Source organism: Argiope bruennichi, chromosome 1, assembly GCF_947563725.1.
Source record: "Argiope bruennichi chromosome 1, qqArgBrue1.1, whole genome shotgun sequence".
Classification (NCBI taxonomy): Eukaryota; Metazoa; Arthropoda; class Arachnida; order Araneae; family Araneidae; genus Argiope; species Argiope bruennichi.
The window spans coordinates 38,263,262-38,551,619 of record NC_079151.1 but is presented as its reverse complement, the minus strand read 5'-3'; the positions used below and the strand labels follow the sequence as shown (position 1 = coordinate 38,551,619).

The window sequence follows — 288,358 nt, the reverse complement described above, 5'->3', positions numbered from 1 at the left end:
AATACTGAAAATTGTGCTACACGTAACATACTTACTTAGAAAATAATAACTAAAACCTAAAAATTATTTTCAATAACTGAAATAAGTATTACAATAATTAATATAATGATGTTTAAATAATTATCAAATGAATGATCAAACATTTTTACAGATTAGTTAGGTGTATATAAAGATAAATGTGAGCAAAAAGAAAGTGAAGTCTATCATAAGCAACAAAATTAAATGTAAATATTTCCATGCAAAATTTTGCGCAAAAGTTTCTCATTAGCCAACCATTATTTTTCATTCAATAATCAGGCTTTTTTTCTCTATAATTGTCTGCGTTAAAATAAATGCAAAAATGTTTGTTCACTTGTGAATAATTCTCCAACTGAGTGAATTGTTGCAGGTAACAAATGAAAAACTTTTCTCGAAAACTTCTAAGAAAAACGACGTATAATTGTTACCCAAAGGAGAAATATCTACGCTGCCAGACAGACACTATAATACTAATTTTTCGTTGAAGCGCATATTCAGACTTCCCATTTTCGAAATGTTGATTATGAAGACCATAAAAAGGCAAAACAAACAATATTATCTTACAATCTGAGCTCAGCCGGGCATAAGGTAATGGCAATTACCAGAGTAAAGTCTTAAATTGCTTGTGCAATTCTATTGTGTATAGATTTATAATGTTTTGAGGTAATGCATTGATATCTCGGTCTATTTTTTTCAGCTTTTTACTTTCAATGTAGATGATATCATTTGTGAAAGAATAAATTTTACAATAAAACATGCTCTTAAAAGGTGTTTTCTTATGAAACTGATAAATAAAATTAGTAAGTTTAAGTAATAGATCATTGTAGTTTAGTTAAAAGAGAATGTTTATTAACTTTCGAATTTCCACGTTATATTGTCATAGAATCTCAGTAACACACACACACAGACGCACGCACGCACACACACACACACACACACACACACACACACACACACACACACACACACACACACACACACACACCATTACCTGAAAATTGAAAATGAATTAAAGCGAAAAAATTATTATTGAATAATATACGCATTTTAATTTAACTTTAAATAATTTAATTAAAATGTATTTTTAATAAGAATCAGCTTTACTAGCTGTATTAGATTTTATTACATTCGGATTGTCCGTTGACCAAGCGTATCTCATGGCTATTATCAGAGCTTTCAGAAGACAGCTGAAAAATCTCTATAAAATGATAAAAACTATTTCATTGGGATCTAGACAGCAGTTGCTTACTTACTTTCTTGAGGAACATTCTGGTATAGTAACGAGAAATACTTCGATACGATACCTTTTACTTTCAAAAGTAGCATTTTGACAGAAAATTGCATCCTTATTAGAATATTTTCTATCTGAAGTATCTAATCTCTGAAGTGTCCAGACAAAAAAATTAATTTCAAATATTAGTCTCTAAAAAGAAGAAAAGAATTTGATTTAGTTTAGTTAGATTAAAGTGCCGTTTTAATTTTTAGGACTATTTTGGGACGAACCTCGTCATTTTGAACCTTAGATAGATGAAGAGGATGCCACCTGAACTGGCACACCCTCTTGAAACTTCCATACCACACTAGCTAAAAGGAGAAAGAAATAATATAATGAAGCTTGAATAATATTTCAGTCGTCTTATATGGAGATCTTAATAGTCTTAAGTTCATAAATAATCGCTATAAATTTAAAAGATCTAAAATTATATAAAAACTTGTTAAAATAAAGTCTGATACAAAAATGTATTCTATTTGCAAAACTAAAGTAAGCACGTAAATTGTTATGTATTAGTGTCATCAGAGGGATAACATTATGTATCAAAAAAAAAAAAAAAAAATAAGCTTTCAGTTTTTTTTTTTTTTTTTTTTTTGTATGTACCGGAAACAATCTCAACATATAGGCAAATAAGTTCACTTCTTAACTAGTGAAAGAATTAAGTAGAATAAATTACTTCAGTTTAATTAGATTATTTTCCATTTTAAAGGATAGAAAGGCTATTTTCGGCATCTCTTAAGTTTGAAGCACGGTTAAGCCAGTGCTGTACTATGCTATGAACGCTTACGAATGCTGGACGTGAGATATTTGTACTAACAACCATAATTGCTTCTTTCGCCCTCTATCATCAACTATCATCAACTGGCCTACTCTATCATCAAACGCTAGATCAAGTTTAATTGGCGAATTAAACTTGGCTTCTACCGGCAAATTATTTGGCAACTATAGAGTCAAAAATAACACTGTGACATACTGAGTGGAGCCGGCTTTAGATGTCGAGATAGACATCTGTGCAGGAAAACACTTCACCAAATATCCTCATTATACCAAATTGAAGAGATTTAATCCTAGTGGATTTAAAGTACAATTTATCTCGGAATGGAGATTTGTTTAATCAGTCCACTCTAGTTGCCATAGAGTTGGTGACATTCATAAATAAAATTCCAATTTAGCACGTGAATATTGAATGACCAGCAGCCACGCATAGCAATAATGAAACTCTGTAGTTGACACAAAATAGCCTTCATTACCATCAGCTAATGAGTGTACGCTGTTAAATCAGAGATTTCACTGTTCATTAGGGTGGATAGTAACCTTTGTCGCCTCCACCAGGTAAGTGAGAACCAACCACCCTTTTAGAAACTACTCATCTTCATATTTGAAGTGTCCTCTAGTGGGATGCAGACGAAGATATTTAAGTACTCTGACATTTTAAGTATATCACGGGATATCTTCTTATAAAGAAGCAACAATTCTTTTTAACATATATCGAAGTTTTAAATTATGATGGCTGTTTATACAGTGACTTTAGATAAGTAGAGATAGTGGCACTTTTTATAGGTAAAGAAATATTAAATAAATAAATAGTTCTTTATATAGTATTGTTTGTCCGAAGCTAATTTATCCAAATATATTGTCCTATCCTCCTTGCAAGAGGAGATTCAGGGTAAAATGACCCACATTTTTATTCGTTTGGTGGAAAGCCTCCATCCTGGAATGATCGTGGAGAACACCGTTGCTACAATGTACATCGATCTAATAAATATTAAATAAAGTTTGTTAAAAATACAGCTAGATGACAGAATCTAGAATCGTTTGACATGATATACCTTAGTTCACTTACAGGCAATTTCGAATAAGAAAATTTGAATCAATCAAGAAATAAATAAAATAACAATTCACAGTTTTCATGATTATTACATGTTTAAAGTCAATTTATAGAAGAAATAATACTTCTATTATGATATTCTGAAAGGCAAAATGAAGGCATAAACTTCAAGGCGAATAATCGTTGCTACATTGTAGAATGTCGAACAAAGTTTATTAAAAATACATCTCAACGACAAAATCCGAAACCAAACCTTAATTTACTTATAGGCTGTTTTGAATTAGAAAATTTAAATCAATCAAGGAATAAATAAAATAATAATTTACAGTTTTCATGATTATTACATGTTTAAAATAAATGTATAAAAGAAATAATATTTATATTTATGATATTTAGAAAGCTGAAATGAAGGTATAAACGTCTGAATAATGGCATAAAAACTAAATTACAAAGAAAAAGGGAGAATATTTGTCTCAAAATGCAAAATTTTCAAGACTAAACTTAAAAAACATAAAATAATTTAAAATTTCACTATGTAAAAGAAAAACGACCTAAAATTTTCCAGCCGAAAACATATAAGTTGCATATATTTTCCCCACCCTTTTTTGCCGCTTCCATGTAACACACCACTTAAATAGATTAAACAATTTCAGGGGCTTAAAAGTCGCTCATTAGGATTATCTCAAAAATAAATTCAGGAATCGACGGAAAAAACCTAACCAGCTTTTTCCTGCTCCTGATTTATCCGGGCTTGATACCTCCTGGATAAATATAACGTAAGGTATTAGTGCTCTCAACATTAATAACAACAGGAATATTTAATGAAAGGATTTAGGGGCAAACTTTCCAATTATTCCTTTTTCTTTTTATAAAAGCTAGGAGGAGAGTTAATGACATTAGGCCTAACGAAGGATTAGCGGTAGAGGTGTACCAGAGAGGGTGGAAAAAAACTTTTAAAAATGCTAATTGCATATACTCCTTCCATTCTCTTTACACTTGTATGTTTCGAATAATGTAATTATACGAAACTCCACTTTCCATGCTATTTTTTTTATATCCCTTTATTTTCTAGAAAGATTCTGCTGTTAGAGAATTACCTGGTGTCTGAGTCTTTAGCATTTGTACACAGAAAAGTGTTGCGCGCAAAATGGGTTTGGATGAAAATTGCAAAATGGTAAATTACATTTTAAGTCCAGCCGAGTTCCGTTGAAGGAAAAAAAAAAGATGTAATGTATAATTGTATATTTTATTTCCACAAATACTTTGTCTAAGGAAGTGTTTGTTTTAATGCGTGACTTAGTAGGAATTGTATTTGGTGTTTGCGAACACATTCAAGCTGGAAAATTAGAATTTAAGATTTTAATTGAAAAAAAAATTAAGAAGAAGGAACAAAAGATTAGGAAAAAAAAAACTTGTGTAACTTGATTCTACAATCTACTTTAAAATGTTTTCTGTTCTTTAATAAAAGTTTCTTTCGTTTTAAAGTTGGTTAAATAGAAACCAGAAGAGAAATGTTCTTTGGAAATTTAAATTTCAGTTTGAGTGTTTAATGAAAAAAAAAATAATCTTAGATTTAAATTATTGAGATAATTTTTGAATTTAAGTATAAATATTTCAAAGTTCGCAGTAAAAAGACACTATTTCATAGATATATTATAAAATAATGTGGTATGTAATACAAAACAATAAACGTAGAATAAAGTTTATGCTTGATAAGTAAAAAATGGAATATGGATTTAAATTGTCAAACTTATTTCTGAGTTTAAATGTAAATATTTCTAAGTTTTTATTAAATTCCTAGTAAAGATAGCAAGATCATTTCATGGATGTATTATAAAATAATGTTGTATGTAATACAAAACAATAAATTTGGAATAAAATTTATGCTTGGTATGTAAGAAAAGGAATATAGGTTTAAATTATCAAGCTGATTTCTGAGTTGAAATATTATTTCTAACTTTTTATTAAAAAATAGTTAGATGATATAGTGGGCAAAATGAAAAATGACGATGGATACAGTAAAAAATAATAAATATGGAATTAATTTAGGAAGAAATTTTTAATTTCTTTTTATGAAATTTATTTCCGGTTCAAAGAAGCATAAAATTTCTTCATTTGAACAAGTCAATGGAGAAACTGAATTCTGATTGCTTAATTTATTTTGTTAGAATTAAATGCAATCATTTCATAAGAGTGTTTATTTTGATTTATATGCCCGGATCACTAGGGCTAGCATATCTTACTATGTATTTTAGTTTAGGAATTATAAAAAGGGAAAGAGCAATATTTTCTGTTGATTGAAACGACCATGAAAGATCCATGTGAGAGCTACTGATTTATCTTCAACAGTTTTTCAATAGCTCCAATTTTGTAAAATTGTTATTTACTTTTAATACAAATTATCGCGATACAATGTCACCGGTGGACGTTCCATGTGTTAGTTGGTTCTAGAAATAGCTCTCCAACTTATGCCTGAGTTTCTTAGAAAACATTATTAGAAAGAAATGAAGACGATGAAAAATGTAGTAATAGGGAATTTTAGAAAAGCACAACTTCAAATTAAATAATACTAATGAATACTAATACTAATCAAATAATACACTTTATAATGAAAATATACAGAAGTAACATTAACATAAATCCCATAGGGTACCAAAAATCACCAATATTTATTAGTTCCTTTTAAATTACAAGGAATTGTGATATTTTGATATTTTGTCACAATGTATAAGAATTCTGGCTTACTTTAAAATTATCTTTTATCTCAAATAGAAATTAAGGAAAAATGGGAAAAATCCTTAAATATGCAATGAGCAACTAATGATAGTAGCCTAATTCATTTGAAACGCTACTAAGAATGAACTTTTATTGCAAACATAAATTAAATTCTCAGAATTACTTGTAATAAAAAAATTATGTTGGTTCATTAGACGACTTTATTCTGTTCATAGTCACTTTTTTTGAAAATTACAAAAATTAATATTCAGGACTTTAATTTCAGATCAGATAGATCAGTGGTCATATATTAAGCTATGAGAAATTAAGCAACATAATCATGTCAGAAAATTATCCATTTAAATGTTAAGCTCGCTTTGTTCTATTAATGTTCACTTCGTAACAATGTTGCAAAAAGCTATTGGCAGCGATTGAAAATTCTGACCAATGGTCAGATGATGAAGATCTATGACTGTATTAAGCATATAACAAATTCATATAGTAGCGGATATTTGGTAGAATGTCATTTCCAATAATGCTACATTTTAAGCAAGGACAGTTAGAATTGTTCAGATCACTTCCTTGAATTAACGCACATTTCCTATTAACTTTACAGTTGTTGGCGCTGATTGACAATTTTGATCAATGAACAGATGATGAAGATCTATAACTGTATTAACCATATGACAAGTTCGTACAGTAGCGGATATTTGGTAGAATAGCAGTTCCAATAATGTTACATTTTAAACAATGACAGTTAGAATTGTTCAGATCACATTGTCGAATGAACTCATATTTCCTATTAACGTTACAGCTACTGGCACTGATTGACAATTTTGATCAATGGCAAGATGATGAAGATCTACGAAATTATTAAGCATGTGACAAGTTCGTATCGATGGCGGATATTTAATAGAATTAGAATTTCAATCCCGTCAAACATAAATAACGATGATTACTCGCTATTAGTATTTTATCACTGTCTAAGGTTATTTATGGATATTATATGGATATATATGGATGTTGATTGTGCTTGTTTATTTTATTCCATTGAATAGTTTATTCATTCACCACCATTTGTCATTTTGAAGAATTCAACTTTGCAACAGGAGAATTAATTTCAGGTAATGTAATTTATTTTTCAATTTCCTTTCTAAGAATGATTCTTTCAAAATTTAGCCAAGAAAAAAGACAATTTGTAGGCATTTGAAAATTTCATAATGAGCAGATGCTTTATTAAAGATACACGATACATATTTCAAAATGTACTAGCCGCGTATGTCTACCAACTGATTCCAGGAGAATATTGATTGTGTTTAATTTCAATTAATACTCTTAGGAATAGCTTACTATTCATGATTCTCTATACAAATTATTTTTAACATCAAATGGTGCCAGGCATTACAGCCTTATTATTTTAATAGATTTAAATCTGTTCTCATTAATGTGTATATGAACCTTCTAATTGGAGTTGTGTCCCATGACGTCACTATGTTATTAAGAACTTAGTGTCCGGGTAATTTATTTCTAATTGTATGTTATATTTTACAATAATGTATCTCAAATTTCTGATTCCTCTGATAGATAGTACATCAAATAAGCAGAATTTTTCGTTCTTGAATTTCGACGATGGAAGTAAGGCCCATGATTAAGTATTAAATAAAACATTTGATATAATTTGTATTCCATTGAAATAATGAAATATATAGTAAAAAATTACGCAATCATTACATTTTTTTAAAAAAAAATTCCATTTAGAGAAAATTTGCAAATTAATTAAATTAGGATTGATTTTACATTTTAAAGTGGTGTAAAACTTTTTTTTTGCAATAGTATCCTCAAAAAATAATGCGGAAAACTACCGGAAACTAATTTAATTTTTACTAATTAAAATTCTGGTGTAAGTTGCTATCTACCCCAAATTTGGCTATTCTTGCTCAAGCGAATGTTCTATAAAGCGCCAATACACACACACACACACACACACACACACACACACACACACACACACACACACACACACACACACACACACACATACACACACATTTTCCTTTACAATTAGAAACTTTTTAAAACAATAGTTCAAAAAAAGACATTTATCTTTCTTCATGAAAAAAAAAGTTTAAAGAGATAATAATGCCATCATATCCACGTGATATGCATAAAATTCCCTTCTCTAAAGGCAATGCCAAATTTTTAAGAAAAAGAATCAGTGTGCCGTTGTAATACATTGTAATACATCAGAAATTTAGAAAATATTCACAATAATGCATGTCATGTGATTCTGACTTCAAGTGAATTGCCTTTATATTAGGTTATAGAAGAGTAACTTTTAAATAAGATCTTACTGCCCTTTTTATGTTGAAAAAAAAATTGACTTTTAGTCATAAAAGAAATAATTTCCTGATCCATTCGTATGCACAGCAGGTCAATTTGTGTACGATCCCTCAACTGAAACTCCAGCAATTACAACCCTTTTAACGAACAATGACAGAAGCGCGCAAGAGCATCTTTTCCTCTGCGAAGCGGCAACGCAAAACGCATTCAACATAGAACATATTCGAAAACCTAAATACTTTTTCCACGGCCTTCTCTCATTTTAGTAATTATATTCCACGTTCTTGATCTGTCTCCTCAAGTGAAGTAGGAAAAAAAAAGAGGCAAAGGGGGTTGACACCATCTATTAAAATTTATAACTTAATTAGTTTTCTGGAATAATGGCAACAGCAAAAGAGGGAAAGAAGGGGGCCTGAAGAAGTGCACTGGCAAGAAAGAAGAGACATGTGGCATCCCATACTTTCCTTAATTATTTCGCCTCCCTAATTCTAAATGTTTGCGTTAAAACGGGACGAGAATTGCATTCTTTCTGTGTTCAGTCAATTTTCTGCTCTTTTAATATCACTTGGAAAACGTATGGGGTGGGATCTTGGGGAAACTGTCGCTTTTCTTGGATTCTTTTCTTGGTTGCTTTTAGCTAAATGTAAACTGATTTGTTGCAGATTAACGGGATTAATTATACAAATTAGGAACATTAAAGTTGCTTGGTGCGGTGTTAATTGCATCATCAACAAGTCAGTGAAGTGTTTGGTAGATGCATCGTTTGATTCGCTGATTGTGACGTTATGATGGAATGATTTCGTTGATAGATTATAATAAATTTTCAGGTGCGTGCTTTCTGAAATATTACTGATTAAGTGAAAATAAACTGATTTGTTGCAGGTGAAAGGGATTAATTATTGAAATTAAGAGCATTAAAATTGCTTAATCTAACGTTAATTCTATCTTCAGAAAGTGAGTGAAGTGTTTGTTACCTACTGCATTAAATGATTTAATGGTAGTGATAATAAATGAAATGGTATTGTCGATAAGCAATATAAATTTTTAGTTCAGTAGCCTTGTCTTCCCAAGCACTTTTATTTATTCAAAGATCTAAGAACTATTTCCAGTCTTGTACTTTTTAATAAGAAGTTGGTTTCTAAATGTAAGTGTTTTTAATTGTCTAAATTCGAAACTATTCATTGTACAAATATGATTGTAAAGTAACAACCAAAAATATTACAGACTGTATGTTTCTTCAGTAAGTATTTAAAAAAACATTTTTTATGTAATTTCAAAGTTTACAAATTAGGATTATACCTGAAAGGGTAAATTTTCAAAATTATGATCAACTAAATTTCGGATATTTTATGTTCAGATGTTTCAGAGATTACTTCTTGCGTCTAAGAAACTGCAAAGAAGAAAATAAATATTAATAAATAATCCAATACACGAAAAATAAACAACGTAAAATTTTCTTTTTTGCATGTATGAGAGAAAGAAATAATATTCAAAAAGGAAGAAAAAAAACAAGAAAAGAAATGTTCGTTGTTATAAAACGAAAAGACATTTTTGAACGTAGTAGAAAAGTTGAACTCTATTAATAATTAAAGAAACTATTAATTAAAGAATTAAAGAAGCTATCAAATAAACATTATTAACGAAATATATTCAAATGAAGAGCTGAAACTAATGATAAATTAATTAAATTAAATTAACTAAAGAAATTTGCATCACACCGACAATTTTATTTTGTTCTATAGAAACGCTACAGAAAGGAATGAAATGCAAATCATTCCATTTAAATTTTTTAAAAAACTATTATTGCGTAACTTAACGTTTATAATTTGTGAAACTTATTAAATTACAGTCATGATTTCGTTTATGAATTCGTCTTATTCAATTTAATAGTATTTTAAAAATTTGTTTAAGTATTTCCAGTCCTGTCTATCTCTGATAAACATTTGTATATAAGCCCTCGTCTTAATCCAAAACATTTAATTTTTTTTTGTTGGATTGTTGAAATAAAAGGCACAGAGTGTATGTGTTGTTATTAATATTATTAGTCTGTTATTATTAATAATAGTCGGCAAATGTGAATAATCTGTTTATCGTATTTACCAGTTATTATCAATATTAACTACCGGAAGTATTAATAATAAGTGATTAATCACTTTGACAAAAAGATATAAATAAAAGTAAAAATAATTTATTGTGGAATAAATGGAGTAATTTAGCCAAGACAATTGACTGTCACGAACTTGCTGGTAATTCATAATATTTCTTTGTATACTATATTTGTTGTCAGAATACAACTGTCTGGAATTCTTTAGTTGCCAGTTAGTACAAAAAATATTGTTATACAAATTGATTTTTGAAAAGACTGCATAAGCATACCGAAACCACCTCTCCATCCTGCTGAAATATCCTGGGTAGCTGGAATGATTGTCTTCACGGCAACACAGAGGCGAACTGAATCCTAATGGTTAATATCGGTCACAATTCAAACCTCTCAACAGGAATAATTATTAGAGTAGAAGTAACTGGACCTCACATCATTGCTATAAACACCAAATTAGGCACGAACTGAAAACTTTTCATTCCTACATATGAGGTGCTTTTAGCAAATAATTATGCCTACCACGCCCGAAGGTATACGGAGTTGGATAAACTATCTAGATATTGCGACAGCAAAGAGGAATAAATTACGACTGAGACCTAACGGCCATGTCACAACTTCTCTCATAGGAGCCACGTCCTATCATTGGAAGGGAGTAACTCGGCTCTGCATTGATTTTATTCCCATCAGAATAGAGAATCAATTACCGTACCGAAGTTTCTTATTTGCAAATCTGGGGAACTTACGTTTCTGGAGGAGAGGCTAAGTAGCTGCAAAAGAGCTACCCCGCCCTAACATAGCATCTGGAGAAAATTGCATGATCATCATCATTGCGACAGCATTATGGCGGGAACAATGGGTTTTGATGACCATCAACAGACATGGAACAACCTCTTGGTAGGAACTACATCCCGTCATCAAAGTGGAGGTAGAAAACTCTATGCTATTGTTTTATCCCCCAGGGAAATGAGAACCGATCACCATACCAAAATATTCTCATCTCTAATTTTGAGGTGTCTTAGGTGGGTGTGGACAGCATACATAAAGTAATCCATGAGTAAATTCAGCAATTGGTAAGTATAAGTGAGTTCTTTGAACCCCTGTCGATGGTCACCGATAATCACTGCAATAACATTTCACAACAAAACGAAAACGATCTATCATGTTTCGGACTAAATGCGAGAGATTTTTTCTTGGTATGACAACAATTGATATTACTTATTCATACGAGATATGACAACAGTTGTTCCAAAATCAATTTACCATGCAGTGATTTTGTATCCCTGTGATGATCATTCTTGCAACAACGATTAAATTTCGCTGATAATAAACAAACTAAATTTCTGATCAACTTGACATAAGTACTTTTCTCTAAACTGAATATATAGCAAGTTTAAAGGAGAAAAAATATTTAACATTTTTTGAAGAAGCAACAGGCTGTCAATGCCCTAGCCGAGTTGTACAGAATCAAAGCGGTAAAAAAATTTTCAATTTCGACTTTACATTATTTTTCACAATATGATATTAGAATTTGTGCAGCTTTCATTCCTCAGGCATATAATTATTCTCGTTTAGTCATTGATACTATTGATATTTTAAAATTTTTTTAATGAAATAAATAAGTTATTGAAACAAGAATTAAGTATACCATGTTTGAAGTCATTAAATTTCCTTCATTGACATTTCATTTATCGTTGTATGCTTTGTATTTGTTGATAAAAACGAATTTTGACAATATAAACAAGATGTTCACTTTAAATGTAGTCCAATAGCTAATTATTACAAATTAGAGATAAGCATATGCTCCCATTTAAAAAAATGATCTAAATGATCCAAAGAATTACATTTTATGTTATTTCATTTAATAAAGGATTTTTTTTAAATTACTAAGATAAAACTTTTATTCTAATTTCTACTTTGAATATCATTATTTTAGATAATTTTAGTGGTCGATTTGAGGAAGATGCCATTCAATGCTTGGAGTTTCAAATTTGTGAAAATATATATGTCATATCTGATCGGAGAAATGACCTGGCGATTGAGGACAAATTTGTTTAAGGTGTATGTATACACTCAAAACTTCGAAAATCGTTCAAAATATTGAATATTATTTTATTGCTTAAAAATGTTCTCTGATCCCTTAGCTTTCAAACGATACCAAGATGTTGTCAATATTCGAAATATTTCTCGAGTTGTCATTATTTTTCTTGAGGTGCTTTCATTAAAAACTCTAGTTACAGTTTTTATTAAACTCATTTTATGAAGAATGATATTTTTCCACTATGTTGCTTCATTCAAAAAGTCATAACTCAACAAGAAATTATGCCAAATTCAATTATTTATATATAAAAATAATTTGTATGAAACAGTGAATGTTTTGTGCCTCAATCAAAGTTATATTTATAGAAATAAATTTGTAATAGCTATTTAAATGTCAAAATTACAGAAAAAATCTCGCTTTTTCTGTTCATTGTTGATGAAAAAATTGTTAAAAAAACTATATATTTTTATAAGTTGTGTGAGGCAGACAACATCAAGATTAATATTAGGCATAATTTACTACTAGAATTGTGTGTATGTACAAATTAGAATTTAAGATATCATGTTTCAAAAAATAGGCTAATTAGCTCATTAAATATTATTGAGTTAATTAATAATTAGTGTAATATGGATTTTTCTCACTGAAATGAGTTTAAACATATATTAATGATCTACTGTGAAAAAACTGGATTTTTAAAGTTAAAATTTAAAAAAAAAATCTTCTAGTGTGTACGTACACTTTAAATACTTACTTTGTATAAGAATTTCCTTCGTCATAAATGATGAATTTATTTACAATAAAGCATAATCTGAAATGTTTTAAAACGAAAATAATTTAAAGAGAATGGAAATAATTTAAATGAAATTATTATTACACCCCCACCCACCTTCTTACGGGAGAATATACGATGAAAACATTACTTAATGGCAATAAAGATGGCTTTCTTAAAAAAAAAAATTCTTATCGACATACTTTAAATAGAAAAAGTTTTGCCTTTCCATTAGCGCGTGAATTTTTTTTCCTTTCCCCTCAATTACACACATACATAAGAGAAAAAAAATCGCTTTGAAAGATTAATTAACCCTGTTGCTGAATCTTGAGGAAATGTTTTAGACGAAATTTGCTTTTTCTTCTGCCATTCAAGAGTAAATTTAAACACATCTAATTTATTTTAAAAAGTTTAATGAAATCACGAAAGAAGTCATTGAAGGAAGAAAGTATTCATGATTTTTTTCCCATCAGATAATTTTATTTAAAAAAACTTTTCCAACAGGAACTGGATGTAGCTTTTTTCGAAATGATCTTGTTAACATTTCTCAATCTGATTCTAAGAAAAAAAGTTAGAATTTTGAATTGATCATTAAGAACAACTCTGAAATTAAATCATACATTATTATGAAAAATATTTAAACTCTTAATTTAATATAAGTCACTCTGACTAAGTTTGTATGCACATTATGTATGTCAACAAAGATAAGGGAACACCAGTGTAACTGCTATTTATTATCGTATCTTCACAAAATTGGTGTCGATGGAAATTGCACAAAATTATGCGACTTAATCCGATGTGACTTTGAAATACTCTATTTTATTTTTTGATATTTCTCTTTTATTTAAAAAAATATTTTCGGCATCATTATTATTGTTTTCAAAAGATTGTCTGTAACAATGTATTTGTTGTTTAAGGAGAAGAATAAACACGGAAAACTGTTGCCAGAACACATAAGCAGAATTAAAAAAAATATTGATACAAAAATTTAAAAGCAGATGTGAATAATTTAGCAGTTTTAATAATTTAGATGAGCAGAAAATTATGATTTGTTTATTGATATGGAATTTTTAAAAAAAATATGGACAAAGTTTAAAAAAAAATGCCTAAGAAACATATTAGACTATGAAAGGATTTCGTTTAATATAATATTTTTTAAAAATAATTTTTACAGTACAGATATTAGATGTGAAAATTATCCGGAACAAGATTCAGATATAGCAGCTTGATGAGTTTTTGAAAACTCAAACGATTTTTTTTTAAAAAGCAGAAAACTATTTCCCTCCAAATAATTTTAAACGAGAATTTAATTAATCATTGTAAATGTTCACTTAAATTGCTTACAATATGGGATATGAAAGTTGTTTTAAACAATTTAATTACGATTAAAAATTTAAACACTGAAATTTGAATCAATTTTAAGTGATAGAAAACCTTAAAGCAATTTTCAAAACTAATTTTTCAGTATCAGTTATGCTATGAGAATGGAGCTATTAGTTTCAAAATGAAAGAATAAATTCTATTTAAATATACCCCTTCCTCATGTTTTAAATATTCTTAATTCAAGTTAAAAACAATTTTTAGGGCTACCATATCGTGGTATAGATATTAATTTATAGAAAATTAACTATTTAATTAATCTCAAGAAATTTGTGTTAAAATATTCTTTATCATTTACAATATTTGTAAAAAAAATATGAAGAATATCTATTCAGTTGTTTGGATTTCTATAGGTATTGGGAAAATTGGAGGTTCTGATTTTATTTATATTTATTATACTATATTTATTTTCGCCCTGCTTCACATGAATCCACATGGGTCGTTTATAAACTATCTAATTTACATCTGATGACTTTCAAACATTTCAGATTTAAGTTTTCTGTGTTTACGCTTTCTTGCATATGAATACGCAAAGAGAGACTATTGTAATCGTCAAAATAATTGAAACTTCAGATTTTGACGCATCTCCATGTTTTCGATTTCCCGGATTCCGAAGAACACATGTTTGGAATCATGTCTGACTGTGAACACGATAGCTCAAAAACGCTTTGAGCTAGATGGATGAAATTCGGTATATACTCTACTCTAAGTGTGTAGATTTCTATCAATCTATGCATGAAATCCTTGCAGAAGAAATCCATCTACCTGGCTATCCGAATACAAATTAACATGATTATTATGAAATAAAGCGAACCAGAAAGATAAAATTTTTTACACAGATTTAAAATCTAAAGATACCTGTTAATTTTGAAACCAAATCTACTTAGACGTTGTCGCTCTGTACAAGCATGTAAATGCAATAACATAAAAACATAATGGCTTAAATATATAAAATTTTACATTTGATTTTGATATTACATTTGTAGTTCTACGGCAAATATTGGATTTAATTAGTTAGAAAAAAGGCTTTCAAAATACACGATCGCTTTGTGATACTTGTGCAAAAATCGCATCAAAGCGGTTAATCGCGAAAAAACCCCCACCAAAGACAATTCTAACAGGCTCTTTTATAATTGTTGTTCACCAATGGCATGCAATTGATAACACACAAATACATTTATTAGAGAGTATGCAAGAAAGTTTCAAGAAGACTGTGGCCAATTGCGATGAGAGAGGATAGAACCTGGGACCTTATGATTCGCAGCCGAGTAACATGACCACGATACAAAAGTAATTGCTCGTGCAGCGTAGCTGTTAACTGGCTTATAATCTATTCACAACAAGACCATTCACTCTGATGTCCGATGTATGCAAAGTAAGAATTATCCTGATCAAGAGCTTTCATGGATTGTTCATTAATAATTGTGGATGAAAGAACCAAAACAGAATTGAATTAATAAACAAAATGTAAAATATTGCATGGATCTCATTCCTTATGTTTAAGGTCCAAACACCATTGTTTATTTTGCTTATTGTTTGATTTTTTTTTGTCTTTTTTTTCCTTTCAGATTTATTAAAAAAATTAACAAGAAAATTAAGACATTATAGGCATCAAATAAATGACATTTAAAAGAAATCTTTTTAAATCAATCAAAAATAAATAACAAAAAATCAAGCAATAAGCAAAGTAGAAAAATAATACATGGATCTCATTCCTTATGTTTAAGGTCCATACACCTTTGTTTATTTTGCTTATTGTTTGATTTTTTTTTGTTTCTTTCCTTCCATATTTATTAAAAAATTAAAAAGAAAATTAAGAAATTATAGGCATCAAAGAAATAAATTTTTTTAAAGATCTTTTTAAATCAATCAAAAATAAATAACAAAAAAATCAAGCAATAAGCAAAGTAGAAAAATGTTACATGGATCTCATTCCTTATGTTTAAGGTCCATACACCATTGTTTATTTTGCTTATTGTTTGATTTTTTTTGTTTTTTTCCTTCCAGATTTATTAAAAAATTAACAAGAAAAATTTAAGAAATTATAGGCATCACGGAAATGATTTTTTAAAAATCTTTTTAAATCAATCAAAAATAAATAACAAAAAAAATCAAGCAATAAGCAAAGTAGAAAAATAATGCATGGATTCCATTTCTTATGTTTAAGTTCCTACAATATTTTTTTTGTTTTGTTTATTAATTGATTTTTTTTCTATTCTTTCTGCAATATTCATTAAACACATTAAAAAAATAGATTTAAGAAATTTTAAGTATGAAAGGAAAAACATTAATAAAATTAAATTAAATAATAAGGAAAACCCAAAAATATTTCATGGACTTTATACATAAGGAATGAGATCCACGAAATATTTGAAGGATTAAAATTTTCAACATGCAGGATCAGGAATCATTAAATGTGAAAGTGAGAAAAAGGAAAAAGAATATAAAAATCCTTTCTAATCTGAAGCCAGAATAAAAGACCCATCTTAAGATTTCCTTTTAACTGTTTACTAAGTCGATCAGCAAAATATCGAATTTTTAAACATCGATTAAATCCATATACTTCGTGACTTCATCTAAACGATGGAATTAACTAAATGCACTTTTGTTTAAAAATTTCCATTAGAGCGAATTCATAAATTAAATTAAAGTAAGAAGGCTCATCCAATCTAAGTGAGCAGAAACCATTTCTTTAGAAAAAAAATATTTTCGAATCAAGCTTCAATTTCAGTTTAAAAGCATCTACCAAATGAATTCGTATAAAAAACGCACACACACAAAGAAGAAAAACTTAAAAGCTTTAATCCTTATCTGATGACAAAAGATTTTCCAAAAAATAAAATAATAATATAAAATTAAAATAGAAACTAGAAACTCTAAGCGAATCACTTTATATCGTAGAAGATCTAGATCATAATAGTTTTAATAATTTCATCAGTAGGAAAGTCAGATACACCTCGCCTCCTTTATTTTTTTGTTATTATCATTATCAGAAAATGTGAATTCCATTATTATTTTCCATTAATTTTCTCCTTTTGCAATTTGCTAATGGGGACTGAATCGTCACGTCGGCGAGTATAATCTCCGAGGGGAATGTCGAACACCTCCCCCCTTTTAACCTCCCCTGAATTACAAAAGTGGGAGGTAGGCAGTGGAGGTGGAATCAAAAGAAAAAAAAATCTAGTAGAAACCTTCAATAAAAGGGGAAACATCACGAGAAATAAAATAGAATGCGATGGCGGCAAGCGGCGGTGGCAAATTCTCCATTATTGTAATTTCCTAAAACGCTAAAATTACACTCAAGTGTTCCAGCGAACTAAGTATAATGGTGAGCGCATCATCGAAGTTTTAAATTAAAAAATAAATATATTGGTAATAAATAAATTAGCAGGTGAAATAACAATAATGATGTAGCGGAGGAGGGGAAAGGTAGGTAGGGAAGGGGGAAGCTTGCTAGATATCGTTTGCGCCTGTGAGGTTTATCTCCCTTAATGCAATAATTGGTTTTTTAATACCCGTTCTGTTTTTCTAGAATTTGCATTTTTAGCAAAGACGCATGATTCTTGATTTCCTGGGAGATTTCAGTAGGCTTTTGATCTCATCAGTTATTATTATTATTACTAACAAATGTTTTAGTTTCTGTCGTGTAGCGGAAGTGTTGATGTGGCTTTAGCTTTAGCTTTAGCAAAGCGGCATTTATAATTGGGGAAGATTTTTAAACGTGCCTTGGCATATTGTTTTGACTTAAACATTTGGCCGCGGCGTAGAAGCAAAAGGATGATAATCATGAGAGAAAAAAATAATTTATCGAAAAAGAAAATGCAATGTGTGCGTTGAAATTTGAATACTAATTTTGTTCTCTTCTATTCTCTGGTGAATGAGGTGTCGAAGCTCGTTTTCATATTTTAGCCCGTAATTGGAAAGTTTTATGGCACGCTAAGTTTAATTTCCTAAAAATGATGACGGCGCGCTGTGGATTGCGACTTCGGAAGCATTTTTATCAAAAGAAGACGCAATATTTTTTGAAAAAGACTGAATTTTAAAAGATTCAATACTGCTTTGTTATGTAATGGAACACAAAGCTAAGCGTTTTGAAAACTACCAAGTATTACAAGTTGAATATTCCTGTGAAGGTACTCTTCTGAATATCAAAATAACAGCCCCTTTTTGTTTTCTCGCATATGAAGTATTCAAAGAGAAAGCATTGTAGTCGTCAAAAAATTCTAATTCGAGATTTCGATGCTTCTCCAAGCTTGAGGTATTCCAGAATTCAAAGGAAATATTTTTGGAACTATGATGTATCTTTATGAACATTGCAACTCAAACATTCTTTGAGCTGGACGGATTCAATTTGGTATATAGACTTTACACCACTTTTGCAAATTTCAATGAAATTTTAAACGAAACCCTTCCGAGGAATTCTGTGTGTCTCTTCTTTTGTCCAAGAGAACATGCTAACTACAAAACATGGCAGAGAAATAAAGCTTTTAAATCAGGCCTGACCTAATCTTTCGCATACATGCAAACGCAATAGTTCAAAAACGCTGTAACTTAAATAAATAAAATTGGTATGTGATCGTGTGACTACAATCGTTGTTCTGTGGTAAATTATGGTTTCAATCGAAGGGGGAAAAGTACACAAAACATATTGCCAAGTTGTAGCGAATTAATTGCCAAAAAAATCGCCAAATATCACGTTACAAATTTGGTAAAAATATTAGAATCACGCCAAATATTAATATTTCGTTACTATTATTTGTTAATGCCACACATCTAAGATCCATGATTTTAAGCTGTCAGAGGGGGAGAGTATGGAAGAAAGTTTGGAAGAAATCACCCCAGATGGCTATAAATAGTAGCATCAATAAAAAATATTTTTTAAAGCAATTAATGATTGAAAAGAATATTAAAAAATATAAATACAAAATATGTTTTTATATACTTTAATCGGACTTCGTTCATACTGATATTTATTTTTCTCTCGTTTCTTGATGTGTTACATTTCTAAAATATTATTTATTTTAGTGCCTTAATGGCAGTATAATATTTTTTAGAAGATAATTATCTATCAAAAGAAAAGTTAACTAAATTTTGCAGAATAATTACAATAGTAAATAGTGAAATATGTTAAAGACAAAAAAAAAATGCTCAAATGACGATTAAAACAAAAGAAATATTTTTTTTAAATGAGGAAAAATACTTCTTTTAATATTATTAGTTTGAAAATTGAGATTTAAAAAAAATTGAAATTAAATTAAAAATCATAAACGTGTGAAAAGTGCAAGGTAAACTAAGAAAATTATAGTAAAATTAGCACAATAAAAAATTCTCAAACTTAAGAGAAAATGTAAAATTTATGAAATTAAAATTAACATCTATTAAGAAAATTTATATAAATGATTTTTTTTACCTTAAAGTAAAAAAAAAAAAAAAATATTTTTAGTACATTAATAAATGCGGGTTTTTAAACGCTCATTTTTATTTTTATGAAATTTAGAGCGACAAATTGAAAAAGAAAATATATCACAATAATTTTCCTATAGCCTTATTTATTTGTATTTTTACAAACTTACTGCTCTCAATGAAATCATCTTTCAATTATCTGAAGGGGAAAAAAGCTTAGTATATAAATTTGGGCACACAAAATAAATACATTAGCTTTAACAATTTTCTTGGAAATATTTTATTCTTTTATTCATAAAATTTTCAATTTAAAATTATAAGAAGCATTAGGTAAATACACAAACAGTAAATTTATTAATATCAATGGATTTTAGTATTCCCATCAGATGTCGGTCATGTATTTAAAGATAAATGCAATTGAAAATTCAAAATTTACCATTTTGAGTAAGCAATTTAATTATTTTTAATTCTGTTCTTACTATGACAGATTCTAAACACCCTATGAGAAAATATCCAAATTTTCTTCTACTTTGAAGAAACGTTAAAACTATGTATTCATTGCAAAGCATTGTTACAAGAATTTAATTCACAATTACTTTTATTTGTTTTGTTATAAATACAAAGGCTGCTCCAAAATAATTGTCAGTGACGCTTGTATTTTCCAGAAAATCTGTTCAGAAATTTTATAGTGGTATATGCTAGCTATATAGTTTAATATATTGGTTTAGTTTACTTTAGTTTAGTTAATGTCCCGTTTAAAGCAACACTAGGGCTATTTGGGGACGGACCTCGTAATTTTGAAAGGTGGTTAGATGACGAGGATGACACCGGAGATGGCACTCTCCTCTCCACGCCACACCACACCAGCGGGAGGACGGTTAGCCCGGACGGTTTTAACGTGCATCAAACCTGCTTACACGACGGTTCTTCGGTGGAATCGGGTCTTGGACGTGAGACCCTCCGGTTTCGAGGCCGAGACCGTTTAATGTATTGTATAACAATGAAGGAGTTTGCGAGATAGTTCAGGTAAAGAGACATAAAAGAATAATTAGAATTGAGAATTGAAATTCTACTATACAGACCCATTTTACTAGAGTGTATGATGCAATTTTTTTAAAGTAACTATACAGGATCATTCAATTTCTAATTTTTGTTATTTTATAAAATATTCTACGGTTTAAATTGCAATTTAGATTATAATTTTAAAAAATAAAACATTATTTAATGCAAAAAAAAACCTGATATTTCATGCATATGAGAAAGAAGCGTTAAAAAAAATTTGCTTTCAGTTCAATATCACAATCATTAAAAATATTTGAAACTTTAAACTATCTAAGCTTGATCAGTGAATTCTTTTATTCGATTACTAAAATATACGTTCCACCTTTCTTTCAAATTAAATCTAAATATTTATTAAATAAATACATTTAGAAGTGCAATTTTCAAAATCCAGATACAATGTAATTCATTTAATTGAATTTTAATCTATGCAGTACGCTTCAAGTCATGTTAATACATTCTGCATTAAGAAAATAGCAAATGAAAACTTGATTTGAATTTTAAGCCAATAACACATTCTCTAATAGAAAGTGCAGACAAGAAACAAACTTAATTCGATTTAAATTTGCAGCTTAAATAACGAACTTATGACGCAGTAGCAATTCGATTTATTGATAATCACCGTCTCGTGGTGCAAGATTTCAGATGCTGATAGCACATTGCGAAAACCCCCCGCGCTAAGTTCATTAAGTGCCATGCCTCGTGTTTTCTTCCTTCTGCTGTAAGAGGATAGAGTAATAGGATGCCAGATCCATCAACGGGAGTCAGAAGAAGAAGAGGAGGAAGTCTTCCACAAACTGGACTTGTGTCTCTGGCTTTGGTGCAGTAATTGAAGACCACATCTTGGATCTCACTCCTGCTAATGGAAACTGCGCAACTTTAAATTTCTCCAAGGAGTTAGGGAACGACGGAAACTTCTGTCCGCCGCCGTTCCAAGAACCTCAACGAGATCACTAAGTTCCTTAAAGTTCTTGGAACGGCTTCCTTCATTTTGTAGAGAGGATGGATGCTACAGGCGTGAATTCTTTTGATGTCCTTGCAGATGGCCAGGGAAAAGATGATTTTCGTTCCTCTCTCGCCGTGATAATGAATAAAGAGCTGGGATGGCTCGTCTCTCTTTGTTTAAAAATTCCCATCAATAATAAGCTTAGATGCGTGTGTCCTTCTCTATGGCGTGGTGTTAAGGAAAGGAACTGTGATGTCGAAATAGAATGCGTTGTCGAGTAATAGGAAAAGGTGGAATTGTTGATGGATACACTAGTGTGAAAAATGGAATTAAATGGTTTTGACTGAAATTAAAAAATAACTTTAAAGCATTATTATTAGACAAATATATAAAAAGAAAATTAATCCACGGATTAAACCCAGAGATTATTACTCAGTCAAACCCAAACCGATATGGAAATTTAGAGTATTTTAAAATTATGATATTTTTGTCCATTTTTAACATATAAGTACTAAAAATATTATTAAAAACCTTTCCTCGAAATTCACCAAAATTCCACATTAAATTATTCTTTTCTTCGTTTATTAAAGGAATCCAAATTCAAAATTACTTTCATCAAATATTTGTTGTGAATGTGATATTGGTGGATATTGAATTTGAAATAAAATAGCTAATGTCCTCTCATTGCTGTGGCATGGAAATTAGGATAGATGGATGTTGGATTCGATGTCTTCTTCAAACGTCGGTTAAAAATTAGAAAGATTGTCCATAGCCTTCAGTTGCTTCAAGGTGCCACATTAACGTAACTAAACTAAATTTATATGACTTTTTCTTGATACTTTTGTTTTATTTTGTACAATCATTTTTCAATCAAAATGAGCCATTTTTGCCATTTTTCAATCAAAAATGTTTCGAGCTGGAAAGAATTTGTGAGCAGATAAAGTCTAACGATGTCTCTCTTAATGCTTAGATTAATGAACAGAATAATCTGTTATATTAGATCAATTTTGAAAATTAAGACAAAAAAATATTTATCCTTACTAAAATTATCCAAAAAAAAGTTATCTTTTTCTTTTAGATAATCCGTTGACCGATTTGTTGGAATAGCAACCACAATAGTTTTCTTTAAAAGGATAGATTCCCTATAAATATGCTATAAAAAGATATTATTTCATTCCACAATATCTCTAAACCTATATTTTTCTATCCTAAGTTGAATCAACTTGTTATAACTTAGGATAGGAGAAACAACGTCAGCTATAATTTTTCTTATAAGTAAGTAAAATCAATGAAAAATATATTTTGAAACGTATTTTTAAAAATTTTATCATTAAAAACATTTGATCACTAATAAATGCTTTCTTTTCATTTTTTTTAATTTCAAATTCAGCCCCACATATTTATATGTGATGCTGTGGAAAAAAAATGCTTTTTCATACATTAGTTTATGGATGAAACTAGGTTACAAATGAAAAATTAGCATGAATCCTGGCAGACAATAATTGCCTATTTTTAATTTATAACATCTGACATCTACATAAAAATACAAATACAGATTATCATTCCATATTAACTCTGTCAGGATTTAGTAGTATCACAATTCTCCAAGACAATTTCAATTACAATAATTTATTAAAATTAAGAAAAAAGCTACTCAGCGTTTTTGATCTGTTACCGAAAGCAGCTTTAATGAGCTCGCACTTACATTTAAGCAATAAAAGAATCGGAAAGAACAAATTAAGATTGTAAAAATAGGGATAAAGAAAAGATGCTTAGTTCAGCAGTAAAAGTTTTTCATTATGTGACTTTGACTGTTTTTAGCGCTCTGACAAGCAGCTAAATAACTTGTTCTTTTCAAAGCGCAAATTACTGAAGCCACCCACCTCTCTTCCCGCCCAAACGCCTCAACAACATTCAGTCGCTTTTTCTGCGAGCATAAATAATTTTGCACCAAGTGAGACGTGTGTCTGAGTTTGTAATTAGCATTCCAACAACGATGCAGAAAACGTACTTTGTAAGCACAAATTCTCTCCGTCATAATTTACAAGATTTAAATGAGTTTACTTCATCATCATGTCTAACATCATTAGCAGTAATTAGCGCAAAATTTTTCTCGCCATCCGTGATATTACGACTATGTTTATTGTGAGTTGCAGATTATGCGCAAGAGAGAGAATGTAGCCTAATCAGTGTAATTGCGAAACAGAAGTCGTGCGTTTCTTTTACACAGGTTTTAGCATTTCTCAAAGGAGATTAGCGGAAGTTTTTGTCAAGTTCTTTGATTAAAAAAATCTCCTTAATTCTGCTCCTCTGAGAGAACCGAGACACGGGAAGAACTGCAATGTGGAAAAAAAAATGCTCATTTCTTAGAACAATATTAAATATACAGGATTCTGTGCTTTTTGAGTTCCAGTATATTCCCCGTTGAATAAGGAGGTGTGAGTTTTGTTATCGCTAAATAAATGAAACAAAAAAACAAACATTTTTTATGTGTTTGAAGTCTATCCACACGCAGGTTTTCATCTATATGCTTCCAATTCGAATGTCAGACCTGTAGGTGAAAGATTATTTTTTTCCCGCCGTTTTTTATACTTTCCTCACCCCTCGCGGATTAAACTTAATACCCAAGGACCGGAACTTTTAATAAGTGACAAAACAAATGACAATTGTTATCAGAACTATTTATAATGAGCGTGTATGTCTCATTAGTAAATACAGTGAATAAAAAAATAATCATGAAACATCAGAAGAAAAAAAAAGTTTGACTTTTTGCATCGGAATTTGCTGTTTCACCCCATGGGATTTAATATGTGTCCTAAGCCTAATTAAAAACTTTTCGCTACCGGTAATATTCTTTATTTTTTATTAGTGCACAAACAATAAAAATTAAAATATTGTGATGACACTCTCACTAGGAAACTAATAATTATGTTTTTCCAACAAATCTTTTGTCTTTATAAACCCATGAGAGCAATGTCGATAAATTTGATATTATGAACATACGATTTGTTGCGCTCTTTTTTTTTATTTCGTAAAAATCTATTTGTGCTTTTTTTTTGGCAGACGATATTTATGTTCTGCTTAAACAAAGAACGCAGTATAAATAAATAAAAACGAAACAGTAAACTAATACTAGTTTTAGGTCCAGAGAGTAATTCTTGATTTATTCCTTTGTCTTTCGATTAAATTGAAGCAAATAAAATATATTTACTTTTAATTAATTTCCTCGGGTGTTTATCTCGAGTAAATTATCTTGATTCAGAATTGCTGCAATGAAATTTTTATTAAAAATAATTTTAATTAAATATTTCCATCTCTAAAAGACGGAAACTCATTTGTTCTGACATGAAATCTTCAAAAATCGTTTCTGATTCGGATGGCATAATAACAGGAAAAATAAAAGTACCTCTTATTAGAAATTACTTAATTAACTTGCATGTTTTTTAAGCATCTGTTTAGTAAGTAAATTTTAAAATCTAATAATGAATCTATCGAATTAATGTAAGAATGGAAATGTTATTTCAAATGATAATTGTTTTTAATCAATATTATAAAATGATGCAATTTTATTTTAGAATTGTTTTTTGTAGATTTCTTATCAGCAATAAAATTTGAATTAGTAATTAGTGAATTAACTGACTTCATTCATTTTAAAACTCTCGGGCTGTATTGTCTTGTATTTAACCAGTTACACAAAAAATAATTGGAACTTTAATTTCCTCATTCTTAAATTTGCAAAAAAATTTGCACCGGAATTTTTTTTTTTTTTGGAAAAAGAATGTGGAATATTATAGAAAGACACAATAATGAGTGTCTTAATCAAGTTACATCGAAACATCAGAAATCGCAGAAAACATTTATTATTAAAATCTGCAAAATACCTAAGAAAAGTCACAAGATAAATTTAAATAATTTGAAGAACTTTATCTAACTTGATAGACTCTTGGTTTTCAGAATTTACTTTTTACAATTGCGTTTAAGTAAAAAAGAATAATCATTAGAAAACTCGATAAGTATACTTTCCTTAGATATTTTGACGAAATTGGATTTTGAGATTAAACTTCTTAATTAAAATTTTCTAATTAAATTTTATTAAACATAAGAATCTTTTTCTTTTATTGGAACAACTAGTCGGCTCAAGCGACCTACGGGTTTGCCGGGAATATTGTTTATATTTGATTTCAGATAAATCGAATTTCATAATTTCAAGGTTATGATTCCATCAAATTGTCTGACATTGTCTAACCGTGCTATTTTAACTTTCTTAGTTAAGTTCTGTTTTATAGCACTTTTAGTGAATCTGTTTAATGGAGACAATTCCATAACAACATAGCGTTATAAAAATATAAATATCTGGTTCATTTATTTTCTTTATTACCGATATTGTAAATTCGCCTTTTTTTAATTTGTTTCTTATTTAGCTGTCAACAAAACGAAGAAAGTCATGCGATTAAATATTTGATTAAACAATAAAAATGGTTTAAATTTCAAGGAAACAAGGTAATCTATTGTTAAAAATAAGATAGCATTTTTTTATTAAAAATGCTAAAATTCAGCAAAACATTACTAGACTATAAAAGTGGTATCACAGAAAAGACAACTTTTGAAGGTTTTAAATTATGCAAATTTCTTTTTGCAATGATATTTTGGAAGCTATTGATAAAAAACGCCAAAACTTGGCTTAGTTTTTTAATTAAAATTTCAAAGAAATCGCTTAGAGTTGTGCATTCCCACCCACCATTATATAAATGAGGCAAATTTGTTTGTTATTGGTCAAATGGTCTGGACTGTAGAACGTCAACACACACACATACTTTCAACTTTATTATTAGCATAGATTAACTGAAATATTTTTTCAAAGAAATTAATTCACATTTACTTTACTCATCTTCTACCATTACATTAAAAAGAAATTACAGTCGCGAAAAAAAAGTTTTTGCTTGAAATACAATTTATATTTGCCTACAGTTTAATGTCAATAAAAATGACTTATTCCTATTTTTGAGCATATCAAAGTTAATTCCATATGTGAAAGTATATAAAAAATTTGAGGAATAAGGAATTTGTTTTAAAATTGCCCTGAGTTCATAATCTCGCTCCATATGTATATACTTTAATTAAGGACGTATACGACATATTTCTCGCTTTTCACGTATGAATACTACAGTTTAAGGTAAATAAAAAGGCCTATTTTTGAACACATCTAAGTTAATTCCTTATGTAAGAGTACATAAGGAATTAATTCTTCATCTCAGAGCATCATTCAGTGTCCTATATGATGAGTAAGCATCCATCATGCAATCTCTTATAGCGTGCGCAACAAGCCCGAAGTCAGAACACGACCTTTGGATTTCCTTCATTAATTTCTCCAATCGATGTAGCAATGCTTCTCGATGAGAATTCATTACCACCCACCAAATTGAAAATTTCAATTCCATTACCTAGTGGAGGGAAGAGATTATAACAATGCCGACATCGCTAATAAACCCAAACCCCTGCGCAAAAATCGAGCTACCTTGTCGTGGCACACATGCATCATCCAGTGTCGGCCTCAAATGAAGCGTGTGCCAGACTAATTGGTCTGCCTTGTCACGCTCATCCGAAGATGGCACCGCCGGGATCTCGCTTCCTTCGCGATTCGGTGACCACGATGTATGGGAGTCCTCTTTAGCGGCTCGTTGCCCCCAACCAATGCGGAAAAGAGCGAGAAATTAACTGGCGATTGAAATGCCCGAGAGTAGGCGATTAATTAGCGGTAGAAACGTTGATGAAAACTTGGAAGTCTTCTGTCTCTCGCATAGAATTCTCTCCCGTGCTGCCGTCTCTTTGGGCTGACTGGCTGTCTTTGGCATTCTGTCTTTCGCTCTCTTTTGGGAAAAGGTTCGGTCTGTTTAATTTTCGGTTTCCTAATCACTGGGAATATTTGCGGGATCAATGGATGGCGGTAAGGGTGGATTCGAGATTTAAGGGAAAATTTTCTCAAATTGTGGAATGGGTTTGATGGTCAAGGAGAATTAGTGCCGTCAAGGTGAATGCAAGAGCGACGGCGGGATGGTAATGATGGTTTTGGACGGCTTGAAAGAGTTTGTTTTGCTGAGAATGATGGGGTACTTAATGACACAAAGGAATATGGTCTTCTTTGTTGATGAAACCTTTGCATTTCGAAAAATGATGAGATGCTTCAATTGAAATATGTGAGTGTAAGGAATCATTTTAATGCTTAAGAATCCCAAAAATATAGCAATAGGTTTATTTCAATTTCTAAAAATTAATGTTAAAGTTATTTTTATTTATGGGAGTTTAATAATAATCATTAATTACTAAAAATGTGAAAATGATGCATCCTTCAGAATGTAAAGGCAAATTTGATATAGGATTATAAAAAGTTAAAAATTATTTATTTAACATGCAAAAATGTTTGTTTATGATTTAAGATACATTACACACGGATGAAACTTAAAATAACAATAAATAGCCATTTTCAGTGTTAGAAAAGAAAAGTAGTTCATATTCGATATCAAATATTAACATATAATAATATTATTTACTAAAGTATATTGACAAAATAGATCAAATTCAAGTAGATAAATTTGCTCATTCAACTGTGCTCACCGTTTCAAAATTTTCTACTAAGGAAAGTAGTAAATGATATAGCAGATATTGTCATATAGGTTCTTTAGTATGGAACTCAATGACACACACAAGAAGTAGAGCTAAACCAATTTATTAACTCAACTCTGAACTGAAAATACAGTGACTGACAGATTTTCTGCTTTTATACTAGCAGAAAAAGTTCCAGAATACTTTTCTGGAGACTGTAAGAAAAGTCCAGAAAACTTGTCTGGTAAACTAAAGAAAGGTCCAGAATCTTCTGGAACATGAAATAAAGGAAAACATAAAATCAGGGGATTAAATATTTACACAGACTGTGAATCGCATAGCCTCTAGCGGGATTCGAATTTACGATCTCTTGATTAAGAAACCGGCGCTATGACTATTCGGCCATGGAGAGTCGACTGCCTCTTTTCATTGCGGCAATATTTTAAAGTATAAAATATGAAATATTTTTAAAAAATGAAACTTGTGAAGCACTGATAAAAAACTTGAGATTAAAGACAAAATTTTAAAAATGCTTAGATTTAGAACTCAACTAAAGCAGTAACGTAAAACCATCCTACAGATCAAGATTAATTACTTTTGTACTAAAAACTTATCTGTCTAAATTAGCTCGTTAATGAGAGAAAAAAAATCACAGCCACAAAAGTCCAGTTTCCGATATTCATTGTTTGAAAAGGAAATCAAAAATATTGTGTCTTTTTTCATCGAAAATGAATTAAATTATTCAAATGAATGTCTTTTCATGAAAGTATTTAGCGAAAAAAAATTCAGATAGGATTTACCTATCTTCCTAATTCCTGTTCGATATTAAAGAATCAAAATGAGTGACAAGTTTAAAAAATAAGTTAAAATAAACACTACGGAAAAAAATATTAGTGTTTGGCTGTATAACATTTTATATACAGAATCATACATATTTGCCATTTCTAAAAATAGTGATGTTATCAATAACCTAAAAGAAAAATAATAAAGTTTGCACAATCAATTTAGAACCATTTTAAAATATATTCGATTTACATTGTTAAGACCGAATTTTTCAATTAATACGAAAAAAATACAGTCTTAATTCGAAATAAAGAAGATTTAAAGATGATAATCAGAGCTAAAACCTTGTTAAATTTATATTTTTATTCTTAAAAAGAATAAATTTTTAACTTTAAATATTACACCCCAATTATTTTTCAAACAAATAAGACAATAAAACAATATGTGTATGTTCTGTAACTGAACAAGTTTTATTTTTGGAAAATAATTACACACGAGTATATTTCGCATTAAAATGATAATAAAATGGTTATTTAAATACATTTTTTAACATATCATGTTTCTGAAATGGATTAGAAATTATAAAATAATTTCCTCCAACCTCATACAGTTATATTTACCCATATAGATTAATAACTCCATTGAACTTTCTTTTTTTCCAAGATTGAATTTTATGAATTCTTAATCAAACATTTTCAGGGCAATCTGTCCAAGGTTAGGAATCTGTATCAGGTTATAAATTGTGTGCAGTTTAATCTTATGTGTGTAAAATTTTGCAATCGATTTTCAATTAACTTTCCAATGAGCTAATAACCTAGCATGGCGTCATCTGCCGGTAAAGACAGTTTTTAAACGATTATAAAATTTGTATCGAACAGGCAGATAAAAAAAATAATTTTAATATTGCACTGTCATCATTGTCTGAGTTTTTCAGAGTTTAAAGCTGAAAGGAAAATTAGTTTAAAATCAATTGCAAAATTTATCCCGAGCAGACAAACAAATTAATAAAAACGAGTTAAAAATCATTATATTGGAAGATTTTTCAAAAATAATAAAAAGCTTCTGATGCGTTATTTATTTAATGTACTCAACTATTCTTAACACTTTCATTATAAATCATATCTTATAGAAAAGATGGGGAACATTCTTAAATTTTAGACATCCGGAAACATTTGTTTCAAACCAATTATCATAATACATACATCCTTATAAACATGCAATTTTTCAATTTCATATTCCTTTACTTTCACAATCACTTTTTTCAGAAATAGCCGAATTAATTTTTTTTATGTTAGTTGTAAAGATATTAACTATGCATCATTATTTAATAAATTTCAAAAGGTTTATGCTAACTGTTCTACTATAATGGTGTAAAATATTATTATAATTTTCTTTTTAACTGTCTCAAAGTTGAGATAATTTCCTTAAAATATATTATATGTCTGGCTTAATATTAAAGCATATATTGGTGTTAAAATAAAAATTAAAAATTTCCAAATGAAATTACTAAGCTCCATAGTGCACTTTTAAGTAATTATGAACAGTTTTAACGAATGATAATGGTTTTAAGAATAAATTTAAACTAATTATAAAATGGAATAAACGAGATATGGAAACTCGCTTGTAGTCAACTATAGACTAGTTTCTCCGAAATTAGAGTCTTGTAATTATGCCTGGTTTAAAGGTACTAACTCCCTTGGTGTCTACTAGATATACTAAGTTTACTTTTGAGAATTACTAATTACAAATGTTTTGAGCAAATAAATTGTTCGTTAGATATCTAAAATGAATGCACTGCAGTAATGTAGCTAGTTAAATTTTCCAGTATTTAATGCTCGCTTACAAACGAAGGTACATCTTTTTTTTTCGTATATTGCTTCATTTTTAAGAAACTTTGCACAACAAATGATTCTCCTTCTGTGCAATTTTTGAAAGAATAATCTATCAAAAAATAAGTAAGCAAAATTAAAATTTATTACAAGAAAGATTAATCAGTTGGATTTCCTTTGGTAATTACAAATGTTTTGATAAAGTAAATTATTTGTACTTAAATTAGATATCTAAAATGAAAGCTGTCCAATATGTATAACAAGTTAAATTTTTCAGAATTTAATATTCACTTATAAAACAGATATATATTTTTCATATATTGCTTCATTTTAAAGAAACTTTACGCAACAAATGATTATATTTCTTTGCAGTTTTTGAAAGAATATTTTAGCAAAATATAAATAAATTAATTAAAATTGATAGCAAGGAAGTTTCATTTACTCCAATCAGTTTTATTTACTTTTAATAAGTACAAATTACAAATGTCTTGAGAAAGCAAATTACTCGTTAGATATCTAAAATGAGAGCATAACAATATGTGTAGTAAGTTAAAATCTTCAGAATTCAATATTCACTTTTAAATATAAGATATATTTTTCATATATTACTTCATTTTTAGGCAGCTTTGGAAAAAATCATTCTTTTTCTTTGGAATTCCTGAAGAAATATTTTAGCAAAAAACAAACAAGAAAAATTAAAATTGATTTCAAGAAAATTAATCATTTGTATCTTTTTATACCTAAACTAGATATACTTTTGAGAATTGCTAATTTGAAATATTTTAGACTAGTTAATTAGTATTTAGATATAGATATGAGGGTAATACGGTAAATACTATAATAAGTTGCATTACGTATATTTAATAGTTTATTTTACTTTCTTTTAAGGCAAATTCCGATTTCTATCAAACTGTTATTTCCTTAAAATATTTTTAAAATTTCGTTCTATAAATATATTAAATTTTACAGAATTAGAATTAATTACATAAAATCTTTAACAGTAATATATTTTAATGCTTAAATTAAGAATTGACAGAAAACCAGTATTAATCTTTAAAATGCGGATTAAAAAAAATTACCATTTAGTTGAACATTTGATAATTATAGAAGTATAATTAACATATTTTAATTGTTATAATTGAGAACTTTTTAATGTTCACATTTTTTTTTCTCCACCAGTCTTAGAATAATTCTGCTACAACAAAACAAACTTTAATATTGATATGATAAATCAATATTCGTCAGACATGTTAATACGTAGTTCAAAATTACCAAGTAAAAATAATTTTAAAAAATGAATTCTTGAACAAAACAGGATTTTGAATTTATGCGGAGACGAAACACCAGAGAAATATAAAATAATTCTTCTCCAAATAAGATGATGAAAACATTCGATTTTTCTTTTTTTTAATGTCTGAATGTAATATAATATCTGGTCTAATATGATAAATATATTAATGTGTGGACCACTTGCATCATTTAGCGGCAACGCCAAAAAAAAAAAAACTATATAAAATAAAACCTTTCTCAAATGCAACCAAAAAACGTTATTTCCAAATCCAATGTCTTCCAGGTCAGCCTAGGAAAATCCAGACAAGCCCTCCTCCAAAGAAATGCACAAATTTTCTTCCCTAAAATGGTGTTCCTCTGTCGTATTCAAACAAAATCCAGCAGATAAGATGTAAAACTCTATTTCCCATTCCAAGAGAGCCTTTTTGTGCGAGTGAGGCAAAAGCGCCCCTTTGTCGGAAGGTACATACTCAATCATTCTTCTTCCTTCATAATTTATTCCAGATTGCTCTCCCTTTTCGGAATGCTCGCTGATCCTGTTGCATCCCCTTATCCCCTCAGGGGATGACCCTATCCTTGTCCTCCCTCCCATCTACCACCTTGTGCCCCTGCCAGGAATGGATATCCTATAGTATGGTAACATGGGGATTCGTTGTCACTGAATCCAGTGCGCCTCAGGATCTTCTTCCCCTTGCGTTGTTAAAATGGGGGGATTTTGTCCGGCGAGGGCTCTCTGGTCTGTCTTGTAGGGGCAAAGCATCTTAAAGTAATGATGTGTCTTTCATGATGATGTAATGATCTGCGCCCTGGTGCGCTTCTGGAGTAGTGGAATAAATGATTGCCGAACTGGCTGAGAATAGTATCTTTCAAAATCCGACAAAACACAAGAGCGAAAATAGAACTATTGTTGTATTTGATTATATTATCACATTAACTATTGGTGTGTTTGATTACATTATTACATTAACTATTGTTGTATTTGATTACATTATCACGTTAACCGATGCTGTATTTGATTACATTATCACGTTAACCGATGTTGTATTTGATTACATTATCACATCAACCATTTTTGCATTTGATTGCATTATGACATTAACTATTGTTTTATTTAAATTTTGCTTTATTGGAGAAACTTAAAAAAATATAATTTTAGCTGAAATAATTTTTGACAGAATATTCTTTTATTGCAAAAATACGGAAAAGCAATTTAAATGGATAATGTTTGTGAAGTGCAAATTTTCAGAGAGGACATCATTGCACAGCCTACTAAAAAAATTCTTCTCTTTGAAATTATCTTGAATATTACCGATTCTTCAAAAAATTTTTATCAGATTTTTACCATACTCTAGAAGGTTTCGATTATTTTTTTATAAATGCTTGTAGACCACTTCCGTAGAAACGCATTTTCACCATACAAATATCAGTTTTTAAAAAATAAATAATTATTTTTGGTTCAATGCGACGGATAAAGACACATGGAAAAAAAGTTGAAAGTGATACTAAGCAATACCTTTTATATTTTTACATTTTTTTAAAAAAAATCATATTAGCTAATAATCAAGCCCTAAGATATTATTAAATCAATTGTTATTGGTTTAGATTTACTAATTATAACTCACTCCCTAATATAAATAAAAGACTTATTTTGGAAAGTGTTTGCAAGGAAGCACTAAATAAACGAGAATGATGTAACATTGTACCAACAGGGGAGGAAATGTAGGAAAGGAAGCTTTTTTTTTGAGAATGTGGTACATTTATATTTCAAATTGGGAAAGCAGCATTTATGTCCATAGCTATTACCAACTGCTGCATCCTGCTGCGCTGCATCGATAGGTCACCAAGTGATGCCATTGTTATGTACTGTTGATTTTTACCATTAGCCAATTCTGTTTTAATTATTACATTTGTTTCACATTACAGAGATGCTAAACTCTTCATTTGTAAGCAGGTTATCTTGTTTTGACAAAAACGAATTAAAAAAATGTATATATAATGGAAGCCAGAAAAGGCATAGTTCTAAGATAAGGTTATAATCTTTGAATTGATGATTGTTTTTATTTTAAGATAAGGTATAAATATTTTTTAAGTCAAATAAAAGTTTCAGAAGCTTCGAAATCATAAAGAAAGAATTTTCGAATCATTAGAAAAAACTACTAGAAGCGGAAATAATTTAGTCGATACATTCCTATATATTCATTATAAGCATGATTGTAATTGGTTACTGAAACATAATTTAGATAAATAATTATACAAGAAGTTTACTGTCTGTGCATAAGACGATAAACCGAACTAAATAGCATTTTTCTTACGAAATACTTTTTATAAGACTTATGCCTACATTTATAGGTTGTAGAATTTATCGTTTTTGGATGTGATGCTGTTTGAATTTAAAAATTTAATTGCATTTAAAAAAAATGAAATTTCAAAATTATAAAATATTAGCATTTCTCCTCCTTAGACAGTAGCGATACATATTAGTAAGTAACGCTAATAACACTTTTAATTACATAATTTTATTATTTTAACAGATAGCTGAAGGGGTAATAGAATCAAATGGGCTCATTTAACGTGGCACTTCTCTGAAGGAGAGTTAGGTCCCAATAAAGATGAATCCTCAAAGCTTTAATATATCACACGTTGTTAGTTCATTTCTAAATTATTAATAAAACGTGACGAAAGACAGCTATATTGGGACGGACTTTGTCAAAAGAAATTTTAATTAGATTATCAGAACAATGTCTATTTCAGTGCAACCTTTTCTAAATTTCCAAGAATTCACGGAAGGTTTTTAAAATTTTTATTTTTATTTTCAAAGAATTTAATGCACCCGTATCACGTTTGGTCATTGAAAGAAACGAGGTTCGATCCTATAGCCTATCAATCTCGAAGTCAAGGCACTAAAAACGGAATGTAATGTAGTTATATTTCACAGGTGCTATTTTCTATTATTAAATAAATTTTTATTTCTCTTTATATATAAGTCCTATGTATACATTTTAACCATTCTATAGAAGTGAAATAGGATTTAAAAAAAAACTCTTCCCTCTGAAATTACATAATCTCGTTCTTAGAAAAACATGTTTTTGCATTCAGCTTTCCAATATTGAAAAAAAAAAAATCTTCCGAAAAAAATCTTTACAAAATAAGTGAAGTGAAAGGAACACCAAACCATATAAGGTCCGTAATGCACCTCAACTCTTTACCCACTTATAAAAAAAATCCACTTTCCCCCCATTGATTGGCGGAGATTTTTAAACCTCCCTATTTTTCCGTCAGCTCTCTGCAAGCATCGACACCGAAATCTTGCTTTCCCCAATCGTCGATGCCATAAAGTGCTTTTATTGAAAAGCAATGTAACGTCTTTTATGAATGGTCCCTTTAAGAGGAAGAGAGAGGGGAAAAAATAAGATTGAGCCCCGGAAAAGGGATAAGCCCCGGCATGCACTTGATTGTGAGCAGGGGCTTCGAGGAAGAGAAAGAGAAAAGTAGGTCCGACGGCGCTGTTTACCTCAGTAAGTCTGAAAGCATGTCCACCTAAGTAGCCCACCGTGTCTACAGCAGCCAGATTTAAAGCGAGAATCGTGTATGGCCAGGCTTGGAATGGTGAATATTGCTTATCTTGTTAAGGGGGACGGAACCCCTAATGGAAGGGCCCATCAAACATTTACGGGAGGGGGTGGAAGCGTCGAGGGGATGGATCGTCCTCGGGTTCTTTGAGCCTAATGGGTATCTTTGGATGGAAGAAGGTGCAGAGTGGGAGTCGGTAATTAAACGATGGTTGTCACGTTCGTCGGTGCCTGTGTTGGATATGAAATTTAATAGAAATTGTCGCATATGACATAAGGAATGAAAATAAGGAATGATAATTGCTATTGTAAAAGGCGTATCGAAAGATCTAACGTGAAATTAAATTATCATTGTTCTCATTATGAATATTTCCTATAATATAAGTGAGTTTCTTTGCGATCGGAAGGTCAAATCAAGTAAGGAAGAAATAAGGAGATATGAAAGAATTTTGTGTACACTGTTACAATTCTTTCATCTGCTCTTACCATTATTTTTTTGTATTTTTCAATTAAAATATTCAATATTTTCTAATGTGTATAAAACTGGAAGAAGAGTATGCACGGACGACAGACGAAATTCAAAGTATACGAACGCATCGCTTTGAGCAAATATACAGATTGATTAAAAAACACTTTGCCAATATACGATATCTTAGCGAACATATCTTTCGATGGAACGAAATAATACAAGTACTGAATTCTCGCTGTTATTGTTGCAGTGACAAAATTTTCAAAATTTTAAATACGACTTCGATTTTTTTTCAAGGAAACATGATCCTTATAGATAAAAAAGAAAGTTAAATTAAAATTGGAATAGTATTTTTATGACAAAAAAAAATGGCGCAGTTTGGTGAGACAAAAAGCGAATAGGACGTTCCCTATAACATGAATTATTGTTCCATTAACGCCTCAATTTTCATTACGTTTCCTGCTCTCTTACTAGCTTACTGAATCTTCCTCGACACTAAAAGACGATATAAAGGAATCTAACACTTATGATGCCAGTTCTCTGCGGAGGAAAGGAAACACTTTTTTTTAAGTGATAAATCTTGTTCTCTTACAAGAAAGTATGCCTCTTGTGGTGAAACAATGCAGAGAAATGGTTAAATCCTTTAGACGAATGGACAAAATGTTGTAAAGGAATTGTGTATCGACCATAAAAATCACCAATTGAAATAAGGCCAATTTTCAGTGAAATTGTAAGGGACATGATGTACATATTTGAAGAAGAATTTGAACATATCCCGTCCTGGAAGGCCTTTTGTCCCTGTAGAAGTTGTTGTAGAAATCCACAAGATGATAGACGAAGATTGTGTTGGAAATGTACGAGAAGTTTTGTGCCGAATTTTACGATATACTTTCTGATCTTCATATATTTTATAAGCAAGCGGATGATCGCCAAATACAGTTGGATTTTGCTAATAGATTTCTAATTTACTGCTACTAAATCCATATAATGTTGAAAACAGCTTACTGTCACTAATTCTATGTACAGATCAGATACATTTCTTTTTAATTTGTGACTTTAATTCAAAGAATATCATGCATTGTATGAAACAACATACATTGGATTCAAATCCTATTAAGTCATCATTATGTTCATCACATCAAGTAAAAGAGACTTTTTGACACGGAAGGATAAACATCTTCATTGTTAACTCTTTCTTTTTTGAAAAGCGATTATTGTCCAAGTTATATGAACCTGTAAGGTAAAGAATGCTGTTTATGAATAAGCATTCAAGACATTGTGGGCTGCAAGATCGTACTGCTCCACTTGTAGAAACTTCTATTAGTACTTGCAAACGCAATATTTTGGTAATAGAATTATTTCTCACCATTTCATAGTTTTTTGGCAGCAAAGTCCAGTCGATTCTTTTCGATTCTTTTCTGATTATGAAGATATCTAAAATCTAGGTATAAGCATCAAATATGCAAATTGAGTCAATTTTTAAAGATGGAAGATTAAACATGTTCTTCTTCACATGGAAATTGCAGAAATATATGCCTTTTGTCAAAAATGAAGTGTCACCGTATGTAATGGTGGACACATCGGAAATATCATAACATTTTAGCTTTATTGTTATTTTTTATATTTCTTATTAGTATTTTTCGACGTCTTTACGAAAAACCCTGATTTTTCGGATTAAAAATTCACTGCTGTTTAATTTTTTTTTAATGTCTGTAATACGTTTTTGCAAAGTGTTGTCATTTAAAAATTTCGGAATTTTGTAAACAACTGTAAATGTTACAGTTGAGATATTAGTTTTCACATCATACTTGAGCACTTATTTGTATTAGAAATCGCGTTTTTATGGACAAAAAAAAAAAAAAAAATGGGTGATTCGTTCGTAAATTTGGAAATTTTGTCGCTATAACCATAACTGTGGCAGCTGAACTGTTGTTTTTCAAATCATATTTGAATGTGTACCATGTATTCAAGATTTTATTCCATTCTCCCTAGCGGCATACTTGAAAAAGGGAGACCAGCAGTCATATATCAGTAGATTTTTAACCAGTCAAATGCGTTCGATCTGGCATCAAATGCGTTCGATGCGTTCGTATACGCGTCAATCAATTAGAATCTTCATTTTTTGCGTTTGAACGTGCATACATTTCGTGTAAAAAACCTTTTATGAAAGCCTGTTGAGTAAGCTGATTAATCAAGTGTATGCTAATTACTTAAAGACATAACCCGAGTTAATTCATTATTCTTAATGTATGTAATTTCCTTTATATAGTAATAATGCTAACTAACTTAATTGCTTCAATTCGACAGTAAAAAAACAGCAAAATTTTCCGCAAACAATTAAAAAATAATTTGGTTCTTAAGTTACTAATTTATTGAGATCAAATATTTATTCTCAAGAATTTTAAGAAAATTTGGAGAGAGTTATGAGGTGACGTCACTGGTATCTTCCTTCTCATCTTAACACGTTTAAAAGTACGAAGTCCGTCCCACATTGAAATTTATATAATTTCTATATGGGATATTAACAAAACTGCATTAAAAACGATAAAAAAAAGATTAAAATCCTACATTCATATTTAATTGATATTAATTACTATAAAGTTGAAAACATATTTAGTAGTACTTACAAGGAAAATTAACTGCTTTTTTATACGCTACGAAATTGGTACAAACAATTGATTCTAAGAATCATTACACATAATTCTGAAGACAGAATTAAATAATAAATTGAACAATAACTTGCTGAAACACTGAAAAAACGTGTTGTTTCAAACTTATTGAAAAATCTATTCTCATATGTGATAAAAGTTATAAAGTATCTTCATATTGTTACATATACATATATATAAATTAAATAATTTAAATATTTTTTTCTCTGGAAATTTCAATAACTTTTCAAGGAAAATATTTCAAATTCATGTATATCACACATTTAATAAGAAACATGTGAAGGAGGTTGAAGAATTCTCGAAATTATAAACAGATAGTTTTGAATTTTTAGAGCAATATTTTGCAAAAAAATTCAGAAAAGACAACTTCTTCAATAAATTTGTAACATATAAGACTCTTAAAAAATCTAATTGAAAAATTCCGATTCCAGTCAGCCGATCGATTTAGTAATAATCACCTTCCAGATTTTTTTTTTTTTTTTTCACTTTTTTCTCTTTTCGAAATTTCTTCCGAACTTTCTTGCTCTAATACCGAAAGTAATTTAGACCGTCCGACACGTACTTAACAACTAAAGATCGCTCTTGAATCACGATCTAGCGAGTACCACCCATTCCGCTGGGAAAAACCAAATCATTTAGTATCTTACCTGCGACTGGCCCTTGCTAAAAATCACCTCCTAACACCCCCTCATCTCTGCTCTGGATCGCTTCGCTTTCACGTGCGACTATTAAGCGGACTATTGGTGAACATTTTTCGCCGATTCCAAGACGAGCTCAGGAGGGGAGGGGAGGTGCCGTCAGGCAATGAGGGTGCAACCGCTAATGACTTGGTATCAAATGGTCCACTGACCAAACCTAAGTGTCGGTTTCTTCAAATGGTCTGCAGTTATCTGTTCCTTAAAAGAGCATACGGCTTCGCACAGGGTGTTCTTACGGGGATATAACCGTTTCGAGTACAGACCGTTTATTGGCATCTTCACTACGGAGAAGACTGGTTTAATCCATATCAAGCGATTGTCTTAAATACAATAAAGGAGTAGAAAGAAGCGAATTACTAATTAAAATAAAGCTATTTTAAAAATCAATAATTTTACTAATGTATATAGTGCTGAAATTTATTTTTTTATGATTTAAATATATTAATATAATAATATTATAATTGTTTTAAAAATTCCGTTTTCGAACTTTTAAAATTCAGTTGTTAATCAGTTTTTTTTTCTAATGTACAAATAGAATATAAATATGGCAAGTCAACCATCTCAATACATGAATCAAACTGTTTATACGCATACAATCCAGTAATGGTTCTATCCCACATGGTCTGAAATATCCAATCAGATTCATGTGTTTCGGAGATGCAGAGGGAGTGTCACATTTTCGAATCATCAAAGAGCTCTTAGTATACCCAGATAACATCAAAGCAATATCGAATTAAACCCGGAGAATTATCGGAATAAGTTGTCTCCATGGAGAATTATTTGGAGAAACTGCCCCACATTCATGCTTATCATGGAGAAGAAACTCCATCATCCAACTCTATCGTAGCTAAAATTTGTTGAAAAGTGAAGATTGTCGCCAAGTTTTTGAATAGCGATTATTAAGACAGCAATCAAAAGATGTTAAAATTTTTTTACAGATCAATGTTTCATAACTATTAACCATACTCATAATACCATAAATATATCTGAACACATATTTAAAACAGTACATTATTGTTTAGCTGTCGCTCTCTGTTTCAGAATTTAATTCTAATTATACCTTTTTATAATATTACAATCAGAAAAATATAAATTTGCTAATGAATGAAGATATTTGTAAATCGTAACCAACCATCTGAGGTTTACAAACTGCAATGATTATTAGACTATTATTTTCATTTCAAATATAGAACTATATATATATATATATATATATATATATATATATATATATATATATATATATATATATATATCGATATTGAAATTCGAAAAAAACTATTTTTGATCGCAAAGCATAGCAATTGTTAAATTTCCTGTGTCTATTTCCCAGCAATATTTTTCTTGTTGTGAAAATAACAAAATATTTGAATGATTTTAAATCGAATTGTTAAATAAAAAGCAATATTTAAAACTAAAAATCAAATATTTAATATCTACTTATTATAAGGGAGAAAGAGAATCTCTGTGGATATTGGCACTCTGCTGGACATAGAGAGAACAAATTTGACATTAAGAAATTACATTTTGGATTTAAAAATGCATACTTCGGAGCGATTTTTAAAAAAAAATTCTAGTGAATCAGGAGTAAAAGAAACTGATATTTTTCATCATAAATTTCTAAAATGCAGCAAAAGAAAACTGATCTTTACAATATCTTAAAATACAATAATAATAATTATAAGAAAATAAAAAAAAACAATTTAGTTACCGTACAATTTTCTGTTTAATTTCAATTAATTTATAAATATACTTTTAAATATATTTTACAACAAAACATTTCACTGTTATATTGAAACTCAAATTATATTCATTTTTGATACAAATATTTCATCCCGAATTGTTCTTTTATTGTTGTTGGTGAAAATAGGATAATTAAGTTTATTTTTCTGTATTTGCTTTTTTTGTTTTAAATATGTTTGAAATAAAACCTTTGAAACTTTATGATTCTAAAACTTAAATTCTAAAGTTAAAAAAATGATGAAATATTTCGCCCATTTTTAAAGACGGATTCTCTGTCTCCTAATTAATCGGATTCATAGAAATATATTATCGCTATTTCGGATTGAAAATTACTTTCTTATTAAAGTAGTCCGATTTTTTATTCCAGCAGATAAATTTTTATTTAACTTCATTTAATTTCTCGTGGGATTTTTTTTAAATTGTGAAACATATTAAAACACATAATGTTTCAATACTAAACGATTTTAATTTCAATCTTTAGATTTTTAATATATATATTAGATTTTAACAAAAAGTTATTAAATTAGTTGAAATTTGATTTCTTTCTTTTCAAATTATAGGTCAATTGACAATACATTATCAACCCAATTGTGTTTTGAATATATATTGAAAATAATTATATAGAGCTTCTAAATTAATATAAGTTATACATATATCAGAATTCGTAAATTTAAAGATTTTGTTAAGGAAGCCTTTAAAATTAAATTAAGATATATCATGGCAATGTTTAGCAACCATTAATTTCGGCAAAACATCTGATCACCAAAAGCGGCTAGCACACAAATAAAATAAACACTAATACCTTGAGGACTGTTTTGTACTGATACCAGAAAATGGATCATCAGAAAAGTTATTCTTAAATATGATTTTTTAGTGTTTACATTAAAAAAAATTTGTTATTTTAAATAATTTGCTTAAATTACTAAACGAAGTCAAAACAATTTGTTTTGAATATGTGAAAATTACGATCTATATTTCATTTTATAATTAAAAATCTAGTATTATACATCAATCCATATAGCAATTTTCTGTCTAACTCTCTGTTACTGGGTTCGTATATTAAAAAATATCATTTTATGAGTTTTAAAATAACATTTTAATGCAATTTATTTTCACTTTATTTTCTTCTTATAAAATTCAAGCAAAGTCGAAAGAATTTGGTAGGATATTAAGGTCCTCCTTTTATGTCTAATTATGCTACAAAGAAAAGAGATTTTGACATTTAAATGTGTTCCCAGAATTGAAGGAAGACTTTATTTAAGTTTACATCATTTGTACGATATAGAATATGTCATCCTTTGTTCCTTTCTTTTCTCGTGTGCTCCCTTTTTAAGAAATCTTGAAGAATATTAGAAATAACAATTCTCATTTGAAAAGCTTTTAATTTGTCGGAAAAAGCCTCTTCTAATTATGATTTTTGTCAGTAATATTCATAAATTTTAGATTCTCATTCGTTGGATTGACAGAAACTTTCAAATTGATTTTGAAGCCACTTTCTGAATGAATTGTTTTTGGAATGTTCGGTTGTTTCTTCCGTCAGGTAATTGTGTCTTCTATAATTAAGATTAGAGGTATTTTAAAGCTTAAATGATGTGGATACAGAAAGATATAAAAAAAATAATGTATTAAATTGTATCAAGAAAAAATTTCTTGGATAACAACTGCTTAAATTTGTACGATCTTTCTAAAATTAACACAGAACTAGCACATTTCTTCTATTATTTTTAAAAAAGAAATAAAAAGAAGACCAATATTACAATGCTTCAAATATACAGAATTTTTTTTCAACTGAAGGAATATTTTATAAAGAAGTACTGTTTTTATGTCGTATGAAAGAGAACCCCAAATGAATTATATATATTGAATATTAAATTAATTTAAAATAATATGAGCAGTTAATCCGTCATATTGGTTCTCTGATTAATTAATTTAGTAATGCCAATTAACTCTGATGAATTTTTTATATCTCATAAGATAAATTACTTTAAATTATACTCACATAATAAACACATTTTGAGATATCTCTCAAAATAAAGCCTTAACACAATCCCTATTTTGACTATTGATGACGTAATAAACATCATGAGTAAACACCATCAAATGAAATAAAAATTAGCGAAATCGGTATAATGATTTGTGCTGGAGAATTCTTTTCATGATTTTCGATTTCTTTCATGGCTTTCTGTCATAGAAAATGTATAGTGAAATCAAGTTTTTGAGTTTTCTCGAAAACAGTTGGGGTACTAACTGCCATTGATTACCCCCTCTAATGGTCATAAGTTTTTATATAAAATAAAAATTAGCGAAATCGAACCACTAGTTAGAATTAGAGTATTGAATCATTGATTTTTCTAGTTATTTCAAATTTATAAATGATTATAAAAAATTCTAGTACCAAAATATTTTTGAGGTAAAATATTCTACTTAACATCACTTTAACGTATTAATGATCTAACTCACTTTTCGTCGAATAATGCAGAAAGTCATTACCGGACCAATTAGGAGTTCTTAGACAGTACTCTTCTCAACTTTCAAAGCCATATATATATATATATATATATATATATATATATCAAACAGTTTTTAAATGACAAATAACTAATTGAAACAACTAAACATTTAACGGAGGTTACTTTCAAAATAACTGTATTTAACAACTTCTTTTTGAAAATATTTAAAAGCATCTTGTTAAGTAATTATAAAACATTTTTAGCATAATCTAAACGCGCTAATACAAAATTTGCCAGAGTCATTGACATGTGAATCATTCAGCCAATTGCTGAAAAGATTAGACTATATTGATCTGTAGGTAGATTTGAAAACATGAAGAAAGTTCCAATAATAATGCTTTTGGAATTTAAAAGATTCTTGATTTTAGGCTGAGTGAGTTTGCATACATGACATTTGAAAATAAAATGAAAGCATAAAATTTGATAAACTTGATAATACTCCTAACATAATCTCGAGGCAACTTCCCCGCTGCAAAGTCACGGGGCGCTTTAGACACTTGCCTACTGTACCTATTTAATAATTTAATATCTGAACAAAAATTTCTGTAATGCCCTTTATATTAAAGGCGATAATAAATTTTGGGCCATATGAAATCAGAAAGATGTTATAACAAAAATTTTAACGTTTAGAATATTTTGTTGAGTGGAATTTCGTTTTTGACATAACAAAATATTAACTTCTTTTTTTTCTTCCGAATATTCTTTTACCGCAACAGAAACGCGAGAGATATTGTAACACTTTTTCTTGGCATTTATTACGACAATATCTCAGTACCGACACATTAAAGGACGTTATTATTAAACGGACAGTTCATCAGTTTTATGAAACTGAAAAGCAAATATAAGTTTTGGTATCAATTTTGGCAGAAAATAACATCATTTGTTTTACTTTTGAACTTGAACTTCTCTATTAAATATAGAATCATTAAATAAAAGAAATCATTATGAAAGAATATTCTAATTGATTTCTTATGTAAAATAATTATAATTGGATCAACTATTAGCCTGAAATATTTTCAAAACTTCTCACGATTTCGGTTTTTCTCATTGATCAATGAATACAAGTTTACTCTAGATACTTAATTGTTTACATAAAGCAAAAGCATTTCATTTTCCCTGCAATCTGTTTCGATAGTTACATCGAGGCCATTTAAGTTTTTCCTTTACAAATGAGACGTTTACTTTAATTTATCTTGATTGTTGAGATTTTATAAGTTTTGATTTGACTTTGCAAGCATTTTTTGAAATTTTAAATACGTGTATAACAGTATAAATGCAAATCGGTTAAATGACAAGTGTGATATATAATTAAAATTTTTAAAATATGATGGTAAATAGTTTTTGACTAAAAGATATTTCACTTGTTTGTTTCCTCTGTTTTCTTAGAAGGAAAAGGGCACTTCCTTCTTAAAAGCATTTGTAACAAGCAGTGACAACTTAAGTGTGTAGTAAGCAAGGAAATTTCCTATTTCAATACATAATTTATAGTCAATAATAATTTCAATCAATAGTGTTTAGAAAGCTTCAAGTAACCACATAAATGGTTAATGATTTTATGCGCATTTCTTCTCAGCTTAGTAAGAAAAGGAAATAGTTAGATATTTATAAATAAATAATAAAAGAAATTTTAAGAAAAATTCGCCAATTTTTATTTTAAATTATAATTTCTTTAAAAGTCATTAATGAATGTGGGTTCAGTCCTACCCATGTATTTCCGAGATAAATCTTAAAAACAGTACTTCATTGTACATTGTCTAATATTCCCACTCCCCTCAAATGCTGCTAGCTACATTTTTGGTGTTTTTAAGGCTCTTGTTCCAAAAAAAAAACCCTCAAATATTTAATAATATAGTTATGCATTTCAATGTCCCTTACCTGATCTGAAATTTTATTGGTAAGGAAGACAGTTTTACAAATATAGTAATGTATGCTGACCCCACTCTTAGTAATAAAATAAGTGCTCATTTAGTAATTTTGGTGGCGAAATTAAAGGACCCTGAATATTCAAGAATCAAGGCAATAGATCTATAAAGATTCGATTTCCTGCGATTGTTTTTGAAGCTATTTTGCCCTGTCACTGAAAGTATATAAGCCTGAGAGACAGAGCTGAAGTCAGTCAGTTGAATAGCAGACGAGTAGAGAGGTGAATAGTAGGGCAAAATCTTTCTCCTGCGAGTTCTTTATGAGTGTTTTGCGCTATTTATGCCCTTTATTACAGATTTAATGCTTTTGTGCTGCTGTATACTGCAGGCATCATTCTTGTGTATCCTTCGGTTGTGTTTTCTTACATGAATTACATGTTAAATGTTAAATTGTTACATGTTACATGTTAAAGAACTTGTTGGACCTTTCGCCATATAAATCGCCACACCAGTGTTTGAGTTATTTCCGTGACCATATTCTGCGATACGGGATATCTAGTTGTTAGCTTTAACATTGCAATAACTTTTTGCGTATGTTTACTTTTTAACTTACAAAATTAGCTGATGAATCATTGAATTAATTTTTATTTTATTAAACTTCCAGGAAATATATTGATACACTGTTATATTTCAAAATCTAAACATTGTGATTTGTTTCATCCCCACGTGCTTTAGTATCACACAGAGGGAAAAAACTACACCACTTTGTATCTCAGCACTGATCCAATCGACCTTCCGGTTGTTAAAAGTTTCGAAATCTGGCTTAATAGTGGTACTTCTGGCGAGCGGTTAATATTTTTTTGCCTTTGCGGTAATTCGAGAAGCTACTTTCTCCGCTTTCAGAAGAAATTCTGGCGATTAAAGAAAGTGTGCTGTAATGGGCTGGTATCAGTCGTTGGTTCTTCTCTTTAAAACACATTCCCAAATATCAGAACGTTATATTTTTGTGTTTTTCTTTTCAGCATTTTCTTCATTAAACTTGTCTTTATTTCACTTTTACAGTAGTACTATCATGTTAAAGCAGAAGAGATTTAAATTTATAACACTAATCTTTACGCCATATTGTGAATATAAAAACTTGCAGAAAATAATTTTAACACAATATTAAGAGTATTTTTAATGTTCAAATTTCTATCATATTTAACCTCCTTCCGCTTAAATGATGAGCAGAGCTTGTAATGAGCTTTAATGATCAACTTCACCTGCTATCAAAAATAAACTTGGCATGTTTTTTGGTATTTCATATCGATTATCTAAACTAGAATTATCTAGGTGAAATCCTAAAAGAAAATGCTCATAATTTTGGAAGAATGCAAAGTTTTTTCAGAGTCAGGGAAAAAAAAAGTACAAATTAAGCAAGCGTTATTACTAAATTATTTCAATTTTTTTTCTAGGTGAGGCTATATTTTAATTTGGAATTTGTTTATAAAGTTTGGGATAGATTTTTTTGACGACTTTAATAATATTTAACTCATTATTGAATAATTATTTTAAAGACCTCGAATGGCGCCAAGCTTTGCGGAAGATATTTTTGATAATTTTTAGAAATTCAATTTTTTTTTTCAACCACTTACTTCTGTTTTAACGAGTCTTTCAACCATGCAAAGTATAGACAGACTTTTCAATAGCAAGCGTTTCTCCAAGTTTTTATTTATTTAACTACGACTTTAAAAAATTTTCTGTACCATAGTAATTTTAAAAATATGTTTCTGATAATACCATCCGGAAAATTTCTCTTAAAATTCCATTTCAAATTTTGTATAACTAATATTTTTTTGAGTAGATACGTGAAAAATAAAGTTAAAAAAATGCACATTTTTTTTTCCTTTGTAATAAATTTAATTTGCTTGTCAAATTTTTATTTCATTCTAAAATGTATAAAAATATTATAATTGGAAATATATATATAGAATAAATTATTTTTTAAAAAGAATTAATCAAACTGACTTAAGCAAAAAGAACAAATTGGATTTGTTGAAGGCATTAAGAACTCATTCAATATTTATAATTTAATTAAGTTGCTAATATATCATCCAAGATAATTCAGCGTGATATTTGGAATTGAATAATTTATCTAATAAGTTGAATCTTGTTTAATATCTGTATAGCAGCATCCAATATAATCCTTATAAAAAAACAGCGGGTTTTAGACCCGGAGGATTAAAAGTATAAATAACATAATTAAAACTTTAAAAGGAATATAAATGTCAAAGAGTAATAATAAATCTTAGAAAAAAAACATGCAGATTTTGCAGGTAAATTTTTTACAAGTAAAAGCATTGTCTTAGAACATCTAGTAATGAAAAAAGAAAAGAATGCATTAAACCCATTCTTGCTTAGCTTTTCATCCTTGCACGAAAAAAAACACAATTAAAATATGTAAAAATCTGTCTCATGTGATTGTTGTGAGCAGTAATCCATTAATTTTATTCTCCTAAGCCACAATCTACGCTCACCAGTTCTTTCAAAAGGTGAGAAAATCCTATCGTATTTGAGAATCTTAATTACTTTCGAAGGAAATTTTTTTCCCCAAATGCATCGCTCTAGCAGCGATGGAACGTTAACACGCTTAAATACCAAGAAGAAAGACCAAAGTGATGCCAATATAAAAGTGCAAAAATCAAGAGAGCGAAGGATATTTCTTTGGGAAAAGATTGAAAAGCATGGATTCTTTAAAATAATCATCGATTCTTTTCATTCATTTTCTCGTCTGCTAAAGTGAGAATCACCCATAAAATGGCGACGACGAAGAAATTAACACAAAAGAAAGAATTAAAAAAAAAAGAATGAAATAGAAAAATAATAATGAAAATTCTGGAATTGTAATTCAGAAATCTAATTCAAATATAAGAACGCATCACCATCACAACGCTAAGAACAGATATGAGAAGAATGGAATTAAAAAGTTTTCTCCAAAAGCACGAAAATTGAAAAAAAAAATATAATAATATTATAAAAAAGAAAGAAGCATTAATTGAATTACGCCGAACACGTTCAAAATGGCGGGTTATATCGCACTTTAATCGAGGTTCCCTGTTTTGTTGGTTTATTGGTTCTTGCAACACTAAGTGGTGTAGGGCACATTTTGACGATATAGGTTTTTTTTTATTGACCATTTTTTTGATTCTTACCATATCCCGGAGGTATTTCTATTCTTTATCTGCCATCCTTTTTATTTAATTTGTCTTTTTTTCCCTTCTCGATTTTTTTTCCTTCTCTTAACTCTCTTTCCCTCCATTTTCAACTTTTGAAAACCCTGTCACCATGAGCATTGGTTAATTCAATCGCGCAGTGTAGCGAAAAAAAAAAGGAAAAAAAGGTGTGGTGAGAAAAAAAAGTGATTAAAAAAACAGGATATAACGATTTGTGACCAAAGTCCATTTTCCAGCTCAAATAACTAATTACATTTTACCTCATTGCCTTTAAAGCGCCGATGAAAAAGTGAAAACCGTTATTTATCGGTCGAATTCCACAGACGACGAATTAAAAAATTAGGAATGTATTTATTACACAGGTCGGATTTTCAAAGACTAGGAAAATGAAAAGTAATTAATTTTTTTTCAAAAGCATTTAGTTTAGTTAAGATAGATTCATGTCCTGTTTTTAACAACACGAAAGGTGTTTTGGTCCTTATATTATAATTTTGGTCAGATGACGATTAACCTTCTTTTCCACCTCCTCCTTTAAATTTTCACACCAGACACACGACTTAAACATATTTATTGTGTACTAAGTTGGATTTAAGGAATATGAAGGACTTTTAATGAAACCATGTCTTCAACTCGGGACACGAGTCGAGATTTGTATTCCTTTGCTGCATCCATGTATTTGTCCCAGAATTTCATAGTGTAAGTTTCGTAATATTAACCATGAGCCAACTAAATTTGTTTTTATATAAAGTGCATAAAATGTATGAAGATGATAAGTTATTTTGATTATAAAAATAAAATTCAAGTATTTATTTGAGATTATTCCTAGCGTTTATTTACATTTTTTAGAAGTTAAATACCGTAGGAGTACGCACTAAAATATCTCATTAAAAGTCCTGGTTCACTCCGAGATAAACTAGTGGTGCTATGAGTGAGACAGACGTTCGAGTTCTGATCAGGTGTCTAATTAAAAAGGGAAGAAACTATCATCTCATGTATCTGTCATATTTCATACTGTATATCATTCATCTGTTCTCGTTCATGCAAAAAGTATCGACTCTGTCTTGAAATTTAAATTTTCGGATTCTTTGTTCGGACACGAGGTAATGCAGTATGAACTTTGAACTTTTTTTATCTAATCATATTCAGATGAAAATTTTGACAAGGATAAAGCAAATTAAAGCATTACAGTGAATTTGAAAAGAAATTAACTTATTAGAGTTAATGAAGCTCAAGTCTAAACCTCGTAAATATCTAAAAAATGTATACCTTCTTCCCTACGAGAATATGCATTTCAATATATAGGGTGTTCATTAATTATTGTCGGGGTTTCCGTACCTCATAACTTCGAATAAAAAATATTACGCAAAAACCGATTACGTATTCGTAAATTACAACTCAAAGAATTTTATTAGTGATATTAAAGTGCAAAGCTTGCACAATTTGCACTTTGTAGGCATTCAGCTGAAGGCGATTATGTATTCTCAAATTCGCTGAACAAATTTTGACTTTTGATAATCGTGCGGGTTCTCCGAGCCCCATTTTCTACAGTTATGTTTATTCACTTTTTCTGACACATGAAAAGTGGATTCGTCACTGAAGAACCATTTCCGAAGGTAATTTTCATCATCCTCAATTCAAGTCAAAATTTGTTCAGCGAATTTACGAATACATAATCGCCTTCAGCTGGATGCCTACAAAGTGCAAATTGTGCAAGCTTTACACTTTAATATCATTAATAAAATTCTTTGAGTTGTAATTTACGAATACGTAATCGGTTTTTGCGTAATATTTTTTATTCGAAAGTTATGAGGTACGGAAACCCCGACAATAATTAATGAACACCCTATGTATTTCTGACTGCCTATATTTTTATTTAATCAATAAATGTTCTCTTACCACAGAAACTTTTATCAATTATTTTTAAATTTTAAGTTTTCGGATACTATGGTGCAAAATTTAGAGATATCTTTGTTTTTCCAAACACATGGTAATTAGAATATTGTAATTTAAATTCTGAAACATTGGTCATTTATTAATGGTGATAAAATGGGAAGGATGGAATTAATTCATACAGGCAGCTAAACCTCATGAGAATATTTTTCTACTAACTGCAATGAGATTCATATCTGGATCTCGTAAGTCTTTTATCATAAATATATCCGGAAACTTTGTTTATGTACTCTCGGATGCGTTTTGAAATCACTTGCACAAGTTTACTTAAAAATATTTTCGAATAATTTCAATTTAAACATTCACAAAATTTACGCATGTTTTAGTCACGTTTCGGATAATAAAAACTATGATATGTACTTAAACTCATAAATAAGGCTTATAATTTTCGAAACATTAATCCTTTAAAGGCCATATTTTTTCTAATCATGATATATTAAAATATTTTTAAGATTGAGATTGGCTTAAGAAAAGTGATTCATTTAACTTATTAGATAAATTTAATTTGATTATTTAATTAATTTGATTGATAAATAATTAAGAAACAAATCAAAACATGGCATTTTGTGCTAGATAAGGAACTGAAGCATCTAAGTTTCTGTCTTTCTGAAAAATGTTCAGAAGTTATCTCAATCTATATAACTTCATTCGAATATTGATGAATTTGGTGGAAAGCATACTTCCCATGGCCCTTGAAAAGGTTAAAAAAATACCTTAGGTCTCATTTTCTGAATAGATGACTTTTCTAAACGCTTCCGTTATTCCAATTAAAATGTTTCAACGAAGAAAATGTTGTTTAATATGATTCAAAGTAATGTGAAGATCACCATTAATAGAAACATAGAAAATTGCAAAATAATTTCAATTATTAATTATTTATATTTTTACCAATGAATTTATCCCTAGTATAATTTTTATTTATTGAATTATATCCGGAAAGGAAAATGAAATAATGTTATTTATAAATTTATCCATTCTGAAAAATATTTAGTTACTTGAAGCCACATAATTGTGACTTTCATTTAGTTAATTCTGTTAAATGATCTTGTGCGTCTTAGGCATTAAGTAAAGCAAAAGTTTCTAATTTGCAAGAAGTTCTTATTATACTCTGTGCTCCCTGTAAAATGACAAGTTGCTGTTTGCCTAGGAATGAAAAATACGAAGCGGGGGTTTCCAAATTAAAAATTTCATTTACGTAGGTTTCTTGTAATAGTCTAGACATGAAATTAAATTAGTATTCTTTTTAATTTTAGAAATTCAAAAGATTAAGGTCTACAAACAGGGTTGGTTTTTTTAGAAGCTAGAATAGCATCATAAATTTAATTGCATAATTGAATTAGTATTTTATTAAATGATGAATGAAAGTAGTTTTTTACATAAAATATGTGAATGCCCCCTCATTACCTTATAACTTCATCGGAAACTGGCGGCACAAAAAAAAAAAAAAAAAAAAAAAAATCGTAAAAAATCTAAGCGGAGTAAAGAAGACAAAAAAGTGAGTTGAAGGGGAAAAAAACTTAACATAGGAACTTATATTTTTATTTCTACCCTTTTTCGACCCTACATCTCTACTTTCAGCGCATGCGCACTGATGCAGAAAACTCTGAGATAAGCAACGTCATTGTTTCCGAACTGCGCGCTGTTTCGCTTATATTGTTATTAGCGCGAAACGTTTAGCGGGGCGCGCTAATTACGCGCAGCGCGAAAGACAAAGAAAAAAAAATCGTCCGAGACATTTTTTTTTCTCTGTATATTATTCAATCTTTTCCCCCCTCTGCTGTGGCAACACGTAACGCTTACGAAGCTGATAACTGGTTCGTTTTTCATCATTTTGCCGCAAATTGAAAAACTGATATTTTCTGTCCTCGTCTCGCTTTCACTTTTTTTTTTCTTCTTTCTTGAGGAGTGACAACGAGGGGCGATATCAAAATTGAAAAAGAATGAAAGAAAAAAATAAGCTGATGAAAAGGGGGGTGGGGGTGAGAAGCTATCTGTTTCATACATTTTATAAGGGATATTTTACGCTATTTTTGCTTTTCAATTGTTTGTATTTAAAATAAAATTTAGCATTTCTAAATTTCATTACTCCAATATCAAAACATTCTTTCTATTATCCAATACATCTAAAGGCAACGTTTTGTTTAGTTTTTTAACTTGTATTTTATGTTTAAAAATATAACATTATTGTCGCAAGACTACTTATTTGGAGCTATAATGAAACGTCAAGAAGGATACTCCCTTTCCCTTTTTTCTCCAATATATTTATACTAAAAAGAAAATGCTTGCACCAAAATATTATTTAGCTTGCGTTAGGACAAATAATTTCGGATATGTGGTAAAATTGGTTAAACTGAGATTTGAATTTGTAAAAGAAATTTAATTTTTAGGAAAGTAAATCTAAATAAATTTTAATGGAAATGTACATTGAAACGCACCCACGTAAAATTTCATAACATGTTATAAAAATTATGAAAGACTGGAACCGTTAGAAACAGCATATAAAAAGCACATATAAAGATTAATGCTTGTTTCTATATCGATTTATACAAATCTACATTCTGACCTCGATGAAATTTGGTACGTGCTCTTCAAGACTAAAAAAAGGTCACTTTAAACTTTTCAAAATCAAAAATAAATAAATAATTCTATTTTAAGCTAATTTGGTATTTTCCTGCTATCTACAGAAAACATTATTTTACAAAAGTCATTTTTATTTTAAAAGACAAATTTAAGTTTTCAATTATATTAATTTTTGTCCTTGTTCAATTCTTTTCTCTATGTTTATTTAATTTTTAAACTGCATTTAAACTGCACAATAAACATAACTTAAGTAAGGTAATTAAAATTACATGGTTTTAATGGTAGACAGTTTTGCGAAATGAAAGACATGAAGTTATTGATATATCTGAAATTAAATATAACCGAATATTCCCGATGAACCAAATGGTCGTATGAAATTAAATATAACAGAATATTCCAGACAAACCAAATAGTCGACTTGTCATACCTGAAATGATGATAAATATTATTTTCGTCTTGACATGATTATTCCCTTTTATTTAAATATATATTATGAAAATTTCATGCCAAAAGATTAAATTATCTTAGATTATTATTGCTTGGGAATTATCTACTTATCTTGTCTATGAAATTTCACATATCGATGCGCACTATCCATGATTTAATTACACTTATCCATGATCTTTAATTCAATCATTTCCCAAATTTGCAAATATGGATGAAAAAAAGATTAAGAATTAATGACAATTTTCCTCCGGATAACCTTAGGGATGCGAACGAAAAAAAGACAAACGTCTTCAATTTTTTTTTTGGGGGGGGGTGGAAAGGGAAGAGAAGAAATTAGCATTGTCTAATCTAAATCTTCCGAAACAAAAACAACGACTCCATGGGGGAACTGAAAAATTGGCTGTAAATTAACGAAAATTAGTAAAGATGAAGCAGGGGAGAGCCCGTCCCCTGGGAAATTACAGTGCGGACGACCCCATGAATAGTTGAAAGAGCCTCGGAAATTAAATAAGTGAAAACTGAAACCAAAGAGAAGAGAACGCGGAATTTTCCCGGTACCACCGTTTCAGCTTATTCAGAAGTTCATGAAAGGCTTTCGGATCACCTTTCCGAAAGGCATGCTGGGACCGCTTTTTGTCCCCTTTCATCTGAAATAATCAACACGAAGGACGGAGTGCAAATATAATCCCATTTGGTGCAGATTATGATCTGCTTCATTAAATAGTACTCGCTCTCCAGTCGGGGGTTATTTTCCAATGTGGACTTTGTCGCTGAGTTTAATTAAAAATGAATATTTATAATTTTGTGTCTTTTGCATAATAAGCAGGGAAACGTGTCTGAAGAAAGGGGACAGAGAGGAAGAGGAGGATTAGGTTTACAAAGATGACTTTTTTTAGTGTCATTTTTGAAAATCAATGGTTAAGAGGAATAAAGGTAATATCACACACGCCGCCAGAGTACGTGCTATTTTATTATTATTATTAAGATTTTAAATATATAGAAAATTATAAAGGGAAATTAATTTGTAAGCGGCATAAATATTAATTAAATTTAAATTCCTAGTTATTTTTGGAGTATTATAAAAGTAATTAGAATATTTAAAGAAATCGTCATTTCTCTTTCAATATCCAGACGCCATATTTAAGTAGATTCCTTCTTTGTATCCGAATTTTTTTTGATTGTGTGAACTAGTTGTTGTGTAAAAAATATTTTGAAGCCAACTAAAATAAATACAGAAATAAAAGGTACAGCGCACGTATTCATTTTATGCATGTATATGTCAGTAATAAGTGAAGTTTACCATAAAAACATCCAAAATATCTTATTTAGGAAACAAAAAAAAGTTCTTGTCATTACTTTGTTGTCACAATGTAAGAAAACTCGAAAAACGGGCAATCAAGATTCAAAATAAAAAATCTTCAGAGGAATTTTTGACATTTTTGACTCTCCAAGAGAGCGTCGATATCTGGATTAAAACTTGACAGTTTTAGCTTTTCACTTTTTGCATTTACTTCGTTTCTGAAATATTTTGTAAACAAAATAAAATTCAAAAAGCATAACAAATAAATGATCGAGAACCCTCATCGAATGTCTCGATTATGTGGGCTTCCCGATTAATTTGTTCCGTTCAAAATTGACAATTCCTGGATACATTCGTGATCATCCATTCAGAACGAGGCGAATTACATTTTTCTGAAAACCGATTTTAGAATGATCACATTATATTTCAATTAACTGATATCGACGGCATTTTCACAGGTTTTTAAATCTATTTTTCAAATGGATTTAGATTTATTAAATTTTTTGGAAAGATCCACTTAAATCAAACATAAAAATGACTTTTCCCATCCAATAAACGGACAAAGGTTAAAAATCAGAAATTGTTGCTTTAGAACGCTTGCAAAATTAAGGGATGAAATATAGTAATTTAAACTTTATATTAGTGTATCATTTCTACATTTAGTCTTAAACTCTAAGCAACAGGTAAAATATTGCCACGTGTCTCTTTTCTATTTCTCTTATGTAAAACCTCTTTATAAAAGAATTTAAGAGCCTTTTAATTAGAAACACCCCATTTTGTGTTGTTATTTCAATCCATATAAGAAGAGAAAGATAACCTAGCATATGTATACGGTGTATGCCCCTATTCTACTTCTCCTAAACTGATCCATGAAATGTCTTATACATAGTTTTGCAGGATTATATTAGTGATATTTAGAAGCAATTTTACAGCTATTTTGAAATGGTTTCTTAATTTTGCACTTGACATCTGACACAGACTCTTATCTTCAAATTTCCGCGCCACATAAATCGACAATCAGACGCAATTGCGCGACGATTCTTCAGTAGAACAGGGTTTCTAGCCAGAAAGATTTTAGTATCGAAGCCAAGCTTCATAAAATGTTGAAAAAAAACTGAACACGAATTTCGAACTCTTTTTCTTTGACAAACGGGTCCAACATTTAATAGACAACCACAATTCTTGTGTTAATGTAATATATCAAATTTCGTCAATCGAGTTCATTTCGTTCCTGAGTTATCGTGTTCACGGATAGACTAGGAGACTTAATACCAAAAATATACTTTACCCGCTCAGGAAACTTTAAAACTAGAAGATTGAATAAAATCACGAAGTAGAATTTTTTTATGCTAAAAATATCATTTTGGCAAGCTGGGAGGCAAAGTGAGTTATTATTTATTGTTCATGTTAGATACAGTAAAAAAAAAAAAAAAAAAAAAAAAATGGGCATGAAAATAACTTTTCAGCCCCTAACTCCTAAGATATTGCAATTACCGAAAAACTTTACATACAAAAGTTGTTCGTCTTAATGAGGGACTATTTCGCCTAATTAGATATATTTTCCCATCTTCGATATTAAGAAAGTTATAGCGAAAATTTCATCCCCCCACCATTTTCACTCTCTTTGAATTTGAAAGGTCATTTACAACTCGTCAGATTTTTACATTTCTAACAACATATTTCAAGCCAGTTAAAATCCAAACAAAATTACTCTAGTTATCCTGTTTGCAAGATAATAATGAAGATGATAGATATATAATTGCATTCATCACAAAAATGTATCAAGAACTTTAAACAACCATCAAAATATCCGGAAAATCTTTCCCTTACGCTCATAAAATTCAAACACAACTTATTTAGGCAATCTCTTACCTTTACCGAAAATGAAATAATATTATAACAATCAGGTTTTGCATGAGCACATAATTGTCCAATAACTTTACTCCCTCTTTCCGAAATTATGAATTAGACTAACAGAAGAGCCCATTACACGTAAGTGCGAAATGAATTTAGAGAAGAAATTACGGAACGAGTCAAGAATCGGTAAGAAGGCAAACAGAGCGTCGCGTGACCCTTCCACGTGGCCGCCGCCCCTTGGGGCGTTCGCGTGCGCCCCATCAGACAAGGTAATGACAAGGTAGACCTCTGGCAACGCCTCGCCAGTACGGCTTTTCTCTAATTCCACTTGGGTAGAGGTTGAGAAAGCCTCACTCGAGTGTTTCAGTGAATGAAGTTTTGTTTCGGCACCACTGAGGGAAGTTGATTGAAACATTTTCTTTTCCATTGAAACAATGGAAGATCATATTTTCGTTTCGTTTGGTTTGGGAGAGGGGAGGAAAGGGGACTGAATTGTTTTTTAGAAATTGGTGTTGAAATCAGTAGTGGTAAATGGAGTTATATTTCTCATCGTTATGGCAGGTGTTATGCTTTTTTTAAAGCTTACCTTTTCAATAAGGTAAACACAGTTTTGAAAATTTCCGTTTAATATATTTGAAAAATGCCTTTTAATATAAGGAAATAGAAATTATTTTTTAAATTTGATATAAAATGATAGATAAAGTATTTCATTATAGTTAACCTGTAAAAACGGTATGCATTTTACGTTATATCGGAATTCCAATCAAGGGCGGATAAAAAAGGAAGTCATGACACCCACCCTGGAACCTTAAATAATATTTTCTAGTCTGGAAGAAAGGTTAATCACTTTTGAGCAGTTTATTAGACTGTATAAGACTGTTTGATAAAATAAATAATATTTTGATCGAGAAAAATACGCAAAAGTTAAAAGCTTGCGTAAACTATGCGATGCTCAATGGCTGTGTCTTTCATTATCTGGCAAAGTTTCTGAAAAGATACAGTCACGAAGAGATTGTTCACAGACCCAGTTTAAGAAACGGTCTCACCAATTAATAAATTACCGAAATGGTTAAATATTATTGTTTATCGAGTAACAAATAAAATGGGGTCTTCTAGAAAAATGGTTGAACCAAGAAATAATTACTCTCTCAAATTCCTTCTTTCCAGCTTTTAATTAATTAATAAAAGTACGCTTAAAGGAAAAAATATTTTTTTTAAAAAAATTCGCAACAAAATTAGTTTTAATTGATTTTTTTTATTTATTATTAATTTAAATATCATATTTTGTTCACTTTGATACACTTTTACTTATACTGATTTGTTACATATGCAGGGTGACCGGAAAAATCCTTATAAGCCTTTTAAATTCAAAATGGTGTCTCCTGTAGCCAGGGAACTCTGATTTTATTGAGACAGGTTGCAGGGTCCCTAGTAGCGAAATAAAGAAGCTACAGAAAATAACTAAAATAATAAGTAAGGAAATAGGTTTAAAAGCTCCAATAGAAAAATTATGCTATGTCATAATAAAAACAGGAGAAAGCTCCAGGGAGTTATCGTAAAATTGGCGGAGACATTCGTGATTAAAATAATGAAATTTCCTCAACTTGAAAAAGAGTTCGTTTTAAAATTGAAATATGTATTCTCTGGTATTCCACCACCGAGTGGGTTTTTCAGATTATTATTATAACTTTCTTCTTAAGTTATTTCATTTCTTAACTCGAAAGACTTCAATGACAATACCGGATATTATATTTTTTTAATTTCCTTCAAATTCCTTATATTTCTCGCCATCTTACAAATAATTTTAAAAAAATTCCAGATTTTAATAATGAACTATAAATCAAACGCTAAAAGAAATAAACAGAACCATATAATGTGTCTTCAAACTTCTACTTTTTAGTGCACTAATAAAAATGTATAAATATTTTTAATTATTAAATTTATAAATTTTAGGGCAATTGCTAAGTATTTTTGCTCAGAAAATTAACAGAATCAGTCTTCCTCGGTTTTCAATACTAGTTAAAAAATCAAGCAATTAAATATTTGATAAGACAATAAAAACGATTGGAATTTTATCAAAACAATACAAATTACCGTTAAAAATCATACAAAAATATATTTAAATCTGAAAATTCATAAAAAATTTCTTTTCGCAGTAATTAATATAACCTGTATTGCTTTTTACAGTAAGTAGTTTGAGCATTTACTTTAAATACTCCAACTGATATTACATGTATAATGTTGTGACTTATCATAGCGCGCTATTATAAACAATATTCCATTTAATAAAGGTTACATTGTTTATTTGGTATATCATCATCTTTTTCTTAACTATCTGACAAACTATAATTCACTATTAACGTATGTTCTACTGTAAACATTGTTGTTTCTGAATGCCTAATCTGTCTTACCATAACTGTTTTGAAAGTATATGTAATGAGTTTTGAATCATTCCTATACTATTCCCATTTTTTCAATGCTCTCCCGTAAAAAGCCGCTTACATATTTCCTAAAATCTATAAAGAATTGAAGTCAACATCCTTATTTGAATTCTTTCAATACGATTAAACTAAAACTAAGTTATAGTTTGTGTTTTTACCTCTCATTTTCAATGAAATATTAAAATGTTGTTATAAAAAGGATAAAAATTATAAAATTAATCGTGAAAAAAAAAACTACTAAAATTTTTAAAATTAAAACATTATTATATTAAGATTTCTACAGTTATCTTTTTCATTATTACATTCAAAGCTATCTGAAACTGTAAATAATTCGATGTAATAAAAATTTATAAAAAGAAAATCAATTATGAGATAAAGTTGAGAAAATATGTTTATCGCAAAATTGAATTAATTCATAATATGAGTGCACTTATAGGAATTTCATTGCATAATGAAAGAATCAGGATTAATCATAAAAATGATACATTCTTATTATAAAGAAACATCATAGTTTTTTTTTAAAAATTATTTCTACAATTAAAGTCATCTTTTAATCAATTATAGTTGTTTCACACACACAAAAAAAAATCCTTCAGATATAGAAAAAGAAAAGGCAGTGTGAAGAAAATTGGAATTAAACAGGAAATGAAACAAAATGCAGAGTTTCCGCTTTTATACATTTTTTTCATACATAACATGAACCAATTACGCAATATCTTTTGATATAGGATCTGTGAACATTGTGCCATTTTCATTTAAACTACGCCAGCTAATTTCCTGTCACGCAGTTTGCACAAAGGTCGAAATGAAAATGGTAATGGGATTTAAAAAAAGCTCCATTTAAATTCATATTTCCGTTAATATATTAATATTGATTCTTTACGCTTTTTTTATTATCACATTCATTGTATTAAAAACATGATGAAATCGCTTGCGATGTAGCGTGGCATTAAAATATAACAACTATTGCAAGCGGTAATTACTATCACGAAATTTCGCTCTCTACAAGTTATTAAATATTTATCCTGTTTATTTTATACAACTGCCTATCAATGGGGAGGGGAGGGGGTGGTATGGTCCCGGCAATGAAAACTTCAGAAATTTTAGTTTCAAATAAAGTAACTTTTTTCTCAAGTAAAATTTAATATCAAATAGAAAATTTAGTAAATATACTGTGAACGATTTATTTTTATTGTAAAACTATAAAAAAAATATTTCTTAAAATATTTTTTTTAATAGCAAATGAATTACAACCACTCTCTTAGAGATTTGAAATTAGTTTTAGTTATATTAACATCCCGTTTTAAGACAAAACGATGAATAATTTGCGACGGACCTCGTAATTTTGAACCACGGTCAGATGAAGAGGATGTCACCCACCTCTCCAAACTTCCACACCACACCAGCGAACCTGGACTCATGAAGAAACTCTGATTGTCACGGGACATCATTTACTTCTTTTCTTCACCGTTTCTACTTATTAAAGTAGGACTTTTGCTCTTGTGGTTACATCCACTTTGGAACACCCTGCCATTTAACTATTTCGTTTCACTTAAGGCAATCTTCTATAAAGTCTATTAATTTTTCTGTGCTATATTTTAATACTTCTCCCATTTTATTCACAGTATATCCTTAAGTAGTATTCATATTTTTTTCTAGTCTCCACCAGAATCTCATTTTTTTATAACCGATTTATTTTTTACACATTATTGTTCATTATTCATTTATCATGTATACATGCACATTATCATGTATACATGTACATACATGTATATTCATTATCATGTATACATGTACATACAGTTTTCTTGTAATCCAAATCTATTTCGTTCTAGTTTTTATCATTTTTTGTTATGTTATATGTATTCGTATTTTATCATGTGTGTATTTCTTTCTAATTGATTGCAGTGTAATTTTTTAAAATAAAGCCAACCAGAAGGGGGCGGCATGTGCTCTAGAAACGGAGGTATGATGATCAAAAATTAGACGATATAAAATCTTCTTGTCAATTTAGATTCTCTGTAGATGTCACGATTTTTTTTTTAATTTAAAATTCTTGGAAAACATCGCAATGTACGCTATTTATTTTAAATTATCATGTACGCTATTTATTTTAAATTCAATTTTTCAAGTTGTACAAAAGATTCTACAACTTTTATCTCTAAATAAATTTAAAAATTCGCATATTTAAATATTCGCAACTTTTAGCGAAATAAAACCAGAAAAAATGAACGTAGTTTTCACACAGACCCTCGAATCGGATATTCGTATCTCAAAAGGAAAATAGAAAGGAAAATCAACAGAATCTAAAATTCCATCACACTGATTTTCAAGAGAAATAATGAGTCCACAGGGATTCACAACCTTTCAAAAATATTTACTTAAATCCCACCCTCTCAATACAAGATAAGAAACATATTAATTCAAACCCAACAATGTTCATAATTCTCGAACAAAACCATCGAATTCCCCAGTTGGAATAAGCAGTGTTTCCGAAACGGTAATACCATCCGAAGCTTCAACAGGCATACAAAATGAAGCTTTCCGCATGTTCCGGAACCACGAAATCGCGTGACAATACACATCTCAAACTGATCACCATTTACCTCTAATTGCGTCAAAGGAAATCGAAGCCAAGATATTAGCATAAACATAAGAAACGATCAGCCTCCCCCCCCCCCCCCCTCATACGCATCACTGTTAAGGAGATTGGATTTGAAATGAAATAAAACAAGGCATGTTGGCGGCGGTTTTAGCCGGTAATTACTACGTGCGTTACATGGCAATTAATTCGCCAACACGCATAATAACGTGTTACACATTCCGAGCCAGCTATGTTCGCCAAATCCCGACGGCGAATTTGAGAACACGTGACCCTCCTGTAAATCCCGATGTCTCTATGAGTCATAAATAACCAGAAATCGGGGAATAATTCGAAGGGGGAGGAGCATAAATGGATGTAATCTACAGTTCAGGTCTCGATTAGAGCCCGTCATGATTACTGCAAGAACGAAATAAATGATCATTATTGCCGAAATTAGATCTTCAGACTTTTTGTTTAGCATAACTGTCGATTTTTGTCGTCTCGCTCTCCCTTTTAAATTAAAAATAAACAAAGTATTTTTAAAAAATTGGAATTTGCTATCACAAATTTTAAGTCATCACGTGAGAATATTATTTTTTTAAATTATGTAGTATCAATCAGACAGAAAAGTTTCATTTCTCAAATTTCGCAATCACCAAAATTTAGAAAAGCGATGGTTTTTGACCATCTCAAAAACAATCGAGTTCTAAATTTTATTTCTTCCCGATGTCGGATTTCCTTTTCATAAAAAACCAGTTTAAGAAGGTTTTAAACAATCACGTGACTGTCAGATTACGCATGCGTCGATATTTAAAAAGCGATGGTCCCCCCCCCCTTTTCCATCTCATAGTCATTCGAGCTCCGAAACTTTTTTTGCCAGAAAGAAAAATTGAAAATATAAAAACATTATAGAACTTCCGATACCTTCTCGCTGTTTCGCATTTATTCCCATTTTCTTCTCTGCACTCCTTCCGGCGATAACTTCTTACGATTCTAGCCTTTATTCATCATACAGGAGGATTGGGTACATGGTGGACATTCGAGCCAAGTTGTAACTTTTTGTTGGCGATAAGTCGTCAACCTTCTTTATCATTTTATAATAACCCTAAAAGCGAAAAATTAATGCCTCAAAAGCGATAAATCGCCGATTTACTGCACCTAGAATTTTAGGTTTCAATAACCTCAAACCAAAATAGAATCATGTTCTCAGATAATAATAAATAAATACTTTTCGTTATAGGATCATGAGACTAACATTTTTGGAAAATTTTACTCCTGAAAGCGGTAATCTTCAGTAAGATGAGTGTATTCCCAGATTTCTTTGTTAAGTTTTGGATTTATCTTCCTTCAGATACATTTTCAGTCGTTTCATCCTTATTTTGGTAAAATAGACACAATAGAAATAGCATGCGCAAACCCAAGGAGAGTTTCCGTATCTGAGAATTGGCATGAAAAATAAAAGAAATAAAGTACTACGCCTTAATGCAACGGAAGTGGTCTCCTTGAAACATTCGCATATTCTCTAATAACGTTATCTCCAAACACAGAAGTATATTGTAATCACAAGATTATATATCAAATTATTTCAGCCAATACATTTCTGAGTTATCGCGTTTCAATGCATGTGAAAGTAAAGACAGCAGACGGTCAGACTTTGGAATGATTTGATTCGAAACTTATTAAGGACATGCATTTTAGATGTAAAGCTTGCGTAACAAATTTCATTTATCTAAGTTGCATTTTTTGATTTATTGTGTGCTTATGAATATAGAAATACAGACCGACAAACAATTCGGTCCCCTGTCGATTTTGATTCAAAAATTGATATGGATCTACATTTCAGATGCGAATTCTGCCTATTAAATTTTATCTATCTAGCTTTTTAGGTTTTCTAATTACTGTGTTCTTTGCACTTGGGCAGACGGACAGAAAGGTTTCCTCTAAATAGATTTCGCCGAAAAATTAATGGGAATTGTGCATTTAGTGTAAAGACCAAATACCAAACTTCATCCATGTAGTGCGAAGCCTTTTTGAGCTATCGTGTTCACAAATAAACAGAGTTCCAAAAAAAAAAAAAATGGATTCAAGTAGTCAAGGATTCAAATGGCTACAATGCTTTGTATCTTTGTATAAAAAAGAGTATAAAATATAATCTTGTCTTTGTTCGTATATTTATAAACAAACAGTACCTCTTTTCAGCTAGGCCAACGCAAGCAAAAAGTCGTTAAATAATTTAAACCTACACCGAAAATAAAACGTAGCCAAAAAAAGTTGTAGACTTAGGTTTGTACATAAGTTGACGCAAGTATTAACAACATTTTTTTTTTTTTTTTTTTTGCACAGGTCTAAATTATTTGGCGCCTTTGATCTAAATTCAACATTTGGCCCGGCTAACCGAAAAGTACCTAGAAAACTATAGGGTAGTTTAGAAAAGGAATTACTCAAAAGAAAAATAAAGTTAACATAAATATTATTTTAACGTATTTATTTTGAAACTTTCAATCTTACGCAATCCAAACGTTCAGATTAGTCACTTAATAATCTGACAGTTCTCAGAGGACTATCTGATTAATGATAGCTCCAGTTCAGTGAAGCTGCATTTATGAAATAAGTAAATAAACGCATTTACTATTACAGCAGAACCTACGTTTATTGCACAAAATATGAGCAACCAGAGTAGCAACACCGTAGTGTTGTTTGCACATGACATAATAAATCTTAGAAAAATCAAAATTACTATTGCATAAAATAAATCTATGCAAACGAAGCAAAAATAAAGTGATTTTACACGTTTATTTTTCCTTGAGATATTGGCATCACTTAATGAACTACAAACAGTAAAAATAGAAATAAATAATTAAGAATTAAGATGCTTAAAAAATTAGAAACTTCATTACAAATTATACTATCAGAATCTAAATTATATAATGAAAACAATTTTCATGTTTCTGGATTTTCAAAATTTGTTTTTGTCAAATCGTCAAAAAAGTAAAACTTCTAATGGATCTGCGTTTCGCTTATGTGTTATCAAAGAATAATCCTTGAATGTACCAGAAAAGTAATTAATCAAAAATAAATGAAAACAAGGTATTTTGAATATTCCCATTTTAAATGAGTGAAAAATGCTCGAATAGTCATCTTTAAAGGATCTCAAAATGATAAAGGAATTAGAATGTCGGATGCAGGAATTATAGTTTCAGTTCTTAATTTTTTTTAAGAATTTGACTGGTCACTATTTTTGTATAAATGTCACGTTTGAATTTTTCGATTGTAACCAATGATCAAATTTTCAGCTTTAAGTCAAGGAAGTTTCCGAAATAATGATCTACCAAAGTTATAATTTATATTTCCCCTCATTTTGAATTACTAAATTTGCCAAAATTCACAACATATGCAAGGTAATCTGATGGTAAAATCTTGGTTTACGCTGGTTCGAAACTCGATTTCACTGCATGTTGGACTAAATCCACAATAAAATAGTTAAAGTCAAATGTTTTTACTGTGTTTAAGTGCGGAATTGTTAGGAATATTCCTTTGATTTTAGCTGCTGCCCTCGACAAATTCTAATTTCTACTAACTTCATTCCAAAATAACTACTACATAGCTTAAAATTAAGATGCTAACTATATAAATTAAAATATTGCTGTCATAATTATTGCCATTTGCGCATTTGTAAAATGATATCACTTTACAATTGTTTATACAAATGTATATTCATAATTAAAACTGAAATGAATGTAAGAATTTTAAATCTACATTACCGTCCTTTATTTAAAATATTTTTGTTTTACTGAATCCATACATATCCTTTTAAAGTTTTCATATAAAAAAAAGTATAATTTCAGAAAATAAAGAAGGTCAGAACATAATCTCACATAAGAAACGGTTAACTAGAAGATAGATTTGCTTTTTTATTTCATCATTTGATCTGAAATTTCTTGTGGGTGTTCTCATTTATTAGGTTTTTCTAAAGGAATTTATCTCAAATGCTCATCAATTAATTCTAATATTTCACCATTTAATTTAATTTTAAGAGGGACTAGCAAGCTATTCGACACTGAAACAATAAATTCTTCTTAAGCGATGAAATATGACTTATTGGGTCATTAAGAGTTATTAAAATTATTCAGTAATTACAGCTAATTAAAAGTATTAGCCATCAGCTCTGTTGTAATTTGAATAAGTTTTTAATTACCATTAAAATATAATTCTGGCCAATACAATTAAGGGTTACATTCATTAAGGGCAGCTAATGATAAATTATCTTAATTAAATTTTGTTTCTAAAGGATACTCCAATATTTCAGAAAAAAATGCATTTTGTTAATGAAACTGAGAAGAAGGACTTACAACGAAAAAGAAACGTGTATAAAGCTTTCATTAAGTAAATTAAGCAATATTGTAAGAACATTTTTGTAGATATATACGTTGATATAAACGATCATATTTGGAAAGCAGAAAAAACTAATATTTAATCAATTTAAAATGCTTGGAAAATCTAGCATTTGAATATTAAATCTAATATATCTGATTTCATTTTATTGAGATTAAATTTACATCATATTCAGCTTAGTTCATTAGCTAGAGATAACACCGGGTGTGAGATAGATAAAGAAAGAGGGAAAACGAAAGGAAATTTTTTAAAGTACAGAAAATTTTCCATCTATTTTTTTAACAAATTTGCTTTTACTACACATTATCGCAATCAATATTTTTATATTTCACCGCCATCTCGAATTACCATTCAGAAATTTTGACACCCAGAGACATTGTCTTTGGTCATTTATAGTGCATTATCTTCGGGTAACTTCACAATAATATTTACCTCAAAATCCGTTGAAAATAACAGACATCATAATTATGTATTTAATTTTGGAAAGTACACATCAGATCACAATAGATAAACTGATTTTGTTATATTTTACATTGAAACGTAAAATTCAATAAACTTGCTTCCGGGGGAGAGAAAGCCTTGAGGACTGATATTAATTAGTCATCATAGAGCTAAGTAAATTCTCTTCCCTTGTGCAGGGCTATATAGAAGAAGTTATATTGGTTGGTTAACGATCTTATTACGGACGACGGGGTGTACCTTCCTTTGAAAATTCTGCATATAATCTGCTAGTAATGGCACTACACTGCACTTGTATTAATATCTGCAGCATTTTGGTCTTTCAAGTGTATTGAATGGCAACATATAAGGTGGGATATTTCGCCCTATTATGATGCCATCCTTAAACTCATAATATAAATATTATTTTCACGATTTCAAAGCTTATTCATAATTCTGAATTTCAAACAAAAAAATTCATTTTTTAGCTAAATTCAGAGCTAAAAAAATAACATATGTTATATTATATCTGTGGGTGCTGGTGTCCTGACATAGGGGTAACACGTCTTCCCCGTGATCCGGGCGTCCCGGGTTCGAATCCCGGTTCTGGTATGGTTGTTCTGTGTTCTATCTGTAGGGTGTGGGAATGTGCCCCCCTGTAAAAAGGGGGTTGTGCAAACAAATGTGACGCATGAAGTAGTTAAATCGTACTCTTGGCCCTTGTTGACGCTACTTGAAAAAACAAGAGAGCTCACTCGGCTTAAATCACTGACAGATAACTTTCAGCGGGCTTGTAAAGTGTCATAAGTCACAACACAACAACAATGTCTGTGGATGGTAAATTAGTGAATAAACATGTTTGGAATTGACAGAGTTAAACTACTCGCCTTCCTCTTTAATGTTTCACCAAACAGCATTGCACAGAAATGCGATTATCACTCTCCAGCCTTTGAATCTAATCTAATGTTTAATCAGAAATAAAACCCATATTCTCTTTTAAAAAATTATATCCAGGTTGATGTAATCGGATACACTAATGGTGTATTAATAAATTCCGAGGGATCAGTTATGTGCTTTATTTATACATTTAGAGATGAATTATAGAGCTAAATACAGCTCATTTGAGCCCCAATCCGACTATCTGTTTTCAGCCATATCATCAGGAATAAAAGCCACTGATTCAGGAAACAATCAGGTTAAGCTTACTACGTAAATGATATGTTTAAAAAGTTATACAATGAAAGTTAATTGATAGACAATTATAGATGAGATAAGTAAAAGAAAGGAATGGCTCTCCGCCTCTCACAATAAGTATATCTTTCGAGAAAACAATATAATATTTTGAATAACAGTATGCATTCTAGAAGGATTTAAAAACAATAGTTCAGTTTCTTGCAATATAGTAACAGGGGACAAAATTTCAAAATTTTTAAATACAAGAACTAATTTTTTTCAGGGAAATGTGATTTTTATAGAAAAAAAAAGTTAAGATAAAGTTGGAACGACATTTTTCAAGCGACAAATGATGGCAATTTGAAGAGAAAGGGGAAGAATGTGCGAAAAAACAATTTTGCCCAAACCATGTTTTCTGCTCTGAACTTACCTTACTGAATTTCTCTGGGAACCAGAAGACAATACAACAGTTTTCCAGTTGTGACGTAGGGCACAACCATGGCTGACGTCATCGTCCTACTCGATGGAAAAACATTGTTATATGTGTGCTGAGCTCTACTTTCTTGAGCAAGATGCCCCCGATAGCGAAATGGTGAGAGTTTAATATATGAATAAAAAAATGCTGCGAAGACATTTTGTATCTACCCTAAATACCACTGACCACGACGAGATTCGTGTTTAGTACAAAAACTATGCAAATTAGGAAAACATTTGGCATATGTAATTCATCTGCTTTCTGCTTCTGGACGATCTTCCATTTTCATCGAGATTGTTGTGGTAGTGCACCAGACGACTATCGCAGATCACATACTTGAAAAGCACAGTTCTTGCTGACTGAGGGTGTCTAATTCTATTGTCGGCGAAATTCTATTCTTTGTTCTTTAGATGCTTCCTTACCAGTTTCAGTTGATGATCATCAACAATAATAGGTCTTTGCTAATGAATTCCTCATGCGGTGCAACACTGATAATATCTAGTCTTTATATAGTCTTTGTACAGATGAGGTACATTTTTGATTGACTGATATTGTTAATTCAAAGGACTGCGTACACCGCACCGATTCATATTCCCATGATGAGTTTGCACTTGCACAAAGCAGCGATGACTGCATCTTGGGGAAAAGCGAGGGCCTCTATCCTTAACTCTTAATTTTTAATAAGTTATTTACGAACGCTTAATACGATAATGGTAATTAGAGACCCTTATGAGTTAATGTTGATCAGTTCTTGATTTGCAGTTACGAAATGATCAGTCTGAAATTGTGTGGAAGCAAGATGCTGTTGCCTCACTTCTAAGAAGTTTCTTTCAAACGTTTGTTTGCTAATGTAGCATTTTGATGACAGAATTGACTCTTGATATTATAAGTTGTTTTGACCGCCAATGCTAACCAATTTCACTACGATGGATATCTCGCTTTAAAAGTACTCTGAAATCTAAAGCACACACATCATATAAAGTGTATCTGATTATAAAGATGGCATTCGATGTAAAACTGAGCAATTTATCTTCACAAGATACACGCTGCAGTTATTATGGATCATCTACGATATCAAAGTATCACCATCAATGAAGGCAGATGCGTCCACCAATTGTGAAACAAAGACATCTGCTTTGCTATTGTTTCTCTGTTTTTTCAGTGATTGATTTTTTTCTCTACTAAGCGCCGCCATTTTTCGCTGTAAAGATCATAGTAACATGAAAAAAAAAGGGGGGGGGATATTGTTTTATAATTTCGAAATTTTTTCACTGTAACCATCACTGAGAGAACTTTTATATCAATTTTGACAACATACTATATAAAACCTGCATTCAAAATTTTAATGAGATTTCCTCGAACTGTGTACTCGCTATGGTTTATATTCCAAAGAATAATCTTATAATAATCCTGTATACAAATTCATAATTAAGGATTATTTTTAAATCTAGCATCATCTCACAGTGGAGTCGGAATGCATTAAACAGTCATTTTCAGGACAAACGGATATAAAATGGAGCATTCGACAGAAAATCGCTCAAAACTAAGCAATATTTTATTAGTCATATTGTAATATTAGAGAACTTTCTACTTTTTTTCTTGTAATTAAAAAACACTTTTAAATTTCATTAAAGTATACTGCTTAGAGCAGAATAGGATAAATTTTATTGTCATAATAATGCAGTAATAATATTTATTTCAGGAATAAAAGAAACGATAAAGGGGAAAAAATGTAGAAAAAAGAACTCTCATATAAATAACCATTATTTTATGCTTGAGATTTCTTTATTTTATTTTAATGTAGTAATTAAATTGACATTGGAATACTACGTCAATTATTTGTACGATTAATTTATTCTAATTTTGCACCATTTCGTATCTCACTATTATAGTTAAATTATTATATTAACAGCCATTGAATTATGTTTGTAATATTAATGTTTCTCCTTTTTTAACTGCATTATTCATCCTTGACTTTTTTTGGCATCATTCAAAATTCCTATTTTCTACAAAACTTATTATCGAAAATTGGTACTTTTATGTCTATTAATTCTCTACAATAATCCAAATGGGAATACTCCGTATCCAAATATCCTGGATTTCTGAAAAACTTATACAGCTAAAAGAAGAAAGATCCAAATAATAAAGAATTCAAAATTAATAATAATTTAATCCATTCGTCTTGTTTTGTCTGAATATATTTTATAGTATATTTCAATACGTATTTTTATAACAAATTTTATAATATTTTTCTAATCTTGCTTTAATAACACTTTCCTATTCTTATACTATTTTTAGGCACTAATAATTTCTTAATAATTTCTTCTACCATTTCGTCCTTTCCGTCTAAGTTCTCAAAAATAGATTTTTAGACCATATTATTAATTTACCAATAATTTCAAAAATAGATTCTCAAAATATTTCTCAAAAATAGATTTTTAGACCATATTATTAATTTTCCATTACATCTTGCCTAAATCCTAGACATCCTTTAATGGCTTAATACAAATCGAGAGCATTAATTCAAATATCTGAACACAATTTCAAAATAATTATTACCAATAAGTAATTCCACTGTCATTTCCAGGGTCCCAAAATAGCCCTCCACGCGCTCGTCCCAAACGAAATTCCGACTCATTATCTCGACCGTAGAAATCTCTATGAGCAAACGGCCCCCTTGGGATTTATCACAATTACAATTATGTCCTGTACACATACACACCCCAAACTATGTAGGGATTTCCAATCTATCCTCATCCAAGTTTTAAGTTACGCCTAAGGCGTGACCACTCTACAAGCCGTGAGACTAACTCACGGATTTTAGGAACCCCTCTCACCCACCTTTGTAACAATTAATTAGTAGGTGCCGATTCAGACTACGCCTAGACTCAATGCACATGCGCCCCGACATTATGTAATGCGCTGTATATTAATGATGCACTGAGTGCACGTGCCATCAATTAGCTAGCGGGCATCCTCCACAAAATCGTGATTTTTGAACATTAAGAGAACGGTGTAATAGGGTGAGATTAAACGCTGTGAACAGCACTGTTATTTGCACTTACCCCTTTGTAATCACTGACGAGTGTTAAAAGAAAGAGATCTTTATTATGTTTTGCGAGTTGATTAATTTTTAAGTACAGTGCAGCCTCTTTCGTATATATATTTCATTAAAATGCCATTTAGAAAATTTTTGTCGCGTCACAGTTATTCTGTATTATGCTCTTTACTCTAAACTACTAGTATACATGCCTTTTCTTTGCATGAATTAATTACATTGGTCAAAACATATTTGGGTTCCGGGAATTTTTTTTATATGACTTCATGGTTATATCATGTGAAGAAGTACACACAACGTTAGTTTTTATCTACCACTTTTCATTTGTGAAATATGGCAGAAGTCTTATTGACGTTAACGTATTAAATTAGGTTTAGAATGAAGGCGTTAAAAAAAGCTTTTTCTTTAAAGAATTTAGGGCTCGTGGTGGTCTGTTAGTAAGATGTTTTCTAACTGGAGGGTCCCGGTTCAATACAGGAATTCACCAAAGAACCGTCATGTAAGGGGACCTGGTGCACGTTAAATAAGTCAAGGCCAACTTCTCTTCCGCTGATGTAGTGCGGAAGCTAAGAGAGGGGTTAGGATGCCAACTCAGGTGTCCTCGTCATCTGACCGTGGTTCAAAATTACGATTTCGGCCAAAAATAGTCATAGAGTTGATTTAAAAACGAGACGTTAATATAACTAAACTAAACCTAAAATAGTTTTGTAAAGCATTTTAATTCATTGAAGAAAATACAGTAATGTAATTTGACAATGGCATAATTAAGAATTGGAAATAGCAGGGATGAAATAATAGCAAAATTATTTTTTTCCATTCCAAAAGCTTCTTTTGTTTGACATCATAGCATGAATTTTGTTTATAAAGTCTCTATGTAGATTTCAACAGTAATTTGCCTTGATATTAGTATTGCATCTTCCCTGATATACTTTATTGTCTATCAAAAAAAAAATTCAGAGAAACGATTTAAATTGTTATGCAAAACATGAATTTTCATGCTTATATTATAATTAAGATCTCTGAATCTATTAATCAAACTGCAAACTTAAACATACAATGCTGTTTTCAGTCCTATAGTAGGCGAAGAAGTTCTCAATGACATGGATAAAAGAAATCTCTTTTTATTCATTAACGGAATTCACGAAAAAATGATCACTTATGAGTTGTCTGGTTTGAGGACCATAAAAAAAATAAATTACATCTTTAACAATTGCAATCCATTTTTTGTATTCTTCGTATAAGAGAAAGCAAAAACACTTCTTGGATAGAAAAATATCAGAGAATATTATTTATACACATAAAATTATCAGATCATACTATGGCTTTATTTCATTAATGGATATAGGAAAACTCACAAACAATAAAACAAATCTCATATCTGGCTTCAGTAGGTCATATCTTTTGAGAAAAAATTCCATTTTACCAAATTTTCATGACACTAAACATATTATGATATTATATTATCTGCATATTGGGAACTAAATATTTAACGACTGTGTTTAATAGGAATTTGGTTGAATAAAAATTTCATAGCTGAGTTACAAATACTATTTATTGTTAAATAAAAATTTCATAGCTAAATTACAAATACTATTTATGGTTAAATAAAAATTTCATAGCTAAATTATAAATACTATTTGGAATTTTATTTTAAAATGAGAAGAACTGTTATGTGAATGTTTAAAGCCTTTTCTCCGAAAGTTAAGTTTAATTTAATTGGTTAAATGTGATCTATGATCAGTTGACAAAGACGATTCTGGAGACATCTTCGTCTCCAAACTTACGCATTAAACAAGTGGAAAGATATTTGGCTTTAGAAATAAGATTTAATATTCTGAATTTATGCTAACATTTTGCTTACTTTAGATAAGAAAAAATATAAAAAAAAAAATCAACACAGTTCTGAAAATTATTAAAAAAGAATGTTTATTGTTTCATTATTGTGTAAGATGAACTTGTTGAAATTTCTGCTTTTATCTTTTTTCACTGTTAAAATATATATATTTTTTTAATGTATGGTGCAGATACTTATTATTTTATTTTTCGAAAATAAAAGTATGATTAAATTTCTAAGCAAGATTAACTTTGATTATCGAAGTTATAACTTCGATAATCAAAAACTTTTTATTACTTTCTACTCTCAAAAAATGGGATATAAGTATATTTTTTTATGTTGTCCTTCTAAAATTTCTAGAAATGAATAGAATTTTTAGTATATTTTTCTAAAATTTCTTAAAAAAACCGTTCTTAAAATAAGAAATCTTAGTTTTCTCAAGTACACACTTTGACAGCTCTTGGTTTTTTTAAAAAAAGGTAAAGTTCGTTTTTTCATTTGTATAATAAAGGTAAAATATTGACAACTGCTTGAAATAACAAAACAACCAAAAGACAATTTAGATTAATTGTATTTACATCCAGTTTTAAAATAGCATGAAGGTTATTTGGAGATGGACTTTTTAATATTTGTGCCACGGTCATATGACGACGACGATACTTAAACCGGCTTAGTTTAGTTTAGTTACATTAACGTCCCGTTTTAAAGCAACACTAGAGCTGTTTTGGGATGGACTTCATAATTCTGAACCGTGGTCAGATGACGAGGGCGACGCCTGAGCTGGCGCACCTTCTCCAAGCTTCTGCGCCACACCAGCGGGAGGGTGTTTAGCTCCAAGCTAAATATAAGTCCCGTTCAAGAAGGTTCTTCAGTGGAATCGAACCGGAAGCCCTCCGGTTCCGAAGACGAGACCTTACTACCAGGCTACCACGGCCCCTACTTAAATCGACAATCTCTCACTCGAGATTAAAAGTTTCGGCCGGCGTCCTTGCATAGGGATAGCGCATCTTCCCCGTGATCCGGGCGTCCCGGGTTCGAATCCCGGTTCGGGCATGGTTGTTCTTCATCTGTGAGGTGTGTGAATGTGCCCCCCTGTGAAAAGGGTTTGTACAAGCGAATGTGTGAGTTTCATCTTCATATGAGCTAGAAGTCAGACTTCTGCCCTCGGGTGCTCAGAGGTCTTTACCCTCAGAAGCTACTTCACCCCTTTTCCGTGGTAACACGGATACGACATCATCATCATCATTAAAGGTTTAACTCTGTAAAACATTTAATCTCGAGAGATTTTAAGTCCATCAGATTGACTTACACGGCGATTCTCTGGAGCAATCAGGTCTCGATTTTAAACTTACAAGTCTCGAATCCAACTATGGTTTCGTTCAAAAAAGATAGTTTGGATAGGATAAATTAATTTTACGGTAATTTTTTACTGTGTTCAGATATTCATAAGAATCCGAGGTCAATTTTATCAAAAGCCCTAAACTCCCATTCATAGATATCAAAATGTCAGCAGATTAAGGTTTTTTAAAAATTAAACGCTAATTACACGCTCACATATAGTGTCCACTCTGTGTTCCAGTAGTTAATTTCTGAAAAGCTAGAAGGTTCTATTTATTTCCGGCTTTAAGAATATTTTACATGAGAAAAGGAACTATATTTTATATTTTACAGGATTATATTTTTTTATTCGTTTTCAGCGACTAATTATTCGATTATTATAGTGACAGTATTTATTTTATAACAACCATTTTTGAAGAACATCATCTTATGAATCGCTTCAACCAAATGAATCCAATACTTTAAATTAAATTTGCACTTCAAATACAGGGAGGAAGTATTTTGAATGGTTAACTATACACTTAAAGAGGCAGATAAAATTAGCAAGAACGGTTCATTTGTTGTGACTGGGGGCTGTGTCATGTTTTCATTTTGTAATATCTTTAGATAAGCGAGGAAGAAGGAGACTTGCGACCAATGATGATGTTTATAAACGTCCTCAAAACTGGTGAAATCGATATAATGATTTCGAAAGAAGAATTCTGTACTGACTTTTTTCTTGTAAAGAAAAATAGTCAATGTAGAGAAAAGCATTTCACTGTAGAGTAGCAATTTTCAGAACTTTCTTGGAAATCGGATTTGATGAAAAGCAAATCACCATCGATTATGTCTTTAGACGTCAGGAATTTTCATATGAAATAAAAATTAACGAAACTGGACCAGTAACTGAGGACGAAGATCTGATTTTTTTTAAAAAAATTCTGAAAATTTTAAACATATCTATGGGGGAAATCTGATCGGATATTACTTTCCGGGGACTTGCCAAAATTTAATTTATCTAAAGGTGGCTAAGATTTGTGTCAGAGGATTTCCTCATAAAAAATATATTATGAAGCATTGATTTTGAATCGTAAAAAAAGGGCTTTGGAGGATGGTTTCGACCACTGACAAACCTATCTAGAAATTACAAGGGTTCATGTGAAACAAAATTGGCGAAATGAGATCAATCCGTAAGAATAAATGCAAATGCGAAATAAATGTGTGTATGTAATAAACGTGTATGCGAAAAAAGGTATGATATTTATTAGTAGTGTTCATCATTTTTATAAGAATAATCTTTATACATTGAAATTTAAGACAAAAACAAAGAAAAAATCATTATTTTGCAACTAAAATTGACTGAGCAACGAAGCTTTGAATATCATTACTTGCGATTCAATGATCGTCATCTAAAGGATTTCCATCAATCAAAGCAGGCTCTTTCTCAAGAAGTATTATTATTGCTCTACAAAGGATTTGATTGCTAATGTTGTATATAAATTTCATATTAATGAGAATTTCTAAATTTATCAGACATTTGTACGATATACTGTATTTAAATTCACAAAAAAGATATGTCTATTAAATTTAATACAGGAAAATAATATTTGGGATTCAGCGACACTCATTTTTAGAAACTTCACACGATTTCTAAATTATTTTTTAAGAACATCATAGTAGTCAATTGAAAAGAATTTATATTGTATATTGAGTTCTTATATTGTGTCATTTTACTATTTGAAAATAAAACAAACGGGAAATGTGCTTTTTTTTGACATGTGCATCATAAGCTGAATATAATCAATTTTAACATGGCAGCAATTAATTCATAAAAAAAATTATATATATATATATATATATATATATATATATATATATATATATATATATATATATATATATATATATATATATATATATATATATATATATGCTATGTAGTTCTGTTGTACATTTGAATATTGTAAATGAAAGAAAAAAAGATCCATTTTTCTTAAGCTTATGTTTAAATAAATGCTTACCATATTTATTTTGTAGACAAATGCTATTAATAATTATTTAGTTAGAAACTTTAGAGATTTCGAAAATCCTTTTATTATAAAATACACTTCAAAACATTATTAAAAATTAATTAAAATTAGGCAGAAAGCTATATAGCAATTAAATTAGTATCATTGAACAACAACATAACTGCAATATAAAACCCTGTATTATGCAATCGTGGAAGCATCTTTAAGAAATGAAGATGTAGACATTGCACCCAAGTTCTCCCTACAAATGTTCCAAGGGCTGATGAATTAATTTTTTTAAATTTTAAATTGATGTTATCTTTAATTTTAGCTATAATATTTTCAGTAGGTATGGTGGAAAAACATCAAAATTTAGCTTAATTTTACCTAGTTAAAATAAATATATATATATATCGTTATGAGGAGCACATTCCAACCTACAAAGTATATATTGGGTCGCATTGCCTTAGTGGTAAGATAACGGTCCCTGACCGGAGGGCTGCAAGTTCGCACTCCGATCCCACTTAAGATTCTTCGTGTATGTGGGTCTGGTGCACGTTAAATCTGAAGACATGGATAGAGCGTCCATGCACTGATGTGATGCTGAAGCTAGGAGAATGGGGGTGGGGGTGGGGAGCTTCGATGTTATCATCATCTCGTCCGAGGTTCATCACGAATTAGCCTTTGAGTCGCTTTCAAACGGGATGTTAATATAATTATTTGCACGAGATGTTAACATACTAAATCAAAGTATATATTTGTCAAATTTGATACCTCTAAGTCATATGGTTTGTTCTGTAGAGAGCCAACACAGACAAACACATATCCTTCTTTATTTTTAGTGAAAGGCTTGAGCACAAATAAAAATAATTTCATAAAGTGATTTTGAGTAAGGAAGAAACAGTGAGCTCAATAGTTTCTATGAAAACAACAAATTAAATCTTAAATAAAATCGCTTCCAAAGCCAGAACAATGCATTTGAATATGTAAGTACATTGTGTTAGTTTTCATCAACCTACGAGCTTGCCCCTTTTGGAGTTGCAAACTGTCTACTTCTCTCATCTATGCATAATTTTACCTGCTTTTCAACTGAAAAATATTTTTATAGGTCTATGCGTTATGTGTGTGTAATATTTAATATAATTTTGCAAATGCGTGGTCAAAAGGAATACACGAGAAGCAAAATTTGTACACGGATTAGAACGTAAAATGTGGCATCTGTCTTAATTAAGACAATAAGAAAGTGAAAGTAATTTTTCCCTGAGTGATTTTGTCAAAAGATTTTGAGAAAGATTTTTTTTTGACACGCGTTGATTTAGGAAAGAAAATCTTAGGTATCTTTGAAAGGAATGCGTAGACGTTAAGGATTTTTATCCCTTCACTCGGAGTTTGGGAAACTAAAATGTTAGCAATTTTTAGAGCGCTTGGTAAAAATATTAAATAAAGAAAGTGGGATTTCAGTCGGGAAATAAAAGAAAATTTTATAATAAAGCTACATGAATTAATTTAAAATGAAAATTAGGGAATTCATCAAAATTTAAATTAGGTTAAGAGATATCATTACATACACACACACACACACACACACACACACACATATATATATATATATATATATATATATATATATATATAAGTGAGAAAGAGAGATAAGAGGAGAAAAAAATAATAACAATAATTAATGAACGAGGAATACACCGATTTTAAATCAGAAACATGCTTTTCTTATTATTGTTAAATCTGTGAGAATTATTTGTACTCCTAACTTTCGAAAAATGGGAATCACGATCATATTTAAAGGCGATACATGTGACATGCAAATATTCAATGTATTTTTTTTTTTTTTTGTCAATTCAAGAATTTGGATGTTTTACAGCTGATTTTTAAGAGTCCAAATTAAACAATCATGCTCGAGGAAAACGGTAAATGAGTTTTTCAACCCATTTATTATAAATCAAGAACTTGCTCTCTTCGTTATAACACGAATGGTGTAACAAAATTTGCCATAATCATATATTCTCCTTGTTTCCATTATCTCCATCGGCACCACAATGCATGTTTGAAACAAGCCCTATTCTACGTCGTCCTTAAAGTAGTATCTAGCCATAACATTATCATTGCTACATCTGGTCCAATAAAAGAAAATTTCATAGGAAAAAATCTTATTAATACGAAAAAAACAATCCCGTCCAAATATAATTTTTTTCTGCCTATGCTGGCGCGTAATTTTTTTTTATTAAAAAAACAAAAATAAAAAAAAACGCTTCCCATCCCCCACTCCCCACTCCAATCCGAAACCGAAACTGACCTGTGGATCCGGCCACTTAAGCGAGAGCTCGAACTTCAAACGTGTTAAGCAACATGTCCCAGAGGAACTTCTTTAAAAAAAAGAGAGGGAGAGAGAAGATAAAAGAAAGCGCTCCTCGAACTAACAACAACAAGCACTCCCCGCCCCCTGGAGCGCGCATGCGCCCCGAAAATTCCTGGTCTCTCGACCGCCCCCTTTTTCCCCAGTTGTTTCGTTTCGGCCGCTCCTGTCAGTTGCCATGCGGCAGCCAGCTAGAAAAGAAGCGTGTGTCACTTCTCCCAGATCATTCCGGAAGTTCGCGCCGATCGCACGAGGACCCGACACTGTCACGGTGGAGCGCCGGTAGACGCCCGACTCGCATCCAATTCAGTTCTTAAGAGGTACATTTTCACTTGTTTTGGCATCTTTCGATGGTATTTTAAACACGAGACCAATCTTAAAAGAGTGCGAAATTCCCCATTTTCAATACTCAAGTTAGGTTCGTTTAACTTTAGAAAACAGAAGATTTCATAGTTGATTACTATTGGTCTTGGAGTTAGATTTTGGTATCAAATTCTGATCTTGTACATGCATTTCAATAGATTTACGAATACGTTTTTGGAAGCATTTGAAACAAATGAGCACTTTTTAAAGATTAGAAGGAGAATCTTTTCAATAAGCATTGATTTCAGTTAATTTTTGCTGATAGAAAACTGTTGAATCGACCGGAATTCGGTCTTAGTGGAGCTAGATCTTCGTATGAAAATCTGATCTTCTATATGAATTTCAATGGGTTTACGAATAAGTTTTGCTAGCCCTTGAAACAAATGAATTATTTTTCAAGATTAGAAAGAGAATATTTTTAATAGGCATTGATTTCAGTTAATTTTTGCTGTTAAAAAACTGCTGTACACGACTGGGGTTAGGTCTTAGTATCAGTGGAGTTCTTGGGACTTAGTGAAGTTAGATCATGGTATCAAAATCTCATCTTTGTAGATGAATTTCAATAGGTTTACGAATAAGTTTTGGAATCATTTGAAATAAATGAATACTTTTCAAAATTAGAAAGTGCTTCATTTTTTTAGGATTCATTTCAATTAATTTTTGATGATAGAAAACTGCTGTACTCGATCGGAATCGGGTCTTAGTGCGAGATATAGAGAAAAAATATTCAGAACTATATTTTTAATTGTCTCATTATTGAGTTTTCATAGAATCGGAAACAATCGAACAAATATTTTATAAAAAATGAGAAATGCACACTTTTACAAGACTCTGCTGTCAGTTCGTTTTTGACAATAGAAACCTGCTATAAGATATTAAAATCGGGAATTGGGGAGAGGGAAAAATAATTTTTTTTTTGATGTTCTTCTATGAATGAGTTTTGGAAGCAAATGAAATAAGCAACCAATCATAATTTGAAATGTATAATTTTGATAGTCGTTGGTTCCAATTTTCAAAGCAGCAATTTCCACTGGTTGACTTAGAACCGGGCCTTGTCGTTTAGTATTATGGAATAAATTTAGTATTTTCAGTTATATTATGAATAAGTTTTTATACTATGAATTAGTTTTTGTAGCATCATAAGCAATCGAATAAATATAAAATTTCTATTAGATTCTAAATTCAATTCGTCTTAAACTATAGAAACATGCCCAGTTGTTTTAAAATCGAGATTTAACAGTTAACCAGAAATATATGAAATTCCATTTGCAGTTGTTGTATGAACGAGTTTTGCATGACTTTAAAATAAGGAATCATTTTAAAAGAGTGTAAAATGTGGGACTTTAAAAGGAAATGGTTTCTGTTTTGAATATAACAGTCTACTTTGGTTGACTAGAATTTTCAGTTATTTCAATAGTGAGTTTTGGAAGTACTTGAAATAATAAATTTGCCTTTAAAAAAAATGAAAATTTTCGATAGAAACTGGTTTCGATTTATCTTTTTAATATAGAAACCAATGCAACTGGAACTGGACTAGTGCGAAATATTTCAATTTAACGCGAAAACATAAATCGATTATCTTTCAATAAAGTAACCGTTCCTAGAACATGAGAAGTGTATCATTTTATAATATCCACTTATTTCAGTTTTTTTTTCTTTGAAAATCTTTGGTTTTTCTACTGGAATCAGTCTTTTTGCGATACATTTCTAAAAATATTCAAATGTATATTTCCACTTTGATTTTAAATGGATATCAATAACATTTGACCAATTAATTTTGTATCATATTTAAATAAATATTTAAACTTAAAAGGGTTTTTAGTGTGAATAGTTAACCAAAAATCATCGGGAGGTAAAATTTCGGATGGTATTTGAAATTCTTGACTTAAAGATGCATCATTTTTAATAGACGTTGTTATTATTTATTTTTGAGATTTGAATATTTCACGTAATTTTCTGGGAATAAACTCTCGATATATTTTAACTACCTCATCGATATAATTTAATTGTCGTTATTACTTGAAAATTCATAAAAGTGTCAAAATTTCACAGCAAAATTAAAGAATTCTAATAATTGTTTCTAAATTCCATCTTCATTCAATTTTGAACCGAAGCTTTAAAATTAATTTTGACGTTGTAATCTTTGTTTGTTATGGCGGGAATTAGAATTAAAATTGGAACTGATGGGTCTTGGATCACAACTACGTTTTCATCTATCTAGAATTATGAATACCAATAAAATTAAAAACAGTATTATTGTAGAGAACTAAATAATAATTCAATACACTAATGCAGTATTCTAATACATATTTTTCATCAAGTTGAACCCACATTAATGTTTGCTTCTTAATGCGAGTTATTTAATCGATGTTGGCAAATCAATTTATTGAATTCAACTGAATAATGACTCAACATATTGCTCAAAGTTCATTAAAGTATCAACATTTCACGACATGAGAATTGTAAGAATCTTTTCTAAATGCCATCTTCAGAAAATTACGTATAGAAGTCTTCAAATTATAATGCTTTTGATATTATATCCTTTTTACATTTTATGTGGCGAAGTTCAAATTTAAAATGGAATTGATCAGATTTGCATCAAAACTACATATTCATCAAGATATATTTTCAAATAATAATAAAAAAATATGGTATTTTTTGTAGAAAATTAAATAGATAGGCATTCTAATAGATTATTTTTATCAAATTAGACAAAACATATTTATTCTTTAATGTGAGTTATCTGATCAGTTATCGTTAAATTAATTAATCAAAACAAAGTGCAAATCTGAATATTTTACCAAAAAGATATTGAAACTTACTTCTCATTCTTTTTTAAGATATAAAATAAATGATTTTAAGTTTAAAATTTTTTATGCGTCAAAATTTCTGTCCTTATCCTCCGGCCATTTAACTATATTTCATCTAATATATGTATGTTTCAAACTTTAAAAAAGGCATTTATTCTAATAGAAATAAAGCTTGTTGTAGCATGTTATCATCAAAGGTAAATAATAAAGCAAACTCACAGTAAACAGTTTCAAATCGAAATAAATATCAGCGTTCTTCGCAAACACTGAAATGTATCATGCCTCTTTTATCAGCTTCCCAAACATAGAAATATTTCGAAAGGCCTCCTTGACATTGATAGCGGTAACTTATAGATAACATTGATTAGAAATACTGTAAAATCTGGTTTGAGATAAAAAAAAATCATGAATGAAATCAAAAGTCAGATAGATTATTACTTGTTTAATAAGCTCTTGGAAGTTTTATACCTCCAATTGAAGAAAATTCGCATAATATGTTTGTCAGAATTCCAAAACCGACTTTCACTTTTTTTTTCCTTTAATTAATTTCAGTAAAATTATTATTTTTTCGACTTCGGAACTCTGTTATTTACATATTAATGAATAAAAGAATAAACTTTTAGTAATCTTAATGAATTTTAAAATATTCTTTTGAAATTTTTTTAATCAACTCAAGTATAAAAGGCATTTAAAAGTTACAAACTAGATGCTTCATTTACGTTAAACGTATTGTGTTTATTTCTTATGAAATAATATATGGATATTATATAATCTTTCTGAATAAATTCAAAATATTTCTACTTGTTAAATACTCACCAAAATTCCATGTCGTTCAGTTTTAATAGTATTAAACCGATGTCTCAAACATGGTCGATTCTGATCCAAAAAAAAAAGTCCAGAAGAACAGTTTTGGCTTTCAAAATACTTCTTGCTTCAATATGTATAAGCAATATGGTTAAGAAAACCGTCTTGATTTTTCTTGAAATAGTCAATAATGAATGCTTTATTTTCTTCCATAATTTTCAACATTTCATAGCTGTAAAATCTTCTTGTACGAAACTTCGTTCGAATCTATCCTTTTTATTACGATCTGAAAGAGTAAGATCGCAATTTAGTAAAGTAATTAGAATATTCCTTGTTAGATGCTCAAGCATTTGTTTTCCCAATTTCAGTCATTTATATACTTATAATTTTATAAAAAATTTTAAAAAAGTAATTTTTATTAGTTTTTTTATGATCTTTAAAAATGAGTGTTTGAAATCATTTGATATTTTCAAACCAAATTCCTTTACTTTTTCACTCTGAGGGATTTAGATGTTATAATTTTAATTTAAAGGTAGCCGACTACGTTCAAAGCAACATTTTTGAAAAATTGGATTTTTTAAAAACTATTTATGGTTTTTAGATGTATTGTCAATTATAAACACTATATATACAAAAAAATTATTTGGAAATATATTTTGAAAAATAGGAAAATTTGTAGTAAATTTTAATGAAATTTAACCTAAACGGCTAACACTCTACACAAAATTGTAATGCAGCTATCCTATTTTTCTTTGTACACAAGTTATAGAATATAATGATGAATGAAATGAACCAAAATCTAAGAAACATTTTGAGATGCAAAGAAATTATGGGCAAAAATGTACGTACATATACATTTTTTCCATAAATTTACAACTTAATTTTTCTTAAAACACCTATAAATAAAAAAAGTATTTCACCAACAATAAAACTTTTGGTTCATTTCATTGCCCATAGTATTTAAAACACACGCTGAAATTTTTATGTAAATACTTCTATTAGTTTTTGAGATATCATGTTAACGGTGGAAATTTTTTATAAAAATTAAAGTTTAAGAAAATTGAAGTTTAAACAATTTTTTAGCTAAAATATTTTTTTAAATTATCCTGGATGATAGATCAGACCTTCCTTTTCCTAGAAAATACTATTTTGGAAAGAGGAAAGCCTGAACTACAAGAAATAATAATAAAAGAAGAATTCGCCAATGTAGTCGAAAACCAGTGTTTTTAACGTAGTCGGACCCCTTATTGATAAAAATGAATAGAATTATACTATGGTTAGAGTTTGATTATTCCTCTATAAATTGAAATTTTCTATTTAAAAATTTTTACTTTTATTTCTGCCATTTTCAGAAATTCTTTTTCCAAAATTAAGCTTTCATCTGCTGAAATGTAGAAACAGTAGATGATTATAGAACAATAATTATGTTTATATCTACTATTTATTATTGGAGACACACAGCATATGTAAGAAAGTCATTAAGAAAATATTTGAAAATTTAAGTTCCATTAATGCTTAACCTAAAATATTCCAGCGCTAAAAGTTAGTGGTTAAGTTAAAACGATAACATTTATTTGATAAATGATTAGTATTCAATTCTTTTCGTTATTTGCTGTGCTTTTAAACGCAGTATTTTTTCAAGATATGAATTTGCATATTGTCTCTCAAAATGTTTGTTCAATGTTAACTCTACAGCAGATATAACATTCTCCACTTTGAGGGATGATATGTTAGACTCCTGTTATATATTTATTTATTTTGTTGTTTCTTGGTAATTAAGTACTGAGAAATAATGAAATGCTGTTTTTTACCAGTGGTTATACTTACATTTATTACCTAGTACTCTAATTTTAAATAATGAAAATTTCTATAATTTTGAAATTGTACAATGTTTATCTGAGAATGAAAATTTGAATGACTAATTATGATTTAATCACGCGAGAAAAAAGCGATGGCTATGTTATAACCTATAAGGTGCTCGAAATAAATTGTGAGAATTCAAAGTAAATTGTATTTGGAATTAGTAATACTGAGTCTGAAATGAACTGAACTGAATTTCTTACAGAATTCGTTTTACTTAATAAATTTGTCATAGCATAGTTCACAGTTCATTTAGCATAGCATAGTTCATAGTTCACAGTATTTTTTTGTTTTCATCTGGAAATAACATTTGAATCCGACCGTTTTTTAAAATATTTTTAGGATTTCAAATTTGAAATGCATTTTTCATGATAATAGAAATAACGAAATTTCACCGATTTTTCATAAACTTCTTTAAAATATGTACGAAGGAAATGCTATTTATTAAAACTATTTCAAAGATAATTGCAAATTGCCTTTAAATTTCGAAGTATCTTATTTTAATGGAATTGTCATACAAATTTTGCTGTATTAAAGCAACAGAAATATTAACAACTTCAATATGTTTTCAAAAACTCCATTCTTTTCTGATTTTTTTACAGCTTGATCAGTCAGGGGTTTACATCAAAATATCATCTAAAAACTTATAAGATTTTAATTTTTTTGCAATAGTTATTATCTGGTTCACAATTTGCGCGGAATGTCTACGATTTTATGGTACCTTGCAGTTTTTCTGATTCCCGTACTAGATAGATAGATTCAGAGAGAAAGAGAAAAACAAGAAAAAAATTAGATTAAAATGGATTAATGAAAAACATCTTTCAAAATTAAATTCCAAAGTTTTTGCGTTGCCAATTAATTTATACACAACTTTTGATACACAACTTTTGATACACAACTTTTCAATATACTCTAATCTTAAATTACTAAAAGTTCGATTTCATCGGTGCGGCGCAAACATAGACCTGTTGCATTTTAACAGTGGTACCCGTGCGTCCGTACGGACATCGAATTACCGTTTCTTCAACTTAAAAACCAATGTTAAATCATACAAAGATGCTATAATTTGATACAAAAAGTCACATGTAAATACTTCGTTTCATGGATTTTAAATTGAATCAGCAAGACATCAAACTCCCGCAGTAAAAGATGTCAATCGAATTAGAAAGTAGCGAGAGCAAGACAAAGAGATTAAATCAATTATTTTACTTTAATGTATTTTGGGAAGAACGAGATGTATCAGGCTTTGTATTATCGCTATATAAAAATAAAAAAAAAATTCAAAACTAGTAGTTGGAGTCCTCTTGATAAGTAGTAGTCCGAGTCTTCATAATCAAAAGTAGTAATCTTCATGATAAGACACAAAGCTGACTTGCATTTTCTGCGACAGGATGGAATTGGTGTTAAGTCAAGCAAGCAGACTTCTTAGTAAGATTTCCATTATATGTTTTAACTACCAATAATATTATGTCGTTAAATATATTCTAATAAATTTTCGAAAAAACAATTGAATCTGCAATGCAAATCACCGTGGCTGTTTATTGTGATAAAACGTTTATATGGTTTTCTATATATATTTTTTTTGTATTTTTAAACACATATCTGAATAAAAAGAAATAGCATTAATTTTTAAATCTTTTCATTTTTTTTCCTATCTATATTTTTGATTTCCTTTCATATATAACATATAGTTTGAAATGTGAGCTATATTTCATCGGTATGACTTCTAGATATTAATTTCTGAAAACAAACGAGATTGCAAACATTTGTCAAACAGAAAATAGTCGATAAGAAATACTTCATATCCCATATTAACACCAGTCCCCATAAGAGTTTCATTTAAAACTGAATTGGTATTCCAAGTAGCAGTTTTAGACGAATAATAATTAACAAAAAAAGTTTCATTTCATTAGAAATTTTTCACAAAAAATTATCAGTTTTCACAAAGCACGTAGCCACATTAAATAAATATTTCTCATTCAGAATTTGTAAATCAGGATCCTGAATCTCCAGTTTCTTTATTAAATTTCACAGTATTAATATTAATACTGAGTTTAATGAGTGTTTCTCCTTTTAAATAAGTGTTTATTATTTAGCATCTGATATTCTCTACTTCTAAAAAGTAGACTAAAAAGTTTGTCCCCCCTTTGATTTTCTTGTAGGAAGTGTTTTGTTTTTAGCTTCGTAAAATATTGAATGGAACCGATATGATACTTTGTACTTTTCCTTTTCATCAATTTGACCCATACATTTGACACTGTCTTATAATTTTGATGTCTAAATTTTTTTGCCTTATAACTTTCAATTTACTGCGCTTATAAGTTGCAGAATTTACATGCTCACAGAAAGATCAACCATTTGACAGATCTGGTACAACATTGTGCTAATTAATTGGACGATACAACAATTTTCACAATTTAGAGTTTAATTATTATAAGTTCGCATACATATATGGCATAACAATTTTGTTGAAAATATATTCTCTTCTAACTTTAATGATATCCTATACAAATTTCGACATTGATATCGCTAATTTTGAAAAAAAAAAGTTTTATATTGTCATCACAATATCGAGTTTTTATGACACTCTCCCTTATTTTTCTTTTGTTTGAGCAATCCATCTTACTCGCATGTCTTTTCACAATGATTGACAAATTTTTGATGAGATATACATTAAGAGTATTATCAAACCAATCCATAATTGTTAATTTCTTTTCATACATTTTTTTAATAATTTAGAATTATTGCATAGGGAATTTTCTTTTGATCCATTAATGAAAGTTTCCATAAAAGGTACAGTTTATTATTATAGTATTGAAAAGGAGAAAGTTCAACTTTCCATCAATTAATGCTAAGTTATCAGACACTTCAGATGTAAATCAACCTCCAAACATCTTTTTTTGATTGAGATGTTACTCCCAGATAGTTTACTGGCTCTTCGTCTGACAAATGTTGGTAGAAGCCTTTGCATTCAAAATGCTTTTCGTCGCTGAAAACAATTTATTTCCAGCTTTGTTCAGTTCGAGTTTGATCTTTCCTACCGCAATACAAACGTTTCTCTCCGTTTCACGTATAAATGAATTTAATTTTAACATAAGAACACAGATTTTGAAGGGTTTTTAAATTTGTGTTCTTGCATATCTCTGTGCTCCAGTAAGCTTTCGTCGTACTGACAATAAATCAATGTTAACCTCTATACCCAATAATTAATTCTGAAGATTTGTATTTGTCTAGTGAGAATACATTCTGTTGTTGTTGTTTCTTATGGCACTTACCATGGACCAGCCCGCTGTTACGAAGACAGCGATTTTAAGCCGGTGGGGGAGCGTCTCTTGTTTTTTTAGTAGCACCAACTAGGGCCAAGAGTACGACTTAGCTACTCCCGCATCACTCATTTGCTTGCACAACCCCTTTTTACAGAGGAGCACATTCACACATCTCACAGATAGAACAACGGAAGAACAACCATGACCAAGCCGGGACCCACATCACGAGGAAGACGCGCTACCCCTATGCCAGGACGCCGGCTAGAATACATTCCACTTTTCGCAAAAGAAATTTGCTTGAGGTGTTGTCTTACGTTTGCGACTACATTCACTCTTCCGTTTCGGAAAAACTGTCTCAGATTAATTTTACTGATAAATAATCCTGGAAACACTAGATATTCCAACTTCAACGAAGGCGGCAATATATATTGCAGTCATAAAGATATCCTAAATTTGGTTTAAAATTCTAGATTTTTTCTTAGGAGTAATATATATATATATATTTCATATAAGTGAAATATAAAGTCCAATAGAAGCTGAAAGTCATTTGATGCGAAAATGACTTACATATGATGATTACGTAGTCACATCAATTTCAACTCATTAAGACTAACCTTTCTTCTCAACAAAATACATCCGAAACTGATTTTTGGCAGGCTAAGAAACTACGAATTTTATGAAAAATGAAAAGCTTGTCCAAATTAATTTGTTCAGTACTGTATAAAATGCAATAGGGAGGTAAATTTTGGCGATAAACGCCAAATTTAATCACTGTTGATCGTTGTACTTTGAGTTACGTTTAGATTCGCAATAGAACAAGTGACTGACAGAATACAGATTACGATTAAAATTTGATAGAATTCTAAATTTTCGGTAGGTTTCTATTACAGGGCTAAATACCAAATTTTATCCTTCTAGCTCGATTCATTTTTCAAGACAGTTGGACATAATTACAAAAAAATATATAGAGGCCGGGATAGCCTGGTTGGTAGAGCGTCGGATTCGCGTCCCTTAGGTTGCGAGTTCGAACCCCGCCGGCCGAAGATTCTCCGCGTGCTTGGTGGCTGACGCGCGTTAAATCTGTCGTGGTAACAAAGTCCTCTATGTCGAGAGTAATACCACTGGGGGTACTGGATCAGGGGTGATCGTTCTCTGATTCAGGTCTAAATTTGAAGTGATGAAGTTTGAGTGAATGAAGTCCTCCCCGTAAAAAGGGTTGTGACGTGTGTGTAGCTAAGTCGTTCTCTTGGCCCTAGATGGCGCTACTATAGAAACAAGAGGCGCCCCCCCAGGCTTAAATCCGCTGTCTTCGAACAGAACAGTGGGCTTGCCTATGGTAAGTGCCATAAGAAACAACAACTACAACAAAAAAAGTTTCTCAGAGTAGATCTACAATGCGAAAATTCATCAAAAATCCGAGGTCGAAATTTTTGACGATTACAATACTTTAACTCTTTATATATTTTATAAATGAGGTAATAATAAAAGATAAAAGAAACCAATATGAGAAAACATCAGTAGGAATCAATGACGTTTATAATTTTTTCTCTGTGCATCGCTTGTTGAGAGAAATAACTCTATAGTTTGTTCGAAATTCATACTATTCCGTTAAATGATTTTTAAAGTCATTAAAAAAGAATTTTAAGTTTTTTAAAAAATTAGAAATCGTGTTTCAATATTAATTTTTAAACTTTGGTTTCATTATCTACTGATATGAAAAATATATTTTATAATATTCAAACAATTCTTATTTTTCGTTCCCATTATATATACTATTAAAATTTATTTATATTTCATAATTATGAAGCTTAAAACAGTTAATTTTTAAAATAAACTATGAAATTAAAAATAAATGTTCTATCAAGTTTCAGCTACACGAACCAAAAAAAGTATTATAATACTCTACAAATTTCGATTAACATTTTTAATTTCTTTTACTTTTAAGACTTGATGAGTTTTTTAAAAAAAATCTTTAATTACTGTCTGAAAATAAAGTATAAATCAATTGCTAATAGTTTTTAAATATTTCATCTTACAAATTTTTATACTTTAGAAAGAATAAAAATTTTGTAATATAGAAACCTCTGAAAGCTAATAATTTGAAATTTTTTTGATTTTTAAAACAAAATATAAAATTTCTGCTTCGTTATTCTGGACTTTCATAATTATCTTGATTTTCTAGCTCAAACCATATGTTAAATTTCGCACGACAGAGTTAGGCTCTTTTTTAATTTATGATTAAAAAAGTGTAATTAAAGTTCATTAATTAATTCCTATGAAGGAAATATTTTAAATTAAGAAAAGTGTAATGTATTTTTTTTTTTTTACATCACTGATGATTAAGAATTTTTTTTGGAATTCGACGCCATACCGACTAATAACTATTTCCTCCTTAAAATTTTACGATGAACAAATCACTCTTTCTTTCTCTTGCATATATCTGTAAGTTAAAACGAAGTTTTATTAAGTTTTCCACCATTCTTTAATTTCAAATGATTCCAAAATTAAACCCTTTTCAATGTCCCCACCATCTACGATATTTTGAGGTCTCCTACAACAAAATTTAATAATAATAATCTCAATCTATACTAATAATAAAGATGATTGCATATGTTTGTGTTCATGTTGGCGTTCTGCTTGACAGACTGCTAAAAATAGAGCTATCGACTTCGGCAAAAATAATATGAATCCCGGATAAAATTTTTGAAATTTTAAAGAACTAGAAATTAAGCACCATTTTGACATTTTTTTGTTATTACTTTTAAATACTTAAAATGACAAAAATTATTTTTGCATTTTTTTTTAATTTGAAAAATTTTCATTTTAGTGATACCAATTTAATGAACGTGAAATTTTTTCACAAATTTAAGCATGTTTAAGAAAATATTTTTGCATAATTTTTAAGTATAAATTTCATTGTTAAATTGAAATTCAAACCATTTTCATTGTTTCATCACGTATTTAATAAAGTGATTTTCTTCCTTTCTTGAAAACTAAAGAAGAAATGTTCTGTTTAATACCCGTAAAGTTGATATTTTTACTAAAAGTAAAGATGAGAATATGTGTGTTGGCGCTTTATAAGCCAGACGTTTGATTTAGATTTACCAAATTCGGGACATACATACTCTGAAAAATTAAAATGTGCACATCGGGGAGGGGGATTTAAAAAAATTATTTTGAATTTTAAGTAATTAAAAAGTAAGTGAAAATTTGATAGTTTTTCCACGGTGACTTACAAAAATATGTTTGTATAATAATTAATTTCACCCCGTTTCAGATTTTTAAATAAAATCTTTTAAATGATATGTCGTCGAAAAAAGTCGTGAAAATTTTTCCTCAACCTTTATTGTATAAAACCAATGTATGTCACATGACGAATAAAAAAAAGGAAAGTTATAGTACCTCGAAAATAAGAAAATAGATTTATCACACATTTATATTTTTAATAGCGTTATGGTACCATAGAAATGGTTTATCTTAGAAAGATTCATGTATGCAATGAATAAAGCATATGTAAAATAATGAAATTAACACAATACGAATGTTTTTGAAATTTCACGGTATCATGGCGATGAAATTATATCTAAACAACTTAACTAAAATTAAATAAAACCAGTAGCTCTAATGAACCAGCTGGCCATACAAATATGAATAGCAAAGAATAAGTGAAAGAGAATTGATTATACTAAAAGTTATGTTTTTATAATATCATGTTCATATACACAATAAATAGAACAGATAAAAAATTATGTGCTTTTGATGTCTAAGTACAACGTGATGCTTGAAAATATTTTTTGGGGGGGTTTCATTAATATTAACTGTATATAAGAAATTTAATTTAAATAAGCAGAATAAATATTCCCAGTGAGCAAACTGGTCAGCAAAGACGGCTGATATTAAATAAATTTTAGTAAATTTTTGTCAAATATATCATAGTTTGATCAATTCTGTAATATTTCTCCATAATAGCATAGATAGTTGAGCCAAACTAAATGCTCATGATCTAATATGAGCTCTAGTTTGGCTCAGGTTAATTATAATAATATCCCTTTTTAAAGTTATTTGTTGGTTTTTTAATGAACTACATGATTTTGAGATGATGAGCAACAGAGTATAGAAATTTCCGAACCTGAATGATTTCTTTTCGATTCTCCTGAAATATCTTTTATTTTTCTTTCTAGAGACCATTCTTTTGAATATACAAGGTGTTTTTTTTTAGCTTTAATCTAGCAAAAAGTTAAATCATTAAATTTTCTCGACTAGCCTTCCTTCAAAATAAGTCTGCAATGGCAAAATAAGTTTTTAAAAAGTGTAAATTAAGATACTTAGAATATAAATTAATCACTGCGATAGGAGATTACTTAATATTTACCTTACAAATGTAGAATAATCAGAAACAGGATGGATTTACGAAAATTTTACCGCTTAACACTTTTTCGTGATTCCAAAAGGGCTTTAACTAGTTTTCTGTTTCGGAAAATGCTTATTTAAATTATCATAAACATATATTATATAAATATAATAACTAAACAATTATTATATAAATATAATAATTGTCATTGAATAAATTCGTCATAACGCCAAATGTTGTACTTTTTCCATGACGAGTATACTCGTCAAAAACAGCTAACTGGTTCAAGTTAAGCTAAAGCCCGGAAATAGGGATTAATTAAAGACTACAAAAGAAAAAAAAAAACAAGAAAAAAAAGACACTTTTGCTTACAAAAAATATCAAAAATAGAAAGGTTATCCAATTTTCTCCTAGAACATGTTTGAGGTCACGAGTTCTTTATTGTAAGAAGCCCTATAACCGTGCACGAAAGAAGATGTTTGAAGAGAATCTACCAATCTAATCACTAAGGTAAACAACGATTTTATGAAGAAGCAAAAGCCACAGAAGATTTAAAATCTCTTAACAAAGAAACCCTTCAATAACCTGATTTTTTTTATTGAACACGCTGCACTGAACTGTAACTTTGAGAGTTTTCCATTAATTTAATGCTAATGGATCCATAATATATCCTACTATGATACTTTGCAGTATAAAGATAATTATAAGCAGATAATTATGAAGGAAAAACATTTAGCTGAAGCAACTTGTCAGACGGTTTGAAAACTCATGATAATAATAAAAAAAGCATTAATGCATCTATATAATAAGAAAGAAATTTTTCTCATGATCAATAACGCTGTTTTAAACGTAGCAAATTTCTCAGATTGCTTTGGTAAGTTTCTTGCCCTGATCGAAATCAGTTTGAAATAGTTTTATGAACTTAGAACTATTCTATTAGATTTTTGATGGGTCGGTATTAGCAAAGTTTTAGCTTCAATAATTTCTTAATACTGATATCCTAAGGTCGGATTCATAATTCAAATATTAATGACTACCGCATCCACAAGTCTCAAGTTCTTTTTTAAATCTCTTTATCTTTTATTTTTGTATTTACATACAAATTTAATGCTGTTTAATTGTATAACATAAAACACATTTTGCAAAATTTATAAATTTGTTTTCATATCAAATAAATGTCTAAAATTGGTCGATTAACGGCAGCATTTTTTTCCTGGTTAAGCGATGATCTAAGTCTAATATTTACTTTCCGATATATGAAGTGTACCAGAAAAATTACTGGAATCTTCAAAAAATTCGAACTGGAAATCTTGATAAATCTCAATGTTCTATGAATGAAATCTATAAAAAAAATGAAATCTGTAAAATTTGGCACACGGTCATAAAATCTAATAAAAAGATCTACTACCAAAATTTTTACACAATTCATCCAATGATTGACCGTCTGCCGATCTATTCAGTTAATACTTATAAATGCGATAACTCAAAAACACAAGTATTTAGATAAATAAAATTTGCTCTGTGATCTTGCCATTAAAATTTTTGTTTTGCATCAAATTTTGGCTTCCTTCGGTAAACAAGAAGTGATCTAAATTACATTTTTGATTTTCATCCCTTTACTGCGAAGTATAAAACTCTCAAGTGTGGGATCTGAAAATAATAATGAATACATAAATAAATAAATAAGTAAATAAAACATGAATATTCATCGTGTACACGGTATTGCCCAAGATCCATAATTTTTACGCTGGAGGGGAAGGGAAAATACCTTTATTAGAGGATAAGCTAAAAAAGTTTTGGGAAGACAATTCTTGCTAGTTTGCGTTGAGACCGATTTACAAAAATTCCGAAAAATTCATATGGTTACACTGTTAAAAATGAAAAGGAGTCATATGAGCTTTAAATTTGAGATATTGAACGAAGGAGTATTGCTTACAAATATAGTTTAAAAGTCATTTTTTTTTATTTCTCTAATTTATGTTATTAACAATTATCAATCTCCTTTGGTTGTACCGATCAATTAATTATGCACACAATGTAGAGAATATTATTAGATATTGGTATAATTTAATAATTATTTAGAAAAAGATGTATCGGTTGTCAACTTTATTGGTGAAGTTCGTGAGTTCAAAATTTATAGGGATTTTAAATCAAAATCGAAAAACAGTTTCTGAATGGCAGTGAAATGTAAAAATAAATGAAAATATTAGCGAAAAAATTATGTGGATAATATTGTTGTGAAACTGAAAGCTTTAATAACAAAACAAAAAAAGAGTCAATTTCGGATTCAATAAAGCTTCGAATAATGTTTAATGAAACTTAGAATTTTTTTCTGTAGATTTCTGTTGCTAATCTTATGAGAGTAATATTTAAAAGAAACAATTTTTCGAAGTTATTTTACATAGTATTGATTCTTGCATTCGCAATCTATCTGTTGCTTTGCTTCTGACTTTGAATCATTTTCTATAAAATAAACAAAAAAGTATAATTAAGCAGTTTCAGCCTTTTGATATGCGTGGTGTTTAGTAAAGATTGATTTTCAGTTTAATTTGTTATAATGCCGGGATAGTTTTAATAATTCAATTTTTCGGCTGATTTATTCATTTAGTATTTTATATTTATTTCATATCAAATACACATATCATCATACGAATCATAATTTGAATTGATCTTTTTCGTTTTTTTGTTCTTGAAAATTTTAAATATTTCTTTGAATTTTATTAAAAAATTTATTATTCTGGAAGTAAAATTTTCAAATCTTATCATTAACTATATGTTACTTTTAACAAAATTTCTAATATAAGACTAATTTTTTAATATTCCCAAATTCTTACACAAAGTATATAAGAAATGCCATAGTTTTCAAAATTTAAGCACAGAACGTTTCTCCTTTTTCACACATTTTATTTCAAAATTGAAAAAATTAATCAAATTATTCGAATAGTTTTATATGAATTTTTTAAGTGAATATTTTTTACAGGATAAAAGAAAATAAGATATATTAGCCATATTCAGGATTATATTTCTAAAATCATATCTCATTTAAACACTGAAGAGTTTGCTTGAAGTCATTCCTTCATAAAATTATAGCATTTAAAAATATTTTTAAACTTATGAAATAAAATGAAGTCATTATTCGAAATAATAATTCGATATTAAAATTGCAAATATCTAATATGTTCCACTGACTTTTTATTGAATTAAAGAGATTCAGTAAACATTTCCCAAAAAGAATGCGCCATCTATTTTATTTAGATTGTAGAGAAAGCGGAACTTCAAAGGTTGCTTCAATCTACCAACATCCCTAGAGTCAAGTAGTTGAGTGTTAACAACAATATTCTGAACACGCATAAAACTGTCCATTACGATCCCATCAGCCTTAAAAGCTGGGCTCGACGTGCTCTAAAATCTTTCAAAACGGTCACTTAATGGATTTGAGCAGTTAAAATGGCGGCGATATGTGATTGGTTTTGACACCCCTCTCTTTAGAAAATGAACTTCTCTAAACTTCACATCTAATTGCATTATTTGAAAAGTGCCCGATACCAAAATAGATTGCTACTTTGCTTGTGTCCAGCAAGCCATTAATAAAACGAAACATTCTTAGTTAAAAGAGTGAATAGAATCGTAGATTTCTAGATGCACTGGCATCTGGTTATACATGAGATGATATTTACATAAAAGCCATTCAGTTTTATTTAAAATTTACTTATTATCAATGTGAAAATAGACTTAATTTTTAGATATATCAAACTAAAAGCAAGTTAGTTGCTACTTTGCTTGTGTCCAGCAAGCTATTAATAAAATGAAATATTCTTAGCCAAAAGAGTAAATAGAATCGTAGATTTATAGATGCACTGGCATCTGGTTTTAGGTGAGATAATATTCACATGAAAGCCATTCAGTTTCATTTGAAATTTACTTATTATCAACTAGAAAATAGATTAAATTTTTAGATATATCAAACTACCAGCAAGTTATTAATAAGGTGAAACATTCTTAGTTAAAAGAGTGAATAGGGTCGTAGATTACTAGATGAACTGGCATCTGTTTATATATGAGATAATATTTACACGAAAGCCATTCAGTTTCATCTGAAATTTACTTATTATCAACTCGAAAATAGACTAAATTTTTAGATATATCAAACTACCAGCAAGTTATTAATAAGATAAAACATTCTTAGTTAAAAGAGTGAATAAGGCCGTAGATTACTAGATGAACTGGCATCTGTTTATATATGAGATAATATTTACACGAAAGCCATTCAGTTTCATTTCAAATTTACTTATTATCAACTTTAAAATAGATTTCATTTTTAGATCTAACTACCCGCAAGTTATTAATTAGATGAAACATTCTTAGTTAAAAGAGTGAATAGGGTCGTAGATTACTAGATGAACTGGCATGTGTTTATATATGTGATAATACTTACACGAAAGTCATTCAGTTTCATTTAAAATTTACTTATTATTAACTTGAAAATAGACTAAATTTTTAAATATATGAGACCACCAGCAAACATTCTTAGTTAAAAGAGAGAATATGTTCTTCGATTCCTAGATGTATTATAATCTGTTTGTAGATGAGATAGTATTTATTGATATGAAATCCATTCAGTTTCATTTAATATTTGCTTATTCTCAGTTTGAAAATAGATGTACCAGACTATCAACAAACTATTAATTAGTGAAATATTCTAAGTTAAACGAAAGAATATGTTCGTCGATTCCTAGATATATTATAATCTGTTTGTAGATGAGAAATTATTTACATAAAGGACATTCAGTTTCATTTAATATTTATTTATTACCTGCTTAAAAATAAACTAAATTTATAGATGCAATTAATTTAGAACATTTAAAAAATGTTTTGAAATTTTAAATAAGTGTGTGATTATTTGTAGAAACATAGAAACCAAAATACTGATTGAGTTTAATCATTAGTTTGTAGAATAGTTTTGATTTACGAAACGTCTATTTCGATCTCTCTATTCGAAGCAATATCTAATTTTTTAAATGTCATTTGTATATTTTTAGTACATTTAGATTTAACGTAATAACGGTTAAAGATATTTACTAGATTTCTTTTTATTCGTTATCGATGCTTTTTCATGAAAAGGAAAATAAAGAAAAACATTTCCCGAGAATAATTTTGACAGATAAAAATTTATATATCCGTTACATTTTACTTTCAAGTATAGCTTTGTTTTTCTAAACATTTAGTTCCTTGAAGTAATTTAAAGATTTTCACTTGAATGTTTTTTTAGTTTAGTTAGAATTTCTTCTTTTGACGTTATATTATACTAGGACTAATTTCGGGCATATCTCGTAAATTTGAGCTATGGTTAAATGACGGAGATGACACATGAGCTGTAACATCCTTTTTGAAATTTCCAAAGCAGCACACTAGCAAGAGAACTCTAATTATCATTTTAGTCATTATTATAAACATTAACGAATGTTTAAATCTGTTTTTTTAATATTCTGCAGGTGACACTCCTCGTATGGAAAAAATTTAATTAGTTTAATAGATTAATTGATATTTAAATCCTGAAAATATTACAAATATGTTTTGCCATTTAGATTAAATATATGTCTGAACTCGTAGCAAAACGTCTGCTTAAAATAATTGTGTTTAAAGGAGAATTAGTTATGAAAAAAATGAAAATTGGATTATTGGAAAATTGGACTGGTAGCTACTTTCTCTTTTATATAAAGCATAATTTTCCTAATTTAGTCACACTGATAAGAATAACTGTGATTTCAGATTTTTCAAAACAACGGAAATATTTTGAGACTTCTGTTATAGTTTTCTCATCTTTATTTTCTGAAAGGTCAACCGGATATCACTTCACAATGAATTTGATTAAAATAAACGTTAAATTAAGAGAAAAGTAAAAATTGGAATATATATTTCTTTTCCACCATTTTCCAAAATTTAAATATTAATTCTTCGTAATTAAGTTACAATAACAAGAATACTTTACATTTCAAAATTTTTAAAACAATGAAAAAGATTTATCTTTTTCTTATTTTCTTATCTGCGAAATATATATAGACAAAATAATATAATGTAAATATTCTGACCTGGTGATTTCGACAAATCTTATATTTTACGACTTTTTTTGAATCTGTAAAACTATTTCGGAAATTTTGCTTTTTGTCTAAGAAAATAACAACTCACGAAATTAACAAACTAGATGAGATTTCATAAACGGCCTTTACACCAAAATCATATCAAAGTTCTATCAAAGTTTGGACAAAACTATCAAAGTTATCTATCAAAATTTTGTCAGCAGACGATCTTCTACTCATAAATTCTGTCAGCAGAAAATTACTTGAGTGCCTGAACTTTTGGATGTGAATCGATAATTCAAAATGTATGTAAGATGTATGAAATTTAGAATTTAGTTTTATCAGCAGAATTATATGTAAAGACTGGATGTTGTTCTAAATCGCTGTAGGACTGTCTGTTCGTCTGCTTATATGTACTCATTGAACGAAATAACTAAGTAATTATTAAATAAGTTGAATTTATACCTGGACTTGTATTCAAAATTGTTGATAAGTTTCTAGTTTAAATTACAAAGTGCACAAGGGGAATATTTTAAATTAATAATACCTTTATTCCACTGTAATGTATATTTTATCCTTTATATTATATATGTATAGAATGGAATAGAAAATACTGATGGTGATGATGTCGTGTCCGCGTTACAACGGAAGGAGGGGTGCAGTAGCTTCTGAGGGTAAAGATCCCTGAGCATCCGAGGGCAGAAGGCCGGCATCTAGCTCATATGAAGTTGAGACTCACTCACTCGCATGCACAACCTCTTTTTACATGGAGTGGGGGAGGAGCTCTTTCACATACCTCACAGATAGAACACAGGGGGGAAGAGCAACCATGCCTGAAATAGTATTCGAACCCGGGACCTTCAGATTACAGGGAAAACGAATAGACAATACTCTTTTTTAAAATAATGTAACAAAAAAGTCAAGAAATAAATGCAACCTTTGGTTTCTTTTTCTATAGTTCTTAAGGTCATTTAAAAATCATATTAAATGCCGATACTTCAATGGTAAGGGAAGAGATGCGGTTCAACATACTCCAGCTAATCAATGCGGTATATATTTAATTTTACATTAATATAGGCTTTAAACAAACGAATAATAAAGAAAATAAATTAAAAAAATTCGAAGCATGACATTCATTGAAAGAAGGAGGAAATGGAAAAGTTAATGGAACCAATCGAAAAGATATCATATAGAAAAATCTTATACATATATTGATCGCTTAGAATTTTAAATTATCCATCGTATATTTTTACTTCGGTTATTTTATAAATAGAATAATTAGAATTAGATTTATAGGAGAAATGAAATATTCTTTTTAAGGATCTTAGCCCAATAAATGTCACTTTGTATGTCGTAATAATCTTGCTAGTTAATAAGAAGTAAGGAATGCTAAAATAAGAACAGAAAATATTTTTGAAATATTAATTTCCATTTAATTAGAAATGAACTCTACCTTGATCAATTTACAGCATCTGCCATAATCATCGCAAAATGTTAAGATAAATATCTAAACAAATCTCTAATATTTTTAAAACCTTTACATTTCATAAATCCGAATATACATCATAAAATAGAGAATATATCCTATTTATTCTTTTTTATGTGTCTCTATTAGTTTTTATTTACAGCTAAATCCATTATCTGATATGGTAATTATTCTTAATTTAAATACATCGCCAAATTTCGAAATTTAAATAAATATTTCAGTATATCGTCTGCGTAAAAGTGTATTTTCGTATTTTCTGTAAGCAAAGAATATATCGTCTGCATAAAAGCGTATTTTCTGTAAGCAAAGAATCCATTTCAAAATTGCAAGGAATGAAGGAATAAAGAATAAAGAGAGCAATCGTTGAAATTCTTTCGTCTCACAACTGATTGCGTCTTTCGTAAATAGAACGCAATGAGAAAACCAAATATTTGTATTCAGATAATACGCATCAAGTAGCAGGAAAACGCCATTCATGGATATATCATATCAGTTCCTTTCCGTAAAATGTTGTTCGCGAAATCTAATTGGGGCTCTATTTACAAGCGTTATATAAATAATAAATGATCAAATAGACTTGATTTTCCTCAAATTTGAAGAGATAACATAACAATCTGTGCATTGTTGGAGGCGACATCAAATGCAAAGTTTTGTGCCTTTATGAAATAGGTAAAAATGTTGTTATATATAATTTCTATGCAATCTAGTCATCGGTGGATGCTTGGATTAAAAATAAAATATAAAATTTGATAATATATCAAATAGACACTATAAAATGAAATTCGATTCAAATGTTGACCAAACATATCTCATTTAACAAAGTTTTTGCTATTTTTCTTGCCAGCAAATACTAAAGATATTGTTAGAACAAGGAATTGACAAGAATAAGGAATTATTAGAATTAGATTATTTGCAATACCATTGGAAGACTTATAATAAATGTGCGCAAAGGAATTAATTTTTTTCTAGTGTGAAATAGTACTTTGATATAAAAAAAAGCTATTGCTTATATGTCGAGAATATAATAGTTAGTAATAGTTATAATTGTTTACCGGCAACAATAACTCATAAAATGAAAAAAATTAAGACATATTTTATAATTAATGAAGCTCTTATAAATCTATCACTGTTAATTAAATACTGTGCTTTTCCGAAATTATTAAAAAAGGAAATTATGACAATGATTAAATTTCTTGTTAGTGCTACTTATGTAATTTAAATTTCTTCGAAAAATATTTTTTTTTTTGGATTTAAAATTTCAATTAAGAGGATACTTTGTTTTATCCATTTCTGAAATACGACTCTAATTCTTTTTATTTTTATATGCCAAATTCGTTGATTTTTATTAAGAAAAATTTGATAAATTTGTATAAAAAAGTAGAATTATTACTACGCATTAGAATCATTAAAAATAAAAACAAAGAGAAAGAATCTCACAATAAGAATCATTAAATCAAATCAAATATTAAATTTTTATTTCAATATTTTCTGCAAATTCACTGAATATTTTCTGAATATTTGGTTACTAGTTTCATTAAATTAATTTATTTCACCTGTTGCATATTTGGAGTTAACCGGAAGAGAAACCAGAATTTTTTATAGATAGATAAAGGTTTTCATTGTTAATGCTAAAAATATTTAAATACTAATATTATATTAAAATCTTAATAAATAAAAATTATCACATAAAAGTTCAAGAGTGTATTTTAGCTTAACTTTTTATACAAAAATTGTTAACTTTGAAAGATTAGCCATATGAACCTAAATAAATAAAAAAAAATTACATATTGCTTTTAAATTACTAATTGGAAAATGACTGATTAATTTAAAGCTGATATATTTATAAATTGGAATCAAATGCCTTCAGTGTGATATACTATATGGAGACATTCTCTCTTGAATAATGGTTAAAACGATTTAAATTTATCCATTGATGGATTTTTCGTATTAAAGAAATAATATTTCCCCATGGAAAGTAATAAAGAGAAATAATTTCACAACAAGTATTAATTTTATGGGGAGAAAAAATTCAGAAAAATGATTTTAACAAACAGAAGTTTCAAGAAATAATCATATAATTCATTAACACAGAGGTTAGAAGTCAAAAACATGAAATTAATTTGTTTTAGATAAAAAAAAAGGGTGTTAATGCAATAGAGAATAACATGTAAATAAATTATCTAGTAACAATTCAATGATTATTACTCATAGATAATTCCAATTACTTTATCCTTAATAGTTCTTTCATCAGAAAAATAAAGAATCAATATTTTTTAAAGCTGTTTTTCTCATCAAGTAGCTTACCTTAAAATTTCCCGTTTTTCATTATTTGTGATTTTTTTTATAATTAGAATTCAATGCCGCCATTCGTTTTATGTTTTTAGTATGTGTTTTCTGCGAATATTTATGGATCAGATGATAATTTTTTATTACTTCTTATTGCTGAATATATGACAACAATGAAGAAACTTTTAGTTTTGAAGATTTTTACTTACTGTATGTAACAATTGTATATTGGAAGATATTCCCGCATTAGTTGAAATTTTTGCAAGCCTAATTTCGACATGTCAGCAACTAGTCTAAACACGTAATTTGATATAATTAAATACTGCATATTGCAAATTAAAATATTTAATTACTAAACCGCAAAAATTATGCCAAATGAAAACTACCTATTCATAGTAGGTGCTTACAGTGTTTTTGAGGATTCCACTAAGATCCCATCACAAATCGCTTTACACTTGTTATTCCTAAAAGTCATAATCGTATTCGTTTTGTAATCCTTCGTAGTGTTTGTTGTTCCCCAACGAAAAAAAATATCCAGTTTGGTAACTAGCTACTCATATAAGTTTAAAAATTCTCCCTATAATAACGAAATGAGCTTCCGAATTCTTGATTTCAATTTTCGACTATTATTTCAATTTGCCGACACTTATTTCAATAATGACGCATTTTTTTATGACTTACAAGTTTTATGATTTGGTTGAATATAGTATTTAATACGCCTCCTTAAACTTCTAGATATAAAAGCAAATTTGTTGAAATTTGAATCGTGTTGAGACGTTGTCTGTCGGGGTAACATCTCAAAACAGAAGAAATTTATATTATATATATATACTGCAAGTTTCGACATTAATTTGATCCATTAAATTTCAATTGTTATTAGATAAAATGGTTTAGAGAATTATTGCCCCAATATATAAATTTTCTGTTTCTTTTTCTAATGCCAAACGTTTCATATGCCGAATATTATCTGCAGTTTCGCAGAAGGAGATTTGATTGATTGAGATTTATTTCTTAATTTCACAAAAACTTAAAAATTAATATCTCTTTAATATATGTTTCCGCACTATATGAAAAGCAGTCCTTTAAACATATGTAACGAGAAGGACACACACACACGCGCGCGCGCAAACAAACAAAATAATTTGCAAAAAGCAGATAATTTTTCCCGAAATTCAATCATTTGTCCTATTTCGCCATCTATATTTTATATGGAAGCTCATTATCCTCTCTCTACCTTTCCCTTGGCATTTTAAGAAAGAAATCTCAAAAATATCACCTTGTTATGCATTCCATATAGAAGACAATATTGTCAGATTATATTTGCTATAACAATATATGGAAGATAATATTGTATATTTGCCTTTATTATATTTGCTATAACGATTTCGCCAATTGTTTTTCGTATGAAACCCTTGATACGTAATCAATAATAGCTTAAATTAAGCCACTCTTTATTTTCGAGATAGACAATAAAACTTTGACAGAGTCTACCATAATATTGGATCGATTTCGCCAACTGATTTCATTACTTTTAATTCCTAGCTAAACAATTAAAACTTTTTTATGTTTATTGAGCTAGTGCAATTCAAAATACCATTTTCTTGCGCTGATAAAATTTAGTCTATAAAACTAACGAATGGTTGCCATGATAAAATGAATGCATTTGATACTATCATTACTTTTTTTAAATTTTAAATAATGTATAATCCCAATATTTTAAATATTATTTAAATTTTATCAATAATTTTCAAAATGATAAAGTTGATGCCATGAGGAAATTTTTAAATTGCAACATGCATGATTAAAAAATCGTGCAAAACGGTCTACAGGGCGGATAGATCGAAGTAGAATTACCGAATTTGATATGGGGATATTTTGAAGTATAAGTTTTCATTGAGAAAGTTTTTTTGAAAATTTTATTTAGATTTTTATATAAAAAATTAAGTTTAATTTTAACACTTTTTCACTATATCTTCGAAGCATAATATTATTCAAGCCTAATTTTTATGCAACTTTAAAATTCAAAAGAATTAACTTTTCATGGTATCATTTTCATCTGTATAATCGAATTTTAATATTATATATACATAATATTATTCACTATTTTAGTAATTGTATTATATATACAATTTTTTTATAATTATAATATTATAATTTATAATTTTAGTAATAATACAGATGTCAATTGTGAGACAGTAAAATAATACACATTTCTGTCAAGATGCTCGAATCTTCTTTCATTTTTTGTATGATTTTGGTGCACTCAAGTAATTTCAAGGAATCTCGTGAAATATATCAACTGCATTAAATTTAGATTAAATGTTTAATTACATCATATACAAGAATATTATTTGCATTTCACAGGTGTGAATTCAATACATCTAGAGCTTAAAATATCTGGCGTCTGAGTGTCCGCTGGGCACTCAGACATCAGAGACACTAGTCCAAAGTGGTCTGAGGATTCAACATTTCTCCTAGTTTGCGTCATTAACCACTTGCTTTTATTAGCCAGCCAGGACTCATCTTCAAAGGTGACCGCGTCTAGGAAAGCAATTAAGGTCTGGAGCACACATCCAATTTATGTAGACAAAATATTAGTGATAAATCTTCAGAGAAGCGAAGGGATGTGACCAAGATAGCAATTAGACAGGGTACACAAACTTCCGTGATGCTGCAGTGTGGGAGAAACAATGTGATATTTTTGCTCGCCATTTCCTACAGCAAGTGAATGGAAGTATATTATATGATTTATTTAAAATCTGACACGTGGTTTAAAATTGATTCATATTCAACAATCGATAATCAAATTTTATTGCCTATATTTAGATATAGACATAGCATATCCGTGATTCTGGAATCTAGAAGGTTTCGGTTTGCAACTTGTACGGATATGTGGGTGAAACAGAGAAATTCTTATTCTTCATGATGATATGAGCGCATGTTGCGAGCTAAAATCCGTCAATAGTTAACTTAGTAGTTCGTTGATCGGAAGCTATTGAAGTGACATCGTTTCGTAGAACATTGACAGAGCATAAATTCATGGACCGATAAAAAGGTTTAAGGACGAGTGACAGAGATAAATCTTGATTGGCAAGTATTTCAATTTCATTTAACCATTTATAATATATTTTTTTTTTGAAAATTAATAATTTATGTCTGTTTCTTAACCCTTTCTAGGGCCATGGGAAGTATGCTTCCCACTAAATTTATCAATCTTCGTATGAAATTATGTAGTTTGGCATCAGTTCTGACAATTTTTTTTAGAAAGACAGAAACTTAAATGCTTCAGTTCTTTATCTCACACAAATTGATGTATCTTGATTTGTTACTTAATTATTACTTAACCAAATTAATTAATTAATTAAATTTAATTTATCCTAATAAGCTAAATAAATACTTTTTCTTATTCTAATTTCAAGCCTAAAAATATTTTAACATAATATGACTAGAAAAAAATGGCCTTTTAAAGGATTAATTTATAGAGGCAAGTGTAGTTGATGAGAACTAAGTTTGAAATACTGTTAAATGATATTCTGTTTAATGAAATTATGTTTGAAGTTAAAAAAATGTTTAATTTCACGAATAATATATTTTTCACATTTTTCAAATACGTACATCCCTTTCTGCTGATGTAGTTCGGCCATAAACTTCAAGAATCATTTTTAAAAATGTTGTAAAATAGAATAAACAGTTTATAAATTTAAAAATGACAGATTTTATAAATTATAAATTTAAAAGTTATGCACCATATAATATAATATTTTACATTTAATTCAATTTTTGTTTATGTGGTAAAATTGCTTGAAAATTTGTAAGCATTCAAGTTGTACGTACAAGAATCTCATTTATATTATTATATTATCAATGAGATAAACGAGAAATCAGATTAAACCTTGCAGCTTAAAAAAAGAACGAAAGAAAGAAAACTTATCTTACCATACAACAAAACGAGAACGGATGAAAAAAATTCTTTGCGAGCAATTCGATAGTGAAAACAACCTCTCGCTTTGTAAAACCATCAATAAGAGGGACATAAAAAGGCTGAACGCGAAAATCAAAAGATAGAGCGAAAAAAGAAGTTCGTGGTAAATACAAAGATCATTCGTACCATCCAAAGAGATAAATGGTGGCGGCTATCACAGAGTGCAAGGGGGCTACGGAAAACGTCTATATTTGTCCATCAAAGCAAAAAAATAACACCAGAGACACAGGTATGAGACAAGCAAAATAAATGGTAGGTCCAAATGCGCAAATCGATATAGAAAATAAGAATTTTTTTCCCTTCCTTTCCTTCTTTTCCCCAAGTTTTTATGTCTTTCTGATGTTTTCGGGATCAAACCAGATGTTCTTCTTGAAAACTTTAAAGACATTTCTTCGAAAACTTGCTTGCCAATATAGATGCATATGAATATGTATAGATGTGTTCGTTGCTTTAGATGGTATGCCGGGGCTTAGGAATGAACGTTAGGGCGCAAATGTGAGCGTGTGGGGCGGAGGAGATAAGGAAAAATGAGAGTTGGATACGGAATCTTTTCCTCCTCCGACTTCGGGGCATGTAATGATACTGGTGAGAAATCCTGGTGTGAAAAGTTTGGTGTGGAACTTTCTGGAACATCGCGCAATTTTCTATCATAGGCGGAAGCATTACATTAACTGTTCCATCTGAACAGCTGTGATTTTGGTAAACTTTAATGTCGGCTTCGAAATTGCCATGTCGCAAACTTAAAGCGGTTACTCGCTTGAAAAACACATCGACTATTTTGTGGATTTAATGATGCGACATTGTTCTTGCTTATTTAAATTAAAATAAACAATAGAAATACCATTTATTTATGTTGTACGCACAAATACGAGAGTAGATTTATTTATTTTATTTTTCACAAAAAAAAGTTGTAGCTGAATTGTTTTTTAGAGAATTGGAAGCAATATTGAGGGAAGATATCTCATCTTGGCGATATTATGATAAGAAAGATGTTTGAGCATACGTATCTCCTTTTCAGATTTTCTTACTACTCCAATATAGTGGTTTTTGACCATCAATGTCAGATTTAATACGTACTTGACTTACGGCAGTTTAGTTTAGTTTAGTTATATTAACGTCTCTTTTAAAGCAACACTAGGGCTATTTTGGGACGGACCTCGTAATTTCGAACCGCGGTCAGATGACGAGGACAACACCTGAGCTGGCACCTCCCTATCCACACCACACCACACTAACGGGAGGATAGATCTACGGTAGATATTTGGTACAACATGGTAGAATAGATGACGACACGGTAGATAATATTAGATAACGGCATGGTAGAATAGGATTTTGAAGCCTTCTACTCCGAAACCAAGATCATATCATCGAACCATTGCTTATAGAATTTCGGCATTTTTATGTTATTTGTAATATAATTTTTCTTGTTTTGTTTTCATTTTTTTTAAATCTATAACTAAATCATTCGTGAAAATTTCGGTCTTCTTTATTTGAAGTATGGAGTGTAATCTTAAAGGGGATATGTAATATAAATAAGAATGTAAGACTACCGTATAAAAATGATTGATGAATTTAACGTTCTGATGAAAATGGAATTCTAATTATGCATTCTATAAACAGAATCTATACACGATTAATCTTATTTTAGATTATTTTTACGCTCCCCTTTGGAAGTCATAATTTTTAACTATGATAACAAGAATGATATATTAACGCGCATCCCATCGCTAAAACTTCCACAATACGCCATTCGGAGGACATATTTAAAGTGTCCCAAGTTCATATGCATAGTGGATCTGCTTCGGGTTGGTCTGAAATTGCTTATTCTCCAGACCACCTAAAGTCACAATAGCTTTCAACATTTTGAGTATGTTTTTGCGAACAATAAGTGCCACAGAAAAATGTGAGTCATGAAATTTTTTATAAGCATTTTCTTAAAGCTTTATAACATTTTTAAATAAATAACCTGTCTTTTTCAACTTCCTTAAAATTTATTTAACAGCTGCTGTTAACAAAATTTTATTTTCGTTATAAAGGATTAATTTTTTCATTTATTTTTGAGCTCCCTAGACTTAACTCGCTAAGGAAAAGATTTCTCCTTTTTTGGCATTCGAAAAGATCAAATTTAAAACCTACCTTAAAGTAAAGTTAGAGTGAAGTTTTTTTTTTTTTTTTTTTTTTTTTTTTTTACCTTTATTTTTAAACAGATGTTTGGATTTTTATAATGCGATGAAAAAAATAATAATTTCATTCTTGCAAGAATTGCAAGTAATCTCATAACAATATTAATTTTTTTTTTAAAAAAAAGAGAATTAAAAAACAACTTTGAAACTATTTACAAGCTGTACCATTTTATTTCTGAATTCTTCAAGGTGAAATATTTTCGAATTTTTTACACACTGAGTACATAATCTGCGTGCTCATTTATGAAAAGTGAGTTAGATAATTTCAAAGGGAAAAAAAAACCTGACTTGACTATATTGCACAAACATAAAGAAAAATGAATAAGAATCTGTACAAATTCTAAACTATTAGCTGAAAATTATTAGCTAGAAATAACTGAAAACTATTATCTTAGAAATAGCAGAAAATATCATTGATGTATGAATCTCAAAACATCTTTCCACAACTTAAATAAAATTGAACAACTAAATTTTGAGAACCATCAAGCTTGAACCAGGTTCTTTAATTGAATTCAGCAATACAACCCAGACACATTTTCTGTTTGATGCACATCTGGGTCACTATGAAAACATGCACATGAGAATGTAAAATTTGGCATGAAAAGTAGGAATTTCTCAACCTGTTGGCTAATAGATAATTTTTAATAAAATTATAAACGATAACGATAGAAACTGAGAACATATCTGATATTTCAAAGAATTGAAGGGGACGAAAAACACTTTTCTATTTCTATATTAAACTTCTTGTCTCAAAGTATTTAGGAAATTTGATATTTTATAACTGTGAGTTAAATATTATCAGAGTAATTATATAATTACAACAATTGTTTCCATTTTATTAAAATACGATGATATTTCACAATATATTTTTTTTATCGAAATGTCAATAAATACAGATATGTTATTTCATGAGGCAATTTTTAGGATCTATTCTATCTAATCTTCATTTAATAAATTTAGTTTTATTTTCATTAATAGAAAAAAATTCTCATTTGTTTTAAAAAAATTTAAGTAGTTAAATTGAATCATAACTATTTTACAATATATAACTTTGACATATTTTAAGCTCGTATCAAAATATATAATAATTATTAAAAACTGTGTAACTGAAAAAAAAATTCCCATCATTATAAAAAAAAAATATTGCACAATGTTTCATTCTGAATATATTAAATTACAAATAACCTTCCTCATATGTACTTTTTAAATTTACTTTTCTTATATCTTCTTTCTTATCATTTATATTTATTTTTTCAATTTGAAGAAGAAAGAGAGGTATAAATTTTAAGGTGAGGGCTCAATATAGTAAGCATTCCTATCCATTATTAAATATTTTACAACATGCAATTCTCATTTATTGTTTTATTCATTTTCCATATTTGATAAATGCAAATTAATATAAAATGGAAGATTTTCATATATGTTAAAATATTATTTTGGCAACAATAAATTGTACAATATCCAAAATAAATAAAACTGAAATAATTTCTTTAATCCATTTTATGCATGTGCTCATAAATTGAAAAAGTAATATTATAAATAATTTGTTACAAGAAAAATAAAATAACAATTACATTGATTATTTGATCTTTTTTTGCAGGATGATTATCTGCGAAAATTACTTCTCCTTTCTCTATTTAGTATAAAAAAATATCTTTTTTTCATTTTCTTATGAATTCACTTTCTTTATAAGTTTTCTTTTTTCCAACTATGTTTTTTATCTTCTTTATAAATTTATTTCCTATTTAGTATAAAAAACTGACTTTATTTTTTTATTTTTTGTAATTTTACATGCCTTTAAATGTTCATTTTCTTTATAAATTTAAGTTTTTTCATTTCATTTTATACTTTTTTTCATTTTTTATAAAAAAGATAAATTAACATAAGAATTTAGTATAAAAATTGCTGTAGTTTTTTTTTATTTCATTGTGAATTTATATACATTTCATTTATAGTTTAAAACAATCGTAAACGTATTGCTTCATTTTTTATATAAATATATAGTTTTTTTCTTCTTATATATTGTACAATATCCAAAAATTAATGCATCCAACGAAATAATTTAAAATACGATAATTTTTCTATCCAGCCTGTTTCGGATTTGTATATTTCAAAGAATTTTTCCGATGCTTTATTCTGTTATTTACCTTTTTTTATTATATTATATATTAAAATGGAGGATAGGATGTTTCATTTAAAATATAAACGATATTTTTTTTATTCTAATAAAGTATCATCTCTTTATATTTTGAAACTTTTTGTCTGGGTTTTTTCCCCCTTTCTCGATTTTTTTAAAAACTGAACAAGAATTACTGAACTATCTATATTTCTTATTATATGAAGCATATGAAAAGGGTTTTTATTTTTTTATTATCCCTTTTATTATATCTCATTTTTGATTCTTCTGATTCTAAAATATTTTGACTTAATTTATCAAGAACCAAATAAAACGCACAAAATCACTCTTTGCTTGCAGTTCTGTCAATAGGAATAATCTAATAAAAATTTAAGCTTTTAATATACATTGCCAAAATTATTTCCCCCCATTTTGTTTAATCTGGCATAAAAAATTATTGGAATGAAAAGGTAGTCTGGTGTTAGAGTGGCCTGAAGTGTTTGGATCACTAAATTTTGAATAATCTTGCGCTTGTGATATTCGTCAATACAGGGTGTTCATTAATTATTGTCGGGGTTTCCGTAACTCATAACTTTCGAATAAAAAATATTACGCAAAAACCGATTACGTATTCGTAAATTACAACTCAAAGAATTTTATTAATTATATTAAAGTGTAAAGCTTGCACAATTTGCACTTTGTAGGCATTCAGCTGAAGGCGATTATGTATTCATAAATTACAACTCAAAGAATTTTACGTGGCAACAATGCGATCTTAGCACATTTGTAGTCTAGGTAATTATGACGTCATAAATAAAAATGGTGACCGTGCAAGAAAAAGCAATGTGTGTATTGTGGTTTCTCGAAACTAAATCTGTTATAACTACTCAACGCCGCTTCAGGACCACGTACAAGAAAGATCCTCCTTCGGATAATTCGGACACTTGGAGGGAAATCGAATTTCGTCTCGATGTGTTACGAGCCACGAAGGGCAGCCATGTGCAAATTCATTAATCTTTTTAATACCATTAATAAAATTCTTTGAGTTGTAATTTACGAATATGTAATCGCATTCAGATGAATGCCTACAACGTGCAAATTGTGCAAGATTTACACTTTAATATCATTAATAAAATTCTTTGAGTTGCAATTTACGAATATGTAATCGGTTTTTGCGTAATATTTTTTATTCGAAAGTTATGAGGTACGGAAACCCAGGCAATAATTAATGAACACCCTGTATTATCTGGTTATATTGCATAAAATCATATGAATCATTTCGTTAAAATATTTTAAATAACTAATTAGTTTAAATTTTCCTCTAAAAATTTAGCTTATTTTTGTTTATGTCTTTAGTTATTCCATTTTCTTCTTTATATGCATTCTTCAGACCGATGAAAAATTATGCATCAATGTAATAAAGGTAAAGTAAGTATAAAAAGGTAAAGAAACACCCTATCCCAGCAAGACAGCAACAGCATTAAAATTGCCAAGATTTTTTTCCATTTCCTATATAAGTTAGAAAATCTCTATTTAAATAATTTTATCCAAATTTTCTAAGTAAATATTTTTTTATTACCGGTTGACGGTTCATTAGCTTTTTCTATTGTTTCATTTCAATGCACTAATCATATAAAAATTGATAATACATCCTCATGATTTTTCCATTACGAGACTTCTCAAAAAGTATTCAAAGTGCAAAACTCAGAAATCCACCAATATCTGAATCATTGTACTAAAATTTGCCATTTAAATATATATTTTAAAACTAAATTTTAAAAAGTTTTTAATTAACCCTTTGTAAGGCCATGGGAAGTATACTTCCCACAAAATTCATCTATCTTTGTGTGAAGATACGTAGATTGGCTTAAGTTCTGACAAATTTTTCAATAAGACAGAAACTTAGATGCTACAGTATCTTGTCTCACACAAAATGGTGTGTCTTGATTTGTTACTTAATTATTAATTAACACAATAAATTAATTAATCAAATTAAATTTCTATGATAAGTTAAATGAATCAGTTTCCATAAGCTTATCTCATTCCTAAAAATATTTTACTATACTATGACTAGAAAAAAGTGGCCTTTTAAAGGGTTAATTACCAATGGTCCAGTTTCTTATTTATATGCGTGTTCAGGATTGGAGAAAATGAAAGAAATATAGGTGGGTTTATGAACAAAGAAAATTTAAAAATCTCTGGCTTACATCGCCGTTAAAAGCACCATCATTTTTCTCATCTCGTTTGGATATGTTTGTATTTTGATAATATAATATTTGTATTTTAAGATTTCATTTTCTATTCTGTGTGCATTGTCTCAGTGTATTTTGTATTATTTTTATATTATGCTATTATATCTGGCAACTAGTTTTATTTCTGATACCACTGAGATTGTCTCGTTATTAATGGCAACATGGTTATTGTGAAATTTTGAATCCATGGTCGCACTGCGCTGTAGGATATTTTTCTGTCTCTCTTGTTTATATACCGTCCTCTTCTTAAATGTGAAAATAAACCGTTGTGTGAGAAAGAACTCTCGTTTTTTAGTCCAAAGCTACTATTTGATTACAAATATTATTAGAATACAAATATATTCAAACACATCTAAATTCAAGAAGCCAAAAAAATCACCACAATTTGAATCACTTTATCAAAATTTCTTAATAAAATATTTCATTTGATATCTGTAAGATTTTTTAATAAATAATTTGACCAGTAATACATTTTTATACAGTACACTCTCGAGTATCCGGCCTAATGTGGCGGAACTGCAAACCGGATAACAAAAAAGCTGGATAGACCGGAGTTCTTTGAAATCATTTCTTTACACACCATTACCCGAATACAAAGTTTTTATACCAAAACTCATTGTTATAAAACAACTGTTTTTTCACTTCTCAATGAGTACTAAGCCCTCCATATATCTGAAGCCACGTAGAATGTGGACGCGGCTTCGGCTTGGTATATCATAGAAGCAGTTTCCGGTAACATGGCGAATTAAAATAGAAGACTCTGTACTTGTAGTTTATATATGTTTATATACTGCACTGTTCGTTTCAAGAATGTATGAGAGAAAAAATAAGTTAAAGGATAATCTGGTCACATTTTAACATAAATTCTGTTATGCCTAACTTAAATGCAGGAAACATAAATAAAATGTTAAAGTAAATCATAGACCTAATTCTTAAGAAAATTGACTCAAACTGATTTTATTTTCCACTGATAAATGATTGCACAGATATAAAAAGATAACCCTAAGATAAGAATCAAATCTTACAGTTTTTAATTCTTGAAAAACAGATGACTGCTTCTGCAACGCCTTGCCGGAGTTCTTCATTTAATTACAATAAAAGAAAACTAAGCCGGATAGTGCGGAAGCCAGATAGTCGCGAACCGGATATTCGGGAGTGTATTGTATTTATATTTTAAAGTCATAATATTCTAGTAGCATAAATACTGTCAAAGAAGAAGTTTACAAAATCATAGTCAGTACTATTATTAAATTTCTTTCATTCAGAGTCCTCCCGGAGACATTTAAGACATAAAAGCGAGAAAACCAGCAATTTGCCTAATCCGGGCACCTGAGTTTTTTAAGTATGTCTTCTGTGCCCATTTACTACCCACTCCCATCCTTACGTGATCTCCACAGCCATCGTCGAGTGGAGAGTGCGAAGTCGTAACTGACGCTCCTATACATCAGCGGGCGCTCGCCACCTCCGCCGGCGGAAGAAATGGCCCATTTGGTCGGTAGCGCTCTTGCACGCCGCCGCACCTCGACAACTCCGAGAGGCTCCTAATTAATATAAATGTCGCTCGTTCCCCCACTGCGTGTTCGACAGGGAGTTGCAACTGCAGCAAGGCCGATGAGGAATGGCTGCCTCCAGATCATTCACTAGTTGTCTTTCAAGGAGATTTTGTTCGGAAAGAGGATATAGCTACGCTCCTCATAACAGTGGTTTCGTTTTTTTAACGAGTTTGTGATTGGTAAACTTGTATATATTTCTTAAGTATGGTAACGAACTTGGTAAAGATCATGATATACTTTGTAGAACTATAATTTTGTGAATAATGTATGATGATGGATAGCTGTCACCAAATCATTCAAATCGTCTTTCGAAGAGATTTTTTTTTTTTGGAAAGAGGGTATTGTTATTCTATTCATACAATGGATTCGTGTTCATCGAGTTTGCTATCGGTTAACTTGTATCTATGTCTTAAATTTGATAATGAACTTGGTGAAGGTCATAAGTTATTGTGTCTTAATTTGTTGCCTAATTTTGCAAAAAATGTATGATGATGGGTAGCTTGTCTCCAAATCATTCGAAAGCTGTCTTTCAGAAAGAGAGTATGGATATTCTTCTCATACAGTGGATTTTTTTACTAGTTTTTAATAGTAAGCTTGTGTTTACTTCTTAAGTTTGCTAAAATTTGGTGAAGATCATGTAGCAATCTAATTTTGTGAATATTGTATGATGATGGATATCTGTTTCGAGATCACTGAAGCTGTATTTCAAGGAAATTTTGTTTGAAAAGAAAATATAGTTATTTTTTTCATGCAATGAATTCTTTTATTAACGAGTTTGTAACTAACAAACTTGTATCTATTTCTTAATTTTGGTAACCAACTTCGTGAAGTTAATACGATATTGCGTTGTATTCTATGATATTTTGAAAAACATATTATGGTGAATAGCTATTTCCAGATCATTTACGAATTATCTTTCAGGAAAATTTTGTTCGTATAGAGCAGTGGTTCTTAACCTTTTTAAGCCTCTACCCAAATTTGAGAAATATGTTCATGTCGCGACCCAAAAAAAAGTCAAAATTTTTTTATTGCTTTATTTTAGATCGTATTTTTAAAAAATCTTCAATCCTACGATGATGATTTTTTTTTAACTTACACATTTTTTATTTATTTTTTTAATAATAAAGATAAACAAAAGTACTTTTCGATGCAAGGAAAATTTAGTTAATAATCAGTGTTTTTAATAATTTTTATTGACCAAATTAAAATATATTTATAACTTTTTGAAAATAACTGACATTTTAACTTATTCCTAAAAAGAAAGAAATATCAATACATATGTTAAGTCTTTTAAATTTTAAATGCAAGTCATACAGTTTTAATGAGAACCTTGTGCTTTGAATACATTTTGAAAGATCTTCAAACCTCGGTTGAATGCTTGTCAAGGAGCACCTTATATCTATTTCAGGATTTAACTTGTTCCGGTAATTGTTTTTGATTACACACAGAGCCGAAAAACCAGCCTCACACATATATGTTGTTGCATAGGGCAATAATACTTATAGGGCTGTTTCACCCCAACTTGGCAGTATTGTAAAAGGCAGAAAATGTGACGCTCCGCTCTATGAAAGAGTTCCCCATCCATTTTGACTTTAAAACAACTAAAATGCGCTGACATTTATCAAATTATATCATAAATTACAGATATCGTTTTTTTTATCAGCATGTATTTACAATTATTCTCAAGTTAGAAGTGCTTACCTGTTAAATATTTTGTAAATAAAGCGAACGAATAAAACCAAAAGATTGACATAATGAAATATTTGGCGCGCTTCTCTTGTACGCCCTCGCCAGCTTTGCTCCATTTAGTTCTCACCGTTATTATCATCACACGTACTTTTTTTGCTCTCGCTTTTTAATCAGCTGATATTTTTTGATCTTGTTAATAACATTCATTTTCGATTGTTGATATTTATTCAAGTCGTCATTTCTAAAATGTCTGAAATTTGGTGTATTACTAACTTTTTTGGTTCGACTCAGAGCGACCCAAAAAATATGCTTCGCGACCCAATTTTGGGTCGCGACCCATAGGTTAAGAACCGCTGGTATAGAGGGTAAAGTTACTCTGCTCATACAATGGTTTCATTTTTTAGAGTTTATAATTGGTAAACTTGTATCCAAGTTTGCTAAAACTCAGTGAAGGTCATAAGAGTTTTTTGTAGTACGCTAATTTTGTGATAATGTTCGATGATGGATACCTATTTCCAGATCATTCACGAGTTATCTTTCAGGAATATTTTGTATGAAAGGAAGATATAATTATTCTCTTCCTACAATGGATTCGTATTTTTATAGGGTTTGTAACAGGTAAACTTGTATCTCTTTCTTAAATTTGGTAATGAAAACTTCTAGAAGATTATAACATATTGTGTTGTACTCTATGATATTTTAAATGATGTATGATGATGGATAGCTATCTCTATCACTTTTGAGTGCACTTGCAGAGAGGCTTTCTTTATAAGGAAGATCGTGCATTCTCCCAGTGCAGTGAACTCATTTTTTTTAACGAGTTTCTAACTGGTAAACTTGTATCTTTTTCTTAAAACAGATAAAGAAAGTGGTGAAAATTATATGACATCTGTGTAATATTGTATGAAGTTATGAATAATGGAAAGTGAAAGACAGTTGCATCTACATTATGTCTTTAAGTGAGATTTTGTTTGGGAGAAAGTTATAAGAAATAGCTGTTATCCTCGTGCTGTGGATTCGATTTTTAACAAGTTTAATATACTGGTAAATTAGTATTTTTTTTTCTTAAATTTGGTATCGAAATTTCAAGAAGACCATAAGATGTTGTAGATATTATAATGTAGATGAAATATAATTGCATCCACATTATTCATAGAGATGCCTTTCAGGGTGATTTTCTTTCTTTGAAGGACATGAGATGTTGGCCTTTCTCCTAAGATAATACATTCGCTTTTTAATGAGTTTTTGATTTGGAGAATCGTATATAATTTTTTTTAATTGACAGCAAAAATTGCGGAAAATCATAAGACATTGTGTAATATTGTATAATAAAATGAATAAAGGATTCTGATGATTGCTGCCTCCATATTTTTCATGAATTGCCTTTGAAAAAAATTCTTTTTAAGAAAAATGCAAAATGCATTTATATCATACAGCGATTAATTTTTTGACAAGTTTTTGATTCATATACTTGTATTATTTTAATTGTGATAACAAAATTGATGAAGATCATAAGGCTGTGTGCTGACCAACGTTTTGACTATTGGATTCCTTAATCAGTACGATTATACTTCAGGAGTAGGGACATATTATTGGTTCCACCGAAAAAAAATGAAAGCTTTTTTTTACCTCTTCACTTATAAATCTTTTGGATATTGAACGTAACTTGTATTTTAAGACAATAACTTCAAAAAACAAAACTGATTTCCCAGTGCTACCAAATTAAAATAGCGTATAAGATAATTTTGGTATTAAATCTCTCAATTACGATGTACATTATTTATTTAAAGGAAAAACATGCTATAAAAATTTTAATTTCTGTGTCACCAGTCACATAAAATAATTATCAATCAAGAAAAAATATAAAATACAAATAATAAATGTGTTAAATATAATGAATGGATCATTAAGAATTACATTATCTTCAGAAAATTTTAAGTAACATATATAAGATTTATATAAAGCAAAATTATCAATGCAAAATTTATATTTAAGAGATTTAAATAAAAAGGAAATTTTACATGGATTATAAAAACTTGTTCTATCAGTTTTTTTAAAAAAATTCACTACCTCATTACGAGTTATTTAAAAACTATAACAAGAATTATATTTTGCTTAAAAATTAAAATTCAAACTTTTGAAAAGAAGTGAAATATCAGAAGCATAATATGGTCGGGAAAGACAGAAGGAAAAAAATCTAATTCAGTCTCCCATTTTCGCTATGCTTATCTCAAGGAAGTGGACTCACTTATTGACCATCTTCAAAGTGAACGACGTGCAAACATCGTTAAGACGGATAAGTCAGCCGATTCTGAAAACTGGGAGCAACTATCGATAACATGTTTACCGAGATTTTCAGATGGAAAACCACTCCGATAACCGTGTTGACTTTGCACTCCAGTTGTCCAAATTGCACGGGAGGCCTATTTCGGGCGTAATCACAGTAGAGTATTCAAAATTCTACAGCATGACAAAAACATTAGAAAATATGCAGGTGCGGGATTAAAAGAAAAAAAAATATGTTAGATATATATTTAATAATGTGTAGGATTTTTGAAAGTTTCATTAAATATATTATTTACAGAGTTCCTCCTCCGCTTTTCTTTATAAATTTTTAGAATATTCAAATTATTATTGAGGGTTTTCTTTTTAATGTGCAAATTTGTTAATTATGTTTAATTATTTCATACCTCTGCAGATACCTCTTAATACTTTTACTTAATTTAAAAGTTTATTATTATACACATACAATGTTATTTTACACAAATTTTTAAATTTGTTAATTCCAAAAATTTCAAAAGTAATTAATTATAGAATTGAAAAAATATTAATTTAAATCGTTTTACAGAATTTATGGAAATTATGCTGTCTGAGACTTGGATTAAAACCCTTACTATTTGATTTGATTTATTTCATAGAATTCTTACTTGGGAAAAAGCATTATACGAAAATGTAATATTAAAGATATATATATATATATATATATATATATATATATATATAAAGAAAAAGAAAGAAATACGTTAAAAAAAATTACACATTTGTTCATAAAATTCGCCAATCGAAAAGTGTGATGTAATTGTTACTAGATAAGAGTTTTGTCATTATATTATGAAAATAAGTAATTACAGTTTTTAGAAAGAAAAAAAGCGCCACCATAATCGGGAAAGTTCACAAAATTCTCCAGTGTTATTTATTTGCAAAAAAAAAAAAAAAAAAAAAAAAACTGTAATTAACCATTCAATGTTACATAAGATTTCAGTAAAAACATTTGAATCCAAGCAATGTTTGATTTCTTAAAAATATTCGAAAATGCGAATAAATAATTTTATTAAAATTTTTGATAAGCATTTTATTATTTAACTAAATAATATATTGATCGATTTTACATTCTCCTTCAAAGAAATCAAAAGCCATTATCAATATTTTATAAAATAATTTATTACAAATATTAAAATATATTGATTGGTTTTACATCAGTTTTAAAAATCTTAATTAATAGATAAAATATTTTATCATACTAGAAAATGAATTAAACATATTGTAAGCCTTTTGCAAATATTTATGCGTTACTAAAATATATATAATCATAATTCATTCCGTAATTTTAAAATTAATAACTTCTTTTTGGTTTTAAAACTTTAATAAGCAGAGAACGAAGGGTTAATTTTTAATCGCTCCCTCACTTTATTTAAAAATTCAAATGAATATAATATTTTCAGAACTGCCTTTACTATTCAAATATCTTTTTTTTTATCGTCATCTGTAGGTTTGAGCTCCAGTGTTTCATTTTCCAAACAAGATCTCTTCAAAGCTGCATGAGAACGAACCGGGCCCTATCTCATCCGATAAGCGCTGACCACTTATTCAATATCTACTCAAATGGCTAAAATTAATTTCTGGTAGTTGGCCTTTAGCAAGGAAGCAATCGTTATGTCAAAAACCATTAGAAAGATTTAGAGCTATACATTAGATTGTAGGAGATTGCTTGGCTCGCGCTCTTAAATCTTGTTAAATATTCAACATTTCAGAAAATGGCATCTCTGCGACTGCTCTATAGATCTGCTTTCACTTCATATTAGGGTCATGACGACGTTTGTGATGATATATATCGTCTTTTGAAGTTTAATCTCATTCAAGATCGCATAACGTTTGATTTGTTAGAATCAGTATTGGTTAGAATTGGAATTTCCTATTTTCTTCAAAAGAAAATTTATAGATAAATCATTGAATTTGATAAATATATATGTCTAATGGAATAAAAATGTGCAGACAAAAATGTTTGTTTCAGTTGTTGTCTTGAATTCGAAGTATGGCAAATATTTGATTCTTAAATATTTGATTTATTTTTGCAATATTTGATTATATTTGCAAATATTTGCAATATTTGATTCTTTTTTTCTTTGATAATTTTTATGATAAAATTAAAAGTTAAATACATAGTAATAGATGCATTGGCAATTATAGTCGCAACTTTTAAATAGTCGCATTGGCAGTTATAGTCTCAACTTTTAAAAAGTCACATTAACAGTTATTAAATTAAAAACTATAAAAATTAAATTAAATTTTTGCTTCCTAAAATCTCAATACTAGATAAGCATTTTAAAAAGCAGTTTTAAACAAACAATTAAATCTTTTTAAATATTCTCCCTCCTTCTATATAAAAAGTAAAAATGAGGCTATTTCGAGCATCATAAATAATAATAATAATAATAAAAGATTGTAATTGGAATATTAAATATCGTTTGTGAAAATTTAAGAATGCGAGAAAATAAAGCACGTTACAAATTTCCAAAATTGAAAGATCAATTTCGTTTCATTTATGGCAATATGAAAATTGTCACTGAGAAAGACTTTGCATGGTATTTATATTACAAGACATCTGACATCATCTCTTCTCTCCGAATTTTCACACCATACCAATGAAAGAGCTTTTACCATCAACATTAAATTTAATTTTCATTATTAAAATTAATTCCTCAGATTCACTTCATTAATTTTAACTTGCCTAATAGGGCTAATCTTTTGATGAATCGGGTTTCAAATCTGTTTAGCTCTAGTTCCAAAATTGAGTTTTCATAACCAAGAAATGAATGATAAGAGAAGATAGACGAACGATTATTAGTATAAATATAATTCAATATCCATCGATGATAATTATAGTTTTGGTCTTTTTTTCTATATGAATTGCAAGTGATAAAAAATTTATTAGATAGTAATAACTGTTTGAATAGCAAATGCATATGAAATAAAGTAAAAAAAAATGTTTCTTTTTAGATTTATTGTTCTTTTTTTTCCAATATTTGTTTCCTAATGCTATTTCAACACATTACTGGAATTTGGCTTCCTGATTTTTGCACATTATTGAATTTTGACCAATATTATATTTATCGCTGCAATGGTACAGAACTTATTTCTGTGTGTGGTACATATGAATATATTTCAAATTTCTTTCATAGTGACAAGACTTGTAATCAAACTTTATTTAAATTTATCATTCCCAGATAATATAAAATAATTTGACTCGACAAAAATATTTTCTTTCTTTTCATAAATGAATTTATGAGTGTTTTTTGGCTAAACAAAGATTAAAAAATTTGATGAACAAACACTTTTTATGCATTAAAATATGTTGTTGCATATTTATTACTCTCAGATGAAATTTAAATATTTTGTTTTGTCACACTTTCAACATTTTAGTAACTTTTTTTGACGATTTTCTTGATGTAAATTATTTTTTGAGTGTATTTAAAAATCTGATAACAGCCTTATTTCAAAATAACAGCAGAACAATAATAAAATAAAACTGTAATACTTCTTAACATACTAAACTAAACTAACCGTATTATGAGTTTTAACATTTACCATCACATATCAACAACATGGACCAAAGCTGCATAATCCAAACCATATATAAAAAATCCCATCCAAACATCCATTCCATCCTAACGTATTCCAGTGAAATGGATTTTAGAGACAGGCAAGGATTTCCCAAATACTTGGCCCTAAAATCCATTCGGCTGCGACAACCAATATCTCTCTCCGATTCCCTGGGATTTGCCTAAGAAAAGCCATTCCCGTTGGCTTGTAAGACCCTTGGCGTCAGCAGTCGTTTGCTGATGTGGCATGGACCAGTCTCTGGGATGTTTACCGAATCTGCCTGCCTCCACATTTGTCTTCCGTTCGACTGTTCCTTCCTTCCGGAAAGGGAAGGATGGATGACGGACAGTGGCAGAGATAGTGGCACGGTCGAGGTCGACCACCAATTATCTGTCAGACGCTCACTTTTCCGATTCTCAAGACGCGCTGGACGTCGCTCTGGCCTCTGACTAGTGTCACATGAAGATAAGTGCAGCGAGGGAAAATAGGGCGGATTTGGTGAGGGTAAGTTGGATTGTTTCTGGGTTTCAGTGGTTAATTATGCCAATGGACTTTTAGTGTGTGAAGTTATTATATGCAATAATTGGCATTTGTTATATTCTATGCAATAATTGAAACTTGTATGTGAATCATATCTGCCTTTTTTCAAATTAATAATAAATTATTTATAGTTGATGAATAAAATATTTAATTACGACTCATTTGCTGGAAAAAACAAAGATTTTAATGGTAAACAAAAGTGATCTTTAAATTCTTGATACATATTGTTTAAAACATTTCGCAGTTATTGAAATGTGCAGAATTATTTTGCCGAATAATATTGAGATGTTTGTGAATTTTTCCGTATTTTTTATTTGAAATTTCTTAAATTGTGGGTACTGATCTCGATTGGGGTCGAGGAGCAAGATTGTGTGGGAGAGAGGGGGGGGGGGCTAGCATTGATTTCTTGTTTTAGATTCCACATTAATTATGAGGAAGAGTAGTAGTCAAGAAATTCATCGTTCCAAAAAAACTTATAAATTCTTTAAATATCTATTTTTAATTTAATTTTCCTATATTTGTAATTTGATAAATCTTTACTTTCTTGTTTGCTTTCGAAGATTTTGGGCTGAGCAAAACTTTTTCAAAGAAACAAATTCTCGGAAAATATTTTTCTTTAAAATTTTAATACATTTTGAAGTATGTCATTTGCTAGAAATTGTTAACTTATTTCTTTTGAAATATAACGGGGTTGAAAAGAAAATCGAATACACAGTTCTATATTTTGTACCATGACAAATATTGACATTACAGTTGCATTATTACTGTTGTTTTGTTTCTTCAATTATTTTGAATATTTTAATAATTGACTGATTGTATTATTTACTAAGTTTTTTTTTTTATTTAAAGAATGAAGCATTTTATGAAGAGGTTTTAACTAAGCATTAAAATTATTTAATCTCTTAATTTTAATTGAAAATAAGCAGCTTAAAATAAAAAGATTGAACTACTTTTTGCATATTTCCTACATTATTTATATAGATTCGTAGAACATGTATGTAATTCTTTTTAAAAAAAAATATTTTTGCTTTTATTTTTACTGTTAATTTTGTGAAAATTAAATTTCTTTTTTCCAGCAACTATATCATGTACAAATTTATTTTGAAATTCACTATTGTAATTATTTTAAATAATACGTTTATGAAGTAATTAACTTATTGATGATATATGTTTAAAAATAACTGTACTTGTAAATTTAAAAAAATTCTAAGTATCAAATACTTAAAATATCCTATCGTAATCTTAAATGTGTTTTTCAATAAATGCAAAAATATGCATATATTTATTTTGAGGATGAATAAATGTAACTATTTTTGAACAGAAAAAGCTTAGAATATGAGATTTTACATTTTTGCCTGTCATTCATATTAGATTTTATTTTGCGACACCTGAATCAATGATTCTACAAATATTCCATGTACAATAAATCTTAAAATAATTGTATTTGCAATGAAACTTTCCGAAATGCGTAAATGCAATAGAAACTTTTTATACTTTTTTTGTAATGAAAATGTATAATTAATCATGGGTATTATCAAAAATTAAATGTAATTCAAAAAGTCGAGGAAAACATTCTTATTAATACGAATTAAATTTAAAGAATAATCTCGACATGCATGGTTCTAATAAATTACATTAAAAGTCTTAATTATTTTATAATGGATTCAATATTTTTTTAATACAATATTAAATGAATTATTAAACGTAAATTGAAATCCATTTAAATTAGTCCTCTTAAAAATATTTTCAGAAACAGGATCTGTGGTGATAGTTTCTTTCTACGACAGTTACTTAATTTTTATGTACTTTCAGATTTAGGAATTAAAAAATGTATATAAAACTTCTCATGCTTTATAAAGAAATTTACCTATTTATTTAATTATAAAACACTTAAAAGTATGCAAATAAACATTGTGGATATACGTTCATTCGTTTCTGAAATACCTTATTTGTCTTTCTGTAGAAAGCATCAAAGGAAGATGGGGGTTTACTGTATTTTAGTTGTATTAACTATTTAATTAACATTTGTGTGTCTTATATTTATTAGTATTCTATTTCATATATAAGCATTTCGATGTAATAATACATTTCGATACATAATGCGATTCACTTATTTTATTCATTCCGATGTTACTTTAAAATATGAATTATGTTCATTGCATGAATTACATTAAGGTTCTATCTCCATTTTCTCACTTTTAGAACTTCTTTCTCTTTTCATATTGTTGTGCTCTGCAATTCAAATTACTGACATTTTTTCCTTGTAGTAATTTCGAAAAGGATAAATGAATGAGATCCATTAGATAACGATTAAGAATGCCTCGTCTTATTCCAGGATGCAATGAATCATTAATTGTAATATAAATTTAATAGTCCAAACCTGTTTATGAATTTAATAGAGTAGCTTATTAATTTTTTAGAGCATTGCACGGAAGATGTAAATTTCAGAAAATAATAAAACCGAAAAATGGGATAGATACATTAACGTAGAAATTAATTATCTGAAATTCAAAAAGAATAAAAGCAGTAATAGAAAGGAAATTTTAAAGGAATAAATTTATTTGTTAAAATTTGATGGTTAAATTGCTTTTATTTTAAATTCATAAGACAAAAATTTTAATATTCCAACAACATCAACAACAAAAAAAGGAAAAAAATTTTAAGTATGAAACAGTTATAAAATTTATTTATGAGCTTTAACAGGCGTTTCATGCTTTTTATAGCATTCCTTGAAACTTCACTATTAAAGAAATTAAAAAATTAAAAAAAGTGTCAGGTATTATTTTGTTTAAAAAAAAACTGTATTTGCAACATAGAACTTCGTTGAGTTATGACCACAGCGGTTGACGAATGAAAATAGTTTATGGCTTTAAAAATAAAGAAGAAACTTATGATCGAATTATTTGCATCCTCATTTAACTATATTTCCCTGATTTTTTGAAGCTATTAAAACAAGGATATAAATAAGTTTTTCTTATTTAAATGGAAAAAAAAAACTTCATATTCAAAGGAAGTAAGAAAGCAACGAACGTTTTATTCTGCAAATTAATAGAAATAAACTCTTTTATATTCATAAAAAAAGAAATTGCAAACCTATCTGAACAAGTGATCTCCTTTTCTCCACCAATCGATTGGCTTCTATCTTAAAAACTAATTTCCCATCCCCTCCCGAGCTATATTAACACGTCATCCAATAATAGGGCACATTCTATTGGCCCCCTTCATTATACCGGAGGATCTCGTTAAAAAGAACCTATTTAATAACTCGAACGTAATTAAAGCTTTTATTACCTATAACCGATTCAAAGATCTTGGGCCTGAATAGCCTATTTAAGGAACACAGCAGCCAACTCCCCATTCATCCGCTATTATCGCCCTATCTGGCCACACAATAGGCAGACCCAAACCCATCCAAGCGATCTTCAAGAACTGCCATTCACCCGGGCTACTACACGACAAGCTTGGTGACTGAGGCTCATTCATCCATGAGTTCATCCACACCACTGCATTCGCCACAATAGCATCAACCACCGACCACCCCCTCCTTTGCTTTTCTTCATCCCTCTGCAGCATAGTGTGGGCATGTAGACGAACGCCGTAAAAGATGAAATATTTAGTCTGTTAAATTACGGTCTTAAATATAAAAATTGACAGGGCGCCCATCTGGGAAAGGGTGAAGATTTAGGGATGTTATGTGTTGGGGAGGGATTTATGGGGAATTGAGAGTCTGGGGGAAGGAGAGGCGATTGAGTTAAGTGGTGGAAGTTCTGGGACTCTAACTGGAATTGGGTTTAAATCAAATAGCCACTAATCTTCGAGGGAAAGAGTTTTCTTAATGGCTCGAGTTTTGAATCTACTAGGCCTGACTTTGCATGATTATGAAAGGGATGGTTTAGTGGGCTTTATAAGGTAACTATTCTCGAATGGAATACTTGGGTGAAGGTACTTCTTTTTTTCAATGTAAATGTGGATATGCTACTGGGAGTTTTGGGGTTAGTTTTATAAATGCTGAATATGAAATTTGGAATCAAACTTGCAGAAATACTGCTTTAAATACTTTTAAAGTTTATTTGAATTGCTTGGTTTAATTAATGTGATTATGGCAATGGAATTCTGTTATCTAATGTAGGGGCATTCTAATGGCCCAAGTTTTAAATCCAACAAGATTTTATCACAGATGTCGACTGGTGCTTATTAGTTGAGTTTGGACTGTCTAGATACTAATGTAGAATAAAAATTTAAAGGCGGGTGCCGGATCAAATTTTGCCTTTAATATCTGATAATTTTTTTCAAGCTCTACCCCCATCAATTCTGAAATAACATTAATCTTTTTGATATTCCAAGAAGTGACATCGTTACATTACCATTCTATTTTGAATTGTAGTAGACGTTACTCAGGGCGGCGTGTATTATAAAACAATTTCAAGTCACAACGTTGGTAACTGAAGAATAAGCTCATTATACTTTGTATAAAGAATAATGGGCTAATTCAACGTTGAAATTGTAGAATGAAGTATTTCTTCATTATATCGATCTTAGGACATTTGCATGCGAGCAGATTGATCAAACACGAATTATTTGGCATAATCTAAATTTGAATGCACTTTGATAATTGAGGTTAAGACAAAAGTATCCACCTTTTATATTATATGTGTATATATTACATAGTAAGACAGATAAAGAGGTTATGTTTAATTATTTTAAATAAGGTTTATGGTTCAATCGATAAAAGAATACTTTTTTTTATAATCCAAAATTATATATATTAAGTGATCAATCATTTATTATTATTATTTTTTTGTTTATATTTAAGTATTGTTTTTTTTTAAACTTAATATATAAGTGCACTTTCGTGTCTATGAGCAGCCAACTGTAATTTCATGATATATTGTTCTATACTTTGACATTTAAAAAAATATTCGCCAATCCAGGTTACTATTTCGCAGGAAAATGAACACTGCTAGAATCATATATAAGCAGATACTTAACAATAATTTCTTATTACGATCCGAAGTAGCAAGCGTTACCAATTTTAAGATAAGGGATTTGTTAAGTAAGATTTTCTACATCATCTGAAGTGGCAATTCTTTGCAATCGAATTACTTAGGAGGGAGACATGTTACAGAAGTTTTTTTAAACCTTTACAAGATTATGAAAGTCTATTTCATAGAATACAAGGTTATTTCATTGAAGTTTGTAGACATATGGCAACAGTTCTTTATTTCATCGAGCTTAAGAACTCAAGAATTGAAAGGAAATAAATAGACATGTGTCAAAATGAAATTGATTTCCTACTTTTATAACTATTCAGATAATATTTACTGTTTTGAAAAATTCTATGTTCCCAGACGATTTATCGTCTTTTCCTTTTACTCACGTCGTACATTCTAAAATCAAAATTCAATGTGTATACTATCGCATCTAAAAATTTGTTTTCTTTTTTTACATAAGCAGATTGTATAAGCGCAATTGGTGTACATTTTCACTATTCATGTCAGCTTAAATCAACATTCCTATCGTGATTACATTGAGAAAATCAATATCTGATCAAATTCCATCTCCCGAAGAGGAAGAAAAAGAAGTTTGAGAAATCTTTCCGTATTATTAAACAACTGTATCTTTCCATACTTTGTAACTGCGATTAATTGTTTTGGACAATATTGCTTTGTTGGTTTTCATTCATTGTGATGTATATTTATATACAAAATCCTTTTCCTTTTCTGTTTTCTTAGCGTTTTAATTCAGATAATGTATTTGGTAATGATTATATTTATTAAGACAAATATTAGTATCTCTTATAATTTGTCTTATCTTTTTTTAAAGATCTTAGATATAGAAAATACCTTCAATTTCGATAACATAATTATACGAGATAATAATTGCCATAATTCTTATTTGGATTTCAAAATAAGTATTTAATTTTTTCGAATACATATAAATAGTTAAACAGTAAGTGATTTTCAGGAAGCGCTGAAATAAGAGCAAACTCCCTGTTTATATACTTAAAAAAATTCCTCTCGGCAGAAGTGGATTCCTTTACATTTAAGTTACTGTCTGGCAACATAAATTTTTCATGTTGGAAACAGTCGAAATTGGGGCTTGAAAAAAAAATCTCTTTTCAACCCCTAACTTCTAAGATGTTTCAGTTATTGAAAATCTTTAAATATAAAAGTTTTTCGTCTTAATGAGGCGATAATTTGATTAACATGATATATTTTTCTATCTTCAATATTAAGAGTTATAACGAAGTGAAAATTTCAATACCCCATCACTTTCACCTTCTTTGAGGTAGATAGGTCATTTACGAACTCGTCCGAGATTTTACATTCTTAGCCAATTAAAATTGAAAAAAAATGACTATTTATCCTGTTTACAAAAAAGTATACGCAAAGCATTATACGCATAATATATAACTTTTGAACGAAGGGTATTGTTTGGTTTTGGAACCATGATCGGTGAAGAACTAGAAATTTTCCCGAAGTCTTGTCATGAGAACTATTGCAATAGGTAGTTTTCCAATAGGAATCTAACCAAAAAAAAAATCCATTGTTGGGACATAATGACTTATTAAAAATTTGCAAAGATACATACCAGTTTTCATTTTCAAATTAACGAATGGGATGAAATTTAAATCAGAAACTGTTACACCATCTCCCATGCCTCATCCTATTGCTCCAAAGCATAATGCTTTTCAGTCAGATCCCCCCAATTTTTCATAATAGCATTAAGTTGGTAGATCCCCACATTGGGATGGGGAAAATGGGATTTAAAAATACCCCCCTTCTGAGGACTCTACCCTTAATCCAATGGCGCAAAACCGTCTCTGAGCAAATCTAAATTAAAATCCTCTTCCAAGTGTGCCTATCCAAACTCTCCTCTTCCATCGACAACACGAGCACAGGGAAAAAAATTGAAATCCCTCAATGTTTATGCGCATGCCCCGGAACAAGTAACTTCAGCACCGGGACGGCAAGTTTTGGCGAAGAGAAAAGAAGCGTCGCAGAAAACTGTGCCAAAAGAGAGAGTGGGAACGATAGGATTGGGTTTTAATTAAAATGTGGGGCGCCTTAAGACGTAGCCCACTGGAGCGCAATGATAGATTAGGCGCTGCTTTTGTCCCCCGATTAGAAACGCGTCATTTCACCGTTCACTGTTCACTGGGCCGTTCCGGGCGGGACCGAACGCCCCTCTGACGTCACGTTAAGGGAGTTCCGTCGATATCGGAAATATGCAGAACGCCCTCTTTTCCGCTCAGGAGGGTTCCGAACGTGTTATTCTTTGCCACCCCTGGCTCAAATCGGATTCGAATTATTATTCTGATTTTGTTTTTTATTTCTTTTTTTTTTTGTTTGGAAAAGATTTAAAAAAAAGAGGAACATAAATAACCCAAAGAAAAAGAAGGGAGCTTTGTTGTAAGTTTCTGACCTAATTTGCAATTTTTTTTCCCCTTTGTTTTCCACGTGAATGGATCTTTGTTTTGTGAGGATTTTTGCTATTGGAGTTTTGAACGGAGGACTTTTCGAAGAAAGGGTTTAAAAGTATCGAGGGAAATACTGATCGATTGAAATGATATACAGAATCAAGAGCAATGAACCTTGCAATGAAAGTTCCATTTAGAAATATTTAGATTTACGATTACATCTGCGTTTATTTAATCGTATTCGGATGCATTAAAAGAGAAAATGATTTGCATTTCAAAACATGAAGGGAGAAATATTGATAGTTTGTTTTCATCTTATACTAAGCTTTGAAAACTTTTTTTGGCCCTTTAACCCGTTAACGCCCAGTAGCTTCCTGTTTATAGGACATATATATTTTGCTTCTGGAATCAAAAGGAAGGGTTTCATATTTTTCTTTGCTTTATTTAACAATGGAATCTCCTAAGTAATCTTCAACATGCATGTATTATATATACTAGGAGTATATATATATATATATATATATATATATATAATACATACTATAATAATACTAGTATTATATATACTATTATATATATCGGAATTTTTATTTTTATTTGCTTTATTTTTTAGGTAAAGCGAAGAATTTAAAAGTAATCTTTACTTTTTAATACTTTATTGTATTCCAAAATACTTAATATTTATTTATATAAAACTCTTACAGTGAGTTTTAATGATTTTATTAATAATGTTTCTAATATATTTATTTTTTGTACTTAAATTTACTTAATAGTTTTATATACTTCAAAATAAACTTACTGGAATGAGTGCTTGAAATCAAATTTGATGGTCCAAGTTAAGTCAGTTAGGTTGAATATTTCCTATTTCCTGTTTCATGTTAAGCTCTAAAGGAGTACTTTTTTTGTTTCTTTTAAACTCAAGTTCTATGGACTTAAAATTGTTTAGATTTTAAGGATTATGTGCCATAATATGAGCCAGAAATTGAGTTCTAGACATATGGCTGAAAGGTCGTTTTATATACTACAAAATTTCATTTTTCACAACTTAAGTTTTTGAAAACTAAAAAACTAAAATAATTCACTATTTGAAGGATGGCATTCTAAGAAATGTTTAATCACGATAAATCATTCATTTCTAAGGCTCATCAAATATTTAATAAGTTTTTGAGTTATATACAGATATACACACACACTAAGGAAGTCAGAAAACTTTAGTTAGAAAACGGACTATATATATGATGAATCGAAGTCATATGATGCATGATATTCAAAGTTTTGGATATTCGAATTTTTTCATTATGTCAATATGAAGATTACAAAACCTGCAAAACTAAACGTGAACCAGGTCCTTATACATATAGGGCAATTGATGAAATCGGAACTTGAAACTTTCAATTATGTTTATAAGTAAATAATTTCTCCAACCTGATGCAACAAATCAAATATGGGAATGAGATGTTTCTGATATAATATCCGATATTGATTATTGCTTCCAAGTTGGGTGCATTAATATTGTCAGGTCGAGTTACTTCCATTTTCATGACAGAACATGCCTCCAACGAAAGGAGCTTTGTGTCTCGGTCAGTGATGACCATTAGATCCATGATGTCGAGAAGACTGTCATTTGGGTACTCTGGGGCTTTGGTAAGCAAATGATAAACAACTCTCGTATGTATAATAAATAGAAATCGTCTAGCGATTAGTTATAACATTTATAATAGCTATTTTTTTCTCTTTTTTTCAATCCATGCAATTTATTTCAAAATTGCTTTTATTTTCTATATCTTATAAAATTATCTATCATCTTACTAAACTTGAAGTATATATATATATATATATATATAATATACACACATACTTTATTTGAATCTAAACTTGTAAAATTATTATAGAATATTCTGAATGGATAAGTTTTTAGAAATTGGCAAAACTAATTGTTAAATTATTTCAGGCTTTAAAGCTGTGGTTTTGCCAAAAGTTTATTTTACAGCAACTGTCGAAACTGAAATAAGTTTTGGGAATGAGAAGTGCGAGGGGGACAGGACGACCCTTGCAGACGCATCTAGAGACCATGAGCTTTCATATGAAATCGGTATAATGATTGTGGCTGAGAGATTAATTCCGATTTTTTTAAATATTCTAGAATTTTGAAAAAGAATATTTGGTAATTATGAAGTGACAATTGTAATTCATGTCATATGTTTTGTCTTTTTGATGTTTTGCATGTATGGTTTTGGATAAACAAAAATCAAAGCACTTTTTTACTTTCTTTCCTGGCAGGTAAACGTAATTTGCATATTTATTTGAATTTAATTTTGGAGACTTAGCAACTTTAATCAATGACTACAATGAACAACAATCAAGGTTATGTCATTCATTTGGTTGTCTTTACGTATTACCATCTTGAGTTATCACTAAATGTAGGTATAGCAATAAGGATTGATATAATTGGTACAGGGTTTTACTAAAATCACAGCTATTATGTTTTACTTTTCTTTTACCAACAAGGAATGGTTATATAAAAATTAGTTCTATCAGTCTAACTCAAGGAAAAAAACCTTATGCCTTTAAGACACAGGTTGACCTCTAGACACCCAGGTCGCACTATGTCCGCGCCCCCCTAAAACTAATTCCAAATCAAAACCGTAAAAAGGAAATGTGAGCGATTACGTCAAATTGCCCATTCCTCAGTCGGCTGTGCGCGCGTCAGGCGTCTCTGTGGTGGTGTTGCCATTCCGGACCGATGAAATAACGGCAGAAAAATAAATGACAGCCAGCTACAATGCAGGCCGCGTTTTTACCGAAGCGGAAATCTGCCTTTTTCTGCATATTTCCCTTATCTGCCGTGGACTATCAACAGCTCGGTGTCCCTCCCCGACTGGTTTTTCTTTTTCCGGTGCAGGGTGGGGAGAAAACCATAAAGAAGTGAAATGAAGTGACACTAATCTACATATTCACTGGATGTGCGATTTTTTTCGAACATTTTTTTTTTTCTCTGCTGCTCTTCCCGTTTGTGATAAAAACCGGGGTCTGTCATATTTGAAGCGCTGATGTTTTGCTTATGGCTAGCAACCTACGCGTGTGTATTTTGATAATGTGGTTATTAAGAGTGACAGATCTTTTTTTAAAAGAATTTCTTTTAGGCAAATTCAATTCAAAGTTTTTTTTTTTTTTTCAAATTATGCTTGGAAGATTTACGAGTTTTAAGGAGTGGAGAGAGTGATGATTACTAGATTTATGAAGACACATTTTATAAAATAGTAAAATAATAATAATAAGTCAGAAAAACGTAGTTATTATGTTTAAAAATTAAAATGCAAAGAACTTACTATTTCAATTCTATGCTATTAAAAAATTTGGGAAGGGGGTACATTCTTCATGTTATTTTTGATGATGGATCAAGAAGCACTTCTGGCAATTTTTTTCACTTGTGTCATAGATGTGTTTTAATCTAGCAACTCATGTATAAACTTTTTGGTAATTGTATGCGTTATTAATTTGAATGTGAGTCTTTTTTAGCCATTTCACATTATATTCTAGATTTCTATTTCCATCATGATTGTTCGACTTTCGACTTTTGTGACACAAAAGCAAATGCTGACGAAGCTGCATCAAAAGCACTTTTATTTAAAATTCAGAAAATAACCCTTAAAAGCTTTAATTTTTGTATTGTAAATCAACGTGCTTTTGGCATAGTTTCGTCAGTATTAACCCTTAATCCTCAAACAAATAAATTCTTATTTTGTCATTTTTGATTAGAAATCAAGGCACAATGCTAAATTTAGAATACTTGTTAAATACTGTCAATTTTTATAGAATATAGAATATTATTGATTTGAGGAATGTAATATATATATATATATATATATATATATATATATATATATATATATATATATATATATATATATATATATATATATATATATATATATATACAGTGGTAAAACTAATTATTTAGGTTTATGCCATGTAAATCTTAAAACAAGAAATACGCTTTATGGCCCATATTAGTGTTCATTATAATAAGTAAATTCTGTTTAATCATGTTTTCTTTTCCATGAGACATGATTGTTTTTAAATAATAAGTTTGTCTCGACCGAAATTCTACATATATGTTCTGTGTGAAACAACTATTAATAAAATCTTAAACTAGTATTTACTGCATCCATATGAAAAATGAAAACTTTAAACATATTTTATATATCCCATTTTTATTATATGTCGTTACTAATAATGAAATAAAATGTATGTATTGATGTACCACATCGTTTCATCTAGAACTACTAAATTTCATGTAGATATTCTTTAAAAAGCAAATATGTTCCTCAGAAAGAAATTTTAAATATCTTAATTAATTAAAAATTAATCTAAATTTTGTTGTATTTTCTCAATAACATTCGAAAAAATGAAAACTTTAAACATATTTTATATATCCCATTTTTATTATATGTCGTTACTAATAATGAAATAAAATGTATGTATTGATGTACCACATCGTTTCATTTAGAACTACTAAATTTCATGTAGATATTCTTTAAAAAGCAAATATGTTCCTCAGAAAGAAATTTTAAATATCTTAATTAATTAAAAATTAATCTAAATTTTGTTGTATTTTCTCAATAACATTCGAAAATATTCTTGCTCAAAACTTTCTTTTACACCGATTTAAAAGTTAAAAAGAAATCTATTTATAATACTAAATCAATTGTCATGCAATTTTTCCCCCTAACTTTGGTAAATTAAAAAAAAAATCGCATGATTTTCAACAATAGAGTTCTTTGTATTAAAATTGAAATTATTTTAGTTGTTCCCGTGATTTTATTTCATTATTGAAAATTAAGGCAGAAAAATAATTTTTAATATTTATATAATTTATATTAGAAATAAGAAAGTGACGTCCGAGTACATCGAAAATAGATGATCCGGTCAGTTACATTTTTATCAGTGCTATGATCTTATGGCATTTGAATCTTTTAGGATAGTTTATATACAAAATGTATAGACCAAGTGTAGGGATATTAAAATATCACGACTTGGATATCTGACTCGATTTGATTCTTAAAAATATTTTCTATGAGGAATCATGGACACAAGGGATTCAACTGAAAATAAATACAACGAATATTCACAGAAAAAAAGTTGGTCAAAAAGAATGGCTAATTAGGAAACATTTTAAAAAAATCATAATGCAATAGTTCCTGTGGTTCTGTATTGTTATTGCAAAACTATTAAAAGCTGCCACAGTGAGAAATATTGAAATTCGCTTCTCAGATTTTGCTCCATATTTTCAGTCCGTTGATCCATCAACATAATTCCATATCAGAGGCAAAATCTTACACATCTGACAATCGAATCTAAAACTTCCATAGAAAGTGGTGCCGCAACAAGTTCATTATGGAAGTTATCACAATTCAAGCACAAGCTCGGCTCTCCTTCTCAAACTAAATAAAGAGAGTAAGAGAAGGAGAGAGAGGCGGCCATGTGGTCATCTGCTTCCTAAGATAAGAGAGATTTTAAATCCTTTTATAGAAATTAGGTCAATGCATCCCGAAAACCCACCGGAGCCGTCTATAGACCATTTAAATATCCCCCTAGACGAAATAATTAAAGGAGATGGCCACTTCATCAAAACTTCGTATCACTCTCCCCCCTCCTTCCTTTACCAAATCCCCCAGCAGGGGGAAGGAAAACATTCCATGGAACAAGAGAGGAGACACTATACATTATCAATCGGTTGGCTTGATCCGAAAGACGGGCCGATTCTGTCTGAGAAGATAAAACGGCAAAGGGATGGTGCGAAGAAAAATCGGTCCCAATCCGAACTGATTGTGGGAATGCTGCTTCTTGACAAAGCTTTCTTTCGCCGCAGTGAAGACACATTGGAAGGGGAACACTGTCAGGGTAGTTCGCATGCCCCATAATTCACCCTTCGGGAGGGAGATCCGACTTTTTATTTGGGGTGAAGTGTTTTTCTATTGGTTCATCTCGTCTAGCTCGGGAAAGTAAGTTCGTTTTCTTTCGGGGGAGGGGTTAGGAAGGGGGGAGGTTAAAGAAAAGGAATTCTGTTCCTGGTTTTGTTCGTGCTGGTCAACGGAATGATAAAGTAACATTCTTTAAGTCTAGTTAAAGGCGAGGAGAGATAAATTAGATTGGATTCTGTTTAATTCTGATAATGGTTTTACTAAAAAGAAAATAAATGCAAAAGTATTTTGTTTTTATATTTTATTATTACGTGGCATGTATTCGTCCGTAGATTTGTAATGAATTCTTCTTAAACAGAGAATGTTCTTATGAATTGATTTTTGATAACTAATAAGCTATTGATATACAATCGCTTGAAGAATTTTAGTGAATTTTCTTAGAATAGTGTAGTGAATTTTTTTTAAAAAAAAGTTCTCGTCTATCTGGGGAAAGTAAGTTCGTTTTCTTTTGGGGAGGGGAGTTAAAGAAAAGGAATTTTGTTCCTGATTTTATTCGTGCTGGTCAACAGAATGATAGAATAACATTCTTTAAGTCTAGTTAAAGGTGAGAAGAGATAAATTAGATTGGATTCGCTTTAATTCTGATAATGGTTTTACTAAAAAAAATGCAAACTTTTACACCCCTTATTTTAATATTGCGTGGCATGTTATTTGTCTACAAATTTGTAGTGAATCTTTTTAAATCAGATAATGTTATAATGAATGTTTTGATAACTAATAAACCATTGATATACAATCGCTTGAAGAATTTTAGTAAACTTTCTTAGAATAATGTAGTGAATTAAAAAAAAGTGAAGTGTATATAAAATAGAGTGAAGGTTTTTAGCAATGAATGATGTAACGAATTTATTTAATCGATAGTGAATATTTCGATATGAGATTAAAACGTCTTTTAATAAATACAAAGAAAAAGGATTGTGATTCATAGAAAATGCAGCATGCATAAACCTTTATAAGTTTAAATATTCGTGAAGATTCCATAACTTGTTGATTGACTCAACAAATATGTGCAATTTAGACAAGTTGCAGGCCTAAATTGCATAACATGATTGCATATAACTAACATGGCCGTAAATTTTCTTGAAATTCTGACTAAGTGCTTTTAAAATAGGGAAAAATTCTTATATTAATGAAGAATTATTAAACAAATAAATATGCATATTGAATTTATTATTATAGAATTCACGATAATTAGTTTTAAAAAACCTCTTTTTCTCTGATTTCTGTTAAGTAGAATAAGATTTTCACTTAATCAAGTGCATATTTATAATTAAAAATATTATTATCATTTAAAAACTTTCATTACAATGACTTAAAATAACCACAAATTTAATCCTGGTGATTTCCAAATATTAAATTTCATCCACAAAATATTAAATTTGATTTTCCAAAAAGTTAAAAAATAAAGTGTAGAATCTTTATATGTAGTAACAGAATGAAGAAATATCACTCTTTAGGGATATTTTCTGGTTGTTAACCAGCTTTTAACGTCAAATACCGGAGAAATAGGCAAACGATAACCGGATGTTAAACCACATTATTCAAATTTATTAGAATTTGACATTATAGTATGTTATTTGATAATATGCATCGCTGACATTTGTCCTCCTGACTAATTAGCGTTAGTTTACATTGTCCAGACTAATTATCTAGATCATAGATGATGTCTGTTTCATAATTTCTTGCATGCTTCCCTTCCGTCACATAATTTTACCCGTTTCTAGGACGATAGAGCTTTTTTTTACAGATTATTTCAATTTATTATTCAATTAACTGCCTGTATTTTTACTCAGAGATCTTATAAACAAATTCAATATATTATAAAATAATTTAATACAAATGCTAATAGTGTGCAAAATATATTCTCAATTTTCTAAAATAATATAAGATGTAAAAAATGTAAAGAAAAAATTATTTTGAATATTGTAATAGTATTTTGAATTTAAACATCTTTAAGTTAACTGCATTAAGTTTAATTCTGTTACTGTAATCTCTTATTTTGCTAGAAAGAAACCATCGATAATGAAGATGTTAACTAACTTCACAAATTAATGGAGCAGAGCAGTAGGAATCAAATATAGAACGGGATTAAGAAATGTTTTTAATTTGGTGACCTCTACCGTCATTGTAAATGTATCATTTTGAAAACCTTTTTAGGAAACTAGCTACTTTCTTTTTCTCTATCATAGAGAAATCTATAACGTATAAGTTTAAACAAATCATAGCTTAGTTGCAGAACTCTCTGCTTGGTAGGCGGATAGTCGTGGGTTCGTACTCTTGTTCTAAAGACCAGCGGGGGGCGGTCTCTCCAAAACGTTCTCGATTAGAGATTCTCACAAATAAAGATGTTATCCTTTCCCCACACAAAACTGTGGTTCTTGGATATGGCAGATTACCTTGTATGTCATTTGTGTATAATAGTTAAGAAATATTAACCTTTGGCCTGAATTTAACATTTTCACTAAAATTATTGTGTGATCTTGGCGAGATTTTTTGTCGAATGATTCTTGGCATTCGATTAACAGTCCTCTAAAATCTAATTTGTGTTTTAGACGTATTTTCCCCTACTGACTGGAACCAAAATAAGATTCAAAATTACAATTTATTGCATTCCAAATTTTTTATATTTAAGTCATTGTATTTTTGAGTTATGCTTGTGAAAATATAGACAGACATAGGTCAAACTGTCTGATAGATTTGATTCAAAATTGAATACATATTTACATTTTCAATACTAAAATTGTGTTCCAATTTCATTCGTTTAGCTCTTTTCGTTCTTATGTTAACTAATATTCAAAAATCCGGAAAAAGACTTCTTCTGAATGCCTTTCGCTCCATGTTTGCTAGAAATCTGCAAATGGCTGTAAGAACTAAATACCGAATATCACCCGTTTGGCACAAAGTGTTAAGTTATCTTTGTCACGAGCAAACAGAAGGACATACGGCTAAAATGTGTTTTTTCAACTCAGGGAAGCGGAAAACGGGGAGATTCGACAAATTCTCAAGCTCAAATTTTTTTGACGATTGCAATATTTTCTCAATACCTCATATATGAGAAAGTAATTATTACTAGATATGCTCTACAAATGCAGAAGTAACAAAAGTATCTTTCTCTTACACTTTTCTTTTTGCTTTCTCTAAACGAAATATAATGAAAGTATTGCAATCCTTAAAAAAAATCTATCTTGAGAATTTGTCAATCTCCACTTCCACTCTTCCACTTCGGATCAGTTCGAACCTCCCGGGGGGGGGGGCACCTCAAAATGAGGATGAGATGCTTCCGGCATGGTGGTTGGATCTCGCCACCCTGGAGGGTACACTAATAGGTGGGGGATCTGATTCCTCTCATCGATGACGGGACGTACTTCCTTCGGGGAGGGTTGTACCATGGCTGGTGACGGCCCTTAGGACTCAACCACAGTTCCCGCCAATGTTGAGGCGGTCCGGTCATTCAATTTTATGGTTTAAATCCGTGTGCCTTCGTGGCGGGTCGGAGAGTTAGATGGTTGACTTACATCAGTTCGAAAAATTGTTATTATTATTATTATTATTTTACATTATGTTTGTCTGTCTGTGACCACGGTAATTCAAAAATACTTTGAGCTAACTACACGGATCAAATTTGATACATAATAAATTGTAGATTTCGATCGAGTTTTTGACAAATTCCATTCAGAGAATATCTGTCTGCCTGTCTATTCAAATACAAGAGAACTCGATAATTGCAAAATGCAAATAGATACATAGATAAAATTTGGCAAATGAGGTCAGCTTCTCAAATGCAGATTCTTATCAAATTTTGAACCCAATTTGTTGAAGGTTGACCGTTTGTCGCTCTGTACTTTCCGCTGCGTATAAACGCAAAAACTCATAAATTGAATACCTTAAATCCGTAAAATTCAGTACGTGATCTTGATCCTACAACTGTAGTTCCGCGTCAAATTTTTGTTTTAATCGATATGAAGAAAAGGCTTCCAAAATACCATTTACATAACAGATACAATAAAAATTATTGATTCTCTCTAAATGCCTTAATTATTGTCCGCCAATGCTATGCAAGGCATTTACAACCTTATTCAAGTCGGCAATTGTATGCGCGGAAGAAGGCTAAGATTTTATCTTTCTCTCCTGCTGAGTATATGGAATAAAGCTTCCCCTAGTTATATGCAAGAAATTTACAAATAAAAAATAGAAATTTACAATTTATTTATTAAATTATTTATTAAAATAGAAATTTACAAATTCCGAAATTCAAAATTAAAATGCCCATATCTCGTAGTCTCCCATGTTTGTTCAAAAGAGATGTTAATTCTACCTAAATATAACTAAGAATTCATAGTAATAACAAGTATTGATTCAGTTACGGAAATAATAAATTTGTATTCTAAATTTTTTTGTATTATTAATTACCGAAACCTTTCGTTTAATTTTATTTATTCATTTTTTTTGTAAAAAAAAATGCGTTTGATCTTTAATGTAATCTAATATCAAAAAGAAATTCAAAGCTTCATAATTGGAATGCAATTTTTATTTTTATTTGTTTCTTAGTGTTTCATTATAATAGTACATTCGTTGTTTTTCTGTTTCATAATTGATAAAAAAAAATCACTGAAGATTCTTAATAAATATTGGTCACTATCTGAATAACTTTTTTAAGTGATAAGAATAAAAGTTATCAAATAAGAATTTTTAAAGTATTATTATAAAATTATATAAATAATTACAATCATTTCTGATAAAATAATAAAATTTTCTTTTTAGTTAGAAAGAAAATTTGCAATAAATCTGCGAATAAAATATTAAACTTTGAAATTCTACGGTGATATTTGCTTCAATGTCTTCATCTTAATTTTTTTAAATCCAAACTCTCTGTTAAATTTTTATCTACCACTATAAATAAATATTCCATTATAAAAAGTAGTACAAAAAAAGATAAGACTTTCATTAAAATTCTTTATTGAAAACTCTTCAATATTTAAAATAATTTTTATTCCTTCTTTAAGTAATCAGCCATTTGAACAGTGCATTCATTGCAAGTGTCAACTGGATGAACAAATAATAAATGATGAAAGATAAAGTTATAGATAAATATAATTTATTTTTACAACGCACAAAATATGTAAAATGTATTTTTCATCTTAACCAGATTTAAAAAACAATTATATAAATATCTCTCATGATTCTATATTTATAGACCAAAGAATTGAATTTAAAAATGTTTATGGCACTTAAATGTGCCGTACAGTTTCCTCAAACTTCCTTTAATAATATTTATCGAAGAAATTATCTCTAAGATGCACCAAAAATTTTTAATTTATAAACATATTAATAAAAATTGAAATAGTGTCAATCTCATGCAGCTTAGCAACAGTTAGTGCGTTTGAAAAACTTATAAATCTCTCCAAGTTAAAAGACTAGATAACAGCAGTTAGAAAAACGTCTGTTAACATTTAATTTTAGGGAAAATAAAACATGAATATTTCACAGAGGAATTAAGATCTTCTTTTAATTCCTCATCTCAAATTATTTAAAGCCATTAATGTAAAGATTCTTTTTCAAATATAATTTTGCATATTCTTATATAATTAAATAAGCATAAAAAGTAAAATTATAAATAAAACCAATAATAACCAAAAATTGAGGTTCCAAGAAAGACCACTTTCACAAAAATTGTGATTTATTAAAGCGTTACCAGCGTTACTAAATGGTCTTCAGACAAAATGTGAACTAAAAAAAAGCCAGATAGAAGACCGAATCCTCTTTCACTTGAGCCAGGGTGTAAAAGAAAGGTCAGAAAAATAAAAGGACTCCATAAACTTTGTCCAGTCAGTGCCGGACTACAAGTGACTTATATGGCACGCGAACCAGCCGGACAGTTCCGGCAACGTAACTTCCCGAGAAAGCTTTTGTCAAGAAATGGCATTCCGGCAATCAAGTATAGTAGCTGGAGACTGCCGCAATTTTTCAATTGACCCATTCTCTAGAAAGCCGAAAAGGGATGCGATTTTTTTTCTTCCTACACTTCACATTTTTTTTTCTTGGCTTTCTTTTTAGGGCTACGCCAAGTCGGCGCCAATTTATTTATCACGTGTAGAATGCATCTGTATTTATAGGGTGCACACAAGTATTGCACTTTCATTAATAAATAAATATGGAAACAACATATTTTTGCAAATGAACTGGTAATCTGACTGAAACTTTTCACTTTAGAGAAAGGAAAGAATATCAGTGGATTTTGTTTATCTAACAATTTTAGATATGCATTATTCTAATTTGCATAATAAATAAAAAATTGCAATGAGCATTTCGATAGACACTCTCTTACATCATGCACTTGAATATTCAGTACGCCAATCAAGTAAGCCTGTTTTAAAGTGGATGAATTTTATGATGAATTCAAGATGTTAATCAAGTTAAAAATATTTCAGTATACAAAAAGTAAACATGTCTTACTTAACTGATATATATTGAAATTCTAAATAAAGTTTTCCTTAAAATATACATTCTTCTTAAAAGCACTTTCAAACTGCGGAAGAAAGAAAAAAAAACTCAAATGTGACAAATGAATTCCATCCTATAATGGAAAAAATGAAAATAATTCTACTGGTTCAATGCAATACTGACTTTAATGAAAGGATTAAAAGAAACAAATCGTCAAATTTCTCTAAAAAATATTATTAAGAGCATCATTAAAACCATTTGTGAAGACATGCTTTGAAATTAAACTGCTCGAAATAATTTTTATTAGAAGAGTTAATGTTAACGACATCTCTACTGATTTCAATGTCTCCGATGGCTTATAATAAAGACTTCAAATTGTTTCTATGAAAGCTTGATTTAAAAATAGTCTTATCATTGTATTCTTCAATTGAGTATTTTCGAAATAGATATGATAGAAAAATTTGCCTGTTCTTTCAAAGAAATTATGGGAAATGCTACTCCCGTCCTTCCTAGGCATACTGTGCCTGAATAGGCAGGAGCACCATCTTTCAAAATGGAGGGTCGTAAATTAGGCTGAATCTTATCTGCGCATCTTAAATGCATATGCGGCATTTCAAACATTTGATTTACTGCCAAAATATTTACTATTTTTGAAGAATTCCTCAAATAAAGAAAAATGAAGAATTATGTTGAATCAATTCAGTGGCCAATTGAATAAAACCAATTAATATACATCCTAAAAGTACGAACCAAAATTACAGAAATGGCTTTACCCAGTATTTTTCTTCATTGTTTTGCATATAATAAAAATAATTTGTATTATCACTTGTATAAGAAAGTCATGATTATACAATCATAATTTCCAGTATAAAGGCACTAATAATCAGTAAATAGCAAAACTGATTGAATCAGGGAAAAACCCTAGAATGGCACAGAAGTTACGAAAAGACATTTGATGAAAAATGATAGTAACAATTTAAAATTAAAGCTAAATCATAGCAATAGCCTAAAGGAAGTTCACCAAACTCAATGCAAAACTTGAGCGGCAGCCAAAATATTGTATATAATATCTTACAAGGAAATGCCGAAACTGAGACTTTTGAGAAATCTGAACACACGCACACGCACGAACGCACGCACGCACACGCACGAACGAACGCACGCACACACACACACACACACACACACACACACACACACACACACACACACACACACACACACACACACGGTGGGTCATAAAAAGTCATTGTTTTAGTTATGACACAGGGCTATTCTGATCAATTAGATTGTATATTTGTATCTCTTTATATATCATAATCTGCAATCGGCGTTGCAAACATTTTTATAATTATGCTTTTAAATGTGTATAAATTTCTATCTAATATAATACAGCGGTTTTTTTATTTTAATTAAATGATACTTTACAGGTTTTACTTTAATGTCATGATAGTTTTTTGATACTTTACTGACATGGCTCAAATCTATGATTCAGAACATCGATCTAATTGAAACTTTTCATCTGATATTTCTTAATTACAATCTCTAATCTAATTATATAATGAATGGAAATTATGGGAATGGGTTATTTAATTAGATAGTGGATGGGAATTATGGAAATCCGTTATCTAATTAGATAGTGGATGGGAATTATGGGAATGGCCCATCTAATTAGATAGTATATGGGAATTGCACAGGAATCATGGAGAAGCTAGTGTGTCAAAAATATTTTGGTTCAGTTTAAATAAAAGTGGAATTTTTGATGATACCCTAATATATTTACTATTCTTTTTTCAGAACTTAATATTGCTGAAGAAATTACCAGTAAAAGAAGTCAAGATTCTGAAATCAAGATTCAGTGGACCTCATGCGTCCAGGTTAAGTGTGGTGAGTACATTAAGTATTAAATTCCTTCAGAATTTACAAAACAAATGTCTGATCCAAGCATCTGGTAATGACGAATGACTCCATTTGTATCGAAAGACCAACATTAGTTTATTATTTCAAAAGAAATATCTAATTATATAATATTTAAACTACTAACTTAAGGGTAGCTCTTTTGTTTGATTATAGCACAAATAAGTAGCAAGATGACTTATTAGACTTGATTAAACTGATACCCTGAAGCTTCACCGAAAGTTAATCACTAATCCTAATTCATATAACAAAACTTATAGCAACTTCTTCTCGCTTTTATCAAAGTTTTCAGCATTTCTGTTCGAAAAATTTATTACTCCTGTTCTGTTAGTGCATCCCTTAGAATCTGTGGAACTTTCTACATATTCGCTATTTCTGTGTCTCTAGTTTATACTGGGAAATGGAATAGTATTCAGTAATCTCCCGTTCCCGTCATGTCCATTATCCAATAATAGATTATATAATGATAGAACAGTGTACCACTACAAACTTACAATTTTATGACTAACTTTTCACAACAGGGATGAAAAATGTGGAAGGTTTTCTATATTGGAGGCAAGATATAAAATCATATAATGCACTTTTTAATAAAGATAACGAGTCCAAAAAATCACAGCTTTCTCAAAAAAAATGTGGAAATCGAAGATATTTTATCTTATTATGTATTATTTAATATGTTTAGAAAGTTAGAAAAAAAGAGGGTGTTGTACATTGACTTGGTCTTAGTAAATAATTTAGATCAGTCGAATTCTGTCCGATCTTAAACAAAAATAGAATTCTGTCACTGAAGTGGGATTCCATTTCGAAATTAGACTTACACAGATTGTAGATTTAGACATTCGATTATCCAAATATTTGAATTCCTGAAAGTGATAAAAAAAATTGATTTCATAAAGCAATTAACTACTTTCAGTTGTTCAGATGTGATGTAACTACGGTGAAAATGGACAGCGCAGAGCATGAAGCAATTATCTTTACCCTCTAACAGTAAACATTAGTAGTAACTTTAGTAATAAAATTGCTCAACCTCTTCACGTGTTTAATTTGTATTAAGGGGGCAATATAAATGAAGCATTTTGGAAGCCAATATATATATATATATATATATATATATATATATATATATATATATATATATATATATATATATAGCAATCAGTATGATAAAGTTTTACTAGGAATATTCTAGAAATGAAATCTCTCTTAATACCAAACACTGATATCAGAATGATAAGGAATTGGGTCATAATTTCCTTAACTAAAAACTAAAAATGTAATAAAAGAAATAATAACCAAAGAATAAAAGACCAAAGATTAAGAGCACCGACTAAGAATTTAGATGTATAGATTTGAATTAATACTGAGTTGAAGACATTTTTTTTTTTTTTTGTTAAAAATACCATGTTGAAGACATTTTTTTTTGTTGCAAATATACTATGTTAAAAGGGTTTTTTTTTTTGTTGTTGCAAATATGCTGTGTTGAAAACATTTGTTTGTTATAAATATTGTGTTAAAGACATTTCTTTGTTACAAATACTGTTTTGAAGACACTTGTTTGTTACAAATACTGTGTTGAAGACATTTTTTTTTGTTACAAATACTGTGTTGAAGACATTTTTTTTTGTTACAAATACTGTGTTGAAGACATTTTTTTTTTGTTACAAATACTGTGTTGAAGACATTTTTTTTTGTTACAAATATTGTATTGAAGACATTTGTTGTTACAAATACAGCTTTTTAACTGAATTTATCATCTAGAAGTCCTTAAAGTACCTCTCATAAATAGTAAGAAAGATTCTAGCCGTTTTTTTCTTTATTTATTAATAAATGCCTTTGATATTAATTAATAAGAGTTCTTTACTTAAATGCAACATTTTTCAACGCAATTTAAAATTTTGTATACTAACCAATATGGAATACTCTTATTTGATTATTACACAATGTGTATGTAACAGGAATTTTATTTTGTCACCTAAATGCCAATGAAGCCCACATAATTATGAAACGTTTTCCTACTTCACGAAATTTCTTCTTGAGCAATCAGCCTTCTGAATTTTAGAAAAAGCAAATAGAATTAAAATAATTATTTAATGACATTCTACTGCTAAAACTTTAACGGTACTTATACAACTTGAATAATGATTATATTAAGGAAATAAAGGTATATTTCATTAATGAAATCTTTATATTTTTAAAAATAAATGTTGCTTTGGCGTCACCCAGAACCCACTGCATTCCTTTAATTATATTAGTGTATAGAGGCTGAGTCAGAGCTCTTGGTAAATTAAAGGGATTTGCGATGAGGGTGGAGCGTCCGGCACAATGGCCTTCACACCTGAAGTGATAAACTGTGTATGAGCATCTTAGTCAAGCATCCTTTTATGCACGGGGAAGCTTCAGGGCCATTGTTTTCACCTCCCCTTTCCTCCAAACATTAGGGAACCCCGAGAGGAGGCCTTGATTTATTGTATTTTGTAAAGCGTAGGGGGAGTGTTGGGGCTTTAGGCCTAGCCATAAACTTCCGTCCGGCAATGTCCCGTAAGTGGAAAGTGTGATGAAGAGGCAGGATTCCGGTGTTAAACAATCGCCTGGACGTATCCGGAATATGGGGGCCGTATGCAAATTATGACTGAGCCGGGGAATTTATGACACTGTGAGAAATAGTTTAGAAGAATATCAAAGTAAATGGAATTATGATTTAATTGTGTATTGTTTCATATATCAAACCATACCTGAGCATTTTTCAAATCAACTTTTGAGCTAGAACCTTCAGATAAAAGTAACGCTAATGTCACGGATTACCTTATTTGAAGAGATAATTTTATTCATAAATTCAAGTTAAAGAGTAAACGAGCAGAAAAAAAAAACTATGTAATTTTGTTTACGATTGAATGAATTTATTTTTTATAATTGTCAATTATCCTTATCATGTGTTACAATTCTTCTAGAAATTCTGTAGCAATCGTGTTAAGAAAGATGAAATAATTTAACACTATTTGATTGGCAACTAAGTGATTGTGGGTTTTAAATAAAAATGAAACTCAAAATTTTTACTTAAAAATATAAATTGGTTAAATTATTAATTGTTCGTTTTTTCCTAGGCCTATTGCCATCTTTCACGCAGAATCATAATTCCATGTTCATAAAATTCATAATTTTCTCAAAAAAAAAAAAACTGAATTAAAGGATATTTTACATTATCAGCGTCATTAAAATTTCGATCATTTAATCAATTAATAAGCTCTACATTGAGCGAAATAAATAAAAATCTGAGGCGCAAAGTCCGGGCCTTTACCCACCTTTAATAATTTTTGACTAGTGACACAGGCACTTAGGTCTTTGTCTTATCATAATGAAAACAATATTCTTAAGATTAGGAAATTCTGGCCTCGTTTCTTGAAATGTAACATTAGTTTGATCATCAGATGTTGGCATTAAACGTTTAATTTCTTTAAAAAATTGAGAGTGCATTATTCTTTTATAATCCCACCAAATTCATAACAATCCTTTTAGGGCGAATCTTAACTTTTGATGCTATTTAAACTCATTCATCCTGCTACAGTTATGATATTTTCCAATTAATGTTGTTATACATCATCCACTTTTCGTCGATATTAATCAGTCGTTTCAGAAATGGATAAATTTTATTATGTTTAGGAAGAGTATCACATATGCTAATGCATTGCATCTAATGTATTCCTTAGCAGATGAGAGACTCACATATCAAATTTCTTGCACAACCAAGCTGTTTAATTTATTTTTGTATGCCTGTATGCGAGAATTGAATTTATTTGTACTGTCACGCGTTATGCTATGGCGATCTGAACTGATAATGGCCTTAATATGGATGTCATTAATTTTAACTGGACGGATAGATCGTTGCGCATTTTTGTGTGAAAATCATTAACATGAAATTTGGATACAAATTTTAATACTACCTTTCTTTTATGACTTCATTTCCGTACGTATCTGATAACTTCTTGAATGCTTGCAGTATATTCCTGCCTTTTCAGAAATAATATGATAAAATATATATGAAATACGCGTTTTGTTCATTTTTAAATTGGGATAAAAACGAAACTAACTATCTAATTCATGCTTTTTTTTTACTAATTAAAGGTGAAATTCCTGGCAACAAGAAAATATTATTGGCTATGTGCTTTGAACACGCCGGTGAAACATCTTCTACCGACCTAAACCATCTATCGACAAAATCCGCAGTCATTTGTTGCCAGATCTATAGAAAATTATTTGAAGATTTATTAATTTATTTAAGTTTTATTGCTATATATTTTATATTTTCTTTTAAAAATATCTGCTGAAACAAATACTAATCTCGGTAGATAGGAACTGTTTATTCAGAAAGACAAAACAGCTTCGAAATTTCAGCTGCATTTTTATTTCCCTATTTTACTAATGAGACTATAAAAGGTTCTAATTATCTATAGCTAATTATTAAGTATCTTAAAGAGCTTAAATTCATTTTTTTCAATAATAATATACAACTGTGTGATTTCATGGAGAAAATTACCGAGAAATATTGTTGAATGTCAGTTTTATTCAAAAAATTATCCTAAACTTCCATAACTTATTTCAAAGTTATAACTTCCAACTTTACATTAAACATGAACAACACTAGTAAAAGTACAAAAAATAAAATAATAATGGCAAAATATTTGCTACTTTAAGATAATGTTTAATTTTCTTTTTCTTTGTTTCTTTCTTCTTTTCTTTCAACTTATAAAACATAGTGATAACAAGGCCATATAGATTCGGAGCAATTTTGGCAGTCATTTACAATTTTAGTATAATGGACACATTCTAAAATTCCACGTTTTAGAGTTTCCATTTTTATATGCACATAAATAATCAATTTGGCAGAAAATCAACCTAATGAAGGATTTAATGCAAAATATTATATTTTTTTTACAATTCCCGTTCTGAATCCCTGCCAAATTTCATTTATCTGGATCATTATGTTTTTTAATCTCTACGTTCAGAAAAACACGAACGAAGTAACTCGCAATTTTTTTTCTCTTTGATGGATTTTGTTTAAAATTGCTAATTTTGAAGTTAAAATTATATTCCAAATTTAATACTTTTAACTTACAATGTTTTTAAATTATCGTACCCACAAGCATGGAAGCAGATTAACGAGAGTTTAAAGTTACGGGGTTCTGCCTGAGTGATGCACTTGCAAAACTGACATTAATTCATAAATATTTTTATAAAATTAATTAGTGAATATAATTAATTGGTCCATTAGTTTAATACACATTTTTGCTTTGTTTCAAAACATAAAATTCATTTAAACAAGTTTTCATTTGCTGAAATATGAAAAATGAGTATTATTTAGCAAACTAATTAGTAAAAGAAATAATCTACTAGCTACTTTTTTCCCTTGAAAACTGTGAAATTACATTAACCCTTGGAAGAGCTTAATTAAAAAGCAAATTTACATAATTCTCAAAATCCCACGATGAAACATTTTTCCAATCTAATTTCCCTTTACACATTTCATCGATTAACCAATTAAGTAAATAGCTTACGTTTTTAAATAAAATTCGTAATAAAATATTTTTCAAACATATGTAAGCTCAGGAAAACGTTTAAAATTAATCTGCTAAGTCAAAAAAGATATTCAGAAATATGTATTCGGAAATTGGTGTTCCTCTATTCGATTTACGTTCTTAGAAGTGGATAAAAAACTATTTCAATTAATGTGTTTTGGATTGTTATGTACAATTAAAGCCCTCAGAGACACACTTATCAAAACTTCAACCATTACATGCTTAATTGCTTTAGAACAGCAATGCACTTAAGTATCGCAGAAAAACAAATGAAAACTCTCTCAATATTACCGACGAGTAAAACTCATTACTCACAGAAAGGAATTGAAATTATTTCAAAGGATATTAAACTATTTGTAATGCTGTGTTTCATTTCAAAAATGGATATCATACGCTAATCTGTATTTCGAAGAGAAAGAAAAAAAAAACTCTTCCAATTTTGCTATGATCGTAATTAAATTATTAGAATTGTAGCTATACTTTTAGATCTCGCCATTTAAATACCAATGAAACGGTTCGCAATCACAAGCTTATTTCTACAAATACTGCATTAATTTATCACTTCAATGTTGCTGGTATCTTTATTTTACTATATAGGAAATATTAAAGGCGAGATTAATATGAAGCTAATGCGGCTTCAAACTTATTAAGTGAATGGAAGCCAATTATTTAACAGTTTTGTTAGGCTTCTTCGCAATTTGCGTCTTTTAGCTTTTTAATAAAAGGGCTTTTGAAATCCGCCCTTTGAAAATTTCATTATGGGATGGTGGAGCATCTTTCCGATGCCTGCAACAGGAAAGCGCAGCATAAATTAATTGCTAATTCAGTCTTATAATGAAAGGTGTTGGTTAAGTTATTTGCGCTTTTATGAAATTTCGATGTTGACTTAATTTTCTGCAATTAACTTTCAGTGCATATTTTTGCAATGAGAAAAATTGACGTAAAATGCTGCCTCAATCGAGTGAATGCAATTAAAGTGAAATATATTATAAAATGCTAAATAATTTATTATTTATTATTAAAATTGATATTGAATATATCGACGAAAAGAGTAACATAAATTAATAGCTAATTCAGTGTTATAATGGAAAGTGTTGGTAAATTGTTTGCGCTTTTATAAAATTTCACTATTGACTTAATTTTTTTAATTAACTTTCAATGCACATTTCAATGCATTAAGTCAATAATGCCACACATTTCAATGTAATGGCATTATTGACGTAAAACGATTTGATGAAAACGATGGCGAATTCAATTATTAAATAAAAATGTCATTGAAAGATAAATTATTTAACATTTTCTATTAAAATTTATCTTGAACATGTCGGTGTAAATACAATGACATTAATTTGAATTTCGTTTTATTTTCCAAAATAAAATTTGTTCCCTTTTTAATTTATATATTTACAAATTTTTGAATTATAAAAGAATAAATAATAGAAAAAATTAAAATAAATTTTAAAATCATTTAAAATTTGATTTAAATTAAATTAAGGATAAACTTATTAAACTCTTTAAAATAGGACATTGATTCCATTAATTTTCATCTAAGTATAAAATTTTAAGAGATACATTTTGCGTGTAAACAAAACTCAGATTACCAATTTTTACATCTTTTAACCTGATTTTATCTATGAAGTTACAAACTTAATCTTCCAATACAACATATTTTAGTAAATTATTCAATAAATATTGCTTATTATTCTTAATTAGGGGACACATTTTAAGATTGTTTAACTAGTTTTACGAAAATGCTTTTCTAAAAATATTTTTCCCCTTAGAGAATAATATTCCTTGGTGATTACAATATGATCAGTTATTTTTAGAACAACATTCGTCATGCTTTAGAGATATGCATATATTTGGAAAGTTAATTTTTTTTTTCAAAAACGATAAGGAATTAAGAATAAAATAATTGTTATACAACATATTAAATATGTTAATTGTAGATTGAAAAGAAGGAAAGTGTTTAGAATTTAAATTAGCTATTTTAATATGTTATAATATCTCAATTATTTATTTTTGTACAATTCTTTCATAATTAACATATTAATATGAGTAACATGATTTATAATATTTACAGTACATATTGAAATATACTAATCAGAATCTGTGTATGCATATACATTTTTTAACCCAACTGATACAGTCGTCAATTGGTGATGTTTTTAATATAAAAACTGAAAATAATCAAAGAACTGATTATTGATGACTTATTATAAAACTATTCAGGACACCTTAGAAATATACTTAATAATAATAGTTTAGATTTAATATTTTTTACGAATCAGGTTTTATGAAGAAATTTGATTAGAAATCTGTTAGTGAACTTTAAGCTTTGATATTATTTTAATTTGGAACCATTTGATCGTGGTTTTAACACTTGATTTCTTCGATATCTTTGGTCTTTTATTGGTCTGTACCTTGGTCTCTTGGTCCGTATATGGTGTTTTGCACGAGAAAACCAGTATTTCAAAGTTTTGTATATAAGCGTTTTGTGCTTCAGGGCAGAAAAACATGCATCTAGATCCTTTTTTCCCCGACTGATTAAAAACAAAGTTTTTTTACAGAACAATAGTTTTTAATAACAAGATCCCATACCAAATTCTGTTTATTCTAAACAATTGGGCTTTTGAGCTACCATGTTTACATGATGAACAAATAAGACTGAAAATTGCCAACTCATGGACATTTATTCAAAATTTGACAGAAAATGAAAAAGTTGATGTACAGGCCATATACAAAATTCCATCTGTCTGGCTTAAAGCATTGAGTTACAGATAAAAAAAAAATGTGTTTTGAGTAATCTAAAAGGCTGTTTTATGAAAATTTTCAGTGTAGATTTTTTTTTACAATTCCAGTACTTTCTATTGTATGTTTATAATACAAGAGAGTTAAAAAAAAGAGCTACAAAGAAGCTTAAAAAGGGAAATTCTACCATTATTATTAATAATAAAATTGCAAGATTCTAAAAAAAATCTCTTTAACACTTTGTGTAATTTGGCTTTGTGTGAGTATTAGAATCAACAACACTACTTTATCAGTCCTCAAAACATTTTTTTTTCCATTGATGTAATTGACAATTTCGCATAATGGAATGATTGATTTTTTAAAGTAAAATATCTTATATCATTTTGATAAAATTCCGATTGAGCTGTATAAAATGTATTAAAAAATTAATATAGAACAATTTTATTCTATATTAATTAGTTTATTTATTTATTCGTCATACATAACATCTCACCACTACCCAACATTACTAACAACAACAACAAAACAATAACATTGAATCACTTATCACATTCAACGGCAAACAATAACCGAGTATGGCTTCTGTAATTCAATATTAGGAAGACCCCCACCAGAAACAAAGAGCAGGGCGGGAAAAAAAAGAGCTTCAGTTTCGAAAGGAATGGGCTATCTCGGCTCGTCAAAGAAGAGATGACGTAAATTTCCCTTCTGCCGTTTTAGTCCATCCGTGAAGATGCGGATGAGACCGGGATTCTAAGACGCAAGGCAAACTACTATTTAGCTTAAGTGGCCCAGATATACGCTTTTAGTGAACGGCAGGAAAAGGGAAAAAAGAAAAGGAAAGAAAAAAATACATGACTGAATAGATAATATAAAAGAACGAGGTTTTCCGTTATAAATTTCAACTTGCCCGATGCCACCCTGATTAAGTTATTTAGATAGATAAATGTGTGGGGGTTTTCCAAAAACTTTTTTTCTTCGTTCCCCGAAAAGAAAGGGAATGGGATGTTTGATGGACTAGAAACAAAGCATAGTGACAGAAAAGAGGGGTTGTGAATGTTATGTGTGGAGGTTGGATTTCTCTTCTTTTTCTCTCTTTGTTCTCAAAGTTTGCTTGTTTTATTTCAGCTCCTTTTTTTTTTCCTTCTATTGTTTCGTTTTCTTTCTTTTTTTCTTTTTTAGAATTTTTATTTTATTCAACCTTTTTGAAATTGGATAGTGGAATGGAACGACAAACTATTTATTTATAAATTCAGAGTAAATTTTTGGTTGATTTCTTTTATTCGTGGATTAAAATGCTTGATAATTGTTTAAGTAGAAATTAGGGATTGCAATACCGGACCAAAATTACAATACCGGTATTCGGTATTTTTTAGATCTTAATACCGGGATTCCGGTTTTAATACCGTTATTAGAAATTTTAGAAAAAGAAAGAAAACACAGGTGTTTCTTTATTTTATTTGTCAGTTTTATTAGAAAGGGTAAATATCACAAAAAATAATTTGTAACTTATAAATTATAACAGTATATAAAGAATCACAAAAAAATAAAAGAAAAACCTATTTATTTAAATCACAAAAAATTGTAAATATCACTATTCAATCTGTGGTACTAATACAAATTTTTGAAATGCGATCTTAAAAAACATAATGCATCGATTGTACTTTAATTAAGCCTGAAAGTAATTTTGTGCAAAAATTACTAGCTGTCGAAAACGTTCTTTCGGCATCTACGATAGTTAGTGGTACTGTTAGCCATGCGCGATATACTTTTTCCAAGTATTTACCTCTAAATCTCTCATCTTCAAATAAATCGATTTCCTATCGGATGGTTTTGGATATAGCTGATTTCTGTATTGTATTTTGGTTCGTTGAAATTTTCTTATTTATTGCTAATTCTAATTTTTGTTCAAGAGACAATTTCTCTTCCCTATCGACATTAGTGTCATCATAATCTTCGATAACTGAACAGAATTCTTTGAGTCTCTGAACATATAGTGGAGACAATTTTAAAAATTTCTAGTAAATACCGAAAAACCGGTATTTAAACTTGTGAATACCGGCATTACAAAATTGTACAAATGGCTCAAAATACCGGTATTCGGTATCCCGGTATACCGGTATTGCAATCCCTAGTAGAAATGTTTGTCTTGTTTTCAAAGCAATGAGTATATTATAATACACTGAACCATGATATTTTTCTGCTATTTCATTTAGTATAATTTATTTTAAAAAGTTAATTAAATATTATTCTTCGAAATATTATATTATTCCGAAATTAAAAGTAACTGATTCATATTTAGAAAAAAAGGGGATCAGTTTTCACTGATAGAAAATAGCATGGCTATACCAATAGTGTTAATTTCGAAAAACATTCTCAAGTTCACATAGAAATGTGGAATAAATGTATTACAAATGATTTTTTCCCTTATACACGTCTTAACAAAGATAAAAGATACAAACCATCATCTATTATGAACACAAAATGTTTACAAACCCAGTATTATTCGTATCGAACAACAATTCAATAGTTTCAAAGTAATTGATGCAATGTATAATCCAAGAATTAACGTTAAAAAAATATGCATTTAAACCAAATATTTAAGCATTATTTATTATTATAATTTATAATGTGATTAAAATAATAAGTATTATAATTAAAAATTATTATAATAAATTATTTTCTAACAAATTCTCCAAACTAAGCATAATTTTCGTACGACAGAAATTATGTCTTTAATTAAAATCTAATAAAAAATTAGATTTTGAACAATTATACTTTCTATGATTGCATAAATGCATTTAGATTTTCAGGTGACATTACAGAATGCTATGTAAAGTTTGATTTCTAGTTTCCCCCCCTATTTGCCAATTACGTTTTTTTATTCGCAAAATTTTTAATCTACTAATGTTTTCGAATTTGAAATTTATGCCGCAAACATATGGCAGTACAATCATTTTGATATGGCGCGTGATGCTGAATGCTCTTATGAGTATTTGAGATTTAAACATTTCTCTGCTCCAAACTACTTTTACGGAACAAACACTTTTATTATACATTAATTTTTACTAGACCTCTGTAGTAAATAGGATAAATCATGTGTCTTTATACAGACAAGTGATTTATCTCATACTTAAATACAGCTAATTCATTGTTTAACTATCACTCTCAATGTTAAAATCATTCTTTTGATTTCCACTTCTAAGAAATTAATTGGAAGCTATCGATCAAAAATTTGGTTTAATCAAACATTTTTTTTTTATGGATAAGAATTAGAACTTTGTTACGCAACATAGCAACAACAATTATGCAACATAGCAACAACAATTATGCAACATATATGACTGTGCTTCTTATAATTTCTTAAGCCTATTCAGTATACCTTCCTCGATGAGATAGAATAAAATAGCTAAATATGGAGATCTTGTAACTTTGAAAATTCCCAACATGTAATACTGGTATTTCTTCATCTCTCTTAAAGATGATTTCTCTTAACTCCATTGAATCTTTTGTTGAATTTTTCAGGTAGACAAATATTTGTATTTCTCTTTTGTACATATAATTCATTGCATCTCATAAACATCGTTTATAATTAAACTCATAATTAAAGAAAGTAAGCTTATTTATAAAATTTGCATACATTTATTGACATTCGCAATATACATATTCCTTTTATGTCTGAATGCAACTTCTCCAACTAAATTCACTGACATCTTGTGTCAAATTTTGTGTCCTTTTCTCGCATTATTTTATAGCATTTTATAAACATTGCGAAAAATTGGCTTATATATTTCAACTCATGTCTAAAGATAGATGAGACTGCTTATAAAGTGTGCATACATTTTGCAATATACATTTTTTTATGTCTGAATTCAGTTTATCCAATTAAATTCACTGGAATCTTTTGTCAAATTTCTGTGGTAAGCAAACACTAGTATTTCCTTTCTCGCATTGTTTATAGCATTTTATAATTGTACTCATATATAAATGAGGGCGAGTTTGTTTATAAATGCATACTTTTATTCAAATTTGCAGTATACATTTTTCTTAATTTGTATTTATTCAATTTCCCCAACTAAATTCACTCGAATCTTTTTGTCAAATTTTTGTGGCCAGCAAACACTTGTATTTCCGTATATGCATTATACATTTTACAAACAAGTATACAAATATATACTTGTTTGCAGTATACATTTTTCTTTTTCGCTCTCAATACAATATCTCCTACTAAACCCTTCCAAACCTATGCGAAACAGTTTTGAATATTGAGAAGGTGGTGGGTTAACGACGAGTTCTCACCCTGTACCTAATGTATTCATACCCATTCTTTCAAAGCCAACTTCTCCTCTAAATCCCTTGATTTCTTCCCTCCTCACAAATGACTCCTCCTTAGGGTCTGAACTCAAATTCCACCTCTCCGAGGTGTAAACAAACAAACAAAGGGGCTATGACTGCGCAACGACTCTTTCCCTAATCCTACGGCATTTATAATCTTAAGATAGCAATAGAGTGCAGGTATTTACGGACAAGAAAGAGACCTTCCAGAGCCCTCTTTATATCTCTTTTTTTTTTTTCCTCCTCTGCTAGTGAACTTTTCTTAAATCTAGATGGATCGTTGCCGCGTGCTTACAGCATGTAAAAAGAATGCACTAGCTCACCAAAGATCGCGAGCGCCGTTGTGCTGTAAAACCATTGAATAAATACCGCTGTGGAAAAACTTCCTTTTTAGGGAAGGAGGAAGAAAATTTCTCCTCTGCAGAATCCTGTGTGTGAGGAGAGTTTAGGTTCTTTTCAAAACACCACCCCGGCACATAATCTTAAAAAGACTTCCTAGGTCGGAAAAAATAAATAAATAAGTAAAGAGAGGATCTGACGATAAGAAATATATTTGTACTGAAGTGAAGAAGGTAAAAAAATGTTTAAAAAAAAACAGAAATCGGAAGACCTATGGTCTCTATTGGCTTTATTAAACTAACAAGCGCCCCTCCCCCCCTCTGTATTCTTGTGTTGTAATGTGAGGGGGTGAATGCTATTCTACCCATGATGCATTGTGGGCACGGGAAAGGTCTCAATCCTTCTAGCTTAGGATCGACACACAGGCGTGCTCTCTTTTCTGTCCAAGTACAGGGTTACCATTCGAAATTTCTTATTGCTGGTTGGCATATGAGTTAGGTTTTGTTGAGTATAAATAGAAAACATATATATATTATTGAAATTATACTTTTTGTTTTACATTTTATTTTAAAACATTAAACATGGTGGCTTGTTAAGTGCGGCTTGTTTTTTTTAATATTATAATGTTTTTTAAAGATATTTTCCTGTTTGACGATTATATTATCTGCGTGAATATTCTAAAGGGTAATCAGATTAGCAAGCCTGAAATCAGGGAAGTTTGTTACTCGTGGTGGAACGATGTGCCACGCACATTGAGATGCTTTTATTACAAAATCTCCAGCGAGGTGCTACATACGTCAGCAGACAATTGTCACATAAGTAAAAATGATTGTGTCATAAAAGATGAATGAATGAATTGTCATAAAATGAATAAAGTAATGAATTGTCACAAAATGAATGAACTAATGAATTGTCACAAAATGAATGAAGTAATGAATTGTCACAAAATGAATGAAGTAATGAATTGTCACAAAATGAATGAAGTAATGAATTGTCACAAAATGAATGAAGTAATGAATTGTCACAAAATAAATGAAGTAATGAATTGTCACAAAATAAATGAAGTAATGAATTGTCACAAAATAAATGAAGTAATGAATTGTTACAAAAGTAAAAATTGTGTGTTGGAACACAGTTTTCAGGAACACAATCCTTAGTCTAAAATTAATTCATTTAGAAGATACAAATCTTTTTCCGATTTTTAAAGAGTTTCGGATATTTTGTGTGACCTTGCTGCGAGTTACAGAGGACAATTTTGGCACACGCACCTGTGAATTTCTTGTGTCCATAAATTGGTAATAATTTATTATAAGTCAATGAAAAAATGACAAGTTCAAAGTTAATTTTTGCATTCCGTTTATATCATGGACCTTTCATACAATAAACTTTCAGATCAATTTACAATTCGGTCAGAAATTATTCCTTACAAAATATTTTTAAAGAATATAAATAATGCTTATTTGCTTTACTATAAAATAAATTATTGAACTCAAATTATTTTTCGTACATATTTTTGAAATTTTTGTTACAAATTATTCAATTATATATATAATATTTTTTTAAATATAATTTGTACATAATGTAAATCAATCATAAAATTTTAGAAATTTTATTCCAAAGTTGTCATTCTGATGTTTTATTTTAAAATTTTACTAAACCTCATAGATATCCTCAGTAGGTACGTCCGTTGGCATACGACCTTTTTATTAAACATATACATTATTCATTCCTTCAAAAAGAAACTAATATCTGCAATACAATAAAAAGCCATTTGTTAAAAACATTTATGATATCTGAGGAATATTGTTCATTTAATGACTCTTTGTTTAATCAAAATTCCTTGTTAAAAAAGGCAGCGTTTAAAAATTTAATGCCATGTTTGCAGCGAGTAATGTTATTCGAATATTATCAGATTCTGATTATATATGTGATGTTAAAAATTATTGGATAGAATAAACATTAGTTAGTCCTTTCCATTTATTGTTTACAAAATGTCCTTATATTAAATATTGTGAATGCTCATATACATTGATTTATTAGAGTCTCAATAATCTCGTTCTTTTAAATTACATCTTAGATTTCAGGAAATGGCATGATATTGAAATTAGCACTGTCCTATTTATTCAATCTCTATCCTTCACTAAATTTTCAGGCTACAGGATATTGACATGTACTTCTATGACTTCACGAGGATTGACAAATTCTCACGTACGTGGTCTGACCCGTTCTTGCCTCACATCACGTACGTTTGACAACTGTTTCATTACTAATGCTTCTAATATGATGTTCAGCTTTCCGTTGTGGATTTAAATGTTAACTGTATTGCGTGTCTATAGCCCGTTATATCAAGAAATCAAAAATTCTAATCAATTGCCAAAGTTTCTTTGATTTGTATTAATTATTTGATTTATAAGTATTGAAGATGTCATTGTATCACGTACGTTTGACAACTGCTTCATTACTAATGCTTCTAACATGATATTCAGATTTCCGTTGTGGATTTAAATGCTAACTGTATTGCGTGTCTATAGCCGGTTATATCAAGAAATCAAAAATTCTAATCAATTGCCAAAGTTTCTTTGATTTGTATTATTTGATTTATAAGTAATGAAGATGTCATTGTATCAAGTACGTTTGACAACTGCTTCATTACTAATGCTTCTAACATGATATTCAGATTTCCGTTGTGGATTTAAATGCTAACTGTATTGCGTGTCTATAGCCCGTTATATTAAGAAAACAAATATTCTAATCAATTGCCAAAGTTTCTTTGATTTGTATTAATTATTTGATTTATAAGTATTGAAGATGTCATTGTATCACGTACGTTTGACAACTGCTTCATTACTAATGCTTCTAACATGATATTCAGATTTCCGTTGTGGATTTAAATGCTAACTGTATTGCGTGTCTATAGCCCGTTATATTAAGAAATCGAAAATTCTAATCAATTGTCAAAGTTTCTTTGATTTGTATTAATTATTTGATTTATAAGTAATGAAGATCTTATTGTATCTCAATTTTTACTTTCTTGTATAAGTATAGATAGATCGTCAAAAAATTCGAACTCGAGATTTTGATGAATCTCCGCTTTTCAGACTCCCCTGAATTTGAAAAACACATTTTTGGAAAATGTCTATCTGTCTGTCTGTCCATCTGTGACAAAAACGACTTTATCTTGACGGATGAAATTTGCTATACGATCTTTATAACAAAGTTGTAGATTTCTATCAGATTTTGAGCAAAATCCGCTCAGAAGTCTGTCTCTCCGGCTGCCCAAATATAATTTAACACGATAATTACAAACCGAAGATAGCTGGATGGATGAAATCTGGTACACATATTTAACATCTATAGTTTAGGCATCTATCAAATTTTGAGCAAAGTCCAATAAAGAATTGACCGGTTTTCGGTCTGTACTTTTAACAACATGTAACGCAATAACTCAGAGTCGCAATGACTTAAATATATAAATATGATATGAGATTTTGTAACTACAAGTTTAGTTGTGTGTCTGATTTTTATTTCGATCTGCAGGGAAAATCACTTCTAAAACACAAATTCGATTTTCGTATATTATTAACAGCATGCCAGGGATTAATCGCCAAAAAACTCGCCAAGAATCAAACGATAGATTCAATAAAAATGATAAATTCACGTTAAAGGTTAATTTTTCGTAACTACTGTACGCCAATGCCATGATAGGCATTTTCTATATAACGTTTCTATTAGAGAGAATGCGAGAAAGTGTTGGGGAAACCACTTCTGCTGGTTTTATATAATTTCACATAATTAAGTACCATTTTGAGCGATATTTTTTCAGTTTGTCTTCTTAGTTATATGTAATTCAGTAATTTTTTTTATATATGTTGGTCTTGAGCAGCTTTTGGTCAATATTTTATCATTAAAGATACTTTAGATTTTGAATTATATTATATACATTTGATTTTACTTATTCTATACATTATTTGATTCTGCCTAAGAAATAAGCTTCACGCTGAGCTGTAATCTGACAAATGACAAATGGAACTAGTGAACATCGGTGCAACAGGTTAACGGCATAAACGGTTGATATTGATTTATGGTCTTGTTATCAAACAAAAACATAAGTGTATCCATAAGTGTCCATAAGTTTTTTCTACTTTATGACGTTTGATCTAGTGATAAATTTATTGACAGTTTCAACATGTATCGGTTAGGTGTATACCAAGAAAACCTTAAACAAAAACATCAAATGACTTTGATCAAAAATCAATCAAAGGAATCAGCAGATTTTTAGTAACAGCCAGTCACTGCAGAACTAAGTCACATAAATTATTGTGACTGGCAGTTATGCTCATTAACTATCCACCTTTCACATAAGAGGACAACGGCCAACAAAAGTAAAAAGAATTTTTAAACTTTTGATAAAAGAGACAGCGAGTCTGACAAACAGTTTTTTTTTTATTAGTATTATTTTCTTTCTTCATTGAAAATGCTAATTTTAGATTCAATTTATATGCATATGCGGTTACTTTTTTTTCTCATATTTTGATGCATATTTGTATGATGTTTTAGTAATTCAATATGATTTTAAAAAGTCACAGTTTCGCCTTAGCGTCACAAAAACATTTTCATTCAACATTCATAGTCAAAGCATGTTGAATGTCGATATTTGTTGGCATTAGTAAGAAATAATGACACTTAGCAAATATCCTGAACATTCACTCAAAGACTATGAAAATATTGACATTTACCGGAAGATAACGATATTCGAAGATATTTATATTCCGTATAAAGGTCTGCCACAGTAACATAAAAGTCATATACTGAATATCATTTGCGTAGTTCTTTCTTTAACTTTTCAAATTCACGGGACTGAGATATATAATACTTAAAATGTTTTCATTTTTTGGACTCGAATGCATTAAATAAAGTCATAGGATTGTTTGGTTGTTACAATATATTTTCTTGCGAATTGCGTGTACGATAAATTAATAAAAACTTCTATTTCTCAGTCTTTGTAAAGGGAAAATTTCGATATCTCCTGAAGTAAAGCGGGAACAAAGGTGGGCCAGTTGGCGTGTTGATCGCCAAAGGAGCGGGTAACCCTCGCCTTTTCGAAAGGCTGTCATTGACAAGGACCAAAGGGCTCTTTCTAGTGTAAAGCCCATCGGCGTCGTAATACATCTGCATTAGGCGAGTTTAAATTGACTGAGCGGAGGCCTTGGGGCCGAGATAAAGGGCCTCGGATTAAGGGGTCCGGAGGTCCGACCGCCACTTAGAGCTCAGATGAATAGCGAGGGCGGCTTTACGGAGGAATCCCACTTTCCGTGCGCCCCTTTTTTCCCTTAACCAGCCGCCCGACCAATTAAGGGGACGACCACATATTACATTCGTATCACTTTCTGGATAGCCTTTGAAGGGAAGGAATTTATTTTAAAAAGAGTGTGTAGTTACTATGATGTGGTGAAAACTGGGATCACAGGTATTATTAGTACTTGATCCCTGAATAATTAAATAAAAAAAAATCAAAATTCAACTCTGAAAATTTTTTTTTTTTATGATATTTAATATCCTGAAGAATGTTGTCTAGTTAGATTTTGGGTTGTACCAATAAAATTATTTTTACCGTAATAAATTTGTTGTCTAGTTAGATTTTGGGTTGTACCAATAAAATTATTTTTACCGTAATAAATTTGCTGTCTAGTTAGATTTTGGGTTGTATCAATAAAATTATTTTTACCGTAATAAATTTGCTGTCTAGTTAGATTTTGGGTTGTATCAATAAAATTATTTTTACCGTAATAAATTTAAAATTTACGAAAAAAATTGTTGTTTCATGCATTTTATTGAAAGCGAACAATAGTTTAAAAAAAACTCTTTTAAAAATATTTGTAATGTGAGATATAGTCAAAATATTTTATATTGTTTTTTATTCAATACGCTTTAATTTCTTCATTGAAAAAAAACCCGAATATATATCAGGAAATAAGAAAGGGTTGGTTAGTTTACATGTCTTGTTTCTAAGTAATTTATTTAATTTCAGAATATAATTTATGGGATAATAAATAAACATTCTCCATTTGAAAATTGGGAAAGCACAAATTTCAGTATTCTTCATGCAAGATTAATTTCAAACAAATAGAATCAATAAGCCACGAGATAATAACTAATCAAAATTTTAATGAGGCTATTGTATTTTAAAATAAGCTTTCGAAACTTCATTAAGAAAAGCACAATAAGTTTTTTTTAATTAGACTGCTGCGTATCCGACAAGCCTTATCTTACGTGTTGAATTGTATCATGCTGTTAAAAATGTAACAATTAAATATCTAATTTTTAAAATTTCTAAGAAACTGTGAATTTACAATAAAGACTGTTGAGCTAAAATCTCTTCTAATTCAAGATGAATGCAGACGATTATTTTTCTTGCATTATTTTCTCTTTTTCTTATTAACAAGAGTACATACTATTTCCAAAATACAAATGTTTTTCCCATTTTACATTCCATAAAATTTAATATTCAGTTTCTTCTGAAAAAGGCAGGGCTTTTCAAAATATTTTATCTTTATTTTATTTTAATAATAATTTAATTTGAAAAATAAAAGTAGTATTGATTATTCTTTACAAAATATATTGACAAAGCGAAATACTCAATATTTTTGTATCGCAAAATCTATTACGTCTCCGCATTCGAGCAGAAAACCTCCAGAACTTTTTTTAAAATATAAAAACCTAATTTGCACAGTTATTACAACGTATATGAAAAAAATAGAATGAATTCTAAATTCATTCTATTTTTGATTCTAAGAAATAGAATTTGCTTTTAAAGGAATTTTCATTTTTTTAAAAAAATTGATTTATTTTCTAAGAATCGGCTACTTTTGAGTTGAAGAAATAACTTTCATATTTTTATTCACACATTTAAGATTTCCCATAATAGAAAACAAACTCATAATATTTGATGCTATAATTTTGCAATATAAAAGATTTTTCTGAAAATAGATTTCGAAATATCTTTCCGGGAACCAATCTTCCAGGAAATGTTTTTTTTTTTAAATTTCATTCTAAGGAAACGCTTAAGCTATATAAAGCTGCAGAAGTTTTTTCTAATAATAGAATTTAAAACTAAAAATGCGCTTTTACGTGGAACATTATAAATCCGTCTTTATCCTGAGAGCTTTTGGGAATTTGATTTATTCTATGAAGTATTTTAACCCTTCGCACTCAGAAAAGTAATTCGATGCATAATTATGCACCTAATATGAAGATTTCTTTATCTGAAAATTAAATATACATAATTTTTTTTAACTCTAATTTCTTTGAAAAATGAATCTACATATTTTTTGTTTGTTCTGTAAGTGTTTTTAACAATAAAATTGAAAAATAAGTGAACAAAACGTCAAAATAATACACCGTTTTGAATAGTGAGTGGGAGGCACCATCCGAGTGCGAAGTGTTAATTTTCGGAGGTTTCTTTATATATATTTTTAGTAACAACTTCTTTAAAAAATTTTCTATCAGATATAGAACTTAAAATATTCCTTTTGCTAACAGAGTACGGCCCCTTTAGAAACGTGGAGAGTGACTGTTAAAGAACGGGAGGTGTGTCACAATGGCTCACACAGAAAAATAAAATACATCACGAAAGTAAAAAAGCGAACACAAAACCCCGATCTCCAAACATTCTCGATAGCTTGTTTGATTTAGCTTTCAGAACCTTTCTCTTTTTTTTTTCTATCCCTCACTTTTTCTTTTATTATTATTTTTGTTCCCTCCCACCAATTCGCGTAACCATTCTTTTCGGTTTATATCTGCGATTTTCCGTCTCGCCGTAAACTGTAACACAAACATAAAAGTTTACTTCGTATAACTATGAACAAAGAAAAAAAAAGCCCCTCCTTTTTTTTTTTTTTTCATATTCCTGTTTTAAAAAAGCTTTTTTTTGCTTTCCGTTTCTTTACATTTGAATTATTTTTAAATTTTTGACGCAACGGATTGATAGCTGAAAGATTGAAAAGGGTTTTATTTTCTTCGTATAAAGTTGGCAAGTAAAATATATTTATATATATGTATATATTTCTTTTCCAAGAAATTTAGGAGAAAGTTACAATTTATAATTTATATAAAATATTCAGGGTGGTCATAAAATACATTTCGCCACTTTTAAGCATCTTCAAGTAAAACTTAAGAACAGAATGAAACCAAATTTCAAAAGCATACTATGGATGATGCAGGGAAAATATTACAAATATTTACTAATATATTACAAAAGTTGCACGTGTAATAATTTATACTCAAAGGTAATATCAGGATATATTTTTAATTCTCCCCAGTGTTACAGATATTGTTGACAAATTCTATTATAGATTTTTTTGTTGTGATCTTTTTTTCCAAAATTAAAATCCTCATGCTTATTATGTATATGATTAGTTTTATTTCTTTCATTAATTTTAGATTCAGATCAGAAACAGAAAAGTTATTTTGGGGCCACATAGTATTTAAAAATATTTAAAACAATTTTTTTTGATAAAATGCATTTTATTATTAAAAATAAGTTTTTTTTAAAGACTGTTTGATTTTCGATATGTTTCAATCAAAAAATGAAATCAATACATGATCACATGATAAATGTTTAACCATTTAACTTTTTTTGACGAGTATACTCGTCATGGATAAAGTACAACATTTTGCGTTATGACGAGTTTATTCGTCAGGAGTAATAAGTAGTGACAATTTTCAGTTTGGATTACAATTTTAGTAAACATTCAAACATATTAGTTAAATTTCAAGATGTTTAAAATTTGTGAGGCAAAATCGAAATCAAAGGAACAAATAAAAGGTTATTATGCGTTGTATCATGCTTTGCTCACGGCCATTCTCTAACCGTAAATAAGAATAATAAATTAATTTTTATGCTTTTTTTTTCGTTTATATATTTAGTTTAAGTAAACAAATAATAGTGAATATTGAAATAAAAAAAAATAAAAATCATTTCATTACAACATAATTTCATATTACACATACTTTTGTTTGACAAGTATACTCTTCAACGCTAAATTTTTACGACAGAATTTAAATACGCATTTTATGAAGAGATCGAAACAGTCACTGGTTGAGGTGACACAGAATCATATAAACAATTTTAAATTTTTAATGTTTGTAATTATATTTTAATGATATTTTATGCAGGATAGTACTCTATGACTGGTGCACCACAAAAAAATAATGAATTATTTTTAAAGTTCTTGTAAAAATTAAAAATATATATATATATATATTGAGATTTTTATAATTGCTTAATTTTTTTAACATACCGCTTTTTTGTTCAATTTTATTTCCCGAAGTAGCAGCCAATATACTACGTAAAACTTGCTATGTATTTCTTTCTACTAAAGTTATTTAATTTATTATTTTTATTATTGTGAAACATAAGAAAATTCTTGAAAAATACATGCACAATTGTTTGATGTAATGTAAAGATGATTTTTGAGAACAATATATTTGGAAAATATATACTAAAAAATACCAAAATCTTACTTGACTTTTGCTAAATTTATATTACAACTAACTATGGGAACTTTCCAAAGCTGACAGCGAACTTCATCTTTTCTCCTTGTCCAACAAAAAGTCGTCTTAATGAATAAATGTAGTAATTTTTGTAAGATTTCGTAAGATTTTTATATTATATATTTTAAAAATCGATTTTGCTATAAAAAGCATATTTTTTTAATTGAATCTCCAATAATCTTGTAGTCTTTTGGTCTAACATTTGCAAGATTACCGACAGGTAATTCTAATATCAATTATTTCAGTATTCTTAATTTTTTTAAGTGAATTCTATGCTTATTATTATGCTTTTCTTAAATACTGGCTTTATGATCCATGATTTTTAAAAAATCAAAGTGATTTTATCAAGTTTATTTAACTTAATATAAAGTTAAATATTAGTATTATTTTTAATTGAAGCTTTTAAATTTATGTCAAACATAATTACCATCATTATTGAAAAGCTTTAACAATCAGATTCAAACAAGAAGGGACTAATGATATTGTCATTCACAATTGATTAAAGTCATATACAGCTAAAATCATTATTGAAAAGCTTTAACAATCATATTCTTACTAGGAACTATTGATATTATCTTTTACAACTGGTTTAAGTGATACACAATTACCATCATTGTTAAACCTTTTCAATAATCAGATTCAGATTGTCATTCATAATTGATTCAAGTCATACACACTTACCGTCATTATTGAAAAGCTTTAACACAATCAAATTCTAACAAGAAGGGACTAATGATATTGTCATTCACAATTGATTAAAGCCATATACAGCTAAAATCATTATTGAAAAGCTTTAACAATCATATTCTAACTAGGAACTATTGATATTATCTTTTACAACTGATTTAAGTGATACAGAATTACCATCATTATTAAACCTTTTCAATAATCAGATTCAGATTGTCATTCATAATTGATTCAAGTCATACACACTTACCGTCATTATTGAAAAGCTTTAACACAATCAAATTCTAACAAGAAGGGACTATTGATATTGTCATTCACAATTGATTCAAGTCATGCACAATTACCAACATTATTGAAAAGTTTTAACAATCAGATTCTAACAGGAAGAAGGAACTATCGATTTCATATTTGGTGTTTGAAGCGATGGTGTACGAGTTTCACCAATCTCTTGACAAGAGTTTTATTGCTTCATGAAATCGGATTGGTAATTTTTTTTAGTAATCCTTGAAGAAACCATCTAAAATATCGTGCATAATCAACTTACAACAATGCGTTTCACGCTTCCGACGAAAATCACGTGACTTCTATTTTACTCCTTTTCATGCGGCTGCCCGAAACCTTTCAAAAACCTCTCGGAAAAAGAAAAACGAAAAAATGGGGGGGGGGGGGTGAGAGGCTTTTACGTATCCAGAATACCAAAAAAGTAAAAAAAGAACCTGACACAATTCTTTTTCCCTTTTCACTCGAAATAAAGTGGTGAGCTTAAGGCAGGCTTGCTAGGGCGTCGTTTTTCAAGCGCCCCTGCATTAGAGTGGGCTTAAGCCTTTGACAAATTTGCCCGGTGTGTGCGGCCTCGACGGGACAACTCGGATTTCGTAGGAATGGAAAATTCCTCATCGTTAGAGCCGGAGAGACGATAGGCGTTATATAGTTTTGTTACTCTGTTAAGAACCCGGGTTCTATAAAGATGAAAAAATAAGAGTCATCAGTTGTGGGTTTTAATTAGAACATTTGTTTTCATAACAGGAAAAAAAACAGCCGAGAATTAGTGCATCCTGCTGAGCTGTGGAGCAGTTTTTCTTGAAGTTAAAATATACTCGAGGATTTTCTTTTTCATGATTGAGGAAAAAGTCCCTTTTTTCCTAACTTTTTGAGTATTCCATAGGGATAAGAAATCATAATTTTTACATTCTTATGTATTTTAGTGTTATTAATATAAAATGGCTATTTTGAACCATTAGTCAAAAAAATATTTCTTTATTCCTTAAAAAGTCAAAATATTTATTTCAATTTTTGCGAAAAGTCTGTTTAAGCTATTATTTGAGCCGTTTGTGATTTAAAACAGATGTATGAATCACATCACGATAGTTACATTTTATAATTGTTTTGATAATTGTTAGAAAAAAAACCCAATTGCGTCGCGATAATTAAATTTTATAATTGTTCTTGATATTTCGTGGAAAAAATTAAAGACTATAATCCCCGTATATTAGAAAATATCAGCAACATGGCAAGGGAAAATGTTCAAGACAATACTTTATAGTATATTAGGTGACATACACAATATCGCCAAGGATACAATATGGTTTCATAAATTATATGACATATGATGTATTGCAATAGAAAATGCTTATCACAGTATGTTTTATTATCTTCTGCCTTGTATATATTCATGTCGTAAGGAAAATGTTTAATTTCGAATTTCTTATGACATGAGGCAATATGTCGCCATATATTATAGGACATCAACAATATGGAAAGGGAAAATGTTCAAGAAAATACGTCGTAGTATATTAGGTGACATGCACAATATTGCCAAGGAAAATGCTCGATACAATACAGTTTCATAAATTATATGACATATGATGTATTGCAATAGAAAATGCTCATCACAATATGTTTTATTATTTTCTGCCTTGTATGCGTTTATGTCATAAGACAGATTTTGTCTTTCTCAGCATATGAGATCTCCATGAAGAGGTGTCAGCCAGTCAATTGTATAAAAAGCTAAATTAATTTTATGTTGAAAGGATAGGAAATTTGAATGATACCGTAATGTTAAGTGATTTTTTTTTGTTTTAATTATGGAACTCTTAATAGATGTTTTGATTTATGAGTTTATATTTTCTGAATGGGCAACTCCACTATAAGTCGCGTATGAGACGGCATGCCAAGTATTGCAAGTGAAAATGTTCAATACATCGCCGTATATAAGATGACATGCACAGTATTGCAAAGGAAAATGCTCACGTTAATACGTCGCCGTATATAAAGTGGCATACACAGTATTGCAAAGGAAAATGCTCACAACAGCAAGTCGGCGTATATTAGATAACATGCGCAATTATTTTCGTAACCTAATTATAACGTCATGTGAATTGATTCCATGTTGAGCATTTATGAGGTTTTAAGTGCCTCTAAATAATATATATTTCTATGGACAAAAATCCTTGAAATGAAAAATACATTCAAACATTTGCATATCTAAACAGTGTATATTTTTATTAAAAAAATTCCTTGAAGTTTATATCCATATAAAACTAACTTCAATACCAGTATACAATTTATCGACTTTTTAACGCTTTTAAAAAGAATATGATATTTTGCTTCGAATCAGAAATTGTCTCGAATATAGTATATTAACTGGTATAAATTCCAATAAGGCACTTTCAGAAGAAATGCATCATTTCCTCGCCATTATATAAAGTTTAACATTTCAAACATTTAAAAATAAGCTTTCTATAATGTTTAAGCTTAAAAAGTGGAAATTATCATGAAATTCATAATTAAAGACAAAAAGCTTTCCAGTTTACTGTGCATTTTTCAGCACTTTAAACGTGCTACTTTAATTTATAACAGACACTAGATGCATCCCTCTTTTTCTTCCAAGATTAACCTTTCACATATTTTTAATGCTGTATCTAAGCATTACAGGAGAGAGAAAAAATAGACAAGTACAGTATGTCATTATTTTCGTTGATACCCTCAATAAAGCCATGGCCACGTTTCCCAGTTCTTTGTAGTCTCTTATCAAGAATCGCCACCCCGATCCAGATCTGCCCATTATCCTCCTCTTTTGATGCTCAAACCACACCTGATAAGCATCTTCTCCGAACAGGCCAGTGACGCAAAAGCAATGATTTTATAATTTAAAAGTTGGGCCCAGTCAGGCGTGCCAACATTTCTCTCATCAACGAAAACGAACAGGGATGGTGGTGAATGGGGGAGGGCGAAGAGGTACTTTAGCATCCTTCCACCCCCCTCACTGTCTTGCCGCCCCCTACCCCCACCTTGTCAACCGCGGCGTTATTAAAACGCTTTCGTTTTCTGCCCCATATGTCATCCTAAATAGATGTTCAGCGGAGCGACCAGTAATTAATAGATCATGCAACGGAATTAATTAAGTTGTGAAGTTGAGCGTGCGTGGTAACCCTTCCTTGTTCTACCCTACCCTACCCTACCCCCTCTCTACGTCTTTCTTCCTACTTCGCCACTGCCCTCCCTCCCTGCCTCCCCCTCACAAAAAGCCCCGTCCAAAAATTTCTCCTGCTGGGGGCGTGTGACAATCTTTCCACACTTTCCCGCCGTCTTGGCCGTCGCAAGTGACAGACGGACAACAAAGAAGATGCATCGCATCAGCATCGTCAGCAACAGCGCCTCTTCGCTGAAGCGTTCCACAATTAGCAACCTCACAGGTTAAATTCTTAATCCGTTCTTTTTGAGCCGAAAGGGATTAAATGAGATCATAAGACAATATAAAAGACAGTTATGACGGCTATTGTTTCGCACACTTTTGCGTTGTTTCGTTCCTCGTTTTTTTTTTATTCTTTGCTTTTATTCCTCCGTTATCCAGGCTGTCCGTTAATTTGGCAAGTTAAGACATCCTTTCATAACGCTTCTCTTCTCATCTTCTCGGCGTTCGTTCTTTCGTAAACAACGCCACAGCTGAGAGGTAACTAATTTATTCAATACTTATTATGTTTATATTTTTAGACATGGTGTTACAACGGGGGGCTGTTTGACAAGGGTTTTATAAACTTTTCATCGAGGAAATGCTGTTTTATTTGTCTCAAAGAAGGGTAATTAATTTTTGTTATCAGGAGTAACGACCTGATGGAAACAGAGGAAGTAATGTCTGGCCTTTATTACTTTTATATACCTCTCCTTCTCAGAAAGAACCCAACAATAATATAAGAAAAAAATAACCTTGTAAAGTTGAAATAGGGTTGGTAACCATTTTTTCTTCAGCTTCAACTTACAATGAGAATTTAAGAAGAAATATTTTATTTCCTAAAACTAAGCAAATAGAAAGATTTTAGTTATGTCATTCTATTTGTTGAACGAATTTGTTTGTATCAAAGTTGCTTTTCATCATGATTTAACTATTTTTGTAGTTTTATTTTCTTCTGTATGAAATTTACATATGTCATACAATTATTGAATTGATATATATTACATACAATTATTGAAACTGTAAAAGATTTTCTGTCCAAAAATTCTATTGAATTTTGACATTTTAATCTGAAAAATACATTTTTTTGGAATTTTGTGGGGAAGATGGATATATTTGAATACCCTAAACAATTTTCATTGTGTATCAGAAGACGAACAATTATAATAAAATCAGCGGGAATGATGTCTCTGAAAGTTTCTCGCATATTCCTTAATAATGGTGTTATACCTTTCTCACCAGTATAAAAATTGTGGATCTAGAGTAAAGTCATACACGCCACGAGTGCTTGGAAATTTATTTTCAGAATTTTGCACTGGAGAATTCCGTGCTTCTTAGTATTATGAAGAATTTCGAGTATTTATTGAGTACAAGTTTTTTTAGCCGACTGAAGCCAAAATTTGACACAGAACTATAATTTGATTAACAAAATAACATGCCAAATTTATCTAAACCACTACATTGTTTCTTTAATTATCGAATTACGTATATGCGAAAGTACAAACCGAAAGTCAACCAACTTTTTGATGAATTTGGTTGGAATTTTTTGATGAATCTACATATTAGATGCTAAAACTGTTTATCAGTTTTTATCTACCAAGTTCTTTGATGATGATGCTGTGTCCGCGTTTCAGCGGAAAGGAGAGTCCAGTAGCTTCTTTGGGTAAAGACCCTTGAGCACCCGAGGACATAAGTCTGACTTCTAGTTCATATGAAGATGATACTCACACACTAGCTTGCACAACCCCTTTTTACAGGGGGCAGATGGCTCTTTCACACACCTCACAGATAGAACATAGGGGAAAGAACAGCCATGCCCGAACCAGGACTCCAACTCGGGACGCCCAAGTGATATACGTACTACCCCTAGGCCAGGACGGCGGTGCCTAATTCTTTAATTTTATAGTTAACATATTTATTTGCTCTCAGCCAGACATATTTCCTGTTCATAGATTGGAAAGAAAGAAATATATAAATTTAGTATCAAGACGGCATATCAAGTCTTATTCGTCTAGCAGAAATCGTTTTTGAATTATGTCTGTTCTCAGGCAGACGGTCATTATTCCAAAAATGCTGCTTTCGGACATAGAAAGGTCTGAAATATAGAGATTCCTTGAAGCCTGGAATTTGACATTTTTGATAATTGCAGTACTTTTTCTATATGTTCTTTATTTATGAGAGGTAAGAAGTTGTACAATTGTTTTGTAGTTTATTTTCCCTTAAAATAAGTTTTTCACTTTAAAAAAAAACAAGCTATAAATTACGGAAAAAAGCAAATGTTGTGCTCTAAGAACAGTTAAAATTCAAATTCTCACATTGGATTGCCTCTTTCTTTAATTTTACTTAAAACAAAAGCATTTTTTGAACCTCAAACTTGTATCAGCCAACAATATGTAAATGCAAGTACAATATTTTATGCACTATATCCTTTCTTCTACCTTTGTTTTTTTTATATACGTTATCAAACCATATTACCTTGATTTAATCAAGCTATAAGGGAGAAATACAAGACAATCAAGGGATCTGCTTTGATTCAATTTGTCCCAATTCCAATTATTAAGAATTACTATTTATTATAACTTCTTTTTGGGCTATTTCTCTATTTCGGAGAGTTGATAGTCTTAGTCGTAATTCTTGCAATTACGTCGAATCTCTGAGTATTAGTCCCAAAATTAGGACCTAAATATAGGTCCTGATTTACGTTTTGTCTCCAACGGCCTGTCTCTAAACCATGATAAATATATATATTAATATACATATTTATATCAGAAACCTTTATTTAGGCTTTCCAAAACCTATCTACATCCATTTGATTGGACCTTTCAGATTTAGGCAATTGCTTTTTCACCAAACTGAGCATATAGCCTTTTGTCCAATTCTGTATAATAGTCTCAAAATCATGAAATAACATTAACGTAATCTTATATTTAAATTATTTTAATAAAATTTTAATAAATTATTTAATAAATTCTAGTTAAACAAATTTTTACTTTGCGGATATCGAATTTAAGAGCTTAAGAACTATGAACCTTTTATACACAAATCTTCAAATTATTGAATCGAAATATAAATACTTAATAACAGCCACATAGCGCTTCCTCCTCAAAATGATTTCACAAATCACTTCGTCTTTGCGATATACTGATGTACTTTGCAATTACAATAAAAAAATATTGAAAAAAAAAATTAAAGTATTGAATTTACAATAGCTTTCTAATCTGGACTTAAACCTAAATAAAGGAACTCTCATCTATATTTGAATAAGAACATGGGAAATCAAAATTGATAATACAAAAATCACTCTATTCACCGAATTTTAAAATGAATCAACTTTACCAAAATAAAGCAGTTTAACACTAGATAACAAAACTTTAATTGCTCTTCAGCTAATCACTCAACATATAGACTAAGAATTAAAGATAAGTATTTTTTTTATTTCCTTTATTTATTTCAAACAGCTTAATGAAATTTTAGAAAAGTATCATAATATTTCAACTAAAAAAATAGATATGTTATACAAATTAATTTTTATAATTTTAGCAGATTTTAAAAGTGTGATATATCCATATACAAGTATATCTTTGTTGTGATAATTGCAATTCTTATTTCTCCATTCTTACATGGACAGAAAGCACAAATGCTGCATATGTTTGATCATTTCTTGAAATATTTTGTGAAAGAAAAAAATATTTTGGACAGTAGTAAAGTGCAAGTAAAACTCAAAAATACTCATAGTATCTTATTATGGTATTAATACAAACAAGTGATATTTTAGATTGTAGTAAAGTGCAAGGAAACCTCAAAAATACTTATTATATCTTATTACGGCAATAACACAAACAAGTGGTATTTTAAATAGTAGTAAAGTGCAAGGAAAACGCAAAAATACTCATAGTATCTTATTATGGTATTAATACAAACAAGTGATATTTTAGATTGTAGTAAAGTGCAAGGAAACCTCAAAAATACTTATTATATCTTATTACGGCAATAACACAAACAAGTGGTATTTTAAATAGTAGTAAAGTGCAAGGAAAACGCAAAAATACTCATAGTATCTTATTATGGTATTAATACAAACAAGTGATATTTTAGATTGTAGTAAAGTGCAAGGAAACCTCAAAAATACTTATTATATCTTATTACGGCAATAACACAAACAAGTGGTATTTTAAATAGTAGTAAAGTGCAAGTAAAACTCAAAAATACTCATAGTATCTTATTATGGTATTAATACAAACAAGTGATATTTTAGATTGTAGTAAAGTGCAAGGAAACCTCAAAAATACTTATTATATCTTATTACGGCAATAACACAAACAAGTGATATTTTAAATAGTAGTAAAGTGCAAGGAAAACGCAAAAATACTCACGATATCTGCTTATAGTACTTCACGATATCTGCTTATGGTACTAACACAAATTTCTGCACGCTGACACAGAATATTCTATTGTTATACGGCTATTACAGCAAATCTCGAAGAGGAACAAGCTTATAACTTATTTCCTTCAGATAATTTATTTTACGCAATGAAAGTACTGTGAGTGCGGAGTGTAAGTGCAACAGGTAGCTCTCGAATTTCAAAACTGGCAAGAATCGGTATTCTTTAGAAGAAGGCTTAACGATTTAAAGTTAAATAGACATCTCATCCAAAATTTGAAAGAATTAAATAGATTAATTTTGATAATAAAATGACTTTCATACAAGTAAGAAATTGCTCCTTGCGATACCTTTTACCAAATGGTAACTACTACAGTCTTACTTAAATAAGAATTTAAATAACTTATTTCATTTGAAGCAGTATGAACAGCAATCTTTGATCAATGATTAAAACCTCTCAATCAAGAGTCAGCAGCTACAAGTATTCAATTAATCTAAATTGGTAGAGGTCAGTAATCTATTCTAGGAATATTTGATTATCAAGGATTAAATGCAGAAGTGCAAACTAAATAGAAATCAGTGTAAACAAGATTCAAATTCCACACAAAGCGAAGCCAAATGCGTAAAGATAGGTCGCCGCGAAGCAACTCATTCTGTAGGAAAGTACCAAAGAAAATGCTAGGCCGGTCACCAAAGAGCAAAACTGAGGGCCACAACCAATTCTTTTATATTTAGATCCTTCGGAATACCAAACAATAGAATCAATACAATAGTTTATAATTATTGGTGACTAAACAAGATCTGAAAAGTTGTAATTCTAATGAAGTTTTTGGCTCTGTTTAAATTCAGCCAAATCGCCACTGTTTACAATGATTTATCCAGTTCAAATCATTATCATGACTCAATCTGTAGTTCATTGCTTGACCCACAGAAATATTTACCATCTTTGCCAAAAATTCTGCCACGATGAGCATTAATAGCACCATGGCCAGTGAGAATTTGATTAAAGTAAAAATCTCCTTGGATCCATTTAGTATATTATGAAAGACATTTTTTGCCCTTATGGTTTTTTTTGTATTCCTGCCATCCATTTTGCCATGAATTCATCAGAAATCAACATATAAAATTATTCAAAATTATATAAAGATTGCCGTAACAAGATATGTCAGCATAAGGCCAGATTAATTACTTTAGAGTTTTTTTTAAGCAATAGATTATAAAACCTCCATATCCATTCCAAACTTCCGAAAACAATTTTTTTTAATATGTATATAATAAATTTTTAATTAACGCATCAAGATAAACAAAGTATTTCATATATAATTTTAAGCAAATGGTTAAAAAATACTAAACAATATCATACAAATACAAAATTTTCCATGGTTTTTTTTACTTGCGATTGAAAATAAATGTTCTGCATCGATTTACAGTAGATTTCGAAAACTCGAACGAAAATCCTGTGAATAATGCCTTGAAATTTAAACAATATTGAATTTTTATTTGAATACAGTCAAATGCATGATCCTTGAAAATCTAATAACAGCAAACTATCGCAAAAAAACCTTCGGATTTTTTCAAGTTACAGGGCACCTAGACAATTTCCTACTTTGCCAATATGATAATTCGCTCCTGTGTCAGCATATAATACGGATTAAATCACATGTGAAAATTTATCATTTTAGCAAAATAATTACATTTTTATGCTAATTTCATAATATAAAAGCATACATTTTTATGAAAACAAACAAACAGATAAAAGATACTATTTACGAAAACATCCTAATATTTTAGGACAACATGACCATCTTGCATATATACAAAGTCGGACTGTAACACCACCTCGTGAAATTGATTGATTTCATATATCTAAAAACTATCACTCTTTTTCTGAAGTAGATCCGTGCGGCCTTTTGTGAGAGCTCGGTTCGTGTTGTCCGAGCGATAGCTTCTGCGCAAACATTGAGATAGTCGGGCCCTGATGGAAGATAAAAGGCTGGTAGACCAACAATAGCGGTGACTAAATCTTCGTGGGAAGAAGATCGGACCGGGATGAGGATGAATTGATTGGGGAGATTTATTTCCTCGCGAACACAATATCCGCCAGATCGAGGAAAAACATTTACAGTTGTCTTATGGCACACATTATAGGAAGTGTGCTATGTGTAGTAGAGAGTTATATCGCACCAGTGGTAGAAGGAATGACAACATTTGGTTCTACATTTTCCCAATGTTTTGTAAAGGTAAATTATGGGAAACCTTACACTTTTTGTTTAATTGTATACGAAATTTACAAAATGAAAGTGCTGTAATTGTGGTGAAATACGAACTCGAATTTTTGGCGAACATTTTTAGATCCCCGAGAATATATTATTTTAACTACATAATAAAAGTACAAAATGTTTTTTGAGTGGCACTCTAAAAATAAAAATCTGAGTACTCGTTATAGTCATAGCCTTGCCTGAGCTCAGCAGTTTTCTGTGGAGGGAAGGGAAGATAACACCTATATTAGAGAATTTTGAATTGCTTATTGAAATTGTTTGGTATATTGTTCATATAAACTGTACATTCTTACTTGCATATTTATAAGAAATTTCGAACTAATGTAATCAGGGGAATTCTCTCCGTCTGGCTGTCGGAAAACAAGTGAATACGATATCTATAAAATGTAAAAAACAGGATAAATTAAATTTGGTACACAGATTTAGCATTTAAAGTTTAGATCCGTATCAGTTTTGAACCACCTAGAAGATGACCGTCTGTCAATATGTTCTTTTATATGTATGTAAACGCAGAAATCAAAAAACGCAACACAATAAAACACAAAACGTGGTACACAATATTAACATCCAAAGTATAGATCCTTATGTGAACTACCTGTCAGTTTGTTTTCGAATTCACGCAAACGCGATAATTCAAAATAATAAATACTACAACTTGGTAAGTGATTGTGTTACTAAAACCACAGTATTGTGTTGACTTCATTTGAAGGAAAAAAATGTCTTAAATGCATTTTTTAACTACATTATAAATACAAAATGTTTGTTTGTGGAATTTTAAACATAAAAATCTGAGTATTCCTTGTGTTCACAACCTTACCTAAACTCTGCAATTATAGGCTGCTGAAAAGTGTGATAACACGTACATTAGAGAATATGTAAGACAGTTTCGGAAGTAGATCGCATCCTTTTTAAAGAAATGACATCCGTTTTTAAATAAAAATAGAAATGGCCGCCTCTTTTTGTTAAAAAAATCAGATTGTTTCCCAAACGGAAACTATGAAAAAGTTTATATTCTTTGATATCTCCTATCGTGTTGTAATCATAAAAATCCATCCGCAATATTTTAATAAAGTCCCATATTATAATCCTGTGTGTGCACAAAATCAATTCCTTTTTGGAATCAGGTATGTCTGTTAACATGATAATGCAAAATAATAATAATAATAATAAATAAATGGCATTTGGTATTTGGCTTTGAATTATTTGTAATTCTGTATCAAATGTTCAACGAAGTCTGTCAGAGTGAAATCTGCCTTTCTGACTGTTAACATATGAACAGAATAATTAGAGAACACAGCAAATTAAAAAGAATTTGGAAAGTATGACTTTTACAACAACACTGTAAATATGCGCCCGAATTTGAACTAAATCGTTCAAAAAATTGAATTTTTTATGGTCTGTTTGTTATGTTTTTAAGAACACGATAATTCAAACACACAATAGTCAAAATAAATGAAATTTTACATGCATTATCTACTTCAAAACTGTTGCTACCTGCCTAATTATGGTTAAAGGAAGGATAATTAAATTTTGTACCCAATTTTATTTAATATGCTATGAAGTCTTACAGAAAGCGCCCAATCTTTTATAAGCACTCGAGAATGTTATGCAAAAATAAAAGGCATTTAATCTTATCACTTTGAATATATCATTAAAAAATTGAAATTTTCTTCCTCTATACTTATTTCTGGGTTTGAGTTTTCTTTATTCGAATTCTTTTCGATAAATTTAACTTCTAATTCTCTAAGAGTTCAACAACTAACCCTTTAAAGCAAGAAAAATAAAATGGCTACTGGTACATTGAGCTTTTTCTTCATATACAACATAAAGCTTCAATAGTCTTATATCCCAGTTTAAATGGAAATCTAATATTGTCAAAAATGCTCAGTTTTGTGTACTTAATACTTGTCCCCTTTATAAGGATGCTCAAAGTTGTGAAATCAAAAGACCTTTTTTATTATATATATGTATTTTAAATTTCACAAATTATAATCCTAAATTTTCTTTTAAATTATATAGACATTTTGTCAATGCATTTAATTTCTACATGCTTTTTTAAATTTGAACGAATATAAATAATTTTACAAAGCAATATATAAATCTGATAAAAACGATTTTCCTTAAATGCATATCAAATAAATCTTTTAATAATTATCTGAATTGAGTATAAATAATTAATTAACTTACGTAAATTGAATCACTTAATTTAAATTATCAATATAAGCAATGTCTTGAAATGTGATGAACAAATATTCATTGAACTATTAGCATCTGGATCGGATTTTGATTAAATTTTAGAAACATATTTCAAATATTCACCCTTTTCACTTACAATATTCTTTAGATAAATTTCAACATAAAAGAAACAAGAATCAAAATACATTTGATCACGTAATTATCGTTTAGGTAGAAATCTATTGAATTGAATATCAAATAATTCCAATTTTTATTAAAGTTTAGTTTAGCATAATTTAAAATCCCATTTAAGTTATTATGTTAATCATTATCAGTCTATCTCTTTGATCTGAGTTTCAATTTCTAAATTTCTTCTTGCTGATTATACAGACTAAAAAAATTGTTACAATTTCAGATTAAATACAAAAGGATCCATTTTCTGATTTAAATACCGCAATTCGCTTATATTTTGTTAATTTGATGTATATATATAATTTGTCTGTATTATTTTAAAGGCAAAATAAAATTGTCTAGGTTAATTAATGAAAAAATTAACGAGATGGAAATGAATAGTATTAAATATTAGGAAACGAATGCATTTTTGGAAAAGTAACAACAATTAATTGGATTAGAAAATTAGAATCATGTAGCAATGGATGGCAATTTATCCAGTTGCAATTTATTTTGCTTTAAAAATATTTAATGTGATTTGTTTCGTAATTATCAAAATTTGTATGTTCATACATATTGTTTGGCATCTTTTTAAATTTTTTTTTATTAAAATCGGTTTAATAAAAAGAGCAGATAAGAATTTTGTTGCTGAAAATTGAAAACAGCTCAAAATGAATGATTTATAGAAATGGATTTTAGTCTAAATGTATGCTTAAAACCGGTTCGGGAATTTTACTTTGATTTGAGTTTTAAAATTATCAACTTAAATTAGACATCAGCAGCGGTCAATTGCTCATAAATATCATTAACGACGGTAATTTAGTCATGTGAGACAATTTTGATGAGGCGCATTTCACCTCAGCAAAAGAAAGCATTAATTTAAACTGTACTTGCGAAATGAACAAAGTTTCTGATCAGTTGATTATGCGCAGTTTCCAAACAAAATTATGATATCTGTTCAACTGTTGAGCTGGAGGTCCCTGCCAAGATTTTTATCTCACGATATCTTTCGAAAATGGAATGATAATGATGACGTAATACTCTTAAAGTGACCAATAATGACGCATTTATGGGTCATATGAAATGAAAATCGGCTCAGTGGCTATGACCGGAAGACACTATATTTTCCCTATTAAAAATGAGTAGTACAGTAAATTGTTGTGATTTCTCTAAGGAAAATACATGGAAAGAAGGTGACCTTCGATTAGATATTTAGAGGTCATAGACTTTCATATGGATTAAAAATCGGCGAAATCGGTGCCGTGGTTATGGCATGAAGACTCTACCTTTTCCCATAGAATGTACAGTCAAATAATCTGTTCTTTTAGATTCCTGTTGAAAAATGGATGTGATGCACCACGTGACTATTTCTAAGCATTTTTAATATCATGTATTTTCACATGTAATAAAAATTGGAAAAAAAAATGAGAAATGAATTCATGTAAAATGAGTAAAGTTCACGTAAGAATACTATTTTATCAAAATTCATAACGTCTTTCCCTAAATGATATCACAAGCATTTGAAATAATATCTCCAGCATTTCGATTTTTCTATTTCAACGTTAAAACTTGTTAAAACAAATTGCTTTCTAAAATGGTTTTCAATTATTATTTTATTCTTATTTTTTAATCTTAGTTGAAATAAGAATATTTATCAATTATAATTTTATGTTTAAAATTTTAATAAAAATTCTGAAATTAATAAACTATGAAGTAAAATAAAACCGCATTAATATATATTTTTAAAAAAATATATCTTAATTACTATTCATTCGTTTTGCTTCTGATTTTGACTAATTGTTTCTCTAATGATGTGTATTCTTATTATTTGCTCATTAAAATTAAGTAAATGTTGCTCTAATTTCGAGTAATTTTCGGAAATCATTCTGAAATATTCATCTATCAGTTCACAACGAAGCATTTTTATATATATTTTTTTTAAAAAATCTAATAAATTATCAAAATATCAATGAGGATGGTTTTTAGATAATAATTTTTTACTCTGCATTGAATTTACCTTAATTCAATTAAAGGATCAAAACATGAGTAAAAATGAGAAGAAATGTTGTCTTTCTCAAAGTTTTTTTAAAAACCCATCCTTTCTCTCCTAATGTTGAATTTTCTGCTTAATTTGCTCATTTAAACCTGCGGAACCACTTCCAAGAATTTCCTTAGCAGGCCAAAACACAGTCTTTTGAAATATTCTCTCTTAAATTGCTCGCACTCCTTTTTTTCCTTCAAAGGAAGACTGCAGTCAAAATGAATGTTAAACGTTAAAGCTATTGACACTTCTTGGAACGACTTCCATACTTCACAGCGAACTCCTCCGCTAAACCTCAGAGGCGTTTTGGGTCTTTTATTTACTGCTTAAAATAACAATCCATAAAGTAAAAGCTTTTTGAAAGGTTGGAATTTTCAATAACTTCCTGAAACCGTCATCTTTCACGAGCGTCTCTTCCCTCCGACACAACCAGCGCCTCAACGCAAGTAGCAAAAAAATATCCATAAAATATCCCCCTATATTTAAAGGGTGGGAGTGAGTGTGTGTGCAAAGGAGGGAAAAAAATACCTTTCCGCGTGATTGAATGCCCCAGCGTGAAACAAAAGCCTAAATGTCATTAGAATATGAAAGCCGATATTACAGGAAGTCGTAAGATTACTTTCAACGCAAACTATTCCTTTAAAAAAATAAATAGAATATTATTATAAAGCATCATAGATCTTTTTAATCCCGCCGTAAGTGGTAGAGGTATCTCCTGGCTGGATATTTTAAGAAATGGAGAAGAGTGAAATGAGAAAAAAAAAAAAAAAATCGCCAATTGTCCGAGTGTTTGCGGTGAAAATCTCGCCACCTGGGACATGATTAATGATTATTTTATCGCCAAACCGGGAAACGCGGCTTTCAGCTATTCCGAAAGATGACCGGAAACCCGAGAACCCGACTTGAGCTCCTAATCTTATCCGGTGGGGAAGGATGCGGGAGGGTCGGGGAGCGTTTATCAGTATTTTTGGGGTAAGGGGATGATTTTCGTTATTCATGCCCAAGTGGGTGGGTGTCACCAAAAATTGTAGCGGAGTGAGAGGGATTGGAAGGTGTGCCATCTTTTGGCACGCATTGCCTGAATGCTTTGTTTATTATCTTTTTTCCTGCGAAACTGAACATTTTTAAATAAAAGTTTTTATTTTTATTAATGATATATAGGTTTTTCTTATATTCTTCTTTTAACAATTTTAGAACAGAAATTCTGTTAACAACAATAATGTTACTCATAAGATTAATTTGAATGTTTTTTTTAATATAAATTAAAGATATTTCTAATTTTTCTCTGGGCTTGGTGAATTTCTTGTTATTATAATATTAACCTTTTAATCGCCTTTTTATTTTCATTTAATAGATGAATGATCCGAATTATAAATCCGATTCATTCCATTAAAAAAAAATAATTTTTAAACTATTTTGGAAAAATATTTTTGTTAACAATATTAATGTTACTCGTAAGATTATTTTGAATATTTTTCATACAAATTTGTAGATATTTCTAATTTTTCTCGGGCTCGGTGAATTTCTTGCTACCATAATGTTAACCTTTTAATCATCTTATTATTTTCATCTAATAGATGAATAAATCAAATTATAAATTCGATTCATCCTATTTAAAAAGTTTTACCTTTTTTTAATTATTTTGGAAAAATAGTTTTGTTAACAATAATAATGTTACTCGTAAGATTAATTTGAATATTTTTATATAAATTCGTAGATAATTCGAATTTTTCTCTGTTTTCGGTGAATTTCTTGTTACCATAATGCTAGCATTCTAATCATCTTATTATTTTTATTTAATAGATGAATGATTCGAATTATAAATTCGATTCATCCCATTTAAAACGTTTTAATTTTTAAACAATATTTGGAAAAATAGTTTTGTTAACAATAATAATATTACTCGTACAATTAATTTGAATATTTTTTATATGGATTTGTAAATATTTTGAGTTTTTCTTTGGTCTCGTGAATTTCTTCTTCTCGTTACCTTCTAATCATTTTATTATTTTCACCCAACAGATGAATGATCTGATTTATAAATTCGCTTTATCCAAGCTCTAAAAAAGTTTTTTTTTTAAATTTTTTCCAGAAAAATAATTTAGTTAATAACAATAATGCTACACGTAATATTAATTTAATTTTTTTAATCATAATTCGTAGATAATTCGAACTTTTCTCTGATCTTTTGAATTATAATTATCATAATGGTAGCTTTCAAATCATTCAATTACTTTGATATAATAGATAAATAATCCGAAAAGTTTACAATTCTTTTAGCTGCTTTAAAGCAATAGATTTGTTAGCAATAATAATTTTATTTGCAAGATTAAATTGGACATTTCTAATTCGAATTGTAGATAATTCTAAATGTTCTCCATTTTTCATAAATTTCATATTACTATAATTTTAATGCTCTAATCATCCAATTATTTCAACCTAATAGTAAATAATTCGAACATCTTATATTTAATTTTATCATTGAAATCTTAAAAATATTTTAATAAGAAAATAGTACTCTTAGGAAAATATTCATACATTAATATAAATTGTTTGTTTTTGAACTGTGCATGGAAAACGTAAAAACTCAATTGTAGCTGCTGGCAGGGTTGAAATCGCATCTATATTTCGATTTTTTAAAAAAAATTTCTTGTCGAGTCTAAAAAAGAAGAAAAAAAGCAAAACATATTCGTTTTCAACATGTCAGTTTTATTTTTCACAATGTCAATCATGAGGTAATTTTTATCAGCCACTACTGTTTTTATATTCTAAATTTTTAATTAATATAAATTATTATATTCTAAAAGCCTTAATTATAATTACAATCTGCTTATTTATTAATTATGTGTTATTATTAAAATTTATTAATTATTAAAAATGTTTAAATATTAAAAATAAATATTGTCATTTTCATTTTAAAATTGTTGGTCTTACATACGTTTAAACTTGACTTTGAACTTGACTTATTTTATGTTTGTAGCATTCTCTAATTATTGGTTTTTTTGTGTATATGTGTAATTTTTGATATGCAAAATTTGAAACTTCGTTTACTTATGTATTCTTAATAACAATGCACTATTTGAATGATTTCAGAACTTACTTATTTATCAATTGATTCATCTTAATAAATTTTTAATATGTAATGTGAGGAACTTGAAAATGAATGTGAAAAAAAGAAAAGGATATCAAGCTTTCCTAGTATTTATGATATTACATTAAAATTAAACTTAAAAGAGTTTTAAAATATTTAAATTAAAAATTGCTTGTTTTTTATATAATAAATGTGTGTTTTTAGGATCTATTTTATTAGCTATGTTTTCTTTATATTTTTATGTTCAGTTTCCCTTAATTCGAATTTTTGAAAATATATATATTTATTTTGTAGTTTTATAAGTTTCCATTTCTAAGTTTTAGTATTAGATAATAAAAGAATGCATGAAAAAAATCAAGAGAAGAGCTAAAATTTTCTTTTTATGTAATATTTATTTATTAGTTACTGAAAATCAGTATAGTAATTAGTTTTATTACAAACTGTTTATTTTTTTATTTCATCATATATCCAGAATAATACATTTCAATTTGTAACATCCAGTATTAATTGTTTAATTTAAATTAAATTAATAGAGTTTTAAAATTTTAGTGCCCTACTGGATTGCTTCATTTTTAAAAGTTGTACATTTGGTTTAGTTATATTAAGGTACTGTCTAAAAGCAACACTAAGGCTATTTTGGAATGGAACTTGTAATTCTATATCGATCAAATGGCGAGATTGACACTTGATTTGACTCATCCTTTTCAACTTCCACACCAGCAGAAAAATATTAATCCCCAGGTTTTTTGTTTAACTGGCTTTCAAAAATGGAACTCTCCATCCCTGAAGCCCAAACTTCAACATCAGGACACTATCTTTAATATCTCCAAAAATATTGAATTGTAAATAGATTTTAAAAAATTCTAATTTTTTAAATACAGAATAAAATTTTTCATGTAAAAATTTGCAGATAAAAAATAATTGAATCGGATCCATTATTTAAGTATTCGAAAGTAATAACGTGGTAATTCAATTAAATTTCAATGCAATAATTTTAAGACAACAACCAAAATAAAATCATTTTTAAAAATTTTTCATTTAAAACTAAATACTATCTTGACTAAAATTATTTTTGTTTTACTTTAGTTTTGAAATTTTTAATACATATTAGCACCAAACAATTCTACGAAAATAACTATAAATTTTCAGAAATCATTAAAAATCTTTTTTAATTGTTTATGGAATTTCCTTTTTTATATTACAAAAAGCGTTTGTCAGATTAATCTTTTGTTATGAAACAAAAGCAGTTTAGTCTCCTGGGAGTAGCATTCTAAGAAATAATACTTTCCAGAGAAAACACTCACGGCATTCTAGAAATAGATATATTGTAAATAACAACAGAAAAAAATGAAATATATGTTTTTGGTAAGAATTTTAGCCTTGCATATATTTATTTGTGTTATTTCGGCATTTTCCCCTAAATTTTATTGAATCAATTAGAATTAACAATGATGTATTTATTAAACAATATGAAATGTAAAAAAAATTAGTTTTTTCCCCTGTAACAAATATGTTAAGTTAGAAAACAATCAAAAACAAAATGAGGTAATACTTCGAAAAAAAAATTTTTACGATTCATAACTTGTCTGAAACAATGTGTATTGAAACGTATAATGAGTCTTGTAATTCCCAAAACGACAAACATAGCATTTGAAAATAAATTCTCATTTTAATGAAATTTTTTTCTGTAGTCAAAATTATTTTTTGCGCAAGAAAACGGATTTATTGAATTTAGAAAATTTAAAAACCCTTTTTTATTTCATGCGTTCCACAGATAAAGAATTTGTTCAAAATCATACATATAAATTTTGTTTATTTGTGTCTGATATGCGGTATTTTCTTTTTTTCTTCAAATAAACGATAAAAAAAATTAAACATCTAAGAATTTATAATAACAAAGTGGTTTTGTCTAAAAAATATGATGCTATGATATGCTAAAGTAATTTTTTTTAATTTTCTATTTAAAATAAATAAATATAATTTATTATCAAATGTACTCGGACATTTGTTTCATCTCCTTTTTTGTTTTCTCGAATTTTGTTAATAATGTGAATAAAGTATAAAATTTTACTATTATTTACGATGACAATTTTACTATAATTTAAATTATGTGTATAATTTATAAGTATGCAGCAGTATGAAATATATATCTCTAACAAATCAATATATCTATTCAGATTTTAGCTTAGAATATGGCAATCTTATTGAATTTTAATTTTTAACTGTATTTAATTGAAATTTTGATATAAATTGCTCTCAATCTCTGACTTTGACATTAGGTTTAAAGAAAAGTGATATGATTTTTAAATAAGCATTTAAAAATCACTAATAATAATTCTAATTTTACTTTGATTATTCAAATTATTTAAATAATCAAATGAATTAATAATCATTTCAAATTAAAATCAAATATTTCTTTTAATATATTGTTATGCTAACCTATTTGGCACATATATTACAAGTTATTCGTTGTGAAATTCTGCATAGTGATAACAAAATAATGAAAAATTTGAAATTTTTAAAAAATTTTTGTATTTTTCCAAAAAATTTACTATTTTCATATACATTTTTGTATTTTTCCAAAAAGTTTACTATTTTCATATAAATTTTTGCATTTTTCCAAAAAGTTTGCTATTTTTATAAAATATTACTTATTTACTGCAGACAGCATAATAAAACCATTGATAAAATTTGCAAAGTATTACTAAATTTTTTATGAATCAAAATCATTTTCTTATCCTTAAAATGTGCTTTTAAAGTCGAAGATCTATGGCAGAAAAATGCAAAAAAAAAAAAAAAAAAAAAAAAAGATGAAAATTTGAAATGTCCGAATACTTTTGATCGCATTATGCATTATTTCCCTCTTCATCAACTATATTAGTAGTAACGAACATATAATCTAATTATAATTAGAAATATACTATCATTGTATTGTATATATGTTTGTTTTAATCAAGTAATTAATTTGTTTGTTTGTATTTTTATTTCTAAGAAAAAAAAATTACGAATTTATTGTATTTCTCTTATTCTTTATATTAGAAATTCCTTATTAAATGGTAGAAAAATGAGATTCCTCCTTTCATGTTTTCAAATAAAAATAGTATTTCTTGGCCACTTCTATGCTTTATTATTCAATTATGTGAATTCAAACAAATTTATGATTTTGTATAGGTATATTGCTATTTTTATTCTTCCAAAATATAATTTTTTAAATTTTATTTATTATAAAGATTAATTGCCAATAAATAATCCAAATACTAAAATCGATGTTAGCTGTGAATTTCCCAATTAGATTGAATCAGTGTTATCAACATGAGGATGAAACGAAAATAAACAGAAAAAAAAATGGATTATTGACAGAGGAGAGTTAGAAAAAAAATTCCCATTAAAAAAACATAAGAGATGTAATTTTTGAAAACATGTGTTTAATTCATCGCATATCCCATGTTTGTAAGGGTGAAATTTATCAATACATATTTACACTCGAGTGCAAATACTAGAATTCTGATATTTTGGGCCTTTATTAGACACGGAAAACGAAAGAATATATTAATAATTTTAGGCCTCTTAATTCATCCTTCTTATATTAATTTAATTAAAATTTAATTGTATAGAGATGGCAGGGTCTATAGTTCAACCGCAAAATGAGTTGAACTACAATCGATCAGCAAGCATTGAATGCAATATTTAAAAAAAAAAAAAAAAAAAAAAAAATAGAAATAATGTTTCATTCTTGACATGATACTCGATTTTAATTTGAATAAGTTCGAATGTACTGCTACCATAAATAAAATTGCAATACAAAATTAAAATGTAAAAGTAATAATGCTAATATTACTACTATAAATAATAAAACTTTCAGAGTATCTCTCAGAAATCTTCCTAATGGATGCTTTCTCGCTTTTTCTGCATAAAAATTTTGAATTTTGAATATTGCCATGAACATTCGAATGCTCGGAGCTCTATTTTTGAAATCTTGCCCCTGTATGTTTTGTGCTTCGTAGAACAGTAGAAAGTACAGTGTATGCATTTTGGATGTTTTCTTTTTCCTTCTAACGATTAAAACTAAGATTTGATGCAGCATTAAAGTTTTAATAAAACGATCACATAACAAATTTCATTTTTCTCTGTCATTGCGTTTTTGAATTGTTGCGTTTAGATACATGCGAATATATAAATCCACAGACCCATTACGAATTTCGGTCGAAGTTTGACACAGATCAATATTTTAGAGGCTGAGACTGCGTAGCAAATTTTATGCATTTATCTGTTTTTATTTAATATTATCGAGTTCTCTTGTATTCCGACAGACAGACAAACTTTCTGTGAACATATGAAGATGAATAAACTTTCCATATATATGTACTTTGAATGGGAAATGTATATTTATACAGAAATGTACAAGAGTAAAGAAATCAAGTACCGAATGTATTTTTTTTAGCTCAAAGCATTTTTTTATATACATAGACAATGGTTCATATTTCCAAAAAATGTGTTTTCAGATTCAAGGAGATCTGAAACATCAAATTACATCAAAATCTCCAATTCCAATTTTTTTTTTTTTTTGAAGATTGCAATACTTTCTCTTTGAGTACCAGAAAGTAAAAAAAAAAAATGTGGGCTGTCGGAGTCTCCTAAATTTTCGTCGTAGGCAATTGCCTACCTTTTTGATAATCCGGCAATACTTACAATATCTTTTTCATTATTGAAATACATCTGCAACATTTGATTCCCTCTCAAAGATCGCCAAACCTCGCCAAGCTGCAACCCGCCGCCGCGGATCGCTTCTATTGTCATAGCCGTGACAGAAAAGCTGGCAGCCACGAGAGGGGTATTATTTCAGAGTCTGGATCAGAAATTTGATGAGGCTTCGCCTTTTGCTTAATGTCCAGAATGATAAAGGGATTCCAGGGTAAGACGATAGCCCCTTCAGCCGCCTATTACCATAAGGTGTCCGTTTAGAAAGCGCCGGGATTACGCTTTAATGCGCCTTTTATCTTAGACCCAATACTTGGAGCGGCGGATTTAATATCGCCTATATTATGTTTGTCTGCTTTAGAACAGTCATTCGGCCCCTGATAATCTAGATCCCACCTCGACTGGACGTGGATTAGGTGGGATCTTTGACGGAGAGAGGTCCTTTAGAAATGTTTTCCGGCCAACCCTCGCCAGCGATTTAAGCCAATTCTCCATAAAATGAATGCCCGGGATTTGATCCAAATCCGGAAATGAAATTAAAGTTAATTTCAGTGGGAGGGTTTTAAAAGAGAGGGTGCGAGTTTTGTGCGAGTCGTAGTAGTAAAAAAAATGAAATGAAATGAAAATAAACTCTTGGAAATTTAATTGGTGTGCATACATTCTGTTGAAGTTAATTATATTCTCTGAAGACTCATAAAATTTTACGACAGCTCTTGAATTTTTCTGCTCAGACTTGAAGTAAACTTATTTAAAATTTTAATTCTAACCCGACTGTAGGTGAACTTTGACATATTACTGCACTGTTTCAAGGATTATAAGCATTATGTTTATTTGCTAGAAGTCTATTTCACTTTCATGTTAAGTAATATTTGAATTCAAAAGGAAAAAAGATCTTAAAATTATTCTTCTGTCAATGGTTTTATTCGCAATTGTGTTTACTGTTTTAGTAAAAAGATTGATAAAGGGAATTTTTTTTATTTTTTTTTATCAGAATATCTAAAGGAAATGTGAAATATATTATTTTAGATTTAAAAGAGTAAATTCTTGTTTCAATACAATATGTTTTACGCATAATAATCTAGATAAAATGCACTTAATAATCATTCTTCAATACGATCATTCTTCATAAAATTACTGAAGAGGACATACAAAAGGGGACATATCTCATAACATTAGCAATATGTAACATCACTAATAATATCACTCAAAATATTAAATCTATTCGCTATATACTTGCACTTTTTGTTATTTCGATTGCACTTTTTTCTATGTACATAACACTACATTTTCATAATGGAAAACCATATGCATTTTTTAACCTGTTAACTGGGTATGACGAAATATTTCGACGCAAAACGAATTGAATGTGAGTTAATTACCCGGTTAACAGACTAAACTAAGTTCAAACCACTATGTTCATCATTGTAATGATAGTTCGTTTTTTAATAATTTACATGCGTTAATCAAAAATTCAGGTATTGATTTAAAGAAAGAAAAAGAGAAAATGAGGGTCAGATAAACGAAATTGCATAAATTGAATTGAGTTTTATTTAAAACATTCATGCTCTCGGTATTCCAATAATAAGTTTCTAAGTAATATAATAATACGACTTGAAGATGAAAATTTTTTATTTGTTTTCCTCAAGTTCTAGTTAATTGACTATTCGTGGATTTTCTTTTTATGATTAAAAATATATTGTTAATTAGAACTATCCTAATAAGGAGAAATGACAAAAAAAATAATAATAAAAATAAAAAAGAGAACCTTATGTGAAAGAAATTTAAAACATTATGTGTGAGTTTTATGTTAGTTCTTGAATAACCTTTTAAATCTATAAAATAATTATTAGATTTTAAATGATAATGTTAAACATGTACCATATATATAATTTTTAAACAATAAATATTTACTTATTGGTTATTAATGTATTTTTAAAAGAATCGATGAAAAAATCTAAAATACGAAAGCTATAAATCTTTAACAGTTTTATTCCAATAAAAGAAGCTAAGCATATCGTTATTCATTTCTTCTTATGTATTCGGGGATCAGTGAAAAAGTATATAGTGTTTCCAAGATATCTGAGTTTAAAACAATTTGCCAATTTTAACACTCAATTTAATTAACATAACAGAATGTAATGATCTATCTCTTTGGGTAATGGAAAGAATTGAATTTTAATTTATAAAAAGCATTGGCATCCTGTCGTGAAAAACATTCTTATGTTTATAATCTGGAAGATTTTGATTGAATATATTTCCTCCTCTGTTTTACTCTTTTTACTAATACTCTTTTTCGAATGTTTTGTATAGATATATGTGAAAATAAAATGAGCTATAAATTCTTTCATAGAAAAGCAGATTTTTTATATCCTTATATCAGTATTTTTTCAACATAAAATAATAGAAATATAATTCATCAGTTTTATAGTAAAAATGTAAATAAAATTTTCTCTATAAATTCCATTTAAACTATATCTTTTTTTTAAGAGTATAATTAATATAAACTTTTTTTATTGTGAAATTTTCTAAATATATTTCATAATGCAAGGAAACATGTCCGGATATTTTGAAAGTCAATTTGCTCTAACTACCGCCAATTTACAATTATCTTCAAATCCAAGCATCGAAAACTGTTAATACATAATCACAAATACATACATACATATTTAAAAATCTAATAAAACTAATTAAATTTGCAAACTTCTCGCATCATCTAGTTCGAAAGTGAGAAAAATTATCTGCATGGCACTCTTTGAATAGACATGATTTGATTAACTCATAAACATCTTTCCAAAAAAAAATTATGAGTGAATCACTGAAATCCGTCAGACTTGTCTAACATAAAAAACTCTCCAAGTCCACGGAGTGAATTTTTTTTCCTACTCCTTTTCTAAGCTCCATTTTTCCTCCACTTCTGTCATCATTTTATCTCTTAAAACCGCATCATTTTTTTATTCGAGTTTTTGTCTTCATACATATTTTTTTTTCTCCCCATGACGAGACTGATTCACTGGTACTTGTCAGGATTCACCCTTTTTTATTTTATTTATTTCATTTTTTTTTTTTTTTTTTTTTTTACCCTATGCTTCTTCCAGCATCACTTAAGTGTGCAATGAAGATGATGGCTCTCCAGTTTCTTTCCCTACCCCAAAGGAGGTGGAATAAAAAATGACAAGTGTGGGTAGATAACGAGTTAGAGTACGTCGGATTGTTGAAGAATTTTTATATCATATTTATTTTTTTTAATGCCTAAAGTGCCCGATTACGCGTTGTTACTTTTTTGCGCAGTCTTTTTTGGATAAATTGTTATAATTCGTATTTGAGCTTCTTTATTCACTAGGATACGGAAAAAGAGATTTTCCGAAATACTTTCCCCGCCAAGTGAGGAGTTGACTCTTTTTTAATGCTTTATCGATGATATAAAAAAAAGTGTTGTATGAAATTTTTTTTTCAGTGTTTTTTTTTTTTTTTTTTTTTTTTTTTGCAAAAAACAGATATGTCATTTAAAAATATTTTGACATCTATCGTCTTGAATAAGATTTTTTTATTATTACAGCGAAACTTTAAATTTTATCTTAAAACTCGAACGCTGTTTGATTTTGATTTAAATACTATATATTTCATGTTATATTTTTGTTTGTTTCGTGAAGATACGTTATGGATCGAGATATGACATTTTCAATAAGTATTCAGAAAAAAATTCTGAAATTCTGAGTCATATTTTTTTTCTTCTTTTTAAGGATATGTTTTGCATCGAAATACGACGATTTCAATATATAAATTCGAGGAAACTTTTAATGAGAATGCCGAAAATGGTAAAAGATGCATTTGTACAAGGAAAAAAAATTATAGTCGTGTTTTCTTTTAAAAGTGGAAAACTATTCTTACAGAAAGATTTAATTATGCATATAAAAATGAATGGGCGTGTGTTTGAATTTTAAACAATACAATACATTTTGAGAGAATCGAAAAATTTAGATTATCAATAATTTTATCGAATTAGCTTCTGTAAAGATTAATTGCGTTATTAAAGAAATCCTGTGTCTTTCTAAAGGGAGTGAAATAAGAACAACGATTTTCCGTTTTCCTGCCATATTTTTCACCCATATTATTACATAATAGTTATTTTTACACTATCTTAATATTTTAAAGAACAGATTTCAGTGACATAAATTGCATTTTTATAACTGCTTATATAATTTTAATCAGTTTTTTTAAAAATTGATTTTTACACAATTAATAATAATTTCTATTTTTTTCGCTGACATATTGAGCTTACAATTAACGGAGCTGAGGCTAATAGGTCATAAAATAAATAATATATTTTTACATCAATTATCTTAATGCATATATTATAAATATCATTTTAAAAGTAAATAAATATTTAAAGAACTTAAATGCATAATCATTATAAATTTGTTTCCTACATGATCATTATAAATATCGGTTTTTCCTGATAGATCTAGCTAAATAATGGATTAAACCTTAAAAAACTAACACAAAAAAAATATAATTAATATTCATGCATAGTTTTAAACTATTATTAGATTAAATATCTTTTATATGTATTTATTTCTCCTCTATAAGAACCACTATTATTTATTTATATATTTTTAATCCAAATACTAGTTTAAAATTCTTTGATCAAATCGATGATTAAAGAAGCACACTTGCAAAAATTTGAAAGTAATCGCAAACAAAAATTTTAACAATTTTTGTTAAAAAAAATGATGAAAAAAAAAAGGCAAAGAATTTTACTATCATGTATAACTAGTGTAATAACGCCCTCAAATATTAGTAAGGCTGAAATAAGCAAGATTAAACTTTATAAGAAACATATAAAAAGGGGAAAACCGAATTCTTTTTTTATAGAAACTTAGATTTATTTCAGAAACACAGTATGAAAGAAAAAGCAAAGACAGCGATAAAATATACATATATTTTCTGCTACCATCATTCCTATTTCAAAAAATATAATCTTCTCAGTAATTATTTCCAAAATCAATCTAAAATGAATGCTATTAATTCTGGACTTGTTAAAAGACTTAATTGTTTCAACGTATAAAAATTTAACCACATCTGTAAGTATTTAGAAGCATGGAAAAAATATATCCTAATTTTCATACGTTCTTAAGTCTCATTTGGAAATATTTGTTAAATTCAGGCATATCATTTTCATTGAATTTTGCCTCCAAATCTGCACAACAGTAGATTTCGAATAAAATTCGCTTATATATTGTTAGATAATTATTTTATATCTTTGGGGAAAATAGACAAAGAAACTTTATTTTCCGTGGAATTAAAATCTGCAGACTATAAGTAATGTGAAACGATACGGTGAACTAATACACGATTCTTGTAGTTGATCGTTAGTGGATGCTGTGGATCATTTTTATAATTAAGTATAATTAGGAATCTTAAAAATTAAAGAAAGTTTCATTCGGAATGTTATTACATACTGTTACGTTTAAAGATTTCCATTGTGGGCCACGATTTTGACATTGTTGAGTTACAATTTATTCATCTTAAATTGTGGAATGAATATTGGTTGGCGTAAGAGAGAAACACGAGAAGTCAGTCTCAAAATAACAAAAATAGATAACATAAATTTCTCAAAATAATCTTTTCATTGGTAGTTGATTATTTTGTTGACTTTTAAAAACTTTGATAAAACGCAAAAGGATTTCAAATATTGTCTCGAAATCCATTCTTCCGCGACTGACCTAAAGCCGAACACATATTTGAAACCTATGATTAATATATTTATGAGAAATTAGCTTTATGTCTTTTCGATTTATCATTCGATTAGATTTTTTTTTTCAAATTTTGATAAAATAATTCTAACGTTATGCACGATAGTCTCTAAATAAATATAAAGTGTTCAAATGCATGTTCAGTTTCATTTGTTTATGATGATTTCTAATATAATTGTTCATTGATTGATTAATGATATAATTATTCATTTATTGACTAATATAATGATTGATTTTTCATATTACATCGTCATAATTTTTTTTAATATTTTAAACAATAGAAACTTATTCCGAACTTTGTATTTAAGTGAAATAATCAATCGATGATTTATTTACTGTTGACGACTTATTTTTCTTTCTTTCCATACATCAATGGAATTGTCCATGTAGTAAAGGCCAAGGTAAAAAACTAGTACTTAACTCCTCTTGTCGATTGAATCATTATTTAGATACAACATTTCCGAATAACTCTGAATATTTCAGAATCGAAATTATGTAAATAAAATTAAATAATATAAAGTAACTCAGAGTTAAATTAGAAATGAGAAATAAATACATTAATCTCTGGAGATCAGAGAATAGGAAATAGATTACCAACTCACTCTGTATGTGGGATGCATATCTGTAGGGGAAGGTATTGACATATTGTTCTACGTTACCTTTCCTTCCTACCCCAAATCAAAGCAAGAATGTTAGATTCAGGGCAGATTGAATATATTCTATTAAACTTATATGCTGAAAGTCTCAGCAGAAAATGACACTCATACCAAAGTTTGAATGCCATTTCCAATCATTTTTTATGGCTGGGAATTTGCTGCTAATTTATGCTTATGTTCTTATGGATAGCGAGAACTAGCAGCTTCGGAATTGCCGCGGTGTGGTTTCTAAAAGTTTACGCGCTTTTATTATATTTCAGTAAACATTAAACATTTTATATAAATTACATATTTAATCACTCGTTTCGCATCTTTTGCAAATAGGCACCTAGAGACATGGAAATGAAGGCTGAAGGTTCACGGACTTCCTCTCTTCCCGTGGACGGTGGATCCATCACCAGGCCGCTCACAGAGAGTGCTAACTGCGCGGCCTGCCAGAAACCCATCCGGGAACGGTATTTGCTGAAAGCCCTTGATCAGTTCTGGCACGAAGACTGCCTCAAGTGCGCCTGCTGCGACTGCCGTCTGGGGGAAGTTGGATCCACACTTTTCACTAAAGCCAATCTCATACTCTGCAAAAGAGACTACCTCAGGTATCTTGAATTTACTTTCTGTAATATTGCATTGTGTGTCATGGGGCTTCATAAGCCGTAGTAAGGACTGAACTATAACTTTGGTACTATAATAGAGATTCATTGGACTCGTAACACTGAGACTTCCAAGGCATAGCTATTGGTGAATATCAAACGCCAAAATAATCAATCCGCTGAAATTAATTATGATTTCGTCATTGAAATTTAAAAAAAATATATAACTCAGAATTAATACAATTAATAAAATATACGCTGCTGTATATTTTCCAAATTTTTGAATTGTTTTCGAGCTGAATTTACCGGTAAATTATCTTAAAAGTGATATATAAATATTAAGCGAGCATTTCTTGTGTATAAAAAAATTTATTTCGTGTATCTCAGAAAGGTTCTAACGATTTGGATTAAATTTTATATTTAAATAAGGTTTTGCTTTTCAAATTTATCTATATAGATGTCTTTCCTGAAAAAACATGATTTTATTCAAAAAAATTGTATAACTAATTATTAGAATAAATATATTCAACTTCCGTTTCAAAGTATGGGCAATGTATAGTACAGCATAATGTACAGAATAAATGCGCATGTGTTGCTCGGTTCGAGTCACGCTTTTTGTTTTATTTTTTTACTTATGTATTTATGTTTAATATATTTGCTTTTTAATTTTATCTATATAGGAGTCTTTCCTGAAAAACGCGATTTAAAAAAAAAAAATATTGCTAACTCTTATAGTCTTTTTCTATCTGCTCTCACGCTGACGATGTCATATACCACCATTTCGGACCCGATTTCACCATGGTAAAACTGAATGTAACTTCAAAAAAATAAAAATAATGATAGATAAACTGTAAAATGAATACTGTTATATAGAGATTGTTTCAAATAACATGTTAAACTAAGTGCATTCATGATTTTTTTTTATTTAAATGACCAGTTCAAATGTAGGCAAGATTGAAAAATATTCATATGTAGTCAGTATATGATTTGTATCTAAATATTTTCCCCGATAAAATACGTATTTATAAAAAATGCCAAGCGAAAATAGCGTTTTTGAATCTAAGAAATCTAAAATGAAGGTAAATTTTGAAAGCTATTCACAAATTTAGCGACCATTTTCTAAAGATTCAAAGGCTTCCTAAATAACGCATCTTAAAATCTTATAGATTTCTGAACTCAAATATTTGTATATATACATATTTATAAAAAATGCCGAAAGAAGATAGCGTTCTTGAATCTAAGAAATTTAAAAAGAAGGTAAATTTTGAAAGCTATTCACAAATTTTGCGACCATTTTCTAAAGATTAAAATTTTTTCTAAATAACGCATCTTAAAATCTTATAGATTTCTGAACTCAAATATTTGTATATATACATATTTATAAAAAATGCCGAAAGAAGATAGCGTTCTTGAATCTAAGAAATCTAAAATGAAGGTAAAGTTTGAAAGCTATTCACAAATTTGGCGACCATTTTCTAAAGATTCAAAGGCTTCCTAAATAACGCATCTTAAAATCTTATAGATTTCTGAGTTCAAATATTTGAAATAAAACAGAATGAAGTGGTACAGTGCCTATTTTACCACATCAATATTGCTCCCATTAATTATTCATAAAATACGAACCACTCGAAGCGGAAACACAACTCTAAGACATCTCTAGCAGTTGTTGAATCCGAACCCTCCCCTTCCAACAACTGCAACGAAGCCCACCGCTGTTCGCATGCCAACAGCAACCCACCTCCAATGCAGAATCGCAATTAGAAGAGCAACCGTATTATGATTAAGACACCCTTTTAGAAAACAAGAAGAAACTGAAAATTTCCAGCTCTCGTCGGGGGGCCAGAGGTGGGTACGAGCAGCAGCGAATTCGAGGGGTTGGGAATTAACTAATTAATTAGGGAATTAGTCGAGGATCTTGTTTAAAACGGGGTAATTAAAATCCTAAAGGCATAAAATTGGGAATGAATTACAGCATGACAGCGACGCAAGGAAGTTGGGCATAGAAGAGAACTTTTATGCGATTTTAAACTGAGGCACACTATGCTCTTCTCTTTCTTGCTCACATCTTTCCGGGAGTTGTTTGACTTAGGGAATACGTATTGCCGATTGATTACTTTTAAGGGAGGAATTGAGGGGGATTATATTTAGCGGTGTATGCACACTTATGCATAAGCAGGACGCTTTTTGACATGGACGCTAACCTGGTGATTAATGCGCGAGTAATTAGAATTAATCGCCGATTTTCGAGAGAGGAGATTTTTCGTTTTTGGATGAAGAGAGAGAGAGAGACGAATATGTATGAGTGTGGAGCCTCTGCAGCTTTAGCTGAAATAAATAACTTGACTCTCATCGGATTTCTGTTTTCGCTTTTAAGTCATTTTTGTTGGTAATGAAAGATGATGGCGTCTATCGAACCAGAGAGGAAATCTTTGTAATTTAGGAAATGGATATTGCAGACAGTGAACTATATTTTTTTCTAATATTTATCTTTAGTTGAAATTTAGTTTTTTTTTTAGTGTTAACTACTTGGTTTTGTATTTCTCGTGATTTATTTCGTTCCATCATTAGTTCTGCATCTACTTGTGAGATATATGCAAAACCAAAATAGTTATTAAAGTTTGGATTTTTCACCATCAACATTTTAAGAAGAATGTTGATAGTGAAATGAATGGCCAATGAGTTGAAACTGATGGTCAATGAGAAAAAGGTTGATTATAAACCTTTTTGTATACTTATGGATATATATGTATGATTTATATAATATGCTTATGGATATAATATGTATGATACAAGAAATGGATATGACTCAAAATTGAGAAAAATGAATAAATAAAAAAAAGGTATTTTTACTCGTAACATTCATAATGTTTCGAAAATAGACTTAAACGAATGTTTAATTATATTTGGATATTTTTTCCATTAATTAATTGATAGATCAGCGTTTTGAACTGTATAAAACTGTATCGAACTGGTGAAAATAAAAAAAAAGTTATAAGCAAGTCAGCAATATTGTGATTTATTAAACAGAGCAAATTTTACTTTAAATAACGGTTATTTATCAGCATGTTTTATTTTTGATTGCAAAAATATAATCTGTTGTTAACAAAAATAATTTCTTAACTTTTCATAGGCCGTTTTATTTCTATTGAATTAAAATGGACTTTTATTTGTAAACAAAAAGTAAGCATTGTAATCACCAAAATTATCTCTAGAGACTTTCATGAACCTCGACGCTTTAGAACTCCTCAATCATTAAAAAATCCACCAATTTTTTTCTTTAATTTATTGTATTTTTACTTCCTATTTGGAAGAAGCATTACGGCTATCTTTAACGAACCACCATCGATGGAGATGAAGCCTTGCATCTGCAAACTTCCGTACAACAAATGGAAGATATTTTACGCCAAGGGATTTAATGTGTATTAGCCTTGTTAATATGGTGACTCACAACAATGGAGGATATTTTGTGCCAAGAGATTTGACGAGCACCAGATTTGTTGATATGATGGTTCACAATAATTGAAGATGATTTCCAACGAGGGATCGAACATGTACCCAACATATTGATATGGGGATTCATCAATAGAATTGGGTTCCAAATACTACACTGTCACACCACAATGTCAGTACGACTTCTTTCCATTTTTGGAATTGTATCTTTCCATCCTGAACACTATTAGTCAAAAATAGAACGATCTTGATGAATGAAATTTGCTGTAAAACTTAGAACCTTTAATAGTATACCTGTATTTAATTTTAAACGAAATATATCGATGGGTTGTCAATATGTATCATGTCTGTCCGTTCACTTGTCAAAGGAAAACTAAAAAACAACAACATCGAACTTGTTAAATTAAATATAATATAAGGTTTAATTACTATATAGGTAGGTTTGTATAAAATTTATGACTAACAGTTAAAGGGTTGATTCCCTGTCACTTTTCTTACTCGTTAAAGCAAGTTGAGAATTCTAACTACTTGTAATTGAATTTTAGTATGTGATTTTTTAAATGCAAAATTATAAACATTAAATATTTTACTCTATTGATGATAAGGAAGACGTAAAAAAAATACATATACGAATTACTTGATTATATGAATACTCCTACTAATTAAATGATGGAATAATGTTATTTGGTTTTTATTAGTAGCTATTAAATGAGGCAGTATAATATCCATAATTTCTGATGGCTGTTCGAATTGTGATTTTCTTTTAAAAATATTAAACTAACATTGTAGGACTCCCAATACTTAAAAAAAGAAGGAAAAAGTGATCAAAATTAACTGAATTATGTTTCTACATAAGCTAACAGATCTTGCATTCAAAATAAAAAGAAATCCATATCAAGGGCAGAATTAAATCTCAAATATTTTGAATGGTAACAATTAGAAATTTATAAACGCCATGTAAACTTAACGACAAATATGTTTTTGTTTATAATTAACAAATACCTTTTAAAAATAATACATTTTCTATCATGTTTTATAAATATATATATTTCAAAATATTATGTACAGCCAAAAATTATTCAACTGACACATAACTTAACTTAAAGTTCACTTCCTAACTTTAAAAAAAATTTAAAACTTTTGAATAAAGGGTCCTTCACTTTACGACAAAAACCTCCCCTACCTTTCTATTCTGATTATACACAGATTTCCCAACCTACCCAAAATGTCCTTAAAAGGTCCCACAGTCCCCATCTAATCGCCTTTTTACATCTCTCCATATACCAAAAATGTTTTATGCTTATGCGGCTCTGCACTCACTTTGCGAAAGAGCACTTAACCAATAGCCGGACAACAAACCGATGTGAAACAGCGGCTCTGGTCAGCTAAGATTACGCCACGGAAGAAATGTCCCTTTAAAGAAATGCATTTTATATAGAAATGCATTTTCTGCTATACGTTTATTTATTTCTTCGAAGTCCCCACTGTACGCAGCGCATTTTGCGTTTAAGCAAAAAGCTTTCGTTTTTTTCTTTCCTCCTCCCCTGAAGTTCTTTTTCTTGCGTGGGTCCACCCCTTTAGTTTCCATCTTGTTTTGCTGCCTTGCTTTTTGAGAACCATAAAGTCGTCTCCATTTACAAATCTATATAAATGTAATAACACTCGAAAATATGATGCATTTTGACGGCGGGCTTTTTCTTTTTACCAGGAATTGGTCAACTTTTAGATTATATGTACGTTCTTCGGACCATTACTTTGGATGTAATGTTATAATGTTAACAGAGTTTGGAGGCTTCTCAGGTTTTTGATATTTACCGGATTTGGAGAATTGAATTCGGATTTTTATCTTGCAGTCAAACATAGATTTCCGGAAAATTTTAAAACGAAATGTCTTTTGTTAAAGCATTTCGTCGTAGATGTAGAGCAGCTTCGGATAAGGTTTCATTCAATGTTAAATTTGAAAAAAAAGTTATGATATTGTCTGTAACATAAGCAGTGAAGTATTGCCCATTCAGGACTCAATATTCTTAAAAGGAATAATGATTGTTAATGGTATGTTCCAGGAAAACATGTTTGAAATTTGAAACTCTTTCGTTTTATACTGACCATTTTTGGTACTTATTTCAGATATAAAAATATTTTTTTTTCTTCTTTTTAAACTGAGAATTTTTTTTATTCGTGCAAGGAATATCAAATCAATTTTGCCTCTAATAGTGACTACATTACATATCAGATTACATACATATTTATCTATGTAAAATTTCTTTTATCGTGAAAATATTCATTGAAATAACATAATCAAAGTGAAATACAATTTTATAATAACAATATATATATATATATATATATATATATATATATATATATATATATATATATATATATATATATATATATATATATATATATATATATCGAGGAGCTTCTTATGTAAAAAATTATAATAACTTCTCAGAAATATTTAACGATAAAATAACGCTAAAGGAGTTATAAATATATAAGAAAAATTGGAATGAAATCAGGCAATTTTAACTCTCTCAAAGTTTTCTACAACTTCAGCTATTAACTCGAGTGCAATTACTATTCCTTTTTAATAAGTTAAAGCAGATTTCAGTTTATCAACATAGTTTTGTAAAAAGGAAAACTATATATTCAGAAGAAAGAGAAAAAATTATAGGTCGCTTCTTCTCGTGAATATTGAAAAGCAGCCTCCTTATCACCCCATTCCTCACCTTGAAATCGACTGTCTGTTCGAACGGGAAGAGATTTCCCCATTTATTTACTACTTCTCATCATTGTCCCAACCCCTGCAAATCGGAACTTCCCTATGAAAGTTCCTGCCTCCGGGGCAGCCATGGTGTAACGACCTTAACAACACTGCCTCGGTGATTTTGGAGCAGTTAGTGGTTTGCTGGAACAGAAAGACAACGCCTAAAATAAACGAGGATCCCGCCGAATAGAAAAGTTTCCCGCGCTGGGTGAGGGAAAAGCAGTTACCAAGGAATCGAAATCTTTCCTCTTTTTAAAAGACACAATTAGAATAATTGGCTGTTGGCGCTAGCGGTTTTAATCACCTTTAGGGTATAAAAGAGGCTGGAGACGATGGGGGTGGAGGAAGGTGCAATGTCGTTTGCGTCGGGGTGGTGGAAAAATTTTTATTTTCGTCTCTCCCCGAATGTGCCTACGGTGGTACTGCTTGCTGCTACAGCAAGCAATGCTGCCGTCTTAACGATATGGCGTTAAGTTCTCCACAAATTGTTCCAGCGCTTTTAAATTTTCTTCTGCAGTATCGTCTGCGGAACAATGAATCGTTTGGCCGGAACACTTTTAAATATCGTTTTTAATTTCTGCTGTATCGTTATCGCCGTGTTGGGGTTGGAAACCTTCTTCCTCCACCTTCTGGGCATGGGTTTCTGTCGGCGTCTCACAAAAGCAATTGTGGATTGTTTTTTGGTCTTGTTTATGCGCCAGGATTCTTTGTGTGAGAAAACGAATCCCCATTTCCGAATAAATGGCATCAGAGATTAGAAGTTTTCGGCTTTGGCGGGAATGGCGTTTTAAAACTAAAAAGCAATTGCTCGGGATATCTATCGGAGTGGTTTTAATTGTGATGTAGCGACCCCATAAAAGCGAGATAAAAGTTTATTACAGGGCTCCCGAGGCTCGTTTGGTTAACTTACTGGAAGCGCGCGTTGAAAGGGGTTTTCGGCCGTATGCGAGTGGGGTGGTCGGTTTGTTTACTTTTTACGAAAGTTTGGATTGTTTTGTCTGCTTGCGCGCTTTCGGCAAACTTTCCGGACTAGCGTTTTGTTTCATTTTGCTAGCAGAATATAGTGGAAATTGCTTGTATCTTTATTAAACTTTAGGGGGAAACGACAGAATTATAGAAAAAAAAACTTATTTTCCCTCAATCTTAACTAAAATTTCCCTGCGAAATAAACATTTGTTATTAATTCTAGTTTTAGCCATGCCTTCAAGTATCAACTATTTTATATTATTGTTTTGTTTCTTCATCACTGCAAGCTTCTACATTTTTTAATCTTCATTTAAACAACTTCCACATCTTTAAACTTCATGCACCTTTCATATTTCAATTTTATTATAAATTTATACAAATGTCTTAGTATCCATGAGTGCAATACAGCTTAGACAAAGTTGGCCTTAATGCCAAAACATACAAACAAACTCTTTGAAAATATTGAAAGCGTCTATGCTATCAATGAATTTCTTGGTAATAGCAGATTAAAATTATATACCTAATAAATACTCAAATTAATTTCTTTTAATGTTAAGAACGAGAAAATCTTTAGAATAATTCTTTATTGTTTTAATTCATGTATAAGAAAAGATCAACATTTTATGGAATATTATTTGTTAAAGAATATGACTTAAATAAACATGATTCTAATTATAATGAATTAGCTTTCGCTTATGACGAATTGCTTACGCTTATGACGTAACATGTTTATAAAGATAGAAATATTTGTTGGTAAATAGATGTTCCATTTCAATACAGGTATTAAAAAGTGAGAACAGCCTTGAATTATATTCTTATATTTTATAAAACGGGTTTAGTTACAGTTTCACATCCAAAACTTTTCATTTCATTTGATAATTTAGTAGCTTATCTAGGAATTGTAAATAGATTAGATAATATATAATTTATTAATGGAAGAATTTAGTAGCAAAAGTTTTTATTTGAATTTGTAATTCTCATTCTTTCCAAAAATACTTTTTAAAAGTTTTAGTGAATCTATTAAATTATTCTTAAAAGTTGCGAATATTCGAGAAGACGAAATTAAAGGAGTAATATTTAATATTTTCCTTCAAATTATGCCTTTTCCCCTTCCATACTAAAAAAACATATTAATTCCAAAGTTATTAAATATTTCTTGTTCTTGATTTCTTATTACTTCAATTACTTTTTTATTATTGACATTGATAAAACTTATCTAAATTATTTTCATCAGTTATATGAATAGATTTTACAAATGGTTACCAGATAGAATCCATTGTAATTGTAAACAGTTTTTATTGCTACAAAATTATATATGCTAGACTACAAGATAGATATAGAATACATTTTAATAACTAATGTAAAATAATAAATAAATAATAAAAATATTTTTTAAATTTTAATATAGGTAGTTTCTAATTAATAAAATGCAAATAACATTTTTTGAACCGCAAAAAAGGATTACAGATTCACAAATTAAATAAACAAATAATATTTCGCATGTGCGGAAAGTAATCTTGCGTTAGCATTTTTTTTTTCTCCCCTGATATTTATAATTTTTTCTGCTTTAAACATCTGCATTTGCTTACAAAAAAAAAAATTAAAAAGAAGTAGCATTTTTGCAGTTTGCTACTTCAGAAAAATTACAGAAATATTTAAAATGATGAATGCATAATAATATATTTACTCGTTAGCTTTGAGGAATTTCATGTTATTAAAATTGATAAAGTGCCTTTTTTCCACATCTATTTATAAGTTGCAATATATAAAATTCAGGTAATTTCTATCTCTTTTGGTATTCGAGCCTTTTCATCAGCATATGTCCCCATGTAAGGAAAACTCTTTTACAGACTAAGTAAGCGGGCGGGTTTGTTCAATGACACATTATCGAAAACTGAAGGTCTGTACTTCAATCCTCTTTAAAAAGAATTTATTTTTATGCTGGATTTTAGAGTGCTAATTATATTCACGTTTAATAGAAAATGAAATCGTTTTAATTTAAGTTTTTTCCATTAGAGTGAGGATGAATTGATGTGGTTTTAAATTCCAAAATTTGTATTATATACAAAGAAATGCAAAACAATAAAAAAACATTTAATAAAGCAATAATTAAATACAAATAAAATTACGTTTAAGTTTTTTACAATTTATTAAAAATATCATTGGTTAGTTCCTTTGTATTATTTTTATAAGACATTATAAATCTCTTTAATTGTGAATAATTATAAAATTCAATTTGTTCATTTTATTCAAAAATTATTGATAGAATTGATGAATTGTTTACAATTTGCAGAGTTGTCTCAGCTATTAGTAACAACTATAATCATTGAAGTCTGTTGGTAATAAAGAATTTGAAACCCATAAAATAATAACTGGCTCCCGATTAATTAATTTTACTTAACTGCAATTGTGTTGTAATGTTTTGTTTTAAATATCCCATAATAAGAATCGTTATAAGCCTAAAAAACAAAAATAAAATAAATTAAAAATAATGGCAATTTAGCTTATTCATATGAACCTAATATGAAATTTTTTTAAAAAAACTGATTCTTAAATATTTTTTGTGACTGAACCTTCATATTTTTTCTTAATCGTAAAAGAGTAAGTCTTCATTAAATTGATTTATTCTGCTTAGAATATCCCAATGGAAAAGACTGCAATTTATTAGAGATTAAATTGTATGCGAGTCAGATGTTCAGAATTGAAATAATTGGCCGAATTTGTAATAATAGGAAACTCTCATTATAAACGTTTTCTTTTTATATCAATTAATTCCACCAATTTCGATAAAAAGAAAATTTGAATATTTAAGATATGAATAGTGGTAAAGTATATTATTTTGAAAAACAATTTATATTAATAAATAACATAAATTATTATTGGTATAGAATATGAAGCATAATTATGTTTGGTTAACATAGAACTATAAAGATTTTTCGTAGAAAATTTTCTAATTCTTCAATAGACATATAATTGTATGTTTACATACATATTTTTCTTCAATTTGGGTTCATTACATTCATAGTTGATCTGTAACCGTAGGCAAGTATGAATTAGTATTTAGTATGCATGTAAAAAAAATAATAATGACCTCTAATCAGTCGAAGGTCAATTTATTTCCGGCAAAAGAAAATATATTTTCAAACTTCGATAAACAGCTCCTGTTCTTTAGAATATATTAATAGCTTGCATGTATTTTGATTATTTTTTTTCACTTTAAAAAAGCATTTATTAAGAAAAATTGGTACAATATATATCAATAAAAATAGTTTTCATTGATATATATGATATATAAGATTTTCTCCATCTTTTCTCCCATTTTCGTTTAATAGGTCTGCGTTTGATTGTCTTCAAACTTTTTTTTTTGGTCCTCCAGGCTGTTCTTTGTCATTGATATCGAAATCCCTACTCTTAAATCGTTGAAACCAAAACCGACAATTGGGATATGACGGAGCATCATCATCATCATAAGTTTCTAAAAGTGTCTAATGGGCTCCGGCAGTAAATTTATTAAAATCAAACTAAAAAAAAAGCAATGAATATCGAAAACGTAATTTGGAGCGTTCCATAATTGGGATCTTTATACACTGAATAACTCAATAATATGAAATAAAAAAACTTTAAAAGTTATAACAAAGTAATAGTAAATTGGTAACACCCAAAACCATTGTAGTTTATATAGATATTTCGCATGTTTACCAATAGATGTCGCTGATTAAAATACATTCAAGCACCTAATGGAAGGATGAAATTCCTTAACCTGTTAAAGATTACGCCTGTTATCTGATTGGCATTTCGCATTAGTAAATTAACAAAAGCGTCATTTATCAAGAGTAATATTTAAATACTGTTGATTTAGCTCTACAAGAACGAAAACTATGAATTATAAATTTATAATATCACATTTAGAATTTCAAGCCTTCTTAACCGATTTATTTCAATTCAAACATCACCTCGGCCTTTCAAAAATTCAGAAACTTTATGACACGAATGGGGCGAAACGCAGTATATTCACGGCATCGGACTCTGGGGAATTGCGACCAATTTGCCCCAACCCATTGTCGGAAGTCCGACAAAAGAAAAAAATATATAAAACAATGGAAAATCTAATTCCGATGGGCGTTGTCCAGTCCAGTCCACCCTGAAAAAGAACAGCAACATCCAGAATACGAAAAGGTCGCGGTCTGGGTCTCACCACAAGTGTGGTTCCGGTATCCATCTAAGACGACCCCCCAAGGAGGCCACACGCCCGCCGATTCGATTTCCAAACCGTTTCCTTTCGGAGTGTTCTGCTCCGAATACAAACGCCTCATTTGCAAACAAAGTGCCGATTACGTCGGATTTTTATTTTTGTGGGAGAGGTTACCAGGGTTTTTTGTATGGGAGTGCTGTGGGTCGTTTTGTGGCGGAGTTGAATTGTAGGGAAAAGTACCCGGATGACATCTTGGACTCACACACGGAACAAGGAATCAAATGATTGGGTCAACTAGTTTCCTGGAATTAGACGGCCATTTCTTTGGTGGAAACGTAGACGTGAAATGATTTATTACGCATTAACCGACATTATAATTTTTGTAGAAAGTTTCAATTAGGACTTGTGCTGTTTTTTTTCTGGTGAAATAAAGCAAAGAGTGAAGAATATTAACTCATACTTTGTATGAATTCTAATTATTTCTCAGTTATATATGAGATGTATTTTTAGGAAAAGGAAACAGATGATTAGTTATTTAATTGAGAACTTTATTGTTTTGATGCTAATACATAAAAAACGTAAAAATTTTTATATGTGGTTAAAAATTTATTAACATATCCATGACCAGCATGATAGCTCCAAAAATAGCAGAGATAGAAAGAAGGAAGTGTTGATTATGGAAATGTATTCATATAACTTCAAATGGGGATTATCCGAAATTTTAAGGAGCAAGTATTTTGATTTCGGTGCGTGTAAACACTGAGAAATGCTTGAAACAAACTCTCACACAGATCAAAAGTTAAAGTGAATTCATATAATTAGAAAATAATTCTTTTTTAAAAATGAATGTATATGACATATAAAAGTTTGGCCTGTAAAAGAAAAAAACCCTTGCTTTCATTAATTTCTCCTATGATTACTATGTATTTGTTCAAATAATCAGAACAGGGAATTTGGAATACCACAGAATATTTCATATCTAAAATTGATACAAAAGGCAAAACTGAAAGTAACAAAAAGCAGAAAAATACTTCTTCAAATAATTTAGAAATTTATTGGAGGCAATACAGAAAATAACTCATATATAAATGGAATTTATGAAAAAAAATGGAAATAATGATCCGTTACATGTTAATTGAATACAAATAAAAATATTTTATTTATCTTTCAACAAAAAAAAAGGAAATTCTAGATTTTTTTTCTACTTGTCCTGAAAAAATTAATAAAAATGAAATAGACTATTTATATTTAAATTGAGAAAGTACTAAATACAGATATTTGCATTTGTTTAATATGTTTAAATACCTAATTTTTATGACAAAGAATTACGTACACTAAGATACAAAATATTTTCATTTTTACGTTAAATTATTTAAATTCTATCAATAACTGTCATAATTACCGTTACATAATCTTGCTTTTTTTGTCGTTCAAAAGTGCACAGAAGATAAAATAAAAATTGGCTATAAGAAATAAACCTTCATATAGTTTTAAAATATCGACTATATGATAACTTATTTTCCTTATAATTTTTATATATAATTATTTTGAAACAAAAACTGTACGTGTTATTTTATAGCTAATTTATATGGATGTTGATAGTATCTTAGAAAATCTAATGTTTTTAAAAAATTATACTGGCCCAAATCTAATCACTGAAAATAAAGGGATTAATTCCTTAATGGACTGATTTTCTATTTTTCTGTAAATAGAAATTACTTCTTTGTAGGGCAATTCTAAAATGGTTGAATAATTTCTCACGTAAATACGTTCAAAACAAATATGTTCGGTTCTCTTTTAGTTCATAAATGAGCTTTCTATTAAGCTAAGAAATAACTTCTTTTGTTTTGTCGCTGAAGATTAAAATCCCTAAATTATTTTACCTTAAAAGCCAAATTCTAATTATATAAGGGTTACAAACTGCTTATTCAACTTTTACTTGGATTCGCAATTAAAAGTATTATCTTGAACCTTGAAACATTTTCACTAATCCTTTTATTACTAGGATAGAAATTTATTTGAACTTCAGTAAATAATTTTGTTAAAGAAGGTTAGAATTTTCATTAAATTACGTGAAGCATTTCATCATTATGTGTCTTAAATTATTTCTTGAATCTCATAATTTGAACTTGAAATAATTGATTTTGTTGTAAGAGAATTTTATTTTAGTTTTAGTTTTATTCAATTAGTAAATAAATCTGGAAATTATTATTTTATTATGTTCATTTTAATCGAGAATCAATCATTGACTTTTTTTTTTCTGGTGAGCAAATTTTACAGGTTTTGTATTTCTTCTTTGTCCACTCGAATCTGGAATATTTCAGCCTTATTTGAAATCTGAAATATAAAAAAAATAGCCAAAGAGTTCTTCAGAACGAGAAAAATAATTTCTTGGATTACTTGTTTTATAAATATTTTTTCCTCTAAATACATATTTAACTTATATGCGTAACTTTTAAAATATTCATAATTTATATTCCCTAACAGATATTTATGAAATACATTTTTTTTCTAGAAGCTTATTAATAAAATAACTGATACCCTAAAATGCTCGAATGCATTTATTCATTTTGAAGTACTGGCCAGAAATTTGAATCAGGAGATTATTTCAGAGTGTATTTAAAAATTTTAATGCACTGATAATTTTTTATGATAGCAATTTTATAAAAATTTAGTATACATTTGACGGATGTTGGCATTTTCCAGATGTTTTTATACGTCATTGTGCTTTTATTCTTATATTCATGATGTCCTTTAATATTTTACGATTTCTATCTTCAGCTTTAAGCTCATAAATGATTTGTGTATTTTTTTTAAAATTTCATACTTATATTGTTTGTGATGTGTAAATATTCTTTGTATACTTATTTTATGACTTATTGTTCTTTATTTTGTGTGTTTTCTTTTATTGGTGGTTATTTCATAAGTATCTTTAATTCACATTTTTATTTCGTCTTACCGATCATGACCGGCTTTTTCTGTTGTGCGTATTTTCAAACAAACTGGAAAATATTTTTGAAATTTGAACAACATTAATTTACACAATATTCAACAACAACACATTTTCAACGATATATTTTAGAGCATTAATTTATACAACACTCTAAATAATATTTTTCATGACAATATTTAATCCAAAACATTAATACACATTGATCATTTTAAGGGTTTTGACGACTCATGACAATTGAGCTCAGGAGCGTATATATTTAATATTAGATGTTAAATATAATAAAATTTTTATTTATGATCCTAAACGAGAATTTTATTTCACTTAATTACACTTTTAATCTTTATTTTACTTCTTGAGAGCTTTCTACACAATATTTTAACAAGATACATGATATAAAACTGAAAATATATGTTATCGCTGTACAGAACAGACTATTTAACTTGTAGTTACCATATTTTCTATATATATACTTTAAAGATAGTTATAATTTTTAGTGTAACTACAGCTAAATGCCATATATTTAGCGCTTCAAAACATCGTTATATGCTTTAGTTTCTAATATCAATCTTCAAATTAAAATATATTTTGTCTACATAAAACGCATTTTACATTGCAGTAATACAGCAGATTATTTTCTTTTAAATGAATAAACTTTTTAATGGAAGTACGAATCGAAATAGGCAGCATATTTCTGGTCATTCATGAAGTTTTCAAAACAGAAAACTTCCTTAAAAAAGTAACATAATGTCTAAACATTTTAAACAGAATATTTATGAGTGATCTGATCTTTTTTCTATTTATTTTATGAATAAAAGAATGTCTTCGTTATTTTAAAAATAAAGTAACACAAGCATTCCCTTGATAATTTAAATATAAGGTAAATATTTTGTCCTACAAAATCTGCAGATTTTTCTTCGGCATTTTGTTAAATGAATCTTTTCTTTTTATTGAATTTAATACATTATCAGGTGAATGATTGATCAATGCAATAGTTATATAATTTACAGTAAATAAATGTTTTTCATTTATATCACATTATTTATAAATAATTATGCACTAAATAATTATTCATAAATGTTATAAAAATTCGAAATTCGAAATATTTAATTTTTGATTAGTCAGGATTAAAGTCTTACTATATTTTCTACATTTTTTTAAAAAAAAGAATTATCTACAAATTTTTATTTAAAGCTAGCGTTGAAATATGAGGAAGTACTTACCCATCTATATCGTCAGATAACCCTCTTTGTCATTCGCTTAAGAGGAAAAAAATTAAAATGTAATCAATTAACTGGAAAACTTAAGCTTAAGGATGAATATCTAATTTCATATAGAAATTTAATTAATCCCATGAAAGTCGTCTTAAATTAATTACGGTAAAGAAAAAAAAATTTAAAAAACGGAGCATGTAATTTGGGTTTTGCTCAAATTAAATAAAATATTTCTTTTAGAAAATTCTGAATAAAATCTATACTTCTGCTCTTTATTTATGCACAAAAATTAATTTTTCTATTTTTGTATGATTTATTTTACTAAAATCATTTTAGTTACATATTTTTACTTTATTTCGTACTATTAACGATAAATCTATTTAATATGAAACAGCGTTTAAGGAAAAGGAAATATGATATTTACTTTAACTAAGAGATTGATTAATTAATTAACAATATATTCAGTAGTAATAACATAAGCTTCCACAAATATACTCTTTTAGTGATTAATAAACAGTTATAACATTTTTATTCTCAAAGGAGAGGTGTAGATGTTTGGAACGTAAAAATCATAATAAATATCAATTCAGTCCTTTTATTTTATATCGAACAAAGCTGTCTTTAAAGTAAACTGTTTAACTTCCAAAAGAATAAACCAAATTTTCAGTCTGAATTACCCCAAAGAAAATACTTAGAACAACGAATTGTATAAATTTGTTTCAGCTATATATATCAGTCATATGTTTCACATTCTAAAATTTTATTAAATTCCAAAATTTAATGGAGGAAGAGTCGAACTTTAAAATCGAATCTGTTACGATTTCTTCATCATAATCGAAAACGAAATTGAAAATTTGATAATTCGTGTTTACATACTTTTTTTTTGAAACTGCGATAATGTAGAATTTTATTTTAGTTAAAATCCTGAAAATGGAAATTTGAATAATCACTTCTATGAATATACAATTGATTATTTTTGTTTTAAACCAATCTTCTTTACTTACATTTGAGAGCATCTAATATTATAATCATCAAACCAGAAACTTTCTTAAATGTAAGTAATTTTTGTGAAACTAAATGAATGTACAAGTTGCTGTCTTATTTCTTATAAATATTCAAAATTACTAATACGAAAGTTTTTTTTTAGATACATCAGTAATCACGTATAGCTAAAGTAACGAACTACAGAAGGAATTCAGTTAAAATTTAGAAATGTTACTTATTGCATTTCCAGAATCACAATTAGTTAGAAAACTATCTGACAAATAGCATTTGGTTTTATGCGAAACTGAGACTGTGAAGTAACTTTATACATATAGGTATCAAGAATGCCAAAGTATATTAAAATTCTCAAGATTAAAGTTCACAAAACCGTTCACAATGCTGGGTTATTCAAAACCCGAGCATCGAATATAAAAAGCTATAAGTTTCCTATAGACAAAGGCAGGGAAGAAAAATTTGAATACAATGAACAAAGAAGTATAAAGTTTTGATTGAAGGCGTTATAATTACCCCATATGATTTCACTTGAACACACGAATAATACCCACATGATAATCCATTTAATTACCACGCGAAGCATTCTCTTGCGCAATAGTCTTTTTTTTATTTTTGCAAAGCAAAGGAGATATTAAGATATAGTTCACTATGCATCCCTTGAAATAAAGCCATAAATAATTCTTAGAAGATTTAGGTAACAACATGCAGAACATGAATTTTATTATTGAACATGGTTCTCATAGTCTAGCAAAAAGTGGAACGTTTGAATATTCCTTGTGTGATCATAAGATAGACACATAAAACAATTAATAAATATTCGAACGAAACTTTCTACTTCGTTTTGCATTAATTTTTCTTCTTCCTACCGTTGTTTACAAGGAAGGTTTAACAATCAAGGACATAATTTTGAATAATACTATATTTTTTTCGCAAGAAATCTCTGCTGATGATAAAAGAGAAATATGTATAAGTGTTTATGTTAATTCCTACCAGATCATTTGACATATAACTACTAAATTTGATATTTTGGAGGATACAGGTGCTTAATCTTAAAATGATTTTTTTAAATTTTAATTAGAATTTTAATAAATTAAAAAATAATCGAAATTTAGATCATTTTTCACCGTAAGTCCCAAAACTATTATTGTATAAAACTGGTTTTTAAATCACTTAAATTTTTTTTTTAACTTTTTAAAAAATAATAATTAATTAATTAGTTATTTAATAATTTAGTTGCTGTAGAAATTTTTTCGAAATTTTAATAATTTTTGAAATTTGTTATTTTTCGAGTTATTCTCATCAAATAATTTATCATTGCTATGAAATTAAAATTAATGGTTTTACTTCATTATATATTTATTCATATATATATATATATATATATTTTCATTATTGAAATTCTAATTAAAAAGCCTTCTAATTAACTGAACAATTTATACAAGAAATCGGACACTAAAATTACATTATTACAAAATTTCCAGCAATCAAATTAGATCATCCGGGCAGATAAATTCTTAAGGATACTATGATGTCTTGAGATTCAACTCTATTAGGAAAGTTTATATAAACAATAAACATTTCACTGATATAAGGCTATTAAAATAAAATAGAAAAATTAATGTCTTGCTAAATTTTATTGCTAAAAAGGAAAGTCGAGAATGTAAAAGATATAACTAAACTAATCATACCCAATATTTCTAGTGAATTAGCTTTTTAACAAATATTCCTGGTAATTAATTAATAAAAGAAAATAAATCAATGAAAAACAACTTGTTTCAGTTCTATTTCATTTCCATTCCATAACATAGCACCACTCATCCTATGATAATCGGCAGCAAAAAACATTCAGCCAGCTTTCAGTGAATATTTGATTTTTTCCAACGATTTTAATTTATAAAGGATTATATAATAAAAGAAAAATAACGATTTCCAACGATTTTAATTAATAAAAGATTATATAATAAAAAAAATACCGATTTCCATTGATTTTAATTAATAAAAGATTATGTAATAAAAGAAACATAACAATTTACAACGATTTTAATTAATAAAAGATTATATAATAAAAGAAACAACGATTCCCAACGATTTTAATTAATAAAGAATTATATAATAAAAGAAAAATACCAATTTCCAACGATTTTAATTAATAAAAGATTATATAATAAAAAAATACCGATTTCCATTGATTTTAATTAATAAAAGATTATGTAATAAAAGAAACATAACAATTTACAACGATTTTAATTAATAAAAGATTATATAATAAAAGAAACAACGACTCCCAACGATTTTAATTAATAAAGAATTATATAATAAAAGAAAAATACCGATTTCCAACGATTTTAATTAATAAAAGATTATATAATAAAAGAAACATAACGATTCCCAACGATTTTATTAATAAAGGATTATATAATAAAAGAAAAATACCGCTTTTCGACGATTTTAATTAATAAAGGATTATATAATAAAAGAATTTCCAACGATTTTAATTAATAAAAGATTATATAATAAAATAAAAAAATATTTTTAATTAATAAATTAAAAAAAGAACAACTTGTTTTTTTCCTCCATTTCATTTCAAGTCATTCCATAACAAAGCACCACTCACCCTATGATAATCGGCAGCAAAAACATTCAGCCAGCATTCTGTGAATATCTTATTTTCTTTATCCCAACGATTTTATGTCGCCGAAATTATGACACCCCATAAGTTGGACATTTCAAAAAACCGTCAGGTAGATACAGTCGTAACTGACGACCAACAAAAGTGAGTCCTTTCGGAAATTACAGCCATATACAAAGCGGGTTTTTCTCTCTCTCTCCTCCTTTTAGTTCCAACTCCACGAACGAAAATGTTTGTCCCAATAATCGCTGCTCCTTTTCTCATTGGCTTGACTGCGTTATCTTTCAGCTTAGCCCAGAGGGACAAAACTGTAAACCGCACTTTTTTTCACCGCTAAAAGAACATAAAAATATAGTTTCCTACTTTCAAGATAAGCATTTTCTCATATTTTGTTTTATTTTATGCCCAGCTCGTAGATTTTTTTTAAATTCTTTTTCTCTTTTCACTTTCTATAAACATACACATATCAATATATATATACACACTCACACAAACGCATGCACATCGGTTTTTTTTTTTCAGATATACACAAATACATACCCTAGATGTAAGAAAATAAAGCAAGAAAAAAAGTATTGTGTGTTGCCAACATACATTGTTAAAAAAATAAAACCAGAGGGAAAAATGTCATGCAAGTTGGCAGCCCCGGGGGCTCGAGAGATAGGGAGAAAAAGGGGAAAAATATATAAACAAGGAATGAAACTTTTCCCGTTCTTGCAATCACTGACAAGTAGTTCATTTTTATTACTGGCTGTTAGAGCGCTTATGGTTTAACTGAAGCGATTGCGGACTGAGGCAGATAGAAACGGTCAAGTTTAATCTTTCAACTGCTCATTCTTGAAACGCTTCTAAGTCTAGAAGAAAAAGTGACGCTAAGAACTTATCTTATTGTTAGAAAAATTTTGCAAAATTCGTCGTCTATATTACTGCCATCATATGATTTCGCTTTTTCCTGAAAGTAAGTTCCCTTTGGTCATTATCTTAAATTCATATTTTACAATATTCTATATTTAAACATATGAATGAGCAGTGCAGCCAAAAACATGACTTGTGCCAAAAAAAATCGAAATCAACCAGCAAATCTTAAACTAAGATGCATAAAGGAAATTCAATTTTAATCTTGAAATGTTTGGACGATTGAATTCAGTACTTAAAATTTTCGAAACTTAGAGATTAACTTTTCAATGCATCTTTAATCAGTTATCTGTTTCGCCCTCTTCAGAAAATACGTATCTAAATTGGGCCGCAAAAATTTAGCGATGACGATTATACTCGTCAAATACAGAGTATGTGTAATATGCAATTATGTTGTCATGAAATGGCATTTTTTATTTCAATAATGACGGTTATTTATTTACTTAAACTAACATACATTTTTTGCATATGAACAAAAAGAAACATAAAAAATTAATTTATTATTTTAATTTGCTGTTAAAGAATGGTCGTGAGCAAATCATTGTATAACGCATAATAATATTTTATTTGTTCCTTTGAATTTGACTTGGCCGTCAAAATATTTTAAACACCTTGAAATTTACGAATATGTTTTAGTTCTTACTAAAATTGTAATTCAAACTGCAAATCGTCTCTACTTATAACTCCTGACGAATAAACTCGTCATAATACAAAATGTTGTATTTTTTCTATGATAAGTACATTCGTCAAAAACACTTAATTCACTTAAGTAACTTCGTTGCCTTTGTGAACTTCGACGACCAGCCATTCTTCCACGATATTAATAGCATTAATTTATTCATGCCGGCCAAATTTAATGAAGTATATCAAAATAAAAATAAGTTATATATCAAATTATATTTCGACAATAAACATAGAACATTCTGATCAGTTAGCTACATTTTCAAGGTATTAAAATTAGAAAATAAAATTCGTAAAATCGCTCAAATTGTTAAAGTTGCGAATCTGCCAAAGTTTTAGTTTGCGACGTCACTTAAAACAGAAGGAAATAGGCGAGTACTCAACAATTGATAACGCATCTAGAGATCATAAGCTTTCATATGAAAAATTGGTGCAGTAGTTGTGACTTGAGGACTCTGCTGTGTTTTTTTATTTAATACTTTGGGTTTTTACTCATAATTTCAGATATTATATTATACAAAATTATTTAAAATATAGGTAGAAGCTCCATATATTTTTTTCTCTTTTGTATTTGAAATATTTTGGTTAAGATAGCACAAGAATAAAGATAACATTCAAACATGAGAAATTCAGAGAATCATTCACTGGAATTACAAATATTTATATATATAACCATACTTATTATTCCTAACGATTGCTCTGAAAAATTTAATTATACAATATATTTTTTTATTATCAATAATACTATCCGAACTTCTTTCATAACGAACAAACATAAAACTTGAGTGTCTTTATAGTTCATATCAATGCTTTTTCTCCCTATCTTAACTGAGATTTATTTATCAATTTGGACCTTCGATCTATCTTACATGTATGTTAAAGTTTATTTCTCAAAAAGAATGGATAAACTTTTTTTCATAGAGCACTAAATGTATGCTTTAATTTTTCATGAAATTAACGAGCAAAGAATTAGTTTAATCTTTAATTATAAATATGTGAAAGATTGATATGAAATAAATGATCAGAAATTAATATATCTTTAATATTATAATAATAACGCAATAGAAAAACAAAATAAGTGCTTTATACAATTAATTATAAGCGAATTTGTTGGATTTTGTGTAATGCGTATAAAGTGAATATTAAAATTAGTCACGTCTGGTTAGTGGAAACTTTAACGATCTTTTATTAGGCCAACCGCTTTTCACTTCTGAAATTCAGCAATAAATAGATACAATAGGCAATTTGGTGCTGATAGCATCTTAATATGACATACAATACAACTTACGATTTCATTCTGTATGACATTTCGAATTGTTTTTCTCATACATGATTGACATACTCAAAAAATGTGCAATTAACATAAAAAACATTTACACTAACAATTCAAATAATTTATTTATAAATTGTAAATAATATGTTTTTAACGAGTTTGCAGCCGCGTGATTTGCTTGTGAATCACGCTTACTATCTGATTAAATAATATCTTCTTTGCTACGTCTCAGAGACAGCAAAAAAAAAAAAAAAAAGACCATCTAATTAGATCATAATCTGAATCATAGAAAATTACAGCAGCAAACATGTTAATATAACAACATAGCATGCAAGTATATGATTAATATACAAATATAATAATTAGCATGCCATATTAATATAGAAATATTAAAATACTGCAATATATATATATATATATATATATATATATAATATTGTTATTGTATCACATCCTATTAATAACGAAGCATATAATTTTCTTTCAAAATTAATTATAGGTTTGTATGTATCAGATATATCAATCAATACTGAAAACATATTCTTAAATAAAACAATTTTCTGTTTTATCTAATCGATAGATTGTTTTGATCACCCACCAAAGCACATTTCCCCAAAATTTAAATGAAAAAAAAACAAACATAAATTTTAAAAGGGAAATCTAATTTAATAGACTAGTTTAAACAAATTTTATTACTGAAGCTTCTTCAAAATATATTTATTTATTAGAACTGTTTCATTTTGTTACCGCATATGAATTCAATATAACGTAGAAATACATATTTCTCTAGGTATTGTTAAGAGCGTACATTCAATAACTGATGTTAAAATAACAAACAAATTTTTTTAACAACCGAAGCACATAAAAATAAACCCACTTTATAACTTAATGACATGGAGTCTTTCTCTCATGAATATTCAATTAATTAGAATCGAAAGAATTATAATGCACTTGGAACTCATAACTTTGAACAATTATAAATTTGTTTTATAAAAGCATTTAACTTTGTTTTTATTCATCCGGAGCTTACATATTTTACTTTGATTTAATTTGAAATAATTGTTTTCGATGCTTTAGAAATAATTTCTGCCGCATCCAAACCTACTCAAAGTGAATTGTTCAGAGAAATGATTTGTTATTAGTGAGATTTTTCTTTTTTATTTCAACGCTGCGACGTCAATTGTTCATTTCATAATTTACTGAAGGACGTGTCAAAATGAATAAAAAGATACAAAAAGGACTAAACCCTTCTTCTATGCATAACAATAGATGCAACTTATAAATTATTGTTTCGCAAGTGCTAATAAGAGACGCAATTTTACTGGAAACTCGAAAATTAATGTAATTTGCTGTTGAAAAATGAAAGTAAAGAAAAACAAATAACTCGTTTATTTATCATTTAATTGTTTTCCAGTTCTTATTTGTTGTTTCTCTTATTACTGAAACGCAACTTGATTTCGGGTTTTAATTTCGAAACATTGAAGTTATTGCTTATTTTTCGACATAAATGAGGCAGGCTTAAGAGTGTTGTTTTATTAATAAAGTGAATAATAACAAAGGCTTTTATTTCGTTCCTTTTCATTTGTATGGAAAATGTTCATTTTTAAGTATCATTCGTTTTTCATATGAAATGAAATGGGAATGAAAAATCTGCATATGATTGAGGAATATTATTAAGATGTATTATACTTCATTCAACGTAAAAAAAACTGATTATCATTTCATAAAGTTATTTCGATATTAATATCAAATTTACTGAATGCAGTCTTTTGTATTTATATTAAATTAATAACAATAGATTCCATGAAAAAATTGGAAGATTCTTGACAAGAATTCTATTTTTCCGACATCATTGTCTTTGTATACACATTAAATGATTTTCATTAATTTGAAAAAAGTGCTATTTGATAGACTAGAAAACAATTTCCTGAAACGGCTTATATGCTTACCATTTGCTGATATCGTAAATTAAGCATCATGTTCAAGATATATGAAGATTATCACTCTGATTCTCAATAATCTTAGAAATTCCCTTCATAAATTCAGAAAATAAATTATAATATATTATTTTTCAACCAATTAGGATTCAAAAATCAGCGGGAATGGTATTTTCAAAATTTTCTTCCATACTCTCAAATAAATATACTTGTGTAGCGGTTACATAACTACTACTGCCTTCCCTTTTGATACAACAGATGGCGTTACCTTATAAACATCAAGATCTATTTCCCATGATCCTTCTTAGGGGACATTATTAGATTGTATTCTAAAAAGTGTCCTATTTTCGTGTTCGTGTTTGTTTTGTCTTGTGAAGAGAAACTTAGAAAATAATTCAATAACTATTTTTGAGACTCGTCATTATTTTCATCTATCTCATAATATTGTTATAAAGAGTTCCGTTCCTCTACGCTTGTGTATTATTAATTGTACACCATTAATGAAGAATAATTACATAAGACAATGTCAGAGTGCTAACCGCATACCATGGGTTATAAAAGTACCAAAAATATCGAATGTTTATTTTTGACGCCTTTTTACCGGACGTTTAAAATCAAAAATAAGTATAAAACTACAATTATAGTCATAGAATCAGATATCACATTTTATATAAGTAATTCATAGCATTTTTTTAGATATCTTGTTTACATGTTCGTGAAAGTAAAAAACCAACAGATGATCGATTCCTTGATGAATTTGGTTCCACTTTTAGGACATATCTACAATTTATATAATAAAACTGAATACCAAATTATAACCATTTGGCTCTCATCGTTTTATAATTATCGTGTTCATTTATATTCGGACAGCGGAACACGCAGAGTTCCTTTGAATGGATTTCGTACAAATTCTCATAGAAATTTGGTGCGAAAACAAATTCTTTACTTGTAAAAGAATATGTAAAGAGAAAATTAGGTAATCGTCGAAAAATTCAGGCTCGAGGATTCGATGATTCTCCACTTTTCAGATTTCCGCAAATCCAAAAACCCATTTTTGGAATTATGTTTGTCTATCTGTCAATATGGCAACTCAAAAACGCTTTGAACTAAATGGATGACATTTTGTATGTGATTTTTTTAAACCAAATTTCTAGATTAGCACCAATTTTCGACGAAATCCATTTAAAGGAAATGTATATGTCAGATTGTGCGAATACATGAGTACGAATACATGAAGTCTATATTAAATTGAGTACACGATCCATGTACGAGAACATATTACACGAGTGCATGAGTACGAATACATGAGTACGAATACATGAAGTCTATATTAAATTGAGTACACGATCCATGTACGAGAACATATTACACGAGTGCATGAGTACGAATACATGAAGTCTATATTAAATTGAGTACACGAGTACATGTACGAGAACATATTACACGAGTACATGAGTACGAATACATGAAGTCTATATTAAATCGAATACACGAGTACATGTACGAGAACATATTACACGAGTATATGAGTACACAATCACCGAAAAATGTAAAACGCCAGATGAATAAAATTTGGTATATAGATTCAACATCTATGGTATAATTTTTTTAAATCAAATTTTGAATGAAATCTGCAAAAGTATCGAATTTCTATCAAGCTATTCGTTCACATGCATGTTAAAGAAGTGCAGTTAAAATAAATAAAATTTCATATGTCATCTTGGTACTAAAATTCTGGTTTTGTGTCAAATTTTGTTTTCAATCGGTCGAAAAACATGTATCAAAACTGTAAATCCGGTTTTCCCTATTATACAAAGAAGCAGAAAATTGTCATGGGTGGGATATTGAAAATAAAAATTTGAGCGCTTTTGGCGTTCAAAGTTTTGACCCAGATCCATAATTTTGAATGAAGGGAGCGAGGAAGGAATTTATTAAAGAACATGTGATACAGTTTTTTTAAAAAAAACTTATCTTACTTTCTTTAAATTCAGTCTTTTCTGTGTTCATATAAAGGAAAGGATTTCATTCATAATTACGTATAATTACAATACTTTAGTATCCTTATTTTTCTGTACTTTTAAAAAAAATCGCCGACAATCTTATTCGATGCAAATCGCCATAAACAATCCCATTTTTGACCAGGCATCACTTAAACTTTTCAAACACAACTGTATCATTAGCAGCGTTTCAGATTAAACACCCGGTAACTTTTGCATTTTATTCATTAAGTGAAATTTAACGCGAGTAGATAGAAAAGCCAGCCGCTTTTCCACAACTTCATCAGCAAGATCTTTAAAACAAGGACAGACTGACGAATTGTAGCCGCCGGCCATAATTACTCCAGCATTCACTACTCGTGGGGTAATTAATTGGAGTAATATGATCGAGAAGCAGAAGGCTCGAAATGCGAACTAATTGGCTCATTTCCATCTTGGCGTTTTTTTTTTTTTTTTTTTTTTTTTTGCTTTCTGGCGAAGATTTTTCCCTATAGGGGTACTCAGAAGTGGTTTATCTTAAGATAAAATGAACGTTATTGAATATTTAGTAGAGTGTAATGGATGATTTTCATCTGTAGGCAAAATGCATCATTATCACACTTCTATCAAATCTAATTTCTATCAAGATTAAGTAATTTAATGATTTTTGTAACTAAAGGATCGGTCATATGACTTACAACAATATATCCGTCTAGGTTACAACTTTTTAGATAATTAGTTCTTAAATTGAGCCATAGGAATGAGATATTTTTAGGTTAGAATTTCATAAGGAAATTGGTTAATGCTTAATTTAATCTTATTTTTGATAGCGGAAATATCAGATAATAATTAAACAGAGTTTGGGGATTTTTTTCGTAATATAAAAAATGAACGTATGTCACTTTGGTATAACAATTAATATGTTAAATAAATAACATTACCGGAAGTCTAGATAATGGAAAAAATTCTTTCGCTTAATAACATATTTATACAAAGTTGAGTAACAATTAGTTCGATGTTCCAGGTTTGTAGAATGCGTTTCTGGTACAATTTGGGAAATTCTAGAATTCAATTACCTTCATTTTTCAGAAGAATAATTGTTGTTTGATGAATTCGGTATTCTTGGGTCATATAAACACTTGTTTATATTCATTTTAGAATATCAAAATGTTTCCCAAAAACTGAGATGACGAAAAAAAAAATTCTTTCACTTAACAACATATTTACAAAAAGTGGAATGAAGGTTAATTATTAATTCTATAATTCAGAATTATAACAGAATCCAATCCCTTTGCTTTTCAGAGAAATTATTATTGTTTGATTCATTGAGAGTTTATGTTTCCATTTATATTGGAATATCAAAATATTTTTCGAAAGCTGAGGCGGGGAAAAATGTTTTGAAATAATAACATAATCACACAAGGTGGAATAAAAATTAATTATGTTTCTCTGATTCGGGATTATAACAGATTTCAAACCCTCTTCTTTTCAGAGAAATTATTAATGTTTAATTCATTGAATATTCTTGTATTATATTGAGAGTTTATGTTCCCATTTACATCGTATTATCAAAATGTTTCTCGAAAGAAGAGATGGCGAAAAAAATTCTTTCAAAAAACAACATAATTACTCAAAGTGGAATAAAAATTTATTATGAATTCTATGATTCAGAATCATAACAGATTTCAAACCCTATGCTTTTCAGAGAAATTATTATTGTTTGATTTGTTGATTAGTCTGGTATTGTATTGAGAGTTCGTGTTTCCATTTATATCGGATTATCAAAGTGTTTCAACAGTGGCTTTTTAAGGAACTACAAAAATGGAAATAAGAAGTTGTTTCTTTGGTAATTGTGATCTGGAATTTGATTTAAAATAACAGTGATCAGTTGATTCTTCAAGTTAAATTGCTACGTAAATGAAAGTAGAGAATATCTATAATAGAATTTGTGTTCGCGTATATGTAGACGCCAGTGTAGAACCCTCACAAATATAAAGATAGAATACCGCAAAATAAAATTTGTGAAATGTGACATTTTTTGTTCAACTGACCAAATTTTTGTCTGCAACATCGCACGTGCCTTGGCAATTATACGTTGATGAAGCATTGAAGCACGTGCCAATGGTTTCAGTGGTATTGTAACTTAATCTCTTGACAAACAATTCTTTTAATTATTATAAAAATGTTCCATTTTTTTGTGTTGAATTACCATCACCGTATGGTTATTTTTTGTTTGTTTAATTACAGCTGCAAGTGGGCGTACGATCGTAAAAATAATAATTATTTTTTTTTTACATACATGACAATCGAGAATTAACGACAAATTTCGAATGAAAAAAATTTAATTTATTCATTCATAAAAAAAATATTAAATTCTGTCATTCCATTTTTTTTTTTTCTGTTTATTGTTGAAAGATTCTGCGATAAACATTTCAGCAGATTTTAATCGTACTCATTTAGAATTTTTTTAATTAAGAAAATAACTGAATTCGTTCATATCCGTCAATGTTCCTGAAGAGATTAAGCCATTCTTATTGAGCTCATTAGTATTAATGACATTGTTTATCACGAATTTATCTGCCAGAAAGTCATTAAAGAGATTTGCTATAATTGTAAAGTTCTGCGCTGTTTCATGGAAAAAATTCTTCTAAAGTAACCGGAAATATGGAGAGTGACGAATCGAATTTACCAAGACGACAATGCTTTTCAACGAGCATTCGTCATTTGTGAGTTTCTCGCCATATCTGCTCCACAATGACTTATTCATTAAATTTAATTTGTGCAAATATTGTTTTTTTTAAAGATGAGTATTTATTTGAATGATAAGCTGAATTCAACTAATTATTGCTGAAATTTTAAATAAACATCAAATAGATATCAGCGCGTTTATGCATATATTAAATATATTTTAATATATTAAATATATTATATAAATATATTTTAGCAATTGCGCGGCCGAATATATGAAACTTTTGAACATTTTAAAACTACGAATTAATTTTTCACCACGGGAGGCATTTTAAGTACAGGAAGCGATGATAAAGCTGTCGTCCGTTTACATCGCGATACAAGTGTAGAAAAGACCAAATTTTTTTCCCTTCAGTGATTTTACTATGAGATTCTGATAGGAATTTCTTTGTCAAGAATCGATTTAGGAACGGAATCTTAGGTATATTTAAAAGAATGTTGTATACATTAAGGATTTTTATTCCTTTACTCGGAACGCGAGAATGTGTTGAAACCAGAAATTTTATAAAGCGAGTGTATAATTAATTAAATGAGAAGTGGAAATTGGATCTGGAAATAAGGAAACATTTTAGAATGAAGTTAATATGGGCTAAATTAAGATAAAAATGAGGAAAGGAAATTAATTAGTATTAAATTAGATTAAGATATATCATTGTGTATATTATATATATATATATATATATATATAATGATACCATTATTATATAAATATAATTACAATCGTCCCATGATCACTATTGTATGATTTAGAAGCTAAAGTTAGGAATGGGATGGTGAGTTAATATTTTTCTGATTCGGTTCCTGAATTATTCGATTCGGAATTAAAATTATTCAGGAATTATTATCTTTAGTACCCTTTCTATTTTTTCTTTGAGACATGAAATAAATTTCAGTACAAGATGTTTACAGGATTATTGTATTTTTCTTCTCCATTTGTCCGAAGAATTTATTATGCAGTATCAAGTTGCAAAAATTTATCAAATGAATTATCATTTCATGCAAAAAAAAAAAATGTTTTTGCAATCAGATATTGAATGAGTGAAGTTTATGATTCGTTTCATTGTGTAATTTCCCATCTAAATCAATTAATCACTAAAATGCCCAATAGATGTCATTCATATCGAAAAAAAAATCCACAAAAGCTGGCGATATTAATCTATGATCTATCTTTAAATAAATGCAAGGCGTCCAAAAAGCGGCCCTTGACAAATTTCCAATAACTCAAGATTGGCATTCGTGTTCTTAATTAATAGCATGGGCTCGGACCTGTAGACAGAAAAGTTCCTAAAAATCCAGCCTCTTCGGCACTCACTCGAAATGGATCGAGAAAGGGCTTGGGAGAATTTTCGACCTTCGAAAAATTTCTTTTTCCCTCCACTCTTTTCACACCCACTGTAAGCTGCTTTGTTGTTCTCTCCCATCCACCCCTACTCACCCTTTACCACTCATCAATAGGCGCTTAACTGTGATGATAATGATGAAAAGTTTCTCGCAGAAAAGAGAAAAGCCAATGGAGTTGGCGCAGCAATTAAGCCTAACATGGAAGCCGCCTTTTGGTCGCTTCAGGGTTTTCATACAAATGAGCTATTGTTTTAAGTTTTTCTGCGTTCTTCTATTCGGGGTGATTAGTCGACTTCTTGACAACTCCTTCTTGCAAAAGAAATATAAAATGTCAGCAAAAGGCTTGGGATATAGATTTTTTTTCTAATCTCTCCCCTCTTGTTCTTCGACAATGTAAAAGAAGAAGAAAAATTTTTCAATACAGATCATTATAACTGTAGAATTCATTTGATGAAAAGGAGCCATGGAGGGAAGTATGGTAATCAATTTAATGATTTTCAATGAATTAGGGATAATGATATGTTCGTGTAAATTTGAAATTTCTTCGCTGAAGTTTTCTTCTTTTATTAATTATTATGAGTTGAGGATAAAAGAATTCGAAGAAAATGAAATATCAAAACGAATTTTTACGAATTCCTTTACATTTTTGAAAGTTGACAAAAAATAATCGACGTTTTATTCTCGCTTTCTTAAATGGCGAGCAACTTTTCTCTTCATTTTTATTATATTGTTCAATATTTCTACGATTCATAGAATTAGAAAGTATTTTGTAATTCTGCAAGTAATTATTTATAACTTGTGTTCTAAGTAACTATAAATCTTTCTATAACATTTCCAAGTTATATGGACGACTATTGTTCCCTTTCTTGAAAAAGTTGACTTAAAAAATAATATTCTATATTCTGTTCTATTATTTTATAACTGTGGAATTTATTTGAAGAAAAAGAAGCAATGGGAGGAATTATGAGAATCCATTTAATGGATTTCAATGAATTAGGGATAATGATGAATTAGGGTTAGTGTAAATTTGAAATTTCTTCTCTGAAGTTTTCTTCTTTCATTAATTATAATGAGTTGAGGATAAAAGAATTCGAAGAAAATGAAATATCAAAATGAATTTTTAAGAATTCCTTTATATTTTTTGGAAGCTGATAAAAAGTAATCGGCATTTTATTCTCGCATTCTTAAATGGCAAACAACTGTTCACTTTTATTATAATGTTAAATATTTCTACATCAAGAAAGACATCGTGAATTGCTATTGTTAGTTCATACTGCAAGAGTCAATGAAACAATAAAGCAATAAAACGTTAACATAATACCCGAATACCTTATATTAACCAGTTACATTACTCTATTTTGTTTTGATAAGATATAGTTTGTCAAACTTAGATGGCATGATTAAATTATTACTTTTAATATGATAGCGAACAGCTGATCATCGAAAGCATTTATTAATTATCTGCAATATTTCTTTATGTTTTTTTAGATATCGTATAAAAACGACTTAAACTCGCTAAATTTAGAGAAACTATGCACATGAAAATCGATTCTTATACGAATTACAAACTCTGTTAGTTTGATTAAAAGACTGACTTTAAAAAAAAGAAAAGAAAATAAAACACACAATTATAACCTGAAATGTTCATAGAAAAAAAGGAGATAGGAAATGAATGCCAAAATGACATGAATCTCTTTCCACAAGTTACATTCTGATTCTGGTTATATTTCTCAAAACAGAAAAATACTCATAATTATAAGAAGATATCTGTAATATGGATAGAAATTTGTGATCTGGATTAAAATCGTCCTTTTGTAGCTGGTAGTTATAGATAATTATTTTAATATACATTTTTATAAAAAGCCAAGTTTTAAATCCTATTTGATTAACCTTATAAAATATAACATAACATTGTAAAGACGAAAAGGTATTTTAAGTTTTAGATACTTAATCGGAAAAACCATTTTGAATCTGAAGTAACGAGAAATAGAAAAAAAATATTATACGATTGACAGGGAAAAAATTAAATGTTTTGCTATGACTTTATTTAAAATGACCAAAATATTATTCTTTCCTCCCATTACAGTAAACGTAGGAGGATTTTCAATGGCAATATACCTATTGTTTTATTTTTAAAAGATTTATCTGAAAGTGATCTGATTTAGTTAGTCTATAGAAAAACAGATTGCTACGGTTCTATACATTAACCTGCTAACTGAGTATGGGGAAATATTTTATTGCAAAATGAATTGAATATAAATTAATGACCTAATTAACAAGATAAATAATACTCTCCAACATTATAAAAATAAATTATTATTTGCCTAAACTAATTGTCTTGTCTTACTCACACCATATTTTAGAATTTTCTTTATATACTATATTCTATTATTATTTATTTTTATATATAACGATTTTTATTTCACGAATTAAGCTATTAAATATATCCTGGCATTAATATTTAAAATGGCACAGCTAGCTTGCGTTATCTATTGTACTTGAACATAATTTGCTGCATCAAAGTTTAAATATGTTTCCCTTCAGTATGCTTCAAATGCCAAAGTTTTAGAACCGAGCAATAAATTTAAACTTATTCCATCAAAATTAAAATTTACTGATGTACTCGAGATGCATAATGAATGTCCCACTGACCACACTTCTGTTCGAGTGCGTGCCTCTTCATTGAACAGCAGCTTCGAATCAAAATTTCGGCCTACTGTGCCCAGATTACTCTCGTACTCAACATGCATTGAAAAGGCTCTCTTAATACCAGCGATCGCAGTCAGCCGTCATTAAAACTGCATCAGGCAACTTGGAATTTTCACTCGATACCGTCCTCGATCCCAAAACCGACGATTTCCGATTAATTCTGAACGTGCTAGGAACCGAAGAGCGTCGTTAAACGTTAAGAACCCTCCCCCTCAGATCCCCCTTCTTCCCTCTGAATATTCCATTCACTTAAACGCGACAGTAATTACCGTCCCCAAGTTTTGGCGGGAAATCGCCAGTAATGGGTGACCGATTCCCAGTCGAATACACCCTCCTTTTCCTCTTAATACGATTTCATTTATTATTGACACTATCTGTGCACATTAATCGCCAAAAGTCTTGGCGCCATTCATTAAATTCGAAAAGGTTGCAGGCGTGTCCAAGGAAGAGCATCTCTCAAAAGGGTATTTAAATATTTACCTTAATGGTGCTCTGAAGTTTTCTTGGCGAATGTTTTTCAATATTATGCATATGCATCTATAAATTGCATGAATTATGGACCTCTATTTTCCACCCCGTGGAACAGGCAGATCTTTCCGAATTTAATTAGGGAAGAGAGCCTTAAATATAGAAAGGGGAGTTGGTGCCGTACCTCCCAGGGCGTGAGTGTGTACGACGAACCCCATAATAAAGATACGTGATTTTGCCATTAAGTGATTATGCTTCCCAAAATGAGACATGCTCACGTATATTAGAGATAAAAGTGTTAGGACAGGAGATCTAGACATGAGAGGAGAATTATAAAAAAAATGACCTAAAAAACCTCATTATTTAGTTTCTTTCAAAGGTTTATAAATATCCTCTATTAATGGAAGCAGAGCTTAAATAATTATAGTACTTCGAAAAGTATACTTCCGCCTTCATTTTATTAGAAATATCTTTATGCTTTATAAAAAAAAAGATTTATTTTTTCTAAATATTCCTTATTAAATATTCACAGCATATTCTTATCTTTGAAGAGTTAAAATTTTCATATCAAATTACAACAGGTATGTTTTAAAATTCTATCAAAATTTGATGATTCCTCTAAATCATCTGCCAATTTTTTAAGTAATTCGATTTCCATTTCTCTTCCCCATTATTTTTTTAAAGATTGAAGAATATCCGTGTTTGGAAATAAATTAATAAAGGATAAAGAAAAATCATTCATTGGCTTTATATAGTATATAAATTATACTTTGAATTTTAAACTTTTTATTATTCCTTGCTTAACTCAAATTTTAAGCTCTACTCAAATAAATACTGGTAATGTACTCATTGAATTTATTGAATGAGTTAAAATTTGCACGGTTTGTTTCTTTATCAATTTACAAGAACACCCCTTAATTAAGTAAGAATTAATGTTTGAATCTATTATTCAAATAATATTATAAGAACTTTCCACCTTCCAGAAATTTCTATTCACTCTCATTTGATATTTTCAAATAAGGATTAAGACAATTGCATGATGATGTTTTGAATGATGCCATTTAATCGAATGCCTTTTTATCCGATATGATTGTCCTTTTCTTAATTTGAGAAAAATAAAAATTTAATGATATTGAAGATAACTAAAATAGCATTACAAAAAGTGTTCCATTTGTAATTAAATTTATTTTGAAAATCAAAAACCTAAATTGAATACGACATCCAAATATTTTTATTACACTGATATTTTTAAAAATATGGCACAATAATATTTAAAAAAAAATACGGTGGCAATTGGATGCAAGCACTGTTAATGAGGGCTATCTAACTATCAATTTTCTAAAAAACTTTTTTTGATATTATTGTCTTTTTCTTTTTTTGAGAAAAAAGATGTTAACCAAAGTTTAATGTAAGAATGCATATACATGTTTTCAGTAATTAATCAGTATCTTAAAACATATTCTTCGAGAAATCAGAAACCAGAATTGAATATGGCACCCAAATATTTTTATTACTCTGATATTTTTAAAAATACAGCACATTAATATTAAAAAAAAATATGGTGGCAATGATGACTATCTAACTATCAGTTATCCAAAGAGCTTTTTTTTATATTATTGCATTTTTCTTTATTTAAGAAATAAAAATGTTAACAAAAGTTTAATGTAAGAATATATATGCCTGTTTTTAGAAATTAATCAGTATCTTAAAACGTATTTTTCGAGAAATCAGAAACCAAAATTGAATATGGCACCCAAATATTTCTATTACCCTGATATTTTTAAAAATAGACAATACCCTAATAATTAAAAAAAATACGTTTATGGCAACTGCATATAAGCACTGTTAATGATGACTATCTATAAATTACCTAAAGAACTTTTTTTCGTTATTATTGTCTTTCTCTTTATTTGAGAAAAAAAATGTTATCTAAAGTTTAAAGTAAGAATAAATATATATGTGTGTGTGTTTTCAGCAATTAATCAGTATCTTAACCCTTTATTTACCGAATTATGTCGCCATCCATTTTTCAACTTCATTTTTGCACTAGTAGTTAAGTTTTCTTGCAGAATAATTCCAAGGAACCCAAGAAAAATATTTTAATTAATAGAAATATCTTAATTTAATTATTAATTAAATATTTTTAATTCCTACTTTAGCTTATATTAACTTCTTGCTATTTGGGTTACATTCTCAGTGTTCTTTAGAATACCATCAGCAGAAATTGTCATATTACGAAAATATAAGTCAGATTTAAATGGTAATTTTAAGTACCGTCTGTAAATAAAAGGTTAAACCGTATTACTAGCTATAATTATTAAAAATTATATTTTTTTTAGTGAAATTTTGCTATTTTGAAGTTATTACTTCTCTACCACGTTATTATCTAGCAAATGAACATATGAAATTTAATCATCAATATGGCATTTATTTAAATAAGTTCAAGGATGATATTTAACATTTCTTTTCCTAACAGAATGCACCTTTCCCTATTTTTAATTTATAGATCGGCTTTTCAGTTTTTTGCTTTAATGCTATTCATTAGGAAAAATATATTATATATTACTTCGATGATTGCGTTTTCATATCTGTTTCGGAAGTTATGTAACTTCATCTTTTTATTTTAAATATTCTAAAGAAGGTTTTATATACTTTTAAATCTTCTTGTTTGGTCAGAAATTTCCAATAGAATTGTTAACTGATATAAAATACGCTATTTCACCACTTCCAATGCGTTTAATAATCGTGCATTTCTTTCAGGTTATTCGGCACAACGGGACTTTGTTCTGCGTGCAATAAAACGATCCCAGCATTCGAAATGGTGATGCGAGCCAGGGGAAATGTCTATCACTTAGAATGTTTCGCCTGCCAACAGTGCAATCACAGGTAAATACCTTTTGTGTTACTAAAATCACTGTTTATGTTTGAAATTGGCTAGATAATTTGGAAGATGCCGATGCGCTGATATATAATAAATAAAATTGTATATAATATTTTCTGTAAAAAATCTGAAATTATGTGTGCTTGGTTTATTAAGACAGAACAATGAAACGCGAAAAAAAAAAATGACTCCTAAAATAATCGTGTTGATGAAGAGGTGACTTGGTATTCGTTGAAAAAGTTTTGGTGTGGAATTTTAGATTTCAATTTTAGACTTTTTTCTTAAATTTTCAAATCTCAAAATACAAGAATTTTTCATTTCGAACTAATAGTATTTCTATTTAATGTAAATAGCTTTGTGAATATTATAAAAACAATTGTGTAAATTAAGATTGTGCGATACTGTATCAACCTGATAGTTTGTATCAGGTATGCCAAAGTATCGAATATACAAAATTGCACACAAAACAAAGTATCAGATGCTATGTATCATTTCTCAGTTTCAATAGATATGATAGATAATCTTTTCGACCTTGTCCGTTTTCGGTCGGGTGATACTATATCAACTTACAATAAAGTATTGGATGAATGTAGTTATCATTCCAACCCTAGTTCATTACTGTGCTTTGGCAACATTATTTATATAAGTTAAGTTTTATTTAAATGTCTACATATTTTATTTCTTACCTAACTTCAATAAAAAATCATTCTAAAGGGTGTTTTTTTTTTTTTTTTGCTTTTCTTTGTAATGCTTATTAAATGTTCAAAAATGATGGAACGTTCTAATAAATGTACTTTGCTTTAAACATTTTTTTTTTCAAATTGAAACAAATAGTCAATTTAAGCAAAAGAATTATTAATAGCAAAATAAAATGCATAAAAAAAGAAATCAAAAATTAAAAATCTATAGAATATTTAGAATATGAGGATTTAAAAAGAATTAAAATTAGATGTTTATATATTTATACCTAAACATATAACGAAATATTTAAAATCAAAATTAATATTAGGCTCGTTACATGTCTTTTAACATTAAACCTACCGGCATTTCAAAATGCATTGGAACTGTCGTTGGAAAATGATCATTTGACCGCTCGTGATAGTTTTAGTATTAATTAAATTTTATAAAAGTCCTTACTTTCAAAATCGATTAAGGTACAAAATACAATAACAAAAGTTGCAAATAACGAGCAATTTGGGTAAAAATACTTGCTTAAGTCTGATATATCTTGGAAGATAGTGTACAATACGTACTAATGGGAAAAAGGATCGGTACCGAATATTAGACTCAAAAGCATCAAGTACAATCGAGTAATAGTACCAACTATATTTAATAGAGCAAAACTGAGTATCAAAGGAACTCTAGTTTAAATATGACACTTTTTCCCTCTATTTTTGAATAGTTGAAGGCAATCAGTATTATTTCAAAATTGAACCTCATTTCACTCACGAATTTGATCCAAAATTTGATTCAGTTATATTAAATACACATATCCTGATAAGGCCCACCAATTAATCTCCGCTTTTGTGAATTATCATATAAACAGATGAGAAAATAAACAAATATTTGAAATTAGTAATAATTCATAATTTAACGTAATTCATAAATAAATTTTTAAAATCTAGGGATCAAATTTTTTTCAAATTCGTTTCAATTCTTTCCATGCTCTGTATGCACGAATCAGAAGCAATTTTGTCCTCATGTCAAGGAGCTTTGAATTTAATTTCGTCGTATGGCAAATCGTATGGTTAGTCGTATTCATTTCGAACTTCTTTCCGCCGGATCAATTAATTGACTAAAAATTTGGTAAAAGTGTACATTCTTAATGGTAAATTCATTTACCAAATTTAATTTCAATGCAGCAGATTTCCATACAGACGGGTATACAAACTACACTTTGATAAATTTAATCTAAAATTAATCAATTTTAGAATGAGTCTAATTTTGGACTAAATCATAATTACTCAATTTTAGAATTAGAATAAATATTAAAAAAAAAAGAAAAACTCATTTCACCAATCTGGATCTCACTATGCTTTCTGCAATGATCACGATCATGTGAGCTCAAAAAATAGATGAGTAGACATTCAACCCGTTAACGACTTTAGTACAAAAGATAGCACAGATCTATAATTCAAATAAAACTATTTTCAATATTTCACTCATTTATCTCGTTACGCTGTTACGTATAGCCAGACAGACACATTTTTCTCTGAGACGGATTTCTTCAACAACCAGCGCGAAATCTTCAATTTGGATACTAAAATTTCATCTATTTATCTGATTTCCTTGTAGCTTGTTAATAGATAAATAGTTATAAATCCAAATATAGTTCCTTCATATTCATAAAAATCTATATTGAAAGATGCATTGAAATTTTTAAATTCAAATATTCTAAAGATGACGAAGTTTTCATTTTCTGCATTTCGTATACAAAACAAACAAATAAAAAAAATTTTTAAGATTGGTATACTAGAGCTACAGTTTGCTACTTGAAATAACTCAGTGATCAAGGATATTTCTTTCACTTTAAATTATAAAAGAATGCAGATAATAAATTTTCGAAACTTGCTATTCTCTTAAATGATGTCACTTGATTAAAATCAAAAATATATAAGAAGACTACAGGCCTATTGTGTTTCCTTTTATTTTCCAGAGGAGTCTTTGTGATGTGCTAAAATTGTTTAGATACACTCTCATTTCATAAAAAAATATTACATACTTATAAAAATTTAAATTGGAAGATACATTTATACATATGTATATTAAAGTAATGGAAATGTTCTTTATACCTATCCGTCCTTATATTTGTCCTGTATTGGAAGTAATTTAAAATAAATTCAATTAGTAAACTATGTAATCGAAATCGTATAGTAATGAGATAGAAAAATTATATATTTGATGAATCGGCATTACATAGAATAATTTTATCAAAGAATAAATTCTTCGTATTCTCTAATAACGTATACGTCGTTAACGTATTATTCTTCGTATTCATCCCAACGTGGTTTTCTAATTTGCTAAATCCTTTGAAGTTATATTTAGAAAATCAAAATTATTTAACTGTAGAGTTGAGATTGATTCAGTTTAATTATATAAACTTCCTATTAGGACTATTTTGACTGAAATGCTAAAGCAGAAACACTTTTTAATCAGATTACGTAAGGTCTGTAATGTTTCTTTACTTGTTTTCTATAGATTTAAATTCCATTAAGTGGTCTTCAGAGATATGTTTAAATAATTACTCTTCAATTAAGTAATTTCTTGTTACACCCTTTGTTATTAAGAGCGCAATAACATGAAACTAAATCTAAATTTGAAACAGACATGTAAATATTGTACGAAATTTCAATGCATATGTTATCAATTTATGTTTATTTTTCACAATATATAAATGTCATTTGTAGCACCTTTAAAACTAAATAACCTTAAATGCACTTACATTTTCATAGCATTAACATTTGCATACATTTATATTTAAAAGTGCTAAAATCACAATGTAATAGCCAATGCTGCCACTTTATTTACACTGTTACTTTAGCCATACTTTCTACACTGTTATTTTTAGTATTCAAATTAAATCTAAAACAAATGTCATTCAGAAGAATTAAATCTATCCATGGAGTTTTGATCTTATAAGTACATAATTTGTAAAAATTCTTCTTTATATTACATAGGTTTTTCCCCCTATATTAGAAAAGAAATAAAATAAAATTATCAAACGATTTTTATTAAACAATTTTGAATTAAATGAATAGCACCCTATATTTCATAATATAAAAATTTAGCAATAACTACTAAAAGCTTAGAGCAATGTATTATATAAATGTTGGCATTTTTTTTTCATTATTCTTAAACTCTTCATTAAATTCCAGAAAATAATTTAGCATATTGGCTAATCAAACTGAAGAATTATGATAAGAAAAAGCAAGAATATTATATATAAAATCAAGAAACGATAAAAATCTGAGATATTTGATCTTCCTTTGTTAATTCACCCAGGTAACCATTAGGCTTACCCGTTCAGGTAAAATGGTGTATTTAGCATATATACTCAAGTAAAAGATTCCAGAAACTAACGGTTTAACTAAGTTATTGTGCATGGCTTATGCTTCAATATAGATTAAAATAGTACAAAAAGTATCAGTTAATTAGAGAGTAAAAGAAAAGAACTGATACTTGAAAATAATTTTTCTCAGGAAAAAAAAAATTAAATAGCTTTCCACTTCAAAAGAAAACCATGTACATTTAGTAACATATTGTAACCAATAATTATTTTGGTTAAATACTTACTTTTCAATTTGTTACAATAATATTCATTTCCTGAGCACAAGCGCTTTTTAAAGTTAAGTAATTTGTTAAAGAGTCCATTCGTAAGCTGTATACCTCACATCACAACCACCTCACTCTGTAATGCCAAAGAAATCTCATATACGGTCCCATTTGTGCTTTGAATACATCGGTATGTGACCCTAATGAGCCAATCAAACCCTTCATCGATTCACTTCGCCTCTCACCCCTTCATCCCCTATCCCTAGCAAAACCATGTTTACCAACACACACAACTACACGGACTACTCATCCCTCCCCTTCTCTAGCTCTTGTAACAGCCCTCCCTTATAAGCTCCAGCTTATCTGCCTGCTAAGCCTAAGTAATTAGTCTTAATCGCCTACCTACCGCCAAAGGAATTATCTCATGCCATGCAGCAAAGATCTTAATTTCACTTTTTCTTTTTTCTTTGCCTCATCTTCTTCTTCTTCGTCGTCTTCTTTGTATCTTCTCCTCCATTCCCCTTACATGTTATATACCAACTGGATCTTTTCTTCTCTTTGAAAACCTTAGGTAATTAAAGATCATTACTGGGATATATGGCTTATATAGGAAACTAAGGCTGTCTTGTTAGGTATAATGAGGGTTAATTAGAGATGGGTCTTCCCATTATGGAGTGTGGGCCCGGAATGGAGGGACCGAATTATAATTATCTCTTGTAAAAGTCAGTTTTGCGACTTAATGTCCCGCTTCGGGAAAAGGAATGGCAGGAATGGTGGAGGGGAAAAAAAGCTTGCAATTAGAAGTGGTTTTTCTGCTTTTTCTTGCTCTTATTGGAAATGACCGAGAGAGTTAGGAACGGTGGTAAACTAAATTTAAATGATCGAGCTGCTCGCTTAGAGGAGGTGGTTCGTTCTTTCTAATTTTGCAGTTTGGCTTTCTCTTTCTAACGATTTATGGTCATTACTCACAACACGGTGTTTAACTGCCAGCTGACTTAATGAATAGTTACGAGATGGATGTAAATTAGTGTGGTTCAGGTCATTAGATTGTAATGTCTTTATGCTGTACTTCAGAAAGATTTGGTGTACAGAAAATACATGGTTTAGAAATTTATGAAAGACAATGATGTTTTTAATACTTTGGAATATGACTAATCCGAACTTTTAAAATCCTAATTTCATATTAATGTTTTTTTCTGGTCTGTTTAATTTGCAATTAACATAATGTAAAATATTACCCATAAAATAAATTTATTTTTTGTTAATTTCCAATCAAAACAAAAATTCATGAGAAGTTGTTTTCATTTCTACACAGTTTTCCTTAATTAAATATCCCACACTAACAAGTGATCAATAATAAATAATTTTAAGGCCTTCAGTTTTGTAAAGAATGGTATTGCTTTTCTGTGTATTCAATATGCATAGCGATAAATAATTTCCTAATTAGAAAAGACTTCAACTTATTAGATGAGAATTATATTATTCATTTTGAAATTCAGTTATATAATTGTTGTTTTTAAATATATGTTTCAGACTGTCCATTGAAAGTATTTACTGATTAATTCAAAATTTTAATTTTTAAAGTAATATATTTTAAAAAAATAATATTTATAAAATTTAAAATTATTATTATTCTATTTGTTTTTTAGAATAACAGTTCAGAAATTATACTTAGTTCTGAAAACAAAAATTGGAATTAAAAGTTATTAAGCATTAAAATTAAATTTTTACCGCCATTTTTAGTTTAAAAAGTATCATTTATTTTTATACTCAAATCAAATTTTTATATAAATAAAATTTCTATGCGATATCGTTAACTTCGAATTGGTCATTAGAATATTATAATTTCGGAACCAGAAAAAGCGAAAAAAAATGGCAAATACATTTACAAGTTTGCCGTAATCTTACGATTTCACGTACAAAAATGCTTAGAATAATAAAATTTGCTGCAGTTCTAAATCTTTCGTTAAAAATTTTTATTTTGAGGGTTTGGCATATTAACATGTATTTCGCATTAAATGACTGAGAAGCTAATTCAGGGATAATAGTTCATTATTTTTTCCAGCACAGCTACGATCCAAGCATATAAAGCTTACTGAATTTCGCTATACTCTGATGCTTTAAGTTCTCACTGGAATTAATTGGGATATAAATAGTGATATTAAATTTTTCAAATAATCTTTTATATGATTCATGAAATCGTATATTTTGAAAGCCAGTTCTATACATTTCAAACACAAAAGCGTATTTCTTGATCTTGTAGTTTTTTAAATTCTTTTTTATCTTTAATTTCTCCTAATTTGAGTCATTAGTGAATTTACTGATTACTAGTTTTAAAACTTACTTAAATATAATATAAATATCACATAACATATTTAATGCATATCATGTTTGTGTAAATTCATTTGTTACTTCAAAAGTCTATAAATATGCAAAATATAATTAATTAGCTAACCAAATTCACTACACTTGCTCAGTAATTTTTCAATTTCCATCCTCTAATGCATAACTTTGCCAAATTTAATAACTCTAGCTCAAATAGTCTGTCTTGTTGATCACTAACACACATAAAGAGAGTGGGGAGGGGGGGGGGGGGCTAGATGATTATTTATTAATAATAGAGGTAATATTATGTTATTTTCGTAGCATATTAAGCAATAATGTAAATGTTACTATAAAATAGCAAAACATCTTTCTGCCTTTCTTTATTAGAGCATATGAAATTATTATCAATTCCCATTTTAAAACTATCCTCACAAGTTATACTTGACTTTAAAGTTATGTTCTTTTTTCTAGGTTTTGCGTTGGAGATCGTTTCTATCTGCACGAAAACAAGATTCTTTGCGAATATGACTACGAGGAGAGGATGGTTTTTGCAAACCTTCCCTACAACATTAACAGCATCTCCCTCATCAAGCGCCAGACCCAGCATCTCCAGCTGCAACAGCAGCAACAACACCCCCAGCACCATCCCCAACAACCACAGCAGCAGCATGATGACAGGTCTAGTGGTTATGGCAGCACAGATTCTGTTTTCGATGCCAAGTGACGCCAAGCCTTTGCGGCACAGCAAGGGCCTGCGCCGCAGTCGCACTGATTCAACAGAATCTTCGGAGGAAATGGCATTGTGAGGTGTTCTAAGGCTGTTAGATGTTGCACTTGTTTGTTTCTTTCTCGGAGGTTATGAGTATGGAGGAAATCCAGTTGTTAGAACTTAATATTATCACATGCCTGGATGAACTTAGAACCGTTTTGGATTTCAATCTCAGTTTCAAAACTGGTCAGTCAACACAGATATTGACTTAAGACAATGGATGTGCTATTTGATTGGTCGGTTCTATAACCAAATAAGAGGTTATATATGATATAGTTATGTATATTTGTACATAAGAAATCGTTACTGTTTTAAAACTCTTTTATGTTCAAAGAAACAGAAATGAAAGATATTATCTAATCTTGTTTTTAATTTTGTTTTACAACAAAAATTCCAATGACTAGTCATGAAGGTGCCAATCTTTGACTATATAGTGTAAAATGAAGAAATTAATAAAGAATAAAGAATGCAATAAAAATATAAAGTAACATTTAATACAAGGAAGCAATATACGAGTTGATATAAATTGTCTCCTTTTATCACTTCAGTATCAATTATATAATTTAATATAAATATCCATAAAATATTAATATAATAACGTACTTTATTTTATATTTAAAGGGAAAAACTGAAATTTATTGATTTATCCCTTTCAGTAAGATCAATTTGGATTATTTCGTGTATTTTAATAGTTATTTACCAGATTTGCAATAATCTAATAGTCTAGTCACTTAAAACACTCGATTCAAATATTAGTTTTGATTTTTTTATTGCAAATCTGGCCTGCGAAAGGACAGTAGGTTTAAACTGAAGAATAGTGAGTTTTGTTTTATTATTTGATTTTTTTCAGTTACTTTTTAATTTCATAAATTTCCCTTGTCTTTATTTAAATTCCAGGCAATCTTTTAATCAACTCAATCATTCGATTGAGGAAAATTTTAAAAACAATATTACTATTATCATTTAGCTATTTAAGTACATTTTTTCTTAATATTTCAATTTTGCACTGCAGTTTAAATCGAAATAATTAAATAATCATAATCAATCATTAAATATAAGATAATTTAGATTTAATTATTTGCAAATGATTATTATGAAACATAAACCTATAAATATCTAGATAATGTCACTTCTTTGCATAAACATGCTAAAATATCTTTTTTTAAACATTTTAGAATAAAGCTTTTGAAAAGAAACAAAATATAGGAACTTATCACCTTTTTTTCGTATTTTGTTTATCTTTACAAATTTTTTCAATCAAATTTATTTCCAAATTAAAAAAATTTTAAAAAATAATTTGGCATTTTATATAGTTTGAATATTTTATTTCATTTAATTTTTTTCATTCCTGAATAGAAAGTTTTAAGGAATATATATACTTTTCAATTTTAAGGAATTTGTTACAGAAATATTCAGGTATGACGAGCATTAAAAGTGAATTCGAAAAAATATTTTATTCAAAACTTAAAAATATTAAAAAATATACCTACTTTTTAAAAATAATAAATTTTTTTTACAAAATTCATAAATATTTCAGTAAAATTTAATTCATACAGGCGAATCAATTGCCGATGGCCAAGTGCATAAATATTATATATTCTCTTCAAACCTTCTTTAAGCCACGATTTATAGTTTTATGTTTGCATTTGCCATTTGTAGATTTAGTATGCACATATTCGATGTAAAAATTAAAATCCAGAATTCAAGTGTAATATCAAAATTAAATTTCGAAACTAAAATGTTGAAACATTTAATTAAAAGTTTGCAGTCAATTTCAAAGTTTAACAAAAAAAAGTAAATAAATAAAATGAAATTAAAAACAGCGGAAGAAGTTTCATCTAAATTTCTTGCGCTCTCTCTAAAAAAATGTATTTAAATAATATCAACCATATGCCATTGGTATACAATAGTTAAAAAAAAACAATCAGAGTGCGATGTTTGGCGTTTATTTTTTATTTGGTGTTTCATTCAAAAGTCCCAGAACACTGAATGTGTATTTTAGACGCCATTTTTTCGAGCGACTAGGACCAAAATTTGACACAGAATTCCGCTTGTAGTCATAAAATGACATGCCAAATTTAATATATTAAGTCATAATGTTTTGAGTTATTATATTTAATGCTTGTAAAAATACAGACCATCAATCCCTTGACATTATTCGTTACAAATTTGATACATATCTACAAGTTATATGTTAAATCTGTATACCAAATTTTATCCATCTAGCTCTGTCTACGTTATCGTTTGTAGTTGTCGTTCAGTTTATATTCAGACACGGGACAGCAAACTTTCTAGGAATGAATTTCCTTCAAAATTTGATAGAAATCTACAAATTTGGAGTAGAAACAATATACCAAATTTGGAGTAGAACCAATATACCAAATTTCACCCATCTGATTCAATGCACTTTTATATATTTTCCGGATTTGGGGTGATCTGAAATATGGAGATTCATCAAAATATCCTTACGATTGCAATACTTTATAAAATTCGTATAAGAGAAAGTAAGAAGAAGAATGGTCGAATAATTTTTGTGAACTAAGCCATTGGTACATTAATTATTGAAAGACGAGTGTATGGTTAAATATCTAATTCATATGTCATGGTATGAATTTCAAACATATTTATAAGTGTCTCTTTATTAACAAGAATCGATCTCAAAAGAACAGAAATTCTTTGTTGATTCTGAATTGTTTTATGAATAAGTTGTCATTGGAAAGTTAGTCTTTCACAGTAGTACATCTAGTCTGGATATATATTTATTGTTTTGTACTAATGCAAGTTAAATCGTCTTCTGTAACATAGTGCCAATAATTTTTTTTTCTGATACTCCGATTCTCCCGGAATCTGATTTTTGAATGAAATGTTTTATCGTAAGCTGTACATATATTGAAATACAAGTATGTGATATAAAAATCAGGTATATTTTCATTATTCTTAATCAAGGCTTCTTAAAACCTCTCCACTCGGCACTTTAATTAGGCCAAATTCTAAAAAAAAAGTTCTTAAACATATCGGGCATCTATATAAAATCAAGCTATCGTGGCATATTTTTAATAATATGCAAAAATTATTAAATTAATCATATTTCTCCAAAAAGTTTCATAGGATTTTGGAAATCAATATACACGCAGGTCATAAAATTTTTTCCTGATTACAAAAAAATAAATATAAAAAAAAACTATTATAATTTGTAATATAGTTATATCGGAAATTGCAAAGACGTTTACAGGTTCGTCTTTGTAAACACTATAAGTTTTTATTAAAATCGCTTCTGTCAGTAATTTTCAATGAGAACACACTTTGAAGCTCGAAGAATGTAAGACGATATTTCAGTTCTCGCCTAGCTTTGTCCAAAATTTGGCTATCACTCTGAACACAGCTTATGTTAACATATATTTGGGTATATCAATACCTTTAACATTGAATTGAATGAGAAATTTAAATTAAAAAAAATACCAAGGAACGCATTGAACATTTTTTCTTCTTTGACGCCATTATGATAATAAACGGATGTAAAATCACTATTTCTGTATAACTTGCCCTATCTGTTGGACTAAAAAAAGTTTTTTTTAGTTACTTTCTGCGAGCTGGAAGACAAAGGTAGAAATGTAACATATGAGTTACTATCTGGCAACATAAATTGTTGATGTTAGAAACAGTCAAAATTAGGGTGTGAAAATCACTTTTCAGCCCTTAACTTTTAAGATATTGCATTTATCGAAAAACTTCAAATACAAAAGCTGTTGGTCTTAGTGAGGTGGTACTTTGACTAATTGGATTTATTTTTCCATCTTCAGTATTAAGGAAGTTATAGTGAAAGGAAAATGTCAATCCCATTGAGCTAGATAGACTACTTACGAATTCGTCCGAGATTTTTACATTTCTGACAACATATTCCAAGTCAGTTAAAATCCATATAAAATTACTTTAGTTAATCTGCTTCCAAGATAGCATACGCAAAACGTTATAAGCATATATAACTTTTGAATGAAGGGCAATTTTGGGTTCTAGGGACCATGACTGGTGAAGAACTGAAGAAATTTTCCCGAAATCTTGTCAGGGAACCATTGCAATAGGTAGTCGTCCTATAGGAATTAACCTAATTCGACTTTTCCATTGTAAAAATTTCACAATATTATATTAAATGGTATTATTGTCATAATATTTTTCTAATCAGGGAAATATTTTATCACCACCTGTAGTTTGTATCTTTGATTGCCAATTTTGAAGAATGAACAAGAATAGACAATAACAGTATTTTCGCGGATCATTGCGGTAAAACTGAGGTTTAAGAAGCCTTGCACCCAGGGATGCCAATCTTTATTAGTTACAGTTATTGTAATAAATTATAATTTTTGAATTTTTTTCCAACTACTTTTATTAATTCATAAGTCTTACTGGTCGTCGTTGATACAAAATGTATCTTATGTCAAACAAAATGTGATTTATTCGAAGATCTATTGAAGCATAACTGGTAGTAAATATTTGAAGTTAAAATCACGATTTTAATTCACTTTATCTTTGAAATTCTAACTTATCAGATAGTGAAAAAAAAAATAAATAAATAAAGGAATTCTGTTCAAATTGTTTCTGGTATATCTGAGTTAATTATAAAGAATTCAGTATAGTAATTAGTAATTTGGAAAAAAAATCACTACATTTTTATTGATAGATGAATTTTACTGATTTAAAAATTTATTCTATTTCAAACAGGTAAATGGGCTTACAAAAAAATCTATTTAAAATTAATCTGTATTAATTATTTCAAACTTTTGGTTCCAACACAAATATTAATCTCTTATATTTCTAAAATTTGATTGTCTGTAATTAAAAATACATCATCGATATTTGTTATCTTTTTTATTACAAAACAATAACTTTGGCATTTTTTTCTGTCCCTTTTATTTATTCATAAACCTTTAAATTTTCGATAATTTCAAAATATCATCTACCAAAAGCAAAGCCCCGTGTTTACGAAGCACGGTAAAAACAGAATGATCGAAATAATTTTGAAGTTTTAATTCAAATAGAAGCAGTTTATTCCTTTTATTTATAAATTTTCAATTAACTGTCAAATATTGAAATAATGTTAAATATTAATGAAACACTGTCTTGAACATTTGCCATGGCATTAGGCAGAATGAAAAGTATAATATTTGATGATAAATAATTTTCTTTCTTGGAATATTATTCGAAATATGTTTTACGACTAATTAAAGTGTATGTCTACAGAATATGTTTTCTCTTAATTAAAGCGCTTGTTTACTTTTACAATACAAAGAATATGAAATTAATCATAAATTGAAATAATTCGATAAAAACACGATGGGTTTATACTAAATTTTCTTATTTAGTGCCTCATACTCGATTAAAGTTTCAATGATGTTTATTTAAATATTAAATAGTTATTCATATCTATTTAATTAATTTTATTATACCCTAAGGCAATATAAATACCGAAATATTTATTTCATATTTCCTTTGAATTCATCAACGTTACCTATAAATTTATAGAATAATTTACTAAGAAAATATGATTTAAAACACTAAAGTAAATAAAAGAGGTAAATGTCTTATTTTTCATTATAAATTCTTATCAAATTAAATATTCTTAATTTATTTATGAAGAAACAAATAAACCTCAAGGAACAGTAAACTAAACCGAACCCAATGAGGGCAATATAAATTAAAAGAACGGAACCTACTAACACATCAAATATTAAAAGTATTCGCATTATATTCTTATGCCCAAGTCAGTTGTTGCAGATTCAATACGAATATATTTCTTATAATGTATCTTCTTTCATTTTTTTAGTGAAATAATTAATGAAGAATCAAAACAAGAGTTCTTATACAGTTTTAGTTTTAATATTTTTATCTAAGCATTTTTATTTCTTGCTTAAAAATTAACTGACTTTTAAAATCGTTTCGTGTATTTGATTTCAAAAACATTTCTGGGTATCAAGTTATCAGAAAATGAACGCGGAAATTTAAAATTTCATTAAGATTCTGCTAGATTAATATTTTATTCAAACTTCTAAAATTCGAGTAAAACAATTTAGTAATAAAATGTAATTAATTTTAAACAATGGACAGGACTAAACGTAAATTATTTTATTTTGCGAAGAAATTAAATTATAATTTGATATCTTTGGAAAATTTGAGTACTATTGCCAACAGAATTATTTGCTTCTATTAAAAAAAAATTCTAATATCTTTTGTAGCTTTATGGTATCAACGTAAGTTAAATTTTCTTGGTTGAGAATATTATATAGTTATACAGAATTAAAAAAAAATCTACCATACATATTAAAATATATATGTTAGAATTGTTTTTGGTTATAGTAGATTGAAAATACAGTACAATAGAATACATTCAATTAATCATTTATTATTCAAAAAATTATCATAAAACAGACTTCTTGCATAAAATTAAGATTTTTTTGCAAAAATACTATTTTATTTTATTTGAATAAAATTTTAAATCCCTCGTCATAAAAGACTTTGAAAGATAAAATTTTACAATCATTTGTCAAACAACCGATTTGGAATTTTATTATTCTTTTTCCATTTGTTTTTTTTAATGTTTTCAATAAATTTAAAAACTGTACACTTATCTTTTATGTCAGAACTGTAACTATATAGTTAGTTTTTATACCAGATGAAATAATTAATTTTAACTTCAAACTGTAATTCAGTTTAAAATATTTGCTTTTGAAAATTCCACAATAATTTGGATATTTAATAACAGAATAATTTTTGTTAAGTAATGCCCACTTTGTTCGGCACTTCAAAGTTTAATACTGAACAGGTAAATAAAAAATTTAAACAAACAAGAATTTTTAAACTTTCTACAGAAAATTAATAATTTTTATATTTTTCTTGTGAAAGTTTACATTTACGTTCTTTTTTTTATTTAGAGATATGCGAATAGATTATAACAAAATGGAGTCAATTCATGTAGACGTTTAAGTCATATGTCATACATAACTACGCATGTCTAATACTTGACAGCACGTTTCTAATGCTATTTTGTGACTAGTTGTCTTTTTCCTCTTCTTATAAGATGTGCAATAGATTCCCAAGTTATCTTTGAATGGATATGTGTCACGTGTGCAGAAATTGACTCCGATTTGTTCTTATGTATAGCTTAAAGTTCCAAATTGGCATCCCTAATACATCATTTTTATGAAAAGAATGCGAATATATGAATAATGTTATTTATTTGCGATGTTCCACGGCACCCTAACTTGGTATGAGAAAAGAAATAACTGTTCTTACATGTTGTCAAATTTTGTTGACTGAGATCCTTCTTTAATTATTATTACTATGCTGTATTTGAATAATCTCGGACGTACTGTCCGTCTGTCTTTCTTTGGATATTCCTTATGTGAGTTGATATACAATATTCCAAATGATTTCTGCACGTTTTCAAGTTGTTGTTTCACTTCTGACTTTTGAAGATCTTTATGGAAGGCAGATTGATGTGCCACTACTTTGTTGTAAATTATGACAGTAAATATTAGTGTTTCCAAAAAAGACGAATAATAAATTTGTTTTGAAAATATTTGCTTCTACTGTTTATTTATTATTACAAACAACACATCGATTGTCAGCGGCAAATCATATTGACTTTTTTTTTAGATATTTCCTGATATAATATTTCAATCCGTAAGAGTACAAATTTTGCCATCTATTGTTAATACAATAGCTAATTGCATTTCCACTTTTTGTTATTTTATTTATCTTATTAAAAAACGAAAGTCACTGTTACAATGTTATGTTCCGCAATGACTGGACAAGATTTAACTGTGTTAATTGTGCACTCTTGTTCTTTAAGATAGAAAAGAATAATATCAACGTTTTGAAATACAAGAATTAATTAAATATTCAATTAATTAGAAATTAAACGAAAACTTGGAATTATTCTGCAATACATTGAAGTAAATGATCTTCCAAGATATATTTAATATTACATTAAAATTCAAAATTATATATTTTCAGAGGTGCTAAATCCTTTTATCAGTCATTTTTTCTACATTTGTTATTAGTTCTGTTAAAATATAAAGTAAACATATAATTTTAAATACCGTAAGATATCGATCTATTCTACCGCTATTTTTAAAAATTTCTATTTCATATCTTTTGGAATTTTTTATTGTTTTTTCAAAGTAATTAATTCATAGTAAGAATTAATATACTATTAAATAACTATTGTAAGAAAAAGAAAGAATTAATATACCCTTCGTCTTTAAGAATTTCAATCGTCTGACGCAAATCATTTTTAGTTTTGGGTTTCACAGATAGACAAACAAAAATACATAATCCCAGAGTTTTTTAGAATTCGGAAAGATCTGAAATTTCGACAAAATCTTGAGAGTTTTTTTTAACGATTGAAGTAGGCTTTACTTTGTCCATTAAATATCCGATGTCCGGAAAAAATTCCGATGTCCATAAAAGAAAGTAATTTTTCGTAAAAAGTCTGATTATAAATGTAGTTAAAGTAAACCATTCTTTTGTCATTACGGTATTAATTGACTCGTCTTTATACGCGTGATTTATTCATTTTCTAAACCAACAGCGACCAAAGTGTATGTGATGGAAATGTAAAATATATGACCGTCGCGTTGTGTCAAATTATTCAAATTTCAACTCATGCGGTTATTTCAAACGCCTACAATATCAGTGTCAAAATTACTTGACAAAGTGCCTTATGTTCACATCTTAGAATTTTTAAAATCCTTTATGTTTGATCCCTTTACTGTGCTAATATTTTAGAGGAACTTCCTACATCTTCTGTATTAGTCAAGTTTTATGCTTCTTCGTCGATGTATTTTTATCTTTTTGTTTTAGGGTCATAATCAACTTTATGGCTACTAAACCAAACACACTAGAAGATTTTTTTAAAATTTTAACTTTAAAAATCCAGTTTTTTCACAGTAAGCCATTTATATATGTTTAACCTCATTTCAGTGAGAAAAAAAACCATATTACACTAATTATTAATTAAATAAATAAATAATATTTAATGAGCTAATTAGCATATTTTTTAAACATGATATTTTAAATTCTAATTTGTACAGACACACAATTCTAGTTTAAAATTATGCCTAATATTAGTCTTCATGTTGTCTGCCTCAATCAAGTTATAAAAATATATGTTTTTTTTAACAATTTTTTCATCAACGATGAATAGAAAAAAAGCGAGATTTTTTCTGTAATTTTAACTTTTAAATAGCTATTAAACATTTATTTCTATAAATATAACTTTGATTGAGGCACAAAACATCCACTGTTTCATACAGATTATTTTGATATATAAATAATTGTATTTGGTTCATTTCTTGTTGAGTTATGATTGTTTGAATGAAGCAACATAGTGGGAAAATATCATTCTTCAAAAAATGAGTTTAGAAAAACACAAACTAGAGTTTTTAGTGAAAGTACCTCCAGAAAAAATAATTATAATTCGAGAAATATTCCGAATAGTGACAATATATTGGTATCGTTTGAAAGCTAAAAATTCCGAGAACATTTTGAAGCAAATATATTATATATATATATATATATATATATATATATATATTATTCGATATTTTGAACGATTTTCGAAGTTTTAAGAGTGTACATGCACTTTAAGTACAGTCTTTATACTCTAAATACAAAATTTCTCTCATTATTCATATCTCAGCAAAAGTTGAAAGATGTTGAAAATTGGGTGCTAAAACATTAGTTACCATTTTCTAAAGAATTAGATATATTATTATTACATTAGACATCTATTGCATACTTACAGTAAATGCGTATTTAGATTATAAATTAATCATCAATTACTACGTTATTTGTGGAATATTCAACATTTCCTATTAGTCTTACTAGTCAAATTTCACACCACACATTGCTATGTTTTCACTGGTGATGTACTTGTGGCTGCTCTTAAAGTAGAGTGTGGATATTATCACATTCAGCATATGGAAATTTTATTTCAAATCAAATGACTCACAGCGCTAATCACATGGGGGTATTCCGCTCTATTCTAGCAGCATTTGGGATAATCTGAATGACTGAGTTGCAATGAAAAATTAAAATGAGCACTATGAGAAATGTATAATAGTTTCCATTATATTGCATCTTACCCATTCACAAGTCATGCAAAATTATGAATCATCATCTATATAGAAATAGCAACTCCCCACTCCCTTAATTTTTTTGTAATTAATAGGAAGCGAGAATTAATCACCATGGAGATTTCTCTATTACTATTTCTCTATCTATCTATCTATTTGAGATACATCCAGGTAGAATACCAATTTTTTTTGTCGTGTGACTATTTTAAGCCAAATTTTGAGGAGTAGCTTCTGAGGGTAAAGACCCCTGAGCACCCGAGGGCAGAAGTCTGACTTCTATGTCATATGAAGATAGCACATACACACTCGCTTGCACAACCCCTTTTTACAGGGGGGGGGATCATTCACGCACCTCACTGAGAGAATACAAGAAAGAGAACAACCATGCCCGAACTAGGACTCGAACCTGGAACGCCTAGATAACGGGGAAGACTTGCTACCCCTAGGCCAGGACGTCGGCAGAATACCGATTTCTAAAGCATATAATAAAAAATAGGAGCCGGCGTCCTGGCATAGGGGTAGCGCGTCTTCCCCGTGATCTGGGCGTCCCGGGTTCGAGTCCCGGTTTGGGCATGGTTGTTCTTCTGTTGTTCTATCTGTGAGATGTGTGAATGTGCCCTCCTGTAAAAAGGGGTTGTGCAAGCGAATGAATGATGCGTGAGTGGCAAAGTCGTACTCTTGGCCCTAGTTGGCGCTGCTATAAAAAATAAGAGACGTTCTCCCTCAGGCTTAAATCGCTGTTTTCGTAACAGCGGGTTTGTCAGTGGCAAGTGCCATAAGAAACAAACAAACAACAACAAACAAAAAATAGGAAAGAAATATATTCAAATCAATGGAAGATATAGAGTTAGATGTTTCTAATCCAAACAAACTAGAAATTGATCAGAATATTACAAAAGTGTTAAAAATTCCTTTTAAAGGCTGATCGAAATACCAAACAATTCGAAATATCAGTAATTGCAAGAATTTAAAAAAAAATGTACAATAATGGCATACTTTATTTCAATGTATTTATAACTATAATGTTATGATTTCAAACCACTTGTTGGCTAAGGCATAGTTGAGAAGTCTGAATTGGAGGAAAAGGATTATGAGCTTTATCCTTTGTAGCAGTAAAATATACCATCTAGGAAAGCACTCTTTCTTACCTTAAATGGCCAGTCTTTTGACAGCTATCTAAATGCTAAATCATTTTAATTTTGAGCTTTTTCCTGGCAAAGCCACAAAAGTGACTTTGCCATCATCAGACTTAATATCGTCAGGTTTACCAATCACCATCAGACACTCAGCCATCATCAGACTAACCGTATTCGTGTTGATCAATAATTATAAAACATTGTTCATCTTATAATGCCGCTACCTTTAAAAGTTCATATCAATCAGTGATAAAATTTCAGAAATATTTTATGGCTTTCGGGGTCAGCTGCGTAAAACATACAAGTCTTACTTGATGAAGGATCACGCGGTAAGAAATGCAAATTAAACTGAAAAAATAAAATGAAAAATGTAAGCATGCAGATTTTTGAAACTAACTCCCTCACTCCAGCATGGTATAGACGATTAGGGGAAATCTAAGATGAGACGCCAGCTCAGGTGTCGAACTCACGGTTCAAAATTAAGAGGTCTGTTCTAAACAGATCTATGTTGCTTTAAAAGAGGAGTTAAAATAATTAAACTCGACATTTCATGCTTTGTCTTTCGTATGATACATATGTGAAAATCGAATCTTATGGTTTTTCTTTTCCCAAAACAATTCCAAAAATTCAGCAACTAAAGATGTCTTAACAACTTAACTGTTTTGCCTGAATGCATTACGTGCATCTATTTATCGAATTTTGATAGTTGTAAGAAAAAATTAAACCATTCATAACGATTATAAATCAATATTAAAATTAATTCGAATACATAGATAAGTCAAAAACTCAACCCATTTGAACCAAAATAAGAAAATATTCCAGAAATAGAAGGTGTCTTCTTATTAGATAGTAAAGAAAATAAAACAGATAGCTGGTTAAGAGAGTTATGAAATGCATTACTGGTGTATAGTTTGACAGTAAATGGCGTCAGTATGCAAATTAGGTTGTAAATACATATTAAAGATTGTTCTAGCAACAGGACAATAGACACATAATACTGAAAGAATATGTTTCAGTATTATGTAGAAAGATATTCTGTGTTTGAAAGAATTGCCTTCTTCTGTCATCTAAAGAACACGTTGCCTATGATTATAAATGAGAAACAATACACTCGAGAATAGAGTTACAGTAGGGAAAATAGAAAAGTAACCGACACCTCTCAAAGCTTTCAAGACTTTTCAGGAAATTTCAATGCCGTGAACTCATAGATTGGACAAAATGCAAGATTTTGTCCCAAATGACAGAAAATTTGTTAAAAGATTTTGACTTGAATTTGTTTGTTGACAGTTCTATTGGACAAAAGTCCTGTAGACTTCAAATTTTTTAGTATTTCATACCGTACCCTAATTGTTTAAAGATGTAACAAACCAGTCATAAAGTCTATAGTGTGCAGATATGAAAATAGGAAAGCAATATTACATCCATCTTGCATTCAAAATACGCTATACCAAAATTTGATCAAAATCTTGAATTTAAGATCTTATTCTTTACAAAAGCAATATAATTTAATACATTCTAACTGAATGTATTAAATTAGGGATCATTTCATGCAAAATGTGAAATCAAAAATGATTGACTTCAAAACTATGCACTTAAAAAAAAAAATGCATCAATGAATTATCGGAACGCTAACCGTTTGTGATTTAACCCTTTAAAGGGCCATTTTTTTTCTAGTCATATTATGTTAAAATATTTTTAGGCTTGAAATTAGAATAAGAAAAGGGATTCATTTAGCTTATTAGATAAATTAATTAATTCGGTTAATTAATAATTAAGTGTCAAACCAGGACACACCATTTTGTGTGAGATAAAGAACTAAAGCCTCTAAGTTTCTGTCTTTCTAAAAAAATTTGTCAGAACTTATGCCAACGTAAACAATTTCATATAAAGATTGATAAATTTGGTAGGAAGCATACTACCCACGGCCTTAGAAAGGGTTAAAATATTTTAGTGTGTTAGTTTATAGAATTGTAAAAATTTCACCGTTTCATTTAAAGTTGAAAAGTCGGACTTTTCGTTTGAAATCAAAATGTAGTATATGGTTTTAGAATATAGATTTTTAATCATCCGCAACTAAAAAAAAATATTTAGAAGCTTAAAATTGCACAGTATAAATCATTTAAGCATTAATGGAAATCCTGATGAAATTTTTTGTCACAATTTCCAATTTTAATCCTTTGCGCAAATTGAAAATTTGAAGAAAAAATTATTTTTAAAAAATATTTTTGCTTTATTAGCATAAAATATAAATAATGAATATAACCAATTTGATGAATTTGATTCTCAAAAAATCAGTTTTTCGTACCATCTAAATTATTCTGGGTTAACCTGAGTATTAATTATTTTTGTCTGGTTAATGATTAAATAGCCATCTGATTTTCAGAACTGGCGATCAAAGAATTTTTTTATTTACAAATTCGGTACATCTTAACTGAGTTTAGTGCAGCATCAATAAACCAAACAACCACCAACAACATAAAAAATTTTTAAATTTTTAAATAAAAAAAAAGATGGAACCTTGCGGAAAAATTAAGACAAAATAAAGTAATTTTTTTTTTAATTTAAAAATATTAATGATCTTAAAAGTATTTCAAATATACTGTTAATAGATATGAAATAAGAAAAAGATATATTAATGAAAATATGGAGAACAACGATTCTTTGAAATTCACCTATATGGATAAAGCAAATATTAATTCCATAACTAACATTCCTTTCGTTGTTTACTTTTTAAAAGTTAACAACATTTGTGATTTTTCTTGTTCATTTTTAAACGTTTTATTTCTTATAAATAACACTTTCTCAAATCTACGAAATGTAGCAGTTTTTTATTCTTTAATCTTTGAACAAAATCTTTCGAATACTCCAGTGGAAATCAACATCAATGATGATATAAATTTTCATTTCAGATTTGATTTTTTAAAAATTATGCTGTTTATTTATTAGTAAAGAGCAAAAAATTAATTTTTCTAATACATTTATAGTTTTTTTATAAAAAGAGCTAACATTTTATTACTGTACGTTTCACGTAATTTCAGCAAATTATCATTGCATTATCTGATTCGACTGAAATTTTCAGTTATTTGTGATGGAATTAATGAAAAATTCACATTTTTATTGCTCATGTGGCTATCTAGGGAAAATAATTAATAATAATGGAGAAGCGAATTATATTCATATAAATTCAAAACAATAATTGTAGAATAATAAATACTAAGCCTAATTCACAATCTTTTGATTTCATAATTTAGAAAACACTGCTGTTTAGTGAACATTGTTTTATAATATACAGAGTGGTTATAATTAAAATTCCATTTTGAAATAGTCATAAAAGAAAAACTACTGGACCAAATGTTATCAAACTTTGTAATAGTTTAAAGGAGGTGATGGGAATTTCTTTTCTACCAAAAAAACTCACCACCAGGGAGGAAATGGCACTGTAAGCAATATTATTAAGCAAAATAGGAGATGAAGTAAGATATCGGTTTAAAATGTATTTAATCGTTTCTAAAACGTGTTACAAAGCATGTTTAATGTGGCTTTCACCATATTCTGAAAGCAAGTTAAATCGCATTAACAGAGTTTCTTAGCATATCAGGAGAAATATTACGAACATTTCAGTGTATCGCATCTTTCAGTTCCGCCAAATTGTTCAGATTATAACTATAAACAGTGCTTTTTGCGATAGCACACATTGAACATGGTTTGCAAACAACGTTTCAAAATCGATTAAACACATTTTAAACCGATGTCTTCATATCATATTTTGTTTAACAGCATTACATATAGCACCATTTCTCCCCTGGTGGTATGTTTTTGAACTTTTTTTGGCGGAAAAGAAATTTCCATGTCATTCTTTAAATTATTACCAAGTTTGATAACATTTGGTTCAGTAATTTTCTTTTTATGAATATTTCAAAGTGGAACTTTAATTATAACCACTCTGTATATTGAAAAATAATTTTCAAAAATCTTTTGTTCAGACAAATTATTAGTTGTTCTTCTTAAACGTGTTTTTTAACCAATGAAGAAGATTTTTTTAAAAGACATCAACCAACAAACTGGTAGCTCAATAAATTTCTATTTTAGTTTTACTGTTTAGCGGATAAATTTTAGAAAGCACATATTTTTTTTATTTTGTGAACATAGGATTTATGAAAATACCGCCACATCACGTGTTTTAAAGCAAGCCTCTTCTTTTGACGCCTTAATAATTCAGAAATTAATACCAATTTTGAAAAAATACGACAATCTATTTTTTTCTTCAACCGTCTGTTAGCGCTACGGTCTTTTTCATACTTATAGCATGTCAAGCCCTTTTAACAATGTGTTTAAAACTGTCCAATGCTGAACTTAAAGAATTAATTTTTTTGCTCGAGAAGTTTAATTAAACTTTGAGAAAATACGTCACTTTGACACTGATTTATTTCATACGACCCCTGTTTTCCCTTTTGCTAAAATTCTTCCGCGTTTTTACAGCGAATTAAAAAAACGTTGGAGATTAAGAAAAAATTTTTCGCTCATAAACTTGATTTGAAGTCGTATCATTTTTAAGTGTCGCTGTCACTTAAATCCAGTAGGTTGTGAAATCTGTTTATTTTATTTATTTCCTTTATTTTTTTCTTTCTGTCTCACGCTTCAAAACTTCTTCGCATAGCGTTTCTTTTGTATTTGTTTTTGAGTTTGGTAAGTGGCAACTAATTTGCTGCCATATCACTATTTTTATTCATTCATTTGCTAGAAAATTGCTCGTTCTGGCGTATTCTCTCGTCGTTTTTAAGACCCCTTTTTGCCAATTTAAAAAAAAAAAAAAAAAAAACATCAACCCCTTTTTTTATTTTCTTAAGTCTAGATGCTTTCGTTAATTAGTACATATTACTTTATTGTTGCTCCATGGCAAAAATTTTTTGGCGCACTTTTTCGAAGAGCAGTGCGGCTAGTTCTCTAATTTTTTCAATCTCTTTTTCCTCTGTCTTCTGGCGAGATGGAAAAAAAATCGCCAAATAAGCGATGCAGAGAAAAGAAAAGTTTCTCCCGAAATCCTGAATTAATTAAGCAGAATAATACACATTAAGCTCGTAAAATGAGAGTTGGAAGCAAGAAAAAAAAAGGAGGGAGACATTTTTCACTGTTTTTTCTAACCTTTTCGATGTAATGGCGCCCGTTGGTAAACCATGATGTCGGAAATAATGAATAAAATTGTGAAAAATGAGCAATAAAAAAAATGTTCGAAGACGCCAGTTTTTTTAAGTAATATATTGAGCAAGATCAACACGTAATGCAGGAGACATCGAAGTTTTCAAACTATTCGCTTTTTTTTTATCTCTTTTAGCCTCTCGTTTTTTAATAGGTCTTAATCTACTTTTTACTTATTCTGATAGGTTTTCTCTTGTTAAGTTTTCTGCCTCATTAAAAGATTAAAACCAACGATGCCTGATCTGGAACGACGATAACGAAGTTAATGTTTCGTACCGAGTTTTTTTTAAGGTTAAACGTGGCAGTGATATTTCAAAATGTCGTTATAATTCAAAGTTTAATTATGTTATTTTCGTAACTGCAGCTTTTTTCTTGGTCATTTCTTATAGAAGTAACTATTTTTCTTAATGTTTTAAGAATTTCTGCATTTCTTTTCATTATATAAAATATTAGTTGTTCGGCTGGTCTGAAGATATTTGGCCATGTTTCTCCAATAACGAAGCGAATCAAAAAATTAGTAAACTGATATCTAATATACTGTTACGGAAATTCCTCCAGTAAGTCCGTAAAGTCAACGGTTGTAGTGGGTGTATGGTATAACAAAGTCAACAGGCCTCAGTAACAAACAACGACGTTTGTTAACATGAAGATACGAATACACAGACATCAAATCACAGCCAAGACGTACACAAGCAATACATAGTAACCCACAAGTAATAATCAGTAGTGGACAACAACCACAAAGCGGCCGGGCAGAACACCACAGGATGAGAGAATCTATGTAGATATTAGCTACGGTCTCTTCAAACGCCTGCAATTTTCCATTGTCTCCTCGCTTTACTTGTGTCCAACTGCCGAATCACTACTATAAGATTAGCTATTTAACACACGAACTCGAAATGCACCAAAACCCGGCGCACAATTCTCAATGTACTAACAGCCTGAGCTCCACCCTACGCTTCCTCTTCGCTGGACTGATCCAACTAATTCTCCGTAGAATCGCTATCTGACTTATTACTCGCCATATGGCAAAGAAAGTTCTCGAACAATCAAGCATAACTCGACTCCTACTGGTCTTATCGCCAAAATTTTTGAAGATTTTAGTATCATCCATTTGGTCGTTCAAGTAGCCAAATTCGTCACCAAGCAGTCGTCAAACCGGGGAGTCATTGATCCGACATCCGATAGAGCGGATTGTAAAAAGGCCTTTCCTATGATGGAGCTAACTATACTGGGAAGCATCGTTACGGATTCGTAACAATTAACTTATTTATTGTGAAGAGGTATGATGGAAGAATGTGGGTAATCAATATTAAGAAATAGAGATAGATGTACTATGGCTATATTACGGAAACGTTTTACAGGTCAAAAGTACATTTACCATATGTTAAGTAGTGGCTGGCTTACTCAGAACAAGATAAGATGGGCAGATCGGTCACAGTCTGTATTATGAAAATCGAGCAAAAATATGAAAATAAAGATAGAAACCGGAATTTTTTGAACAAATTTAGATTATTTTCATTCAGTATAATGTAATTTTTCCAGTGTTAACTGATATATTTGAGTTTTAAACATCTCATAATGGTAGATTTTTTTTTTTTTTTTTTACTTACAGAATTTTGAATTTTTTTTTATTGAGTAGTAATTGACAATTTTACACTTAACTAATATAAAAAATTAATATAAATTACTATATTTTTGTCAGATTGTATATTTTAGAACAGTACGGATTATGCACTACTTATGAATATGAAATAATTTTTTTTTTCAGTCACATTAATTATCTAGCTTCAGAATTATTTTTTAAAAAATTATTTCTTGAACTTTAATTTTAACTTTCCAATGAAAATAGTCTTCGAAATCTTCAGAAATGTGCTTATTTTCAGTTTCAGTCATTTGAAAAATGGCGAAAAATGCTGCAGTTTTAAGAAATAAATGTAAATATACAAGTTGTTTTAGCACACCTGAACTTCAGGCATTTTAAACAATTCAGAAAGTTCAGATGTAAAATATAACAAGAGAGTAAACATATCCTACCATGATGGCAGAAAATATAACTAGGATGTACTAAATGTCGTATAATATATTTAATGGGAATGATTTCATTTGATGCTCATTTGGTAAAGATCGATTGCGCCTTGCTTGGCGAAAGTATCAACGATTTCCAATTCAGATACCATCGTCAATTCTTTCTCAGACACCAAGCTTCTACTACAAGATAAAACCCTATATGTTTCAATAGAAATCTATGAATCTAAAAGATTCTTAACAGGGTAAAGATTGCGTTTGAACTGCTGATGAGGTTTCGATAAGCAGGTCATCGGATCTCAAACTTTTAGCACTTATATGTCTTCTACCAATACCATGTAAGCTTTCCTCGACAGAAAAGGGAACAATCTAGATAATTGATTATCGGGAGGAGAAACAATCAAAAATTGAGTTATCTCAGATAATGTCTTATGGACTTGCTACTGTTCAGTCTATTTCTTATATTAAACAATTGAATTTCTGCTTGGGAATCTGATAAGGACCGAGAGAGGTCATTCCCCTCAGGAGATATGAAAGTCTTCCCATTCGTGTCCATGACGATACTTAAACAACCTTAAAGGTTATAGTTACAGAGATACGATGTTTTTTTTTTTGTCTTATTCCGATATACATCATCAATGTCAATAGCCATTGCAATGTGCTCAAGAGTTTAACAAAAATCCTTTCAAAAATGAAGGAGTTCGATCCCAGCGACACAACGCACCGTTTAGCCCAAAGATTTGATATCGTCTTCTATCTCTAGCCTCATTACCTGCCTTGCATGCTAACCAGGTATTGCCTACACGAAAGCGACCCCTTTTTGAAGATGTCTATTTTCCTTGATGCGGAGTCCTAGAAATTGACCACTTTCCTTTGATCCTTAGTCAGATAATTATATGGGTAGGTTATCAGTAGATTTGAGACACCAGGCTCGACAATGCACCACCCTTAATAGTTAAAAGAGTTGACTTGCAGTGCCAATATATGAAGAATTTTGGCTTCAAAGAGAAGCAAGAAGTAAACGAAGGGCCATAATTTCTTTCGGAAAGTTATCTTCTTCCACTTGCCGTCGAAGAAGAGATAGTTCAGTTTAGTTATATTAACGTCCCGCTTTAAAACAATACTAGGACTATTTTGGGACAGATATCGTAATTTTCAACCACTGACAGATAGCGAGGGCTACACCTGCGTTGACACCTCCCTCTCCAAATTTCCACACCACACCAGCGAGAGGACGTTTAGCCCGGCAGATTTAACGTGCACCAGACCTGTTTACATTTACGGTTCTTCGGTGGAATCCGGTCTGGAACCCGAAGCCCTCCGGTTCCGAAGATGAGCCTTACCACCTGGCCACCGTTGAAAAAGAGGGTAACAAGTACCTCTGAGTCTTGTGCAGAATAGGGTAAATATTTATGCACAAGCGGTGACTTTTTATTCTTTATTCAGTGGAAACTTTCAGATACTGATAACTGGTTCTATTTATTTCAAATACTTCATATGGAAAATTAATTAAATTGGATAATTAATCAATTCCGTTTTTTAAAAAATATCTTAACCAAATTTGAAAATTTACTTTTAATACAAACCAATTTTGAAAATTTACTTTTAATACAAACCAATTTTGAAAATTTACATTTTAAAAGAATTTTTTTTATTTCAATTAATTTTTATTTTATAGAGATATTTTATTTTGAAAGATTTATTTTCTCGTCAAAATCAAAATCAATTTGAGCCATGAGCAAGGAAAAAAATTAATTTAATATAAAAATAAACGAATATTTATTTTCTGAAAACTTTTAAACAACCAAGAACAATAGAAAATGAGTAAAGAATTCACAATAAAACTTCATCTTTGAACATAAACACACACAAAGTGAAATAAAATCGAAATTAGTTACATTAAATAATAAAACAAAAGTTAATTGTAAATAAAGGTCACAAAATGAATAATTGCCAGATGACAAGATAGATTTATATATTAGAGACCTTATTTTCTGCATTCTGACAAAATCATGAAAGCGAAAAAATATTTTTAGATTTTGTTGGAATGAAATATGAAACTCAAATTTGATCCATTGTATTTGATTTTAAGTTTATTTCATAACCCTAATCTTGACGTGCTCTAAAGTATTTTACTACATACAACCGATAATGAAGTGAAATTTCTCGTCTGACATAAAGACGATTATGGCCTTATAAATGGTCATCAAACTATTACAATAGTCCGTAATGATCAGATAAGTTTTGGAATTTCTGGCAAAATTTCGCTCGAAATGTCGCAAAATCCAGATAACTTGTGTTTGTTATAATTGCCATTAAACATACGGAGACAAATACTTTTTAAAAAAAATTCATTTCTTTATTTTGAGATTTTATTTAAAAAAAAGGCGAGTGAATAATTTGAGCTTCAAGGATATGATTAAAGAATTGGATATGATTAAACCAAAAACTGCTTTTATTGCTTGAAAGTTATGAATTGTGTGATGAGTTTCATTTCAAACATTGTTCATTGACCAAAAGGTTTTATTTCAATTTAGACACAACATTTTCTATTATTATACTGTTGCTATCTGCCAATAACAACCCTATTTGTTGATGCCTTCTTGGATTTCTCAGAAAGACCTTAAATATCTAATTATTCATCACTTGGTTTTAAATAGACCTTCTCTTGATGACTTTGATCTTGAGGAAATTCAGTAATAAAATTCAGAGAAAGCCATAAACGTGAAATGAAATTTCAGGAAACTATTTAATTTTTAGAACACGTTTCCCTTTCCTTCTTGTTGAAGTTTCATTTTATTACAATTAGACGAACCAATAATTCTATAACTAAAATAAGTAGGCATTTTTATGTAGACGACGAACTATAGATTCGTGAAAATCTCTTGTAACAATACTTTCTCACAATATGTATAAAAAGGGACAAAAATCAATTTTGCGCTATAATATTTTCAGAAAATATAGCTGGAAGAAAAGCCAAAATTCAGCTTAAATTTTTGTTCATAAAAATTTTAATTAAATTAAAAATAAATTGCTTCGGGATACACATTTCTACATTACTTTATGTAGCCAGATTTGGTAGTTTAGGTCTAACGGTCTGGCCTGTGGAGTGATATAACACATCTTCAGACAGAAACACAGGCACACACATACACTCATGTTTAATATTAGTAGATTAGGCTTATATTGTTAGACAATATTAATTAAATATTCAAAATTTTTAATTTTCGGAATTTTGTTGTTTTTAAATAATTAATGAACATGCATAAATAATCAAAGATCTTGTAATCTTGACTAACCATATATAGATATTTCATTCTTCATGAATTTTCTTTTGTAAACAAGCAAACAGCAAAATGCAGATATTATCGAAAATATTTTTTATAATTTGATTAAGTGTTTCTTTAGGAAACAAGCAAATATCCGAATCTTAATTTTGCTCCGAATTTAAATTTCTCTCGCCATTTTAACTTGAAATCTTGGAGGTTTTTGACTTGAAATCTTCATTTTAAATTCGAATGATGAATTTAACCCACATTAGTAAAATAATTTATTGTGATTTAGGTACACCTACCTAAAATTACAATACATTATTTTACTACTAACTTATGACATTGCAAAGATCGTTTGAAACGATGATTCCTTTAAACGATTTCTTTATCGTTTAAGGTGTACGTACACACTAGGAGATTTTTTTTAAAATTTTAACTTCAAAAATCTAGTTTTTTTACAGTAGGTCATTAATATATGTTTAAACTCATTTCAATGAGAAAAAACCATATTATACTAATTATTAATTAATATTTAATGAGCTAATTAGCATTTTTTTGAAAATGATTTCTTAAATTCTAATTTGTACGAACACACAATTCTAGTTGGAAATTATGCCTAATATTCATAATTATGCCTAGTTTTCATGTTGTCTGCCTCATTCAAGTTATAAAAATATATAGTTTTTTTTTAACAATTTTTCATCAACGATGAATAGAAAAAGCGAGATGTTTTCTGTAATTTTAACTTTTAAATAGCTATTAAAAATTTATTTCTATAAACATAACTTTGATTGAGGCACAAAACGTCCACTATTTTAAAAAGATTATTTTGATATATAAATAATTGTATTTGGTTCATTTCTTGTTGAGTTATGATTGTTTGAATGAAGCAACATAGTGGAAAGATATCATTCTTCATAAAATGAGTTAAAAAAACCGAAACTAGAGTTTTTAGTGAAAGTACTTCAAGAAAAATAATTGTAAGTCGAGAAATATTCCGAATATTGACAACATCTTAGTATCGTTTGAAAGCTAAGGGATCAGAGAACATTTTCAAGTAATAAAAGAAATATTCGATATTTTATCAAGTTTTAGCGTATTGTATCAAGGAATGACACTCATAAGAGGTTTTAATAAATTTTAGCTTAAATAGAAAAGAAAATAACAAAAGAAGATTCATTATTATTGAATAATTTCTTAGGAGATATTATTCTAGAGTCGATTGCATTTTATTGAAAAAATCGATATAATAAGATATTCATCTTAATTTTTTCAATTTACCGTCAGAAAAAAAGATAATTCCCAATGTTTTTATAAATATGATTTATATCAATGTAACAACGAAGGTTTTTCATAATTACTTTAAGTAAAGTTCGGTAATTTATCACGAAAGAATGTCATCGCGGGAAAATGATTCAGTTAATTAATAAACTATATAATTACATTACGACAATGTTATTTCTAATACCTCGAATTAATTTGCTGCTAATTATAATCATCAAGGCCTTTAATGTGCAAAAATATTAAAGTTGTTCGGTGTATTACTAATTCATTAGTATTTTGAATTTACTCGTGCATGGCGTTATTTATGTCTTTTTATTATCTCAACCAGTCAATGTATATTTATTAATCTGGTATTTCGATTCGGTAATCTTCTTGTAAAAACCTTTAATTAATTGCGAAATTAATGATTAATCTTCCGGGAAGTATGAAAGATCACTAATAATAAGTGGATAAGAGAAAAAAATAATTTCATTGTTCCTTTCATGGTAAAATTATCTTTTAGAAAAGCGAAGGGGAGAAAAAAAAAATTTTTTTTCTTCATCTTCTTGAAGTGTTAAAAAATAAAACAAGGAAACCACTTCCAAGAACACCCTTTGACAAATTTGCTCAAAAGTGACGATTTTTATAGTCATCCTCCATTGTCATTGACCGATGTAATTAAGAAAAGCAACGCTTAAATAAATAAGTGAAAAAAATTTCTATCATTACGGCAAAAGGCATAAAACTGGGTATTTCAAGCGAAACTAGTGTTTACTTTTAATTAGTGAATCCTACCGCTCACGAGAACTTCCCTTGCACCTTAATATTACTCCATTTCTATAAGCAATCCAGTTTATGATGTTTACATAAGTAATTGGAAGCAATATACAAACAGATCGTAACTCTTTCCTGGCGTATGGGAGAGATTGTTTGCATATAACACCCTTCCGCTTGGCATTCACAACGCTAAATTTTTCTTTTATTATGCAGCTTCTAACTGCCACAATCTTTTCTAATTTATTAGATTTTTTTTGATCATCCGAAACGTATGGTTATTATTATTATGATTATTAATATGAACAAAATCTTATTCCTAATTTCCCTCCATTGTTTTAAACCGGATTCTTGATTAGATTCCTTCTTTCTTTGTTAAACATCGCATATCACCATTTCGGTATCACTATGAATGAATCTAAATAAATTATTATTGGAATGAAAGGGTGGAGTGGCAATGATGGAGGAGGGAGGGAAGGGATGAATAATTACTCTTTGCCGCCTTACATTTATATTACTTAATAACTTATCAACCCATCAAATAATTAGCTTTGAGAATGCGTCAATTCTTTAACGAGCGCCGGAGAATTAGATCTTTTTTTTTCCGTCGTCTGTCTTACTCTACTCGCAAGGATCTATTGATATTATTTATTAATATTAATAATTCTTTTCCTCTCTTGTCAGAACAGCGGAATTGAAATTAATGAATAAAAATTAGTTTCTTTTGTTTGAATTACGGTGTCTTGTGCATTTGGGCGCTTGGAATGATTGGACCCAGGCAATGGACCCGTTCTTTTGGGCTGGTTTGATTTTCTGAATGATTGCGCACGGATTCGTAGACGGTTAATTTGTTTTTGTCAAAATGTCTTTGCAGTTTTTGATTACTTTTAATGAATATCTTCCTTGTTCGTTTATTTGTTTTTAATGGGTATAATTTATTGTAATATGAATGTTATTTTTTTAGAGGATCTTGATGATATTTTTTAAGTTTACAAATCGCCTTTTGAAGACTAGAATGTTCGATGAGAATACTTGATTTACTTTATTATGTGAATAACTGTGACTTACGAATGTATCAGCTCAAAATGATTGCATCGAGTAAAAGATACATCACCCAGAGATCTGGTATTTTAATTGAGTAGTCTTAACTGTAGGATCAGTTGGCGACTCATTTTATTTATATATTTGTCAAACGTTTTGGCAACTTTTAAATTACTTTTGATGAGTGCTCATTTTATTCCTCAATTAGTTTAGATTGAGTGCGATATTATACATTGCTGGAGTGATGCTTGTAACTTTTCATTAAACTACAAGATTAGCTTGTTTTTCATAGTTCTGCGGCAGATCATTTTTAATCTTCAAATTGCGACAAGTATTTAAAACTTAATATTTTAGAATATTTACACCAATTCTACTCATAAAACTCCTTGGTAATTGTTCTATGATCTAAAACTGTGAAGACCAAGATGTCTAGGTGGTAAAATCTCTGTTTGGCTATCAAAAAGTTTAAAAAGTTCGAAAATTAATACCCAAAAAGATCGTATCAGCGAGTGTACATTCTAAATATGACGTCGATGGTGGAATATCCTCTCGCTAACCTAGAATGGATTCTTAGATCTGGTGTCGTCTTCGTTATTAGACTCTGACTCAAAATTCCATTCCAAGGTAAGTCTCGTGGTTTTCCAAAAGGGATTATAATAACTAAACGAAATTAAACAAAATTTAACTATTCCGCACGCATCTCCATTTTTGAAAGAAATCAAAACACTGCTTTATTAAACATTTTCTGTGAGGAAAAGACCACGACGTTCCCCATATGCAACCACTATACGTATTTAGCCAATTTTAAATGAAAACTCATGACGCATAACATAAATCATCAATGCCTTTCTACTTTACACTCCATTTTGGAGAGCATTCTGAAACATTGGGATAACATGGGTAAATCGTAATACGTATATATATATATATATATATATATATATATATATATATATATATATATATATATATATATATGCGCGTAGGGGGGTTTGGGTTTTAGGGACCATGATCGGTGAAGAACCGAAGAAATTTTTCCCAAAATCTTGCAATAGGTAGTCTTATAGTAATCTTCCTAAAAATTATCATTTACTGCATCACATAAAGAGTGGCAAAGAAATTTATTATAGAAATTATTCCTTTTCCGATAAAGATACTATAAATATTTAGCAAAAGCAAGTATTTAAATATAAATGAAAGTCACTGTGTCTGTGTGTGTTTTACATTTCTTCTTAAACATTAAGGCCGAATTCAATCACACTTTTTGTACTTATTATTTTATTCAAGAAAAAGTCTGCTATCAACATTTTAAAATTCAAAAATGAATTAAATATTTGATTGATTATATATTAATCAAATTTTTTGGTTTTTCCGCAATAATTTTGGAGCAAAAGAAGCAGTTTTATACTATTTAAAAATTTAAGATTTTATCTGATCAATAATATTTATTTCATATTTATTTCCATGAAGATTTTCCTTCAATTTACATTAATTTTAGAAATATTATCTATTAACCGGTTCTAAAAATCGTTTGGTTTAACTCATACTATCATTTTAGATTAAAGAAAAGTTTAGGGCTATAAAAGAAATTTGTGTTCTATAATATTTCATATAAAAATAGTTTTTAACATGAAAAATTTTAAGAACGTATTTTAATCCCAGACAACGACCAATATCATCTACTTTAAATATAAATTTCCGTGACCATGCGTGCAGATATCATCGAAAACATATCCACCACACGGAAAACACTACTTAACTGTTTTTTTAACTAGAACCATACGTAATAATATTTATATCGTTCGAAAAACAACACATCATCTCTTCCCTAACACAAATTTACACTCCCGAAAATAATCCTAAAAAATGATGACTTTATTTAACTAAAACCATATGGCCCTCGTGGAAGCCAACCTTTCCATCACACCAAACGGTAAAATGATCACAGTCAATGATCCAGATCGAGGCCTGCTACATTATATCCAAAACATTACCTAAGTCACCCTTTAGGCTGGAGAACAAATGGGAATCGGGCACGGATCATTAGATTGCTTCTTCTCTTGTCCGCACATCTCCATTTAGTATACTCGAGGAATTTTCCCTACCTTTTTCCCTTCACCAGATGAGGGGGAAATGCTATATTTTACTTATTAAGAAATGGGAGCTCCTATTGACACAGCGACTAGGGAAACAGATGGCTCCTAAACGCTGAGGTCTTTGATGGTGGAGCTTTTAGACTAATAGAAGCTTTGCAGGTGGTTTGGGTGAGAGCTCCATTCGCTGAGTGCATCGTAACATCGCAGAGGTTTCACTTTGTTTGTTTTGTTATAGGCGGCAGACCCGTTTTTCATATTTGTATTTGAGCTCCTCTTCTGTAATTGGTCTCGGTGGAGGTCAGTTTTGGTGTGTTAAGGAGAATTTCATGTGGTTTAGGAGTTGAGTTTCCCATTTTATAGAAGGCTGGAGTGAGTATTCTAGACTAAAATATTCAAAAGTGCTAGATTATTGCGATGTACAAGAGCTGATGAAAACTAGAATTCGTAGTTGTGCATTTCCCAGATGAAAAGTTATTGTTTAAGGAGCAGTGTGCGAACTTGTTGAAATCTCAGAAATTTAGCATTTAGCGAGTGTTTTGAAATCTCATGTTTCAAAGTTAAAGGAGGCATTATAGTGATTTCAAAAATCTCTATATAAATTCCGGGATAGATTTTCATAAGAGAAGCTTTCAATGTTTTCTAAAACTTAAAGTCATCTCTGAAAGAGACAGACCATTATATCATTATCAAAAATTTTCCTTTTTTGGTTTTTCCTACATGTAGTATAGTAATAGTCAAAAAAAAAAATCAAACTCGAGATTTTAAGAATTTATAATTTTAGACCTCACTGAGTTCAAAAAACACATTTTTAGAACTGTCTGTCTGTCTGAGATAAAGATAACTCAAAAACTTGAGCTAGACTGTTGAAATTCGGTATACAGTCTTCACATCAAATTTGCAACTTGCTATCAAATTTTAAGTAAACTCTGTTCGGAGAAAGTTCATCTGTTCGAATATAAGTTAACACGATAACTACAAAACAAAGAAAGCTAGATCAATAAAATTTGGTACACAGATTCAACATCTGTAATGTCGACGCCTGTCAACTTGAGAGCGAAATTCTACTACAGGTTGATTATCTTTTGATCTGTAATTTCAAAAACATGTGAACGCAATAATTCAAAAACGCAAAGACTTAAATCTATCTCCTTTTGTATGGGATTTTGTGACTACAAATGCAGTTTTATGCCAGATTTTTGTTTCAGTCGGTTGAAAAAAACGTGATAAAAACACAAATTGGTTTTTTGAATAATATTAAAGTATGCCAGGGATTAATCGCCAAATAACTCGCCAAGGATGATACGGTAGATTGTGTAAACATATTAAATTTATGCCAAAAGTTAATATTTCGTAATTATTGTACTCCAATCCAAGTAAGACGTTCTCTCTCTTGATAGGCATGATAAGTTTATTAGAAGCATAAGAGGAAGCATTGAGGAGATTTTTTTTATTATTTAATTAATTATTTTAAAGTTTCTCTCCATTTTTTACTAGTACTTTTGAGAAAGAAATTTAGTATAAAAAGTTTTAGTTAATTTTCTAACCTCCAGTAAAAAATGTTGTTTATGCATAGAAACAAAATGGAAACATGAACTTTATTTAAACACAGTATTAATTCACTATCCATTCCATTTTCTCTACTAAAAATAGATATGAATGCGAGTGCGTTGACGAGGCACAGCTCTGAACATTTTACTAATAGTTACCAAATTTGGTGTATATTATATATATATATATACTTTAAAGGATAGGAATGTGAACCTCAGAGGGATTTTTTTTTTGCTGAATTTTTGGTACAAATTCTAATTAATTTAAAATTAAGCAATTTTTAGCGCTTTTTATCTTATTATTTACATTTAAATTATTTTTTGCGCAAAATTTTGGCACCAAAAATATTATAGTAGAAGCAAAGTTTTTGCCTCATATTAAAATTCAAAAATTTTTCGTTTCATTTATATAAAATTGTTTACCATATAAATTTATTTCTATTTTTAATGAATTTTTTTAAATATTTTATGCGTATTTTGAAACATTATATTTCATTGCTGAAGCAAAATTGAAATTGTTCATATTGTTGCTACTAATATTTTATCTTGTCATTTTTTCCATTGTTGCGATTCAGATATTTAGATTCGTCCTACTTTTTCATGCTGAGTAAGTCTCAGTTAAAGGCATTTTTTAAATAATTTTATTTGCTAAAAATGAAATCATATGAGATTTTCATGATTTTTGTTTAAAATGTAACACAAAGCTTCAAAGTTGATCGTAAGTCTAAATACAAAATTTTTTCCGTCTGTCCATCTGCCTTAAAGTGTTTTTCCGTTATCTTGTTCCCAGACAGACAGATATAATGCACAAATGCATCTTTTGGACTCGTAGAGATTTGTCAAAATCTCTAGTTCGAATTTTTTGACATTATAATATTTCCTCTGTACTTCTTATACTAGAAAATAAAAAAGGTACCAAAAAAGAAATCAAAGTTCAAATTCACCCCTACACTGTAATGCAATCAAATAATTGCTGCTTATTTACAATAATGAGAAATAAAATCTGACAGTTCTGGTGAGTTAATTATTGTTCCATCCAGAGTTAAATGATCCTTTCCTCTAAACATTTTCCACCGTCATGCATTGCTAACAGCTATTTTTGGCTGAAAATCGGCAAGCAAAAAGGGGATGCTGTTTCCCTTAAAAGTGTATATTTCTCACCGTATGAATCTTATATTGACATCCCTTTTAAGTGGATCACACGAACATAGATAAGCAAGGAGAAATAATTTTTCTGACATTACTTCCTTCGATATTTATCTAAAAATACTTCAATCTAGACATTTTAACAGCCATAAAACAGTCCAATCTTTCACATTTATATTCAATTTCTAGTATTTATACCTTCAAATTTAGTAAAAATCTTTTTCAAAGCATTCTCCGACATGGACATTTCATTCGTCGTTGCATCATAACGCAACTAACATCTGGCCGCAGTTCTCATAAGACAATTCGATCATTAAAGTTAAATATTTCTTCTTTGAAAAACATTATGAATAATGATTTTTCAGGTAAAAAATATACCATCATTTTAATTTTCTAATCTGCATGAAAAGATGTGTTTGAAAGACGCAATTTTAATAATTATTTTTAATGATGATTTATTTCCTAATGATCAACTAATCCTTCAACTACGTCAATTTACATAGAAATTTATCATTAAAAATTAGTTCTCCTACAATCGAGTTAGAGTATTTAAATATTGTTCACCATTATAATAAGAGCATTTTGAAATATGAAAGCAACGGCTTAAAAAATTAAGGAATTTAAGAAATTTTAATTTTTATTTGATTATTTTAACATACCCAATGTTAAAAATAAATAGTCAAATCAACAAACATACTGAAAATTTTATACATTTTTACATCATTATTCTCCAAAATTAATTACCCATATTGCTTAAAATTTTATTATATTATTTAAATAAGAGTGCATTTTTTCCACCAGGAATTTCATATGCGCTTAGAATCGAATTGACAACGTTCTGATATTTTTGGTAATATACACTGATTTCTTGTCCTAATTAAAATTTCATGCTATAAATCAATTTATTCTTGCAAAGAATCATGATGATTCAAACAAAAACTTTGTTAATTCAACAAAATATACTGTTTATATAATACTCTAAATTCTAGTTATTGGATTTTGTTTCAGTTTTAATTGCAAAAGGATAAATGCCCAATTTTGGGAAAAAATTACAAAATTAGATTAAAACAAAAGTGTCTTAGACAGCGACAACTCTTTAAAGTTTCAAAAATAATAATTAAAAAAAATACACGATTTCACCAAACGATTATTTTCTTTGTTTTACAGTAATGCCAAGAGCTTAAAGTAAAATAAGTTAAATGCAGTTTCAAATGAGTCATCTTCTGCAAGGAAGGAAAGTAAAACAACAGGAACCTCTCTAATCCATTCTTTTTAAAGATAAACTTTTATTCGAGATGGAAATAGATGAGCCAAGTTGAGAGTTCCGCCTGCAGCGTCCGGAAACATCCGGAAAAGGCATTAGCCGGCCGGAAATGAGAGCCATATACCAAATGCCGGACCCTCACTCGGCGGCCACTTAGGCAATGGCTTCATCAAAAACAACTTTCACTTGATTGCTGCCTGCAGTCCAGATAAGACACCGCCCAGCAAAAATTAACGAACATTTCTGCCCACGGATAAACAAATGTCAATTTCGAAAAAAGCTCACAAGAATTAATCTTCTTCAGTATGAGTTCATGTACTTCTGAAAATTCAAATTTCAATCAATAATTCATATATTAAAATTCATTTAAACAAAATCTGGTGGATATAAATCTATCTGAATATGAAGCATCTTTGAGGAAATTTAGGATAATTTTAAGCCCCGTTTACGAATTACTTTTTTATTATTGATTACTATGCTGATAGTTTCATATTAAGCGGATAAAGTTTCTATTATAAGGATATTTTTCTAAAAAATAATATATGTAAGACAAATATCCCACGACATATTCATATTCTCTAATTTTGAGATTTGGATAATCTCTAATAGTTGAGATTTGGCACCCATGCTTTTCAATACAAGAAAAAAATATCTATTGACAATTAAAAGTCCAATAATTAATTAGAAGTTAAGCCAGTTTTTTGGAATTTTTTTAGCTATGTATTCTAAAAATATCCCTAAAAAATTATTTTAACATTGTATAACAATTTAGTTAAGTAGTGTTAAACTAACTAGTTTGCAATCATTTATTTCAAATTTTGAACTAAATCAATTAATAGAAAGTCTGAATGTCTGTCTGTCTAATTGTCTCGGTACAGTTAACATGTTTACTGCATGTTAACTGTAGAAATCATGAAAGAGCTAGAAAAATAGAATCAGGTATACGATTTTAGTATTTAACTCTACAATGCACTGTTTGGCCATTTGGCCAAATTTTTATTTCCATTTATAAGCTTCACATGATTGTTCCAAAGAGCAATAATGATTGTTTGGAAATCCTTTTTAAAAGGCTTTTTGATAAACATTTCTAGAAAAGACCAATTTATGAAAGAAACGGTGCTAGAATTAGATTTGAACTGGAAACTTGGGAAAATACCAAGATGGCTTTTGTATGAATAATTCTGCCATTAAAATTATTAACAAAATAATATTTTCTTACTTTGTAAAAAAAAAATCATTAGTAAAAAGGGACTTTTATTTTATTGCAGAGTTCTTATAATGCAATTTGTACTACTGGGATATTCTATAAATCATAATGTTCATAATTAAAATTTCAGAAAAAAAAATTGTAATTAAATAAATTAAAGTCAAATTTTTAATAATTTTCCTAAATTATATGCAATTATTCAAAACAGGGTTTTTTTTTCATATAAAAAAATAAAAAGTGATGCATTCTAAAAAGTACACATATGTATCAACATTTGAATCAAATCTTGACTTTAGAATCAGTTGACTGCTTATCGTTATGTATTTTTGCATTCATGTAAAAGATTTAATTCAAAAACACTATAATGATAAATGAAATTTGATACGTAATATTAACATCTAAAGTGTAAATCATTATTAAATTTTGAATTAAATGTACGATAGGTTTTACTGTCTATCTGTCTATACTTACACATGATTGTAATTGTAATGTGAAAAAAAAGGCAATTATTTAAATGAATGAAATTTGGTATATTACCTTGTTCCTAAAGCTGCAGTTTCATATCTGATTTGGATTTCAGTATATTGGAAAAAATTCCTCTAGGCAAGCAGAAAAGGAAAGTATATTATTTTACATCTAAGTTACTATCTGAATACATAAATTGTTGATGTTAGAAACATTCAAAATTTGGGGTTGAAAATCCCTTATTTAGCTCCTAATTTTTAAGATATTGCAGTTATCAAAAGACTTTAAATACAAAAGTTGTTTGTATTAATGAGGCTCTAATTTGGCTATATAGATTTATTTTTTTATCTTCAATATTAAGAAAGTTATAATGAAACGAAAATTTCAAGCCCCCATCACCACCATTTCTACTCTCTTTGAGCTAGATGACCCATTTATATACTCGTCAGAAATTTTTACATTTCTAACAACACATTCAAGCCAGTTAAAATCCAAACAAAATTACTCTAGATATCCTGATCAGAAGGTAACATGATAAAAGCGTTATAAGCATATTATATATGCATAAACTTTAGAACGAAGGGTAGTTTGAGATTCTAAGGGCTATGATCGGTATAGAACTGAAGAAACTTTTTGGAAGTCTTGTCATGAGAACCATTATAATAAGTAGACTTCCTATAGAAATCTACCTAAAATTTGTTCAAATCCATTTCAGTTTTACTGTATTCAGAAGCACAAAGCTCTCATGAATAGGATTCTAAAAATAAAATCTGAGCAACTTGTAGTTTTCACGTCCATGCCCAATATTAATAATTTTATGGGAAGAGAGAAGATGCCTCTGAAATAATACCTTCATTAGAGAATATGCGAAAAGGTTTCGAATGTACTACTAACCCTATTTATGCTTTGTTAAAAAAAAAAACTTGTTCAACACACGATACATAAAACACACTTGTTTTTTATACATATGCGTTCTTACCCTTTCAATTCGTATATGTAAGTGTCCGATCCCATTTCTCGATAAACTGTATCAGTTTATACTTTCACATGTATATAAATGTGATAAGCAAAAAAAACCCAGCAATTATTTAAATAAATGAAATTTGGCATATGATCTGGTTACTAAAACTACAGTTTCATATCTAGTTTAGTTTTGAAAAAGTAGAAAAATAAATTGCCCAAATGTATTTCGGTTTTACTGCGCTCGATGCACAAAGCTCTCAAGAGAGGACTTACGAAAATAAAACCCGAGCAACTTGTGGCATTCATGTCTATGTCCAATATCAATAATTTTATGAGAACAAGGAGGATATCTCTCAAGTAATATCTTCATGGGAAATTATGTTAAAATGTTTCAGATATACCAATAGCATTGATTCTGCTTTGTTAAAAAATAAAACTTGTTCAACACACGGCACATAAAACACACCTGTTTTATATACATTCTAACCCTTTCAATCCGTACATGTAAGTGTCCGACCCCCTTTCACGACAGAAATGACGCAACAAAACCATCTTAACGTGCGCCTCTACATTTCCTGCCTCCATCTGTCTCTGGTTTATGATACCTTTCTCCCGTACCTTTCCCAATGTTTACAAAGCACGAAACACAAATATCTGGCAGACTTTTTCCAGCGTCGTTATAAATTTCCTAAACAAGAATTCCAACTTAATAATCAGACGTGGAAGGAGGCAGACAGCAAAAAAAGGTGTGAGAAAAATCTCTTTTAAACTGGAAAAGTGCTTAGAGGCGGAATGAAGAATGGTGGGTAGGAATCTAAGGACCTTTTCTGGCACAGCAACGTGTAGCCGTCCTGGCCTATTGTAATCAAGGCTCGGCACTAAAAGCTTTCTTATGTTCGGCGAGAAAGCTCCGAGTCCCTGTTTAAACAAATGCCAATGAAGGAGTTATATTCCGTCGCACAGAACGTGACGCTACTTGAGGGCCCCGGAATTTATTTAGGGGGCCGCGTCTTGAGTGACGAGACTGAAATGAAAGAGGGTCCGATGGGCATCTTATTGCAGAGTCGCGCTTGCGGTACGATAGATTGGAGGCGAGAGGGGTCTCCCACAAAGTGAAGCGCCGATATCTACAGGTACCTGTTTGTATTAGGGTGTCCCAAAAGTTTCTTTCTCATCGTGCTATGAATCGCCTTATCTGGCTCTGCTTAGAAAAACATGCAGGCTCATCTACTAGCCGTCCTTGTCACTTGGTGTAAGGACAATAGGCCTTCATCTGCCGCAAAGCCGAGACTACACCCAAAAAAAGTTCTTTTGTCCATTTAGTGGGATTGGAAAGGCGTAATTTTCTATGAGTTCCTTATTCAAGGCGAAGTACTAAATTCGACGAACTACTGTCACTGACTGGGTCAATTGAAAGCTGAAGTAGCATAAAAAATGGGCATAATAAATGAACCGACGAGGCGTTGTTTTTCATCATGACAACGCGAGACCACATATTGTATCAGTCGTAAGAGAGAAGCTCTTATAGTTTGATTGGGATGTTTTATAGCATTTTGCATACTCTCCAGATCTCGCTCCATCCGATTATTATTACTTCTTTCTGTCCTTAAAAATGTCTCTTCCCGATAAGCGCTTTAAATCCATCAGCGAAATAAAAGCGAACCTCCAGGATTATTTCTTGTCCAAAGCACGTCAATTTTAAAAAGATGGCATAATCAGCCTCCCTGAGAGATGGAAGAAGGTAATAGAGCAAAGGAGTTCTTACATAACAAAATAAATAATATCTTAAACAGTAAATATTATGTATTCATTTCATATTAGAAATAGGAAAGAAACTTATGGGACGTCCTAATACATGCGCCAGAGACATTAGCTTTAACGTGAAAACGGTTATAATGCTGACTATTTACGTCAAAAATTATTGAATTTTCACTTTCTCGCATAAGAAATATTCAGAAAAGAATACTGTAATTGTCGAAAAATTCAAATTGGAGATTTTGACGAATCTCCTTCCCCAATCCGAAAAATCCATTTCTGGAATTACAGAATGAGTTCTGTGAATTCGAGCTCATAGATTTTAATCAAATTTTGAGCGAAATCTACACAAACTATTCGTTCAATATCTGTCTGTTTATCCAAGTGCAAGTAAACGCGATGATGCCAAATGGCAGACAGCTACATTCAGAAAATTTTGTGCACAGAATTAACATCTAAAGTAAATATTCGTATTAAATATTCTGAAAAGAATACTAAAATTGTCGAAAAATTCGAATTAGAGATTTTGACGAATTTCCTTCCAGAGTCCGAAAAATCTATTTCAGGAATTACGTCTATCTGTCTGTGTTTTCGAAAACTCAAAGATGCTTTGAGTTAAATGCATGGAATTTCCCATGTGGTGTTTTGCGAGCATTTGTAGATTTTGATCAAATTCTGAACGAAATTCACTCAGGTGATTCGTTCAAAATCTGTCTGATTCTCCATGTTAATGCCAAACGGAGAAGACATTCAGACAATTTCACACACGGTATTAGCACCTACAACTAAGATTAGTATCAAATTTTGATCCAAATACGACAAGCTAATGATTGTCAGTCTGTCTGTATATTTGAATGACAGCAAATGAGATAAAACTCAAAACGCAATGGCATAAATAAATAAAATGTGATATATGATCTTATTGCTAAAATTATAGTTCTAAATCAAGTTCCGGTTCCGTGAGGTCGAGGATAAGGTGTCCAAACTGTGTATTTGGTTTTTTTTTACTAAACTATGACGGGAAGTAAAATTATGAATATTTGAGGCGTAAGTGTTTTCTGTTTTTCTCATGGTTCCTAACTTTTATTTGGTAGATACGGTCGGTAACATCTTTAACAAGAAATTTGCAAAAATAATTTTAAAAGACAACTCTATTCAATTTTTATTTAGGAATACTTTTGAGTTCAAATAAAATTCTATACCTTCATATGAGCAACAGGTAAATTGTTTGCTGATTTGTTAAATCGAAGTCAAGTACTGAAGCTTTATAAGATTATTGGAGTTCAGTTTTAAATAAAGTCTCGGTTATAAGCAATATGAGGAAGGAAAACACACAATTTTGTCGAGAAGGAAAAATATTTTAAACTGATATTTCTTATATTCATATTCCGTATATCCATATAAACTGATACGTATATCCATATACGCCGTGCATGTCTCCCTCCCTGTATTTGCAATGCTTTAGAAATTTCTTCTAATGGAACATTTAGTAATTCTCCCCAAGAGATAACTCCTTTGGAAGAATTCAGTGAAGCGTGCGGAGAGACATTAACTGGTATGTTTCCAAAAGATTTTAATTTCACGATTTGTTGCGATTGTTTTCGAGGTTGTGCCTCGACTAGAAATCATCAGATCGCAGCGTTTTAGTACTTTTCACTTCGCCAGCATTGCTAGTGATGCTTTTTTCAACCGGAAAAGGAGATACGATATGAAATGTCTCATTCGTAGAGGAAGATCTTTTGATAAGGAAAAAGATTGGAAAATTTACTTTTGTTGAAGGGTAAAAGATGCGATTTGTTGCCCACTTAAGGGAGCAGATTTATGTTTGCCCATACCACATTGTTTATAATTCAGGTCAGACGGCAAGAGATGCCATCCACCGGCTCTGGATATTACAAATCGTGGAGCTTACTTTAGTGCTATCTGGAACCTATACACTCGGAATCGCCCCGGGGACAGTGACCACCCGTAACGCTAAGTCCAAGAAGATGCCCCTTCGCTTGATCCCTAGCAGACTAACCACTTAATTGGCTATCTACCAGCCAATTTATACAACGAGGACCATAGTGCACCACCCATCTAATGGGTCGCCACGCACACAACAGTGCTTGGCTGTTCTTGGCAAACAGAGCTGCGACAACCTCTCATGGATAGGTCCCTCGCATGCCATCGAGGAAAGGCAGCAGAAAGCAATAGACTAAGAGGGGGAGAGTCTGGAAGGCAGACCAGATCACTAGGATATCTCAGGGTCGTGAAGCCCGTCACACCTAAAGAAGATGTGCCCCTGAGAGGATGTTGGCACTGGAGGATAGTCAGTCATGATGGATACAATTTTCATTGTTTCATCAAATATTAAATTGCATGATTTTCTTCTGTTGTTGAAGACCAAAGAAGAAAGATTATTTACTTTTCGCGTAATTTACGTACTGAAAGTAAAATTCTCGTACGGTCAAAGACAACACACAATTAAAAGATAGATAAGACGGGGAGTTAAGATTTTAAGGGTAATAAACTCGACTTCATTAGAAATATAATAGGCGCAAGGCTATTAAAATAACAGTGCTTTAATATATATCACAGTTTGTTGAGTGAACCGCGAAAAAAAGTTGTACATAAACAACAGACAAGTTAATCGCCAAAGATTGCAAGTAAAGAAGACGCCTCTTTTATAACAAATTATAATTGTATCATAATAGTGTTTTGATATCTCTATGATGCATTCTGTTCATCCGTGTCTCAGACTTCTTCTTGTAACTAAATCAGTGTCTTCCTCCGTTTTATTTGCTTTTACAGAAGCGGCCGGTAGCTGCTGACTTTATAACTATACTAACCTTCTATGCAGTATGTTTTGGTTGTGCTGATTTTAATTCTATTTAATAAATTTTGTACTTTCAGCAAACCAATAAGCAGACACAGTTTTACTTTGGTTGCGCATATTTACTCATAACCTTGGAAGATTTCTTCTTCTTCACTTGTTGCTTGGAAATAACTCCCAAAGTGCTCGCGATGCAACTGTCATATGTCTATCCGTCATATACTGTAAGATTGCACAAATTTCAATGCCTAGCTCTTACTTCAACATTAATTTCGTATTATAAAACCCTTCATCCTCATCTAGTTGCATTTTGAAAGCCCATTAAGTTTTATCTGTCCATTTAAATTACACTGTTAATTGCGCATTAAATTTATCTGTATTTAAAATGCACAAACGCTCATAATTATATGCACAAATTGGAATAACAAGCAATCATCATGACTCAATTGGCAGACGTGAGTTGGCATTTCTGATTGGTTGGTCCGTGGTTCGAATTCTAGCAACGGTGTTTTATCCAAAAACTGGAATTCTTTTATCGAAAAGGATATCCATTTTTTTGTCTAAACTCTGGAAGATTCTAAATCTCCCTTAAATATTCAAATTGAAGTGTTCTCGAACATTCCATAAGTGTATAAATGCCGAGTCCCATCAGTTATGGGCAAGTTCTCATTCTCGTACTGCTGTGAATTGTTTCATCTTAATAAATCTAATTGTTTGTTTAGACAAACGGTATACTTCTTTACATCTTCAGGACAATATTAATATTTTAGAGTATTTATTTACATTTGTCATCTTATTACAGTTTTATTACATACTTAAAGTGGTATGATTCTAATTCTGTGTTTGGCGCAGCAATAATTGCTGTAAAGATCCAAACAAAATCAAAATCTCATCCTTCTCAGCAACATATTTAGACAAGAATTTAAGGCAAAAGGGAAATAACGGTAATTTCTTGGAAAAGAATAGAGAATTTATGAGGTATGAATTGAGATGGAATTCTGATTTTACTCCATTGTACTGGAATAAGCTAGATTCTTGTAGGAACTTTTAGCAGAAATTGTTCCACATTAGTGTTTCTCGTTTAAGGATATAAAAAACGTCCATTAGTTAATCTAATTACTGAAGATACTTCAATTCCAATGTGTACGGTCATTTTCTTTTTAAACGGATATGTAATTTTCATCTTCCAATTTATTTTCCTCGGCTGTATCTTACTTAAACCCATCGACCCACTGATGAGCATGAACAGTATATATTGCCATTAATAATCACAAATTTTAAAAGAAACAACAAAGCTAACTTCACTCACGCAACAACGAAAGAGGCTCTGAAAATTGGATTTCATCATCGTTGTCTCAAGAAATACTTCACTTTTACCCACCTCATCTAAGTAAGAATATCAAGTGGCTGCCGCCCATTCTTTTTTTTTACAACATGCCCAATACCTGATACCTCGTAATTAATACAGGACAAAAGGTACTAGTAAAAATGTCTGCTCCTCACAAATCAGTAAATCCTGGGAACAAAGTCGAAACTCATTTCGAGCTTTTCACAAAAACAAAAACGAGAGAAAAAAAAAATGGGAAAAGAAGGGAAAAAAATCGGAAAAATCCTCAACTCCCCCCTCCCCTCCTTATATCCTTGTAGTGTTCGTTTACCGTTTTCTTCACCGGTGGCTATTTCTTCATTTATTTGATTCTCAATTAGTTTTCATTAATAATAGGAAATGCATCTGTTTTCGTAATTACGACTAGAAGAAAAATAATAATAATAAAAAACAGTAATTTAACGGCGAAGAAGAGGAGGTAAAGAAAAAAAAAAGAACAAGAAGAAAAGAGAAAGAGTGAAACAAAAAAAAAGGAGAGCTCAGGCTTTAATCGGCACGCGAAGAAAAAACAAGGCTCTCTCTACGTTGGAAGTGAGTTCTTCAGAAAACTTCCAAATTAACCTTTTCCGTTTTTAACAAGCCACTTATTTGACAGATGTACTCTTGCGTGGCGGTGGTAAAGCCCGGAGCTATAAAAGGAACGGTAATTAATGACATGAACGAAAGGCGAAGGGGTTTGAAAGGCTATTTTCTACTTAGAATATTTTTTTATTAACTGCCCCTTTCCTCCCTTCTCCTGCTCTTTTCCAATCCCTCCCACCATCACCCCTCTTTTCTTTCTCTCAGGTTCAATCCCTTTAATTTCAGAACTGGTCTTCTTCCCTTCGAACGGACGCATCTCCAACAATTTGTTAAACCGAACGGCAGCAAATGAAATTAATATTTAACGATCCTTGCTAATTAGAGGGACTTTTGAAAGAAAAGGTTTCCGAAGAGAGGGTGGAATTGTTGGGGGGGGGAAAGAGGGCAAGAAAGTACTCGCGCGCTTGCTTAAAACAAAGAAGAGAAGGGGGGGGGGGTAATGGCAGAAAAAAAATTTGCAACGGCATCAACACCAAGAAAAAAAATCAAAAGAATCTCTTCCCTCTCTTCCTTTAAGATGAGAAACAGAAGCAAGAAGTACAGACTGATAAGAGGCCAGGTAAAGAAATCAATTAGCCCGGTAATTAGTAGTTCGAACCGGGAAAAACAAACAAACGCTGTCTGCTCTAAGGGAATGGGAAAGTAGGAGGGTTGGAAAGCTGGAAGGGGGGTTTTAAAGAGCAGCATAAGATGAAGAGGGGGCACAAAAAAAGCCACATACGTATTGGAGAGTCTTTAGACGAAAATGGATTCTTTCACACTTTTTATAAGTGTGTGAATGTAAAGAAGGAAAAATACGTCTCTGTTTGCATTACAAATCATTAATGATGTCTGCAGAACTTGTATAAATCTTTTAGCAGGGGAAAGATTTCTCGGATGCGAGTTACGATCTACGGTCTTCTGAATTTGTTGGATGGTTGCGGGTGTTTTTATTCTTTTTTTCTCCGCCCACCTCACCCCCTCTTGAACCCGCCCTTCAATCCGATTGTAATTATGCAGTAATTTATTTTGAGAGTAATTATTGAATTGGATTTATATCCTTTTCAATGTGAGATACACTTTTGTGCAACCTATTAAAACTAAATGAGGTCCTGCCTTTTGAATGCGTGTGCTCCCCAGTTTCGAAAAACTTCGGATTTCGGACGTGGAATATTTTTACGAGGTTCTCTATAAATAATTGAAGCCGTTTAAAAAGATATTTCAATCGTGTCTCCTGCTTGATTAAATGAATAAGCACTTACTTTAATTTTCGATTTTGCCTGTCTCGTCTTTAATTTAAACATTTTTGACTTTCGGGCTTGCTTTTTTCCTACTGGGGTTCTTAGTTTTGCCTTCTGGAATGAAGTTTTCTTTTAGAATCTCTGTCTCTCCCTTTCATACTTTTAAGTAGCTTTCCACTAATTAGTACACTCCATTTACTAAAACCGAGAGAGGATTAGCAAAAAGTCTTTTATTTCACATATTTTATGCATGGATGGTATTGATTAAATCAAATAAAATCTTTTTGTGTGCATTTAAATGGAAGAGACTTTAAATTAAATCAGAACTGCTGTATTCACGACTTACAATAAATCTCAGCTTTTGAAATTGATAAACTGTTTTTTAAACAGAATTATTTATAAAAAGATCCTTCTTCTTTGTGTTAAAACAGACATTATTGTGAGCATTGCTAGACATTTTTTTTAACTTTCATTTATAATACCGATCAATATATTTCAAAACCTTTCATGCCTGTTGCAATTAGAAGCAATGCTAGATTGATATTTAAGCACTTCTTTTGTTCATAATTAAAATGAAGCATTTATGTCATTTCGAACCAACATCAATACGTGAATTCTAAATTTTTGGTATTTTCGTAAAATAATATAAAAAAGTCAAAAGCTGCAATGTCCTTTAGTTCATTACTAGATGTAATAATACCCTACTTGCTCCATGCACCAACCCAGAAGAATCAGGTTGTTGCTTTTGGCGAGAAAAAAATCACATTCGGCATCACAACGTAATCCCAGTTCGCTGCACTTATTCGCCAAGTCATTTGCATCTAAGCTAGCAATTAGAAATTATAAATACGTTCATTATTTAAAGTATAATTTCATTTAATTGAAGGAAATATTAACATTAAATTTTTCATCAATTACTAACAACAAAATCATCATTTTCTAAATTCAAGATTTTCCAGCAGCAGAGACACATATATGTGAGTGTCAGGAAGCAAAAATATATAATTGTAATGCATTTAAAAATTGTAATTAAATTTACTTTCCATTCACTGTTTCGATAAGATGTATTTCATCCAATTTGACTGGCATAATTTCAATGACGTTGAACTAATCACTGAAGATAGGTAATATTAATAAAATTAATTCTGTGACGAATACATCTGATTACAAAAAGATACCATATTATTTTTATCACATAATTTTACATTGTACTTGATAAATAATGTTAGAACATACTGAGTGTTGCATGAGTGCCGCGAAATTAATTGGCAACGACAATTGAAGAGGCTGAAGCAGTTCAGAAACTTCTTGTATACCTCTATTTCGTTGATTTCGGCCGTGTCTTCTTTTAAATGACATCTTCGACACTTTCATTTGCCCTAACTTCCCGTTTTCGACGATTTAGACTTTTAATCGGAACAGCTTGTTTTGTACTCATTTTTTTTTTGTATTATTCAACGAAAAATAAAATAGCGTCTCAGATATTTTCGGTAAGGAAGCATGTAAATAACCCGAACGAGCAAACTGTTGCCAAACGACGGTTAATAAATTGAGCCTAATTACGTGTTCATATATTTTTTATAAATAGAGATTATTATTCGTTGAATGTAGAAAGAAGTATTTAAATGTTATTAAAATTAAAGAGTTCAATAATATTGATCTGAAGAGTAAGATGAAGCAGAAAGTATTGATGGATTTTATACGTTTATGCCGTGCATTGATTAATTAATTCCTTTAAAATTATATTACAAGAGACTGAACTATTTTCATTAAAAAAACATGAATGGATATAAAAATATATCCATTTTGCATCTTCTATATCGGTTTAATATATGGTCACTTCTTTTCCAAATATTTTATTAAAAAAACGTTTTTGTTTCCATGATGTCTACAAAATTAAACTTCAAATTAACTATAGAAATTTTCCACCACTTTTTAGGGGAAATTTATAAATGATGTCACTAAATACTTACAATAAAGTGATAATTTAATACTAATTTAACACAGTATAACGCATATAAAAAACATTATAAAGAGTGTTTAATCCATAACCGGAGACTCGAATTTCCTCACGCTGCCAGAGACATGGTGTCAAAATGACTGCATTGTTATTTTCATTTTCTGTCTTTTGTAAAAAGCATTGGCATTTATTTATTCTGGAAACACAATACATTCTGGAAATTATGTAGTTTCCAAAAATATTAAAAATGTTAAATGTTATGGTATTAAATGTTGGAGAGAATGTTATAAGAAAAACCTAAACGATCTTTTAATGAATATTTACAATTGCTAATAACTGTTACAATTTCACAGCCAAAAATGAAGAATGCAATATTTTAAAATATTTTTTAAGAATATTTATTTTTTCTTTTTACATTATTGAAATTAAAAGCAGTTTCAGACACATGGAGGCAATTACTTCATAAATAACAACAAAAATTTCGAAAGAAAATAGCTTATTTATACGGACGTATTCATACGTAGACTTTTGCCCACATACTGCTGAAAGAACAAGTTGAATGTACTGAGGACATGATTATATTCAAGGGAAAAATACCACGTGATAATCAGAACTAATGAACAATGCGGAGTCATTTTGACTTCCGTCTCCAGTTACGGGTTAAAGTGGTTAATACATCCTGTTATAATGATAAAATCTTTCATAAATTCAAGCAAAGATTTCAAAATTCTGAAACCTGTATCCACAATACTATATTCATGAATAGAAACTAATCTCTTCAGAAAATATTTTATACCAGCTACGTCTGTACTCGTCAGACGAAAAAAAAGGCGACGCATTACAGCATTTTTAGCCACGAGGTTCATTAAATAATGAAAATGACCCCCCCCCTGCCGTCCAGACTTCATCGGGCAGAGAGCGAGCAGGCCCCCATCGCCAGATCTCGAAGCCGTCCAATAAAAAAGAGCCAGGCCGCCGTCTTTCCGTTGTCTTAAGCAAGATTCACAGGGCACTTACGGCATCCTCCTACGGAAAAGCTACTTTACTTGATTGCCTGCCTGTTTTACCTTTACGTAATAGACTTGATTACATACGAGCTCGTAGCCAGGGTGCTTTAGTGGTATCTTTTATCGGAGCAGCGGAGAGTTCTTAATCGTGAATTATAGAAGGGGCAGACTCCGCCTAATATAGGAGCAGATGCTCCTTAATCCACTCAGCGGGTTTATAAGCGCCTGGGCCTATCCTGGCGAGCTAACCAAATTTATGGGTTTGTCTGGTGATGTGCGCTCTGCCACTGATTTAGGCTAGAATAAAGCCCCGATGACAGTGATGGGGCAATGCCTCATAGACAGTCAGCTGCAGTGATGGAAGGGTGTTAATGGGGGAAGTGTTTTAGGGCAGTCAGGAAATTTGGGAATGCTGGGGATGATGATGGCAGGGAAGTGTTTTTGTAAATATGAGAGATATCTGCTTTGGGATGTGCTATATTTGAAGAGATGAAATGTGTTTTCAGATAATTTAAAGTCCTTAAATGTTGAGTGTTGCTTTTAAGCAACACACCCGATTTGTCTTTTGGAATATTATAAGGATGAGATTGGATTCCTGTTGTTGCTAATAGATGGAAACTGAAAATGTTATTAAGTCACTTTACGGTATTTACACGGCAGTGCTGATGAAAAAAATATGTAAATAAATTATTTTTCTTTTGAGATTGCATTCCTTTTTTATGATTCATAATATCAAATTTTAGTTTGCAATTTTGAATTAAAAGTTCCCAATTAAAAAGTAAGGTATTTAAGTCAATATTTATCAACATTCATACATTTTCTTGCTCAGCTAAAATCCAATGTTAACAATTGGCAACAAGGTGGTTCTTAGTCATAAATCACTAATCACTTAAACTATAATATTTTAAGTATTTTTTACATGATGTATTCAAGAAATGAAAGTTAAAAAGCATTCTTAAAATCAATTTCTTAAAAATCAGACAATAAAGGTTTTAAAAAAAACCCTCAGTGTGTTAAATAACATTCAACGATATTTATTAAAAATTCAGTAGTTCAGTTCAATTTTGTTACATTTTAAGCACTCGTTTGATGCATTCACTTAAAGAACAATGATGAAGCAATGATTCCAGATGATAATGCAATCGTGTATTTCTACACAAATCTCATTTTATATTATCCTCTTTTCAATAATATGATTTACCCAATTGCTATTTATATTAACAATTTCATGAAAAAAATGTCTACTATTGTATTTACTTAGATGTATATTTATTTTTAGTATTCATCACATCAGATAAAAAAGTAAAATGGTTTTCTAAGAAAAAATGTATAATAGAATTTTTAATGTGGAACATATTTATAGAAAATTTGACTACCTGAAAAAGACAATGAGTGCCCTCGCTTAGATGTTTAAGTATATTCTTCTACGAAATAAATCACCAAATTTTGATATATTTATAGCAAAATTTGACACAAACCGACAATTTTGTTTACTGTTCATAACATATTTAAACTGTCTCTTTCTTTATGCTTTTGAATTATTGTTTTCTCATTTTTACGAATGGATATACGATTTGGTTCTAGGAAGCTCTGAGCCAAAACTTTGACGTAAAGATCTTATGTCATATTTTATTAAATCGCACACTGCATCCAGTAATTTCTTTTTCAGTTATATTGTTCACATGCGCAGAGGATAGACCATCTTCCAGTAGCAAAAAGTCCCAAATTTGACACAATTTTGGTTGAAAGAACATATTGTCGATTTATCTGGGCCGAAAAATGTGATTATAATTTCCGAATTTGATGTAAAGATTTCACATCACATTTTATCAAAATCATCACTGCATCCAGTGTCTTTAATTTTTAAATTGTCATGTTTACATGCGCAGGGACAGACAGTCCACCAGGAGCAAAGATTTAATCCAAAAATTGCCAAAGATCTACAATTTTGGTGCAAAGAATATCTTCTTGATTTAATCTGAATAGCTTTTTTATTTATATTTGTTTTTACATAAATAAAAACACCGCATGCGTAATTTCAAAAGGGAGGGTGTGGGGAAGGGCATTTCGAACGCGTCTAAAACATGCATACATAAAAATCTTGAAGTTCTTCATTTATTTATTTTACAATTTTAGTACTTTCTCCGTACTAGTGCTATACTTGTTACGTGAAAACTTAAAAATATGGAATGTAAAATCATGATCTAGATAATGCTGTTCTAATGTAACATTTTAAGTTGCTAAAAATATTAAAAATCCAAAATGAAACTAATAAATCAATATACATAAGTTATTTTAAGAAAGCAACCAATGAGGTCTAATCGACAAAGTTCAGAATTCAAGAGAAACTATTAATAATATAAAAGATAAATCAAACAAAATAAGGCACAATTTATTCTTAATTTATTTCCACAAAATTGTTAAAATTAAATTAGAAATAGGATTGGTTTAAAAAAGATTTTTAAGAATATAAATAAATAAAAAGTACTTTTATTATAAATTCTGAAAGTAGTGTTTTCTGTAAAGATAATTAATGTTGCGAGATGTTTTCCAATCTATTAAATGACTTCTTACAATAAATGTCATTTCATACAAAAATAAGACTATCATTTTAAATACGGAATCAAGGGGTTACTGTTATAAAAATGTTATGTATTTATTATAATAAAAGTAAATTTAAAACATTAAAATATTTCAGTATTAAATTAATTTTTAGACAGATATGCATATTGTTATTTTATTATGATTTTAAATCATTTAATTATTATTTATTGATTTTTTTTATTTAAATTGCATTTAGTAACCAAAGTATCAACATAAATTATGTGTTGAGTTAGTTCTTATTGCTTACTTTGAAAGATGCAAACGCCCAAATATAATTATTCTTTTTTTTTTACCAATTATTTTATAAAAGCAAGATCAAGATTTCTGAAAAAAATTTACTAGCACGAATATCCTATACTTGAGGAGGAGTTGCGTCCATTTTCATCTTCTGGTAAAATCTCCGATTCAAGCTTGCAAAATTGTGATGCGAAACCGAATTTCAACCATATCCGATGCGACACATCATCCATCGACACACGTTTACAAATACGATATTGAATCTGATGTCTTATAAGAAAAGTCATGCCGTGTAAAGTTAATTTTAATCATAATGACTTGAAGATAATATTGCGACGAATTTATAATACTGCTTCCTTGCGCAGCTGGTATCATGATAAGGAAGAGAGTTTTACAGATGTTATAATGGAGGTTCAACGGATGCTGAATTATCGGCTCATGGGTTTGGCAACAGGGAGAATAAACTCGCGATTTGGCAAAATAAATGAATTAAATTAAAATGTTTAAAAATAAAGATACCGTACATACCAGAATCTTCGTGATATCTCTATTGAGACTCGAGACCCAGCATTTTTTTCTAAAATATTCTAAGGTCTACCAAAGAAGCTACAAAGAATAGGGTTGCACAGACTAGTCTAACATAGTGAATGTTCTCTTTATAGACTTCTAGTTCTCTCTGTGCGTTCCGCGTTCT

The 288,358-nt window shown here is 29.4% G+C and overlaps 1 protein-coding gene across 2 annotated transcripts; it reads left to right on the top strand.

Moving 5' to 3' along the window:
- Nucleotides 1–79,514: 79,514 nt before the first annotated feature.
- Nucleotides 79,515–240,929, top strand: LOC129964736 (LIM domain only protein 3-like). Of its 2 annotated transcripts, none has more exons than XM_056079127.1 (5): nucleotides 79,515–79,647; nucleotides 144,468–144,557; nucleotides 196,842–197,110; nucleotides 233,083–233,208; nucleotides 240,272–240,929. In XM_056079127.1, the coding sequence occupies exons 3-5, from the start codon at nucleotides 196,854–196,856 to the stop codon at nucleotides 240,522–240,524; spliced, it is 636 nt and encodes a 211-aa protein (XP_055935102.1). In that variant the 5' UTR covers nucleotides 79,515–79,647; nucleotides 144,468–144,557; nucleotides 196,842–196,853; the 3' UTR covers nucleotides 240,525–240,929. The 2 variants fall into 2 exon arrangements, with proteins under 2 accessions (XP_055935102.1, XP_055935100.1); XM_056079125.1 differs by lacking the exon at nucleotides 79,515–79,647 and adding an exon at nucleotides 122,681–122,789.
- The last annotated feature ends 47,429 nt before the right edge of the window (nucleotides 240,930–288,358 follow it).

Bases quoted from the DNA above. Each gene is read 5' to 3' on its own strand.
- LOC129964736 (XM_056079125.1), top strand. From the start codon at position 122,745: ATGAAGATAAGTGCAGCGAGGGAAAATAGGGCGGATTTGGTGAGG. The intron at 122,790-144,467 runs GTAAGTTGGATT...TTCTTTTTTCAG, and splicing joins ATAGGGCGGATTTGGTGAGG to AACTTAATATTGCTGAAGAA. The intron at 233,209-240,271 runs GTAAATACCTTT...TCTTTTTTCTAG, and splicing joins TGCCAACAGTGCAATCACAG to GTTTTGCGTTGGAGATCGTT.